General features: G+C 37.8%; 3 protein-coding genes across 11 annotated transcripts in view; 1 reads left to right on the forward strand and 2 right to left on the reverse strand.

Annotated features, from left to right (window-relative positions):
- Positions 1-65,023: 65,023 nt before the first annotated feature.
- Positions 65,024-136,877, forward strand: LOC141558851 (rap1 GTPase-GDP dissociation stimulator 1-like). Its single transcript, XM_074296652.1, has 16 exons — positions 65,024-65,077; positions 65,932-66,021; positions 66,238-66,322; positions 92,985-93,101; positions 108,779-108,901; positions 111,197-111,322; positions 114,633-114,761; positions 117,984-118,109; positions 118,823-118,966; positions 122,001-122,132; positions 123,512-123,646; positions 129,528-129,653; positions 130,639-130,778; positions 134,449-134,575; positions 135,417-135,545; positions 136,654-136,877. Exons 3-16 carry the CDS (start codon positions 66,319-66,321, stop codon positions 136,803-136,805), a joined length of 1,710 nt encoding a protein of 569 aa, XP_074152753.1. The 5' UTR covers positions 65,024-65,077; positions 65,932-66,021; positions 66,238-66,318; the 3' UTR covers positions 136,806-136,877.
- A 5,068-nt stretch (positions 136,878-141,945) lies between these two features.
- On the reverse strand, positions 141,946-234,313 carry TSPAN14 (tetraspanin 14). Of its 3 annotated transcripts, none has more exons than XM_074296656.1 (10): positions 234,147-234,313; positions 196,896-196,969; positions 178,816-178,912; positions 158,780-158,830; positions 155,425-155,571; positions 152,783-152,953; positions 150,930-151,055; positions 148,991-149,035; positions 146,493-146,612; positions 141,946-144,391 (listed from the first exon to the last, which is right to left on the reverse strand). In XM_074296656.1, the coding sequence occupies exons 3-10, from the start codon at positions 178,894-178,896 to the stop codon at positions 144,320-144,322; spliced, it is 813 nt and encodes a 270-aa protein (XP_074152757.1). In that variant the 5' UTR covers positions 178,897-178,912; positions 196,896-196,969; positions 234,147-234,313; the 3' UTR covers positions 141,946-144,319. The 3 variants fall into 3 exon arrangements, with proteins under 3 accessions (XP_074152757.1, XP_074152756.1, XP_074152755.1); XM_074296655.1 differs by lacking the exon at positions 234,147-234,313 and adding an exon at positions 232,991-233,380; XM_074296654.1 differs by lacking the exons at positions 196,896-196,969; positions 234,147-234,313 and adding an exon at positions 232,991-233,222.
- A 30,651-nt stretch (positions 234,314-264,964) lies between these two features.
- The window catches only part of PRXL2A (peroxiredoxin like 2A), a 49,210-nt gene continuing 25,816 nt past the window's right edge, over positions 264,965-288,358 (reverse strand). For 6 of the 7 annotated variants that reach the window (XM_074296663.1, XM_074296661.1, XM_074296659.1 and 3 more), the window contains 5 exons: positions 284,672-284,848; positions 284,380-284,474; positions 276,697-276,837; positions 275,023-275,187; positions 264,965-266,577 (listed from right to left, as the gene is read on the reverse strand). In XM_074296663.1, the coding sequence (XP_074152764.1) occupies positions 266,464-266,577; positions 275,023-275,187; positions 276,697-276,837; positions 284,380-284,474; positions 284,672-284,846 (690 nt within the window). In that variant the 5' untranslated portion in view covers positions 284,847-284,848 and the 3' untranslated portion in view covers positions 264,965-266,463. Of the gene's footprint in view, positions 266,578-275,022; positions 275,188-276,696; positions 276,838-284,379; positions 284,475-284,671; positions 284,885-288,358 lie in introns of all 7 variants that reach the window. The other variant, XM_074296662.1, reaches the window with a different exon arrangement.

Below are 288,358 nucleotides of genomic sequence, written 5' to 3' on the forward strand. Positions count from 1 at the left end.
ACTACACATTAATATAATATATAATAGAATAGTTAACATTAAGAGAAATGACAAAAACTTTTGCTTTTAAAAATTAGAAAGTCATAGGCACAGATAAAATCCATAATTACTGGTTCAGAAACTCCACATTAATTAACAGTAAATCTTCCTTTCAGACACAAGCCTAAATGATCTTTTTTTATTAAAAAAATAAATAAATAAATAACAAATCTTCTACCAAAAGATGATAATTCTTGTGAATTCTTTCAAGTATAGGTAAATTACATGCTCATTCATTCTATAAAAATCACTGCAGCTTTATAATTTAAAAACAACCTATAAACATTTAAAAGGAAACTTACTCCTGAATAGCAAAAAAGGAGGTTCCGAGGGATGGCAGTGATCCAAAGAACAACTTAGTATCAATTCAATAATTATTGAATAAGCCACTCAAAAGTGCAGTATATATGTGTGTGTATAGATATACATATATATATATGAATATGTATATATGTATGTATATATATACATACATATATACTTATACTTCATTGATTCTTATATAGGGTTGTTTAGTTCTACAATCATAGCTTATATTTATATATTCTATAAATATATGAAATAGACCCAAGTATAGAGAGTTTGATGTTTATGTGGAAAATTATTCTCAGTTTGAAAGATATCACCAATACACCACCACCTAGTTTTTACTCACATAAAAATATGGTACCTTCAAGAAAGATGGTTTAAGCCTTTTATGATTTTGCTGGCTTTGAACTCACTGACAACTTTCCTAAGTAGTAAAGAGTTTGGCTTTCAAGTTAAAGAGGAAGTCATAACATACTATCTTAATCATGATGCATTTGGATGACATTAAGTTATTTGGCTCAACTCAACCCACAACAAAACAAACCAAAACCAAAAAACAAAAACAAAAACAAAACCCACCTCATTAACTACATCCTCTATCTCATGGAATCTTTCTCCAATGATAATAAAAGTAACTTGGACTTGACAAATATACAATTCTTAACATACACCAAAGAAAGATGGGCACTGAAGCTTTCATGTTTGAAAGTCAAATAGAATCAATTGATAAAAATGATATTTTAAAATACCTAGTTCTCCTCCAAGCAAGACACCAAGCATAAAGCAATTAAGGAGAAAACAATGTTATTATGTATTGAGACTTACTGATATCCTAAAATAAACACCTGTGTAACACCATTCTTAACATAAACATTCTGAGCTATTAAATGGACCACAACAGATTTGGAAAAGAAATAATCAAAACCTATATAATACTAACAAAATATACAATCTATCCTCCCAAGTAAATTATACAATGATAAATATTTTCTTGTCAAAAAGAGAGGAAAACAAGAGGAATGCTAATTAATAGATGGTATGACAAATGGTCAAAAACTGACAGAAACACTTTTAGAAAAAAATAGATTTCACTTTACTGAGCAACAGTAATGGCTGATAATAGGTACCTTGGATTTATCTCATGTAACGAAAAGACATTTGTTTTTGTATGGGACCTATAAAAAGGTTAAGATCCAAAAATGGAATCAAAAGGCTTTATATTGGCAACCTCCATTATATTGACCAATAATATGCTAAATAAATGGCAGAGTCCAACAGATTTGCTCATAAAAGCAATAGTTTGTGATGGTTATTCATGGCCAGTTGATTGCTATGACAAATTACAAGTTGTTTCATAGTATCAGGGATCTGGAACTGAAAGGGACCTCAGGAACCACCTTGTTTGACTCCATTTTATAGAAGAACAAACTGAGGCAGAGGGAAATAGAGTGACTTGCCTAAAGTGACAAAAGTAGTATTGGCATATTGGTATCAGAGATGAAATTTAAACCATCTGACTCTAGGGTCAGTACTCTTTCAAAGATTATCCAAGAATATTATCTTTTAAAAGAAAAGAAAAGAAATAAAAAACTTGAGGCTGCAATATGAATTAAGGTCTTCTTCAAGGCCGGCTTTCTATCCACTATTCCACAATACTTCCCTCTTCCAAATAATAATTCTTACATGTGAATACCTAAATATATCTTTTCTTAACTGTAGCTTGTTTGGGGGCAGGGATGAAAGAGGAAAAAAAGAACCAAATAAATAAGTTGTGCAGCAGAGAAACAAAGAACAACTTCCAAGGAAGTAAAGAAAAATGGATATTCATGAATATAATTTCTTCTATTAATAAATACACTTTCTTGATATGGCAATTTGTTATATGTTTTGAATCCTCATTGATACTCTGCTGGACACATGACAATGTTCTCTTTTGTTTGACTTATTTTTGTTTTGTATTTCTTTTTTGTTTATCTTTTTTTCTTATTGTTTTTTCAAATATTTTTTTAAAAATCAAATAACAATAATTCTAATAATAATAGCCACCAATGATAAAAACCCTGTAGGGTTTATAAGCACCGATTATGTCTTTTAAGTGGTACCCAGCTCTTCTGACTGATTACCCATAATTCTCTACTACATCTCTCCTACAAGAGGAAGAAGAAAAATCACCATAATTCATCTTTGGACACAATCTTAGAAAAACAGGGTGACTAGCCCAGTGTTTTTCCATAGTGTTCTACCCAATCTCCTTCCTCTTAGCTCCCACACATAATAATTGTCTATTGACTTACGGAGGGTCAAGAAAATTAAACTCTCACTCCCCTACCCAATCATCTTTCCCCCCATATTTGGCTCTCAATCAGTCCTCAGCAAAAGCTCTGGCTTCCAAACAGGTCAGTGGCAGCCAGCCTGGAATAGAATCATGTAAACAAAGCTCTTTGTAGTGGAAAGAGTTCTGTATCTCAGTACTTTCTACTTATACAGCCCAGGGCAAGTCATATAATTTCCTCAAAACTCAGTTGTCTGAAGTTTCTTTCTACAACTTCTCTTCCATAACCTGTGACTTTAACCCTCTCTAAAACCAGTTTTCTTATTTAATCCTGACTCCAAGATAAAAGCCAAACAGAAGATTTACTATTTGGAGTAGAAGTACTAAAGAGCCCCAGGAATTTGTTGAGTTGGGAAATGACATAGTCAGACTTGCACTTTAGGAAGATCCATTTGATGGTTGAGAGGAAGATGGACTAGAATAAGGAAAGACTGGATTCACGGAGCCCAGTTGGAAGGCAATTGCATTAGTTCAGATATAAGGTAATGAGGTCCTCTTATAAACTACATCATGTAGATCAGGAAAAGGAGCTGTTAAACTTTGGCATCACCCTCATTAATCAAGCTGGTATAATCTAAATAATTCCAGACCACAATCATTTTACAAACATGTTACAAATTCACTCCAACCAACCCTATAGGAGTGTAGCCAATCACTCAACAATTTTTAGTAATAAAATCCCAAAACAATTCTCTTGCTTTCTAACAGAGGTGTAGGAAGGGAATAGCAGTACTGCTCAGGATGCAAGATTCTCTATACTTGTCTTAATTCAATTGAATTCAGACATTACCTCCTCCTTAAGCTATTCCTTCTATTCTTTGCTGATTCCAAAGTGTTCAACTCAACTCTAATGCATTAATTTCTTCTTATTGTCAAATCAACAAGCATTTTTTAAGTGCCTATGTGCCAGGAATTGGGGCTACAAAGAAATGCAAAAAGACAGTCCCTGTTCTCAAGGAGCTTATTGTCTAGAGGATGAGAAAACATAAAACCTATGTACGAACAAGAAATATAGGAGATAAATTGGAGATAGTAACATAGGGAAGACACTAGCATTAAAAATCAAGAATAATTTTTCATAGACATAGAATTGTGGCCAGGACTTGAAGGAATCCAGGAGAAAGATGAGAGAGAGAGAGAGTTTCAGGTGTAAAAGACAGTGCAAATACCTGCAGTCAGAAAATAGTGTCTTGTTTGAGGAACAGCAAAGACACTAGTGAGCCTGGACCTATGTAGAGCAACATGGTGGGAAGAGAAAAGATTTAAGAAGACTGGAAAGCTAGGAAGTGGCCAAGTTATTTAAAGCTTTAAAAGTCAAACAGGAGTTTATTTGTTATTATATGATAAACATATAATAAATAATTTTATTACATATCATTATAGGGTGCCACAGGAGTTTATTGAATAAGGAGATGACATTTTAGGAATATCTATTTGATAGTTGCAAAGAGAACGCACTGGAGTGGGAGAAGGGATCAAGATAACTATCAGCAAAGGTAATTGCATTAGTTCAGAATATTATCAGGTAATGAGGACTCCCTTATAGACCAAGATTCTTATATAGATTTATTTATATTGACTCTCTTCTTTGCCTTAGGTTGTTTCCTTTGCCCGAAATGCATGTGTTCCCTTCTCACCTTTGCCTCTTGGAACATCAGGATTCCTTCAAAGCTGAGGTCAAATCAATTGCTACATAAGACTTTTCCTGATGACCCTATCACCACTATCCACCCAGCTGCTAGTGCCATACTCATTTCTTCTACTAAAATCATCTTGAGTTTGTTTCATACATATTTTGTGTTTACTAATATGTTATTGGTTCTGATATTATGCTCCTTGAGGATATGAACACTTTCCTTTTTGTCTTTACATCCTTAGCATTTAGATGAGTGACTAGCACAGTGCTAAATAAAAACTGGTTGGTTAATTGATCAAATCTCCCTTTAGAGTCCAAATCTGATTGATTAGGACATAGCTCCTATTCATAAAGTTGTTCCTACAGAATTCACTGCTTCTTATAATACAATATATATGTATATGCATAATTATATGTGTGTAATATTATATATGTGTGTATAATTATATATATTACATATAATATATATGTGTACATGTTTATAAATATGTGTTTGTATAATACATGTATAATGTTATACATGTAAAATAACATATAAAATATATCATGTTTTTTAAAGAACCAGTTAACATAATTAGGCAGAGCATTACTATACAGGCTAACTTTTCACGGATATGAACAATTTCTCACCTGTACAATTATAATAGCCATCTAACTGATCTCTTTGCCTGCATTCTCTTCTCCCCCAGAATTTCTTCCATACCCTACTATCAAAGTAATATTCTTAATGCATAGCTCTAATATTATTCCCCTGCTCAAAACCGTTCACAAGTTCCCCATTACCTAACAAAGTGCAAACTTGCTAGCTCAGAATTCAAAACCCTTCACAATCTAATTGCAAGTGCCCTTCCAAATTTTGTTTCACATTCCACCCATTTTCATGTCAGACTAATTGATCAGTGAGTCAATGATCATTTGCTTAGGGAACTGTTTTTTCCCAGTTTTATTACTGGAAAGCAACTATCCAATTGTTGAGTGATTGGCTACAATGGTATAGAAGAATTTGGTTGAAGTAAATAACATTTTTGTAAAATGATGGTGATCTTGGATTATTTAGGATATGGCCACCAGTTTGATTGGTGGGACTGGGGGCCAGAGTCTAACAGAAACCTTTCCTTATGTATACCATGCACTGTGCTAAGCACTGAGAATACAGAGAAAGGCAAAAAGATGAGTTCTGCTCATAATCTAACTGGAGCAACAACTTGAAAATAACTGTGTATGGGATAAATTGGAGATAATAGAGAGAAAGAACCAGCATTAGTAGGGATCAGGTAAGGGGACTTTAGCTAAAATGTGAGGAGATTCAGTGAAGTCAGGAGGCAGAAATAAAAGCAAGAATTTTCCAAACATGGACAAAAGACAATGAACATGTAAGAAGTCAAGATTTGGAGCGTCTAATTCAATGAGCAGCAGGAAGGACAGTATCATTAGCTTACAGAATACATGATAGAAAGTACATGGTATAAGAAGATTGGGCAAGTGGAAGGGGATGGGTTATGATGGATTTTGAGTGTCAGAGAATTTTCTAAATAATTCTGAAGATGATAAAGAGTCACTGAACTTTACATTTGTCCTTTCTACCATTTTCCTCCCATTCCTTCTGTGCTTCTGATCACATCATCCTCTCAGCCAAGAATGTTCTCTAAGCTCTTTTCTTCTGCCCATTGAAATCCTATCTTTCTTTCAAGGTCCTCTGAGGCACTCCCTCCTTCTATGAAAACTCTGATCTCCCTCATCAGAAATTCTCTCTCCCTCGTCTCATCTCTTACAGCCCTTAATCTGTACTTCTTCAAAGCCCTGATCAGTTCTTAATCTGTACTACCCTTCTTTGAATACAAACTTATCTCTATAATCAATTTGTAACTTCGTGTCTTCAAGGAAAAAGATCATATACCTTGTTTAGGCTCAACACCACCTTGCTTAATAATTGCTGACTGAATTTAATTCAACTGTCAAGTGTTTATTGATCTTGGGAGCACAATAAGGGAATGGACCATCTCTTTTTTATAGTCTAAACTTCATGACATCCTTGTGAAGGAGGCTGTCTTGGTGTCCCATTTTACAAATGAGGCAATCAAGCCTGTGAGAATACTTTGTCCAAGGTCACATAGCTCTGAAGAGGCAATAATTCAAACCCACATTTTGAACCTCCAGCTCCAGATTCTAAATCCATAGTTCTGGCTACTATTCCATGTGCCTCTTATTAAGCCATCAAAGAAATGTAAGATGAATGCAATATTGTATTAAGTAGTCAGATCCCAGACTGCTGTGATACAATTGAACTCAAAACCATTCATGTGGGAGTTTTCTTCATGCTGTCCCTGTCTCATCCCTTTCCTAAATGCAATTCAGGCATTATGCAGATAAGAAAAATGAGTTGTTCAGTTGTTTCAGTCATACCCCATTGGGGGTTTTCTTAGCAAAGACACTGGAATGATTTGGCATTTTCTTCTCCGGCTTATTTTACTGATAAGGAAATTGAGGCAAACAGGATTAAGTGACTTGCCCAGTGTCACACAGCTATTAAGTATCTGCTATTAGATCTGCACTCAGGGCTTCCTGACTCCAGGCTCAGTACTTTATCCACTGCTCATAAAGGAAAATGTGGCTCAAGATCATTTTCCTAGTTAGTCACAAAGTCATAACTAATTTGCATAAGGGCTTCTACCTTCCACAAGACCATCTTGTCCTTTATAAGCAAGAGTTAAAATTCTAAAGAGTTAAAAATTCTTATTCACAGATATAAGTGTTAAGAAAGAAGGAAGGGGATACCAGAGGTTCCATTTGAGGAATGGTGAATTGTCTACCAGGAACAGAAAGAGGTGAGTTTTTTAAAGGAAGAAATACAGAATTAACAGTAAGAATACAGTACAGACTGGAAACAAGTGGGTTCAATTAAGTGACCAACCCCAGAGAAAGGAATTCTCATTTACTCCCACAGCCTCTTTCTCATATGACTAAGTTCTCCAGCTCTGGACAAGATCACAACCAATCCTCAAACCTTGAAACTCTATTTCACCTTCAGTCTTTATCTGTTAAATAAGGTGAATGAACTGGAGGACCTCTAAGGTCCAATATAGATCTAAATTTTGGGAACTGATTCAATTCACTCTCGGGAACTGCAAGTTTTCCTAAATGACTTCACCCAGAACAAGGGTCACAGCCTCTGTCACTCTGAGGCAATAGATAGAATACTCAGAAAGCTTCTGTACTAAGTATAGGACCATCTTAGACTCTCAATACAAAACTATCAGTTAGACAAAGGTTTAGGAAGAATAGGAGTTCAAAACAGAGGTGGTAATTTGTTTCTCAGCTTATAAAGCAAAACCCAGGAGATATGATGTCCCAGACATAACAATGTACTCCAAAGGGAGGAACTTTTTAAGAATTCCAGCAGCTCTCTCTAGTAAATACTACATAGAGATAGCACAGGAAGAAGGGAAGTGTATAGGAGTTGGAGTAAGAAGAACTGGATTCAAATCCAGTTTCTTCCACTTACTTCCTGTGAGACTTTTAGGACATGTCATTTGACCCTGCGTGGCCAAAATTTCCTGAGCAATGACTTTCAAAGCCTTTTCTGTGATCCTAGAAGCCCTCTGTTCTCTTTACCACCCATTTCCTTAGTTTTCCTCCTCTGTCAAGGAGACCAGTTACCTCGCCTGAAATTCCGCATCACACCCCCCTCGGCTTCCTCCCTGGCCGCCCTCGCCTCCCTCTCGTGCCAGCGACGCAGCTGCTCCTCCCTCATCTTGTAGAAAAGGATGTGTTTCTGCTCATCATTCAACTCTGCCAGGAGCTCCGGGTCAATGTACATTTCCCTCAGGATCTGCTGCAGCATGGTGTCCACTGGGTAAAGTGGACCAGGTTCCAGTCCAGGCCAATCAAACCCTAGGACCAGAGGACACTCAGATCAGCCTCCAAGAGCCCTGTCCTCCACTTGTTTCTCAGTGTCCTCTAGACTTCCATGATTCTCCTTTAAGAGACATCTTCCCTTTTTTTAGCCTTCACAGAGCCGTTCCACTCATTTTGTCAGATATCCGATAGAAGAGAGCAAGAGAGATGAAAGAGAAGGGGCTGCTCTGGCTGAGGAGGTTGCTTCATACCACTAAATCAGCCCCCATGCTTTTCACCCGCTGTTCCTCCATGACCCATCAGAAAGGCCCCTGGAAGGATGGGGGAAGCAGCTGGACCCTCGCTCAGCTTCTGCAGGGCTCCAGCCCCAGGCTGGGAGCCTAGAGGAGCAGCCAGCAGTGTCAAGTGATCTACTAACTGAAAGTAACAACGACACCAGCAATATCTATGTCACTCCACCTGCCTCTGGGAATTGATCTCTCTTCTGCAGATAAGAGAGTAGACAGGTTTGCCTGCTATTTCCTAAGCTACAGGGCCAGTTTTCAGAGGAAGCCTGTGGAACGGAGGCCCAGGGAAGGTGGAGCCCACTCCTGTCTTCTCCATCACTGCTCATATTTCCTCAGGGGCACTCAATGATGGAGCTGACAATTTGATAGTAGAAGATGTTGTGAGATTTTTAATTCTAGCTTTTAAAATAACATTGAATTAATATTAGCTAGACAAGAGTCAGCTCTCAAAAGCTCATGTAAACTGTCTGTCAGCCTTATTACTGTTAATTCAATTTCCACCTCTGACTCAAGAAAGGTATGAGATTTCTGCTTAAGTAAATGGTGAATTCCTGCTATTTAATGGAAATTCCCTGATATCAATGAAACAATATTTCTGATTGGGGGAGAGGGAAGATAGTTAGATCAAATAAAGTACCAAAAAATGTAAAAGCTACAAAATAAATATACTGACAATCTGTTTAAAATTCTCATGGCAGTGTAGGAAGGAGGAAAGACAGAAATTGAGTCCCTGCTTTAGGTATACCAGAGCTACCGCCCATCTGACAAGATGACCTGTTTGTTTGTAGCTGGACAAATGTTCTAGTGGGATGTCAGTATATAAATTCTTAAAACTGGTGAAGATCCCATTGATATGGGAACACTGATTCCCAAAGGTCTTTTCAACTCTGTTGGCAAATAAGCATTTATAAAGCAATTTCTATGTGCTAGACATTATCCTAAAAGACATTAAAAAAAAAAACTACCTGCCCTCACAAAGTTTACATTCTAATGGAGGAGTCAACATCAAAATAATTATATATACATATATATATCAACAAGATATATACAGAGTAGGCAAAAAGCAGTCTGAGAGAGGAAGGAACCAGCAGCTGAGAGGACTGAAAACAAATCCTTGCAGAAGGTGTTGTCCAGTTATTTTTTTTAAGTCATGTATAATTCTGAAATGCCATTTAGGGTTTTCTTGTTATAGATACTGGGAATCCTTCTCCAGTTCATTTTACAGATGAGGAAACTGAGGCAAATAGGGTAAAAATTACTTACACAGAGTCATACAGCTAGTGTCTGAAGCTAGGTTTGAATTCAGGAAGATGAGTCCTGACTTCAGTCAGGTTCAGCCCTCTGTGTACTATGATACCACTTTGTTTTCCAGAAAGTATACATTGAGCTGAATATTAAAGAAAGCCAGGGAAAGAGAGAGGAGAGTTAAGTGCAAAGAATAATAATAGTATTCCAAACATAGGGGACAGCTAGTAAAAAATAATCTTGTTGGGAGATGGGGTATCCTATTTGAGAAGAATAGTATAGCTGGATAGAACATTAAGAAGGAGTCAAGTGTAAGAAGACTAGAAAGACAGAAAGAGCTGCTTTTTGAAGAGCTTTAAGCATCAAATAAAGAAGTCTATATTTGGTCCTGAAAATAAAAGGGAGCTCCTAAAGTTTGCCAAACCAGAGGGATTCTATAATCCAATTGATACTTTAGAAAAAAATCACTTTCAACAACTGAATGGAGGATTGATTTTAAATTTGGAGGAGATGTGATCCAGGAAGATCAATTGGAAGGCTATTAAAATATCCTGTGATGAGGGTCTGAAGAGGAAAGAAAAATATACAAGAGATAATGCAAGATGAAGGCAGAAACTGCAATATTTGCCAATATATAGGATAGGGTGAATGTGAGGATTGTGGTCCTCAGTGACTAGGAGGATGAAGATATACTCCACAAAAAAAAGGAAAAGAAAAAGGTTTAGAGAAACTCACTGGATATAATTAGTTCTGTTTTGGACATGTTGAGTTTATGGTATCTACTGGACAGTAGCCCTAGGGGCCAGCTAGTGGTATAGATATAATGGTATAGAGCATTGGGCCTTAGGTCAGAAAGATCAGAGTTCTAATCTGATTTCTGACACTTACTAGTTTTGTAACCCTGGGCCAGTCACTTAGCCTCTACCTGCATAAAAATGGAGAAGGGAATGACAAACCACACAGTATCTTTGTCAGGAAAACCCTATGGAGAATATTAAAAATGCTAAGAGACGTGACACTGGAAGATGAACTTCTAAGATTGGAAGAGACCAATGTGCTATGGTTCACAGGATCACAAAGAGTGACTGAACAACAACAGGACATCCAGAAGACACCTAGAAATGTGTGATTAGCTCAGAAAAGAGACTAGAGTTTCTTATAAAGATATGGGAATTATCTAAAGAGAGATGATAACTATATCCATGGGAGCTGATAAAATTACCAAAGGAGACAGTATAAAGTAAAGGGAATAAGCCTTAATGGGCATGCATGGTTATGATGAAGAACCAATAAAGGAAAATGAGAAAGAATGGTCAAGAGGAGAATCAGGAGAAAATAGTGTTATAAAAATAGAGAGGAGAGAATATCCAGGAGAAGTGGGTGATTGACATTTCAGATGCTATACAGAAGTCAACAAGGCTAGCTAGTAGTTTGAGCTCCTCCTACTCAAAGCTTATCCTAATTACCCAACCCCTGTCCCATTGCTTTGTTCTAGCTCAAATTATTTTGAGACTCCAATTGTAATAGAATTTAAACTCTTTGAAGAAAGAAAGCTTTGTTTATGTTTTTGTGTTCTCAATATATGGCATATACTAGACACAGAAGGAAGGAAGGAAGGAAGGAAGGAAGGAAGGAAGGAAGGAAGGAAGGAAGGAAGGAAGGAAGGAAGGAAGGAAGGAAGGAAGGAAGGTCCAAAAGAACCAATATATAGGGAAGCCTTAACAGCTGACTACTTTCTTCTACCTATTGGACTCTGAATTTTACTTCCTAGCTACCATGTTGACTTTCCTCTCAAATTAGAGGTTCGTAGATCTATATACCTTAGAGGCCATCTAATTCAACCTTATAATGTACATGAGGAAAGTGAGACCCAGAGAAACAAAATAACTTTTTTTTCAATATTACACAGGTTATAATTAGCAGATAAAATTAAAATTTGAATCCAGATCATCTTGCCCAAAATACGACATTCTTTTTACTGCATGACTTAAGTCTTAATCTTTCACAGCTACAGATATGTTACTTTGGCTCAACTCAACATCAAAATCCATGAAGCCTCTGATACTAAAAGTCTCTTTCTCTACTTCCCTCCTCAATACTAAGAAAGAAATCTAACCACTGCTCTACTCAATCCATCAAATACCTCTAAAGTGTTTATTAGGTTGCTGGGTGGTCATGCTAAAATGTCAAGAATACAAGAACATAAATACAGCCTTTAAAGCAGTTACATTCTATTTAGTGGAACGAATGTGTACATGGACAACTATAATACAAGGCAATTTAAGGAAGAAAAGACCACAATAATTTGAAGCAAAAGAAAAAAAAACTTCATAAGCAGATTGTCATGGTACCTGAGCTGAACCTTCAAGGAAAATAAGGATTCTGAAACATCAGCAGTCCAAGCAGTAGAAAAGCTTGGAATATAAAACCTAAAGGTCAGAACAGTGAATAATATAGTTTTCTAGGAATATAGGGTGTATAAAGAGGAGAAATATAAAATAAGACCAGAAAGGTAGTTGGAAACTTGATTATAGAAGGCCTTCATAATAGCTCCCATTTATAAAGCACTTTCAGGTTTGCAAAGTGCTTCAGATAAACTATCTTATTTGATCCTCACTACAATCCTGTGAAGTGGGTGCTGTTATTTTCATCAGTGCAAAACTTATAAATTTGTGTTTTATTCTAGAGGCAACCAGGAGTTGCTGAAGATTTCTTTAACAAGAGAGTACTGTGTTAGATTTCCTTATTTTTGCTTATATATTTTGGCTGATGTAGAAGATGATTTAGAGAATAAGGAAAGCCTTAAGTGAAAATGTTGCCTAAGTGATCAGAAAGGGGATGTTATGGAGAGGCACTCAGTAAGACATAGCAGTAGAATGAATATGAACTATTAAAAGAAATCTTGGTTTGGGTTTCACCCTCTTCAGTAAGGCAAACTCAGAAAATAAGACAAAAAGAGATTATTAGCACACCAAGGCAGCTTGTGGTTGGGTACAGCTGGCTTCCGGTCAAACTGCAAGCTGCTTTTTATAGAAAGAAGTAAACAAAGGGCAAAAATAGTTCTATTGCCATCCATAATTATAAAGAGAAGGGAATAGGACTACTTCAGTTCCTCCCTAAGTATTTTGATTGGTTCATGCACTTATGAGGCCATGGGGTTAGTGAACTCGGGCACCACCATCTACAATGGCTAATTGTGTACATACTCAAAGTTTTAAACTAGGTTTTTAAATGGAGTCACTCTGACTGCTCAAATAGCTGACTTTGCAAAAAGCAAAAGGGGAAGGGGAAGGTAAAAGTCAATAATGACATCAGTATTTTAAGCTTAGATGTCTGAAAGAATGGTGGCTGTTGTTCAATCATTTCTGATTCTTTTTGACCTCTCAGGGGTTTTCTTGGCAAAGATATTACAGTAGTTTGTCAATTTTTTTTTCTCCAGCTCATTTGACAGATGAGGAAACTAAGATAAACAGAATTGAGTGACATGCCAGAGTCACACAGCCAGTAAATATTTGAAGCCAGATTTGAATTCAGACTCTATCCGTGCCCAGTATTTGGCACTACCAAGCTGTAAAGGAATGATGGTACTCTCAACAAACACAAAGAGATTTGGAGGAGGGAAGATAAATTCAATTTCAAGCATAAAAAAATTGGAAGCCAAGAGGACTTCTAGGTGGAGAAGTACCAGGGCTACGTGTCCAGATTTAGAAATCATTTGTCCAAAGATAATATTTGAATCATAAGAATGGATGAAATCAGAAAGGGGGGAAAGAGTTTAGGAGAGCCTTCCTCAGCTGACTGCTGTAGTTATCTACTCAGCTAAGGGAGATTGCTGCCCTCTGCTGACTCAAGTGGTGTAGTTCTATAATAAATTCATCTGAGTGAATCTTGAGTCAAATCAATTCAATTCTACAAATATTAAACATCTCTTATGTGAAAAGCATCTAAAATATTGCCACTTTGGTATTAAAACTAAAAGGAGATGTTGTAAATAGGACTAACCAGTAATAAAGAAGGTAATCCTCAATTCAACTCACCTCAACATTTATTAATCACTATTGTGAAACAAAATATTGTGCTGGCCACTAGAAGAAATCCAAAGTTTAGACACTAGGTACCTAATCCCTCAGACTTGCAACTTGGGAGTTTTCCTGGATTCCTCATTATCACTTATCCACATATTGAATCTCCTAATAAAACCTTTTAATTTCATTTTTGCAGCATTTCCCCAATAAGCCCCCTTCTTTCCTTTGACATTGTCACCAGGACCTTATGACTTCATGCCTTGACCATTGTAAAGAAGCTTACCGGTAGATCTGACTTTTTCCAACTCTCTCCCTACTCTGATCTGTTCTCCCTCCTACTATTAAAGTGATTTTCTTAAAATGCAAGTCTGTCATATCACCTCCTTACTTAATAAACTCCACTGACTTCCTATTGCCTCCAATAAGAAATACTATATATTCTATTTGACATTCAAAGCCTTTCATTTAACTAGCTCCTTTCTACCTTTCCCATCTTCATACACCTTGTTCCCCAGCACATATTTCTTGATCAAATACAACTGGCCTCCTAAATGTCCTATGAACACTCTTCATTTCTCTACTCCAGGCATTTTCCCTGGCTATCCCCCATGCCTCAAATGCTCTCTGTACTCCACTCTAACTTCTGAACTCCTCAGTTCTAGTGCTTTCCCTCTCTTAATTATTTCCCATTTATTTTGTATGCAACTTGCTTTGTATATATCTGTTTGTATGTTGTCTCCCCTGTTAGACTGTAAGCTCTTTGAAGGCAAGAACTGTATTTTGCCATTTTTATATGTCCAATGTACAGTGTCTAACAATTAGTAGGCACACAATAAAAGTTTGTTGACTTGAATTGAAATAAGATAGTCCACATAGAACTTAACAGTTAGGAGTATCATGCAAACACACACACACACACACACACACACACACACACACACACACACAAACTATTGTAACTGCTGTTTTAAAAGTGTCACCTATAAATACCATAATTACTGTCACTGTAGCTTTAAAAGCTAAGTTGAATTTTTAATTTTTGTCAGGTAGGGTTGGCAATTTTTGAAAAATTGAGAATTGAGCCCTAATGAACACAGTTTGAGAAGAAAAGTAGAAAAAACAGAAAAATATAGAATAAGGAAAATTTTCTTTCTTGGGAGAAATATACAAGCTATTGTTTTTTGAAAAAACATGATAAAGAGAATTTTGTGAATGAATCTCGAGGGATGCTGTTAAATGTAGATAGAAAGGACAGAATTTTTTTTTCCTAATGAAACTATTTTAACCTTTTCCTTGCTAAGAGCATAAAGCAAATTCTTGATGACAGACTGTTGGTATGTTGAGTGAACTGATTAGTGGAGTTTTGTTTCCAGAAATAAAGAGGGGTAATCTATAATAATTCTAGCTGTGATCTTTCTAACAAATAAAATATTATGGTTACTTATATTGTTGTTATTGTTTATTCTGTTGTTAATAAATTGCATACCCAATAAATTGAGTACTGAATTAATTCTAGGAACTTAGGGGGTTTGATATAAAGATATGAAAAACTGCTTATTAGAAAAAATTTCTAGGATTTGTTAAAATAATTTATAATTATATATTATAAATATATATATAATTATAATATAATAATATGTAATTATTATATTATAATAAATTATAATTATTATATAATATATAATTATAATATAATTAGGATGTTTCAGTACTATTGACATTATGGTGTGGGCCTCTGAGCAGAGCAATTGAAGAGAAAAGATTATATTTTCATCAATTAATGAGGAAATATCTATATATACCCCTAGATTACTCTAAAACTCCAGATAATAAGAATGAGTCAAAAAGCAGACTCAGGGGTGATCAGTATTTCAACAAAGTAAGAGAGGATAAGAAGTGGTTTTTAAAAATAGGAAATGTCAAGCTTAAAGACATAGAGGTAACAAAGCATGCAGTATGTTGAAGGGACAAACAGTTAAGTTGGCTCAAACATAAAGAATATAGGGAAGAGTTTTAGAGATAAAAGTTGGAAAGGTATCATAATACCAGATTGTAGAAGGTCTTAAATGTCAGGCAGTATCTTGGAATCAACTGCATAAAGACGTTCTGGGGAAGGAATAAGATTGCCAAGGGAGAAAATAGAGAAAAAAAGAAGACTTTTGAGAGCAAATAACACAACTGAAGATGTCAGAAAGAAGATTAAGCAGAGAAGTGTTATGGGGATAGACAAAGAATCACAAGAATGTCTTATGTTAACAGCCAAGGAAGGAGAAAGCATCCAAAAAGAGGTGGTCACTGGGATTAAATGCTTCTCAAGGAAGATAAGAATAGACAAAGAGACCACTGGACAGAGTGGTTCAAAAGTTGATATTAACCTTGGAAGGAATAGTTTCCATAGAAGAGTAAGTACAGAAACTAGGTAAGTAGTCGAGGAGCAAATAAATGGTGAAGAAGTAGGAGAATAAAGTATGGAGACAAATTTTGAAACAAATTTGGCTTTGTAGAGAGGGTTTCTGGAAAGATGGTGGAATAGTTCAGAAAATTCCAAGCTCTCCAAATTTATCACAAACAAGACAAACAGAGTGGTAAAAACAAACAAAACTTGGGGCACAACAGTGATCCTGCTGGGACAATCTGAGAAGATTCTGAAAAAAGGTACCAGAATGGAGTTTTGGCCACTGTAAAATGTAGACACCTGCAGGCTAGTTCCACTCAAACAGCAAATGGCTAGCTGGGTTAGGAAGGAGGCTTAGCTTAGGTTACATGAATTTTCTCCTCCTGGACAATGAGAGAAGTCAGGCATGTGAATTGGGAAAGACTGAGAAAACCTCTGCGGATAAGAGTCATCAGGGCCAGTTGGCCTGGGCAAAAAGGAACCAGTGAGGCAATTCATAGAAGAAATTTTAAAAGATTAAACAAGAGAGATTAAGGAAAAACTATAAATATATAAGAACAATCCAAGAAAAACAAGATTATGAAAAGAAAAGCAACCTATCTGAAAAGAAGATCCAGAATCTTAAGGAAGAAAATGGCTCCTTGAAAACTAGAATTGGGCAAGGGGAATCTGGCAAAGTTATAAAAGATGAAGAAATAATAAAACAAAACAAAGTATGAAAAAAATAGAAGAGGACATGAGACATTCCTTAAGAAAAACAATTGATTGGAGAAAAGATCAAAAAGAGAAAATATAAAAATAATTAGATTATCTGAAAGCTACTATAAAAAAAGAATCTTGATACAATAATAAAATAAATCATTTTTAATTGTCCTAAAATATTAGAACAAGGGACGAAAGTAGAAATAGAAAAAAATCCACCAATTACCACTTGAAGGAGATCCTACTAGGAAAAACTATAGGAACATCATAGTCAAATTCCAAAATCTCTAAGTCAAGGAGAAAATATTATGAGCAACAAGGAAAAAAAAACAATTTGAATATTATAGAGCCACAATGAGAATCACACAAGTCCTAGAAATAACTACATTAAAAGATTACAGATCTTAGAACACTATATATCAAAGAGCAAAAGAACCAAGTTTGTAGCTGAAAAAAAAATTCATACAGAGCAAAGTTAAACATAATCCTATAAGGGATCGGGGGTAGGATATTCAATGAATTTCCAGACCTGAACTTAATAGAAAATTTGACATATAAGATCCAAGAAATGTCAGGTAAACATCAAAGACTAATTTCAAGGGACTCAATAAAGGACAAACTGTTTATTTTATATGTGGAAATGTAAACCGTATGTCTTAAGATTGCCATTAGTAATTGGGTAGTTTGAAAGAAAAATTAGGGTAGAGCTGAGTATGATGTGATTCTAAAAAGCAAAGCCATGTAGGAGAAGGTAAAAAGAGTAATTATGTTATACAAATTAGATGCAAAAGAAAGAACTTACGCAGAGGAATCAGATGGGGGAGGACAGCTGTAAATTCTGGAATCCTACTCTTATTGAGAATGGATTAAAGAAGGAAAAATACACACATGTGTGTATGTATGTGTATATATGTATATATAAACATATATATGTATAAAAGTCTTCTAAATTTATAAAGAAATAAGAGGGAGAAGGAATAGGATAAGGGGGATATAGAAAGATATATAGACTAATGGAAATGAAATAAAATATGTAGATTAATGGGAATGGAATAAAAAAAGGATGAAAATAGTGGATGGAGAGAATAAAGGAAGGATCCCAGAAAGGGAGTGGGGTAGGTTAAGTAATAGCAAGGCAAAGTGGTGAATAGAAGTAAAGCAGAGGAATCAGCAGGGATAGGAAATAACAGAAACAGACAAACATAATAATGATGGTCAGAAATAGAATTTATGAGAAAAAGAGCAAGGGTAGTAATCATTGATCTTAGACAAAGTTACAGCTAAAATAGATTTAATCAAAAGAGAAAAATAAGGAAACTATACTGTATGTCAGCCATATTAATCAATATTGTTTTAGACTATTTAAAATAACTAGACAGCATAAGATTGGAATATTGCTGTGTGTAGGAAATGATGAGTTGGTGGATTTAGAAAAATATAGAAAGACTTGGACTAATGAAGAATGATGTTATCTCCCTTCAGAGAAACAGAGAACAAACAAGCATAGTAATGGCTTTATATAGATATATATGAATGTATATGTGTATAATTATAGATGGTTATATATATATGTGTGTGTGGCTATGTGCATATGCATATGTGTACATATATGTATCCATAATTAATTTTAATCTTTTTGGAGGAGGTGAGGAAAGGAAGGGTGAAAAAGAATAAAGTAAAAAGTACACAGCAGAGAACAAAAGAAAATCTACAAGGAAGCAAAGATGGACAAATCTGAACACAATGTGTAGTATTTATTTTATAGGCTTCCTTGAAATGGAAAGATACTGTTTCATATTTTGAATCCTCTCATGTTCTGCTATGCACATGGCAAGGTTTCTTTTTCTTTTTCTATTTTTGTATTTAAGTTTTAAAATAAATGTATTTTTTAAAATAACAGTTTGGCAGTGAAAAGGAGAAGAAAGGCAGATGTTAAAACTGCATTGCATCAAGGGAAGATGTTTTTCAGATTAGATAGAATGGAAAATATTTGTAGACAGATGGAAAGGAATCAGTAAAGAACAAAAAGTGGTCAATCAGGGGAATAAATTAGGTACATAGCATATGAGAAAGCCTTCTTCAAGGCAGGACCTCTGAGTATGATAGTTCCAAAAAAGGGAAAAAATTGCCATTAATGGAAATAAAAGCTAGACCCAGTTTGTCTTGTCCATCTGCTAAAGACAATCTCTTCTGTTATCCCTTAATTTTAATTGGTGAGAAACAGAGACAGGGAGATAACAGAGAGAAATAATGTAGTGAGAAAGTAAGAGATATTTCTCTATATTCTTTGAACCTATCTCTAGATTGCATATATACATATATTAAGACAAAATGAATACTGGAAATCCAAAAATAGATTCCATCTTATATTCTCCTTGTGAAGCAAGAGACTGGAATCTAATTCTTTGACCATATTTGGCACTATACTCAAAAGACTATCAAACTGTGCATACCCTTTGATACAGCAGTGTCTCTCCTGATTCTTGACCCAAAAAGGTCATTAAAAAAGGGGAAATGACCCACATGTGCAAAAATGTTTGTGGCAGCCCTTTTTGTAATGAGAAACTAATTGAATGTCCGTCATTAGGGGAATCAGTTAACTGAATCAGTTATGGTATATGAATGCTACAGAATATTATTGTTTTCTTAAGAAATGATCAGCAGGACGATCTCAAAAGGGCCTGGGGAGACTTACATGACCAATGTGAAGTGAAGTGAGTAGAACCAAGAAAACATTGTACACAGAAACAAGAAGATTATATGATGATCAACCCTAATGGACATGGCTCTTTTCAACAATGAGGTGTTTCAGTCAATTCCGCAGACTTGTGATAGAGCCAACTGCATCCAGAAATAAGACTGTGGGGACTGAATATGGATCACTTCACCTTTTTTGGTGGTTGTTTGCTTGCTTTTTTCTTTCTCATTTTTTTTTCTTTTTGATCTGATCTTTCTTGTGCAGCATGATAAATGTGGAAATATATTTAGAAGAATTGCATATGTTTAACCTACATTGGATTATTTGCTGTCTAGGAGAAGAGGGAGGAAGGGAAGGAGAAAAATTTGGAACACAAGGTTTTGCAAGGGTGAATGTTGAAAACTATCTTTACATGTTTTGAAAACAAAAAGCTCTTATTAAAACAAAGATAATACCTTTCCTGACTGAATAAGGCAGGCTGAACAAGGTGATCTCAAAAGTCCCTTTCAGATCTATTATCTATAAGCATATGATAAATGTCAGGAGCTAACCAGAGTCTTTAGTCTACTTTTGGAGGACAGCTGTGAGAAGGGACAAATGAAGCAGCCAAATCCTCAGGTAAATTATAGATCAGAGCTATAAAGTGTGGGCTGTCAGACAAGCTGAAATGAAGAACCAAATTTCAAATAAACTATTCTCTGGACAATAGGATTCGAAAGGGATATGGGGAGGGGAAAGTTACTGATGGTAGGCTCCCTGCTCAGGCTGTCAGAGGAGAAGCAGAAAAGATACAGAAAATTCCCAGGACAGATGGCACTGGGAGAGCAGAACCTGCAAGAAATTGTTGCTAGTCACAGACACGGAAGAAAAGAAGTGGAGAAATACACATGTAATCAATCCATGAGCTGGGGAATTTCTGCCTTCTGCAGCTTTGCCCAGCTGGATCATACATGAGGATGTAGCTCCATCTTAGGGCAGGAAAAAATTCTGCTCCCAGCACAAATCAGACTATTCGGAGGGCACCCAAGTAAAAGAAACACCCCTTTTTCTGAAGCTTGATTTCCTGTGATTTCCATTGAGTTGGAGCAACCTTTCTGGTTCTGGTGCACAAAAAAAGAAATGGGTCTGGAATGGGGGCAGTTTAAAGGGATGTAACTCCTTCCATGTTGCCACAGCCCAGGAGTGAGCTCCTGAGCAGCTGACAGTCACACAGGAAGACTGAGCAAGATTTTGGATTCTTCACGGACTTCATTATTCCGTAGGCAATTGTATTTATTAATCACACGCCACAGGCAAGGCATTCTGTTAGGCACTATGGAAGACCTCAGTCTCAGAGAATGGCATGACCTAATTGGGAAGGACATTTAGCTTACTGGCCCAGCTAAAGGCTATATTTTCTTTTTTTAAAAAATCCATATTTTAAAAATCCCAAATACAAGTCAGTTTTTATTTCATTTTTTTTTGTTTATTTGTTTATTTTACCAATTGACTTCTTTAGATATGTTATTTTTGTCTTTTTATATTTTAGGGAGAATGATCTATATCTGGACCAATAAGATACATGAAAAGATAAATGGAAATGCAATGCAGAATGTGATATATAAGAAATTATTAGGATCATGTATTTAGAACTAAGAGGACCAGTAGAAGCCCCCTAGTACTATCCCCTCATTCAAAAGATGAGATAATTGAGTCCCAAAGAGGCACAGTGACAGGATCCTAGATTTAGAACTTAAAAGACAATAAAAAGCTTCCTATCAATCCAACTCTTATTTTACAGATAAGGAAACTGGGGCCCAGAGATATTACGTGATGGGGTCATAAAGTCATAAGATTTGGAATTGAAATAAATTTCAGAGGCCATTTAATCTTATCTCCTCATTTTCCAGAAAAGGAAACTGGAGCCCAGAAGATTAAATAATGTACCCAAGGTTATATAGGACCGATCAAAAAATAAAATTAAATTGGAGTAGCTTTCTTCAATTTTTGAGTGACTTTTCTCACAACTAACAATAAGAGAGAGAGGCAATATATTATTGCCCATATTTTACTCAAGAAAGGATTTGTAATTTTCCCAGGAAGAGTTCCTCCCAATGTAAGCACTGCCTTCCTCAACACAAATTGCAACCTGTTTATGGTCTAAACAAGTGAAATCTTAAAAAGTGAGCTGAATCACTTGATGTGTCTTGCCTTGAGGACTAAAGGAAGCAAACAAGAGAGGAAATAAACATTAAGCACTAATATTTAAAAGTAACTATTTAATGTCAGAGATAGGATTTGAATCCAGTGCTTCTTAATGTCAAGACTAGATCTCTATCTGCTATGTTGCTTTACTAATTATTTTCATTTGCCATTGCGACAAATTTGAGATTCAGAGAAGAATCATTTATTCTTTCAACATACATTAAGTGGCTGCTGTATACCAGGCATGGTGTGTATGGTGAGCCTAAAATACACAACTATCAAAAAATAGAATATAAGATGTTGCCAAAAACATATGTGATTGGTCTTGTGGTGAAAGTGTGGGATACCACATGAACAGCTCATGTCATTTGCCATGAGAAAAGAGAAGTCTCCCCTACCCAACACAGAGTGGAACCTTTGTTGTAAACTTAGAAGAGAACATAGGTCAGGGTCACATAAGGAGGGTAGGCCTGGATGAGTTGCCATCAGCATCTTTAGAAGGAATATCCCTGCTGGATGAGTCACAAATCCAACTCAATGTTTTGAACATGTGCCAGGTGTGGAACATTGCCCTAGGTTAGCTGTCAGATCTTGAGCAACTGATTTATCCATGGTTATAGAGCTATTAAAATGCCAGCAACTGGCTTTGAATCCAGGGCCATCTCTGGGGATTCTGACCTTACAACCAGGAATTTTTACCAATATAGGCCATAAGGTCATGTGGAAAGGAAACTGTTCTAAGTTGAGATACTCAAGAAAGGCTTCTCAAAGGAAGTGTGGCTTAAGCTGGGCTTTCAAGGATGATACTTAAGGTATAACAAAGAAGAAAGAACATACAGCTAAGAAAGGACTTACTAGCTGAATAACTCTGGGCAAGACACTTAATTCTATTACCTCAGTTTCTTCATCTATAAAAAATGAACTGAAGAAGAAAATGGCAAATCACTCTAGTATCTTTGCCAAGAAAAGCCAAAATGGGATCACGGCGTCAAATATGACTGAAATGACTGAACAATAACAATAGCATATGAAAAAATATTCCAAATCGCATATAAGAAATTTTATCTCCCAGTTATCAGATTGGTGACACTGAATTACATATGTGCAAGGTTTATATGGTATGTAAAATACATGTGTATAAGTATATGTATATGTATATAAAATTACACATGCATTATATTAATAAAATAATGGTTCTCCCAATTATAGTGAAGACTTTTCACTGGGTTGAAGAGATAACAACTTTTTTTTCATAAAAATAAAACATTTTAATTTCTAATATAGTTAATATTGAAATATAAACAAAAACTCTTGGGGGATCCTCAATAATTTTTAAGAGAGTAAAGGGCTCATAAGAACTGCTATAATAAATTCACAGAGTCATATACAATATTCTCCTGGTCTCTTTTGTACATGTTTGTGATTGTTATTGATTTTCTAGTTCATAATAATTTTTTATAGCGAGGGGGCTGGATTATATGACCTCTATGAGGCTCTAAGTTTATGACCCCAGGCAACCTCTCAATTTAATGGAATTGTGGAATAGAAGAGACCTTAGATCCTGTCCAACCCATTGTTTTTATAGGTGAGGAAAATGTGGTTCAGTGAGAAGTAAGTTGTCTAAGGCCACAGAGGTAGTGAGTACCAGCCCCAGATCTCTCGGTTTTGTTGTTTTCTAACTCCAGGTCCAGGGCTTTTTCACTGTCCCACAATGCCCCTTCCCCCAAAAAATTCAAATGACACTCCAATTTAATGATATGTTAGTTTTCCAAAGGAACAATTGTTTTCTCTTAACTTTCCAATTAAACTAGTCCTTATAGGGAGGAGAGAGTATTAGTTGAAACAAATGGTCTTCACTTAAATCAGACAGAGTAGCATGAAATTCTATTTGCCAACTGTTTCCCTCTTGAAAAACAAAGGACCCTAGTAATACAGCTATCTGAAGTAAAAAAAAAAAAAAAAAAATGTTTATTCATCCACAAACACTTATTAAGTATCAACTAAGTACCAGTACCAGGGCTATGTGCTGGGGAATATATGTGCAAAAGTGATATAATCTCTATTCTCAAAGAGCCGAATTCCTGCTAAGGCCATAGGACATGTTATCAAAGAAGTAATTCTCTGGCCGTACTCAAAGGATCATGAGTGGATCCCACAGTGCCAAGAGAGACTTGGAAGCAACTAACCTGTTGCACTAGTCTCACAAATCCTACCCCTGACCTTTCTGGGTGGGACTTGAGACAGGACTAAAAGGAAATATAGTAATATATTTAAATAAATAGTAAGTAAAAGGGAGAGGAGAATAATTGAAAGATTCAGGAAAGGACTTTTGAGATGGATTTTGAAGGGAGAGTAGACTTTCAAAAATTATGATACCATCCCATCAGGATAACTTCCAGAAGCCCGTTGTACCATTAACTTCTGAGGGCATTCAGGGCCTGCAAAAGTCAAGACTTTGCTTCTTCTTTCCAGGGAAATACAGAGGAATCTTCCTGAAGTCTTTTGGAGTTCATTAGTATGAACATATAAAGGAGGAGGAAGACTAGCCCAGGAGTGTGTACAGGCTACAAGAAAGGAGGTCCCGTATCCCCTATCTGTCTTCTACTAAGAAAGCAATCACCTTAAAAATCCCCTAAATCCTGAGCTGCAGAGTCAGGGAGGCTCGAAAGCCAAATCAAGAAAGACATTGGGATTGGAGAAGGGAAACAGGAAAGCCCCTGCATACATATATTGTGGGATGGAAGGGGAAGGGACTGGGTGATGGAGAGAGGGGATAGAAGCTAAATATTAGGACATTACCAGAAGATCCCACTTCTACAATTCTTCCGGTATCTTCTGAAAGCCCCTTCTCCAGCTTCTCACCCCAGAGTGCTCACTTCTCTTGTCTCTTACTCTTTTCTCCAACCACAATCCTAATAGAGCTTTTATTCCCGCCCTAACTTGTCAGAAAAACTATACCAGGAACATTTTGTTCATTGTGAAACCCTAAACATGTCACTTAAACTTGTCCAGCCTCAGTTTCCTCAACTTTAAAATGGAGATAATAGTGTCAATCATTTCTCTCCTCAGATCATCATGCAGAGCAAATGAGATCATATATTCAAAGTAATTTACAAACTTTAAAATGCTAGATAAACTTTAGTTATTAATATTATAGGGGCCAAGCTGATCCTTGAAGAAGAGATCTGACAATGTAACATCTCTACAAATGTGAGGTACATATAAATGATATACATGTGTTATGAACTTGGTTTATGTGTGGGTTAGTTTTATGGAACTGCTTCCCCACTCCCCACTGTTTTCTTTTTTTATTGTTTTTTATGATAGAGCTCTGAGTGGAGGAAGGGGAACAATATTTGGGGAAATGAAAGTGATATAAAATTATCCATTTTATTACTATTATTTAAAGAGTACCAGATGTGCATACCTAGCTGTGTATGCTACATAACCTCTCTGTGCCCTTTCCTGATCTATAAAGTGAAAATTATAATCCTTACTTTGATTCCCTCACAGGACTGTAAGAAGGACAAAATAAGCAATGTTTGTATGTTCATGAACCTACCTGAAAGAAAATCAAACATTATTTGCAAAATATTACATATAAAATGAAATGCTCCCTGCAAGGAGACACCTAAGGCTTAAATCCATGGCCTGAATGAGTGATAATCTTCACTATCCCCCCCTACCTCTCACTTCACCTTGTAGTACAATGTTTCATACAGAAGATGTATGATAACAATATTAGCTCATTACTCACTGTATTCTGTGAAAAAAATTAGAGGCCCTAATGTGAATATTATTAATGTAGAGTTGCGGGTAAGTGACTTGGGTCTGGGTCTCTATACAAGGTTTTTGAGAGGTTGTTTTGCCATGGTCTTCCTCTCAGCCCCCAAGGTGGCTCAGCTAAATAAAACCCAAGAACTTTTTTCCCACACATCATTCTTTGCCATGGATTCTATCAGTTCCTCTTTTGAACTTCAGCAAGACAAAACCAACTGGTATTTTTTTTTCTTTACCCTCTTCTGTGTTTCTCCTGACACAATTGACCCTTCAGAAGCACTGCAGGTATCAGATGCCCAGAGACACAAGGGAGATTCCTGTGGCAGAAAAAGGTATCTTTTTTCCAGTATCCTTTGACCACAATAGTACAAACAAAAGCAACATTGAAAGACTACAGAACTATGTTCAATGAAATGACCTCTACCTCTCATGCCTTCAGAGAGGAATTAAGGAAGCAGGTCTCTCACCTCTCTGCCACAAAACAATGGAGGAGCAGTACAGGAGACTTCTATGGATGGGAGACTGAGACATGACTGCTGTGTGATTTTGTTGTGCTTGACTATATTTATTTGTTATGATAGGGCATTGGCCTGGAAGGCAAAAAAAGGAGGAGAACTCATGAGTAATGCTAAAAAAATGAAAAAAAAGTTAAAAAAAAGAATAGCAATAAAACATGTAAAAACGATAGTTTTTGCCACCCAAGGATCTTAATCAAACAACTCAAAATCTTCAATGCCTCTTTATTGCTACTAGAATAAAAATGATTTTTTTTTGCAATAAATCAACTGAGATTTAAAATACAAAGAAAGAAGATAGGAAGGGAGGGAGGGAGGAAGAGAGGGAGGAAGGAAAAGAAAGCAAAAAAGGAAGGAAGGAAGGAAGGAAGGAAGGAAGGAAGGAAGGAAGGAAGGAAGGAAGGAAGGAAGGAAGGAAGGAAGGAAGGAAGGAAGGAAGGAAGGAAGGAAGGAAGGAAGGAAGGAAGGAAGGAAGGAGAAACAGAAAGACATTTGTAAGTATGTAAGGAAACAATACTCAACCCAAATAAATACAAAATGAGCGCTAAAAATACAAAATAATTGAAAGGGGAAAAGAGGGAAGGAAGAGGGGAAGAGAGGAGATAAAGAAAGAAGAGGGGGAGATGGGATGGAGAGAAGGAAGGAAAGGAAAAGCGAAGGAGAAAGAGACCAAAGTAGAAAGTATGCTATGAAGCAGCTTACCTCAAAGTCCCTAGATGCTATGAATCTTAGGAGGTAGAGGTAAGGAAGGAGTATGTACCAGGCATGAGGGTTAAACTATACAAAGACCCAGAAGAGGAATATATAAGTTGTGTACAGGGAACAGTGAGTAGAACAGTTTGATTGAAACATAAGAGTATTTGAAGTAGAACAATTTTCAAGAAAATTGGAAAGATTGATAAGAATGAGATTTTAGGAGGTTTCAAATTTCAAGCTAAGAAGCTAGTTTCTTATAACAGCAATAGGAAGGCACTAAAGATTTTTGAGAAGAGAGGGACACAATCAAATGTATCTTTTAGCAACACCAATTTGGCAGTTATGTGGAAGAATGACTGGAAAGAGAGAGACACAGAAAGCTTAGAAACCAATTAGGAGCCTCTAGCAGTCAGCCAGGTGAGAGGTAAGACAGAGGCTGCATGAGTGACACAAAGGGCATGGATGCAAAGAATACTGTGGAAGGAGAGAAAATAACATTTGAGGACTGCTTAGCTATGGAGAGTGAGGGAGAAGCAGAAGTCCATGATGACTCAGGCTGAGAACATGGTGATTTAGAAGAGTGAGGGTGCTCTCAGTAGAAATAAAGAAGTTGGGAGGAGGATTTGTGGAAAGAAAATGATAAAACTGTTTGGTCAGACAATGAAGCATCACCATCTGCAAACACTGCCCTTCTAGCAGCTGCAAGTTCCAGTACAACCATCCGGAATGATTTCACATCCATTACTCCAACAAATTTCTCCAATAAATGCTTTATTTAGCATTTTTCCAACAAATTAATGTGACCTACCCCTGAATAAAGGAGAACTAGCAACACCAAATCTAGAAAAACATCCTGATAATTAGAGCTATTCAAAAGTAAACTGGGCTGCCTCAGGAGGTTCCCCCTCACTAGAAGACCTGACAGGGATATTGAAGAGGGGATTTTTTATTCAGATTCAGGTTGAAAAGTTTCCAAGGTACTTTCCAACTTTGAGGAGATGTGACTCAGTGGTTAACATATTCAGTCACTCTCTGGAGAGGCACTTTTTAAATTTTATTTTATTTTAAATTTAATTTTAAAGAAAATAGTGTAAGCCCAAAAGTGGGCAATTTGTCTGACTATAAGCAGTGGCCTCAAATCAAGAGAGAAGAAAATTTAACTTGAGAGGAGAATAAGCTGTGTAAAGGGAGGAGGTTGGGTGGAAATGAGGAGTGACTTTTTGGTCAGCTTCCTTGGCTTCAAGGGGTCATAAGGCCTAAACTTTAAGAGTGGAAATACTGGCAAAAGAATGTGGACATCAATTCCCAAAGGACCAAGGAGTGGCCTTTTGGACTCAAAGAACCAGATGCTGGTTCTGAACCCCAGCCCTGGGTTTAGTCTGGCCTAAATTCTGGTATAACACACTGATATAATAACACAAAGATATAAGTTGCTAATGCAGGAGATGTTTTTAGAAAGTGAGGAAAAATATACTTCTGTGTCTGACTGCATATTCTTTACTGTGAGTTTTTGTTTTTTTTAGTTTCTCATCTCAAATACAATTTCCAGTTCAATGCTAATCCATCCTCCTTAATTCTTTAATTCCTTCACTCATGCAAATATCAATTTACCAGCATACACACACACACACACACACACACACACACACACACACTGAAATGACTACTACTCCTTAGTTTATAGATTCATAGAATGTTAAAACTAGATAGTATCTTAGAGATCATCTAGAACAATTCTTTCATTTTTTTGGATGAGGAAAATCAGGATGAGGATAAGGAAAAAGAATTTAAGTATATTCTTTTCTGAGTCACTTCTAACAATCCATCCCCAATCAAGAAGCATATATTAGACAATTACAATTATGTGACAGGCACTGAACGAGGCCCTGGGAATATAAATGCAATCAATAAAACAATCCCTACTCGAAAGAAGCTTATATTCAAAGAGGTCTCAGTTTTTCCCCTGAAACTGGAAAAAAAATGGAAATACTTTTACTAAATTATCAGAAGAGTCATATAACCAGCAAGTCATTCTTTTTTCAGTTTAAGGTTATTTTCACAGTGGGTCAATAGACTACATTTATAATCCCCCTTTTGGTGACAGCCTTTCACATATTTGGAGACAGCTTAAACATCCTCCCTGATTCTTCCTTTTTCTAGACTAAAAGACCTTCTAAATGAAATATGTCTTGCTTATCCCTTCCCTCACTGGATCACCAGCTCCCTCACCCCATCTACTGTACTATATATACTGTACTAATATAAGACATCTTATATCCATTTTTTCCAATCTCAAAGCCATCCTTTAAACAGCTACCATATGGATATTCCTAAAGCACTTGTCTGACTCTACTTTTCACACAGCTCTCACCTGTGTCTCCAAGAAGCTAGGCATGTGCAGTGTTCAGACCCCAGTAAAACTGTTTCCACAAAAGGGATAAAACAGGCTGAAGAGACCTCAAACCTGTAGAAGAATCAGGGGGATGTCTACCCAAGCAAGCTACTTTTCCTAGCAGAATGGGCAGATGAGAACAATTTGTTCAAACAGTCATGAAGAAAGTTGAAGCAGACATTGTAGAGCTCTAAGTTCTTGGTCAGATATCCAACAAGCTAAGGCATTCAGGTTATTTACTGCATCCCAGATTGTCCCCAGTCATCCTGAGTTTTATCTTGCCATTCACTGGCTTTCAGTGGTTCTATAAGAGAAAATGAGCTTGACAACTTTGTGCACTCTGCTTCACTTAAATCTAATTTATTTTCAAGTCAAGACATCACACTATGATGTCATTAGTTCTCTTCAAAAATAACATCACCCAAAAAGTTGTATGTCTTTCTTTGTCTACATAAATGCTATTTTCCATGTGAAGAATGTAACCTCTTTGAGGGCAGGGATTGTTGAATTTTTGTCTTCTCATCCTTGCGACTCAACACAGTGCCCAGAATATAGAAAATGCTTTTTTAAATGGTTGTTTAACTAAACTGAATTGAACCAAATTGAATATAGGTAGTAATTTCAGAGGGTGACCAGTCTCTCTATTTACCTACAAAATGACAAACAAATAAATATCAAAAAAATGCTTCTCAGATTGGGTAAGACGATAGGAAAAGATAATGACAGATGTTGAAGGGGATAGGGGAAAACTGGGACACTGATATATTGTTGTAAAATTGTGAATGGATCCAAACATTCTGGAGAGCAATTTGGAACTATACTGAAAAGGTTATCAAATTGTGCTTACATGATCCAGCAGTGTCACTACTGGGTCTGTATCCCAAAGAGGTCTTAAAGGAGGGAAAGGGACTCACATGTGCAAAAATGTTTGTGGCAGCCCTTTTTGTAATGACAAGAAACTGGAAACTGAGTGGATATACATTAGCTGGAGAATGGCTGAATAAATTATGGTATATGAATGTTACGGGATATTATTATTTTATAAGAAACAATCAGCAGGATAATTTCAGAGAAGCCAGGAGAGACTTACATGAACTTATGCTGAGTGAAATGAACAGAACCAGAGGATCGTTGTACACAATAATATCAAGATCATACAATGATCAATTCTGATTGATGTAGCTCTTCTCAACAATGAGATAATTCAGGTCAATTCCAAAGATCTTGTGATAAAGAGAGCCATCTATACCCAGAGATAGGATAGTGGGGACTGAGTGTGGATCACAACATAGCACTTTCACTTCTTTTGTTGTTTGATTTTCTTTCTCATTTTTTTTTCCTTTTTAATCTGATACTTCTTGTGCCAGCGAGATAATTGTATAAATGAATATGCCTACATTGGATTTACATATATTTTTACTATGTTAAAAAATATTGGATTACTTGCCATCTCAACTAGGGGAGAGGATGAGGAGAAGAGGGAGAGAAACTGGAACACAAGGTTTTGCAAAGGTCAATGATGAAAAATTATCCTTGCAAATGTTTTGAAAATAAAAAGCTTCAGTTAAAAAAAAAGCATTTGTTGAGATTTTTCTTCTCTACACAGAAAACAAAATAAGATCATCATGTTCTTAAAGTTTAGATCATCATACAATCAGAGTACCTACTCCTTGGTTTTCTTTAGAATCTTTGATCTATGGGGAAATGACCCTTGCATTAAAAAAGCCCCTTTGACACTTCTTCCCAAATGGAAATAATGAGCTCCAGGTTAATGGGACACCATTAGGGACCATGGGGCCAAGATTAGAAAGAAAAGGATTTGCAAACTCCCTTGACTGGACAGCTACAATGCTGAAGTAGGGGAAAATCAGCCTGCCTTCAGCAAGTACCAGCAAAGTCTCACTGTCAAAAAAAAAAAAAAAAAAAAAAAAGTCAATCTGATTGGCTCCCATTTGGAAATATCTCTGAGCAAAGTCCAGAAATTAGCATTCCTCCTAACCCCCTTTCCATCTCTTATTTAAGAGCTGTACATTGACAGTGGTAAGACTGTATTCTATAGCTTCACTTAGTTCCTATTTCACAAATATTAACAATTCACACAACTGAATAAGCCACAAATATTTTTAAAGCAGAGAAAATAAAAACTTGTGTATAACTTTCCACCTCAGCATTCAGCTTCCTGGATTTGCTTGTGTGTTTACAGATTAATTTTTCTCTTCCTCTGAAAATGGACACCTCTGAGCAACACAGCAACTTCCAAAAACAAAATATCAGCTCTTTTATTCTCCTTTTTCTTGCTTTTCTAATGGGATTTCTATTCTGAGTCTCCAAGAATAGCACTACCTTTTTGCTTCTAGTCATCTAAACATTTCCTCCTAAAATGACTCCATATTCATCTTTGTCTTTGAGGCAGCTCTCTTGAGTCCAAGAAGTGAATCCTCTTTCCTCTGAGGACAGAGTTCTGCCACACAAGTAGCCTAGGACGATGAAGGCCACAAAAGTGAAACTGAGAAATGCTGGTAATAATATCAAGTGGATAGATCCATGGAGGAGGTTCTGAAATAAATCATGGATGCTTCCAGGTTTGCAGAATCCTATTTTTACAATAAGTTGGAGGCACACACACATATAATCCCTATTTTTACAGATGAGGAAACTCGGGCTTTAAAGGGTTAACTGCTTGACTCAGGGTCCCATAGCTAGTAAGCGTATGAGACAGGATTCAAACTTAGGTTAAACAATTGGGTCCTTTGATTGTACCTCCTGTGCACTGCACATCATGTTTCCCCTCTGAAACCAAGAAGGGAGAGACACAGAGACAGAGACAAAGAGAGCTGGAACCTGGATTCTATTGATTTTTCTTCAAACCTCACACTGAATCACTATTGAAACACCAGTTCAACAATGAAAATGTCAGCAAATTCATATCTTGCCAAGACTGAAAATGTTCTGACTCAATCTCTAGTGCAATCCTGGATCAAGTCTGCATTTCCACTTCAAACCTCTGGGGATATCCCTCCAGACTTAGACACAGCTCAGGCGTGAACAATCAAGTCAGTCTAGCTCTCCTGTTCCATCTGCTGGGCAGCAGGAAAACTGGCTCTCCAAAAGGTAAGCCAGTCACTGAATCTCTTGCAGGTTTGTATCCCTGATGTAAATCTGTGTCTCCAGGTACATGGCAGTACAGGCATTTGTTCTTCCCTCTCAATCTTTGGCTCCAAACCGAATTCTTACAACAATGGCAGAGATCTCTCAAAAAATACCACTCATTCAAAACTTTCACAGATTACAAAGATCCAAAGTTGTCAAATTGTTCTTTTCTCCAGAAGGGCAATCAGAGCAATACTTAGGCCATGCTGGCATCCATTAGCAACCGGCATGTACAGCAGATCTAGGGAATATAAAACCAGAAAGCAAAGGAAGTATTTAAATATAAAAAAACAAAAAGCATGTGGGGTGGTCTGTGAAAATTTAAAAAACTATTAAGCATTTGCTATATGTAAGACTCTGTGCTAAACACTAGAGAGAGAAAAACAAAAACAAAAACAAAATCCCTACCTTCAAAAAAAAAAATCTATATTTTACTAGAAGAAGAAGTATGTTTGACAGCAAACAGAAATGCACATACATAATTTGAGAAGGGAGTAAGTAATTACAACTAAGAGATCCAGAAATAGTTTTCTCCAGGAAGGCCCACAACCAGAACTTTAAAGGAAGCTAAGGATTCTAAGAAACTGAAGTGTAGAATAAATGCAAAGGCAAAGAGTTTGGAAATGGAGAGATAGTTATGAATGAGAGTAATATGCAATAAAACTGTAAAGTCAGGATGATCCCTAATTAAACAATTTGCCTTTTATCCTAGAGGCAATATGAAGCTACTGAAAGTTCTTAATTTGGGGAGTAACATTATTATACTTGGGCTATAGGAAGATTATTTTCAGAGCTATATAGTTAGAGAAGAAACTGGCTATGAAAAGTCCAATAAAAGACTGTTACATGCTTAAATCAGATGAATAAGTCATGAGTGATGTCCAGTGGGATTCTCAACACATACTGAGTCCAGAAGTGACTGGCCATTGCATATAAGAGGATGTGACTCCGGTTAGTTCAAAAACCATCCTGGTAGGACAATCTTTAATACCTGATCTTAAAATATACTGGTCCTGAAAAGCTGTCCCTAAATGGAAGATTTAGATCTTGAATGTCCTTATGCAAAAGAGAAGTAGGTTAGTTGGATTAAGAGGATTTACCATTCAAGGAGAATAACCTTTAAGCATTTGTATAACATTGGGAAAGTTTCTGTGTTTCTCACTGCTCTAATTTGTAAAATCACATAGTTTTGCTTATTAGGAGCATTGTGGTTAGTAGTGAAAACACAGGACTTGGCATCAGGAAAAATTGGGTTCAAATCCTATCTCAGATGCTACCTCTGTGACTTTTGACAAATCATTTATATTTTCTGAGCCTCAGTTTCCTCAGATGTCAAAAACAGATGATATCACCTATCTCTCAGGATTTTTGAATGCATCAAATGATAAGGGAAAAATTTTAGAAACCTTTCTTAAAAGTTAGACATAAGTGAGCTGTTATTATTAATCACAAAACAGTATGTTAGATGCAACAAAGAGATCATTGAAACATAATGCCTGCCTTCCCAAAGCTTACAATCTAGCAGTAGAAATATGACACATAACACAAAAATTCTAAGGCCAGCAGTGTCAAACTCAAATGGAAATGTTTCCATATGATCCATATTAATTTAGAAAAGTACAAGTTAAAATTATCTATGTTGTATTACATTTTTGTTCAATTTCTTAAAATTCTCCAATTACATTTTAATCTTATTTGGATCTCAAATATTATGCCTTAGATTATATAATACCTATAGATTAGATGATCTTTCAAGTTCTTTCCAACAATAATATTCTGTCATTTGAGTGACACATCTAAGGTAATACAATTAGCTGAGTTTGTCTTTCAAAATTTCTTATTAATCCTATTAGAATCACTTTTTTCCCACCTGAGTCCCTACCCCCATCACCAAGATACCTATTCTAGGTCCCCTCCTTAGTTTGCTATCTATTCGAGATCCTAACTGATACATAAGGTCTAAAGTAGGTGTCTTCCCCCCCCCCCTCTGCTATCTCCCTTCCCCACCACTTCTGCAATTCAGTGACACAGGCCTCATTGCTTTTCTTTGAACAAAACACTTTATCTCTAGATTTCAGGCATTTTCCCTGACTGTATCACCTCCAATTCCTGGCTCCACTAGCTTCCTGGCTAAAATATCACCTTCAGCAAGAAGCTTTTCCTAACCCCCCTACTAATTATCTCCAATTTATTCTATCCACAATTTGTTTACACATGGTTATTTGCAAGTTGGACTATGAGCTCCTTAAGAGAAGAACTTTATTGTTCCTCTATATCTGCTGTGCTTAATGAATTATACCTGACACATAAATAGATGCTTTATATATTTATTTTATTATTGTTGGGGGGGTTTTGTTGTTGTTGTTTTTTACTGAAGCAATTGGGGTTAAGTGACTTGCCCAGGGTCACACAGCTAGGAAGTGTTAAGTGTCTGAGACCAAATTTGAACTCAGGTCCTCCTGACTTCAGGGCTGGTGCTCTATCCACTGCGCCCCCTAGCTGCCCTTTCTTTATGTATTTATTAAACAACTGACTTTGATAACTTAAGACCTGACTCGATACTTAAACTGGAACTGGAAAATTACAAAATCTAAAGTTTTGGAGAAACCTTGTAAGTCATGGAGTGTAAGCAATGCATTGAAAGGCAATATAGAACTACAGTGGAGAGAATCTGCAAGATCTGAGTTACTATTTCACTTCTAATATCACTAGTTATGTGACTAAGGCAAATACTCTTAACTTTTCTGAACCTCATCTGTAAAATACAGGTAGTGATACTTACCCAGTGCCAACTTCACATGGCTAATGTGAAAAACTTATGAAATAATGTGGGCAAAGCATTTTGTAAGCCTTAAAGTGCTTTATAAATACCAGCTTTTGTTAATTCCTCCTAAAGCAAAGGGGACACTTAAATACAGAAAAAAGTTCCAAGACTCAAATAATTAACTACTACAAAGAAAGGACAATAGAACAAATATTTTAAGACAGAAAGTGCCTCTTATTTTCTCAGAAAGCCAACTCTAAGCCTCATTGATGTGGATCATAAAAAGGTATGAATGCTTCTCAGCCCTCCTCTCCTCCTTTTGATTTAGTAGTAAGACTAATAACAAAAAACAGACTGCTTTATAGAATCCCAGATTAGAAAAAAACCCCATGAGGTCATGTACTCTGGCCTCCCTTATTTCATAGCTAAGGAAACTGCTATGCAGACTTGATTTGTTCAAGGTCACATGTGAAGTAAATGATGGAGACAGGATTAATTTTTTCTACCTGAACAATCATCATCCAAACATTAAACATAATAATATAATAATATGTCAAATTGTCTCAGTACTGTTTCTTCCTGATGAGAAGATAATATTTAGAAATCAGATTCAAAGATTAAAAACAGGAAAATAAATTATACAGTAATGAAAACATTGTAAAAGCAAGTGACTTTGAAAGATTTAAGAACTCTGATCAATGTAATGACCAACCATGAATACAGAGCACAGAAGTTACAGCAAGCTATCCACCTCTTGACCAAGATAAATTCAGGGTACAGAATGAAAAATGGATTTTTTTTTAACATGGCCAAAGTAGAAATTAGTTTTGCTTGCCTGAACGTATTTGTTACAAAAGTTTTTTTTTTTTGTTGTTGTTGTTTTTTTTTTAATGTGAGTTCAGGGAAGGAAGAAAAGAGATTTTTGTTGATTGAAAAAAAATTTAAACAACTCAAACTTAGGTAAAACTTTAAAGTTTACAAATTGCTTTGTTCAAAATAATATTGTGAAGGTAGAGATATAGAGTATGAGTATTCTTATCATCAATAAAAGAAAGCAAGTACAGTTTTCTCCTGCTGTTTAAATTCACAGCCCAGACATTTAATCCTCTCTCCCAGAGGACTGAAGCAGTCCTCCCAATCCTCTCAGTCTTAGGCCATATCCTTTGTTTTCTTTTGAAGGGCTTTACAAGTCACGTGCCTTGCACACTGCAAAACATGTTGACAGAGGCAATGGTGCAAAACTCTCCCCATTCTCTCTGGGCAAACAACTGCCTCTCCAGTGAATTCCAGAGCTGATCTCCTTCTGAAAAGCAGACAATTCCATTTTAGGTTTTTGTTTTGTTTTTTTTTTCTCCTGAGATAAATTTTGAATTAATTAATTATCACTTCACTAACAATCAGACCTTAATTACAGAAAAGAAATTCATGCTCCCTCTATCTGTCATCTCTGTATTTAGTTAAGACTTGTTTGAACAACTTGTCTAGAGATAGTAACTTCTTTGCCATCAGGAGAGAGGTCAGAATCATAGAATCTCAAAGTAAGAAAGGAGAGCAAAGGCCCTCTGGTATTATAGAAATCCCTTCTTTAAAATACTGGCAAGTGATCATCCAACCTCTGTGGGAGATTAGCTTAGTTAGAATTTGTTTGTTTAAATAATATTATGTATACATCAATAATGAGGACTGGACCAGAGCCATTTTAGACAGAAACAAGGGGAAAGAGGAGAGGAGAAAACAAGAGAAGAGAAAGGAAAGGGGAAGGAAAAGGAGAAAAGAAAAGGGAAGAAGAAAGGGGGGAGGGGAAAGGAAAACTGTCTATGTTATAGAATCTTATGGGTTTTGGTATTGTCCTATATTCTTGAAGAGGTCCAAAATGACGTCACTGTTAGAGTCAAGTTAGTGCATCCCACTATGATTAATCAAATCAATATGAATTCAGAATGTTCTGCCATAAATCAGACACAAAAAAAATCCCTATGAACATTTGGGATCTCTTCTCTAACTTTGCACATTTCACGTTTCCTCTGATCTAATTCAATTCTGCTTTGCTCATAGAAAGCAGCACTTTCTCAATTGAGAGCACACCATGCTGAGTGGTCCTGTGTCAGTGTCTCCCATGTCATACAATCAATTCTAAAGTTCTTAAGAGAAATCTTGAGGATGTCTTTGTATAGCTTTTTCTGACCACTTTGTGAGCACTTTCCCTGTGTGAGTTCTCCATAAAATAATCTTTTTGGCAAACGTACATTTGGCTTTTGAACAATGTGGCCAGCTCAACAGTGCTGTGTTGTGAGAATCTTATAGTGAAGAGGGGAAAGGCAGGTTATACATAAGCAGAGAAAAATATACTTAACACACATGAAGGGAAGGGAAGCTGGGTATCTGAGATTAGAGTTCTTGGTTAGTTACCTGCTTCATAAAGGTTTCCAGCAGGTATTTTTTAAATGCTGTGGAATATATCCAGCTCACATCCACTGAGAACTCGCTATCTGTTGTGGCAATTCATTCTGCTTTTGGTAGGAATGTTCCAAATGGTAGGAAGTTTGCCTTGGATCAATCTGTAGTGGGGAGCATATGGATTAAACATATTATTTCCTTGGGAGATAAATTATTATTTCTCTCTTAAATTTAATAACTAAAGATTGTTATCAGGGCCTAATTAATATTAGGGCCAAGGGTTTTCCCTTTTCTACTTCCTTATTCAGAAATCAGCCTCTGTAACTTACTCAGATTTGTTAAAAAGATAAAATTGATGAATTCTACTCCATGGTGTTATACATAGACAAGTCTGGGGAAATGTAGATTTTCCCTTCTGTCAGACCTGTGATATGGAGATAGATAATTCTCTTTGACCAAAACTGAGTGATCAAAGTCACATACCCCAGACCTTCATTAGAACAGGTCCATTTCTCATTATACTATTCATTTTCTCATTAGTTGCTAACCAATCAGAGTTGATTTCTACCATCAGGAATATCTATTTATCCAAGAACCTATAGGTGTTGGATGAGTTCTATGAAGGATCTCTACTCTAAGAGAGATGGCCAAATGACTATCCTTTTATTAATAATATGCTAGTATTATTAATTAATAAACTGATTAATTACCCAGAAACTATGTCTCTCAAACAATTTAAACATCATACAAGAAATTAGAATTGTTTAATAAACACTGTAAGTAGCAAGAGAGAATGTGGCTTCTTCCTTGGAAGCCTTTAAAAATAGGTAAAATCTTATCTCTCCAGAGTATTTTATTTAATTGTCTTACTAGAAAAGGAATTGGATAAAACAATCTCTTTCATCCCCTTTCAGCCCAAAAGATTCTACAATTTTCTCATTAGGTTGAAAGAAGGTATCACAAGATCTTTTTGAACAAGGAACTTTCACTCATTTATCTGAATAACTTTTAGAGTCAGACTTAAGTTGGCACAAATGGGAAATCAAAAGAAAAAGGAATGTGATCAAATGGAAAGAGCACTGGATTATATTACAGGGCTTTTGTTCAAATTCTGATTTGATTTCTTATTAGACAAGTCCTCTAAACTTGCTAGTTCTTATCTGTAAAATAAAAGGACTAGATGGCCTCTAAATGTAAAACTATGACCTTATAATTGTCTTTGCTCCTACAGTTTAATACTATTATAGCCACCTTTCTCTGTAAATTTCCTTTGAAAATCCACACTGTAATTTATTTTCTATTAATAATTGTAATTCAATTTATATGAAAACAACAATATTTCATATTTGCATAGTACTTTGAGGTTGACGAAGTGCTTTCCTCACAATTCCAGGTAAATATATAGAATATTATTATCCCCATTTTCATAAGAAAACTGAGTCATTGTGAAATCCAAATGACTTGTTCATGTTTACACATCTAGAGTCAAGTCTTCTGAAGATCTATATTTCATGTTTCTATATTTCTATATTTCATCAGGAAGGACTGTTTGGTCCCAAACCCTTTTTTAACTAGTCCATTTTCTTCAGGAATCTAGTCCTTACCCATTTCCAGAATGGTGTATACGCCCCCTTCCTCCTCGAATCTATGACAAAGTCTGCTACCTCCCACATTAACAGCTGCTGTTTGTCAAGTTGGGGTGGAGTGAAATTGGGGGTAGAGTGAGATTGAGGGTTGGACAAGAAGAAAAATGGAAGGTATGGAAGGCAAATATGGCTAAAGTGCTTCTTAGAATGTCAAAGAGGTCATTTTCATCAACAAGATGAATAAAGCATAGTGCTGAAGACTATTGAACTAAGGACCTCTTCTTTTTGAAAATATTCTGAAGATCCTGCTGTTGGCTTGGCCTTCCCACTCAAGAGTTTTTAACTAAAGCCTTTCATACTCATTGTTTGCTGTGAAACAATGTGAAATTATGAACTATTTACCAGTCTGAGGATGAAAGCTCCCTCTGCTTTTTAAGGCTATTTCTTGGTTACCAGCCATTTCTGACTACTGGTTCCAGGGTACAAAGAAATTTTTGCCCTCATATTACTGGTCACATTTGTGGACTCTTACCATCTTCAACACAATTCAGTTGAAGAGCCTTGGAATTGGAGGCAAAGGACTTGAGTTTGTTTCCTGGTTCTGTCCCTTATCAGTAGCTGTGCACCCTATACAAATCACTTGATCTCTTCAGACCATAGTTCCTTCATTTGTAAAATGAAGAATTTGTACTGGTCTTTCTCTGACATCCCTTTCAGTTCCAGATCCAGAATCCCAAGAAAAGTATCTGGATATCCCCACAGACAAACACTTCACCCAATCCCACCCACAGAGAAACTGGGCAATGAAGTAAGAAAGACCTTTGTTGAACAGTTAATCAGTTGCTCACAGAACATTGAATTTCTTGTTGCCATTTTTCTGGGAAGACTGTAATAAATCCCCCCTGACACCCCAGAGAACAGAATAGTGATACATACATTAAGCAAATTGGAATCTTCTTCCACTTCACCTGATAGAGATGGATGGCAAACAATTGGATCTGTTCCTTCTCTCTTAAACCTTTCCCTAAAGCCATAATCTTGTTAATTGTAAAAAAGTCAGATCTATCTTATTTCCAATAGAATGTGTGCAGCTCAACACAAGCATTTAAACAAATCAAGTAAGTCTCTGAAGGCTGACTCCCATATTAACTCAAAGACTATAGAAGAAGCCCTGCAGGAGAGCAGTATGAGAAATAGGAAAGGCTGCTCCCCCAAGAGCTTTCTACTACATAATTAATGGCTGAGTTACGTGATGTAGGTAAGGTGTGTCAAACTTAAGGTCTAAATTTCCTGAGTGTGCCCTTATTAAAATATAATTGAGAAATGTTTAAAAATATAACATAATGTTAATTTGTGGTTTTCTAAATCAATGTGTGGTCCCAAGGATTCTTTTCTGTTTGGATCTTATATCACAGGTGTAGGTGATCGTCTGCAAGGTGAGGCAGAGGGGAAAGACCATATCCCTATCTCCCCTATCCAAAATTTGTCTCCGGATGATATAATGGCTTGATAGAGGCTTAAGAGCCAGGAGACCTGGTTTCTATACCTCCTGAGATACTTACTAGCTGATTAAATCTAGACAAGTCACTTAACCTCTTTAAGCCTCAGTTTCTTATCTGAAAATAAGGCATGGACTAGACAATTTCTAAGGTCCCGTCTAGCTCTAAATCTATTGTTCTATGACATTATACTATTGGGCTTTAATATTCAACCCTGTTGGAATACACATTTTTGTGAATAAGTTTATCATTAATGTTGACAGGAAAAAAATGTGAGTAGTTTTTTATAGAAAGAAAAAGAGGAAAAGATCTTGAGGATACTTGCATTGAGATTTCAACAAAAAGAAAATAGGGACAGTGAGGATGCTAAAAATTCCCACCTAACTCAAAATGTTACTGAGAGTCATCACTATATTAAAGGAAGAAAAAGGAAAGCTCTTTCTTTCTAGAGAAATTCAGGGTATTTTCTTTCTAAGCAGGAATTTCTGTTTATTCCAAAAGGTGCCTATTATTTTGACTAGGGATCGAAAAGGGCACAGTCATACAATCTGTCCTCTCTGTCTCCAGACTTAAATGACTAAACCATTCTAAAAACTATCTGCTTTTCTCTAATATACTTCCAAAAGCCAAACCAAGTCAACAAGTATTGATTAAGCTTCTACTGCAGAGATTTCATAGGCTCATAATTAGATCAACCCCATCTCCCATTTTATAGATGAGGAAACTTAGAAACTTAAGAACTCAGAGGTAATATGCATCATAGCCAGTATTTTAATTCAGCGTCTCTGTTCTACAAACCCACTACCCTTTCCTCCATGCCAGTGGTTCTAAAATGATTTTTTCTCAGTACCCTTTTATTCTCTAAAATGTTACTAAGAAACTGCCCACCCCATCCCACACACAAACACATACTTGTATCAAAGAGCTTTTGTTTATATTGGTTATATTTATTGATATTTAATCATAAATATTAGGTATAAAGATAACTTTCTAAATATTAAAACATTTTAGTGTCATTATGAAAATAGTATTAACCTCACAGGTTTTGAAAGAGTTTTGGACCCTCAGGAGCTCCTTAATTTCTGTTCCATACCAGAGAATCTGTTCTTTTTTGAAGGTCTTTTCTAAGTATTGTGTCCCATAGAGCTGATTGGGAGCATATTCTACCCTCTATTTCCCTCCTATACCTAGTGCTATTTTCCTTAGAGAGTTAATCAGTTGTCACTCATTATAATCTTTCCATATTTGTAGTGCGTTTAGGTATTTTGGATTCTTGCTGCTCTGTATGTCTTTCAGAGCTTTATTCATCTTCTCTGGAACCTTCTCATTGGGCAACCCTCAGTCTCAGTCCAAACCTTTTTTTGGTCATTATTTGGGCCCTGATTGGCTCATTAAATATAAATGACAATTATTTCTGTTTGGCCAGAAACTCTAAGTGTCTTCCTCTCCCATATTGATTTTCTTTTCTCTTTTGTTTCATTTTGTTTTTTACTTGGTAAAAGAAGCCATTCTGTAACTCATTTATTACCCAGCCTTAATCATTGAGGGGATACCTGTTAATGACCTTAGTTTAAAAAGGCCAAAGTGTCCCATTTCACCCAGGACCATCTCCAGGCATCCAAATCAATGTTTTACCACTGGATCCAATGGCTCTAGAAGAGAAAGTGAGGCTGGTGACTTTGCACAGCCCTCTCTTACTTAGAGCTAATTCACTCATATACCATGACATCACCTCCCTAATATCTTAGTCTTCTTTGAGAACAAAGGACAAATAATAGCCCTTCTCATAAGATAAGGATCATTTCACTCACTCCCTGGCTCCCAAACATTGAGGAGGCTTGATGATTTGGAGTTCTCTAAGGAAATTGAATGATCTAAATTATTACTATTATTATTGTTATTATTAGTATTATTCTCTGAGGGAGAATTTAAAGACAAGAAAATGAGAATATTATCCTACTAGATGGGTATGAATGGGGCTTTTATGCAGACAATGTGTCTGGCTGTGTCAAGAAGAATAGTGAAGTATTCCCAGTATGTTATTTACTTGCAAAGCCATTTAAGATTTATAGAATTACACTAGACTTTAAATTCCAATAATCTGAGATGTAGTATAGTGACAAATTTCCTAGTGACATATGTTTTGGAAAATTAAAAAAAGAAAGGAACCCATAGATAAAATACAAACTTTTTTCAGAATTCTCAGCGGTTGATTCTCAGGGTGGGAGTGAGGAAGAGGGTTGTTTTTTGTTTTGTTTTGAAAAATCTTTTGCCATCATGCCTGGACCAAGGCTTGTACAAAGTTTGCTTGATTTTCAAGTGTACTTCCACTAGAGGTGCTATTTATCTAACCATGGGTGCAGATGCCCTCAGACAGTGACAAGTGTGAAACTAATTCATTCATTTCCTTTTGAAGACCACTGGCTAATTGTAGCTAGTCTCCTCAAGGAAGCAGCTGTCTACTCCAAGACTCTCCAGAACTCTTCAAGGCTCCACTCAGTCAACCAGAAATGTCAGTAAGATAGAAACATAGTCCTTTTACCAGCTGTAATACTTATGAGAGAAAAAAAAACAGCATGCGATATACTCAATTTGGTGTGAAATAACGTTATCTCATTGATGTGTGAGCCTAGAAACATATGCTACATTGTCAGTGCAGGGAAGCAAGCCCCAGAGATGGATGATAGATAATAACTAGCAATTATAATGTAGCACCTTCCTCCCCAAGGAATCCCTGGGAGAGATTTGCAAACAGCTCGTTCTCCTTGGCCCTGAATCCAAAAACAGACCTTCCGGTAGCATTGAAGATACACGGCAATGTTGCTTAGAGGCACCTGGACCTTCGCCAACAGGAAAATCTGGCATTGTTCTTAAACTGTGGTTTGAGAACCCATATGGGGTTTCTAAAGTGAATGTGGAGGCTACTAAATTATGATTTATTATCAGTAAATGTTTGATTTGTATACCTGCTTTGTAAATCTATATACCCTCGGTCACATAAAAATTCCTCAGGTGAAAAGGGGTCACAAGTGGAAAAAGTTTAAGAAGACCTGCAGTCTGTGTTAAAAAGAATAAGTTTTTAACACTCTAGACTGTGTAAAGGGACTTATTCAAAAGAGAAAATAGGGTCAGCACAAATTCAAATCCATCTCTAATTTTTCTATTTTCTCTATCTAGTAGAATCATAGTCAAAATCATGGTCAAACTTCTACCAAAAGCATATATCCAGTCTAGAATGTGGCCTGAAAATGGACATCTAGCCTCTGTTTAAAACCCCCCAAGAACGAGAAAAAAAAATAGATATCACATTGGATAGAACTTTGGGACCTAAAAAAATAAATAAATAAATAAAAAATAAAAAATAAAAAAAGAACTTTGGGACTTATAAACATGAGTTCAAATCCTAAATCAAACTAACTTCTTTCAGTCTCAGCTTTCATCAGCCAAATGATAATGATAATACATACTTTATATCTACATTACTGTATCAAATGAAATAACATTTGTAAATCATCTTTCAAACCCTAGACTGCTATAGAAAAGCTATTATAAGGAACTAACCATCCCTCAGAGATTACTTTTCACTTACACTGCATATATATTATATATACACTTTTTGGACTATGTTTTTGCTTTTCTTTTTTCTTACCAGCATTTAACACCATACCTGGCATATAATAAGTGCTTAATGGATCTATCTTGACCAGCTAACTGAATGAATGAATGACTAGCTCTTGAGGCTATTCCATTAACTGATAAATCTAAGTTATGGGAGTTCTTCTTTAAATTGAACCAAAATTCAATTCCCCGTAACTCTCTCCCATTGATCCTCCTTCTGCCCTCTGGGCAGTCTAACCTGATCTGTCTCTGTGTGTGCATATATGTGCTTGTGTGTATACATATATATATATATATGTGTGTGTGTGTGTGTGTGTGTGCATGTATGATATGTGTGTGCATGTACATATGTATATGTATGTGTCTATAAATACACACACTTCCTTTTCTCTAAACTAAAAAGTCCTAAATCTCTTTGTCAATCTTTGTATAATATCTTCCAAGTCTCTTCACTGTCTGCTTGCCCACCTCAAAATGCACTTTAATTTAATCTGTTTGGATTAACAAAAGTCTACTTTATTTCTCTCCCATCTCCCATTGGAAAAAGGAAGAAAGAACAAAACCCCTGCAATTCATATAATCATAAAGCAATGACCCTTCAAAAATATGTCTCCCAGGAATGGGTTAACATAACTTATTCAAAACCAGCTGTGCTATACTGTGCAATGATCAACTATGACAGACTTAACTCTTCTCAGGATAGCAATGATCCAAGACAATCCCAATGGACTCATGATGAAAAATGCTTGATCACATCCAGAGAAAGAACTGTAGAGTCTGAATGAAGATCGAAGCATACTCTTTTCTAATTTTTTTTTGGGGGGGAGCTAGAAGAGGTCATTTTTTTTCTCATATTTTTTTCCTTTTGCTCTGAGTCTTCTTTCACAACATGACTAATGTGGAAATGTTTAAAGTGATTGTACATGTATAACTATTTCAGATGTCTTACTATCTTGGGGAAAAAGAAAAATTTGGAACTCAAAAATCTCACAAAGATGAATGTTAGAAACTATCTTTATATGTAATTGAGGGGGGGGGAAATAAAATACTATTAGATGAAAAAATTTTACAAAAAAATCTGTCATCTGAACATGGCCAACTCTAACAGGATTATTACCCTTCTGCTACCCTTTTTTTTAATGAAGACCAATATCATAGTAGCTTTTTTCTTTTTGCATTGACATTTCATACTACTGACTCATATTGATTTTATATTCAAAAATCCCCAGGTGCTTTTTGTTTTGTTTTGTTTTCACATGGAATGCTTTCTAGCCCATCATCAATAATGAGATATGGTATCCAGAATGAGGATCCTCATTTTGGCATGCCTCCAACAGCACATGTCTGAACACACTAAAAATGATCAGTGGATCTGAATTGATTGATTAGTAAAATAGATTGTTACATTTTTTTCAGCATTGTATAATATTCAAATAATTTCTATATACCTTATTTCACTTGAACCTCACAGCAAATCAGTAGCAGAAGCTCTGAACCTGGGATCCATAAAAAATATTTTGGTAACTCATTTTAATATAATTAATTTCCTTTGCAATCATATATATTTTATTTTATGTACTTAAAAATAATATTCTGAAAAGTGGCCCATAAGCTTCACCAAACTGTTAAAGGGGCCATGATAACAACAACAAAAAAAAATGGAACCCGTGGTACAAAGTTTCATTGTCCCCATTACAGAGATAATACACACACACATACTCAGACAAAAGCAGGACCAATGGGTGAAAGTTACAAGGAATTGAATTTTGGTTCAATTTAAGGAAGAACTCCTATGACTTGGATTTATCCATTACAGGAAAGGATTGCTTCAAGAGCCAGTTATTCATTTATTTAGTTAGTTGGTCAAGATAGCTCCATTAAGCATTTATTATATGCCAGGTACTGAAGGTCAAAGAGGTTCAAATATATCTCCCCTACACTGTAACCTCATTGAACACAAGGGTGATTTTGTCCTTGTCTTTCTACTCCCAAAAGCTACCTCTATGTCTGGCATATAGAAGACACTTGGTGAATGGAATCGTTCAATTGCTAGTGCCACAAATAAGAATGGATGGTTAACAATGGAGCATAGATGAAACAATTCTAATTTTGTTTCTGGGTTTTCTATGCCAAGGAGAATGATCTTTGGCCTAAAAAGAATAGACATTTGATTAACAAGCAGTTGATATCCTAGGTAATCTGAGAGAAAGTAAGATAGCTTTGAGTTGCCTTGGTGAGTAGAGACCACAAGATCTAAGTGAATTGCATTCTATACTATTGAAAGAACTGAAAAATGAATCCTGGGCCAATGAAGTTTGAAAGAAGCTAGAGAATTGTAAAGGTGATGAAGATTAGAGAAATGCAGATCTTGCCCTGATTTTCAGAGTAGGAAGGTCCAAAATATAGACCAGTAAACCTGACCTCAATTTCAGGCAAAACTCTGCAATGTATTATTACAAGTGAAAAATCTAGAAAAGGTATACGTTCTACCAAACTATTTTATTTTTTATGATGTTCCTATCTAATTACATGAGAAAAATGTTGTAGATGTATTTTAACCTAGATTTTTATGAAATATTTGTCAGTCTCTCATGCTAGGAAGTTGTGTGTTAATTAGAAAATAATGCAATGAATTACCTTAGAAATTAGTTAGTCTGATGTCAACCTGGAACCCCGAAGAAAGTCTGCAATGAAAAAAAACCTGTGCTATTTAACTTCTCTACTGGGCATAAATGATAGTCTTATTCAATGTATAAATGACATAGAGTAGGTACAGAGAGAATTGACATGCTGAATGATAGTCACAATTCAAAAAGATCATGATAGACTAATGCAGAGATTGGTGAACTCTGTTCCCTGAGCCAAATCTGGCTGATTGCCTGTTTTTTGACATTCCAGGATCTAAGAATTTTTTTTTTCATTTTAAAATATGATTGACCTAAACCACTGGGCTGAATCTAATAAGATGAAATTCAATTGAGAATTGAAGCTTTGCATTTGTGTTCAAAAATCTGCCTCATAAGTATATGATAGAGTTTGTACAGTTTGAGAGCAGTTTGAAATGTAATCAACAATGTGATGCTTCAGGCAAGCAACTCAATGCAATTTTAGGATGCCTTAAGGAAACAATAATGTCTGAGTCTAAGGAAATGATAATGTTTTTCCTTAGTAAGACCACATCTGAAGCAACTAGGTGGCATAGTGAATAGAATTCAAGACTTGAAATCAGGAAGAACTGAGTTCAAATCTCAACACTTATTAGTTATGTGATACTGGAGAAGACATAAGACATTCAGTTTTCTCATCTGTAAAATTAAGATGATAATAGGATTGTTGTGAGGGTCACTGAGACAATATATATAAATTGTTTTGTGACTCTTAAAGTGATGTATAAATGCTAAATATAAAGTATGGTTAAGAGGCAAATTTAGGTAGAATATTAGTAAGCTGGAGAATATCCAAAGGAATCAATTACAATGAGAAGCTTTAAGTTCATAGCATATTAAATTGGTTGAGGGATCTAGAAGTACTTAAGTGAGAAAAGAAAATACTTAGGAGTAATTTTGTAGTTGTCTTTAAGTATTTAATTTCAATCCAATTTAAAAACATTATTAAATAACTACTAAATACAAGCAGGTGCAGGAGATGCAAAGACATTTGAAAGGTTGTGACATGATTGAAAACACAGACTTGTTCTGCTTAGTCCCAAAGGGCAGAGCAAGAGGAGAGGGGTAGATATAAACAAGAAAACTTAAGCTTAAGGAGAGGAAGATTTTCCTAGCAATTAGAGCTATCCAAAAGTGAAACAGGCTGCCTGGGGAAGGAAAAGATGCTCCTTGAAGACCCACCTGACCGCCTAAGGGATACAATGGCAAAAGGAATTTTTTTTCAAGTATGCATCGAAACTCTTAACTGCTGGAATTCCTTCCCTCTCTGAGATTCTATTATTTTCATTTGAGTAAAATAAAGTAAGAGAAAAACAAGCCCCTTCCCATCCAACCACATACATAGCTCAAGCAGATAAATGGCAATTTGCCTATGTTCCCTCTATTTAGAAAGGACATCTCCCAAGATAGTAGTTGCACTGGTAGTTTTGACATGAGATCTGATCTTATATATGCCTAGATTCCTCAGTTAGCTTTGCTTATATGTCAGTAAAATCCTGAACCATAAAATTGATCACAGCCATCTTATAAGGCAATGGCCAATAGATAGGTCACCCCAAATAAAAAACAACATTAAAAAGGTACTTTGTAATCTTAATATTCTGTGAAGAGAGACAATTTCAAAACTCCAAGTTTTGTAACACTAATATAACCTCAATCATCTGTTTTCTATTCATCTGTAATCATTATCATGAAACCTAAACTTTGGGGTTAATTTTTGCAGCTATAAAGCAAAAAAAAAAAATGTGAGCAGTATATTTTGAGTGACTTTCAATATTTTATAAATGAAATAAACACCTACTCAGATTTTATCACAAAGTCAATTTCTCTTGTTTGTATTTATATTCATATTTTTAGTTTCCATGCTATGATAACTCTCATATCTACATTTTCCAAGAGATGATGTTCCAAATGACACATTACAATTATTTCTAAGTCTGATTCTTTCAGACACATAAGCAAAACCTGTGTTTTTCTTCAGCAGAGGAACATTGAAAATCTCCTAGATTTAGTATAGCCCAAGGTTACTCTCAGGATTCATATGTCACATTCAAAATGAGAAGCTATCCTGGCCTCCAAGTCCAATTTGAAGGAGAATTTCTAACTCTAATATTTATACTAAAATGCCTCTATACAGAACTTTATGTCACTTCCAACTGTAACAATGCCTAATTTTCATATGTTTCATTGTCCAATATTCAAGAGACTTACATTGTTCAACATTCAAGGGACTTACATTAATTCCAAATAGCCTCAGAAAATAATATTTCAATAAACTCTTGATTCAAAGTGATCATGACATGACAGCATCTTATCCAGATCCAATACAAATCTATACACAAAACACACCCTTCTTTTGGCTTTTCATTTGGTATCCAAGCACCTGGCAAAGTATTTTGTATGAAGTAGGTGCTAAATAAATAAATAACTGTTTTGAATTGAATGTAGCTGGAAGCAAAAGTTCATAAGGATTTTTTAATAAAATGTCTAAAAAGAGATTACTTTTTATCTTTAATGGAGCTAATGCCATGAACACAACATAAAACAGTGATTTTGATAACAATTTTGTGTTCAAAGTATTCCAGTAATCCAGAACAAGCATATATCCTAAGAATCATGTATCTTTTTCCTAGCTTCATAATTTATTTACACTTTGGCCTACTTATCTATAAACAATGGGGTTATAAATTTAGCTGGTCATTTTTATCCTTTAAAAAGTGCAGTACTTCTGAGAAAATGTTTGAAGCATTTAGAGATTCTTTTGGAAAGCATAAGAAAATAAAGCATTATAAGTTTACATATATATACACACATATATTATTTACATGAGAGACACATAAGCTAGAAATGGTTCTGCCAAATAAAGACAACCCTGATTAGGGTTTCCATTAAACCAATGCATTTTATTTTGTGTGAATGTGTGTCACACATACACACACACATGCACACACACACACACACACATATATGTGTGTGTGTGCATATATATAGTATATATATATATATATATATATATATATATATATATATATATACACACTCACATATATACATATTCATCCTTCTGTTGTATAGAATGTAAGCTCCTTGAGGTTGGCAAATATTTTTCAATTTGTCTGTGTATTTCTAGAGTTTAACACAGTGCTTCCTAATTTGGGTTGTTCTGCATCCGTAAAGAGGACTCTGAGGCCTAAATATGGATCACAATACAGTATTTTCACTTTTTTGTTGTTTTTGCTGGGGGGGGGGGTTTCTTTATCATTTTCCCCTTTTGATCTGATTTTTCTTGCACAGCATGATAAATGTGAAAATATGTTTAGAAGAATTGCACATATTTAACCTAAACTTTATTTTGCTGTCTAGGAGAAGAGAGAGGAGACAAGGGAGAGAGAAAAATTTGAAACACAAGAATGTGAATGTTGAAAGCTATCTTTTCATGTATTTGAAAATAAAAACCTATTATTTAAAATAAGAAAGAAATTTTTCCTAGCTTTGACAAACAACCAGGGGCCAAAGTCCCTGAGGAGCAAAAGCTGGCTAGGGGTCCCAACCTGGTAGCACCAGTGCTACAAAACTCCGAAGACTAGTGCCAGGATAGACAACTCTGTAGCACCAGTGCTGTAAAGTTTCAAACTATAAAGAACAGGGAGAGCAGACTAGGAAACCAGTAAATCACATTATGCAAGAATTAGCATTGGGGTAGAGGCTATACAGCATTCCACCAAGCATAAGGGCAAGAGCTCAGTCTGGACCAGTTGTAATCATTCAACAATCACTTAGGACCAAAAACTAGCCTAGGGAACCATGAATCAGAGGCTGATACACTTTCAAATCTAGCCCCACAAAATAGCCACAATCAGAGAGGGGCTAATCACAAAAAGAATGATAGGGAAAATAAGGAGGGAAAAAACCCAAAGATTTCAGGAAGAAAATTCAAAGACTTTTAACATAAATATAAAAATCAAAAGGGAATACAATAACAATAGAAGGAAACAGAACCTCCCTATCCAATAAATTATTTTAGTCATCTATAAATAAATACTACAGAAAAAAGGGAAATGACATAATAATGATACAGAAAACTCTCTGGAATTTAAGTAGAATGGGGAATGACAACACACTATGCCTGAGTAATTCAAAAGAGAAATAAAAATATTTAGAGAATTATTTATAGTTGGCACAGGAAAAATAATGGGTATAATAAAAAATGATATCTACGCTGGGTAAGCCTCATAAAAGACACAAAAGGGAGAAGAATAGACTGGGATACAAATGTACAGAGTGGAGAACAACTTAGAAGAAGAAAAGCAAAATACAATAACATTAAAGGAAAATATGTTTACTATATAAACAAAATATTACTGATCTCAAAGATAAAATGTATAAAAACAACCTAAAGATTATAGGTCTTTCAGAAGAGCGTGACAAAACAAAAACAAAAATTGTTATTGTTATCTTTTGTCCTTCATATTCAAAGAGGACCAAAATGACATCACAATGTCAGGGGCAATATACAATGTGTCTGACTAGTTGATCAGACCAATACAAGTTCAGAAGATTCTACCACAGGTTGGGGGGTGGGGGGAGAGGAAGGAAGGAGAGAAGGACAAAAAAGAGGCTGAAACTTCAAAACACATAATTCAATTAAGAAACAAGTTCTGCAAGTAATCAGTAGAAATGCCTTCAAATACAAAGAAAAGGATATTCAGATATTATAAGATTATGTTTTCACTGGAAAACATAGAAGGTTATGGAATAATGTGTTCTAAAGGGCAATAGAGCTCAGGGTACAACCCAGGATGCCTACTACGAAAAATCTGAACTTAACTATTCATGAAAAAAAAAAGTGGCTATTTATACTAAATAAAAGTTTGATTTTTTTTCCCCTGAGGCAATTGGAGTTAAGTAACTTGCCCAGGGTCACACAGTTAGGAAATATTAAGTGTAGAAGATCAAATTTGAACTCAGATCCTCCAGCTTGAAACGTTTCTAGAAAAAAAAAAAAACAGAATTTAAGAGATTATTTGCTTCTCAAACACCCCCAAAACACAGAATTGCAGGAGGAATGAATAAATATAACAGGCAGCTACAACAACAGTAACAGAGAAATGATAGAGAGACAAGAGATTTCTTTTTCAATGTACACAAAGAAATAAGCATGAAGGTAGAAATCTGGTTGAAGAAAAATGAAGAGCTAAATTGATGGCATTTTGGACAGAACCCGGAGATACCTTTTCTATAGCTGAATCAATTTTGTGGGTATGTATGGAACTATATTATAAAATAAGCAACTGTATGAAAAGAGAAACAAGAGCAAGGAGATAGAAGGGTGTGGTGCATCAGGATAGAATCAAAGCAATGAGGGAAATGTTGACCTTTGTGGCTTCAGAAACAGAAGAGCTGGGTGAGGAGAATGGAGAAAGTTTGAAGGAAGAGTATATGAAGGACTTTCTTTGGTTATAGCAAGGTGTTCCATTGAGGAATGCACCTGTTGGTAAAGAGAGCTAGTTTAGGGAGGAGATGAGGATCTTACATTGTGGGAAACCTGGGGGATTTGGTGCTTGAAAAATCTATATTGGAATGGGGAGTAGTTGAACTCCTAGAGGCAACTGGTACCTGGGGTGGAGCTGGGAGAGTGGAAGAAAGAGATATTAAATATGGAGAAGAAAAAAGTAATCAGGAAAGAGTATAGATCAGTGATGGGCTGCATAATCAGGATGCGATGGAGAAGGGGCCCTACCAAGGAGAAGTCCTCTCTAATACTTATAATAGTTGACATTGTTCTGGCAATGAGGCATAATGGAAAAAGGGAATCCATGGGACAAGGGACAAAATACTCATAGAAGAGAAAGCCTAGAATAGATACTTTGGAAACTTTAATTGAATGTTGAATACAGAGATTAAGAATTAAGAGTCATGGATCAAAGAATGGTTTAGAGCAGAGGTGGAGAACTTTTTTCTGCCAAGGGCCATTATATTTATACCATCATTTGCAAGCCATACAAAAATGTTTAATTGGTGAATCTAGTATGTATAGTACCGTGTTTCCCCGATAATAAGACCTATCCTGAAAATAAGACACCCACATACTCTTTAATATTCCGCTAAAATAAGCCCTCCCCCGAAAATAAGCCCTATCGAACTTACTATGAAAACGGTCATCATGGTGATCCCCTGCTCTATATGCTGCGTAGCGGTACCTTCAGTAAGCAGCGCCGCCCTCCCCTCCCGGGTGAAACACACGTCGCGCTCCGAGCTGCATCCAATCAGAGCTGCAGCAGTGAGCGCGTCATCCTCTTCTTCCCTGGTGATTTGCTTGCTGGCGCTACTGAGAGCAGCGCCGCGGAGTAGAGCTGAGACAGGACCATCTAAAAACTCGGTAAGTTCAGTAAGCGATGGAGAATAAAATAAGCACTCAGGGGGCATGATGGAGGCTAAAAGGGGCATGATGGAGGCTAAAATGGGCATGATGGAGGATAAAAGGGGCATGATGGAGGCTAAAATGGGCATGATGGAGGATAAAAGGGGCATGATGGAGGATAAAATAAGCCCTCCCCTGAAAATAAGCCCTCTGGTGTTTTTTAGTCCCAAAAAAATAATAAGACAGTGTCTTATTATCGAGGAAACACGGTAGATAGTGCAACAGCCCTGAAGTCAGGAGAATCTGAGTTCAAATCTGGCCTTAGACACTTAAAACTTCCTAGCTATTGAGCCAGGACCTGAGTGACCTGAGCAAGTCACTTAACCCCCAACTGCCTCAGCAAAAAAACAAAAATTAATTTATAGAGCTCAAGCAGTGAGAGAGTATTGTACCTAACTTTCAGTTCACCATCACCTGAAATTGCCTTAGCAACTGATTTCACTGGTCTTAGATAACCAGAAGGTGAGATATTCCTTACCCTTGGTTTAGAGTAAACAGAAAGAAAAAATGGATCATGAAGAAAGTGAAAGAAATCCTTTTTGGAAAGGAATACAAAAAGAAATGTATAGAAGATGGAAGCCAGAACAGGTAAAGGACATGAAATGATCTTATAGGAATCATAAAAAATGAGCTAAAGCTAGTCAGAAAAGCTAAAGTCAGTGGAAAGGGATTGCTGTTTTGGCTTTGTTTTCAGCTATATTCAGGGGGAAAAAAGGAGGGACAAAGAAATGATAGGACCTTTTTGTGAGGTTGATGGGATGATGATACTTGACAGGAGAAAAAAAAAGCTGAGCTGATTAATTTTTGTTGTATTTCTGCTTCATCTAAAAAGAAATTGGAAATGGCCAAACAAAAGTGATTAAGAAGAAATTAATATCCAAAATAAATAAGCTGTAGTAAGAGAGCAGACCTGAAGAATTCAGGTTACATAGCCCAGAAGAACTACATTCTTAGATACTGAAAGAAATGACAACTGTGATTTCTAAACCAGTCAGTGAGATGTGAAAGATCATGGAAAACTGGAAAGGTACCAAAAGACTGGGGGAAAAAAATGAATGCCAATACTGATTTCCAAAAAATAAAATAGAAAAATCTACATATTATAGGTCAATGAGCATTGAGCATTGCAGAGAAAATTTTAGAAGGGCTATCAAAGAGATAATTTTCAAATCAACAAACTCTAGAAAGGGGCATGAGGATTACAAAGAACAAGTATGGCTTTATCAAGAGCAGGTCATAGTGGACTGACCTCACTTCTCTTTTTGACAAAACAACTATGGTAATAGGCAAGGGTAATGCTGTGGATATAGTTTCTGTTGACTTTAGTAAGGGTTGATAAAGTATTTTATACTTTGTTCTCATGGAGAAGACTGCATATGGATTAGGCAATAATACAGTCAGACAGATTTTGAATTGTTTGGATGGTGAGACTCAAAGAGTAGTAGTTGTTAATGGCTTAATATCAACCTGGCATTTTTCTCCCCAATGGAGAAACCTCAAAATCTGTAGGTGGCCCTATAATATTTCATATTTAATCATTGATTTGGTTACATCAAATCTGCAGATGACACCTAGCTGTGAGGGATGGCTAATAGAATGGAGAACAGACAGGATCCAAAATGCTTCTAAGCACTGGAGCACTGGGCTGAGTCTTATAAAATGAAATGTAGTAGGGATAAATGTCTCCAAATTGGACACAAAAATTCGGCCTCATGAATATAAGACGGGGAGGAGCAGATAGACCACAATTGTTCAAAAAAAGACCTAAGCATTTGAATAGACTGTTCATTTGATATGAGACTATGGGGTGATATGGCAGGTAAAAAGAAAAATCTTCCTAACAATTGGAATCATCTAAAAATGAAATCAGCTTTTTTGAGGAGGTAAATTCCCCTACCTTAAAGGTCTTCAAGCAGAGGATGTAAGGATGTACTATCCTTTCTCTAATATACTAGAGTAAAAATCCCATATGGGTTGAGTCAGATGGCCACCAAAGCCTCTTTCAATTCTAAAATTCTGTAATTCTGTGATTCTTATTTGACCTCCACAAAAACTCTTTGAGGTAAGTACTACAAGTAAGGATGATTCTCATTTTACAAATAAGGAAACAAAAGGCTCAGAGAAATTAAGTGATATCTGTCCATTGCCACACAGTCAATATCAGAAGCAGATTTGTAATCAAATTTTTCTGATCCAAAATTTTGCATTCTGTTCATTACACCAAATGGCAGTGATTCATTTTACAATTATTTATATAAAATTTTTGAAGTCCATGATTTTTTTTTCTCCTAAAAACTTAAATTGGTCACATCTAAAATGCAACTTAATAATACCAAACTACTCTTTTCCTGGTAATATCAAATCTAACAGAGAGGGATAAATAAAATCCCAATTTTAGTGCTCTAGTATATTTCTTTTCTCATCTGAACCAGGATTCCAACAGTTATAAAAATTAAACTTGAAAATAACTAGAAATCCCCCATACTTCCTTAAGAAGATTTATCTCTTTTACAGGTTTCCAGGAAGTCATAAGACAAATTTCTTTGGACATGTTCATTGAAGCAACAGTGGATAGGGAAATGAACTTGAAATCAAGAAGACTTGAATCTTCTCTCTTATTTTTATTCATTAGATTGGCTAATATGAAAAAAAGGAAAATGATGAATGTTGAAGCTGATGTAGGAAAACTGAAACATTAATGCATTGTTGGTGGAGTTGTGAAATGATTCAACTATTTTGAAGAGCAATTTGGAACTGTACCCAAAGGACATTGTGCATACTCAATAATCCATCAATAATCCTACTAGGTCTACATCCCAAAGAAAAAAAAAATTAATGGGAGAGAAAGAACTTACTTGTACAAAAATGTTTATAGCAGCTCTTTTTATGGTGGCTAAGAATTGGAAATTGAGGAAATGACCATAAATTGGGGAATGGCCAGATAGTTGTACCATATGATTGTAATGGAATATTACTGTGCTATAAGAAATAACAAGCAAGATGATTTAAGAAAAATACTGCGAAGACTTATATGAGTTGATACCAAATGAAGTGAGCAGAATCAGGAAAACATTGTATACAATAGCAGTAATATTGTACAATGAAAAACTGAATGACAGCTATTCTCTGAAATACAATGATCCAAGACAATTGCAAAGGACTCATGATGAAAAATACTAATTGCCTCCAGGGAAAAAAACTGTTGTCATCTGAATATAGACCAAAGCATACTATTTTTCACTTTATTTTTTGTTTGAATTTTCTTGCAAAAATGATTAATATGGAAATGTTTTACATGATTACACATGTATTACCTATATCAGATTGCTTACTATCTGGGGGACAGAGGAGGGAGGGATGGAATTTGGAACTCAAAAAAAAATTTTTTTAATGCTAAAAATTTGTTTTTATATATAATTTGGGGGTAAATAAAATAATATAAAAAATTTTAAATATGACCTGAATTTACATACACTTATTAAGCTGCACGAATCTGGGCCAGTCACATAACTGCAGCTAGTATTAGTTTCTGTTTATAAAAGAGATATGAAATAACGACCTCAAAGAATTGTTGTGAAGATCAAAAGAGATAACGTAATATAAATTTCTTTTCAAAAGCACTAAATAAATGTTGGCTAATTATTTAATTTCACTTTTCTGTGATAATATTAAAAAGCTTAAGTATTTCAACAACTGCTTTTAGATATAAGGTCTTCCGCCTATTTTTGCTGATGGAAAGGCCTTTCTTTTTCAATATGTTTTATGTTTTCTCCTTTCTCACCTCTGAATTCTGCATTCTAGATGAGTTCTTTTTGAATTCTTGAAGCTTCTTCTTAATTTGCTCTTCCTCTTGTAATGAAGGCATCTTCATCAGAAAAGCATATGATTCCACACTCCTGGTGGCCCTGATCTCTTTATTTTCCAATCCCAACAAGATCTCAAAGCTTTCTTACCACTTGTGTTACCAGCGTGGCTATCTGAGTTATTGTTCCTGATCCCTATCCATTCTTCTTTCTGGAGCCTCATAATTAGCATTAGAACAAAGACCTTTCTTTATTCCTCCTTTACACAGGGACCCCCTAGTTATTCTGCCTAGTGTTGGAGTTTTAGAACATTGGGTTTGCTCAATTAATTGCACTGCCACAAAATGGACTGTTGCCTTTATGCCAGGTAATTCTTTTGCTATCCTCATGGTAGATCAATCAATCAGCAAGCATGTATTAAGGAGTATTCTGTGGCAGCTACTATGCTAGGTACTAGGCATATTTTTTGTAGTTCAGTTGTTTCAGTCATTTGCATTCTCATTTGGGGTTTTCTTGGCAAAGATACTAGAGTGGTTTACCATTTCCTTCTCCAACTTTTTTTCACTGGTGAAGAAATTGAGGCAAACAATTGAGACTTGCCCAGGGTCACATGACTTTTAAGTGTCTGAGGCCACATTTGAACTCAAGAATACAAATCTTTCTGACTCCAGGCCCAGCACTCTACCCACTGCCACCTAACTGCCTTACTAGAGATATAAGAACAAATATAAAGTGTCCCTGTCCTCAAGAAATGAACAACCTATTCAAAGAAACAGCATTTATAAATACATACAAAGAGTAAATATCAGTATGTACCTTTGTATTTATTTTGTATACTGTGACTCTTCTCTGAGGGCCCAGCACTTCCTTTGGTCTGCATGTGTCTTGTAACTCAGATTGCCTCTTTTTCAAGTCAGCACATTACTCTCTGTATTGATTTTGTAGCTCATTTTCTTTCTATTCCACTCCTGGTAATTCTTTAACTCTATATTTTTCTGCCTCTAAATCACATTTCATAATTTCTTACTATGTTGCAAGGTCTTGCCTCTGCATCTGCAATTGGGTAACCTCAACAATTTTTACTGTAAATTCTGTTCATTTATTTTTCCAGCATTTCTGCTTTGCTTGCTAGCTAGTGAGTCCCTCCTAGCATGGGGCTAAAAATCCCCTTCCTATTAAGACATAATACCCATAAAAACCAAGTTGCACATGCTTCTTTTTTTTTTATAAGTTCTTTGCAAATTTTTTTTCTTATTCATTACACTATAGACTCTCAGAGTCAGGAGTCTCCAGGCTCAAATTCCACATCAAACACTTCCTTAGCTTTGGGACATTGGACAATCCATTTAATGTCTCAGATCATCAATTTCCTCATCTGCCAAATGAAGTTAAGTTTTACTACCTTCCTCATAAAATCTGTTTCTACAAATCAATCAATCAATACACATTTATTAGGAGAAGCCCTATGTTTTCCATACTGATTATAGTTACCAAACAGCTGAGAATTCAGACAAAAGTGAAAATTTCTACCTTTAAGGAATTTGAATTCTAAAAAAAAAGTTTTCACCTTCTGGAAAGCATAAGACAAATACAAGTTATTATTACTGTAATTTAATTATTAAATCCACAAATGCAAAACTTCAGACTTTCAAGCAAAGTTTCACTTCTTACTTTTTTTTTGGTTTAGACTCCTTTTAGCATGGTGAACTTTGGAGGAAATATGAACTAGATTCATACAATGTTATCTGCTTTGTTAAAGGGAATTCCCAAATTAATTGAATTGCTACAAATCTGTTTGATAATTGAATATTTGAGGATAAAGATATTTCCAAAATAAATACAAGGTAATTTAGGGAAGAAGACACTAGAAGCTGGGAGTTCAGGAAAATCATCAAGTAAAGAATGATGCTTGTGTTGAAATTTAAAGGAAACAAGGTATTTTGCCAAAGCAGAGTGTTTTCAAGCTTGAGGGACAGTCAGTACAAAGCAACAGAGTTAGGAAATGGAATGTCAGGCTAGAGAACATTAAGAAATACAAAATGGAGAATTTTGATTATATTAAAATTAAAAGTTTTTGCACAAAGTCAAAACAGCCAGAATGAAAAGGGAATCAGAAAGCTGGGAAGGAACATGTCACAGTCTGATAAAAGCCTCATTTCAAAAATTCATAGAGAACTGACTCAAATTTTTTAAAAATATGAGTCATTCCCCAATTGACAAATAGGCAAAAGATATGAACAATTTTCAGATGAAGAAATTAAAGCCATCTGTAGTCATATGAAAAAATGCTCTTAATCACTATTGATTAGAGAAATTCAAATTAAGACATCATATTGGCCAAGATGACAGGAAAAGATAATGATAAATTGATAAATTTTAGAGAGAATGTGGGAAAACTGGAACACTAATTCATATTGGTGGAGTTGTGAAATGATCTAACCATTCTGGAAAACAATTCGCACAATTGTTTTCCAAAACAACTATGCACAAAGAGCTATAAAACTGTGCATACCTTTTGATCCAGCAATCTTATTACAGGGTCTATATAACAAAGATATCATTAAAGAGGGGAAGGACCCATATTGCAAAAATGTAACAGCCTTTTTTTGTAGTAGCAAGAATATGAAAATTGAATGGATCCCATCAGTTGAGGAATGGCTGAATAATTTATGGCATATGAAGGTAATAGAATATTATTGTTCTAATAGGAGGATTTCAGAAAAGCCTGGAAAGACTTACATGAACTGATCCTGGGCAAAGCGAGCAGACCAAGAAAACATTGTTCATAGTAACAACAAGATTATGTGATGATCAATTGTGATAGTCTTGGCTCTTCTTAACAATATGGTGATTAAAAGACAATTCCAATAGATTTGGAATGGAAAATGCAATCACATCCAGAAAGAGGACTATGAAGAGTGAAGGTGGATCAAAGCATAGTATTTTCATCTTTTTGTTTGTGTGTTTGTTTTCTGTCTCGTTTTTTTTGTCTTATTTTTCTGTACAACATGACAAGTATAGAATATATATACTAAAAAAGATTGCATATATGTAACCTATATCATCTTGCTCACTGTTTTGGGGAAGGGAGAGGTAAGAGAGGGAGGGAGAAAAATGTAGAACAGAAAGTTTTACAAAAATGTATGTTGAAACTATCTTTACATATATTTGAAAAAATAAAATACTATTGAAACAAAAGGAAATGAAGTGTCACATGAGGAAAAGCAAGAAAGTCATTTTAGATAAATTACAGAGCACAAGAAGAATAATATAAAAAATGCATAGAAAGCCAGATTGGCACTAGAACTTCAAATCTATTATTCTTCCCACTGTGCTACAATGCATCAGAGAATGTGTTTCAACCTTAATTCTTCCATTTGCTATCTGTGTGACTTTGGCAAATCGTTCATTTTTCAAAACCTCAATTTCTTCCTCTGTTAAATGAGGGGATTAGACCATATTTTAAATTATGTCTCTCATCAAGTTTAAATTAAACTTCTTCCTACCCCACTTCATGCCTTCCATCTTTCTACTCCCACCTTATTTTATCTTGATCCTTTTCAAGGTGATATTGCTAAGATTTTCCGTATTCTAAACTGTTTTTTCCATTGGCTATTATCTCTCTTCTTTAGGCAAGGGGAATAAATAGTTTCTATACTTATTTTTTACCTTGATCTGCCAGCTGATTTATATGAGTTAAATGTTTTTAAAGAAGTGGTTATATTCTTTGTCATTTTCTATTCTTCCATCTGTTCCCCAAATTTCAGTGTCAATAGTTTATTTAAATAGGTCAGACTGGAATTATTTTAATTGTCTACCTTATCTTTTTGTCATTTCAAACTTTTTCTTCTAATTTGGAATTAATGTTTATTTTTGCCAAAATAAATTCGGTAAAATATGATTGTACACAATAGGAAATCACCTAAGCAAAGTCATTCCAAAATCATTTAAGGATGAACTGGGAAAAGGACAATATGAAAAGATAAAAGCAAAAACATCTGTGAAGGTGTTTTTCTCCTCATTAAAAAAAAAAGATTTTAACATCAAGGACAGTAGGGCCACATCTAGACTTTTAATATCATAGTTCTAGATGGGATATATAAGCAAAGATAAATGTAAAATATATATATATATATATATATATATGTACATATGTATATATGTATATATATATTTTTTATTTTAGCAAAACATATATATTTCTGTTTTAGCAACAATTAGCACTTTTAAAAATCAAGATATAATACTGAAAACAATGTTATCTTGTTGTTTTGTGTATTATGATCCTATCTTCCTATAGATTTATCTTTTTAAAAAAAAATTTAAACCTTTTTATTTTCAAAACATATGCAGGGATAAATTTTCAACATTAACCCTTACAAAACCTTATGTTCCAATTTTCTCCCCTTCTTCCCATCCCCTCCCCTAAGTGGTAAGTAATTCAATATATGTGAAACATGGTAAAAATATATGTTAAATCTAATATATGCATACATATTTATTTATATAATTATCTTGCTGCACAAGAAAAATCAGATCAAAAGGAAAAAAATGAAAAAGAAAATAAAATACAAACAAACAACAAAAAAAAAGAGTGAAAATGCTATGTTGTGAACCACAGTCCTCTCTCTGGGTGTAGATGGCTCTCTTTATCACAAGATCATTAGAACTGACCTGAATCATCTCATTGTTGAAGAGTCACATTCAGTAGAATTTATCACCATATAATTTTGTTGTTGCCCTGTACAATGATCTCCTAGTTCTGCTCATTTCACTTCATATCAGTTTGTGCAAGTCTCTCCAGGTCTGTTTGAAATCATCTTGCTGGTCATTTCTTATAGAACAATAGTATTCCATAACATTCATATACCGTAACTTATTCAGCCATTCTCCATTGAGGGGCATCCACTCAGTTCCAGTTTCTTACCACCACAAAAAGGGCTGCCACAAACATTTTTACACATGTGGGAACCTTTCCCTCCTTTAAGATCTCTTTGAAGCCTAGCAGAAATACTGCTGGATCAAAGAGTGCACATTTTGATAGTCTTTTGAGCATAGTTCCAAATTGCTTTTCAGGATGGTTGACTTAGTTCACAACTTCACCAGTAATCCAGTACTTCACCAGTATCCCAGTGTTCTCATATTCTCTCCAACATTCATTACTATCTTTTCCTGTGATCTTTGCCAGGTGTGTTGTGGTACCTCAGAGGTGTCTTAATTTGCATTTCTCTTATCAGTAAAAATTTAAAGCACCTTTTTACAGGACTACAAATAGTTTCAATTTCTTTATCTGAAAATTGTCTATTCATATCCTTTGACCATTTTAGCTATCGATTTCTTTTTTTTAATTTTTTTATTAATTGTATAATTATAACATTTTTGACAGTACATATGCATAGGTAATTTTTTACAACATTATCCCTTGTACTCCCTTCTGTTCTGAATTTCCCCCTCCTCCCCTCCACCCCCTCCCCTAGATGGCAGGCATTCCCATACATATTAAATATGTTATAGTATATCCTAGGTACAATATATATGTGCAGAACTGAATTTTGTTGTTGTTGTTGCAAAGGAAGAATTAGATACTGAAGGTAAAAATAATCTGGGAAGAAAAACAGAAAATGCATACACTTTACACTTATTTCCCAGTGTTCCTTCTCTGGGTATAGCTGATTCTGTCCATCATTGATCAATTGGAATTGGATTATATCTTCTCTATGTTGAAGATATCCACTTCCATCAGAATACCTCCTCATATAGTATCGTTGTTGAAGTGTATAATGATCTCCTGGTTCTGCTCATTTCACTCACTCAGCATCAGTTGATGTAAGTCTCTCCAAGCTCTCTGTATTCATGCTGTTGGTCATTTCTTACAGAACAATAATATTCCATAACATTCATATACCATAATTTACCCAACCATTCTCCAATTGATGGGCCTCCATTCATTTTCCAGTTTCTAGCCACTATAAAAAGGGCTGCCAAAAACATTTTGGCACATACAAGTCCCTTTTCCTTTTTTAGTATTTCCTTGGATATAAGCCCAGTATTAGCACTGCTGGATCAAAGGGGTATGCACATTCTGATAAATTTTTGGGCATAATTCCAGATTGCTCTCCAGAGTGGTTGTATTCTTTCACAACTCCACCAACAATTCATCAGTGTCCCAGTTTTCCCACATCCCCTCCAACATTCATCATTATTTGTTCCTGTCATCTTAACCAATCTGGCAGGTGTGTAGTGGTATCTCAGAGTTGTCTTAATTTGCATTTCTCTGATTAATAGTGATTTGGAACACTCTTTCATATGAGTGGAAATAATTTCAATTTCATCATCTGAAAATTGTCTGTTCGTATCCTTTGACCATTTATCAATTGGAGAATGGCTTGATTTCTTATAAATTAGAGTCAATTCTCTGTATATTTTGGAGATGAGGCCTTTATCAGAACCTTTAACTGTAAAAATGTTTTCCCAATTTGTTACTTCCCTTCTAATCCTGTTTGCATTAGTTTTGTTTGTACAAAAGCTTTTTAATTTGATGTAATCAAAAATTTTTGGTCACAAATGCCTTCCTCCTCCACAAATCTGAGAGGTAAACTATCCTCTGTTCCTCTAATTTATTTATGATCTCATTCTTTATGCTTAAATCATGGACCCATTTTGATCTTATCTTAGTATGTGGTGTTAAGTGTGGGTCTGCTATAGATTTCTAAGAGAAGAATTTTAATTTTTTTTTAATCTAGCATGAAATGTCACCATACTCCCCCAAACTAGAATAAGATGCAGTAAAATGGGGCAATTGATGAACTTGTTGAATTGGACCAGGAGGCAAGAAGGGACTAAAAATGAGATCACAAATTGTGAAGCTGAAACAGAGAGATATCTAATGAGATACGTGGCACCTCGTTGCTGTCCCCCTGGTATGCTGGAATAGGGCTTTGGAAACTTAGGCAATTATTAGCTTGGGTGGCAGTTCAACTGTATCATTTTAATAGTGGGATTGGAGATCAAAGCATGGCAAAGTTCCAGATCCTGAGGAGTACCACTCTCAAGACTCTAGAGCCAACATTCTGTGTTCCTGTTTGCTTATGCATTTGACAACCTGGGAATCATGGCAGTTTCTATGACATTTTGTAAACTAATCTTGAATTAAAGATGTATAAACTCATTTTCAGAGAGAAAGATAAAGCTATGAAAAACAAACAAAAAATACTGAACTTCCAAGTTTACTCTCAACTCTAGTCTGAATAAGAGGTGGACCAGAGCCTAGAAACAATCTCTGTCTTTGGGAATTGGATGGAATAAGTAGTGTATCTTCTATGCAGTAACATGTCTACTTTTGACATTCAATTCCTTATTAAAATATTACTCTGGCTTTAGGGCATTTAATTGGCATCTCTGAAGAGAAGAGTGGAATGGGTAAATGAGAGGAGAAGAAACATTTATTAAGTACCTAAAACATAATACCAATCATTGTGCTAAGCGTATTTTAAATATTACCTCAAATGGTATTGCCTCACAGGGAAAGTAGGTGCTATTATCATCTTCATCTTATAGTTGTAGAAATTGAAGTTAAGTGACTTGCCCAAGATGACACAGCTAGTTAAGTGTCTGAGGCCAGATTTTAACATGGATTTCCTCAACTTCAGGCTTTTAGCTCTAACTCCTACACCATCCAATGGCTTGTGGCAGGAGGAAGGGTTTATAATTTAACTAGTGTTCATGTGAATGAATGCCTCTGTTCCTATGTGAGAGCCCAAGTTGACTTAATAACAATCAGGCAAAGCCAGTAAGTAGGTGACAACCACAATCTTGAAGATCTTGACAGAGGATCTTAGTTGTTTCATAAATATCCCCAAAGTGCATAGAAGAATATGACCTCTTTGAGAGGAAGGACTGTTTCACTTTTGTCTTTCTATCTCCAGCCCCTAGCACAGCTCCTAGATAAATGTTTGTTGAATGGGCACATCGTCACAATCATCATCCTCATCATAATAGCTTACATATATCTAGCCCTTTACAGCTGCTAAGCCCTTTTACATTTATTATCAAATATGACCCTTACAGCAACACCTTAATGTAGGTAGGTCAAGCAAGTATTATTACTATTACTGTTACTATTATTATCAATATCATTGTTACCATTGCTATTTTGATTATCTCCATTTTATAGATGGAGAAACTAAAACACAAAGAAATGAAATTAATTGCCCAGAGTCCAACAGCTAATTTAATCAGAGTCAAGGCTAGTTTTTTAGTTCTTCTAACCCAGGGCTCTTTCTACTTCTTATCTCTGTTTAGTTACTGAAATTAAATAAATATCCTTTGAGTGATAAATTGATTTGGCAGGTGCTTAGGGAGAGAGATTTTCTTCCTTGCCAAATCTTGAGCATTCTCACAAATCCCTTGGGGTTTGGAGAGGGAAGCCTGTCTAATCAGGTTCACTTCGTGATGATGGTCCGGCTAAAGCCATAACCAAGTGACCAAGCTCAGCCTCTCTTAGCAGAATCATCAGCTACACTGCAAGTAGCATCCTAATTTGAAAACTGGAAGAAATCTCAGAGGCCAGTGAGTCTGTACAGCCCCCTCAATTTCTAGACAAGAAAACTGAGGCAGAGAGTTTAAAGGAAATCATCCAAGGAATCACCGATATCATCTGACAAGAAAGAACCTCACACTTGGCCCAGCAGGGGCCTCATATGCAGGGAATTTTCTGAATCTCTGAATCCCTGACTCCTGAAAAAAAAAATCTGAAATGTCAGCATCGGTTTCAACAATGCTGCTGTATACTCTTCACAAGCCTAGCAAAAGGCTGAGACGCCCATGCAAAGCAAAAGCTGACCTGAATAGCTAAATGTGTACATATCTTTCACAGTGTCTTGCCTCGATGGAGAATAGTTGTAAACCTGATGGATGTTATGTTCAAATTCGTTTCAGATTCTCTTCTGGCCCAAGGAGAAAATGGTGTTTCCATTTCTGCCAATGACATCTGAACAGGAAGAATATAAGCCGCAATAGAAGGATTAAGTAATTAGAAGGGATTGAATTAGTTCAGAGATCAGGGTCACTAAGAGAAAGACTGAGAGAGGAAAAAAAGAGGGAGAGAGAGGAGGAGGGAGAGAGGAAGAAAGAAAGGGTGGGGGTGGGGGGCCAGAGAGGGGAGAGGAGATAGAGAAGGGAGTTAGAGGGAGCTGGGAGCTGCCTGGCTTTAGCAAGCTATAAAAATATTCTCCTTCTTCGCAGCTTGGTAGCTCCAGGGGACGGAACCTCACGTTTAGAGCTCGGCTACTCTGTGCTATCTCATTTTTTAGATCATCAGCTGCGATGGGTGAGTAAACCTCCTCCTAAAAATAGGAAGATGTCTAGCTATTAAATGTATATGTCGGCATCCTGTACCTTCCTTCCCAGGACAAAGCTCCAGGATGAGGGGGCTGGGGGTTGGGAACAGGGTTCAAGGTGGGGGCTGTTTCCATTGGGTGCATGCCTTTGGATAGTGTCAATCAATTATAACTGATTGTAGCTTCCCTGTACGTGATACTGGAGTTCTCGGTAAGAATGCTCGGCTTCTTGCAAGCAGCCAGCCAGTCAGTCAGCCTGGCAGATTCAGACTGGAAAGAATATCCAAAAGTTGGTGAATATAAGGCAGAGAAAGGGATGTCTATGGCTCCTCCTAATACCTCCCTCCCTCAGAAAGAAAATAAAATTCCACACCAATGCTGAGCCTTTCTCACATGATGTTTTGCACATCCTAAAAAATAAATGGCCCAACAACCTTGTGGTAGGCAGAATTAACCTTCACCGACTCTCAGTATCACACTGTACATAAAGCAAAAGATGGCTTGGGGTCACCAATTGCACACACCCAGTCTCTTGGCATGTGAACAAGCTGACCTTGGTCAGAGCTTGGGAAAGCTTGCTGGGTAGGGAGAGCAAGGTGATGAGAATGTCTTTTAACATAAAGCTTCTGGGAGATGGAAATACCATAGCTAAAGGTAAGGGTGGTTGGACAATAATATTTCTGCTTCCCTTCCTCCTCCCTCCCTCAGCGCTCTCTAGCTGTGTTGATCTGTTCACTTGCTGTCAGAAGTGAGCAGTGTTCCCATTTCATCCTGAATGACAAACTTCTTTCAGCCTCTGTGCACTCTAGAGGACAGAGGAAGAGGAGGGAATGCATTGTGCTACGTATAAAGTTAGATAAGACCCTACCCATGCCCTCTTGGAGCTTACAGTCTGGTAGGAGAAGGTATAAACATGGATAAGTATATTCAACTCATGAGATTACAAAACAGATATATGAGAGAGAGAGAGAGAGAGAGAGAGAGAGAGAGAGAGAGAGAGAGAGAGGAGAGAGAGAGGGGGGGGGAGAGAGAGAGAGGGGGGGGGAGAGAGAGAGAGAGAGAGAGAGAGAGAGAGAGAGAGAGAGAGAGAGAGAGAGAGAGAGAGAGAGAGAGAGGGAGGGAGGGAGGGAGGAAGAGAGAGAGAGAGAGAGAGAGAGAGAGAGAGAGAGAGAGAGAGAGAGAGAGAGAGAACCAAGAGCTATGTGAGTAAGGTGCAAGTCCAGATGTGAGCTGGGGAAGGGGAAGGTTATGAAGAAGAAAACAGGGTTCATGAAGGAAATGGTATTGATGTAGTTCTTCTTTACCTGGTTATAAAGAATTTCTTTTTATTCACCTGCTTCTAAAATTACACAGCAATGGCGAAATAAAAAATTAAAAAGTCATTGTCCAGTATAATTAGACAATGACAGAAGTCTTTAAAGGATGGGTAGAAATTAAACAAGCAAAAAAGAAAAAAAAATGAATAGGCAAGAGGGGAAGGAAGGGAGTATACGTTAGGCATAGAGGAACAGCTTGAGCAAAAGTATAGAGATGGTAAAGTAGCAACATGTCTAGAGGTCAAAAAGTCTTCTAGGTAGGATAGAGTAAAGTGTGTGAGACTTTATTAGGCAACAGGAAATAAAGTTTTAAGCAAAAGAGTATTTTGAATAGAGCTATATATAAGGAAGTTTATCCTGATGGCAGGATGAAAAATTGATTGGAAGTGGGGTAAATGGAGGCAGGAAGGTTTTTAAGAGACTACTTCAATATATTGGAGGTTTATGATAGTAATTTATATTACTAGGGTAATGGCAATGAGCATAGAAAAATTAATGGATGTGAGATGTTGGGAAGGACTAGAAAATTTGATAACTGATTAAATATAATTACAATATTTGCCAACATTTATATAGCACTGGGGTAGTTAGGTGGTGGGTTGGATTAGAGTATCAGCCCTGAAGTCAGGAAGACCAGAGTTCAAATCTGACTCAGACACTTAACACTTCCTAGCTGTGTGACCCTGGGCAAGTCACTTAACCCCAATTGCCTCAGCAAAAAAAAAAAAAAAAAAATATATATATATATATATATATATATATATATATATATATCACTTTAAGGTTTGCAAAGCACTTTCCGTATGTTATTCTATTTGGTCCTCCCAACAATTCAATTACTATGAATTTATTTTATATATTGAAAAAAATGTAGGCCTGAGAGGTTGAGTTTACTTGATAATGTCACACTATTCAGACTTGGGTCTTCATGGCTCAGCCCAGCATTTTCATCCATTGTGTCATGTAGCCCTCCTAGCAAATGAAATGTGATATATGAATAGTGAGGAAGAGGGTAGAGTCAGAAATCTTGTCAACGTCCTAAACAGGAAAGAATGTATGCATGACAGTGTCACTCACAGGACTAATTAAGTCAGAAGGAGGCATGGATTTATGAGGAAAGACTCTGGATCAGGAATCTGGGTTTCAAGCCTGTAATTGTCAGCTTATGTGAGTCACTACCAAGAGTCTCTTGAGCAATGATAGGAACATATTCCCATAAATTCAGAGGCAGAAGCACAGAATTTTTAGTCCTTTTGTGGTGGTGGTCTTTATGAATCCTTTTTTTATTGGATCTGATTCTTTTCTTGAGAAACTGGAATAGTTTGCCATTTTTCTTTAGTTCGTTTTACAATGAGGAACTGAGGCAAATTGGGTTTTAAGTATTTTGTCCAGAATCACACAGAGAGTAAATAACTGAGGCCATCTTTAAACTCATGAAAATGAGTTCCAAGCCCAGTGTTTCTATCCACTGTACCACCTAGTTCTTATTCTGTGGTTAACTTACTGTGTGACAATGGATAACATTTATTCCCCTTGGTTCCTGTATGTTTATACAATGGGAATGTTGGATGTAATTTTCTTTTATATACTCTCCAGGCTATAATATTCTCTTTCTCATGGCTCTCTAGTTCTGATAGTCTATATTCTACATTCTATAGAGCTTTGATATTCTGACATGTCTAGGGATTGTTGCCAGAAACATCCCTTGTAAACCTGATGTGTTATATAAATGTAAACTCTTATTATCATTATTAGTTCATAATAATAGAGAGGCAGTGTGGATTAGGTGACACAGAGCCAACTTGGAGTTAGGAAAGATAGGTTCCGGTTCCTGTCACTGGCACATACTCTCTGAGTGATCATGGGAAGCCATTTAACATCCCAATCTCCCAAGCCACTATAAAAAACTGTAAATCACAGTAAATATACATTCAATAGAAGAAGTTTGTACACTGCATTCACACTGATGAAATCACAGTTCCAAACCCTGAACCTACCCCTTCCCACCAAATAGTAGTAGTGGTAGCTAGAATAATCATAGTAATTGTAGTAGCTGTAATAGCAATAGTAGTTGTAGTAGTAGCAATAATAGTAATAATATTTTTTGTGTACTAGGGGCATTCCTCCTTTTAATACTTTAGCCTTTAATTTCTTTGGGAGGAGGAATTAGTGTTTGTGTTTATCCTGGCACATGTCAAGTGCTTAGTAAATGTCTGTTGACTTGATGTTTTATTTTTTTATGTTCTAAATTTCTTCCCAGTTGTAACAGTCTCTTCTAGTTGGGAGAATAATGACATATGATCATGGACAAGTCACTTAAACACCATCAGCCTCAGCTTCTCTATCTCATTTTTCTCCCTTTCTCTCTGCTCCTTCTTTTGCTCCTGGAGATTTTAAATTCCCTGGAATAGAGGTAGGGAATCTCCTGATTTCTGGTTCTCCTGGCTCCTGTAAGGCAATTTCCCTGTTTAATAACATATGAAGCTTCATTACCCTAGGGAAATCTGAAATTTCCCAAATCTGTGCTGGGATTCTTTTCATGAATTTATAGGAGAAAGATAAAAAAAGACATTAGAAGAAAAAAAGGCATCAGAAAAACCTTAGTGATTGTCAACAAAGCTTACTGCTATTCAGCTCAAGTGGGAAATCTAGACTCTAGTATTATAGTTTCATAGTAGGGAAAATCAGAATCCCCATGCTACAGAATCTAACACACTATTTCTTCCTTTCTCCAATTGTCTCTCCTTAAAATCCAACATTACTTGTAGCCACAGTTCAAAGAGCATTCCGTTCCAGAGGGCTTTTCCTTTAATCCCTTGACTTTCTGAGCAAAGGGAAAAGGTGCTACTCAATTGATTCCTCTGTGTGGCAGTGACTTCTCTTCAGCATACTGGGACCCAGGCCACTTATAGCAATGGACTTTAGTTCAGAAGCATCGTTATAGTATGTTGAGTGTATCCTGGGATTTCCCAGCACTTGTTGTGGATGAGGGATGAGGAAGAGACAGGACTACCTTTCACAAGCCTCTAGAATAAAGTGTGTGTCATCAAAGCAATCCTACCAGCTTGACAGCTTTTTATAGAGGCATTTGGGAAGTTTCCAACCCAGGAATTTTCTAAAAGAACTCTTTATCTTCTGTGTTTGAAGTTGGAAAGATTAAAAGGATGAAGCTCAGAGTGGGGTAGTAGAAGGAGATTTGATATCAAAGAACAGGGGCTCCAATTCTAGAGTTGGCATTTAATACCTGTGTGACCTTATGGAAATTGATTTATCTCTGTGTTTCTGTTTTCTTTCTAAAAAAACAAGGGGATTAGCCTCATAAAATCACCCCCAATTCTAAATGTGTGTATGATGCTCTTGGCTATTATGTTAAATTAGTCCTAGGGCTTTCTGGATAAGTATGAGAGGTGAACTGAGGCAACCAGAGCCTCCTTATAGTAATTACAACAACAAGGTGTAAGGTATCTTAGCATAGTGGAAAGAGTATGGGAACTAGAGATAGGAGACCTGGATTTGAATTGTGCCTTAGATATTTACTAGTTATAGGATGCTGAATAAATCACTACTCAGGGTCTCAGTTTCCTCATCTGTAAAATGAGAAACATAGTTCTTAAATATCTTACTTCAAAGACTTGTTAGAAGGACAGTACCTTTCAAACCTTAAACCATTATATAAATGAGATTTACTATAAAATGGGATTTAGTGAAAGGTAAAAAGCAATGGACTGGAGACCTGGCTTCTAGTCCTAGTGCACCATTAATGTACTAGATGACCTCAAGCAAATCACTCACCTGCTAGATTTGAAGCTAGACAGGAGTTTTTCTTTTTTTTTTTTCTTTTGCTTGAGACAATTGGGGTTAAGTGACTTGCCCAGGGTCACACAGCTAGGAAGCAATAAGTATCTGAGGTCAGATTTGAACTGAGGTCCTCTGACTTCAGGGCTGGTGCTCAATCTACTGCACCACCCAGCTGATCCTGGACAGACCTTTTTCAGCTGTAGAAGTTCAAGAAGATTTATTTTATTTTATTCTTCTGGGCTCTTCTTACCACTGAAGAAGTAATAATAATGTCTCTGAATTTCTCAGCCATTCAGCAGAGGGCAGTGGATAAATATTAAGTTGTTAGAGAGCTGGGTAGTCAATTTCTGACTGCTATGATCTTTTTTTTGTCGTTGAATCATTCCAAAACTGATCATGTGGATTAAGCCAAGGGAAGGCTGAAGAAATAAGGAGAAAACTGAAATCTGCAGAGCATAAGCAGATAATGACTGAAATTAATTTACTCTCATACTAAGAGAACCAGGACCAAAAAACACATTTCTTTTTGCTGTTTTCTCCATGCAGAGTCAAACTAATGGATCAATAGCTATTTACTAAACATCTAGGCTGTGCTAAGCAATGTGAAGGGATGGGAAGAATACAAAGAAATTTAAGACTAGTAGTCTTGACCTTAGGAAGCTGAGATAGGAGAGAGAAAAAAAGAGAGAGAGAGAGAGAGAGAGAGAGAGAGAGAGAGAGAGAGAGAGAGAGAGAGAGAGAGAGAGAGAGAGAGAGAGAGAGAGAGAGATAGGAGGTGAGACAATTAACATAAATCAGGGATAGACTCATCATTATATGTCTGAAGTTGTGGTATATTTTTAATGTATCAATTTATTATTCTGTATCTTATTATCTTTTTCTTGCTAAGAGGGGAAAGAAAGTGAGTAATGATAGCCAGGAATATGAGTAGAAGACTAATATCTGTCAATAGTAAGGAAACTTCTTATTGAATAAAAATAACTTGAACTTATAAAAGAATGAATCAATTAGGCACAAGGTGCTCATGTGGGGTAAATCCTAAACCAGAAGTTAATCTGAAATCAGAATAATTTAATTGTGAAATTAGAATCTAGGGATGCAGGGAAAGAAACACGCAAACTTCCAACAACAAAAGGAATCTACTGGTTGTAAAATAAGTCAGAGAAAATTTAAGTACATTAAGGAAGACTTAACAACATCGAAATCCATCAGACTAAGAAGAAATATATTAAATATACTTCTACTATTTCTAGATTCATATTCTTTTTTTCTCTTGTAAACATATATCTTTCCTTAACCTGAAGATGGTTGTGGAGTGGGGGGATGAGCCATTTAGTCATTTTGGTAAGGGCAAAACAATGGGGGGGGCAGATCATTAAGTCCAGAAAAACTCTAAACATAATACAGATCCAAGCAGGCTCAGAGATCTAGGAGGTCCAGGGGAATCTGTGCCTTGAGTTGGGGTTTAATGAAGAACAATGCCTTGGAACCAAAGCTAGGATCTTCTGTACCTGATCCAAAAAAAAGTCTATGCCCCCCAAAGTGATGCCATCAGCAAAGCCTAATATTTTAGCTAAATCCTTTGCAACAAGTTGTATAAACAATAAAGAAACTAATTTAATTCATTTTCAAAATTTTGTTGAAGTATAAGGCAGACCAGGCAATGAGGAGATGAAACAGGAACTATATAAAATAGTTACTGCCCTTGAGGGGTTAATGGTTTAATAACAGAGACTACATTGATTTAAGAAAAATTTGATAGAAGATAGGAGAAATAATCACTATAGAGTACTAAAGGAAGACTTCCTAGAGGAGGCATTCAATAAATATCTATAAATTGATTAGCTGTATTCTTTAATTTAGTGATCTCTAAAATGGAGATAATAAAATTACCCCAAAAGAGATTGATTTGATCACAAGGGGATGTGAGAGAAAATGGGCTAAATTTCATTTAGATCTCCCCATAGTCAATCACAAACTGATCTGTAGAACAACTACAACCAACCCCAACCCATTCTTCCATTCTTCCTCCTCCCACTGCTTTTCTTCCCAACATCAGCTCTAGTTTGTGGGTCCCCTACACAGACCCAAATAATCAATTGTGTAGGTAAAATTCTTTGCTTCTCTTCACACTCAGCCTCCTTAATCATCCCCAGCTCCTCTGATTATTTCATACCTACTACTGGTGTTTCAGAAAGCAAAGACTCTATTCTTTGGGACACTTGGGAAAAAATTCATAGATTTTTCTTTTTTTGATAGAAAAGATTAAGTAATCAAGAAGAGAGATGGGTGTGCTTCAATTCTATCATCTTTCTCTTCAAAATCCATCCCTCTTTTGAATTTTCCTATTTCCATTAAAGGTACCACCATCCTTCCTGTCTCCCAGACTCTCAGTCTACCCATTATCCTTGCCTCCTCACTCAAGTGAAAATGATCTATTCAGAGTTACCAACTTTTTCTTACTTAAAAAAACTGATGACCTTTTCTCAGTCCTCATCCTTATAATCCTATCTGTGCATTTGATACCACTGATGACCCTTGCTTCCTGCATGTTTACTTTCTCCTCTCTAGGATTTCTTGGTGTTGCTCTCTTTTCATTATTTTACTACCCATTTAACCTTCTCATCTCCTTTGCTACATTATCATCCAATCCATTGTCTAATTGTGGGTATTCCTCAAGGCCCTCCATCCAAGGCTTTATTCTCTCTCTGTGTACTCTCTCACTTGATTTCATCCACTCCCAGAGGCTCCATTATCATCTCTATGCAGATGACTCACAAATCTCTATATCTAGTCCTAATCTTCCTTCTGAATTGTGGGCCCACATCTCCAATAGCCTATTAAAGTTTTTGAGCTTCAAGATCCCTTAGGTATCTTAAACTCAACACATCCTTAACAGAACCAATTATCTTTCCTCCCAAACCAGTCCTCTTCCAAATTTATTTCTTTTAAAGGCACAACCATCTTCCCAGCCACCCAGGTTTTCACCTTTGATGTTATTTTATTGACTCCTTATTTTCCTTTACCACCCTACAGTGGCTAAATTTTGCCATTTCTACCTCCACAATATCTCTCACATATCTTACCTTCTCTCGACTCACATACTCACCATCCCAGTTCAAATCCTCATCACCTCTCATCTAGGTTATTACAAATCCTGCCTCTTCTGCCTTCAATCCATCTTCTACAAAGCTACCAAAGTGATTTTCCTAAGACTCAAATCTGATCATCCCACTTGCCTCCTCAGTAAATTCAATGGTCTGCTATTGACTCTATAAACAAATATTATTCAATCTTAATCTCTTTTTAAAAATATTTAGCTCTTTATACAAGTTAGAAAATATATAAATATTAGAATATAATATTCCTCATATATTGGGAGTATTTTATGAAAAGTTTCATTTGCTTTGTTTTTTTTTTTTACTGATAGTTGTAAAAAAAATTTTTTTAACTTTGAAATCACTGACCTGAGTTAATCAACCATCCAGTAAAAAAAAAGTTTAGGCACAAAACTTGCTAATAAATTTGATCATTAAAAAAACTAATTGTTTAACTACCTAGGCAAGTCATTAATGATCAAAACACTTTGGACATGTGTGTTCATAGGTAGATGGCCATTATTTTTTTATTTCTATCCTTTTGAAAGGTTGGATTCAATTAATATCTATAATGAATTTGTACTTTCCCTTAAAATTTTTACTATCAAAGAGTCTTTACTTCTTAACACCTATAAATAATAAAAACTGATTCTTGTATCTCCTCTTTCTACCCTCCTCTACTCATTTGGGAGAGCCCTGCTTCTCTCCCTTGAGCTGCTGAAAGATTGTTTTCTCTGAGTCAATGAATAGTAGAGGGGCTAGAAATAGAAAATGTAGTATTTGAGTAGTCCATAGTCTGCTTCAGGCTAACTAACACTGCGTTAGATGGCTTCTAAGGTTTCTTTAGAAATCCACAGTTTGAGGTTTGATCCATAATAAGCAAATCACTTTTATTCAATATAGCACATACTAAGCAGTAGTGAAATACAGAAATGAGAATTTAGTTATTTATACCATTCAAGCTTAGAAACCCACACTTGAGTCTCAAAGTTCCAGGCCAATCAACACCAGTCTGCCACGAAGTGTTTAGTCCCATAATTGCCTCTGTTCACCACTTTGCTTTGTTTGTAGAGACATGGTCACTGTGGCCGAATCCTACTTTGTAGATGTCTCTGTACACAAAAAAAATTAAGACAACTAAAAGAGTTCAAAGGTCTTTTTTCTTGGCCATGAAAAAAATGGAATAAGTTAAGGGAGGCTTTACTGTCACCTGTCAACATGTAGGTGTAATAGGATGCTATACTTAGGACAGGATTCAACTTCTGCCTCTCATACTTATTAGACCATATGCAAGTCAATGGACCTTCCCAAAATCCACACAATTCCCTAAGACTTATCTGCTAAACCTTATATAGGTTCCATTTTTGTGGTAAAAGGAATTGAAACCTAACAAATTATATCAAAATATTATTATTGTTATTACTCATTATTATTAGAGGGGATGTTTCATTAAAATGTTGACATGATTTTTGTGTGCCTTGCCTTATGAACTCACAGAATCTTAGAGCTAGAAGGAACATTTGAATAAAGATGCCATTTTACAAATGAGAAAACCAAGACCCACAGAGATATAGAATTGACTTTCTCAGCTTATACAGCAAGTCAGTGGTCAATGTAAGACATAGCAGCCAGGCCAGTGATCCTACAACAGCAGAAGCAGCATTTTGCTTCCTCTGAGTTCTCATTGCTCTCACCAAATTAATCAGTCAAGTGAATCACATTTGGTTAGCTCATAAGCAAAAGAGTAAAATAAATAAATGCATTTGCCTCCTTATAATTGCTTTCCATTATGCTTGGCTATCCCCTCTGGACTGCCATAAACAATTCTTTTCCTTCACTAGTGTATACAAATGCTCATAGATTGTCATCAAGTCCCTCTTAGTCATAATTTGGAAAATCTCTGTCTAGTTAATTCCTTTTATCTTTTCTCCTCCTCAATCCCTCCAGCTCTTAATCATTTTTGTTGCTCTTCTCTGAATCCTTTCTAATTTTCTTATAGTGCTTTAATGCAACTTTTATATAGTAAATAAACACTTTAAAGACTGCTGATTACTTAGTAAATTTGTTCATCAAATATTATTACTTTAGCAGATTTGAGCTAGAAGGAAAGGGGAAAACAGTAGGGAAAAGAATAGTCCCCAATCAAAATAGAGTGCTCAGATAGTGAGCTGGCTGCCACAATTGAAGTCAGTTTAGTACTTTAAAGGTTAGCTGATAGATAGAATAGTAACTAAATGCCCTGAAATGTGAAATATAAATGTAAATAACTAGAAGTCAGTGTGTGTATGTGTGTTTGTGTGTGTTTGTGTGTGTATTCATGTGATGCCTAAATAGCCACCTCCAACTCAGATCCTAATGGAAAGAACAATTAATAAAGTTATGTAATAGGTTATGCTTTTTTTAGCCTTCCATTCTAAGAGCTACCTGAAGGCAGGTACTATTTTATTCTTATATGGATTGGCATATTGCAAGAATTCCTAATGAATTGCTAATTCAATTAATTCTGTCTTTTGATTAGGATGATTTAAGTAAAAAATATTATTGGAACTTAAGCAAAATTAGAGCTCTATGAATATGCAAACACTTTTTCATGTGCTAATGGACATATTCAATAAAAAAGACAGCCTGTGAACAATTAATCTTCAGAACAGAAAGGTGAAGAAAAGGGTAATTCGTGAATTTTCTTCACTAGGGATAGATATGGAGTTGTCTTTAACCATAATAAATACACATTCATTCCACAAATTTTGGTGAAGATCAGAGAAGTGTGATTCATTCATGAATAAACATTCTATCAGTTATGCCCATGGGAGGAAAAATTGCAAGAAGTTCAACAAGAAAAAAAAAAAAAAAAGCTAAATGTTTCCTTTCAGATTTAATCTGGAAGATCAAACTCTGTCTTTATCAGGAGTGCTGCCCAGGTCTTTATCAGGAGTGCTCAAGATTTCATTTGGACTGCCCAAGCTACACAATTTATATTTGTTCCATTTCACATAATACAGCACTCTTCCCTTAACAAGCATAAGACAAAATTTGCAAAGAATTAAGCTGACAAAAACTATTGGGGAGGTTTTTTAAAGCATTTTCAAAGCAACAGAGCTTTGTTCCTCTTCCAATTCCCCTTCTTTCTTTCTCCTTTCATTCCCCACCATCAGCATTTTCAAAGTATATCAATAGATAAGAAAATATCATATTTGTTCATTCATAGATAAAATTAATAGTGTGCACTTTCATCCAAATAACATAGATTTTTAAAAAATAATAATTTCCATCTATATCTTAGTGCCTTGTTGAAGCAGCTTTAGAATAACATGAACTGAAGTTTCTTCAGGACAGAATCAAGGAGCGAAGCATTAATACTAATGCTAAATCATGTGCATAAATGGCTATGTGTGTCTTAAAATATCACCTTAATAAACTTTGTGATGCTCAGAGACATTTCTGAATTCCTTCACTTCAGCACTTGTTTCATCTCGCATCCTTTATGCTATTCTTTTTTTTTTAATGCCACTTCTGCCCTTATTAACCTTTATTCCATCTGAATGACTGATAGTATTGCCCTCCCAACCTCAACCCCTTTCAGAGGTACTTGCTTACTAACCCTAATTAAACTCAAATTGGCAGAATTTCATTAGCAAAAAAATCTGTCAGAAAGTGACCTCCAGTAATGAATAATACCACTAAGCTCTAAAGAAGCTACCCTGAAGAAAGAACTTCTCTTAGAGGGAAAAAGGGGGGGAAAATGGCTTTCTCCTCCCCAGAGGAAACCTCTAAGTCCTTTTCTAGCTGTATAAAGGGAGCAGTTGCTTCAAACTTTCAGCTTCCTCCTCTCTTGAGCCTTAAGTTATTATGTTGAATTTTTACTAGTAATGGTGTTTGGGGAAGGGGACAGGGAATTATAATTCAGAAAGAAATATCTGTTCTAATTTACAGTAAATATCACTAGAGACCATAATGTTCACCTCCAACGTGTTAACATTTGTGAACTGTGACCCTGTTAGTCCAGAACTCCAGGAACCTTTGGTGCCTTGGCTGGAGAAGTTGCCTGGCTCTGAGTCAGAAACATACAGATAGAGCTGGAAGGACCTCAGAAACCATTTTGTCTGACACCTCCCCACTATTTTCCCATTATAAACAGGAATTCAACTGAATTCAATAGGAATTCAATTGAAGCATAATTATTATAGAATGTTTTACCAATTCTGTGATCTCTCATCAATGTAGATAACTTCCTCTAGAAGTAGGAAATGGTGACCCTTATCCATGCCTTTTTCCCTAAGAAGTCCACCTAACATCTAAGGGATTTTTCCTGTCTTTTGACTTCCCAAGAAATACAAGCACAAATGCAGGGACTTCTGCCTCCCCAGGAATTTTTCTGAGTTAGGAATCCAGATTTTTTTCAGAGGGAGCTAAGAAGTAACTTCTGGTTCCAAATCTTCCTCTTCCCCTTCCCCCAGCTGCCTTTAGAAATATATGGTTTGATATTATGTAAGAAAATTAGTATAATAAAGGTCAGATGATTTACCATTTGTAAGTAGCATTAAATATGTGTCAGATTAACTTTATTGTAATTATGGTTGGTAAAGATTAACTTACTAAATTAACCTTATAACGGATGATAACAAGGACGTAGGAAGGCTAACATTTTTCAGTATATCAACTGAAAAATAACTCATTTCTATTTTATAACTAATCAACTAAAATTTTCATCCTTTGTGACTAAGCAATATGTCAGAAATGATACCAACTGACATTTACATAACAGTGTAAGCTTTGCAAAGTTCTTGACATTTTTTATCTCATTTTATTTTCACAACAACTCTATGAGACTAAGTACTATTATTATTTTCATTTTACAAATGAGGAAACTGAGGCTGAGAAAGATTTAGGAAGTTGCTTACAATCACAGAGTTGGTCTAAGGTAAGGTAGTGTCTAAGGTAGGATTGAAAGTTATGTCCTCCTGACTCTATGACCAGCATTCTGCCAATTCTGGGGAAAGAATATCCAGAAGTTTTAAATACATGAGTCAAGGCTCTACTCTGAACAAAAACATAATTTTTATGTAAGTTCTAAATGTTCTTTGATTAAGAGATACTGAAAAGAAGTTATAGAAAAATTTTATCAACTCCATGATCTCGATGTGGATACACACTCCAACAATGCAGATAGCAGCCCATCCATGCCTTCTCAATGTGCACCTTTTTCATCCAGGTCTTTTTCCCTAGGAGGTCCAATTAACCTGCTAGGGACCTTTCTCTGTTTCTTTTGACTTTCAGACTAGTATAATCACAGGACATGGATTGTCTATGCATTATCCCTTGTCTTCACTGCCTACTAGACCATCTCCTTTTCCAATCATATACCTCTGGAATGATTTCTTTTATGTCACCTCTTCTATACAAATCAGTGACAATGTTCTTTATCCTACCTGCCCATAGTAGCATCTCTGCACTGCCCTTTGGGTCATCTGAAATTTTGATTCTTCATAAATCATGCTTTTCCATGATTCTCAATCATACAGCCTCATCAAGCAAAGGTGCTAAGAATCATGGACTATGTGAATAAAGAGATTATACTAACTTTTCATACTCTAGAAGTATAATTTGCCAAGATAATAATTTCAACTCCATGTATGAAAAAAATAGCTATAGCTATCACTCACATACTACTTTAAGGTTCAAAAAGCACTTTACAAATATCATCTCGTTTGATTATTACAACTACCCTGAAAGGTAGATGATATTTCCATTTTACAGAAGAGGAAACTGAAGCAGAATTTGAATTCATCTTCCTGATTCTATCCACAGCATCACTCATCTGCCCAACGATTAAAGTCATCTTTCTAAATCTGTCAGAAATGGTCACTTCTCTTATAGTTGGAGATCTTCAGATTAACATTATTCAATCCAAGTATGTTACACACACACACACACACACACACACACACACACACACACATTCCCTTTTCTATTGCAAATAACTTATTTGGTAAAAGAGAGAGTTGTTTTATCTTTATTCAATATCTTCTAATTCTTCTTCTTCTCTAGTTAATATTAATTTTTATCTTTGCTTTAATAAGTTTGTGGTCTAACTATAAACATAAATGATTTGAGAAGTGACATGTATCAGTAACCAATAATTTCCTTTATGTTAAAATATAGTCAGTCTCATTTCTGTGATGTCTTTGGGTGCTCAAATTACCCATTGCTACCCAACTGTTTTCTTGAAGAAAATGTTCATGATATATGGGAATACATGAGGATTCTGTATTACCTACAAGCCTTTAGGTTCTTCCATTTCTTGATCCTGAGCCACAATTTCCATTGTATTTTCACTAACCTTCTATAGGCTCCTCTGTGTTCTGAAGGCACTGCATATTAAAGTAGACATGATTTGATTTGGAGACTTCACATGTAAACTTTACCTAGATGTTCATTCTCTAAAAACATGTGGAAACAAGCTGCTGCTGTTTTTCTGATGGTCCTTTTGTTTAAACTCATCATGAACTTTCAAGACAAGCCAACCAACTGTCCTATGAAATGATGCTTCTTTTTGCTTTCAGACATTTGGACATGCAATAAAACCAAGGTCTATCCACCTAGGGACCACTCTCCCATTTAGCTACAACTTTCTTCTGGTTTCATTTTTAGCAAGAATGAGATGATTCAGTTCCTCTAACACCAAGTCTCCTCTGTTATTTGAACAAGGATCTCACATGTATTTACCAACAGTTAAGTTCATATTTGAGAGACAGCATAGGATAGTAAATAGGTATTCTCAGCAACATGAAGAATTGGATTCAGTCCTACTTTTATCACATAATCACTGTGTACTCTCTGGGTATTCCAAGGCAACTCTAAGGCAATAAGATTCAAAGTAAAGCAGAATAAGCAGAGGAAGATCATGTTAATGAAAATCTGGTCCAAATTGTTTCTTAGCATCTTTTCCCCACCTTTCTTTCACTACTCTGTCACCATCACTGTAGGGATATAAGAACAGAATCCTGTACGGAACTATCGATATGTGCTTTCTCTCTTATTAAGAAAGTAGGATCATGGATATCAGTGCCCTTTTTTGTCTGTGTGTGAATATCTATGTATGTGTCTGTGTCTGTGTGAATGTATATTAATACCTGGCAATGAGTAAATAGTCCAGTCAAAAAACATTCAGTGCTTACTATGAACCAGCCACTGTGTTAAGTGTAGGGAATACAAAGAAGGGTAAAGACAAACAAATAAATCTGCTCTCAAATGCTTGCTGCTAACTTAATTAAATGCAATATTGTATTTTACTTTCTCTTCAGCGTTGTTAAATCTGAAGTCTTCTGGATGTTTCATCAAAGCTCAGTTTCTATATATCTTTTTTTAATCAAATTATCCTTTTTAAAAATAGAATTAAATCTAATTAAGAACCAGCTCTTCTAAATCTAAATTGATTAATGAATTTCCCTGAAATCTCATCAATCTCTTTATCAACGGATCTTGGGACTGCAGATTTAAAGCAAGTAGGGACCAGAAAGTAATCTGAAATAAAATGCAAATGCCTCAGAAATAAGAAACTATTATTCACATAGAAGAGCCCCTAGGTGTAGGAGGTGGCCATAGGGAGAAAGAGTACCTACTATTTGGGTAAAGGTTAAAACGGAAGGTAAACTAGAAAGTCACTGAAGTGTGGGATCAATGAAATGAGAATAATCACTATGAAGGGAAAGAGTCCAAAAAGGTTCAGTTAAGACAAACTTCCTGACTTTAGGATTTCTGCGGGCTGCCCCTGCCCAAGTAGAGAAGGCTTCAAACATTGAAGAAATAGGCACTTCATGGCAAAAATGATTTGTCATAAGACTACAACTGAAGAAATTTTAGGCCCAGGCTCTTTTTTTTCTTCCTATTCTCCTCGTGGGTTTCTGCTTCCTCTCTGGTAAAATGGGAGTGAAGAGGCTTATTTCTTTCACTGAGTTTTGTTCACTACTCAACTTAATTCAATATAAGCAGCAAACATACTCACTGCCCTTTGCAAACTCCAGTCTTCTGAGTCCCCTTGTCATTGCTGCAAGAGCTATCATCATCAAAGCCCCAGCTTTGAAAGCAAAGTCTCTAAACCAGCACCTGGATGTTCCGGAATTTGCATGTGTTCCAAATTCCTTTTTTAGTCTGTCTCACTTCCCATTCTAAAGTTAGCCCTGCAGCCTACAGCATGTGGTGTCTGTGATCAGACATCTGTAAGGCCATTTATCCCAGTGCCCAGGCTCATGGTGAATTGGAATAACCTGAGATAACAGCATTAAGGCATCTACATCCTCACACAGCAGCTCTGCTGGATCAAGGTTTGTCCCAAGCCTTTTCTAGCTAGACAGAATGTCCTGTACACAATTTCCAAAGAGCCAATGCCAGGCCTAGTGACAACCAACAGATGGTATAGGCATTCAGCACTCCCTTTGAAGGGAGCCTCAGGCCACTAACAGGCTCAGAAAGGATATGGGCAGGCAAAGGACAAAGGCAGAGGGCCAAACCCACTCATTTCTTGCAGCTCCAACATTTAAGGAAAGCTGCCTCCAGGGTCTCCAGGGTCAATATCTAGGGTAATAAATAGGATAGTGTAGATAAATAACCATCACTAAGTCACAAGACAGCAAACCAAGCAGCAAGGTAGGCTTTCACTGTCAAAAACCTGAAACAAAAAGGGGAGAACAAGACTACTATCTAGGTATATCTCATCATAAAACTGGCAATGATATATTTCAACTGACTTAATCAACAGATCTAGAAAAAGGCCCCTCTGGCTTCTCATAAATCAGGGGATGTGGGGGTTTGTCATTCCTATCATCCATGGTTTCCCTCTCACCCACTATCACAAAAGCTCCTCTGAAGTCCACCCAAATTGAATGGAAAATCTGGGATTACGACCTATTTCAAACCCTATCTGCACCAAAGAATATTTATAACAGCCTAGCATAAAGAGTGGAAGAAAATACTTTATAGATGCAAGCTTGAGACCAGCATCACAATAGATCATTCACACTCCCACTTTAAATCTAAATCCTAACTACTAATATCACTGAATTCATAGACTCACAGAATATTAGAAGAATGTGGGAAATTTATCAGAAAGCAACTTCCTGCCCATCTTTCCCTTCTTACAGATAAGAAAACAGAAGCTCAGGGATGGCAATCAACTTGGCCAAAATCACACAGCTAGTTAGAGGTAAAGTTTGAGACTCAAACCCAAGTTGGATTTTGTTTTTATTGTTTTTTTTTCATTATATCACTTCCTAAAAGTTATATTATGGCACAAGTATGACATGAGTTTTAGCTTCAGTTTGTATGGAATTTTCACTGGCAATTACATATACACTTCTGAATCTGAATTACATGTACATTCTCCTACAGTGTGTCAGGATTCTTCATAGCAAAGACAAGGAATAATATTGTTCCTAAAGTAAAAACCACTTGGATTCACTGCCCTTCAAATATAGTAGAAATAGTATTGGATTAGGAGTTAGAAGACCTGGGTCCTAATCCCAATTCTACCACTATGTTGCCTCTACTCCATTAGACCTCTGTTTCCTCATCTGTAAAATAAAGGTCTTGGATAATTTTTCAAGTCTCTTGCATGAATTCTATTCATAGGATAATAAGTACCATGTAATGTTTACTGTGAGAGCAGATTGATCTGTTGGCTCACAGGGCACAAAGGATTGCATAGAAATAGCACCTTCTTCATTGATACAAAAAACAAGGCAAGGGGAGAATTATAAGGAGAATACTCCCTGGACTCATTATCACTTTCCTCCTGCCTGTGATCTCATTTTAAAAAAAGCCACGTGTCATCAAAACAAAAAGAGAGCAGGTCAGCTCTAAAGCTAAGCACTTCCCAATGTTTTCCCCCATCAGACTTCAAATGACAAAAATGCTTTTCTGGACATTTTCAATGTGACTTTTCTACTTGCAGTCTACTTTCAGTCTCCTATATAAAGGCTGGACTGGAGCTGACCTTACTAACAAGTAGAAGAAGCATTTTAGAATTCATGATTAGAATGGTCTATGACCAAAAGATATTTCCCTTGTCAATACCTAAATTCCATGATTTGTGGGCTTCCCTTTGGTTTAAGCAATGTACACTCAATGTTCCTCTTTTAAAATACAAATATCTGTAGGAAGGGAGAATGTTGCTACCACCTTGGTATGAAAAACTTATTAACCCCATTTTTTGTGACTGGGTTTCAGGAGAGAAAGCAACAGGAAAATTCAATGGTATCTAAAGGGCATGGAGAAAAGAGCAGAGAAAATTTTTACCTCAAAAATGGGCCCCAATCCAAACCTTGACTAAACCCAGCAAGATGGAAATGAGGCTTTAATAATAAAATAATAATTAACTTCCCTTGATAAAATAATGAAAACAATATTTATAAAAGTGTTTAAAGCATTTTAATATCTTGTAAGACATTTTACACATATTATCCAATTATATATGTTAGCTGATTAAGTTCACTATGATTCCCATTTTACAGATGAGCAAACTGATGTTCATAGAGGTTAAGTGATTTGCCCAGATTTACATAGCTAATAAGTTTCTGAGACAGGATACAAACTGTGTTTTAGACTCCAAATCTAGTAGTATAATCCCTACCTTGCTCTATCTTCCTGAACGATTAAATACATTATCTCATTTGGGATTTACAACAAACCAATCAAGCAAACAGGACAGATATTATTGCACTCCTTTTACAAAGGAGAAAACCAGAGCTCAGTCAAGTTAAATGACTGGTCCAGCTTCACAAAATAAAGCTGTGGCAAAAAGCAATCTAAAACCTGGATCTTCAGATTATCGGTGCCATGCCCTTCCTATTACATCAGACATTCTAATGATTCTTGCCTGGCTTTTATTCCCTTCCATTCCTATTGGGTCTCTTTGCTGGATACCACCAATATACATGGTTTGGTTATGGAGGGGGTGAGGGAATAAGCAACCAACTTAGCTTTAATATTGCAAAAGTTGAATTCCCTTGACACTGAACCTCATGCTATCTGGTGCTCTCCAAGGTACTGTGCCATGTTCCCAACTGTATTCCTATCTCTACTAAGATTCCATTGTTTTCATCTAGGAGTCATTTGGTTATTCTTTCCCTCACAGCACTGCAAGATTTTCCCCACTGCAGAAGTTGTTCTTGGGATCTAATTGTCACCAAGTCTATCCCTATCTTCTGATCTCATTCCAGAAAAGTCAGAATCTTAACAGCCACATACAGTGAATCACCACTAACTAATGTTGAGGGAAAAAGTGGGGGAAAATATGAGAAAAGCATTTATTAAGCATCTACTATGGGCTAAGAACTGTTTTAAGCATTTTGTAAATATTACCACATTTAATCTTCACAATATATAATAAAAGAAATGCGGGAATCATATATTTGTATGTGTATTTTATATGTATTATAAGTGGCAACATAGACATATTGAAAAAGACATAAGAACTTTAAAAAGAGGAAACTAGGAGCCTACCTAAATATATCTCATCACATGACTACCATAGAAATATTTCAAGTCATTTAAACAGCAAGTCTGTTTCTTCATCTGTAAAATGGTATAATAATAATGTGTATGTAGTGTGTCCTACTATTTGAAAAAATAGGTAAAATCACCTCCCGTATTCACTTGCAGTTTATTTTGGAGTAAAGATCTTCATCTTTCTGGAACTCAGGTTCTTTTTATTATAAAATGAGTAGGCTATGCTAGATAATCTCCAGAATGAAATTATCTAGTGATGACAATTGTATATTCAAACTGTCACTTTGGGCAAGTCATTTCTTCAACTGTAAAATGGATATAATTATATCAGCACAATAGTTATCCCTGCCTCATCATAACTTTCCCCATTTAATTTCCATATATCAAGGGTCAACATAAGAAATTAAATAAGAATTTTGAAAGAGTTTTATGGAAGCTGCAGATGATACACAAAGGCCAGCAGATGACACAGAAAAAAGTTTAGAAACTCAGAAATTCACACTCACCCATATACATATACATACATATATGTATGTATGTGTATATATGTATATATATACAATTGTGTAATAACAATGCAAATTTTACAATAAAATACTGTAAACACTCCATAGAAAAAAAAGAAAAAAATTACTTCTTCTCTGGTATGAAGGAAATACAAAAAAAAATTACAAATTGAGGGAGTGCTATACTCCTATCCCCTTTGATGTGGAAGGGATAACCATATATCTCACAGGAGTGTTCTGAAGATCAAATGAAATAATGTGAGTTATTATAATTACAAGATCTTTGGCTTGATACAGATTACAACCTAATTGAAAACACAGAAAAAGAAAAGCAGTAATACTAAGCAACATATGCTAAGTGTTCAATGAATGTGATAGTATAATGTCTGGACTAGCTCTCCAGAGGGCCTCAGGATCAGTCAGAGTCCTTGGTCTTTAGGAGGAAAAGTGAAGGAAGCAGGCAAGCTGCCACATGGTTCAATATAGATAGATCCTGGACTATGAAGTCTGGAGCCTGAAGTCTTCTCTCCTCAGCTGTACTGTGGCTGAGAGACTCTGATCTCTTTCCCTCAGCCCTCCAATCCTTGCCTACTATTACCTCACCACCACACATTCAGCAAGCGCCAATCTTGAGGAGAGCTATCACATTACCAGAAGTATATCCTTATAGAACCATTATCTCACATTCAGTAGGTAATTAGCCTTAAGTGCTCTGCTGTCTTAGATTCAAGTACACCTTTTCAGAATAGATGAATATACAAATAGTTATAGTGAAAAAACCACACTCAAGTCCATCTAAACCAAATGAGATAGTGGCCTTGTTACTGCCTTAAAGGACTTTCTGGTTAATAATATGACCTATCATGACTGGGTATGAGCAATGTCACTTCCAGCTTTTTCTTCTTCTCCTTGGACTTTTCATTAGAAAGTTTCACTCATTCAGAATACTTGATTTCCTATAACTAATTAAGAAACTGTATTCCAACCAGAATAAAGAAAACAGGTTTCTCTCTGAAAGTTAAGCTATAAGCATCTTGATTACAATGACTGTTTCATTTTTTTATTTGTATCTTTAGCACCTAGGATAGCGCCCGCTGCATAGTGGATTAATTAATAATTAGTATATAAATCGAGTAACTGCTTGTTGAAAGATGGATTGATGTTCCCTTAATTCCTATGCCCTTTTATCTGAAATTTCCCCATAAGAAACCCTTATCTTCTTAAAAGATCCTCTGCTATCCACTACTGGGTTAAAGCCATCAGTGAATATCCTACCTTCCCAGTTGCAAAGTTTCATTTAGCCATAGTCAGGTAGTTCTGAGCTCCCCTTGGAGTGCTAGAGTGATTTCAGAAAAAGAGAATGCTTCCAGTTGACATGGTAGGATGAAACCTTCAAGGAATAAGTGGAACTTCATTGTTGACAAGAATAGGTGGTAGAATTTCTAAAGACAGGCATTGCAGGCAGAGAATAACATGCATGAAAGGATAAAGGCAAGAATACTCATGGTATGTACAGGTTAGAGCAGGTATTACCACCTGAATATGTAGATAATATGTGCAGAGAAGAAGTTAGACATGAAGCTGGAAAAGTTGAGTGTTGCTAATTGTGAAGAACTTTGAATATCAAAGTAGAAGTTTAGACCAATTCTATGAGTAATGTATTATTAGGAGTTAGCAAAGGATATAATGAAATTGTGAGTCGGGGACATTATTAGTATATAGTCATATGCCTGATTATAACTGAGTATTGTTTCCTTGGAGTTTCTACACTAGTTCCAGACTCTGACATCAGTAATAAGGAGCATCTTTTTCTTTCTAGGATGAATTTCCAAGAGGCCAGATGAAACTGACACTGTCAAAGTTTTAAAAAGTTTAAATCAAAAGAGAGAGATATTACATGCATATTATATTAATATTGTTTAGATGTATTTTATATGCATATGTATATATGCATGTTTTGCACATGTGTACATAGGAAAATATAACATGTGTGAGTGCATGTGTATGTATGGATGTGTATGGATGGGGGTGTGTGGATGTGAATGTGGATGTGTATATAAATATATATAAATATATCCGTGCTTAATTGCTGCCTTTGAGGTAGAAATGGCAAGAAGGAAAGGGGGAAAAAGAATAAAATAAAAGTGTGCTTCAGAGAACAACAAAAAAAAAAAACAAGGAAGCAAAAAGATGGACAGTTCTGCATACACCTATTATTATATGTAATTTCTTTAGATGGAAATTTAATGTTATATATTTAGAAGTCTCTTCTGCTATGCACATAGCATTGTTTTTCCCCTTTTTTCCTTTTTCTATTTTTTTTCTATTTTGTATTTAAGATTTAAATAAACAAATACATTAGAAATAAAGAAAATAAATTGACCCTGGAGCTAAATGACCTTCATCTCATGAAAATATATGAGTACTTGGGCTGAGAAATATATGGGTCTTGTCAGTCTTGTGCAATGTGATCATTTGTGTTATGAAGAGCCAAAAGACATACAAATTCTCTCTTCTACCAAACTGCTCTATGTATCCTGAAATTTCCATCATTCTAATCATAGAATCAATGACTGAGAGTTTGTGACTGACTGTGAGAGTTGAGAAGTCAACCCCCCAGCTGCAGCCTGAATCCCCTCCATAACAAACAATCCTGACAAATGGTCATCTGCCCTGCAGTCAAAGATCTCTAATTTTGAGAAATTCATTAGCTCCTGGGGCAATCCATTTCAACTGTAGACTAGATTACTTGCTAGAAAGCCATTTCTAAGCTACAATCTACCCATTTGTAACTCCCACTTAATATTTTCAGTTCTGTCCTTTACAGCTAACCACTCTTTGATGGTAACAGCTCTCCCTTCAAATATTTGAAGACAATGATCAACTCTCCCCAAAAGTCTCTTCTCCTAGATGGTTAAATTGATAAAGGATATTATTGGAAGTGAAGAGTATCCCCCATAGCCTTCACATTCCTACAAGCTTTTACTCTTTGGAGTTAACTTATGGTCCGAAGTTAACTTTAACCACATTCTGCTCAGGCAATCAGGAACTTTCTCAAATGTCAAGGAAAACCCTATATTCACCTTCAGTGGAAATGGAAAGAATGAAAAAAGAGAACAAGATCATAGGAGATACAAGTCAGAATGGATCCTTCATTTTACTTATGAGGAAACTCATAGAAGGTCATGTAGACCAAAAAGAACACATATAGATTCATACTCCAGTGCTCTGGTCTGAACACATGGTCTAAAGTTTTAATCAACACAAGTATCAAAGAGAAAGGGGTAGTGATCACCATCTCTCCTATCCCCTTAGGACTAAGAAGGCCCACATCAGGAGCTCATTCTTTATACGTGTTGGTACCATGGCCAAAAGCTCCTCTTCTGATCTCATTCCATTGGCTGGCAAGTAGGAGACTTAGTAAAAGTAGGAAAAGCTCAATGCATCTGCTTTTCCTTGAAGCACTTTTCCTATTGACAGTGGACTCAGAATATCAAATTATCATATAATGATCATCAGTACTTACAAAGATTTTAATGCTTCATAGTTCATTTTCCTCTATTCACTCTTAAATCACCTGTCATGTAAATATGAATTCACCCAATTTTAATAGACTTCAAAGTCTAGCTGATCTCCCCCTCTCCACGAAGGCCTTATTACCTTTCCCTACTCTCAGTGCTCTCCCCTGACCATCTAGAATCCTCACCTCTAATTGGGCACTTAACACATATTGCCTTGAGTTGCTAATTATCTTTTGAGATGTGCATGACTTTCCCCCCCAAGTGAGACAAGGACAAATCATATTTCTGTAAGGCTTTACAGGTTACAAAGCATTAAAAAGAAAGGAACTCAGCAAACTCTAGAATTATATTGAACAAGGCCTAATGTTGCCATTTTGCAAATAAAGAAAGACTAAGTTCAAAGAGATTGCCCACATGCCCCTAGTTACACACAGCTAGAGTACTAGAGCCCAGATTTGAACCCTGGTCTCCAAATTCCAGCTTCATCCTTTGTTGCAGGATACTGTATTTCCTAAAGATGAGAATCACACATTATATGAAAAATCATCCCCAGGGTACAGCAAATTTGGGCCCCATACTATTTAAGGAGAATCACCTTTACAGTAATGACTAAAAAGGCATCCCCAGTGAGGTGTCTGACTGCTGGTGCTAAGACAAGAAATTTAAATATATATATATATATATATATATACATTTATACATATATGTGTGTGTGTGTGTGAGTGAGAGAGAGAGAGAGAGAGAGAGAGAGAGAGAGAGAGAGAGAGAGAGAGAGAGAGAGAGATCAACCTGAGCTTCTCACCATCATGAAGGCACATCAGAGAAAGATTTGCTAGTTCCTAGGTTCCTGCTCCACCCTAAACAGATTTCCTAATTTTTTCTACATTCTTTTCCATGTCAGTTTGCTCTCAAATTTCATTTCAATCTAATTTCATGTGGATGTAAATGATAGATGGGGTGATGATGGACAATATTTTTTTTTTTTTGACAGACCATTTTCCCTAAAGCCCAGTGTTCTCCAATGAATGTGCTTCCCTGGACTCTCAGGGTCTCCCACAATGCCTTGAACATTCATGCTTATTAGATGATTGATTTTAGACAAGGACTCAGGTTCCACGTCCAAAAAGCAAAGCCTTAACTAAGGAAAGTTGAAAAGGTGGACAGAAAGAATAGAAAATGGTCTGACATTTTGAATTAGAGTCAGATTCAAGGTAGGGGTTTCTTTTCTCGTCCCCTCCTCCAGTGGCATTTGCAGTCTAGGCCCCAGGCCATCTCCTCCTGGGGAAAACAAGCACTTCCCTCCCCCTGCTCAGGGAGTGTGAGTTGTAATTTGATAATGGGCCGGACTCTCACCATATGGAGTCTTTTCAAGGACTAGAAGCGTCATTATGCATATGGTATAATTCTGCTGATCAGCCCCTGGAGAAATCCCCCACATCTGGATGGTTAATTACCATTGTCCTGGTCCTCTGCCTGACCAGCCTGATGCCGGCTCCATGCTCTACATACAGAACCAGCTCATCCAAGTGAAGCCTCTGTTTTGTCCCCTTCTCACTTTCAAACCTTAGAAACTTAATTTAAAATCTCCTAATGCAGTTACAATCTGATGAGATACAAGAGTAAAGTGATTTTCTAGGTCATAATGAATTGAGCTCATTAAGGATATCGGGACTAGAATGGAACACTGTCTCACTGACCCCTGACTGACCTGTTCTCAGGGGCTTTTTAACTGCAGATGCTCACCCCTCCTCTTGCTTCTCCCACCTCCAGTGCTTTTTACAGGCTGTCATAGCTAGGAGGCACTTTATAGATCATTTCGTGTGACCCTTTCATTTAAAAGATGAGGAAGCACAGACCTATGGAGGGGCTATAATTGTCCAAGGTCACATAGCCAGTTAACAGCACTAAACCTTGATTCCTTAGATGTATTCTACTTTGATATCCTGTTGTTCTGAGTGGCTTAGAGTTTTTTGTACTGTATCTCAGCAGGGAGTGTAATATTGAAGATTGTTGTCAGTCAGTCATTTTTTGTCATTTCTGACTCTTCACAACCTCATCTGGGATTTTCTTGGCAAAGATGTTGGAACAGTTTGAACGGTTTGCCTTTTTCTTCTCCAACTCATTTTATAAATGAGGAAACTGAGGCAGACAGAGTTAAGTGACTTGTCCCCAGGATCACACAGCTAGTCCATGTCTAATGTCAGATTTGAACTCAGCCCTTCCTAAGTCTAGGACCAGCATTCCATTACACCACTCAGCTGCCCTCGGTATGAAGGACTTCAGTTCAAATCCTATTTTTTTCTAGTTAGTAACTATGTGACTTTGGGGAAACAGCCTCAAATACTCTGGCTCTTCAAACTCTCTAAATCAAATTCTCTGCTGTTTCTTCTTCTGTAAAATGAAAGAGATTGGTTTAGATCTTAAGTCCTTTCTTATGTCTAAATACTGTAAATCTAAATGAGGAAGATCTAATTTTACAAATATACAGAGTAGGCAGTCACTTACACAGTAACATTTAAAGAGGTCCAGGACTACATCCATGACCTATATTTGCTCATATTGATTACACAGTGCCAGCAATTTTGCTCTTCACTGCTATATATATATATATATATATATATATATATATATATCTTTCCTCTCTTTAGGTTCTATTTAATATTGTAAAATACTAATATTGATCTAACTCACACTATAGTGTGATTGACTCATGAGGTTCAGGAAGCCTAAGAACAGTGGAGAAACCTGAAGAAAGAATTAAAGGGAAATGGGAGAAAGGGAAAAAAATATGGGAAGGTGGATAAATGCTGCTAATTTGACAATTATGTCATGATCTGGCCCAAGTGAAAAGTTCAGGAGAGACCTCCTTAGGAACTTTTGAACTGACTTTTTCTTATTTTTGAACCAGATTCCCTTAGCCAACATCTGGAAGGTCTCAAACTCTTTGGAAACAAAGATCAAGTTGAAGATGAAGAGGAAATCCTGACGAGCCTAAACATGGTGCTGCAAGCTGTGACTGGAGACCGTTAAGTATAATTCACATATGACAGAACGTGGGAATATTAGAGCCAGAAGGGACTTCCTTGTTTTACCAAATACTTTTTGTTGTTCAGTTATGTCATACTTTTTGTGACTCCACATAGGGTTTTTTTTTGGCAAAGATAGTAGAATAGTTTGCCATTTCCTCCTGGAGGAAATTTTACATTTTACAGATGAGGAAACTGAAGCAAACAGGGTGAAGTGACCTGTCCAGGTTCACACAGCAAGTGAGTGTCTGGGGCCATATTCAATCTCAGGAAGATGAATCTCCCAGAGCTCTAGCCATTATACCATTTAGCTGCCTCACAAGTAATCTTGGAGTTTCTCTAATCTTGTCTAAACTGTGCCTGAGTAGAAATGACCTCTTTAAGGGTTATCCAACCTCTCCTGTATGATATCTGATCATGAAAAGCTATCTCCCAAGGCAGCCCATCCTCCTTTTGGAAAATAAGTATTAGAAAGATATTTCTTTACATGGTTCCTATATCTGCCTAATTTCCACCCATTACTATAAGCAGTGCTAAACTGTCCTTATTCTAACACTGCATCTTTTCATGAAACCTAAAACTATTTTAATTTTACTTATGTTTTGTCTCACTACTTATTGATGCAGACCTTGCAATCAACTAAAAACCCCAGATCATTTTCATGCAGACTCAAATCTAGTCATATATCTCCAATGCTATATGTATGCAATTATTTTTTTTTCCTCAATCCAACTGTAGAGCTTTTCATTTATCTGCTGGGAGCATCATAGTCTTTCCAGTCCTCCGTGTCCACCACCAGAATGATTCTGGGTTTTTTCCTTTCCCTCAGATCCAATCAGTTACTGGGTCTTATTGCTTCTAACTTCACAATATCTCACATTGACACCCTGTTCTCCACTCATGAGATCAACATGCTATTCGTTCAAGACCTTATAATTTCTCACATTTCCTGTTGGAGACCCCATTCTCTCTTCTCTCTAGTCTATTCTATATATAATTGTTTGCATGATAGGGAGGGAAGGAAAGAAGGAAGGAAGGAAAGAAGGAAGAAAGGAAGGAAGGAAGGAGGGAAAGAAGGAAGGAAGGGGGAGGGGAAGGAAGGAAGGAAGGAAAGAAGAAAGGAAAAAGAAGAGAAGCAGGAGAATAAGGAAGGAAGGAATAGAAGGAAAGGAAGAGAAGAAGTGAGGCATTTAGTACAGCACATAATACATCTTAGTTACTATACAAATGCTTATTTTCTTCTTCATCTTTTTTCCTTAGGATCTGAAAACCAAAATTGTCTGTTTGGCTTTTAAGGCCTTTCTTAGCCTTACTAGCCTTCCTCCCTCGTATCACATCACTCAACCTCATGCAGGTTAAACTGCTTTGCTTTCTATTGGCCATGCACAACATGCATTCTCTCTTTTCCATGCCTCTGCATAGGCTCTTTCTCATGCCTGGAACACCTGCTTCACCTCTTCTTGTAGAATCTTTTCCTTCCTTCCAAACTCACTAAAGTGTCCTTTTCTATTATCCACCTCTCCACCTCTCCAACTGCTCTCCCCCCAAATGAAATCCTGTCAATGCCATGACTTTTTCTTTGTATTTTCCGCACTCACACACAAGTACATATTTCCCATGTGACTGGTCATATTGCCTCTCTGGGCTTTTCTTTCCTCATGTATAAAATAATAGGATTAAATTAAATGAACTCTAAAGTCCCTTCCCCACTCTGAATTTCCATGATTCTTGGTTCTAGATTTATGTTCTTTGTATATGATGCCCAAGGTTTTCAGAAACACATTTAGAAAAATTCCTGCTGGATCTGACACAGACATGCTACCTGGCTTATTTTAATCCAGGGAGTTGGGGCCATTGTTGATAAATGCCTGGCCCATTATCTCAGAAAGCCTTTTTCCTTTTGTGAAGAGTAAGATGTAAGCTCCATTTATCCCTATTCCACTTTTGTACAGTTTACTTCAAGTGCTTTGGGGAGAAGTTCTTTCTTTTACTCTCATTCTTAGTTGTTAAAGAGCAGAATTCAAAATTCATTCAATCACTATTTCTCAGGCTATGTCATATAGGAAGAGGATTGACTGTCTGGCCCATTTGTATTCAACATTTTCATCTCGAAACACAGGAAAGAAGTGTCTAGTAGTAAAGGAAATTGATAAGCTTGTTCTTTAATTTCATTCTGGCTCGAGGGTTGAGTTACAAGGTTTGTGTGCATGTGTGTATAAGTGAGTGTGTGTATGTGCTTTTTGTTATCTTTAATTTTTAGTTAAAAGGAGCAATAATCATCAGGGACAAAAGATCAGTAACCATGCATAGAAGCTACCTCAACTAGGGAAAGATGAATAAAGAAATAATTTCCATAAAATTTTCTGTCTTCTGATTACCCAAAGGCAAAAGTGGAGTTTTCTCAAAAATTATTTCATATTTCCAGAATCTGAAAATTAACTTATTTTTTAAAATCCATCTTATAGGTAGAAGGAGAAAGGTAGCACAGTCAATCAAGTAAAATCTAGATTTAGAGTCAAGGAGACCTGAGTTCAAATTCAGCCTTCTATAATTGCTAATTATTTGGTCCTAAAAAAGGCATCACCTCTTTAAGCTCCATATTCCTCATGTATACAATGGAAAAATACTAGGACCTACCTTGTAGTGGTGTTGTGAGGATCAAGTGTATCTAAACTGTTTTTCGATCTTAAAGTGCTGTATGAGAATGAATTATTAAGACAAAGAAAGGTAACCCTCAAAGATATAGAATAATACAAGCTCTAAGGCTTGAGAGATTCAAGATTCCTTTTTTTTTTTTTTTTTTTTTTTTTTTTTAAAGACTAGCTCTCCTGCTTTCATGGAGGCTGGAAGTAAAGGGACTGATCTGATCCCACTCTAATCAGCAAGGAAATTTTAGCCACCTTACTCCCTTCTTACTAATTTCATATTGTATCATTTCCTCTGTCCCCATCCCTGCCTTGTGGACACCCAATTGGAAGAAAAGAAATAGGTATTTATTAAGCACCTACTATGTGTAGCTTCTCTGCTAAGTACTTTATAACAGAGCTTCTTAAATTTTTGCCACTCACACCTGCATTCACCTGAGAAATTTTTACGTAATGCTTGATATATAGATATATAAAATAGTTATACAAACCACTTCCTAAGGACACACATAAGTTCTCAGTTATATTACCTTATTGATCCTCACAACAATCCTAAAAGGTAAGTATTGTTATTGTCCCTGTAAAATAGAGATATTTTACAATGGAGGAAACTGAGGCAGACAGAAGCTAAGTGACTTAAGCAGGATCAGACACTAATAAGTGACAGGGGCCACATTTTGAACTCAAGTCTTCCTGACTCTAAGACCAGCATTCTATGTACTGTGTCACCTGACTTAGCCCTACTGCAGTTCAGAACTCCAGGGCCTAAGTTATCCATTCAACTCAGCCACTCAGTAACTGGGATTACAAAATGTAGGACCTCACATGCTATAGTCTGTATTTCACATTATTTATTAAGCACTTTTTATGTGCCAAGTACTGTGGACACAGAATTTTTCCACTGAGGCCAGTTTAGCTGTGTATGGGGAAAGAGAATCATATAAACAGTTGACCATGAAACAACCTTGGCGAAGGCTATAGGGTCTTATTTTTTTTTTTTTAAACAAGAAGGGGGAATGTGTCTCTCTGTACTCTTCCGTCAGACTTTTCCCCTTCACCTTACTAGATTATTCTCTCTGTTTCTCCTCCTTATCTTTCCACCACGCTGAAGGATCCCACTTATAGGAAAACATTTCCATTCTTTGCTTCCCTTTCTTTTGTACAATCTATTCCCCTACCACCTCCAGGTCAGGTTGGTATTCCTTAACAAGTTGGCAAGAAAATACTGCAGATATTTGACCCCAGCAATACAAACTATTTTCCTAGCTAAGGGCATAAGTTCCTGGAGAGAAAGCACCCAGAGAATACTGGAAGCCAGTGAAAGTGAAATCTTTGAGGTTGTTTTCCAAAGTAGACAAAAACCTCGGTTTTAATGTGTTTGTTGTATACAGCACTTTATAATTTTTCAAAGTGTAATTATATACATTGAGAGGCAATCTACACTAATGTTAAGTTTGGATTTAAAAGATCTGAGTTCAAACTCCCATCTTTAACATTTAACTACGTGACCCTGGAAAAGTCATTTATTCTCTGAGTACCTCAGGTAACTAATTCCCTCAGTCTTATCTATAAAGCAGTAGAGTTGCAATCAATGCTGACCAAAGGAATTTCCACCCCAGAAATCTTTCACCACCTCCTTTTCATATACATTAAAGGCATGTAGAGTTCTTTTATCCCATAATCCAAGGAAATATTTTGTCTCTGACCCACAGGAACCCATTTATTAAATTCACTCTGTTGCTTTTTTTATAGTTGATTAGCATTTGTGAGCTACCTCATCCAAAAGGAGGTTCAGAGCTAGGTAGAATTAAAAGAGTAAAATATTCTTTGTTTTAAGTCCTCTGAGTAACAATTCTTATGATTTTCCTATAAGTCTTCTCTAATGAATACCATGGTAGTCATTTAATCATTATTTATTATTTAATCATTATTAATAATTAATAATCATTGCTCTATTACATGACACAACCCAAAACCCAGAGAATTAACCAATGTATTAACAGTCATAGGATTTTTGAGCTAGAATAGTACTTGGAGGTCAGCTAGTATTACTGCTTCCATATTATAAATGAGGAAACAGAGGCTTAGAAGGTATGATTGATTTTTCCAAGGTCATTCATGCAGGAAACAACAGAGATGGGATTTAAATATATTTTTTGTACTCCAAATTCATTGATTGTTCTTTCCACTATATGAATCTGATAATTTTGTGTTGGTAATACAGATCAATCAAATCTGTACATTATGAACATATTCTACCAAAATAAAGTTGAATTTAGACATTCCTATCTAGTATCCTCGGGGATTTAGTTTTTCCTAGCAGGAGAATCTCAGAGGTATCTAGATGTGGAAAATGGAAAACAGTATCCCTGGAGGTAAGGAGAGTGGGTTTGAAGGGAGAACCTATTTGCTGGATTTCACTTGGGCATCTCTAGGAAGCTGACTTCCTAATGGGAACTAGTCAAATTAATGCAGCCTGAAAATTGTTAGGGCTCAGCATCAGAGAATGTCAGAGCTGGAAGGGGTCTTATTGGCATGTAGCCCAACTCTTCATTTCATAAATGAGGAAATGGAGGCTTAGAGAAGGTTAAGTGGTCTGTCAAAGGTCACAATTCTTCTGAAAAGTAATGCTGAAAAGGAGTCCTTCCAGCTCCAAATGAGGTACTCAAAATGAAGTACCAAGCTGGGCTTGTTTGCTACAGGATAAGGTCACAATACTTGAAGAAACACATTGGACTAAAAAAAAAAAAAAAACTCTAGTATAGAAAAGACCAAGCTGATAATTTGTAGCAGGAGAGAACTAATCCCAAGTGTCTTGAGTTGTGAAGGAAAGAATTCTCTTTTCCACTCTGAAAAAGAAAATATAAATGTCTATTATCCTGACAAGTACTTTCCAATGAGGCTTTCAGAGATTCTTCCTCTCAAGAATGATCCATAAAGGGCTACTGTCCAAGATACAGATTCACTTAAATGATAATTAAGTTATTGGGATAAAGTTAAGAATTTTCCATCAAAAATCAGAATAAATCTTAGCAATGAACTTCAGTGGAGTAGAAGTGCTAAAAAACTACTTGAGATAACTGTGATAAATATTCCCTCCTTCCAAATATGTATAATTCTCAAAAGGAATACTTGGAGTCCTCTCTAAAAGTGTATTTTAAATTTGTGCTTATACTACCTTCATTGTCCTTTAAAGACAAAATTGCAGCAGTGATTTTAATGTACTGATTTAGTATGAATTTTGTCTCTTTGGGGGTCTATAGTTACATATTATTTAGATTTGATGAAACTCAGGTTTGAGAGGATCCAATTTCTGACTTAATGTGGCTCTAATAGTTTGGACTTCTCTGTGGATTTATGGAAAACACAATTGCTGAACAAACAAAGCCCTGAAGTCTTTAAAACAAATTAATTCTGGTAGCCACTGAATAGAGCCACTAGTAATGGTATACTTGAAAACTCTTGTCAATAAGAAAGAAAACTTTTTAAAGGATTATTAGAAAAATCCTTGAGTTATTGAAAAGGAAATGTAGAATGTAAAAGCACATAGAAACATAATTTTGAGAGTATGATGGGTTGTAGTAAAGAGACTATTATAAAGAGATAATAGAAGAGACCACTATAAAAAGATAATAGCTTTGGCTCTGGTGCTCAATTAATTCTGAAATGGGAGCTCTTGAGCTACATTATTTACTGATATTCATGGCATTGAAGATATCTTTTAGAAGTAAACCATTTTCTTAAATTTTGAGAAAGAGATGTGATATTAATAGATATTGTCTAAGAAAAAAAGGCAAGGGCCACTGAATCACTTACTATACTGAAAAAAGTAAAAGGAACTTGAAAGGGACATAGACAAGAAGTATATTAGAGTTACTATGTTAAATGGGATATATTCTCTATGTTCATAGAGTAATTAAAGAATAAAAATAATATAGGCAATGCTTGTAAGATATCGAAGCAGTAATAATGTCCCCTTCCTCACAACCCATCAATTGGGATAGTATGTAATATGGCCCCAAGAAAGTAGCCCACCTCCAAAAAAATACTGGCACCAATAAGAGCACCTACTTCTCTCGGGGTGATGGTGAGGATAAAATGAGATAATATTTGTAAAGTGCTTTTCAAACCCTAAAGTTCCATATAAATGCCACCATTATATTATATTATATCATATAAAATGATATAAATAATAAATATTTATTTTTCATCATTGCATACAAAGGTAATCAGCAAAGATTCCATTTCCAAAGATTGAACAGATCTGTCCATATTATTCTTCTGATGTTCTGTCCCTGAAACTTCTCCCTAATGTGGAAAGAGAATCATAAATCCACAGAATGTCAGAATTGGAAGGACCTTAGAGAGCTTAGAATTTTCATTTTACACATGAAAAAACTGAGACCCTGAGAAGCTACGTGTCTTGCCTAGAGTTACCCCGTGAGTCAGTAGGAGATCCTAGACTAGAATTCCTGGTTCCAATTAGAGAAAACATAGATACCCAGATGTCTTTGAAGAGCGTGTAGAAAAAGGTCTTGTCTGAGGACTAATTATTTGGTGCTAATTGCAACTCTGCCAGTGTTTTATCAGTGGAAACAGTGGGCTATTTTACCTGTCAGTTCTGTGAGGTGATAGTTGCATCTTCTTCTCTTTCAAAACAAGGGGCAGGAACCGGTTGCCATAGAAATCGCCCTCTACTTGAAGGTTGTACCAGAATTTCTTTGTGAAACCCTGAAGTGTCTGACAGGCCCTTTAAATAAAACCACTAATCATATTTTCCAAACTTTCTCTCCCTGCCACATTTCATTTATACTTCTCAATGTGGACATGCAGGCTAATAGCTTTTGAGGCATTTTCAAAATTCCTTTTCATGTGTCTCTACAAGCAGTACTTCTCAAATCCCTGGTTCATTGGAGACAGTCTTAGAAAGTGTTCCTCATTCCTCCTTTCTCTGTGTTTGGTCTTGCACAGTTTTGGTCTAGCACAGTTTCACAATCATAAGCTACTTAGGGAGGTCACGAAACTCCCTGCTCTACCTAGATTTTTACTTAGTCATTCCATATGTGGAAAGTATAGCAAATGAATCTTTCATAGCAGGCAGCATAATGTGGCAGAAAATAATTATACAAATAAGAAGGTTATGCAATTATATAATACTGTGAGGTTTACAAAGGGCTCATTTTTGTAATTCATTTTATGCTTTAAATAGCCCCAGGGAAATGGGTGCTATTATTATCCCCATTTTATAGTTGAGGCTCTTAAAACTTGAGGAAACATAGCTGGTATGTATCTGAGGCTGCATTTGAACTCAGCTTTTCCTGAGTTCCTATTGGCTACACCACTGACCAAAGGAAAAGCCCTGGATGGGGTATTGGGACCTCTGTTACAGAACTAGGTCTTCTATCACCTAGCTGCAAGATCTTGGACAGATCATTTATGTCCTGGTTGTTATTCAATTCCTTGATTTTTGTCTGACTCTTCATGATTCCAACTGGGGCTTTCTTGGCATTCTACTAGGGTGGTTTGTCATTTCCTTCTCCAGCTCATTTTACAGATGAGGAAACTGAGGCAAGCAGAGTCAAGTAACTTGCTCAGGTTGCCACACAGCTAATAAATGTCTGAGGTCATATTTGAATTCAGGTCTTCCTCATTCCAGGCTCTATCCATTCCACCACCTAGCTGTCCCATATGCCTTGGACCTCAGTTGGATTCTAGTGGGTTGGATTCAATGATTTTTAAGGTTTATTCAAGCTCTAGTTCATATAAATGGTCAGAGAGCATATTTTTAAGATCATATAAGATAGCTAATAAAAGACTAGGAAGTCTGAATATTTGAATATGCCTCAAAAATTATATATATATATATATGGTCAAGAAAACTCAAAGATTAGAAGTCAGAAAACCCAAGCTGATCTTAAGTGTTTAGTTTCTTCAATTGCAAAATGGTAGAAAAACTGCTATGAAATAAATTATCTCAGCTTTCTGCCAGCATTAAATATCAATGATGCTCAAAATGCAATATTAACTCTAAGGTCAGGAAAGAGCAGTATATTAAAGAAAATTCAACGAGCTCATCACACAGCAGAGAAGGGATGGCTGTTGCATTTTTCTTTAGAGAGAAGCCTGACATGCCTAAAGCTAGATTCTAAGGCCTGGTCAAATTTGTTCCACCTCATCGGTCCAAGGACGGTGCTGCTTTATTTTCACAAGGAATACTGCTCCCATTAAATCCTTTGATAAATATCTTTTGTTTTAATATTGAATATCAAAATTTAAATTCAAAAATGAAATATTGAAATTCTTTGATTTTCAAGATACTGAGCTAAATACAGAAGGATAAAAAGAGGTATAAAACACTTCTTCCTCTGGGAGCTTACAATGGAAATAAGGAGAATATAACATTTACATGATAAAAGGTTTAATGCAAGACAAAAATCTAAGGGAAGTAGCAAGGTACACTATATGACAAGGGCCAAATGATTATTATAGGCAACGAAGTACAGCAGACGTTTAAAGGAAAGAAATATAATGAGAGGTTGAAGTATCTTAAATGACAGAACCATATAGTAGATTTAAACCAGAAGAATATGTTCTAAATTCATTTCAGGGATTAGGAAACTGAGACCCATTGAGGCTATATTTGAATTGCAGTCTTCTACTCCAAAACAGACATTCAATGGTGAAGGAAGGTTTCACAGAGAAAATATTAGTAATATTTATTATTGTTGTTATTATTTGGTTATTAATAACTGATCCATGCCTCTACTTCTTCCTCACCATAATTCACTTCAATAGTCTTCAATCTGGCTTCCAAACACATCTTAATTGTGCAAGCTAAAGTTTTTCTCAGTTTTCTTCTATTTTAACACTTTTGTTGGTCACTTATTTTCTACTCCCATATACTGTCTTCTCTCTAGGTCTTCATAACACTGCTCTCTCTAGGTTCTTCTACTTGTCTGATTACTACTTCTGTTTCCTTTGTGGCTGCTTCATCCCACTAACTGTAAGTGGCCCCAAGCTTCTCTCCTAAGCCCTCTTCTCTTTTATTTCTGTACTATCCCACTTAAAAGTCTCATCAGCTCCCATGAGTTCAACAATAATCTCTATACAGATGATTCCCAGACATCAATACTCAACCCATCTCTTTCCTGAATTAGTCACAAGTCATCAACTGCCTCAAGTATGTGAAGCTCAACATGTCTATAACAGAACTCATTATCTTTCCTTCAAAATACTCTCTTCCTCACAGTTTTTCTTATACTATGGAGGATATTACCATTCTTCCAGTCACCCATGCCTACAATCTTAAAGTCATTTTTGAATTCTTTACATTCATTTCAAATATCCAATATACTGCCAAATATTGTGATTTCTATCTTCGTAATATCTCTTATATACATCTCCTTCCTGCCATAAACACACATTGTAAGGGATTCAAGTCGTCATCACCTCTTCTCTTGTGTAGACTGTTACAGTCATCTTCTATAGATCTCTTAGTCTTCCTTTAACCTGTCTCTGTCCACTCCAATTCATCTTCTACTAACTGTCATGCTAATTTTTCTTAAGTATAGGCGGGACTATGTTACTGTCCATTTAACTCAATAATCACAGGACATCTTTATTATCTTCAGTATCAGATCTAAACTGCTCTGTTCAGCATTTAAAGCTCTTCCTGCCTCAGTCCATTCCTATTTACTTCATGTACTCAGCTATCCAACTACAATGGCCTAGTCTCTGTTCTTTGAACATGACATTCCATTACCCAATACCATATCCTTGCTATAGATGTCCCACTCTTTGTCCAGAATATATTCTCTTTTCCTTCCACCTCTTAGTTTCCCCATCTTCCTTAAAAATATGGATTAAATCTCACCTTTTGCAGGTCTTTCCCAGCCCCCCTAACTGGTAGTTCCTTCCCCCTCTCAGATTATTCTCTGTGTGCTTTGTATAAATCTTGTCTGCATCTCATTATTTAGATATTAGCTCCTCATTAAGATGCTTGAGGTCTAGGACTATTCTTTTTTTAACTCTCTTTATATTCCCAGGTTGAGCACAGTGTCTGGCACACAGAAAGGCTTAATAAATTTTTGTTGACTAACTGATGGCTTCAAAGTACTTTACATGTATTTGTACCTCAGAGCAGTCCCTATAAATTAAGTACTATTGTGTGCCTTACTTTATTGTTGTTATTCATTCATTTTAGTCACATCTAACTCTTCCTCTTGGGGTTTTTTGGCAGAGATATTGGAGTAGTTTTCCATTTCCATTTCGGGCTCATTTTACAGATAAGGAAACTGAGGCAAACAAGATTCATTGAGTAATATAATTGGCCCTATGATTTATTTTTCAAATAAACAGATACTAAAAGGGTATGTGGCCATAGGGTTGAGACTGACCCTACGTCATTCTGATTTCAAATACAACACTCTATCCGTCACACAAGATGGACCTTGCAGGAGGGTCATAGTCAACTAGTTTACTTTTTCTATTTTCAGTTTTTCTTCCTTTCTTTCCTCCTTCCTTTCTTTCCTTCTTCCTTTCTTTCTTCCTTCCTTTCCTTCCTTTCTTTTTTGAGCAGGTGGAAACTCTTTCTACCAATTCTGACTGGAAACCATTCCACTGCTATAGTGTCTTTGAGAATTGCTAGGGAGGAATGAGAGGGAGAAAACAAGCATTTATTAAGTGCCTACTAGACACTGCTAGACACTGTGCTTAATTAAGCATTTTGAGCACTAAGAAGTTAAGTGATTTGCCTCTGGTCAGTTGGTATCAAAGGAAAGTAGAGGTCAAGACACTCAAAATCAGCTCTTGTTTGCACTCTGCTGCTTCTGCTCCTACCTATACTCAAGTAAAAGCAAAATGTCTGATTGGTTTTCGGACAAGATTTTAAATCCTCCTCACAGATCACTAAACAGCTGATTGCTTGACTAACACAAGAGCACCCCTCTTTTCCCTAACAATCCACATAGACTAGGTCACAAACAATTTAGTCCTGAACTAAAAGCCAAGGGCAATCCCAGTAGGGTACATAAAAAACAGTCAGACAAGAAGAGAGAGATTCCCCCATTGAATGAAGCAAAGCAAGTAATCTATGAATCTTGCATATATGCTAGGCATTCTCATTAGAAAACTACAGCTTACAAGGCAGTTAGGTGGTGTAGTGGATAGAGCACCAGCCCTAAAGTCAGGAGGACCTGAGTTCAAATCTAGTCTCAGTCACTTAACACTTCCTGGCTGTGTGACTGTGGACAAGTCACTTAACACCAATTGCCTCAGCGAAAAAAGAAAAAAAAAAAAAAAAAGAAAAGAAAAGAAAATTGCAGTTTACTATAAAATCTCGAAGAACTGAGATGCCCTAATACCTGAAAATGGACATGGATAACTAGTGACACCATTTTCCTGAATTTTATCATCCCTTCTCTGAAGCGCCTAGCTGAGAGTTCTCCTGAAAGTTCAGCTGAAAAGCTTTCCAAGTCATCCTGAAATCAGGTCCAACCCTGAAGGCGTAAGGCCTTATGGGCTACAGCTGTGAAGGTAGTTACACAGCCAAAGGGAGCCAGGTGATTGATTAGCCAAGCTCTAAGAGTGCACATGAATCCTCCAAGCTTCCAATTCTGCGTCAGGAGTAGAAGTGTTGACAAGGCAATATTTAGATCAGTAGAGGGAAAAGACTGTTCCAAGCATGAGTAATGGAAGAAATTTCATCTGTATTCCTATTGAATTACAAAAGAACTGAAGGCTTGTATGTCAATCTTCTATCCAATACTACTATTACTGCTATAAAAGGCATTTCAGGCAACTCCCCCTTGACCCTATTTCATCCTTGTGTCTTTCCAAAACAATGTGCTTTCCTGATCCCCATTCCCCTTCTGAATGGTCTCCCCTTTTTTAGAATGTACACTCCTTAAGGTTAGGAACTACCTTTACTATTTGTACTTCATTTAACAATGTGCTTGGCACATGGGCAGCACTTAATAAATATTTCAATCATTTAACTCAACACAGATTTACAAGTACCTATCCACTGTTTGTCTAGCCCTTTTCAAATGTCATTGGGATACAAAGGAAATTTAAGGTGCTGTTTCAAGAAGTTTTTAATTCACTGAGACAGTTTTAGTCTAGACTAAAGAAGACTTTTAGACTAAGAAGACCCAGGTTCAAGTTTTAGCTTTGCCAGACCACAAGCTATTTGCTCTTGGGCAAGATATATAACTATTCTGAGTCTCAGTTTCCCCATATGATACCTGCAATGGCTACTTCACAAAATTGCTGTCAGAATGAGATGATATACATAAAACATTTGTAATCATAATGTGAGACGTGACATTGATGTGCATTTTTTTTTTGGCTGAGGCAATCGGAGTTAAGTGACTTGTCCAGGTCACACAGCTAGGAAATATTAAGTGTCTGAGGTCAAATTTGAACTCAGGTCCACCTGACTGCTCATCTATTGCACCACTTAGCTGCCCCGTGAATCCCTTCTACGTAATTAATTAATACCATCATACAAATGTAAGATTATGTGTTTGGAGCAATATCCTCCTATTCAAGCTTTTCACTGAAAAATTCTGTAACATTTCCTCCAGACTCTGTTGGCTCAGGAGACTAAAGACTCAAAATTGTTGATATCACTTTTTCTTTACTTGAATATGAAGCAGTCACTAAGGGGGCTACAAAGGTGCTTTGATGTTTGGCTGATGGATCAAGATGTGTAACTGGGCAAGGAAGCCTCATTCAACTGAATCACCTCAAGGTGTCCTAAATGCTCATCTTTGTAAAATATCCCATTATAGAAGGGGCAAAGTCAAGAAGTCAGATGTATTTCTCTCTTTTGCATAGTGTTTGTCTCAGCTTTGGTTCCTGCTGCTACAGTCTCCCAGTTAAGACCATAATCAGGACAAAAAAATGGAACTTTGTCCCGGGATGCTGTCATTAGAGGGTGTCAAATTACCAACAGGGATGCCACTTGTAATCCTTCAGCAACAAAGACACAAAAGAACTTGCCACTAGTTAGCAAGAATGCCAATTAATTAAAATAGAAAGTAAAAAAATCAGTGAAAACCCTCTCTTCCCTTCCATAAGGAAGTTTTCTCTTCAGTGGTACATAGTATCCCAGAGTCTCTGCTTCCTTTCTCCAAAGGACATCCATTATCTTGTCAATTACCACCTCATTTGAGGTTCTATCACTTACCTGGGCTATGCTGTGCGGTCCTTGTCTATGACACAGAAATCCCTAGTTTAATCCAAGTATTTATCTAAATGCTAGGTGGCCCAGTGGATGGAGCCCTGGGCTTGGAATCAAAACAACTCATCTTCTTGAGTTCAAATCCAGCCTCAGATATGTAACTAGTTATGTGACTCTGGGAAATTCACTTAACCCTGTTTGCCTCATTTTCTCATCTGTAAAATGAGCTGGAGAAAGAACTGATGGACCATTCCTGTAGCATTACCAAGAAAACCCAAATGGGTCACCAAAAATGGGACACAACTGAAACAACTCAACAGCAACGTGGTCTTCCTATGAAATACAGCCTGCTGTTAGTATAGCTAGTAAGGCAGTCTCTGTGTCAGAAGTCCCACCTCTAATTCATACTATTGCTGGCCAAGTCACTTCTTCGTATCCCTTGATCTCTCTAAGACCATAAATTGCCAAGCAGTTATCAGTCTATATTTAGTCCTCACTAAAAAGAATCACAGGTTCAATGCAAAAAAAAAAAAAAAAGCCATGTAATAGAGTTCCAAAGTGGGAAAAAGAAACAATGTTTGCCTTCAAAGAGCTTACATTCCACTGTTCCTATACTTTCCCCCAACTCCACATGGGAAGGACACTTTTACCTTCAGGAAGAAGCAGAAAAAGATTGCATCCCAAGATTTCCAATGTTGATTATTCTTTTTGAAACAGTGTTTGCCATTATCAACCCGACCTCCACTAATAGGGTCTACCATTCTTTATCTGACCTTTGCACAACACACTAGGGAAGCTGAAAAGTCAAGATAACATATTCTAATTATGGGGATGTCATGAAACTGAACAGGAAAATCACTCTATATTTTGTACCAACAAAGCAAATCTGTTGATACCAGCAGAGGTGAATCCTATAATCATCTCCGCTAGCTGATTGCTGCACTATTACATGTCTACCAATGCAAAACTAATTATGGCTGTTGCTTTGTTGTCACAATTAACAAAGCAAAGGATAAAAAAGTCTTTGTCTATTTTTAGGTTACAAATGTAACTCCCATTAAACTGACCTGTGGATGCCTTATTCTGACACCTGGTTTTTAAGTAACAGCTCCCCAGGGAGGCAGTCTTCAAAGTCAATGAGAGATTTCTTTTATTATTTGTTTTGTTTTGATTTTTTTTTTCTGATTTGAAAGTTATTCCCAATATATTCAGCAGCAAAACCTTGACTCAGGCCACCTGAAGGAAAATCTAAGAGACACTTCTAGGAGGGGAAGTTTAAGTTTATGTAAAGTCTTCCCACTCAAAACCTCCTTGGACAAGGTGCTAGAACTGGAGTCAGAAAGACCAGCTCAAATCCACTCTTGGGCAACTTCCTAGGTGTGAAACCCTGAGCAAAGGTTTCCTCAACTGTAAAATGTGGATATAATAACAGCACCTTCTTCACAAAATTACTGTGAAGATCAAGTAAGATGATATTTGTTAAGTGTTTAGCACAGTGCCTGACACATAATAGGAACTGGATAAATGTTTCCGTTCTCTTCCCAACCTTATTCCAATAGTTGTCAGAAACCTGAGTGATGATGGACCAAAACAACAAGGTTGTATTGTACACTGGAGTGATGATGGACCAAAACAACAAGGTTGTATTGTACACTGGAAAGAACACTGTGCTATAAGTCCAAATATCGAGGTTCTGTTTTCAATTCTGCTATCTAGTAATATTATCTTGGGTAAGACATAAACTTTGGGATTCAGTTTCTTCATCTGTAAAAAGGAAGGTAAATGGCTTCTGAGGTCTCTTACACCTGGAAAGTCAGTAATCATTAACCATCTTTGCTTCTTGCAGAACAACTCTCAGGGAACCTTCTCCAAGCTAGTGGGATTTTCACGACATTGGGTCAGATTCTGACAAGTCATCCACGATGCGCAGTGCCTGCTGCACAAGTCCTGGCAGAACTGGCTAAGAATGGTAAGTGCCCCCATAGGATGAGAAGGGCCTGAGCCCATCTCACAATGTCACAAGATCTTCCTTCTTGTGAACCCAATTAATGAGACAATGGAGTCTAGTTTTCTGAGTGGAGAAAGACTACCTACCAGAGTGACTGTGAACAGATCAAAAGCAGGGGTTCCCTTACTAGAAACATAGAACTAAGTGGCTAATGGAAATATTAATTTAGGATGGCTAAAAATGGCTTAAAAAATCCTTTCAGTATCAGAAGAATATAAAGGCAAGGTCACATTCTCTTTTTTATTTGTACTCCGAACTGTCTATAGTACTTAATAAATGCTTATTGACCGAATCTAAGTCATTAAATATAACAAACAGCCTAGCAGGGAAGATAAAATCAGTAAAGGAATAATTAGAACACAAGGTAGAATGTAGTGAAGCTCCTAGGTAGGGGGATAGATGGAGCACAGGGCTTAGTGTTAGAAAGATCTTTCTTTGAATCCTGCCTCAGACACTTAACTTTGGGTACCACTTAACTTATCTTAACCTCAATTTCCTGATCTTTAAAATGAGGATAATAACAATAATAGTATCTACTTCACATGTTTGCTGTGAGAATGAAATGAAATAACATGTAAAATATTTTATAATTAAAGTATATAAAAATGCTGTTATTATCTAGAGAGCCATTAGAGAAATTTGAGCAAACTACCACAGGAATTCAGAGGAAAAAGGGATCACTTCTAGAATAGGGAAGAGGCAGGGGAAAGGACCAAATCCAGAAACACTTCACAGAGGCTAACGTTTGAGATGGACTGAGAATTAGCTATGCTTTTCCAAGGCAGTGATAGAACTCAGGAATTCTGGGCAGAGGGAGAAAGACATAAAAATGACATGAAAGTCGCAAAAATCTGAGAAATGTTCAGGAAAAGACAAAAGAATAGAGTATGAATAGAGAAGGAATTGAAAGATGTGGCTGAACTAGTGAGTAGGAGAATAGCTCAAAGGAGGGTTTCTGATATTCAGCCTTTCAGGACTCCATAAGGCCTGGCTCAGCTGGCTCAGTAATGGGTTCTGCCATTAGCAGAAAAAAGGGGGGGTGGCAAAATGTATAACCAAGGACCATCTCATGACAGATAATGGTCAGTGAAGGAAGAAGTAAAATCATGAGCAAAGAGAAGTTTTCTTATCTATCACCATTTTCTAGATTCTCCCCAAAGTTTCTAGCTGCTTTCCTTACCCTGTATGAGGTTTCCCTCTAAGAACTGCCAGATAAGTATTACCAGGCGCTCCAGATATCCCGTCCTCTTCATCATTTCCCAGGAATAGAACCCAGCCTGTGGCCACCAGGATACCATTCGATACCACTTCATAGCTTAGCCTCCTAGAAACATTGCCAGTGTTCTCAATGGGAGTCATCTATCTTTCAATATATATTCAAGCCATTTATTTTTCATGGAATCATAGAAATTCCCTTTTTCCTCTTTCTATGGGCACCTCCTCATTCTCCTCCCCAACTCAAATCAAATGACCTCATCAAATTTTCTGTCCCCTGTCCAATACTTCCTAGCAACTAACACCTGCTCACCAGAATAGATATTTGGGGTATCAGGAGATTCTGGACAGAATGGTTCCTCAGGGTGTACAACAAACCAAAGTGATTGATCATCTTTACCCACACTTTGTGGGAAGGGGAATGGCTGCTGGGAGATTTGGAGCTATTTGTGACATTGGGCAGTCCGTCAAGATAATTAATAGTGACATAATGAAAAATAACCAGAACCAGTATGCAGACCTACAATACACACACCACTATTGAAAGCAACTCCATTCCCTTTTGAATAGTCAAAGGTATAATTTCTCCACATATTTTCCTTTATCACACAGTCCAAATCCCAGCTCTAGGCTTCCTTCATCTCTCTTTCTCTCTCTCCCTCCCTCTCTCTCTCTCCCTCCCTCCCTCCCTCCCTCCCTCTCTCTCTCTCTTCCTCTCTCCCTCCCTCCCTCCCCCCCCCCCTCTCTCTCTCTCATCTGTGTGTGTCTTCTTCCTCTGTCTCTCTGTCTCTCTCTCTTCTTTTTTCTCTTCCACCCTTCTCATAGCATGCATTTTTAACAAGATTTCATGTTTAAATATTACTTAGGTTCCCCTTACTCAGTGTTTTTTTTTTTATCCTGAGTTCCTGAGCTCTACCTTCCCTTCTTCACAGTCCATAAAACTACCAAGTTTATAAGGCCCGCTCTAGTCAATCCCTTTTATAAGCAGCTCCTTTATTTCCCATGCATTATCCTTAATGCAGTTTTTTCTTGTGTCTGCAGAGGAGTTAAAGCAGCCCTGCATTGATGCTGGCCTGGTGTCTGCTCTGCTGCCTCATCTGGAAAGCTCTGACCAAGATCTGCTGCTCCACTCTGGGAGGGCCATTGGGCGCATCTGCTATGGAAACAGTAAGTACAAACCTTGGCAAGGGAAACCTCCTTTCCTTTAAGCTGCTGCTGGGCCTCAGTCTCCAGTGCCACAGAGAGCTGTCTGCCACTTGGGAGTGAGCTCAGCCCCTGACAGGTGGCATTTGACAGCAGCCAGACGGATGTCAGACTGGAAGGAGAACAATAGCCTCAGGTCACTTGGGGAATGTGGTCTCTTGCATCCAAATCACTGACCTAACTTTGCTTTCTCAAACCTGGCCTACCTTCTAGCAGCTGGTCCTTTGGAAGGAAGAGCTATTTGTGAGCATTTCTTCATATTTATACAGTGTTTGATATTTACAAAGAGCTTTTTCTCATTGGCAACAGAAGGGTGGCTGGCAGTAAGAAACTGCCCTCTGACTTCGGATAAAAATAGAACTATTGAGCAAAATGGGCTGCATTTGTGCATCAGATGATAAATGCAGAGTAGCTGTCCTTGAGGACCAGATCCCCGTGCACTTGCAGGAAATTCAGAATATGGGAGTTCCATATCCCAGAAAAACAGCTAAGGAGCTTTTTGTTCTTGAATAACATTGGTATCAAAATAAGAGTGGGCTCAAGGTTACGGGCAAAAGATTCTAGCCAAATGAAGTTGGTTATAAAAGAGACTATCTGTATACCTGTTTATGTCTCTTAAATTAAACATACTGGCTCATTGACCCACTATGGGTAGAGCTCTGAACCAGTTCTGGAAAGTATAGATCTAGATATCAAAAGTTACTCTAGGGGCAGCTAGGTGGAGGAGTGGATAGATCTGAATTCAGGAGGACCTGAGTTCAAATTTGGTCTCAGATACTTTAAGATTTCTTAGCTGTGTAACCCTGGATTAGTTACTTAACACCAATTGCCTCAGGAGAAAAAAAATTTACTTTATATGCATATTCTATGACCCAGCAATACCAAGACTAGACCTGAAACACCAGATACCCCCTTATCAAAGAAACAAGAAAAAGATCCATATGTACAAAAATATACCAGTTCTTATATTAGTAAAGAACTACATGCCAAATGGGGGAGGAGGGAAGGTGCCTGTCAAATGAAGGGTCTTAAACAAGTTATGGTACATGAATATGATGGAATACTTTTACATGGTAAGAAGTTATGAGAGAAGCAGTTTCAAAGAAACCTGGAAAGCATTGTATGAACTAATTGCAAAGTGAAGTGAGCAGAAGCAGAAGAGAATTTTTATAACATTATTAAAAATGAACAATTTTTTAAGTCTTAAGAACTCTGAACTATGCAGTGATCCACCATGATTTCAGAGGACTAACAATGAAGAATGTTACCTGTCTCAGACAGACATTATGCAAAATATGCAGAAAGAGAAACACATTATTGAATGTATATGGCCAATATGGAAATATGTTCTCCTTGACTATGCATATTTGTTACAAAGATCTTGTTTGCTATTTTTCTTTTTAAAAAAAAAATGGAGGAGACTATATAAAGGGGAAAACATTCAAAAATTGAAAAAAAAAATCAAAACACAAAAATAAACTTGGCATACTGATATTGTCAAGTAACCTCAAACAGGGAAACCACAAAATACTTTAGAGTTTGAGGACAGAGCTTCATAGGCAAAGGAGTTTTTGTTTTACCACAATGTTTAAGCTATTACATTATCACAGAATTTCACAATTAGAAGGGATCTCAGTGATTATCTAATTGTATACTTTCCTGAACAAGAACTCTCTCTAATATCCCTGACAAATGGGCATCCAGCCTCTATTTGAAGAGCTCCCAAGACAGATCATTCTATTTTGGGCTCATTCTCATTCTTTTGGGCATTTTCCCCCTTGTAATTGAGCCTAAAATTTTCCTCTGGCCCCTAGTTCTTCTCTGGAGCCAATCAGAACAAATCCAATTTTTCTTCAATTTTGAATTGGCCTCTCAAAGACTTGATTAGATCCATCATGCTATATTCCAAACCCACTACAACTCCCCACACCAAGTCTTCCCTTTCTCAGGCCAAAAAATATGGCTCTGATACTCTCAGATCAACAAATTTTTAAGATCCCTCTGGCCTCTAAGATTCTATCACTCTTAAGCAGCTAGAATTTCTCCACTGTGAACATCTCTGGTAGGATCAATTCAGAAAAGACAACCATTCAGGCTAGGGATGAATTCATTAAATCAATACACAATCAGCAGACTTACTTCTGCCTGTGGCAATTGATCCACAGATCAGAGTCTAACTTGAAATTCTTGTCTAGCTAATATTCAACAGGATGTCTTTTTTTTAAAATAAGAGACACATGCCTTCCAGGAAAAAGTGTTATACTGAGTCCTTAAAATATGTTAAGTAAGGATATTGCTGTTTCATTCTGGGTTTTCCTTAATACTACTTATTTGAACACTACGTCTTTTTCTCCTTAAAGACTGACCCTCCATGATGCCATTTTACAGACATTAGAATCAGCTCAAGGACCACATTTTACATGGTCCATCTTCCCACCCCCCACTACCAATTTTGAGTAACTTCAGCCCAAGGTTATTTTATATTTGATTTGTGTATGGTTTATGTATAACTGATAAGATATGCTCTCTTCCCCATTAGAATATAAGCTCAGTGAAAACAGGGACTGTTTTGCTTTAGGTTTTACATCCCCAGTGCTGGCACATAGTCACTGATGCTTATTGATTAATTAGCATTATGATGTGCTATGTGGTCTACCCGATGTACAAAAACCATCACCTTTTATGTTATGAAGATGATTCCTGAAGAAATCAAACAAGTAATATACAGGTTGTCTTTATTATCTTTGCCCATCCCTATCCTATTATTTTCCTTTCCCTTTCCTGGAAAAGTATCAAAGGTATTCAGGAACAGAGATGTTGGTTTTAAGGAACAGGGAAAAATTTTTCCCATTTAATAAAAAAACAGGAAAAAAGAATTATTATGGATAGATTGTTGGAGAGAGAGAGAGAGAGAGAGAGAGAGAGAGAGAGAGAGAGAGAGAGAGAGAGAGAGAGAGAGAGAGGGAGGGAGGGAGAGAGAGAGTCAATCTATTTTGACTATAGGCTCACTATGGATTTCATAGATAACATTCATAAGTGCTCCTTGGGACTAGGGACTGTTTAACTTTTTCTAATTCTAACTCCTTTTTCCTCTAAAAATTAGCACCTAGAATACTGCTTTGAACATAGCAAATGCTTAATAAATATATGATGAGCAATTGTCATCAGAATCTTGGGGAAGGAAGAAGGAAAGTTTTAGCAGAATATGGATTTCTGATCCAAATATGAATAACTTTTTTTTTACAAATCTTTATTTTATAATTGTGTCTTCCAGAGGAACTTCAGGAGGAATTAGTCAAGGCTGGAGTGATCTCCTTGCTGGTCAAGATCCTATGTGACTTTCCAGAAAGTGAACCACTTGTGAGGGTGGATCTGTTGGCCCTGTGTAATTTGGCAGAGTTGGGTAAGGTGTGGGGCTCTTCCCACTCAATGGTTAGAACCAGCCTCTATCCCTCTTTTTTCCCCCATAGGATTTTATATTTGACCCTGAGGGCAATAAGGAAGCACTGAGATTTATTGAATAGAAAGAAAATACTATCAAACCTGTGCTTTAGAAAGATTAATTTGACAAATGAGTGGAAGATGAATGGGAATGGGACGAGACCAATGAGATTATTGTAATAGTCCAAATATGAAGTGATAGGGTCTATAACATGGTGAGGGCAGTATCAGAGGAAAGAAGGGGGCATATTGGATGGATATTAGAAAGGTAGAAATGCAAAGACTTGGCAAATGATTGAATGTGGGGATTGAAAGTAAGGAGTCAAAGATGACAACTAAATTTTAAACCTGAGTAACTGGGAAGATCATGGTACCCTCGACAGTAATAAAGATAGGAAGACATAAAGGATTGAGGGAGAAAGATAATGAGTTCAATTTTGGACAAGGGGTTTAAGATTCTAAAGGAATTCAGTTGAAGATGTATAATAAGCAGTTGTAAATGGTTCAGGAGAGAGATTAGGGCTAGACAAATAGATTTCAGAATTATATACACAAAGATATAATTGAATTCATGGGAATTGATGAGATCATTATGCAAAATAGTATAGAGGAAGAAAAAAGGAGGACCCAGGACAGAGTTTTAAAGCACAATCTGAATGAGAATTTAGCAAAGGAAACTAAAAAGGGACAGTCAGGAAGGAGAACCAAGAGAGAATAACATCACCAAAACCTAGAGTGAAGTTATCAAGAAGAGGGTGATTGACAATTGTCCAAGGCTGCAAAGAGGTCAAGAAGAATAATGATTAAGAAAAGTCCCTTATATTTGGCAGTTAAGAGATCAGTGGTAACTGGAAAGAGGGGTTTTCAGCTGAATAATGAGTTTAGAAACCAGACTCCAGACTTAAGAAAACAGTGAAAAGAAAGAAAGTGGACACATCAATTTTAGATGGTCTTTCCAAGGTGATTAGCCATGGAAAGGTGAAAGGATATAAAATAGCTACCTTTTATGGATGAATCAGTTTTTTGAGGATAGAAGAAACGTGAATATGTTTGTAGAGAAGTAGTCAGTAGAAAGAGAGAAACAATATTAATGAATTAAGGGGGGCATAACAGAGAGTGCAATCTGCTGGAGTGAATGGGATGGAATGTCATCATTTATGTATATAGAAGAGTTTGCCTCTTCTGGTGCAAGATAGTTGCAGAAAGCATCTGAGTGGTGCCAAGTGAGGAGGGAAAAGGGAAAGTTCTCATTTTTTTCAGTAAAAAATGAGCAAAATTCTGAGCTGACAAGATAGGGAGGAAGAGGAACCATGGGGGACTTGAAGAGGATTGGAAAGGTTTGGGGGAAAAATGTTGTGGTAACTAGGTTCTGAATTGATTAGGATTGCCTTGCCACAGTAAGGACCCATTTGAGATTGTGTAACATAAATTTGTAATGCTTCCACTCATCTCAGTTTCGTGATTTTTCAGCTTTATTTAGCGGCATAAGTAGGAGCAAAGGTAGTAGAAGTAATTCAAGGTCTGAGGCTTGGCAGGACAAAATCAGAAATAGGAAAAAAAAAGGGGCTTCGAAGTTCTTGAGAGAAGACAGTGAAGAGATGAATTGGCTCACCAAGGAATCAAGATGGGGAAAGGAAGAGAATATAGTTATTGTAGGAGGATAATGGCCTGGGAGAGATCAGAGAGATTGAGGATGGCCAAAGTCATAAAGACAACAAAGAACAGGGTCAGGAAATGCAAGACAAAGAGACGGTGCAATGATTATGATTAAACAAAGGAATATCAGAGTTTAAACATGGAAGTATCTGAATTGCAATGGAATGGCCACAAGCTCCCTTCCTTTTTGGGCAAGTAAGATAAAGCAACAAAGAGATATAAGAATTCTTCACATTCCATGATCATGGCTATTGGTAGAAACTAACTTCTTTTATAATACATGCTAGTTAATTTATCACAAAACAAACATTTGTAATATGTGGGGTTTTCTGGCATTAAAATGTTGTGCATTGTAAGAAATGAAGAATGTACCTGTGATTTCATGATATAGGGAACTTCCAAGTGGAAAAAAAAAGCTCACTTTATCAGTAGAGGTTTATACCTTCTCTGCAACTTATATTCTTAAAAATTATACTTTGAAGCCATACTCTCTAATTTTAGAAGTAAAGCCATGGAGAACATTGGATATGGAGTCAGGAAGACAAGTTTCAGTTCCAGAAACTTGCTAGCTGTGTGATGTCAGACAAGTCATTTATAATTATCCCTTCCATATCATGACTTTCCACATCACGGTTTCAAAATATGGAAGGCTGGCAAAAGAAATGGGAATTTGGGAGAGTTTTGCAGAAGCTGCAGATAAAACGCAAAGGCCAGCAGATGACACAAAAGAAGCTTAGAAACTAAAAAATGCCTAAAATATATGTATAGTATTATATCTCAACATATTTTATCTTTTAATAGTAACATAATATTTCAGAGTTCTTCTCTGGTATGAAGCACAGCTGAAAAAAATTTATATCACTTTTGCAGATACTCCACAATATAGAATGAATAACTCTAATATCTGTCTGCCTCTGTTTCCTCATCTGTAAAATGAGGAGGATAATAATAGAACAAGTTGTAAGAGTAAAGCGCTTTATAAAACACTTTGCAAACTTTAAAGTACTATTTCTTGTTGTAGCTATAGATATTCCCTGAACACTGAGGCTAAGTGACTTTTCTATAGTTACACAACCAGCATGTGTCAGAGGCAGGACTAGAACCAAATATTCCTAGTTTCAAGGCCACTTCTCTATTATTATGCCTATTGCCTCTTGTGAATTTATAAAACATAATTTTAATGGATCTTTTGTTAGTCTGACTCTGGGTGGAAAAGGGGAGAGATGTATCTGGTAAGAAATGTACTCAAAAACAAAAGACATAAACAAAAAATAAGATAAATTCTGTGTGTCACTTTTAGACAGCCTTGCATTATGCTCTAGGCAGCTCCCCATGTTACCTAACTCTAGTTAACCCTCTGGAAGATATCAGAAGGTCTTCGTCAGTAATAGATTTTAGGGCTAGAAGAATCCTGGAATCGACTCAGGAGACCAGATTCTGATCTTGTAATGTAGTATTATTGGGATGTGTTTCATATCCGTGGCTCATGAAATGGGCTCACTAGTCACTCTCCATTTTCTCTTCATAGACACAGCTAAAGAAGCCCTCAGCAAGACCAATGTGGCAGAGGCGCTGGTAAGGCAATTAAGGAGGGCTGAGAATCAGGAGAGATTGGAGATAGTCACTGAGATCCTACAGTTATTGGCAGAGAATGGTAAGACCCAGAATATCAATGTATGGCTATGACTATCCGGAGAAGAGCTATGAGGTCCAGGATGTAAATCCAAATTCCATGGGGAATAACCATGATAGAGGAATACTGATGAGAGATTAAAATACTACTATATATATGACACCATCCTCCCCCCCCCAAAAAAAATTTCAGTTCTACCAATTATCTATATATGTTCCTATTTTTTTCATGTTGAACTTTGTAGTGTATTATAAGAGGGTTTTTAAATCTGTCTTGAGTCATGGACCTAACTTACCTCTCTAAGGAAACCTACAGAACCCTTCCCAGAATAATGTTTTTCAATGAATAAAATAAAATATGTAGGATTTAAAAGATAACCAAATATACTGAAATATGTTATTAAAATATTTTTAAGTTTATGATAGCAGGATGCAAATCATAGGATCTAGAGTATCAAGTTATACTAAGTATAGTAGATTTTAAGGCAGTACTTTTATGAGGAAAGAAAGAAGTGAAACTGAACTTTGAAGTTCCTAAGAAAGGAAGTCCTCAGATACGCCACTTGCTTTGTTCCTAATTATCCCCATTACCCTGCCAGCCAGCCAAGAAGTCCTCTGGATGTCTGAATCCTCCCAATTGTATCTCTTTCCTCTCCCCCTTCCTCTCTCCCCTTCTTCCCCTCTCTTCCCCCCACTCCTGACATTCCCAAATAAAACCTTGTATGACCTCTACAGATTCCCTGAAAATGCAGCTGGTAGATGCAGATGTTCAAAGTGCCCTCGTGGAGATCCTGCAGAGGGTCCAGGACAGCCCAGAGGGTGAGGCTGCAGGCATCATAAAGAGCATCTCAGACCTTGTCATCTCTCTACTCCTGGGAGGTAAGGGATGCAGCCAGATGCAGGCTTGTGGAACAGGAGCCCAGGCTTCCACACCACACCCTCCCCACCTGAAGCCGGAGTTGGAAGAAACCATCTGCTCATGGCACACATGTCACCTTGTAAACTCTGCTCTGTTTCTGGATCAGATTCCACTCCGGAGGACTGCAGATTATTCCTCTCCCAATACATATTCAAACACAACAGAATTCATAAAGCTCCCACTGCTAGGCTCTTCTCAAGTTTGATTGCAAGCTAGCTGCTTTAGGCAGGGGCAACCTTGAAAAGAATTCCCCCTTTCCCCTTCTATAGTCTTCCTACTCAGGGTGGAGCATGAAACCTGAATTTCTACAATTAGAAATTTATTCCTTTGGGTTCAATATTACTCTATCTAGTCTATGACCTTTTCCAGGCTCCTTCCCTTAACAAAAACAATACACATTTTAAATCCTTATATCTCAATGTGAACAAACTTATCAGATCCCTGACTTTCTTAGTAGGAAAGATTGGGGTCTGAGAAAATTCCAAGTTGGAAGGGGAAGAGCTTAACAAAAACTTTCATGATTTCATAGTTTTATCAAAAAAAAAATATATATATATATATATTGGATAGCTCCAATACCTCCTCTAGCTCTGATTTTCCCCCAACCTGAAGAAAATGATGAGTCTGACTAATATTGTTCTAGGGATATTTCAGGATTCACTGTACTTAAACCCAGTGCCACAGAGCAGAAAAATCTCTTATTATCCTTGGATCCACATGTCTTTTGCTTTCCACTAAGATGAGAGTCTCCTCAGCTGGATGAGGTCTGGATAAGATTACTAATGGAAATGGAACAGAGCATCACCAACAGCAAGGAATAAACCACTTATGGGCTTATCTCTACAGACTCATGGCAAAAACCTTCCCCATTTACCTTGCTAAACGATTTAGTTATTGTCTGTCTACTAAAGCAAATAATCTGACTTCCATTGAAAGCGAACAAAAAGTTGTGTGATATCATATGATTAATACGGAAATAGGTTTTACATGATTGCACTTATATAACCTATATCAAATTACTTGCCATTTTAGGGAAGGATGAGTGTAGGGAGAGGGAAAAAATTGGAAGTCAAAATTTTATTTAAAACTGAATGTTGGGAGCTAGCGGCACAGTGGATAGAGCACCAGCTCTGAAGTCAGGAGGATTGAGTTCAAATCTGGTCTTAGATACTTAACACTTCCTGGCTGTGTGACCCTGGGCAAGTCACTTAACCCCAATTGACTCAGGAAAAAAAAAAAAGAATATTAAAATTGTCTTTACATGTAATTGGAAAAAACGATTATTTGTTTGTTTGTTTGTTTTTAATGTACTATGATGGAAGGAACCATGGGGGTTAAGAGATCTAGGTTCCAGTCCTGACTTTATCCATTGATTTACTAAATGACCCCTAAGAACTCCTTCAACTCTGACATTCTATGACTCTGTAATATCCCTTGCCCATGGGCCCCAGCGTTCTAAACCTATGCCTTCATTCGGCTGTTCATTCCAATTCTCTTTGTCCTGGGAGGGAGAATGCTGCTATCTTGGCTACATTAAGATTGTCTCCCATCACTCAACACAATGTGTCTTCTACTTTTGCTCTTTCTTTATAACCTTTGAGAGAAATTAGTATTTCTTTCATCTATTAATAGCCAATTATTGAATTAGGACTGAAAGGTTTTCTTCTTCCATATCCAGATATCAACCTTTGTTGATTGGACAAGACTTACCCAGCCAGGAAGGCTATAGATATTGATAAAGCTCTCCAACAAAGACTTGAGTGCTCAGTGCCATGTACCTCAAGACCTTCAGTGGAATAAAGCACTCTCTTGTTAGAATATAAATTTATTCATTTCTTGTTAATTGATTTCCAACCTCAGACATACCCTCTTTACAAAAGACTATAAATATTGAAGATTCACAGGTTCAGTCTTTGTTCATCGAGGGGAACAATAGCCTGTTTTGATGACTGCTTTCTAGATGTAGTTAATAAAATTGTTAAATTACCCAGAAATTTTCTCAGAAATTTTCAAACACCTTCCAGAGTCTTAGTCATTTTAATAACAGTAATAAATTCATCTTGTGTTTGTATGGTACTTTCAACTCTTGAAAGCATCCATGATCTCTCTGGTCATCACAAAATATCTGAGAGGGAAGGAGAACAGATAGCATGCCCCTTTGTCAGATGCAGACAGGGAGACCTAAGAAATAAATATAATTTGCCGAGGCATTGGGTAGGTTTGTGGCAGAACTAGAATTAAGTATCCTATATCTTCTAGCTCTCTGGTCAGAATACTTCCATCAGATTAGTGTTTCCTAAATATATAGACCTCTAGTAGTATCAACACATTTTTTGCTTTGTCTTAGGCAATCAATCCTTGATAGAGAATTAAGATACTTTATTGGATCCATAAGGTAGTATTGATAACCCTCCTCTGGCTTGGTAAATGAGAGAAAGCAATGGGAATTTGTACACATATTATAATAAGTTTTGTTCTGCTTTCCTTCTTGATGGGTTGAGAGAAAAAGATAAGGAAGAAAATATGGATCTGAAAATTGATTTTTTTTTTTAAAAAGGAAAAAGTGAATGAGAATCAGTCACCAAACTAAGAGTCCTGTTGAAGACTTAGAGACAGCATTTGGATAACTGTTGTGATATTTTATTCACTGAAATTATCATCAGTTTACATAGAAATAGTTTTTTAAGCAGTTGTTTTAATTTTCAATAGTAAGTTTACAAAACAACATTTACATAAATATAATTGTTAAAGTAAGCAGATAGGAAGTGGAGATACTGATAGGCAATTTCTGGGAACAGTGATGGTCAAGGGAGAAAAGGCCTATCCCTTGATAGAAACCCTTGTGCCTCCTCCCCTTGCTACACCCCCTCAATCTGAAAATGTATACCATGAGACCAGGCCCTTCCCCATCCCTGGGACCTTCTGGCCTGTGAGTAGTCAGTGCTGGCTGCAGCTCCTACATCTCCTTCTCTCTGTTACCTCTTTCCTTTGTAGATGAGTCTATGCAGAAACTGTTTGCTAATGGAACCGGCCTCATCTACCAGAGGATCAGCAGCTGGCTTTTGTCCTCCAATATCCAGCTGCAGCTGACTGGCGCCCTGGCAGTCGCCAACTTTGCCAGAAATGGTAAGTCTGCCCCAAAACTCCCTGACCTATAGGCTCCAAGGAAAAGGGCTTATAAGTTCATAAACATTTATTGAGGGCCTACTAAGTGTCTGGAATTGCACCAGTTACTAGGAATACAAATAAAAAAGTGAGAACACCCCCTTCTCTCAAGGAGCATTTATTCTGTTCAAAGGATAAATGTTCACAGGTTAGTATACATAAGGTATATTTTTTAAAAGTAAAGAATGATTAGGATAGAATACCAGTGATCTCTTGAAGGAGATGGTCCTTGAGTTGTCTTGAAGTAAACTGGGGTTTTTAAGAGGAAGAGGTAAGAAGGGAGGGGTGCCCAGGGTCACACAGCTAATAAACTTCTGGGACCCTGAGCTATACACTGCACCAATGCCAAACAGAGGAGCTCATTTTTGATCCCAGGGGCAATAGTTAGCCAATGATATTTCTTGGGCAGAAAAGTAGTAGGGTAGAGCTACACTTGAGGATTATTTGGTACTTGTGACAGAGTAAAAAGTAAAAGACAACAGAGCTGGGAAAGACTTAGAAGTCTGACTTATTTTCCCCATGATACAGATGAAGGAACTGAAGGCTAAGATAAGTAAGGGATGGGGGAGAAGGGGAGCTGAGGATATAGTGATAGCATAGTTATCAAGGTAAGAAAATAGCCATTAAGTGACTAGAGAATCATGCTCCCTGAAGCATCCCTAAGAGAAGGTAGAATGTCTAAAGTAAAAGGATGATGGTTCCTTGTCATGAAATCCCTTACTAAAGTATAAACTTCATAAGGGTGGGGATATCTTACCCAATTTTTCTCTCTCTCTCAACACTTAGCACTGTGTGCTGTGTCTAAGAAAAGGGAGAAGTTAATAAATATTTGTTAAATTTGACTATTGTGTCTAATAGGAAAAAAGAAAAGGATATAAGGAGATAATTCATCATCTTCTATAAGGAAACCTTTCCTTAACTCTCTTAGTTCTAGTGCTTCCCTTCTTATTTCCTATTTGTCTTATAGATAGCTTGTTTGTACATATTTGTTTGATTATTGTCTCCCTCATTAGATTGTGAAGTCCTTGAGGACCCAGGGCACTGTCTTTTGCCTCTTTTTGTATCCCTTCAACCAACACTTAATATATGCCTCATGTATTAAGGGGCACTGGGATAGCCAATGGGAGAGGCACAATTTTTAGGGAAGACACTGTCCGTGCTCTCACAGAGTTTACAAAAAGGGGTACATGACATACCAGTGTAGCTATAATTTGCAAGGTGTCTACATAATAATGCTATGCAAATTCTGAAGCAGGAATGGTATAGTGCCTGGTACTTGATAGAACTTTAATAAATGTTAATTGATTGACTGAGTCGTATTATCTCCTCCCCTCTTGCAGACAGCAACTGTGTGAAGATGGTACAACTGGGTGTTGTACATCAGCTCCTCGATGTCCTGGAAAGACACGTGGACAATGGTGATGTGACGGTACAGCATGCAGCCCTGAGTGCCCTTCGTAACCTCGCCATCCCTGGTAAGGACCCTTTCCTTGCCCCTCAGTGGTTTCTGACATTCGAACCAGTAGAGATGAAACTCGTAGACATACACCTACACCACATGGAATAATCAAAGACAAATAGACTGGGATTCACGGTTGCAAATCAGAATAAAATTACCATATAACATCTCCTTCCTAGGAGTGTTATGAGAATCAAATGCTTTAATAGTAACTAGAATTTATATAAGGCTCTAAGATTTGCAAATCACTTCACAAATGTGGAGATGCTATGATTACCTCCCCTCTCCATTTTACAGATGAGGAAAATAAGGCTAGGAGAGGTGAATTATCCGAGATCACACAACTATTTAGTGTCTGAGGCAGGACTTCAATGTAAGTCTTTCAATCTCTTGTGTATTCACATGAAAGTATTATATCATGGTGATGATAATATAACATCAGCAGCAGCATCAGAGTTTATTTCAGACGAGATAAAAATTGATAAAAGTGTATACTATATTACCCCCAGGAATGTTTATATATAGCCCAAAGGAATGAATCTCTAATGGAAGAATTTTATGACCTCACTTGTTTTCCCTTCTTTGTCTCTCTTACTCTCTCTGTCCCTCCTTTCTTCCCAAGAATGTATTTCGTAATCCACTTATTAAGTGTTTTGGCAAAAAGGGGGAAATACTGGTAAAGTAATAACAATTAAATCTTTTTTTCTGGCTTCAAAGAGATAATGGCAAGGAAGCCATGGAAAAACAAGCACCTCATCTAAAGTTATAGATCCAGACACTCTGCAGGCACCTTGGGGGGGCTATGTACCCTCATTTCACAGATAAGGACACTCAGGGAAATCAAATTCCTACCCTAAGTTCTGGTAATGTCAGAGAAAGGATTTAAACTCAAGTCCTGTAACTATTTCTCCTTCACCCAAAATAAGAGAAATTAGATCTTTTTACTTTCAAAGGGAATGGTGAGAGTGAGGAACACCTGCCTCTGGGCCAACCTTCTGGTTATAACGGCAGAGAAGCTAGCAATCCCCAATTCCCCATGAGCATGATATAACAGCTAAGAAATCTCATGTAATCTCCAGCTGTCTGAGGAGAAGTGCAATCTCCAGGAACCAGCAGGTGGTCTTACTGGAGTCTTCCTTGTTCAGACCACATCTAAAGAATGGTATTCCAAACCCCCTATTTTAGCAAGGACAAGCCGGAGGAAATCCAAATTCTGGCCAGCTTCTAGGCCCTTTAGACCCAAACCTCCCTCCCTTAGAGCTTCCTTGACCCTCTTCCTCCAATTTCCCCATCAAATGAAGGGTTTAGATTCTAAAGACTCTTTCCTTTCTTTGAATGGGTCTGTGATTAAACATTTACATTCATGGGGATTAGAGGCATAATATCCCCTGATCTGGAAAATCCATGTAAAAAAATTTGACCCTTCCTTCAAACCAGAAAAATCTGTATTTTTCTTTTATAGAATGTTGACAGTGCCTTATTGTGAAATTTGGGTTAAGTATTTAGTCTTAGACTCTGTGACTGCTACTAGCCTTCTCATGTCATCTGAGGCTTCCACAAAATGCCAAAAATGTCCATTTAATTTCTTATAACCACCAATGCTATATTGAAATCAAATGGGAAAAGTCATGAAGTGAAGGGACAATTATAGTTATAAACCTCAAATGCCTCAGTTACACACACACACACACACACACACACACACACACACACACATATATACCCTACAGCTATACTGTTAATATAGTCACTTAAGATTTACATCACACTTCCCCTTAATATTTCCGTGAGATAGGTAAGGGAAGCATCCTCATTTTAGAGCATGAGAAACTAGATAAGGAGTGTTGAGTGACTTGCCGAGCATCCCAAAGCACCTAAGTATCTAAGGCAGGATTAGAATTGAGTTCCTCTCAAATCCCATGTCCAGGGCTCTACTCTATAAGCCAAGCCGCCCCTCCCCAGGTGATGGAGGGAGGGAGGAAAAGAAAGCATTAATTAAAGGCCCACTATGTACCAGCCATCATGCTGAGTACTTTATAAAAATCATTCTATTTGATGAGTCCTGGAACTATCCTTCCACATTAATAGGCTACACAGAAACAGTCCCCATCTCATTTATGCATATAGTTCTTCAGATGTTTCCAAAGCGATTTCCCCACCCACCGTCTCTTGAGGTCCTCGCTGCAGGCCTGTGGGCTGGTTTGGACAGCTTTGATTGTCTGTGTTAAGAGATGAGAAAGAAACAGCTGCTTCCAAAGAGATTTAAGTGACGTCCCCAATACACAGCAGAGCCAGCACTAGAACCCAGGCTTCCTGGCTCCCAGGGGTCCGCAGCTGCCTGCCTCTGTTGGGAAGGAGTGGAGGCAGTCCCTTGCTTTAAATGACAGAACAAAGGTCCTGACACTCTTACACACCTCTCCCACAGGAAAGCACTCCAGTTTCAACAATTTTCACTTCAATCAATACTTGATATGTACCCCATGTATTAAGGGGCGCTGGGGTAGCCAATGGGGGAGACTTAAGTTTTGGGGAAGAACACTGTTCTTGCTCTCAGAGCTTACAAAAAGGGGTCCATGGCATACTGTGTAGCTATAATTTGAAAGGAGTCTGCATAGTAACGCTATGCAAATTCTGAAGCAGGAATGGATAGATCAGGGAAGATTTCCCAAAGTATCAACTGGGCTGGGCCTTCGATAAAAGTTAGGATTCAAGAGGCTGATATGAATAGGAGCACAGCAAACAGTATGAGCAAAGGTAAGGAGGCAAAGAAATGTCAGGGGTGTGCCCAGGGAAGTAAGTACTCAAGCATGGAGTGTATGAGAGGTACTAGTTGGCAGAGGGCACCGAATATCCTGAATGTCAAGAGTTTGAACTTTGTTCAATAGGCAGTAGGAAGCCAACAAGCGTGAGTGTAAGAGGGGAAGTGGGGAGAATGACTGGCAATAATATTAGGCAGATGCTCTGAAGGAGCATTTGGCAAATAGCCATACTCGGTCCTCTAGAGGACCATGGGTAGGTGAGAGGCTCCAGGGTTCAGAGAACGGCTGGGACACTCTGGAAGGAGAGAAAGATTTTTGTGTTCCACTTACACATCCCTCCCACCCCCTCACCCCACCCCCAGGCAGGACACAGAAAGACAGCCAGCAGAGGGACAGAGGGAAAGGAAGGGAGGGAACAGAAATCTCTCCATTTCCAAAGGAAGCCTGGGAAAAAATAATTACAGGACCTGGAAATTTCAAAAAAGAAACAGACCAACACAACCGCTGTGAGTCACTTAGAAGAGTAGGAAGGGAGGGAGGGAAGGAGGAAAGGAAGGCTATTTCACCATCCCCAACCCCAGAAGCCTGGGCTACCTTCCTGGGCTTCACCTCAACAGCAAACATCAAAACCAGGGAAAGTGTCAGTAGGAGAGCCCCTGCTGGGCCCTGGCTTCAGCCTTAGGCTTTGAATCTGCACTGCCTCCCCCATACCCCAACCCTGCTTTGAAAGGGAAAGAGATAAAAGCTGAACACTGAAAGAGACTTGAGCTGAGAATAAAATTAAATCAATTAAATACATTTGGAGATTGACAGAAGCCCACAAAAAGTGCTTTTAATTGATCAATGCCAGTGAGCAGTCCAGGGCAGCCACCTAGAGACTCTGGGCTGCAACAGAGGGAACTCAGTTCCAGCTGTGGTCCCCAAGGACCGAAGATCATTAGTGATTGGCCTGGGCTCCTCCATCAGCCATGGGATCTGAGAATTCCCAGGAGAGAAACTCCCCAGGAAAAGGACATGGGGCGTCCAGGAAGGAAACACCTGGGCTCAGGACAATAGGGACTCTAAGAATGGGGCCAGAAAGAGCTCTCAGAGGCAGGCAGCCAGATTCACTGTGCTAGTTGTCCTTTGTTCTCAAGGAGCACCACAACCTCAGAGAGGTGACGCCATGGCAGGCAAGTGAGCTGGAGTTAAGGGAGGGAGGGCTGGGCAGGGTCACCTGCCACACTCTCCCCCCCCCCCAGGAGCCATTAGGGTCCAGTGGCCAGATAGAGATCAGGACTGGAGACAGCCCTGGGGTGGGTAAGGGAGAGCTGGAAAGTAGGCCCTTTGCTCAGAGAACTCACAATATTGATGGGGCACAGAGGAACGGAGATATCCCATCCCTGCCACTCCTTTCTGTATGGCTGTGGCCTACACCAGATACATCTCTGACGTCCCAATCCTTATCTGTAAGATGTTTGCTTTCTTTCCATCTCAACATTCTGAATGTCTAGACAGCTAGGTGACACAATAGAATGATGTATTTGGAGTCAGGAAGACCTGAGTTCAAATACTACTTCAAAGTGGCAAGACAATTAACCACTGTGTGCCTTAGTTTCCTCACCTGTAAAATGTGGCTGATGATAGCATCCACTTCAAAGGGTTGTTATGAAGATCAAATGATAACATATGGAAAGGATTTTGCAAGCTGTTCCTCAGTCCCAGGATGCTTTTCTTCCTCCCTATGGCTTCTTGGAAACCTTGTTCCTTTGAAGGCTTGAGTACACCCTCCCTTGTACATAAGACCTTTCTGATCCCTCTAGCTTTTGGTGCTCTCCCAATCCCAAAGTGTGTGTGTGTGTGTGTGTGTGTGTGTGTGTGTGTGTGTAGCCTTCATAAAACGCGTAATTGAAGCATTCCATTAAAAGAACAAGTCTGTAAGAGAGAGACAGAGAGAGGGAGGGGGGGAGGGAAAGAGGAAATGAGAGAGAGGGGAAAAAAGAAAGAGGGAGAGAGAGAGAGAGACAAAGAAGACAAAGAGAGAAGGGGAAAGGAAGGGAAGGAGGGAAGGAGACAGAGACAGAATATTCTCCATTGTGTGTGTATGTACATGAGAGAGAGGGAGAGAGAGGGGGAGGGAGGGAGGGAAGGAGAGAGAGAGAGAGAGAGAGAGAGAGAGAGAGAGAGAGAGAGAGAGAGAGAGAGAGAGAGAGAGAGAGAGAGGAGAGAGAGAGAGAGAGATTGGAAAGATAGGCAAACACAGAGGCAGAATGAGACACAGAGATGGTGCAGTGGATAGCGTACCAGCCCTGGAAGAAAGAAAACCTGAGTTTGAATCCAGACTCAGACACTTGGCAGCTGTGTAACCCTGGACAAGTAACTTAACTCTACCTAAGTTTCTTCTGTAAATTGAGCTAGAAGACAAAATGGCTCCTGCATCTTTGCCAAGAAAATCCCAAATGACGTCACAAAGAGCCAGACATGACTGAACACAACAAAAGAGGAATATGTATGTATTTGAGCCTACTTGGTTTGCTTCCTATAGAATATAAGCTCCGTAAGGGCAGAGGCTTTCAGGCCAGTGTCTAGTCTAATCCCCTTTTTAAACTTGTAATTCTATCAATGCAGAGAGCCTCCTTATAATCAGAGTTGCCTGGACCTTGACAAGCTGTCCAGAATCACAGTCAGTACAGGTCTTATTTCAAGCCTTTGTCTTGAACCCAGCTGTATCTCTATGCCGAGGGGACTGGCACACTGTTGTTGCTTAATCATTTTAGTCACATCTGACTCTTCGTGACTATCTGGAGTTTTCATGGCACGAACACTAGAAAAGTTGGCCATTTCCTCTCCAGAAGATGAAGGCAAACAAGTTAAGTGACTGGTACAGGGTCACACAGCTAATGTTTGTGGCTGGATTTGAACTCAGTTCCTTTCCACTGTGTTTTCCCAATGAACCACCTAGCTGGCTTGGCCCATAGCAGAAGCTTAATCAGGGTTTTTTAATTTAAACACTATTCTTACCCCTTATCACTGTGCTTCAAGCCCTGCAGGCCAACAGCAGCTTCCATGGATAACTACAGGACCCAGAAGGTCCTGTTTAAAGAGTCTCAAGCAGTAAGGGAGGATGTTGCAATCTCTCCCTTCCATTCTCTTTTCCAGTGATCAACAAAGTGCAGATGCTGGAAGAAGGTGTGGCCAAACGTATCCAGATGCTGCTGAGGTCCGAGATGCCTCCAGTGCAGTTTAAACTCCTAGGAACACTCCGAATGTTGATGGATGGCCAAGGTAGAGAGCAACTGAGCTCCACTGGCTCCTGACCTGATACCAGGAGGGAAGGAGAGTGCAATCTCAGCTCCCCTCCATTCCAAAGGGATCAAAAGGGATAACAAAACTAAGGGGTCAGGGATGCAAGCCTGAGCTGATTATTCTTGCTGGGAATTTTCTACATCACAAGGTCACCAAGTGACCTCTTTTGTTAAGGTTTATGGGGCTATGAAAGCATTAATGAAACATAGATCTCCAAGTGCCTTAAAACTGTCTCTCAGTCTAAGAAGCCTGTGTCATTAATATGGCCACAGGGAGAGATGTTAGACCTTCTTCAGTATTTAAGGCCAGCCAACCCCTTAGGGAAATTGTAAACTGAAGGTATAATACTCTATCTCAAGATCACCCAAAAATAGCCCATGGAAATGTTCCCAAACTTTATCAAAACCAACTATGTCTTAGTGGAGACTCTCAGGGGCCACCAAGATCTATCTCAAAGTTGGACTTCTCCAACCCCAGCAAGAAACAAATAGTCTTCCCACCTTTAATTGCCTCATGTTTTACTTACTCAGAGCAGCCATTGACCTTAATTAGCTTGGCAGGGGAACATTAACATTTTCCCCGTACATGTGTCTCTTAACAAGTTCCTGTTAAATTAGTTAATTGTATTATCTAGTGTAAATTCATTAGTCTGGCAGATGAGCACTGGGGTTGATTGAGGGGGAATGAGAGGAAAGGAAGGGAGGAAAATGGGCAAAAAGAGGAAAAGGCAAGTTTTTTGGCCTCTATTTAATAACAGGAACACAAATGGGAAGCTCTGGCTGCAACTCCTGGCTCTGTCTTTTGGGCCCATGAGGAGGAACTGCCTGCCAAGCTTGAGGACACCCGTAGCCTGGGACGCGAAAACACCTGGGGTACATCCCCAAGGGTGGCTTTGGGCAAGTTCATCCTTGGCCTGTCCCTGGTGCTCTGAGTCACCTACAACTTGTAGTCTTTGCTTTGCCAGTGAAAGCCGCAGAAAGTCTTGGGCAGGACCCAGCTCTATTGAACCGGCTAGTGCAGTGGTGTGAAGCCAAGGAAAATGCAGGTGTCCAGGGAGAAGCCAACCGCCTACTAGCTTCACTGCTGAGACACAGCAAGTCCCAGGTGAGAGGTAGCCAGAAAAAATGGCAAAATGGGGGAGGGGGGGTGAGAGGGGGACCAATCAAAAACTATTTTTCTATTGACGAGTTATCAAGACTTTCTGCTCTAGTTGGATGCTGGATCCTTCACTTCCCTGAGGACATATAATATAGCAATACACAGAATTTCAAATTTGGAAAGGATCTCAGAAATGTCCCCCTGTGCATCAAGCTTAGATTTCCTTTTTTTAACTCTTGGACCAAACAAAGCAAATCTAATCTAGAATGGTACCAAGGAAAGAACATTGGCTTTGTAATCCTGTAGAACCTGACTCCAAAGCCCACCTCTGAAGCTCAGTATCTATGTGACTCTGGGCAATCACTTTATCTCACTGGCCTGTTTCCTCATCTGTAAAGTGAGGATGTTGCACTGGATAGCCTTCTAACTCCAAAGTCCCTTCCAAGCATAGAGTACAATTCTATTATCCCTGTTTCCGATGACAGCCCTCCAATAAATGAAAACAAATTTATATTCCTACTGAATCTTCTCATTTTGATTTTCTCACCCATTTTTTCAACTTATCTTCCAAGCTTCTTTATATGCAAAATGAAGGGATTAAACTAGATTTCTAGAAACCCTTCAGGTTCCAAGCCTATAATCCTAGCTATAATTAACATGGGGCTAAGAAGGCTTCACTTCAAGCCCACTAACTTGGGATGTTGAGTTCACCTTTCCTCCAAACAGCTCCTTTGCCTTCTCCCTTAGTAACCATCATTCCCCAACCTCAGTGAGCAAATATGATGCAGCTGCTGGACAGCTCCTCTTCCACACTCCTTTTCTTTCCCAGCCCTTGAATGGATATGGGCTACACTGATCTTCTGAGTGCTGCTTCCCCCCAAAAAAGTATGTTTTAGGTGAAAAAAAATTCTAGTTTTAGATTTATTCAAATATAACTTTCCTCTTCCATCCTTACCCAGCTCATCTCTTAGAGGTCTAAGACCCTTGTTTACGGATAAGGAAACTAAGAACCAGGGAGCCTAAGGTCTTGCCTGGAGTCAGCTAGTATCAGTCAGGATTCAAATCCAGATCTTTCTATCTTTCAATGCAACATACAATCCTTTCATTCTACAAGTTACCACCCTCCTTACTGTAGAAAGTTATATGTCCCTTTTGTGCCTCAGGTTTCCCCACCTACAAATAGTGGCAAAGATTCCACGCCAACCTTTTCTCTTGGGGACATTTCTGAGGATTGATGACACAACTTGGAAGAAAGTTAAGCACTAATCATTGTTCTACAGGCTGGGTCTGCTCAAGTCAATAGTTAATTAATTATTGCAAAGCATCCTGGAAATACTTGGGGATAGGGAAATGTTTAATTAAAGCATGCTATCGGCAGGAAGCCACAACTGTCTTTCATTGCAGAGTGCGCTGACTCCTGGGTATATAAATCATTCTGCTTTTGAAACACTTGAGCTCAGAAGTTGGTTTTAGTTTTATTTATTTTTTACTATGGACCCTATGTAGCCCCTCTATTTCAAGAGAGCAGGGACTAAAGATGGGACTTAATTAGGAGAATCTCTGGTACCATATTTCCTTGACATAGTGTAGTAAATCAAGTTCTAGCTTTGGAGACAGAGACCGGGCTTCAAATTTCATATCTAACAATTACTGTGTGATCATGGGCAAGTCACATACTCTCCTTAAATCCAATTTTTCTCTTCTGTCAAAGAAGAACAGTCATATTTGCTGTAACTGCTTCACAAAGTTATTATGAGAAGCAAATAATAGCATGCTGGTAGTAGAACCTTTTACAAACCATAAAGAGCTCTCTGATCATCATCTAATCCAGGGTTTTTTAACCATCTTTGTAACATGGATCTCTAGTGAAGCCTAAGGAATAACTGTCATTGAGTCCACATACATTTATTTATGAAATGCACCAAACAGCTGGGATACAAAAAAGAGGTAAAAGACAATTCCTTCCCTTAAAGAGATCACCTTACAGGGGAATGATAATTTTTTTTTTTTTTTTTTTTTTTGCTGAGGCAATTGGGGTTAAGTGACTTGCTTAGGGTCACCCAGCTAGGAAGTGTTAAGTGGTTGAAACTACATTTGAACTCAGGTCCTCCTGACTTCAGGGCTGATGCTCTATCCACTACATCAACTAGCTGCCCAATAACAATATTCTTAAGTGAATAAAATAAAATATATAAGATTCCAAATGATACAAGTTTTATTGAATTCGACTATCCAAATATTTAAAGAACAAGTTTATGGAGCCCCTGCTTTATATGCACAGATTTTGTAGACCTTGGGGTAAGAAGCCCTAATCCAGTGGTCCTCAAATTTTTTAAATAGGGGGCCAGTTCACTGTCCCTCAGACTGTTAGAGGGCCGGACTATAGTAAAACCAAAAGCTCACACTCTGTTTCCGCCCCTCAGCCCATTTGCCATAACCGGTGGGCCACATAAACGTCCTCCGTGGGCCACATCTGGCCCGAGGGCCGTAGTTTGAGAACACTTGCCTAATCTAACTGAACATCCTGAGTCATGCTAATGGAAGTGTATACACTTCTCATACCACATCAGGAGTACTGGGTCCAGTTCTGGGTATCACATTTTATGTGGACAATCTAGAACATGTCCACTGGAGAATGATAAGCTTAAGCCATCTTCTCCAATGGCATGTCTGTTCCAGAAAATGAATACTAGGTTAGACAGATGGGCTATGGAGATGTCTCCAGACCCTGAAGAATGGTGGTCAGGTGGAAGTATTAGTTTTATTAGATCCACCACCAGGTGTTCTGGCACCTCCACTCACACTCACAGTTAATGCCCCAGGCCACTGGACAAGCTCTATCTGCCATCCTGACCAGGTCAGTGACAGCCATACCATTTAACAGCAGCCATGCCAGGGAATATTTTTTAAATTACATGAATATTTTAGCATTCAGGCAAAATGAACAGGAGAATTGGAATCAGAATCCTGTGTCTGATGCTTTCTGTGTGACTTTGGACATGTCATTTAAACTCTGCCTTTTTCTCACCTACAAAATGGAGGCATTTAGACCAGATGCTTTCTGAGATGCTTCCCAGCTCTAAATCCATAACCTAAACTGAAGTTTGAAGTCTCCTTCTGGGATGAAATGGATGGGAAGGAAGAATACTTGATTTCAAGTCAGAAATCTATGTTCAGTCCTGGATCTGCCATTTATTCCCAACGTCTTTGACTCTTGAGTACATCACTTCACCTCCCTGAATAGAGTTCCACTTCCTCATCTATTAAAAAAAAGTGAGGAACCGTCCTAGCTAGTTGCTAAGATTCTTTCTAATTCTACTTCTATGTCTTTTGTGATCCTATGAACTGAGACTGGTGGGCAGATGGGAGGCAGCTTTGGGATCAGTATAGGAGAGCCTTTTAAACCACTACAGCTATCCCAACAATAGAATGAAATGATCCCCACACTCCCCCCCAGGTTACACGGCCACTGTCAGAGATGTTAGAGAAGAAAGCTGAACCAGATGCTCTAAGGACCCTTTCCAACTCTGAGGTTCCACATGGTCCAGATCACATACAATAGCTATTATTATCAGGTCTTCTCTCTGTGTCATTTGCCTCCAACTCCCCTTCCTCCAAGAAGCTTGTGGTTGCAGCACATTCTGAGGCAAACATTTTTCTGTCCTTTTTCCAACAGGAAGTGGTTAGAGCCATTCAGGAAGCCCAGGGAATGAAGCACCTCGTTTCCATGACAACCAGTGAGCACGCCATCATGCAGAATGAAGCTCTGATAGCACTGGCCATTGCTTCAGCAATTAATTTAGGTAGTTCATCAATGTGCATGTGGGTTAAGAGCTCCCAGCTGTGGCCTGTCAATCACTGGGGGGGGGGGGGAGGAAGGTAACTAAAAAAGCAGGAAAGGATGAGAAATTAACTCAACTGCCCATGTAACAACAGCAGAAAGTCCATAAACCTCTAAAAATTTTGATTTTTGAATTTTTCCTGGTAAACTAGAAAATACTCTAGGTCTGGATTCACAGAAATTATTCCTTAGGCAAATTTGCAAGTCATTTCTCCAGGTTTCAGCTTGTGATCTGTAAAATGAAGGGGATTAGGTTGAGATAAACTCATAAATGTCTAGATTTAGAACTGGAAGGGGTCCCTGAGGTCAGTAAGTCTAACACCATCTCCCCTTTCACAGAAAGAGGGTAACTGAGACAGAAAGAATTCACCTAACTTGCACAAAATCAGAGAGAGAATAAATAGCAAAGCCAAGATTTGAATCTAAATCATCAGATTCCAAATCACATGTAATTCTGGTATGCCATCCTGGCCCCTCAATCCTTGATCTGTAATCCCAGTTTTTAAAATGAAAGTCTCTGACATCCAATTCTCTTGGCCTCTTGTTTTCTGCTGGGGCTTCCATTAATTTCTATTCTGGAAGCTTTTCCTTGAAATGGCTTTCTATTACTTACAAAAGAACCCCTTTATAAGGCTAGAGAGAGAGGGATAATGGAAGAAAGTTTTCTATGGATCCCAGGCTTTCCTATAACATCTCTAGAAGTGGGTTGGGTTAAGTCCCAAGGATCCAGGACAGTTCAGCCAGTCACAGTAAAGAGAAGTATTTTACAAAAAACTTTTAGCATGTCACCTCTTTTTCTGCAGAAATCATCAAAGATGCATTTAAAGAGTCCAAATTGATTCCAAATTTACAGAAGCTTCTTGAAGATGATATGACAAGCCCAGAGGTGAAGTACAAGTCCCTGGGCCTCTTATGCAGCCTCCTGAGTTCAGGTAAATAGCTCATCCCCAGGTCCTTCCCATGACTAGACAAGGGAAAAGCAGGTTTCTAGACTCCAGCTGTGTGGCAGCCCTTGTAAGAGTGCTCTACTTGATCTTGTGAAATGAGTGTACGACAAACATCCCTGAAAGACAGTGCTGTTCTGACTCCAAGTCATTCCTCTGCCCAATTTTCTCATTAGTGCTTTGCCTTCAGAATGGAACCCAAAAATCCTGTCCCATTTTCCCTTTCTATTCTCTTCTATTTTCCCTCCTCACTTCTTTGTAATTGTTCACTCTTTAGACCATAAGACTTTTCACTAGAAATTGACCCACACTTCCATTAGACCTATATGCGCTCCCTTTTCTAATTCTGAAAATACCAAACCTCTAGCCTGAGATTCTAGGTTTTCTCATCTATCTCCCTTTCTGCTTTTTGTCTACAGCCCAACTAAACTAAAATGTTCTCCAAGCCTCTTTAAGTCATTTGGAAAAACTAAGGAACCCCACACTTGAAAAATTCTGCTTGAAGATCAAAATTATTCCACACCATTCTTTCTAGCATCCAACTTTGCTACTAAGAGCAATCACCTGAAGGGCTGAGAGAGAAAGAGAGGTCTTGGAGTGTTGAGATCCAGCTTTTACCTAAAAGGCTAAGGCAAGGAAGAGAAGTCCACAATGAACTATTCCAGAGAGGGAACAAAAGGGTTAAAAATTCAGGATGGACTAGACCATGGAAGTGCAGTATGAATAGTGAGGAGAAAAGGCCCAGAACCAGGTGTTTGGAGAGAAAAACACTACCTAGGAAGACTTTGGTAGCCCCAATTTACAAGTGATCCAAATATTCTCTTGAGATCACCCTATTCAGAACACTAGACTAGACATGGAGGAGCAAAACCTCAGGGGAAAAAAGTATTCTTCATATCTTGGAGTTTTGATAAGTATTTGTTAGTCTGATAAAAGCCACATTTCTCTAGCTAATGAGAATGACTGATTAACTCTTGTAGGAAAGGTAAAACTGACCAACATTTACTATCAGAAAGGAGTGCTTAGTTCCTAGGCACCACCCAAAGGGATACCAGGAATCCACTTTATTGATATTTTATTTTTTTAATATCTCTAGGTGATTTGAGAAAGCAAATGGAGGAAGCCAAAGTCCAAGACACATTGGAGAGCCTCTGCAACCACAGTAACGCCAACGTGGTCAAACAGGCCGTCACCGCAATCCAGATCCTAAAAAGAAACACCCAGGACTCAGGTCTCTTTTTCCCCTAGGTGCTGGTGTTCCTGCTTCACCAAGACCAGCCTTCCTTGGGAGGTTGCTGTTTGCAATATATATTACACCTATTCTTCTTGCCATCTCTTCCCCACACTTGAGGGGGGAACCCAGAGTAACCCCATCCCTGGATGCCAAGCACAGCATACTCACATTCTAAGTGTAGTAATACCCAGCAACATTGTGGTCTTCCTGCCAACTCTGGGGATTTTTAGTCACCTACCTGTGCAACCTCTACGTTCACCTTTGATCCAGGTGGTCCCTCTAGCTGGTACCTTAGAGGAATTCTTCATTCAGTGTGAACCACGGTCCCTTTCATGTCCCTCACCAATCAGGGACCATTCACCAGCCCTTTCCTTCTTCTCTAAAACAGGCCTAGAAATTCCAGGGAGCACGTTATAAAGAAGGATCGGTTTAGGAAGTGGTCATTGAAGTGGAGCTGAAAGAATAGCTAGGGAAGAACTCCTCACCTTAGATAGTTAATCATGCAGTGAATATTGACTGCCTACTACACAAAGCACTGTTAAGCACAGCAATGGCAATGTGACATTGTTAGGACTCTTCTAGAGTTAATTTTGCAAACTGCACCAAAGCCTACATTGGCAACCCAAGTTATAGAATCCCACCAGACCAATATTTCCCAGCTCCCAGTCTTCTACTTTTACAAGTAGGCAAGATCTTTTTAGCCAAATCGTAGGGAAAACCCCAAATGACTGATTGATCCCTGGTGTACCTCTTTGTTACTTAGACTTGTGGCCATCCCAACAACTATCCCTCACCTTAAGACCTGTTGAACCACAACCCTGCTACATCCCACCTCAACCCTCCAAAGAACTTTTTTTAAAATCACTCCTCAGGATTGTTGACTGGTCTTCCAAAGCAGAATCTTACCTGAAAATCTATGGCCCAATCAATAATTTCATGAACTGCCAGCTTCTACTGGATTTAAGTAATCTTATAAGTAACAGGTCTTCCCTACCCTCACAATGCAGTGGAAAGAATGTTAGATTTGTCATCAGAGAGCCTGGATTCAAATCCCAGCTCTGCCCTTATTACCTGTTCAGAAAGTCACTTAAAGGAAGAAAGGTTTGATCAGATGGTTCTTGAATTTTCTTCCAGTTCTAAGCTCCCAGCAGCAGAAACAACTGACATGTCTTGGTAGCAATAATCTCATTTACCATAGAAAGAGAAAAACTGGATTCACAGGGAAAGACTGAGGACTGACAAGGTCCCTGACGGGGAGGACTCATGAAACAGGTTCACACTGTGGGGAAGATGACACTTACCTCTCAGATGCAATCATTTCTGTCCATCCACTGGCCCACAATGGGAACCTCACCTTTCTAGAAAACAGATCTGTCTTCTGTAGGCTCTGAGAACAGTATCTGCTATTCACAGGCCAAGGGCAGGCAGCGAGAACTGGGAGTCACTAAGGAAGATGGGAGGGGGTCCAGACACATCTCATTGATATTCTGTCCCAATCACTGTCATCAAGTGGAAATGACAAAAGAATTCTCTGCATCTCAACTCCGTAATTTGTTCAATGAATAAACTTCAATTCCATAACAAGTGAGTGACTCTCCATTCCTTGGGTCTGTATAGTATTATGCTTTTGTATACTGCTTTAAAAAATAAAAGCCTTTGCAAAGCTAATTTTACATTTAATTTTGTTCTCAAGTACCCACTGTGAAGTAGATAATGGCAAACATAATCCCCATCTCAGAGATGGAATAAGTGAGACTCAGAGAGATTAAACAACTTGTGACCGAGACAAGGATGTACTGTCTCCTAACTTGTTGTTTAGTTACTTTCAGTTGGGTTCGAAGCTTTGTGACCCCATTTGGACTTTTCTTGGCAAAAATACTGGAGTGATTTGTTATTTCTAGGATCACAGAATACCTGAGGCCAGATATGAGCACAGATGACACTTGCTGAATCCTGAAGTACTTTATCCATTGCATCACCTAACTGCGCCTATCCTATTAGACCATCTAAAGACATGAATTATTATCCTATATACCTTCTCCTTCTGTTACTTCACTATGTGTACAGGTGAACAGCCATGGACAGAGACAAAGTATGATGCTGGGTCTTAATAATCTTGGTGCTCAGTATTCATTGCTCAAGTGGTAACGCTAATAGTTCTTGGATCATTTATTCTACTATTTCTATTTGGAAATAAACATGTGGGTAAAATTCTCTCTATTTCATTTATATGGAAATAGCCTGATTTTTCTTTTGTTTTTTTCTTAACATTAAAAGAAATGATCACAGCTCTTTATGTAAAAAGAAAAAAAAAAAATTCACTTGAAATCCTTCAAAAAAGTCAGTATCAACCACCAATGTGACATGCAAAAATGCTTAGTGCAGTGCCTGGAACACAGTAGGTCCTTAAAAATGCTTGTTCCTTTTCCTCTAGTGGAAGACAATTATGACATGACTCCTTCTCTCAAGAAGCTTACATTCTAGAAGGGGAAAACAATCAGGAAGAAGTAATTTGAAAGCTGTGGGGATGAAGTAGATGGATACATTTCTTCCAGGAACAATGATAGAGTTCATTTGATCACGAGTTCCAGAACCTGGGTAAAGAGGGCAGGGAAGGAGGTTGAGGAGGGAAGAAGAAAGAGGTGGGGAGATAGAGTATCTATGAGAGCAGCAAGTCCATTGTTGAGACTGACTACAAGATGGCTTGGGAGTAGGCACTGGAATAAAGCATGACTGTAGTTAACCTATAAGTAACCAGTGGAAATCAACTAATCAAGATGGTTTTTGTTCTCTATGGTGAAAGACTACAATCTTTCAACAGGAAGATAGGGATAATAATATCCTATTTTTTGGTTGTTCAAAACTATGTATATGCATGTATATATACACACATATATGTGTATGTGTGTGTGTCTATTTGTATTTTGTCTCAGGGATGAGATATAAAAACATAATATTCTCTGATATATATAATAACATACATATAATCTATAATAATATAATAATCCCCGATAAGGCAAAGTCCTCCCCTTGATCCTATTTCCTCTGGTCACCATTTAGGTTTTCATCTGCCATTTGAACTAGCTAGTAGAGTGCTGCAGAGCAGACCTAATCAGAGAAAGAACTGCTGTCTGTTAATGGAGCGATGATCAAAGTAATGGCAAGAACACTGGTCTTAGGAGTCGGCGGACCTCAGTTTCAGTCCCAGCTCCAACACTATGTGACTTCAGAGTGGTCACATCTTGGTTTCTTAAATCAACAAACTAGAAACTCCTTGAAAGTAGAGGTCACAGTTTTTGTACCTTTGTGTCCCGTGCACATAGATGATACAATTAATGTTGAAACCATAAAATATGATTACTGCTTACCCAATTTACCCCTGGGAGCTCTTTAAGAGAAGTGCTTGGTAAGACTACATTGCAGTAAGAATCCAGGGCAAACCCGTTATCAGGTAGCATCAGAGGAACTTAGTGGAGCCATATAGTTCACCTATATATACAAACACACTGGAACATATATGTGCAAATGAGTCATTTACGTGGTAGGACACATCTACTCCAATGATAACATTCTACAGCTTAAGTCACCCATATTACTAACTCATCTTGGCTAACAAGTGACTAGTCTTTTTTTTTTTTTTTTTAAAGCCCACCCAACCCTCAAAAGATGGCTTGTCTATCACTATACAGAATAACAAAATGTGACATAATGTTTGGGGGCAACTAAGTATCATTATATTATATGTTATGGTCTCCAAAGGGGATTACTTTGAAGGACACAACACTCATTAGAATACAAGTTTTATTACTTTTCTCACATCTGGAGGGGAGAATTCCATGTAGAGAATTCCCAGTGTGTAAAACTCTCTCCAACAATGAGGATGGACATTTTAACTTATAATCCTGAGACGATGTTTCTGGGAAAACTGTGTTGGGATTTGCACATAGTCAATAGTGTTGGAGACAATACTTGAATCCAGGTCTTTATCTTCCACCTCTGTATATACCATATGTACACATACATTATGTATAATATACATGTGTACACATACGCATAAGCTGTAGAGCATGTGTGCATATACATATATGCATCAATAATATGCATATATGTATTATATGTGTGATTACACCACCAATATTACATTCTTATAAGTGAAAATCACTGTTCCCTTACTATATATGAGTAGCATCATAATCAATTTTTGGCCAAAAAAACATGACCAGGCAGTATTTTAGAAGTGGTCATGAAGTCAGGGAATCAGGACAAAGATTAATCACCTCTGGAAAATTTGGCGCAGTGTTTTTTGTTTTTGTGTTTTTCATTTTCTACATAAGTTTAGCTTCTCAAATTCTTGGCCAACAGGAAATAGGATACCCTATTACACTTCAAATCCAGAGGAGAAAAGTTCAAATAGTGTTGGGTGTTTTTTTTTTTTCTAAACTTGACCACAGAACACAAAATGGATTGGGTATGAATGCCCCTGAGATTCCAGTGACAATCTGTTTGTAAAACTAGGTCCCCTGTTGGGTGGTTCTTTAAATCTCACTTCAGAGTCTTGTAACATCAGGATAATTGCACCTACAGCATTCAAAGTCACTTTTGAAACATATTGTGAGACCCAGGCAAATGCTTAAGGCTTTGTGCTGAAAAACAAGTAGCAACTCTCATTGGTGGAGATAATTTTCCTCATTTAGAATTCTTTATGCTGTAAGATAAAATGGATCCAAAAGGGGGGAGGGATGTGTAGGGATGTGTGTGTGTGTGTGTGTGTGTGTGTGTGTGTGTGTTTATGTGTGTGTACACACACACACATACATATATAGTACCTACATCACAGGATTGTTGTGAGATTTAAGTCAGTTAAGATCTAAAGTACTTTGTAAAGACCCAATCATAATCAAAAGCAAGTTATTATTTCTTTCAGACATTCATTTAATTGTCCCAGAAACCCTGATGTAGCTCATCATGAGGTCAACTGCGGGAAAGATTGTGGCCCAGACATATGGCCGTACTGGTGACCTCTTTGAAAATAACCTTGAAAATAACCAAAATATTAGTCTAAAAATTATGCCTTTATCCTGAACAAACAGTATCAGAGGATCAAGGCCTCCCTTGCGGATGCAGAAATCGCTGCCACAAACTAGTCTAGAGTAGGTTGATACATGAACAATTTTACTTTAGTTTTGGTCTTCACATAAAAGAGAAGTTGAAAATTGTGTTCAGAATCGGGGGAGGGAACCTTGCCCATGAAATATATCCCAAATTGAGCCACAGGCCATTTGCCTTGGCCATCAATCATTGCTGTCAGGTTCGAATAGCCCCTGATTCCCATGGTAGCCATGTTTATTTACTACTGTGATACTTAACATCACTAGGGAAATAAGAAAAAAAAAAAAAAAAAAAAAAATCAACATTTATATAAAGATATAATTCAAAAACAACAACAAAAAACAAGTTTGGCAGTCAAAGAAAGGCATCACACTTCCAAAATCACAGGAATCATTCTTTCCCTAGTCTACAAACATACAAAACTTAAAAAAAAAATAAAAATAAAAATAAAAAAATACAGCCTACACCATTCTAAAACTTACATCATATTAGGCATGAACATTAAACATAGCAATCCCTGAACAACAAATAGGGCACCATTAAAAGTAGGAATGACTGTTAGTAAATGGCCCTACACAAAACTGACTATGCCCCAATTATAGAGGCCAAGGAAGGGGAGTATTAATTAGTAGAGGAACAGATTTCATGTAATAAAGACACGTCTCAATAAACAAAAATAAGCAATGTGAAAGGAGCAAGATGGAGCTTAGGTAAGATGAAGCAATAAAGCTAGACAATATAAGCACTGAAGAGAACCTGCCTGATTGGGAACCAAAAAAGAAAAAAATGGAATTGGGGGATAGAGGGGTTGGGAGAGGATGAGAAAATAAACATTCTCAACTAGGTAGAGTTTTCCAACAAAAATGAGAATACTGACTATCTTCTCGAACCGCTAATGAATTTTTCAGTCAATTATCATCCTTAACACTACCTGGTTTTTGAAGACAGCTTCCCCATATCTTTTTTCTGCAGCAATGAAAAATCAGGGGCTGAAGCATCAGTTGATAGAGGCTGGGGGATAAGGAGAAAACTAAGGGGAACGTTCTCAAGACAAATTATACAGTATCATCAGGGATATTAGTTGAAAAAAATCCCAGATTAATTTTTTTTAAAAAATGATTCCAGCTCAAGTCAAATTAATAAGTGATCGGGCTATCGAGTGAACTTGTGATTTCACTGGCATAGGAAACTCCCAGGTGAGGAAATTCCTTCCACCAATGCAAGGCAGCACTTTCTCTCCAATTTATGGTTTTAAGAGAGTTACTAGGATCACTTTAGTTAAGGGTGATACAAAGCCACACAGTCAATGTATAAAGTCTGACCTTGATACAAGGCTTTTTTGGGGGCTGGGAAGGAGAAGCTCTAAGAAAACAATAAAAAGTACTTCTGAGAAAATGTGTTTACCCAGATAAATAAAACTATTTACAAATTTTGAGAAAATGATGAGACATATTAGAGTAAAACCCAAACCACAGACCTCCCCCCCACCAAAATGCCTTTGGAAACTAATGCTATTGGAACAAAAGCAGATGGCTTCTGCCCTCAGAAAAAGCCTTCGGAAAGGACATTCATAGAGGCTCTGCCTTTTAGAAGCTTTTCTCAGGGAGGCAGGAAAAGAAGATTCTTTTTAACTAAAGTATCTACATTGGCTCAGGGTCACTATGCCTTCTGCACAGTTGAAGTTCCACGCTCTCTTTGATTCAGATTATCTTGGCACCCAGTTAAATTCATCTGTGTAAACACACACACACACACACACACACACACACAAAATCTCTCTCATTCCCTGGACTTTCCCTTTAGAAAGACAAGCTACCCAAGAAGCAATTCAACTTCAACTTCTTTGCGATGGGTGTCACCGACAGAATAGAGACTTCTCTATGTATTTTTGTCTTCCCAGTACTGGGTTTTCTCTATCCAACAAGGTAAGCACCAGTGAAGCAAAGGAGGAATTCAGATTACAATAACTGGGAGCCAAGAAGGCCAGGCTCTAAGACAGTGATATCCTGCACACATCGACGCTGAGATGACTCTTAGAGGTGCCCTAAGACTTGGGCTTATCAGTCTCTTAGGTGTTCCCCTTCATGTTTCACACCCCTCTTGGTCCTTACAGGTCAAGTCTCAGCTGCTAGGCCACAATCCCCACCACCCTCCCCTGGTCCCAATTCCCCCTGTATGGAAGCTCTGGTGGTCATCAGGTCTTCTGAGCTTTGTTTAGTGTCCCCTCTTCCTTCTGCACCAGCACAAAGCAGAAACAGAATTACTACTGATGGCTGAAGGAAGACTTGATTTGGAGGGAGATGGTAGTAGAAAGGCAGCCAAGAGCTCTCAGACTAGCTTGTCGACTTCTTTCCATCTTGATGAAAAGTTAATGACAGTGAAATGAATTCACTTTCACAGCTGGGTCAGGCTTTGATCTTCAGAAGTGATGGCCGGCCTTCACAGCCTCAATGTCCGAAATCAGGGTCCGGGCCAGGAAGATGCCAAATATCTGAAATCAGATTGAAAGGACTCATGTTTGGTTTGGGGAAAAGGGAAGAAGACAGCAGGTAGGAGAGGGAGGCAGAGCAGGAGTGAAGTAGTAGAGAACTCACTCAAGACCGACTCTTGCCTCCAGGGCCCATGCAAAGAACAGCCAGCAGACAGATGGTGAAAATAAATAAATCACATCAACATTCTTGGCTACCCCCAAAGCATAAACTATATACTATCCAGAGAAAGACTAAAGAAAAGATCAAGAAACCTACACATCAATCTTTTTCAAGCTTTTCAAGCTAAAAAATTATGGATATCCAAAGTCCCATAGCAGATCCAGCCATTTCAATTAGGTCTGAGGGACCTAAGTCCCTCCTAATTTTTAAAAAAATTTTAAATGTTACTATTTTTAAATTTTATTTCAAATTTAATAACCACCAATAAAAATAAGCTTACAGAAAAAAGGGCAAGCCATACACAAAAGTCCTGGCCTTTAACAACCAGAACCAAATGAATTAATAAGCAAAGAAAATGTTTTTATCCTGTGTACCCTCCCGTTTCCCTCAAGTTCTTCCATCTCTTACTTCAATGTCCTTCCTCTCTCTGTTTCTTTTTAAAGAGTTATAAGTATCCACACATTTTTGCTTCTATCTGTCTCAATTCAAAAAGGTCCTTCCATATTTCTTGTATGTATGTTTAATACTTATCATTTTTTTTATGGCATAATATTCTATTGCATTAATGCAATGTAATTTATTCAGCTACTCTCCAACCACTGAAGATTCAAACTATATCCAAATTTTAACTTGTATAAATTAAACATATACCCAGCTTCTTTTTTCATCATTATGACTTTGGGGGAAAAATAAGAGGCCCAACAATGGAACTGCCTGATCAGCTGTGTAACCCTAATTACACAGTGATTTCCTAATCTAATTTCCACTAATCTGTAGTTCCACCAAGCCTATAGTATAGTACAGTGACTATTTTCCCACAGCCCGATATTTTAGTATATCAAAGGATAGTAGTGCCTTGGAGCAAATGTGACCCACTTACTCCTACCAATATTTTTATATAGATAGAATCAATCATTACCTTGAAGAATTTAACAGAATTGTACTATATTGGTCTATATTTCCTTTAAATTGAAAAGTTGAGGTTTTGGTACATGAAAACTGTAAGAGATGTAGTCTTTTTTTGACAGTAGCTGTCAGGGCCAACTCCCTTTTCTCTTGAAACTGCCTTTCTCAGTTAACCACCAATTGTCCCACTAGGTATGACTACATTTTGGCCTGGACCCATGGGTTCAAAAGAGTCCAAAAGTTTAGATCCTGAAGCAGCCAGTAGGAAAAAAGGATAGAGTTCCAGGGCTGTAGTTAAGAAAATCTGGGCTGAAATATGTGCTCAAGACACCTCTTATTGGTGTGACCTTAGACAAGCCACTTAGTTTCTGTCTATCTCCTTTGTAAAGTAGAGACAATAATAGCATCTACTTCCCAGTGTTCTTGCAAGAATAAAGTAATATCTGTAAAGCACTTAACAGTGTCGGGCATATAATAGGCACTATAAAATTGCTAACTATCATCACCATCATCATCATATTATTATCATCATCATCATTACTATTACTACTACCATTACCACCACCACCACCACCACCACCACCACTACTACTACTACTACTACTACTACTATTACTGCTACTGTTTTTATTATACTGTCATTTTCTTTGCTACCTAGTCCTACCCCCAAGTGCAAAGAGATGCTTAATAAAGGAATGAGAATGAGGTGAACATTATGAATAGAGAAACTAGTTTATAATCAAATTGATACTGTAGCAGCAATTAAATCCACCACAACACCAACCAAGTAAACCTTGAAAAGATTATCCCCAACAATCTTTTTTCACTTTTTTAATTCTCAATTTCCAACTTTAAAATTGTGGAATCATTAGTTGTTGACATAAGCTTTTTAATTCAGAGGTCAAAAATTCTTCAGAAGGATTTTTACAAGAGGATAGCTCAAAATAAGACAAGCAGCTTCAAAAGAATCAATGACCCCTCCCCCAGGTCTTTATCTCCTGCTTTGTGGAGGGTCCAATGATACCTTGTACTGACCTGTAGTAAGGAGACAGCGATGAAAATGCCTGCCACTATGTAAATGTTCCGAGGCAGCCAGGCTTCCAAAGCAGGGATACAGCCTTTGGTAAAGATGGACTCGTCCCATTTATTCTTTGTCTGCATTGGAAACACATAGAAAATAGCCTCACTCTTGAGCCATCACATGTGCATTACTATTAGGTCTCCTATGGGCTGAAGAAAGGGGAGTGGTAGATAAGGACAAGAGTCTGGCAATCAGCATCCATGGGGGGGGGGGGGGGGGGGGGGGGGGGAGGTTGAGTCACATAGCCCTAGACCTCTGCATGACATCCAGAGGTCATCTATCCTAATTATGTTCACAATCAACTCCAGGAGTTCCCAATTGTTTTTAAGAAAAAAAATATAAATTCCTCTGTTGAATTTTCAGAGCCCTTAAAGCTGACCCCAATTTCAATCTGGTCTCACTGAATAATCTCCACATTTTATAAGCCAGGCAAATGGGCTTTCTTACACACAAATCACTCCATCTCTCTTTCTCTATACTTTTACTGTGTCTATCCTTCACCTTGGGAATGTTTCACCACAACTCTACTTCACAGAATCCCTCTCTTCCTTTAATCACAACCTTTTAAAGGAAACATTTCCTGATTTTTCCCCAATGTTACTTGTTACTTTTTTTTTTTTTAATTCTCTCTACATACTGATGTGTTTGTTGTCTTCTCCATAAGAAGATAAAGTCCTGTTGAGAAGGAATTGTTTGGCTCATTTTATTTGCACTCCTACCACTTAGCATGGTACCTGACAAATAGTAGATCCTAAATAAATGCTTGTGGATTGATCTCATTATTCTGAGAGATCCATTAGTAGACAACTGACAACCTACCTTTCAAGTGATCCCCAAAATCTCATTCTGAAAAAGGGGATTCCTAGAAGTACAATGATGGCTAGTGGGTGTCTGATCTCTAAATGCAGTGATGTTGACAATGATGGTGTCTCCGAAAGTCTTTAGAATATGATAATGAAAAATATGGGGAAAGTGAACTAAGGGACATATTTAAAGACTATCAAATAACTACACATATATATAAGTATATGTAAATGTATATATCCACATATGTATGTTTGTTTAGTTTTTCAGTTGTATCTGACTCTTCATGACTCTATTAGGAGTTTTCTTGGCAAAGATATTGGAGTGGTTTGCCATTTCTTTGAGGGAACAGGCAAAGACCTGCCCAGGATCACACAGCTAAACGTATCTGAGGCCAAATTTGAATTCAAGAAGATGAGGCTTCCTGATTCCAGGTTCAGCACTCTGTCTATCCACTGTGGCAAAGAGGTTTAACCAAAGTTTCCACCCATTTTAAAAGCAGGACCCTATAACTAAACTTTTTATTTCAAAAGCAAATGTGTTTGTATATCTTTGGCCATAATGTGTCACTTTAATAAAATTCCTTCCATTATCTCCACATGATTTACAACTGAGATCTTCAGCAGAGCTGACCCACTAAGTTTCATCATGAGAAGTCTACTTTCCAACATTAGCTGCTAAATTCATAGAATATAAGATGGAACTAAATCAATTAATCAACATAAGTACCTACTCCACCATGTAAAGTACTGCTAGGCACTAGAAATACAAACACCAAATGGAATAAATAATCCTTGCCCTTCAGGAAATTGCATTGTCTCAGACTAACAATTGCCTCTTGGGGAGTTACACTGACTGTAACATACACTACAATGTCCCAAAGCATATGTAATAACATTTGAATTGTCTGCATTACTACTCTTTTCAGTTAACCATGAACCTGAGACACACTCCCAAGATGGTATGGGATCATATTCGCTTTAGCTAAGCCTATGATTCCACACTGTTTATTTCCACACAGTTAATCATAAGAACACCATATTAACAGTCACCAGATATTGCCCGCAAGAAGCAAGATAAATATCTTTCCTAAGTGTTTTCCCTTCATGACATACTAAGTGATGAAACTAGTCTAACACTTTCCCCTCTTGAGCCTGAATACCTGAGATAAATGAACCCTAAATTAGGTAATTTGGGGAGCATTTGACATGAAGGGGAATTTACTGACTCCAACTGCATGTTAACAAGAGCAACCAAACAAAATTATTTTCAGCAAGTCTGACAGTTTTTTGAACTATGAATACATTAAATGAATCGTTTAAAAAAAAAAAAGTGAAAATAAAGAGTTTCTGCAGCTCCTAAACTCTCCTCCTCCCTTCTTTCCCACTAACTTGGCAATAGCTAGTTTGGGGACCTCTGGTTAATGAAGCTTGAAATTAACATGGAACACCATTTCCTTCCTCCTTTACCCCAGCCCAGGGGATGGCTTCTGTTAGGTTGCTTACTTCTTCTCACTGGGCTCACCCCTACTGGGTTTGGAATCTCACCTCTGCACTTAGCTCCTAGCGTTCCCAATCTAATTTACACGTGTGTGCTAAATTGGGAAGTTGAGCCAAAGGGGATAACCATAAGCATTAGGGGTTCTCACCATAGTCCTGACATCATATCCACACTGTGTATTCACAACTTTTTGCTGCAAGAGAAATTAGAAAAGATTAGTACCATAGAAGGCCAGCAGGAAGGGGGAAGGGGTGGAGGGAGAAAGAGAAAACGGCCTTCTGGGAAAAATCACGAAAGATTTCGGTGGCAACAGCCCATATTAGTCCAGTCAATTTAGTTGTGCTATAGATACTGAAAGGCAGAAGCTACATTTAGGAAATGTAATGATTTTGGGAGGGATTTCTAACCCTAGGATTGAGAAAAATATCTTGTACCTATCTCTGCCCCTTACTAGCCATAGGACAGTGGGAGAGTCACTGAACTTGAAAGCTTCTTCCTCCTAACCTGCAAAAGGGAGTAGAGACATACCTACACTCCTTTAAGCTGCCAAGGGTGTTCTAAGCAAAGGGTTTTGGAATATAATAATAAAGACCATTAGTTAGAGAGAACTTGAAAGGATGGCAAAGTACTTTACATAAGATGCTCACAACAACCCTGTGAAATAGGGGATGTTATGATCTCTATTTTATAGATAATTAACCTATTTTTAATTTACTTTATAGATGAAGGAATTGGAAGGCCCAGAGAAGTAAGCTTATTCACACAGTGAATCCAAGCTGAGTCACCTTTATAAAAGCATATATGGATGAGTCAATATTGCAATTATTATTATACTGTTCCAACAATTCAGGAACAAACTATAAACTGAGAAAATAAGATTTAAGACACTATTCTTATTACCTAAAGAAATCACCTAATTTCTCTGTAGCTTGTTTAATTTACATGCAAAATAAGGTAATCATGTATTGTTGATTAAAAGGCAGGGAGACTTTATTCTGCCACAAATCTCTGGAATCCTAACAAACCTGAACTCACTCAAAGTCTTAATGTGAATATGCAATCAAAGAAAACTAGAGAGAACAAAACAGATGTTTTACCTTCTGAATTAGGCCCTGAATTTGATTCATTCATATATGTGTGTGTGTATGCATAATCCACACGAACCCAATATATATACATGGGTGTGTATGCAAGCACATATTGATTTGTCACATGCATGCTTACTATAAATGTATATGTACATTTTATTACCAAATCGGACTTTTTTCTTCCCTCTTTAACTTTCCTTTTTTCTAGATGAACCCAAAATTAAGTACCTCAGACAGAAATATCCTCAATCATTCCTACAGGTAATAGCATGTAATTGATGGAAGAATCTGCTTTGTTCTTATTCTTTCCTGCTTCTTTGACTCATAATCAAGTCAAACCTTTGGATGAGAACAGGCCTGTTAGGATTCAAGAAACTTGTGGCTGACTTCAATAACCACCTGCTTTCAAATCAATAATATATGGCCACTTTTTGTTGACATCTGGATGAATCTAAGGTACAAGAAGTTATGTGAGTTCTTTAAGTAACTCAGCACAGTTAATTCTTACATTGGGAATTATGCTTTACTGTTTCGGGGGCCTTAATAGAGTCAATAGTCACTTATCTCATGACTTGCCAAGAGGCCATTTTCCCTTTTTCTAAGAAGGCACCTGTCCAAGCTAATCACTTTAGATAGCACCAGAGTTTGAGCACAGAAACTAGTCACAGTTAAAAGAACCTAGTATGTTTGCACGGAGAGAAATGGGACCTGTAATGATCCCAACTTTGCAAAAGATGATAGAAAAATGGAATACAACTAAGGTAGAATGTTAGGTACAATGTCTGATGCAATCGTTATATAATTTCCGCACTTAACTCCTTTGCTTTTTGGTTTGTTTTTTCAATTGTGTACAAAGTACAATAAAAGAATTGAACCACAAGGTTCAATTCTTAGACTGGATTTTCCAGAAATAACAATGACATTAAAATCAAAACAAAACAAAAAAACACAGGCAACAATTTTTTTTTTTTTTTAAACCCTAAAGAAAGCACAACTTACTGCAGGATCTGGTACACAGCAAGAAAATGGGACACCGCATTTCTCTCGGCTGTAGCTTTCTCCACTGCAATTAAAGTAAACATTGAGGTCCCAGTCTTCAGGGCCATAAGCTCCACAGCATTGGTTCTACAGAACAAACAAACAGAAATCTTCATCACCATAGCCATAGCACTGTCATTTGGTGACCAACATGCCATAATGGACCCAAAACATATATTTCATCTCTAATTTAGTGCTGTCTCAGCTTTCAAGTTCAGGAGCCATTTCTAGAACTACATCAATTCAGTATCTCCACAGCACATGGGCAGTAAGCACTCATTTGGCTTTTGTAACTTATTACTTTTTATAGTAACTTTTTTCATACATGTAAATGTGCATCCATGTATGTGATCTCCCAAGTGGACTGAGAACTTCATGAAGAGGGGAACTGTATCTTGTTGGGTTTTTTATCCCTCTTAAGTATTTGGTATATATCTGGAATGGATAACTATTGAATGAATGAAACTATATTATGCATAAACAGACCAGACACTATGATAACTAGAATGTGTTTAACAATGTACCCTGATGTTTCTCTCCCTTTCAAAAAAATAGAGAGAGAAAAAGAGAGAGACCAACCAATGGGAAAGAGGGGATGCAGAATTCATCTTTTAAGGAAAATGAGAAGAATGGATAATGCCAAAATTTTTTGTTTGTTGTTATTTTAACACTAGCATACAAAAGAAACATCAAAATATATTGTCAGCTGGAAAATGAAGGAGACAGAGACAAAGAAATAATCATAGAGACCTAGACATGGATGAAAACAGAAAAGATGACATCTCAGTTTCCAAACTGGGACAACTGGTTCTCTTTGAGAGTTTCTCCAACTTTAAGGCATCACAATCATACAATCCCAAGGCAGAGGCAAGCAAAACTGGGGGGGGTTATATCTGAGTTTTACTGGCTCAAATAATACTTAAAACTAAGTCTAATCTTGCTCAGTTTAAGATTTCCTTTGTGTGCTTTCTGATTTGTGGATCTCTTTTCCATTTCCTTTTGCATAACACAAAACAGTTTTTGTCTTTTTTCAGGATAAAAACAAACCAAAAAAGCAAAATGCCTAAAGAAGCTGGGATTCTGAAGAGAAAGAGCAGAGCATTCACAAGGCCATGAGCTGGGTCCCCACTTTCACCCCCAATGAGGATAAGATGCAACACCATTTTTTCAGCTCCTCAGGCTCACAATCTAGTTACATTCTCAATTCCCAACTATCTCTCACTGCCCACCTTATGCCCCCATATCCAATCTGCTACTAAAGCCATTTGATTTCACTTTTGCAGCCCCTTTCACAGATGCCCCTTTCTGTACTCTGACATTGTCACCACTCTGGTTCATCCCCTTCATCCCTAAACCCTTCCCATTGACTGAATGATTCAGTCTTTTGCCTCTTTTTTCTATCCCCATGCTTAGCACAGCAGTGTCAGGCACATAGTAGGTGCTTAATAAACATTACTGTTGATTCAGTCTTTTGTTTTTTTGTATCCCCAATGTTTAACCCAATGCTTGGAACATAGTAAGTGCTTAATAAATGTTTACTGATTAAGTGACTGAGTCAAACGACTGAAAACCAATCTTCTAATAAGTAGTCCTTCCAAACTTAAGCTGGTCCTTGAATGCCAGGCTTTCGGTGTGCTATGAGATCACCCTTTTGAGTCCTTCGAGCCTTGTTAACACCTGCTAGAATACCAGCACTCTTTAGGAAAAGCTTCAAGAACCCATGCTCCTCCCTCCACACCAAAATGAAGCATCAGCATAAGATTCCAGAGTAGGAAAAAGACAGAGATAAAACAACAAAGGACAAAGTGACTTACAGCTTTCTGCAGGGAGTCAATAAGGTTCTGCAGATCGATGTCATCTCGGTAAGACTTGATATTGATCTCAAAAAACTCCTTGAACCTGTCCCTCACCCAGTCCTGGAACAGGAAGGCCAACACAGCAACCGCCAGCTCCAGGAAAAATATCAGTACAATAGCCCCACAGAACTAAAAGGAAACAGAAAAAGAGGAGGGAATAACAGGAAATAACTGTTACTCAATTCTTCCAGTCTTGAGACCCTCTGCGAAAACTTTTCCACTCTTCTTAGTTATAAGTGGTTTATTTTCCCCAAACTCCTTAGCTCTTATTATTGGCACAAGGATAAGGACTGTACCTGTGATGTTTGCCTGCAATTATGTAGGAAGCTAAATGAGGAATATCATTCCCTAACGCAGATTGGCATCTTCTCTGTAGCTTAAGGTTCTTAGAGAGCTGCCTGAAGCAGTGGTGTCCAATTTAAACAAACGGGAAAAACTCACAAAGAATCTCTATAGGCTGCACATTGACTTAGAAAACCACATACTAACATTATCTACTTTCTACCATATTTTAATTTATTGGTCAAATATTTCCCAATTACCTTATTTTAATTTATTTGGTCAAATATTTATCAATTACCCTATTTTAATTTATTTGGTCAAATATTTCCCAATCACCCTATTTTAATTTATTTGGTCAAATATTTCCCAATTGCCACATTTTAATTTATTTTGTCAGATATTTCCCAATTACATTTTAATCTGATTGAGACACAGTTACTGCCAAATTAGGCCTCAGTGATTTGACACTTCTGGCCTAGAGCACTGAGAGGTTTCTTAGTTTACCTGGGATCACACAGACTTGAACCTCAGACTCTCTAGCTATGAGGCTGGCTCTGTGGTCCCTCTCTCTCTCTCAGGGCCTCATGAAACACTCAAAAATTAAAACCTGAGAATCCATATTTAATCTCCATTAGGGCAAAATCTCTATAGGGCAAAATCTCTAGGAGGACAAGGCCCATTTTATTAGTAACAGATTTATTTGTATGTTTATTATTATATATTAATAGGTAGTTACTTGGCACAGTAGATAGTCAGGCCTTAAGTCAGGAAGCCTCATCTGAGTTCAAATCTGATCTCAGACACTGACTGGCTGCTTGACTCTGGGGAAGTCACTTAAATGGTTTACCTCAGTTCCTCATCTATAAAATGAACTAAATAAGGAAATGGCAAACCATCCCAGTATCTCTGCCAAGAAAAACTGGATAAGATTGGAACAACACCAAAAAAGTATTAATGACATGTCCACATATTCATGTTATATAATATACAATGACAAGCATGGTTTCATATATACCATTGATATAATATGTTGCCATGTTAATAATATACAGATAATAATATCCATTAATTGAGAGAGAATTCCAACTCATTTATTTTATGTCCTCTTGATCCCAAACCCAGCACACTTTTTTCATGCTGAATTTGCAGTTCTTAGGACTTCTAGGACTGTACCTTTAGGAAATGTTCCCATGCTTACTAATTGACTTGCTAAGGCTCTACCCACCACAAGAGTCACAGGGAAATTGCAGATTTGCACAGAATTAGAAAATGTAAGAGCTGGTAGACCTTTAGAGACCAGCTTCAGTGGAGAGGGCAAGAAGTACATAAAACATTCAATGTATGCTATCTAAATTCAGAATAGGGAATACAGAATGATTTGATAAATATAAAAAATAATACATTGCAAAGCAATGTAACAGGTGTTTTCCCACCAGATCCTCCTGAATTGTAACTGAAAGCATCTCAAAATGAGTTTATCTAAATGTAATCCTATTTTCTTGAAACTCCATAAATATTTATTTAATTCTATTTAAAAGTGACTGGGTTTTTTGCATTACATATCTAACGGGATGAAAAGAGAAGTGAAAAAAGGAAAAATGGCACATGAAAATATATAATAGGAGGAAATCACTGCATATTGATTTAAATTTGGGGGAATAAGGAGACAGGTGTTGCTCTCCACTGGACAGCCTCCATGAAACCTAGAAGTGTGGGAGTGCTGTGACCTTGGGGAGAAACAGTAAATAGATCTACTAATTAACTAAGTTAAAGTTTTCAAAAGCACTATCAATTGGTAGACTGTGCCTTGACTAATGCGGACAACTATAAGTACCTCGTTCCTAGCTTCTCAGTGTGGGGATTAAGATTATATCACACTTATAATACAAGTCACTGGGGCAGAGGCCTGAGCTAATGATCCTTTACTAAAGAGGCAACGTTCCCTTCTAATGAAGTAGACTTCAGATTTTCCTGGAGACCTGAAATGCCTCCTCTTCCCAGGGCCCTATAGTAGATGCCCAGTCATTCAAGAACAGCTATACCAAACACAGAATAATTCTACTGACTGACATATGACACATCAACTAAAATAAACAAAATAATATAACAAAAGAGTCACTTGTGTAAGGACTACCCCCACACAAGACGGACAGGCTTCTCCTTAGATTAGGCAGGAGGAAATGGAAGAAGCCATCACAGTCAGTGACTTAAATGGTCATAAGATGGTCATCTGCTCCCATGGACAAGGGATAGAGCAGAACTATCCCCCATCCCTCTGTTCCCACAGTCCCACAACACCTGGACCCAAGGTTACTTACAAACTGCAGGAGGCAGATGTTTTCCCTCAGGGCCCCCACACAGCCAGCGAAGCCCAGTGTGAACATCACCACGCCTACCATCAGGACCAGGACCACAGGATCCACACCATGGAGACGAGTCACTTTGGTCAAGTCTGAGAGTACACCCTGTAGAGAGCCAAGGTGACATCAACCGCAGCAAAAAGGCAGATGGTTATTAAAAAAAAAAAAAAAAAAAAAAAAAAAAAAGATCTACTTGCAAGTTGTACAAATTAAGCTAAATGCACATGTTCCCTGCCTTCGGGGAGCTTATAACCTTTCAAAGGAAATGTCACTGTCATACTGGGTTAACCAGAAAGAAAATCATCACCTTAGGGTACGCCCTTCCTTTTTTATGAAGCCGTCTTATTACTCCAATTCACAGAGTAATTATCTTCTAACCCTAACCCACCATCCTTTGAATTCAACAATCTAATGAATATTTAATAAATACTCATGTGCAAGTCTACATGCTAGGGGCTAGGAATAATAAGATAAAAAAAGAGAGAGAGAGATGGGACCTCCAGAGAGGACATGCACACAAATAATAGGATACAAAGGGTAAGGGGACAGTACACAAAGAAGAAATCTAGACAAAGTAATAGAGAAAAATCTGAGGAAGGAAAAATAGACACTTTCCATAAGAAGAGACATATAAATTGGTCCTTGAAAGAAGGCAGGGATTCTTAATGAGTTAGGATGTAGAATGAGTCCTTCTTTTCTAGAGATGGGGACCAGTGTCCTCAAATACAGAGGCAGGTGAATATGAGATGAGATATCAGAATAACTAGCTATCCTGTGGCTGGAGAAGAGACTGAGAAGTAGAGATATTACAAAATAAATCTGATAATATTGGTTGGAAAAGAGATGAGGGAAACTGATGGACTTGGAGCATTTGGGATATTTACTTGGAAATTATGAGAAACATGGAATGAAGGGAAGAAGGTATAGAGGCTGAGATGGGGAAGAGAACGATGCCAAAAAGAATGTGCACAACATGTTTTGTATCAGCCCTCACTGAACTATAAGCAAAGGATACAGGGCCTGCATCTTCCCCTTCTCTCAGGCCACCCCCCAAAGAGTGAGATAGTCTGAGTATTCAGTGATGGCGAAATGTGCATTTCTATGCCATCTCATGACTAAAGAGTACTATTAATAGGACTGTAGATTTTAAATGGTATTGTCATCTCCAACATTATTATCGTTTATAGAACCACAGTTTGAAGCTAGAGGAGGCTTCTTTGAGGTCATTAAGTTCAAAATCCTCATTTTACAGACGAGGACAAGGATGACCAGAATGGATAAGGGATTTGTTCAGGGTCACACAATTATTATATTACTGCTGAAAAAGGATTCAAGCCTGGGTTCAAGTCCAAGCCCCAAACTCAAACTGTTACACCTTACTGCCTCCCAATGACAAACACTCAGCCCAAGTTATGAATCAAAAAAAAGCTCCATGTTGCTTTGGATGAAAGAAATAGAAGTACTTAAAGGGGGAGGAGAGGAAAAGCCATGGGCTTACTATAGGCTTCCTGACTGGTACTTAGCCAGTTCAGCTTAATTCATGTGAGAAAGTGAGATCTGATCTCGACTCTTCTTAATAAAGAACAAAATGAGAAAAAGGAGAATGAATATTAATTATTAACACCAGGCAAGGTTCCCGCCTCTTGGCAAATAACATGAATGTTTCCTGAAAATTCAAAAAACACAACCAAATTCTCATCGCCCAGTTTGCGCATAGCCTGAAGCTACCACAAGGTGGAGCTACAAGCTCATGGTTGGCACAAGTTTCAAATCCACCACTTCCAGTGTAAGAATTTAACCCTGGATGCTGGGTACCTGCTACCCAGAGGAAAATCTCTCTGACAATCCCCCTATTTTTGTTCACCTGCATTTTTTATTTCCTTCACAGGCTCATTGTACACTATTTCAAAATCTGATTCTTTTTGTACAGCAAAATAACTGTTTGGACATGTGGGGGTGGGGGGGAGGAGGGGAAAAATTGAAACAAAAGGCTTGGCAATTGTCAATGCTGTAAAATTACCCATGCATGTATCTGGTAAATAAAAAGCTGTAATTAAAAAAAAAAAAAAAAAAAAAAAAGGCAGGTCTGAGGTAACCCATGGGCATCCTTACACTTCTGGAAAGTATTTCTTCCAAGTTCTCAACCAATCACTCTACAGATCAGACTTCTTAACACTGCATGATCCCTGCCTAAAGCGTACTTGTACAAGGATTATGTAATAATGTTAAAGCTAGAATAAATTTTAAAGATCATGTATCTGTTCAGTTTAATTTCAATTTAAAATTGGGAAACTAAGGTTCAGAAGGACAGATATCATGGAAATGACAAAGCGGAGTCAGAGCTCAGATTTCTGATTCCATCACATCCCAAATGGCTGGGCTTTCGGTACCTAGCTCTTAAAAAAGCAATTTTAATAAAACCATCATGCTACTTTAAATACTGAACCCCAAGAAGGATATTATTAATTATTCTCCTTCTGTCTCCGGTACCTGATCATGCGCTATCCTGACACTCAGTGTTGCACATTAACACATAACTTTCCCTAGATTTTTCAGAACAAAGAGATCTGCATGCTGAAGCCTTAATCCTATGGAGATAGCTGATGTCCACTTTCATTATCAAAGTCTCACTTTAGTGATGAACAGTATGATCTAGAAGCTTCCCCAGGGAGGGATGTGAAAAATCAGGAACCAAAAACTTAGGAAAGTAGCATGCCAGAAAAGTAAATACCTGAAAGAAGACAGGTTTAAGTTACACTTGGGTGCAGGGAGGCAAATTTGGGTACAACATGAAAAAGAATTTTCTTACATGTGGAATCATCCCAAAATAGATTGGATTGCTTTAGGGACTCAGTGAGCTCCCTTCATCCCTGGGAAAGCTTAAGGAAACAGCTGGATGGTAATCTACCAGCAATTCTGTGAAGGATATCCCTGCATTCAAAAGGAGGTTGGACAATACAAACACTACTGGCCCTTCCAACTCTAAGATCCCATGATTCAAAGGCCAAAAAATTTATTTCAAAGTACAGGCTTTGTGTGGGTTTTAATCAATTCAAATTTTTCAACACCAGCACAAATAATGCATGAGGCTATGTTTAAAAAAAAATTTAAAGAGGAAAAGTCAAGTCTGAACTAGCATTTGTTATAGTCAATAGCAGCCCTGGCAGCCTGCCAAAAATCTGAGACAAAGGCTTCCTTGCTTCATGGCTTGAGGGGTGTAGAGTTTTGGGGAAGGGGGAGTCTCTGGGGGCTGGGAATGACATGTTTGCTATCTTCAAATATTTAAAGAGCTACAGTTCAAGAGTGCTCTTACCTTCTCGCTCCATGCCCAGAGTCCAACAGCAAGAAAAACAACTCCAGCTAACTGGAAGGAAGAAAGAGAGGAGAAAAAAATGCATCAGAGGCCACAGGCAACGGAAGTTCATCTTAGCAGCATTTCTAGTGTGATAGACAGTCAGACAGACCACAGCCATAGTCAGTTTGGTCAACATAACATGCACAACCAGACCAAGGGCAGGCAGGCATGGGGGCCACCGATACACTACAGTTCGTTAGTAAACTAGGATTAGTAAAAGAGAGCTGTCAAACTACTAGAGGAACTGAGCTACTTTTCAGCCCCAGAACAAAGAAACTGTTGTCCTATTGACTGATTTTCGGAGGGAATGGGACCATTTTAGGATAAACTTGGAACACTCTCCCAAGCCCTCTGAGATACTCTGGTCCAGATGAAACAGAAAAAAAAAAAAAGAAAAAAGAAAAAAAAAGAACCTTTTGGAAACAGAATTTACTAAGACTACAACTCTAATTCTGTGATTAACCTGATGCAGAAGCAGTCTAACAAGTTACATCTCTCTATCAGATCAAGCAGAATCTAAGAGTCTCCTCAAAGTCTGACACTTTTCTTCGAGATTTGTACTTAACTCCCTAGAAAACAGTCAAGGCCTCCCTCTGATGGGTAACTGGCTCTGTGTAATAATGGACAAGTGAACTGACCCCATCGGACAAATAACTCTTTAAGGCTATGTTACCAAAGAAGTGCTAATCTGCATGTGAATTCATGGAATCACAGATCACTCTCACCAAAAAAAACTGTGCCAGCCATTAGAGATACAAAGACAAAAAAAAAAAAAAAAAAAAATCCCAGCCTTCAGGGAGCTTCTACTCTATTAAAGGGGTACAAGTATGAAGAGTCATCCTTAATACTTGCCTCTCCCTCACTACCACCTCCATATCCAAGTCATGCCCATTCCATCTTTCCATCACCTTTTGACTTTTATTCTATACCCTAATTCAAGCCCTCATCACTTCTCACCTTAGACTAGTAAAATAACTGGTCTTCTCATTTCCATTTTCTTCTCTCCAATCTATTCATTCTCTACACAGCTGCTATATCGATACCCCTAATTCACAGATCTGACTACATAAATCTCACCCACAAAAATCTCCCATGCTTTCCTACTGTTTCTAAGGGGAAAAATATACAAACTCCACACTCTACCATTTAAGGCCTTCTACAATCTGTCTCCCACTTACTCATGATTATTTCATAGTATTCTCCACATTCTAGACATAATTATGTACCCAGCTTTTGTATCCATCATTCCATCTGTCACCTCCATAACAACCTCCTTTCTACATACAGCCTTCATTCTCTCACCTCTACTTCAAAATGCCCAGGTTCCGTCAGAGCTGAAAAAGTATTCCTGAATGAGGAGAGAAATTAAACTAACTTCTTTTCTAACCCTTCTATTTCATATCCTACTTATGTGTTTTTTCCCTTTAATATGCATCTACATCATGTGCATTAGCTCACTACTTTTTGATAGTAGTTATGCAATTTCCAAAGCTTTGGGTTTTTGTTTTGTTTTTCACAAACACCTATGAATGATTGAGAGAACATTATCTCATTTTATAGGTGAGGAAACAAAAATCTAGAGGTTCCCTCTGTGGGTTCCACTCCTGACTCTGGATTTCTCTGCCATGTTCCTGCAGCCTCCAGATACTCCAAATTCACTCTGCTGCTCCTGACCTTCTTATTACACTGAAAGTACCCCCTTCCTGTAATTGGTTGGCTCCAGCCAGAAACTCCATGGTAAGCAAATCACCCAGGAAAGTCGCATCTTCATTCCTCTTTAGGCTTCAACCAAATCATTCCCCAACAAACTTCCCATTCTCCATCATAGTAAATGTTGTTTCCTCCTCCTCCATTAGAATGTAAGCTCCTTAAGGGCCATCTTTCCTCCTAGGTATTTCCAAAGATCAGCATTGAGTTTAGCTAATACTAAAGACTTAATAATTCTTTTAATTGCTTGACTTAGTTCAAGCACATAGTCCAAAGTGAAGTTATTATCCACTATCAATAGGTTATACACTTTGATGCATTTTTCTTACAATGACATTGGATGTATATTGTAATTCTGTAATGCCGGAGAAACTGAGGCAAGATAGAGATTAGAGAGTATTTAATAATTTATTTAAATGGAGAGATCTGGGATCAAATGGAACCACAGTTTGGTCCCAGGGCTGAATGAATGAGACTATCGTTTCCAAGAATCCAGCAAACAATGTGAGTTCTCAGTGGCCTATATACACATGGCTCCGACTCAGGGGGTAGACTGAGGCAGGAGTGGAGTCAGGGTACTGAGAGCAGGAACGGGGACTCTGACAGGGTGGGGTGAGCCTCTGGAGATGAGATGACATCATAGGGGGAGGCACCCCAGAGATGGGGAGAGGCATCTTGATTAAGATAGTATCTGACATTCCTGTAGCTTGGGATAGGGCGATAGGGAGAGGCATTTTGATATTCTAAAAACATAAGATCTTTTATCTTTATCAAATCTAATAAAGAAGGAGGGGAGGTTTGAAGGACTGAGCTTTGAGAAGCAGAGAAACTAAGTCAGGACTGGGTCAGATTAATTATGGAAACTGAGAACTGTGACATAACAATTCACCCATTCTCCTCCTTCCAATCCATGGAAAAAGCCAGCCTAGACCAATAAAACAATCTACATCCAAGTTTGAAGAAAATCACAAAAGTAACTTGACCTGTCTGAGTTAGAACCAGTCATCAAGTAAGCTGGAACAACATCAAATACTCATCTGGCTTCTTATTGAAAAGCCAGATATGGAAAACTCATCAATAGTCATATAACACTAAGAGATTAAACCCTCAAATGCTAAACAATGACATTAAACTAGAAAGCCATCTCCCCTTCAGAAATCCTTTCCATCTTATTTTTATATTAGCCCTTAAACAAAGTCAAGTCCACACAAATTCCTAACAGCTAGCATTCCCCAAACAGGGATCAGGGTTTTTGTTTAGAAAACAAAGCATAGGAGTGATCTCAGCATTATGTTAATGGCCACCTTCTAAATTTCAGAAACAGAGCTGACAGAGAACTTTCTTTTGTTTGTGGTACTCAGTACCTCCACTAATATCTAGTAATAATGCCATACACCTTTTCAAGTACTTTTTTTTTTTTCTTGAATGTCCTATTCTTTATTCCTTACAACTTTTTACCACTATGAGACCTGGGTATTAATGCTATCATACTAGTGCCCTTTCTTCTCCCTTTCCCCCCATTATCTTCAATGTACCCCATCTCTACCACCCATGTGGCTCCCCATTAGACAGAGAACAGGGATTGTCTTTTGTCATTCTTTTTATACCTGAAATACACCCTTTCTGTGATTGATTTGGTCCAGTTCTTCCTAGAGTGCCTTCAAGCTTAAGAGCTGACTCCATTTGTTTCACCATTCGTAAAATGAAGGTGATCTAAGGTCTCTGTCTAACTCTAAGTCCTTATAATCCAGGACCAGAGCTGCAAAGAAGCCTAAAGATCATCTGCATCACAAAATATTTGAGCTGAAGAGGTCGATCCTTGCACTGTACAGAAGAGATAATCTGTGCAAGATCCTATATTTTCACCTGGTCTAACCTACCTTAATTCTTTCTACTAAATTAGTGAATGGAGGATGGGGGGGAGGAAAGGATAATTTCTCCTTTTCCACCTCCCTAGTATTTCCATGGCTTTCCTCATTCTCAAGGGATGTAAAGAAAGTCAAACAGTTCCTGTCCTCAGGTAGCCCACAGTCTAATGGAGAAAACAAATGCACAAACAAGATAGATACAGAATAAATAAAATAAATAATCAATGGAGGAAAAGAACTAGCATTAAGGAAAACCAGGGAAGGCTTCCTGCAGACCTTAGGATTTCAGGTTAGACTAGAAGGAAGGCAGGAGGTAGTGATAAGGAGGGAGAGGGGAGGATTCTGGGAAGATGGCAGAGTAGGTTGATAACCTTCAAGCTCTTCGATTTCCCCCACAAATAGAACAAATTTGCACCTCAGGGAGAACAGACTAGTGAAAAATCGAGCAGTCTTGGGGCAGAATGGGTCTTCCAGATACAACCTAAGAAGATCTGAAAGAAGACCCCGGGCCCGAGATTGACCTGTCTGAAGAGATAAAGAGAGTATCCGAGACAGAAAGACGCCAGGGATCCAATGGAGTGTCTGACATACAGAACAGCAAAGAGGCTGGTATTAATGGATTGAAGAAAAAACAAAGAGGGAATATCTAACATGAAAGTTTTTCCAGAAGTTCAAAATAAAATAATGACAATCATCAATAAGCATTTATAAAGACTGGTAGGAGTCAGGCACTTAAAAGAAGAAAATAATCCCTGGACTTCAAGGAGTTTACAATCTAAATGGGGAGGGAGAGAGAAGGGAGACCATACATAAAAGGAAGCTGGAAGGAAGATGGGAGACAAAAATTGTAAAATGCTTATTAGCATAGTGTTACCCACTATGGTATTTGCTGTATAAATCTTAATTATTACTTTCACCATCATCATTATTATTATAACAAGAGGATTTCAAATGAGGGGGATAGAAAAAACTAAAGGTAATATCTGGAAATTACGAACATAAAAACAAAAGGCACTGAAACACTTTATTTTTCAAAATTAACTATATTGTGAAAGAGGCACTTCATTTTGCTTTAATTAAAATTTTCATTTGTTCCTTTCTTCTGGCTCCTCTAAATGAAAGCTCAAATGGAATGAAGGGTACTTGCCTTGCTCCATAAAGCATATTTTACATCCTTTACAAACATATACCCTTTCCTTTTTTTAGTTTTAATCTCTGTTGACAACTTTCTGAAACCATCAAAGATTTAGGCCAAATACAAAAATATTTTTTGCTACCTGCATGGTCCACCTCCTTCCAAGTTTCCCTTTGGATGATCACACTCTAAGAATTAATAGAGATTTTCCTATTTGGGGATGGGGGTTGATGGTAGATAGAGTACTGAGTCCTTAGAGTCAAGAAGACATTTTCCTGAACTCAAATCTGGCCATCTCCAAACTTAGTAAAGGCATTTAATGAGGTTTAAGCCCTCAGAGGATTAGGCTCCCTAGGAGGTAGCAGCCCAGCAGAGTAAGATGAGGGTTTATATGAAAAGAGAAGAGTAAGAAAGAACAAAAGAATTGGGCAAAGAAGGGAAACTGAGCAAACTCAGATCTGATAGGACGACCTCAGATAAAACGGGCATAGGAAAAATCCCTGTGATTAGGTATAACTCAGATATACATGGAAAAGTTCCTTTTGTCCTAAAGAAGCTCAAGAGAAAGAGACAGGATGTAGCACCTAAACATGCATGGAAAAGGTAAAAGGTCCTTTTATTCTAGAGAATGTGTGTTTGTGTGAACACTTGGATGGGGCAGCAGTTAAGATTCCATCAAAAATAAATAAATAAGAACTTCCAGCATAATAAATCCTCACATTTGCTATGTTCCCAAACTCTATTTTATTCTTAGAGCAGAACCAAACTGACAACAGGATGAGGGTTTATGGGACTGGTCAGGGACTGGACTCTAACACCACGCATTTCCCTGTCAACTTTGCCAAGGATACTTCATGGCAAATGTCTCCTGGGAAAATACTAGTGACTAGGAGTAAACAAAATGAGAAACTGCTTAGAACATAACAGCCTGCCCAGAACAAGGACCAGTTTAGATTGTTTTTTAATAACAAAATTCTTGTTAAGCACAAGTGAGCATAACACAGTAGGAAGTGTCCTGGGTTTTTGGTTTGGATTCAAATTCCACTTATTTCACTGTGTGATATTGAGGCTATTCATTAATCACTGCTTTCCTTTCCCCTTCTACAAAAAATGAAGATTAGACTCAGTGGTCTCTCAGATCTCTTTGTTGAAGCATCTTTTTTTAAAACAACCTTATTTGTAAAACTGAAAATATTATAAAACAACATTTTATCTTGCCTAATAAAGTATTTCTTTCCTAACTTTCCAGTTTGAAAGTCAGAGTAAATGAGGACAAAAAAAAAAAAAAAAAAAAAAAGAACCTTTTATTAGACAAATGGATGAATACCTCTAACCTGGACAACTGCAAGCTGCCCAACTCTCCAGCTGGAACGAACAATATGTTGGTTGACCCATCTAAAGGCAATCTCTTCCCAGTAACCCCAAAAGAGGTCAGAGTCTACCAGAAAACTTCTCACTCAATAAGAGGTACTTCTATTCAATTTAGCATCCCCAAATAGGGACCCCATTAATTACTTTAAAGGTAGTGATCAGGTTGCTCTGCATACATGCTCCAAATATGGATTCCTCTAAACCAGGTACAGTGGATAAAATTCTGGGCTTGGAATCAAAAAGACCTGAATTCAAATAGGACCCCAGACATTAGCTATGTTACCTTAGTCATCTGCTTCAGTCTCCTCCATTGTAAAATGAGAATAATAATAGCACCAACCTCAAAGGTTATTGTGAGGAACAAGTGAGATAGTATTTGTAAAGCACTAAGTCCAGTGCTTGAAATATAACAAGCAGATGGTTGTTTATTATTATTATATAAAGCACACCTAAATTTGGATGGAAGCAGAGCTGTGTCAAGAAGATCTAAGAAAATTGTCATTTTTGGAAATCTCTAAGTCAGAAATGACTTGAAATTAGATAACTCAAATTAAATCATCAATTGTTCAAAGAACATTTTATTAAGTACCAACTATATATCAGGCACTATGCAAAGTGCTTAGGGATACAAAAAGAGGCAAAAGACAGTTCCTGCCCTCAAGAAATTTACAATCCAATGAGGGAGACCACAAGCAAACAAATATCTACAAAGGATAAAAGAGAGATAACTAAGTATCTAACAAGGAATAAGGTATAAAATTAGCTAGTTTCTGTCAAAGGGTGTCTAAATGCAGAATACAATAGTAATAGTTTTTCTTCAACAGCTTCTTGTTCTAAATCAAGGACCCTTTGTATTTTATGACAGATCAAATGGTGAATGTAATAGTGAAAGTACAAAGCCTCTCATGAAGACACAATTGATCCAATTTACAAACTTTATTTAACTGGATCTGAATTCGGACTCTTTGTTAGTTCCCGAAGCAAGAAACATTTCTCTGTCCCATCCTGCCCTACCCTCAACACATGAAATACGTTTACTACAGCGCTAAAAAATAGTTTAATCTACAGTTAGACTTTTTCAAATTGCATTAAACTGTAATTATATAGTCCCAAATAAGAAACTCGAGAAGGAACTTTTTGTTCAGGCGGAGGGATTAGGGGCATTAAATACTAATATCCATTTTCAATATATTGGTTTGTTTTGTTAACTTCCCCTTTTTTATTATAGAAGACTACGTCAGAGGGGATGGGAAGAGAGAATATAAGTGATAGAAAAACAAAAATACCAGTGATAGCATTAAAAGCAAGACATAAGTATTTTTAAAAGAAATATATTTAGCAGTAGCAGCAGCCATTTATTACAAGAATCCTATAAAGTAGGCATTCTTACTATTATAGACTATCATTATTACTACTTCTACTTCATAGAGGAAGAAAATAGGCTCATAAAGTTGGTGATTTGCCCAAACACTGAAGGGCACACCCTGAACTCACACTCAAGTCTCTACGATGTGGGTTGTACTCCCTTTAAGAAACTAATCCTTTCAGAGTATGATATGGGTTGTAGTTATCTCTGCCAGTTCTCCCTCTAAGAAACTAATCCTTTCAGATGGATTTATTCCTTTCTGATTCCCAGCCCCTCCTAGTGGATACATTATCAATTCAAGAAGCTAGGACCTTTAATTCACAAATCCTGTCAAAAGCACCCTTTGAATTCCAATAGGAGATCCCGGCTCTCACAACCCCCAGCTAGATCTGAGCCAACTTGGGACACCACCCACGGGCCCCTTTGGCTAAATCTCTCATAATGAAAGAGCCAAGCTGGAGCTCTCTCTTTGCAGAGCTTCCTAACATGGCAGCCTTACGCCTGGCATGCCAAGGATCTCTGCCCACCGGAATCTCTGCCTTCACCTTTTACAAACTAGACTTTAACTTTACTTCAAAACCCCAAAATAAACTTTTTTTTTTTTTTATCAATCTAGGTCTTCAGGCCTGTAAATTCCTTTACAGGAGACTGCGCCGTCACAAGACCGAATTTAATTATGTATCCTTGCACCGAACCAAAAGGGGTTACCCCTTACCTAACTCTCATCATCTAGACTGCAAGAAAAGTATTCTCCCCATTACATTAGGTGCTACTGCCATGCAAAAAAGGGATTAGGGCTTTCTGGGAAATAGGATGTCCTTAGAGTGCTCTAAAATTCCAAATATCACCTTTGGGGTCAATGCCCCCCAATATCAGCATTGTTGTGATTTAGTCTTGTTTGACACTAGGCAAAAATCCTGAAGTGGTTTGCTTATTTCCTTCTTCAGCTCATTTTACAGATAAGAAAATTGAGGCAAACAAGATTAAGTGAGTTGCCTGCTAGTAAAAGTCTGAGGCCAGATTTGAACCTCTGAAGATGAATCTTCCTGAGTCCATCTCTGCCTCCATTCCCTATAGCTGCATGGTAGATGTCAAGGTTCTTCCATTTAAATGTCATCTCCTAGAAGCCAGGGCCCATTTCATTTTTTGTATATGGATCTCTATCAACTAGCACAAAATCATCATTTAAATCCCTTTCATTTGTCTATAAAATCATTCCCAATTTTGGCATGACATCTCCCTATCTGGCTCTAAAAAAGGGAAGAACTTCAGATCTAGCCTTTCCCCCAAGGCAATCTAAGCTATTCCTCCCAGAGCTCTCACAATAACCAGGAAATATTCCAAAGGAAACAGGAGGCACGCCAGACTAGGATGCCAGATAAGGGCTTCAGCACTATGCTGAGCAAGTCACAATCTCCCAGGGCCTCAATTTCCTATAAAATCAACAGACAGGATTAGATGGTTCTAAGGTCCCTTACCAGTACAAGATCCATGATTCTACAGAGCTAACTAACCTCTTAGAGTAGGTGACTAGAAGCTGTAAAAACTTTAAAGAGAGTTCAAATCCGGCCTCTGACACTTAATACTTACTTTGCAACCCTTAGCAAGTCACTTAGCCCCAACTGCCTCACACACATAAAAAAAGAGCTTTACAAAAGAGGAAACTGAGGAAATTTACTCAAAGGCACTAAGCAACTAGCCCTTCATCACACAAGTAACAGAAGAACAGGGCAGTGAATTCAGGTCCTCTGGCTTCTCCAATTCCAGCTTCCCTCTCTCCTTCCTCTCACCAAGTCCTTTTACTTTTGCTATCCAGGTTCTGAGGTACATTCTTGCTAACTCAGATGACTTTGCTGTCCAACTTCAGGATCACCATCTGGCTTTTGGATGTGTACATGTTTAGGTGGGGATAATAATTAAGCTACTGATCTCAAAGAGAATGTCTCACTTTGATTTGGCAGACCTTAATTGAGTAACAATCAAATTAATCATCTATAAAAATAAATCAATAAAACACATCCAGGAATTTCTTTAAAAATCCTAAGGGGCATTTCCTTACTTGTAAGGTTCAAAGTAAAATGTTTTTCTGCCTCTCCTAACCTCAAAGTAACTGAAACTGGGCCCAGCAAGATAAGCCAAGAAAATCCCCTAAGCTACACCAGATAGTGATAATGGGCCAGCCCTGCTCAGGAATCTTGCTTTCTAAAGGCTTTCTAAAGGAATGAAAGTGACAAGGGCTATCAATGGGCAGGGCCAGTCACTGTTCAAGGACCAACACCATTCCAGTTCCCTTCAATTTATTCTGGCCTCTAGAGAGGTGGGGGGAGAGGGAGAGAAGGGAAGAAAGATAGACCCCCTAATTTCACCAACAATGAGAATTCAAGTTTATCTCTCTGTCCATAGATACAGACTCAGCAGCATAGAGTGTGGCTCCCTTGATAATGCAACCATAAACTACATTAAAAGAAAGAAAAAAGGATACACTCCACATATAATGGACCATACTGGCCAATCCAAAAATATGTGGATATTAATACCATGCCCTATTTGGTTTTGGATGCTACAAATTAAGTAAGATGACATTGACAAGGTGAAAAATGGGAGCCAGAATGACGATGAAATTTGAAACCTTATGGAAGAGATGTGGTTGGAAGACCATGGGCTACAGACATAGGAACTCCTAAGACAACTCCTTGAAAAAGCTGGGGTCCTTGGGTGTGAAGTACTGTATTTAATGATATTTTTTTAATGTATTGTTGGGATTTGCTGGGGGGGTTTGTCTTATTTTTCTTTAATTATCAATCGATAAACACTTATTAAATACCTACTTGATATCAGGCACTGTGCTAAGCACTGGGGGTACAAAAAGGGATAAAAACCTGACCTTAATGGGCTAACAATCTAGTAAAAATGTCTTTATTGAGATGGCTCCTTGGGAGAGTTAAGGAAGGAAAAAGGATGTTGGGAGAAATTTAGATGATATTAAAAAAATAACAAAATATTTTAATTTAATACCATGGATATTTGTTTAATATAGAGCAAGGAGACTGGGGGGTGGGGAGGTGAGAGGATGAAAGAGAAGGAAGAGCAGAGAAAAAACATAGAAATGAGAGCTGATTTCAAATACCTGAAGGGTAGTATGTGAAAGAGGGATTAGGTTTGTTATTTCTTAGCCCCAAAGGACAGAGCCAGGATTAATGGGTGAAGTTACAGAGGCAGATATAAGCTCAACGATAAGGAAGAATTTCTGAAAAATTAGATATCCAAAGTGGAATAGTCTGCCTTGGGAAAGAATGACTTTCCCATCTCTGAAGGTCAGTCATGAAGTAAAGATTAGACATCCAATTATCTAGCATGTGGTGAGGTGCTCTGCACAGAGAAATACTTAATAAATGATTACTGAATTGACTCTTGGCCAGGGAAAGACTGATAACAAACAGTGCCTTCCCTCTTCTGAGAGGGTACATGTCTATGACTGTCAGCTACGTGGGGGAATGCTATACCTAATAACACTGGACTTAAGTAAGAGTCAGGAAGAGCCAAGTTCAAATTTGACCTAAGTCACTCAGCTATGTGCTATTGGTCAAGTCACTAAACTTTCATCAATATCTGTAACAGTGATTAATAATAGCTCTACCTCCCAGGATAAATACATAAATGCTAACCAACTATTCAGAATTCACAGTAATCATTAAATGGACTCTCCACCAGGTTCTGTCCAGGCTAAAAATACAAAGTTCATGATTCTTGTTCTCAAAAGGCACTCAGATATTTGCATAAAGAATAACTTGATGCACTACTTGAGGGTCCCAATATATAAAAATACATACAAGTGAAAGGTGGTCTTTACAAAGTCAAGAGTACTTGAAAGCCCTTAATGTGAGAGAGAAAAATAATTCCTTCTTTAGAATTATATCCTGATATTGTGAAACCTCATTAATTCAGAGCCCCATTAATGGAAATAAGAATTCCCTGAAGTTTATCTTTGTACTCTCTATGAAAAAAGGGTTTTTAAGGAAAATTAAAAGTGCAAATAAAACGAGTGAGTTATGTGTAACCTATAAAGGTTTTTTGTTTGTTGTTGTTGTTGCCTTTTTATATTAGGACATACTAATTACTCATATATAAATGGTTGCCAATCACATATTTACTTATGAAAGCTACCTCAATAGGACCTTTACTCAGAATACTTAACCAGTGGACGATTAGTCACTATCTGTCCCCAAAAGTAATAATTGTGGCTCTTTTGAAAAATATTGCCTATGGATGAATGCACTGCATCAGTGAAGGTTTACACTCAAGTGGCTGAGGTGACAGCCCTCAGAAACAGATAGAAAAGGCTACCTCTCCAAGTTTTAATGGATTCTCCAATTAAGAATTTGGAGCATCTGCCTCTGAGTCTGCTTGGATGTGGAAACACTAGGATGTGGGACAAAAAATACTGCATCTTTTTTTTTTTTTTAACTGGTCAGTGGCTGATGGAAAATGTGAAGCATTTTAATTTCCCCTCATTTCATATTTAGTTCCAACAGATGGAAGCAGCGCCACTATTCCATACAGATCTGTAAGCCAGGATGCACAAAGTACCCAAGCCCAGAAAGTGTATAATGTAGCCTTCTCCCAGAGTACTCAGTACTGACATCTCCAACAGTCCAAGTCCCACAATCCTAGGCAAATGTCAACAGGGAGCTGAGCTCTGCATCATATGGCCTGATCACTCTCCTCTCTGCTCTGCATCACAAGGCCACAAAATGGGATTAGAGAAATAGAATCAGAGAACAGTACAGCTGGAAAGGACCCTTAAGGATCATTTAGGCCAAAATTTCATTTCACAGATGAGAAAAAGGAGGCTCAAGGGAAATCAAGTATCTTGTTTGGGGTCACACAGCTGTTAATGACAGGGAAAAAAACAGAACCCATGTACACCAAAACCTGAAATTAATCCAAAGTTTGAACTCAGTGTAATGTTTGGATTGTCTGCTTCAAAGACTACAAGGCGGTATGGAATAACGGAAAGCAAAGTGCGCCTGAGACTTACAATGGATTTGATCTTGAAAGAATCCTATTTCTCTGGACCTCCCATTAGAATGAGAAGGTTAAACAAGATGGCGTCCAAGGTTCTCCTAGCTCTAAATACTAAGAGTAAGTGTGTCTTCCCAGATCTAAATCTCACCAGTTACAGCTATAAGCTCCGGTCAAAGAAGGATCACTTCATTCTTTGTATATCTATCCCTAATGCCTAACACATATTGGGTACTTAATACTTGCTGACAGTATCTGGAGCATTATATAAATGCTTACTCCTTTCCAGATTGGAAATGGACCAAGTCACAGCATCACCAGGGATGCACTGATGTATCCATCTCCCCACATGCCGTTCAATAATTATCACTGGAATTTTTCTAAGCCTAATGCATGTGAGGTGAGAAATTTCAGTTGGTTTAATTTGCATTTCTCTTGCTAATGGTGCTTTGGACCATTCTTTTATATGACTGTTAGTATTATTTCTCCTTTTGAAAACTGGTTTTTATACCTTTTATCCACTTAATTATAGGGAAATAGCTCTTGGTCTTATATGTTTATTTAAATTTTCTGTAACTTGGATATGAGATTACAGGATCTGAATTATGAATAAATTTCATCTATTTGTGATCTTTTAGAAACAAAAATACTTGCTAAGAAAAGCCTGGAAAGACTTATATGAACTGATGCTGAATGAAGAGAACAGAACCACAAGAAAATTGTACATAGTAACAATGTGTGATGATCAACTATAATAGTTAGCTCTTCTCAGCAACATAGTGATCCATAAGATATTCTAAAACACTCTCGAAGGAAAATGCTGTCCACATTCAAAGAAAGAACTATGGAATCTGAATGCAGATCGAAGCATACTATTTTCAGTGGGTTTTTTAAATTTTCCTTCTTGTGTTTTTTCTCTTTTGTTTTGATTCTTCTTTTACAACATGACTAATGTGAACATATGTTTAATATGATTGCACATATATAATCTATATCAGCTTGCTTGCTCATGGGGAGGGATAGAGAAGAGGGATAGGGAGAAAAATGTGGAATTCAAAATCTTACAAAAATGAATTTTGAAAATTGTCTTTGCACATAACTGAAAAAAAAAATAATATACTACTAAGAACAAAAATATAAAATAAAAAAAATTAACACCTACTGACATACAGGTCTAAATAAGATTCAGTATAGCAAAAAAAAAAAAAAAAGGAAAAAAAACTGACTGAAGCAGGAGACTGAAGTTTAAAACTTGGCTTTGATACTTAGCTGTGTATGACCCCCAAATGAGGCTCTCTGGGCTGTTTTCTCATGTGTAAATAAAGGAATTGTATTCAAAGGTTTCTAAGATGCCTTTCAGCTTTACATCAATGATTTAATTATATGCTTGTCTCATGCACTGGACTTGACCAAAAGTTAATAGGCAGAAAAACAAAAACTCAATTGGCTTTACCAACTTATTTTATATGAAGATGTGGACTTTCTCTGTGCCAAGGCAAAGTCTTCTATATTCTGTCCCATCCTATAATTTCCCTCTATTGTTCGCTCTACCATCTTCACTCTCTTAGTAATTTTCAATCTCTCCTTGTACACTGGGTGCTTCCCTAAAAACATTACCAAGTTTCCCTTATCCTCAAAAATCCCTCACTTGTTGAGTCTCTCTCTTTCTTTTTGTAGCTAAATACCTCTAAGAAGGCCACCTACAATAGGAACCTCCATTTCCTTTCCTCTAACTCTCAACTCAGCAGTCCAGTTTCCAACTTAATTCCTCAAGTAAAACAGCTCTCTACAAAGTTACCAGTAATTTTTTAACTGCCAGATGTAACAGCTTTTTCTCAGTCATCCTCCTCTTGGACTTTTTGATTTTTAACACTAGTAATCAACCCCCTTCATCTTGATATCCTCTTCTCTCAAGGGTATAATAACACTGGTTTCCTTTTGGTTCTTCTACCTGTCTGACTTCTACTTTCAATCTCCTTTACTGGATCTTCAATATTCACTAAAAGTAGATGTCCCCCAAGATCCTGTCCTGGATCCTTTTCTTTTCTCCATTTATACTATTTATTTAATGAATGCATCAGCTCCCTTGGATTCAATTATCATCTCTATTCGAATGATTCTTAGTTCTATTTGTACAAATCTAACCTCTCCCTGATCCCATATCTCCAACTCTCCAGGACATATCTTTAAATAGATGTCCCATAGACATCTTAAACTCAATACATACAAAAACGAATTCACCTTTCTTCCCAAACCTTGCCCTGCTCCTTGCACTCTCATTACTATTAAGGATATCACCATTCTCCCAGTCGTCTGAATTTAAAAATGATCTTTAATTGCTAATTTTCTCTTCCAGTCCTCATCTCCAATCAGTTATCAAATTCTGTCATTTCTACCTTCTTAATATCTCTCAGATATTCCCCTTTCTGTTCTCTCATCACCACTCTGAAGCAAGCCCTTCTCACCTCATGTCTGAATTATTACAAATGTCTGCTAGCTGGTCTTTGAGTTTCTCCATATTTTCCCAATTCAGTTCATCCTCCTCCCTGCTGCCAAAATGCTCTTCCTAAATAACAGATCTGACTGTGTCCCCTCTCTACTTGATAAACCCCAATAGGCCTTTATTATGTCCAGGATGTTTTGTTGTTTTTTTTTTTTTTTAATCTGGCAGCAAAGCCCTTCGTAAGCTGGAATTCTCCCCATTTTCCAATCTTCTGACCTACTCTAGAATAGAGTGACAGCAGCTTCCTTGATATTCTTTACACTACTTCCCACCACTGAGCATTTTTACTGGCTGTCCCCCATGCCTAGAATTCTCTTCCTCTTCATCTGCCTCCTGACTTCCCTGGATTCCTTTGGGTACCAATTAAAATTTAACCTTTCTCGATCTTCCTTAATGCTAGTGCTTTTCCTCATTATTATGAGGCAATTAGGTGACCCAATGAGTAAGAACACAAAAAGACCAAGTTCAAATCCAGCTTCAGATATTTATTTGTTTCTATATAATTGCACAATGCCTACCTCATTAACCCTTCAAGAACCAGGGACTATTCTTTGTAACCCTAGTCCTTAGCACAATGCCTAGCATACAGTAATACATTAATAAATACTTTACTGGAAATAAATATTTTGCCATCTCCCTGTGCTAATAATAAGAAGCACTACTCAGAGAAACAAGCTGATACATATTCTTACTCTGGCATGTTTATGGCAACACAAGTTATAAACCCTGAATACTAACACTGAAAATCATATCATGATAACAAATTTAATTATTTACTAGTTCTCATCTAGTGCACTTGAAGAAAGGCCTTCTCCTTTTATCAACTATTTCAATCTCTGAAACACATCCAAGAAAGGGTTCAGTCTGATTATTGTTTAATTTAGCTAATCTCTGGTGAAGAAAGTAGCAATACAGTCAGACATCAGCTCAACTGAAGGACAGAAGAGTCAGTTCACTGAATAGAATCAGGAAAGTTAAAAGGATGCCTTAATCTTTCAATCAGCTTCTCTTTCGTCCCAATACATTTCCCTAGTAATTCCCTACTTAAAAGTGAAATTTAAAATGCTGGCTAAATAAAACTCGGTGTATAAATAAATAAACATATATATATATATATATCTCAATGGGGCGATTTTTTTTAAATGGACAAAGAAGTAAAAAATATAAATGATAAGTTTCAGAGATAGAAAAGATAGCAGAAATCAGCCTAGTACAAGAAATTCAAATCTAGAAAGAACATTAGCAACATTAACACAAGATCACACAGCTAGTTCAATGCTCAAGTTGAAGACTTGAAGACTTGAATTCTGGAGCCTTTTCCAGAAGAATGCCAGGCTGACTCGACATACCTCTGAGACATGTAGCCTCAAAGTAACAGAGCCAGACATCAAACCCACTCCTTGAAATTCCCAGACCAGAGTTCTTTTCACAACACCAGAGAGCAACTGTCTAATAGCTCTAGGACACAGTAAGCTGCCCCAAGGAATTATTTCACCTTTAAAAAAAAAATCCATCTGGTTAAAAATGAACCACCCATCTGGTTAAGACTAAACCCTCAGTGCCAATGATCTACAATTACACCAAAAAATGATCTCTCCTAATAACATATAATCAAGTCTTCATTTGATGTCTCATCAAAACAGAGAGCCAGTCCTGGCCTCACAGAAGAACACAAGCTCTAGTACAACCCAGACATCAAGTAAGAGATAGTCAACATCTGTCTGTCTGTCTTAGTCTGAAGGGCAACTCAATTCAGAGAGGTTTCTCAGTAAGTTGGCCACATGAGGGTATTTTCCAGTCACTATTTTCTTCCAAAGTCATCTAACCAAGCAGAAGAGAGGTTATGATTAGCTAATTATTGGAGGAAGGAGCCATCCTGGAGATCATATCCCCTCATTGAAATGAGACAGGACTGAGATGGCAGGACTCAAGTAAGAGATAATAGAAATTGAGGCAAATAAAGTAGAATGGAAAAAAAGTACTGGATTTGGGATCAGAACTCCAGATTCAAATCTCTGCCCTGCCATTTATTATTGGTTTGATCTTGGAAAAGTCATCTAATTTCCCCAAGTCTTAGTTTCTTCCTCAGTAAAATGAACAGGTTAGAATAAAAACCGTCTAAGGTCCCTTCCAGATCTGAATCTATGATCCTACCTATCTACTGAAGGAAAAAATTTGCAATCTCTAGGTTACTTTAAAACCTTGTTCCAACGCAGATTATTCAGTGGGAGGCTTTACAACCACCTCTGGGAAGGGTGCAAGGGGACATGTTCATGGCGCACAGAATATTTTCTCCATCCTTTTCTTCAGTTAGGCAATCACTAAAACAGTAAATGAAGCCAGAATATTTGTAGCACTTCGCTGCTTTCCATAGTATAATTAAATGACGAAAATTTAACAATGAACTCTCTAGTTAGAGCTAGCTCCAACAGTTCCCTGGAATTGCCCAATAACAAAATACAGTGAATATTATCCCCATTTTGCAGGTAAGGAAACTGAACCCTAAGTAAGCCAAGTTTACAAAGCTGGTTTAGTACCCAAGTTCCAAGACTTGAATTCAATAGTTCAAATCTGTGGCTCTTTCTACCCTAATTCTACTTCACTTTCTAAGGATGATCACAGATTCATAGATTTAAGGTTGGAACTGTAGGAACTTGGAGGACATTCTAGGACTATTAATTAAAATATCTCAGTCTACTATATAGATGAGAAACCTAAGGCTTAGTTTAAATAAGCTAGAATTTGAACACACGGAATCTCACTCCAAATCCAATGTAGTTTCCCCAGCTCCTGCAAGGCCAATCTTGCTCCTTTTCAACACTACTCCATGCCTCCCACCCTCCCCAAAACAGGACATCCAATTAGCCCCCTGCTCTGTATTCCCACAGATTAAAACAACAGACTATTATGAGCCTAACAGGGCTACTGCCATTAATGCCTCTGGAAAAGGCCAAATCTCTCAGGACTGTCATTTCCTTATTGCTAGCTTATTCCTTAACTTCTGGCTCCTAACATTGCATGCTAACTTGAAAAATGATTAACTCTCAGTCAAATACATTTCCAATTCTGCAGAACACTGATAACATTGCAGCCACCTTCAATCACCAACTAGACCTGCTATAATTTCAGAGTAATGAATTTGAGCTATCTAAATTTGATGCTTCCAATGTGTTACTTGGTAAACCTAGTACAAGGCTCAAGGAGCCAAGAAATTGCATAAAAGGAAAAGGAAGAAAAATAGCTTCAAAGTCTTAGAAAACAGATGACCAGGATTCTGCAGGGGGATAGAAAATATGTATGCAGCCAGAGTTGAACAAGATGGAAAAAAATGTTTTAACTGCAGCAGACAGCATGAATATTATGAAGTAATATGCTGCTGTATGTATATAAGAAAGATCAGAAGGCCAAGGCTGATCTAAGTGTCAACCACCCATAGAAATCACACTAAAACATGGTGGTGGGTGGTGTGGTTTCTTTAATTACCACTGAGATGTCAAAGCACTGTAATTTTGAGATTATAGTCCCACCATCTCAGAAGGCACTGCTGGGAAAACATTTTTCTTTAAAGGCTACACCAATCAACAGTGGACTAGTCATGTTCTCAAGTTAGAAATTATTTCCTGCTCCCAGAAGAGTAATCCATGTTTAAGAGTCAAAAATACCATGTCAGGAGGGAGAATGAGACTGGTGGTTGAAGAAATTTATAGGATTATAGATTTAGATTTGGAAGAGACCCCAGAATTGACCAGCCCAATTAAAGATGAGGACACCAGATCTTAGGTGATTTTTCTAGGATCATGTAAGGAAGTTAAGACACAGAGATATGATGTGAACCCAGCTCCAAAAGGGCTTTCTCACTAAACCATCCCATAATTCTATGGCACCAAAATCTATATATGGAGGTATTGTAACAGAGATAAGGTCTAACTCTGGGACCAAAAACTAACATGAAGGAAAGTAGAACTCTTTGTCCAAATTCAGTCCTATAAAATGCTCAGATTCCTTCTGAACCCATTACATTTTCACTATCTGAGCTTCCTAACCACTTTTTATTAAAAGCACTGAAATAGGGACAGCTAAGTGGTGCAGTGGATAAAGCACCAGCCCTGAAGTTAGGAGGACCTGAGTTCAAATCTGACCCAGACACTTAACACTTCCTAGTTATGTTCCCTGGCAAGTTACTTAATCCCAAGTGCCTCAGCCCCAAAAAAAAACAAAAACAAAAAAACACTGAAATAACAACAGATAATCAAGAGTCATTTGTAGAAAAATTTTAGATAAAGAAAAATGAAGTAATTCTTTAATGAATTTCCTTCTTCTTTCATCAACTTTCCAGTTCAGATGGAAAGCATGAACATTGAGAAAAGAAGGTGATAGGTGACCTTTTAAGACATTTCCTGAACCTTTAAAAGAGCTACTTTCACTTACATTAACTGATGCTAAGTGGAGTGAAAAGAACCAAGAGAACATTGCACACAGTAACAAAATGATGTGACGATCAACTGTGATGGACTTGGCTCTTTTCAATAATTTGGTGATCCAAGGCAATTCCAATAAATTTGGGATGGAAAATGCCATCTGCTTCCAGAGAGAGAACTGTGGAGACTGAACATGGATCGAAGCATACTCTTCTCACCTTTTTTTTGTTGTTTGTTTACTTGTTTTTTTTTTCCTTTCTCATGGTTTATTCTCTTTTAATCTGATTTTTCTTACACAACATGCCAAGTATGGAAATATATTTAGAAGAACTGCACATATATTTAACCTATATCATGTTGCTTTGCAGTCTTGGGAAGGGAGGTGTAAGGAAGGGAAGGAGAAAAATTTGGAACACAGAGTTTTATAAAAATAAATGTTGAAAACCATCTTTACTATTTATTCTATAAATACTATCTAAAAAGTAGAATTACTTTCAACATTCCCTCCCAATCAGAATGAAATCAACTATGCATTCTCTACATTCTTAGCCAAACTCTGAGAGTCTACTAGGAGAGGAAGCCCCATCAGATTCTTAACACTCACCCAGAAGACAATGTTGTAGCTGAATAGAAGATACTTGTACCAACAGCTGACTTCAGCATTAGAATATCTGTAATAGTGCATCTTTTGGAGAACAGGCCTATATAGAAAGAAAGAAGCAAAGAGTCAACAAACAAAAATTAAAAGCATATAACACTCAAACTTCCATCCTCCCAGTCTATTCCCGGAACTCTGAGGAGGTCAAAAGTGAGCCCAAAATAGGAAAAAGAATCTTATAACCAGCTAGTCAGTGAGTCACTTCATGAAATTTAAATGAAAGAAATGGTTCAATTGTGTGAATTTACTGGAATTGGTAACAGATTGGGAAAGGGGGGAGGCATGCCATTCTGAGCACTGGGCTCCCTACCAATGCCAGACATAAGTAAGGGGGAAACAGATTCCAAGATGGCTTTCCAAAAGGAACAAAGATTAAGAAATAATTAACTGTCTTCATTAACTAGAGCAGAACAGTTGTTGCTGTTGCTCAGTCTTTTAGTCTTGTCCGATTCTGTGTTCCCGTTTGGAGTTTTCTGGGCAAAGATACTGGAGCAGTTTGCCATTTCCTTCTCCAGCTCATTTTAAAGATGAGGAAATTAAGGCAAATAGGACATTGCCCAGGGTCATATATAGTTGGAGTTGGACCAGAATCCAGATCTCCAGATTCACAGTTAACATTTATGGAATTCCTGAATAATGCCTCCTCCTCAAGTCTTCTTGAGTCAAGTGCCTTATCTATTTCTTTTATAAGCCCACCAAGGACACTAAATACAAATCCAACAATGAGATCTTAGTGTTTTTCACTATGATGGGAAGACTTGATGGCTACTTATACAGTACAGATACTCTTCTTCTTTTTTTAATATGCACAATATTTATTTGCCTTCTACTAAAATCAATTTCTTTAAATTTTTTTTAGAAATTTGCTAGGAATTGGAGCCAAGATGATGGAGGTAAAGGCAGAAACTCACCCAACCTCTCCCCCCAGTTCCAAATTCCTTTAAATAAAGACTAATAATTTTTTTAGAGCATCAGAACACCCCAAAAGACAGAGTAGAACATTTTCCAAGGGAAAGCAACTTAGAAGGTCAGCAAGCAAGGTCTGTGCCGGGATGGGAATCCAGCATGCAGTTCTGGTGCAGGCCTGACCCCAGTCCTGGCCCCAGCCCAACCTCTGAATCAAGGGCAATACGGATGGCCCCAGCTCTGGCCCTAACTCAGCCCAGACTACAATTCAACAAGATGGGACCAATAAATCAGCAACAGTGCTGGAGCTTCCAGACCTTTAGGCCCAGGACACCAGGGAGGACTTGGAAGGTCAATGGAGAGGATCTATGGCAACGGGGTGGGAGTCCCCATGCAGTCCCAAAGGATCAGCAAAGCAGGACACTGTGGCTTCGCACAGAGTTAGGACACTCCTAACAACTCAAGGGCAGAAAAAAGTATTTGTGGTCAGGTCTCTTGAAGGATCTCTGAAAACAGCTGCACAAAATCTCTGAAGCTTGACAACATATACCTCCATCCTGAAAACAGAGCCCTACTTTAACAGAGTTAAAAGCTGAGTAACATGCTAAGAAAATGAGCAGCCAATAGAAAAAATTTCTCATCAAAACATACACTCAAAAGATGATAACAAAGTCAAAGTTCCTACATTCAAAGCCACCAAGAAAAATAAGAATTGGGCTCAGGCCATGGAAGAGCTCAAAAGGGACTTTGAAAATCAAAATAGAGAGAGAGGAAAAAATTAGGGAAAGAATTGAGAGTGGTACAAATGGAAATATAAACAGCTAATAAGGAGAATGTCTTTAAAAAGCAAAAATGGCCAATTGGGAAAAGAGATATAAAAGCTCACTGAGGAAAATAATTCATTAAAAAAAAAAAAAAAAAAAAAAAGTAGAATTGAACAAAAGGAAGCTAGTAACTTTATGAGGAATCAAGATACAATAAAGCAAAACCAAAAAAAAAAAAAAAAATTAAAATAGGAAAAAAATGCCAACCATTCCATTGGAAAAACTAATCTAGAAAATAGATCCAGGAGAAATAATTTAAAAATTATTAGTCTACCTGAAAGTGATGATCAAAAAAGGAGTGTGGACACGGAATTATCAAGGAAAACTGTCCTGATATTCAAGAACCAGAAGATATAATAGAATTTAAAGAATACACCAATCATGTACTAAAAAGTTCTCAAAATAAAAACTCCCAGGAATATTATAGCCAAATTCCAGAACTCCCAAATCAAAGAAAAAAGATTACAAGCATCCAGAAAGAAATAATTCAAGTATAGTGGAGCTACAGTCAGGATAACACAAGATTTAGCAGCATCTAAATTAAAAGACCAAAAAGCTTGGAATATGATATTCCAGAGAACAATGGAACAAGGATTACAATCAAGAATTACCTACCCAGCAAAACTGAGTATAATCTTTGGAGGAAAAAGTCATTATTCAATGAAACAGGATTTTCAAGGATTCATGATGAAAAGACGAGAGATGAATGGAAAACCTGAATTTTAAATGTAGGACTCTGGACAAATATAAGGAGGTAATCAGAAAAGTGATATCAAAAGGGTCTTAATAAGGTTTATCTGTTTACATTCCTATATGGGAGGACTATACTTGTAATTAATTAGAACATTTTCATTATTATGGCAGTTACAAAGAGTATATATAGACAGAAAGCATAAGTGTGAGTTGAATATGGAGGGAATAATATCTTTTTTTAATGATGAAATTACAGGGTGAAAGAGGAATGTATTAGGAGAAAAGGAAAGGGAGAAGTGGAATGGTGCAAATTATATGCCATAAAAAAGAGGCAATAAAAAGCTTTTACAGTGGGGGAAGGGAAGGGGGAGTGAGTGAACCTTACTCTCAGAATTGGCTCAAAGAGGAAATAACATACATACTCAATAGGGATAAAGAAATCTATCTTACTCTGCAGGAAAACAGGAAGGAAATGAGATATTGGAAGAGGGAGAGGGGGAAGAGACAATAAAAGTAAAAGCATATTGGGGGAGGGAGTGGTCAGTAGCAAAACATTTTTGAGGAAAGGCAGGGTGAGAAGAGAGAGAATAAAGTTAGCAACTGTAAATGTAAAAAGAATTTCGAAGCAAGTTTCTCTGACAAGGCCTCATTCTCATAGAGGGAATTGAGTCAAATTTATAAAAAATAAGAACCATGCCCCAATTGACAAATGATCAAAAGATGTAATCTATAAATTCATTTATATATTTTGACCTAAAAATACCACTACTAATCATGAATACCAAAAGAAAGGAAGAAAGAAAGAAAGGAAGGAAGGAAGGAAGGAAGGAAGGAAGGAAGGAAGGAAGGAAGGAAGGAAGGAAGGAAGGAAGGAAGGAAGGAAGGAAGGAAGGAAGAAGGAAGGAAGGAAGGAAGGAAGGAAGGAAGGAAGGAAGGAAGGAAGGAAGGAAGGAAGGAAGGAAGGAAGGAAGGAAGGAAGGAAGGAAATGACTTACATATACAAAAAAATATTCAAAGCAACTCTTCTCAGGGCAAAAAAAAAAAACTGGAAATTGAGGGATGCTCATCAAGTAGGGAGTGGCTCAAACTGTGGTATGGGTTTGTGATAGAATATTATTGTTCTCTTGGAAATGATGAGCAGGATGCTCTCAGAAAAAGTTCTCCATGAATTCAAGTAAAGTAAAATTATACTATATACAAAGTAATAGCAATGTTCCAAGATGACCAGCCGTGAATGATTTTGTTATTCTTAGTAGTACAATCATCCACAACTACTCTGAAGGACTTAGGATGAAAAATCGTATCCATACCCAGAGAACTAATTGTGTCTGAATACAGATTGAAGAATTCTCTTTCTCCTTTTTTTTAAGCTGAATTTTCTTGAGGGTTTTTATTTTTATTAGAACGGGAAATCAAGTTTTTCTTTCACAACTTGGCTTTTATGGAAATGTTTTGTATAACTTCACATGTGGTTTCTTAATGGTGGTGGGTAAGGATAAGGAAGAGAATTTAGAACTCAAAAATTTTAAAAACAAATTTTAAAAAATTATTTTGAATGTAATTGGGAAATTTTTTAAATGATTAAAAAGAAAGAAACTTATTAGATACCCAGCCCTCAAATTTCATGAGGATAGGACGAACTTCCTTACTCAGCAACGGGTGGCCAGAGCAGAAACTTGGGATACATTTTTGAAGGAATAACTTTGTGTCCAGAGAAAGAACTGATAAATATAAGATTGATTTTACATGTGTGTATGTGTGTGAATAGATGCATATATGTATTTATATGTATATAAATGTGTACACACTTACACACAAACACAGATATTCTTCTACATCACTTTCAGAAACATCGCATGAGGTGTATGTACCTCTTTCTTTACAGAATTCTTGAAGGTTACCTCAAAGCCAATGAGTAATGCTTCCCCTAACCATGATAATTCTGGAACATAGCACTGTCTCTCACAAACAGAGTAGGTGTTTAACAAATGTGTCTTGGATTAAATTTGAGGAAAACAATGGTGGTTTAAGTTGACAGTGAGCCAAGTTCTACTTAGGAACTATAAAAGAGCTTCATGAGCTTTAAAGGGCAGATAACCAAATAAATAAATAATCCTACTCACTCATTTCCCGCCTACCACCTAAGCAAGCGAGATCAAGTTAGGAAAGTTCAAAAGGACACCTCAGTTAAACATTTACAGTACTGGGGAGAAGAATGGAACCTAAGTAGAGCAGGAAAGAGCCACCAGAAAACAAATTAAGAAATCTGGGCCTTCGGCCTCAAGAAATTTCTTGGGATAACAACAGAAAAATTTCTCTTGAATTCCATGGCAGATCAGGATATTTGTAATGCATCAGAAAACTGGACACATCCTTATATTCTCTTTCATAGATGGACATTTTAGGTATCCTTATGCCAATAACAATCAATTCTTCATCCAACAGTGTAGAATGATGAAAATGAACTGAGAAAAACTATTTCAATGCTTCAAAGACCTGAAATTTTATTGGCCTAAATGGGTGTTCTTTCTATAGATAAATACTGCAGGCAACCCATAACTCTTCCCAAACTTAGGGAGATCAACAGTCCCTTACCAGGCTCTTTTATTTTTTTTCTCCCAACCCAGGATTACTTCTAACTCAAGATGACTCAATTGCAAGTATTACTTCAGTGGATGTGGCCTACAATATAGGGGAGTTCATTTTAGGAATAAACACCAGAGCAGGTCACAACACACCTACACCTATGATCTAATACAGAAATCCTGTACTGAGAGGCCTGCTTGTCCAGGTCTCACCAATAAAAAGTGTCAAAAGCAAGATCTGAAACTAGTTTTTCCTACATCCAAAACCAGCCTTCTCTCCACTATGACACATTACCTCTTGCTAAAAGTTAATAAGAAAACAATCCTTCCAAGAAAATAATTTGCTCACTCTTTTTTGTGGTAACAAAGAATGAAAAACAAAATAGATGACCATGAACTGGGTGAAGAATGATTAAAATGATGGTACATGAATGTAAGGAACTATTACAATCCCATATGATAAAGGATATTAACCACTTAAAGATATAGAGGAAGCTTTATATAAAATAATGCAAAAAATAAAAAATCCAAGAAAGTAAAACTTAAAGTGTTGTTGTTCAGTTATGTCTGACTCTTTGTGACCTCATTTGCCAAAAATATTGGAGTGTTTGGCCATTTCCTTCTCCAACTCATTTTACAGCTGAGTAGACTGTGGCAAAGGTTAAGTTAACTTGTTCAGAGTAACATGGTTAATGAATGTCTGAGGCTAGATTTGAACTCATGAAGAGGAGTCTTTCTGGTTCTCCTTTTCCAGTAATCTATTCACTATTCCACCTAGCTGCCCCAAACACAAGTCACAACAATATAAACTGAAAGAACAACAATAATAAAAACTGAATCCTGTGTAATGTTAATGAACAAGTAATTGGCCCAGGAGAAAAGGTGAGAAAATGCACCTCCCTCCCTTCTTTTCAGAGGTTGGGGTCTAGGAGAGTTAATCCATGTGTCATAGGTTTTGCTGACCTACTTTCCCCCTTTTTTCTTTACATTTAATTGTCAAGCCTCATTTGCTGGATAACACAGAATATATAAATATATATTCATATTTATATATACACACACAAACACACATATGTATGGGTATACATGTACATGTATATATACATACTACATGCATACATACATAATATAATGGGATATGTTGACATATTCAGAAATGAAGATATAAAAACAAGTAACATCAACTAAAATATATTAAGGTAAAAATAAGCTTCTCAGTGTTTTCTGGATTGGGTAAAATATTCAAAGCCAAGTTAGGTTATTTGGTAGAGTGGAAGAGAAAATAGAGATCTTGGCATCTAGGAGACTTGAATTCAAAGCTTGGCTCTGACAGAGAAGTCTTTTGATCTCTCTTAAGTCTCAATTCCCTTCATTTGTAAAATGTTAAGCAATATAGTATACTAGACTAGGGGAGTCAAATTCAATTAGTAATAGATCCCAGAGGGTGGCATACTGACTTAGAAAACCACAAATCACAAAGTGAATGACCATGAACTGGATGGAGAATGACTAAAATGATGGTACATGATGTAAGAAAGTATTATGACATGATGGGGCAGCTAGGTGGCGCAGTGGATAGAGCAACAGCCTTGAATTCAGGGGGACTGGAGTTCAAATCTGGTCTCAGACACTTAACACTTCCTGCTGTGGGACCAAGTCGCTTAATCCCAGCATCAGAAAAAAAAAAAAAAAAAAAAAAAAGATATAGAAGAAGTTTTATATAAAATAATGCAAAAAATAAAAGAATCCAGGAAAATAAAAGTTAAGTTGTTGTTCAGCTGTGTCCGATTCTCTGTGACTTCATTTGGGGTTTTATTGGCAAAAATATTGGAGTGTTTTGCCATTTAAAAAAGGGATATAAGCCATTGGTAGTACCTGATCTTTGCTTACTTTGCCTGGGGATAAAGGAGAGACATCAATTGATAGAATTATTTTTGTGTTTTAAGATCAAATCAATCATCCCTCTCCTCTAATATCAGAAATATGGCAAATATCATATGAGTATAAAAAAAGGAAAGCAGGTAATAATTCAGAAAAGCAACCTGAATGTCAATAGTTTCAAGTGCGACGGTAACTTAGGGAATAGGAACCACACCTGAATCTGTGCAAGCACTTCACCAAAAAGCTGGTTCTATTTTCTGGTCCTATACCAGATGGAGTCTCCCTACCCACCCCTAGAGGACTGTTGTGAATGACCATCAAAGAAGTCATCGGCAGACTAAAGAGCTGCTCATCCCCATAAAGCACTATATATAACACAAGCTATTATTATATAAAATAATAAAGATAGCGCCACTTCCACAAAGTCCTATTTTGATGCCTCATCTCAGCAAGGAGGTGACCCTGAGCTCTCAAAAAGGCAAGCTCTGACAAGCACTAACAATCTGACTCTAGGCCCATTTAAAGACACCATGTTTTCAATCTTCGGGCTAAAAATGCAATACAATAGAAAGGATGGCCCTGGATCAGAACTGAATCTGAATCCTAGCTCTGATGTCATGGGCAAGCAATTTTCACCTCTCTAGAGTTCTTCATCAACAGAATAAGAGGCTTGAACTATATAGGCCCTCAGAGATCCCTTCCAACACTAAAGCTATGAGCCTAAGGTCTGAGAAGCTCATCTTCAGGCTGGCTAATGAATGTTTCAGCCACAGAAACTTTCAATGACTGTTTCTTAAGTCAGAAGGAAGCCACAATCGGGATCAGCAGGAGAGAGATCTATGTAGCATCCTCAAGGTCCAGAAATAGCAGCAGGAAGGGGAAGAAGGGTCGGCAAACTTCCTTCCATTCTCAGAATAAAATTATACCAAAATAGCCTCAAAGCAAAAAGAGTGAACCTTTAATGAAACCACAGAGCCCCTAAAAACCAACAACAAAAAATATACAAACAAACAAAAACTGGGTATTTTGTTATATTCTGTAACAAAGGAGTCTTGTGGCCAAAGATGTGGTCAATTACAAGCAAAAGGTAACATCTGTCAGTATAATGATCAACCAAATATAGAGTAACACAGATCCCCAAATGAGCCCAGAAGGGCTACTTTTCTGGCCTATTTATTTAGTACCAGTCCCTCCAATTAAAATTCAAGGACATATCCCAAGAGGGACTAGTCAGCTCTATGGAAAATGCCCTTTATGAGAGAAAGTGGTGGGGGGGGAAGTGCTCTGGGAGATTGGAAGCTTATTTTTACTTGCCTGCCCTGCCCTGCACTCAACTGTCCCTCATCTTGTAAAATAGTTTATATCTGTGGTGAAGAGAAGAGAAGGAAGGTCACCTTTCAGTCAGCAATGTTTTATATGGGTACTGATCTAGCCCTGAAAACTAATCATTCCGTAGCCTGCACATTTCTGAGAAAGGCAAGCCAGAAAATGCATGAAGGTTAATGAATTTAAGTGGTTGCTACTGTGACATCAATTTAATACAAATCACAATAAAAGTACTCTTTCAAAAGTCCTTTTGCAGACAGTTAAGTAAAAATATGTTCCCAGCATCCCTTTCATCTCAAGTCCACAATGGAACAACCTCAAAAGACAGCCTTCTAATATTATCTCACTGTTGCAGATGATTGCACTAGGGCAATCAGGCTGTAGGATTTTTTTTTAATTTTAAAAAAATCAACCTGGAATTTTTACAAAGTTCAGAGAATTTAAAACCTAACCACTCCCTAACTCCTTCTAACTTAGTCCCCAGGGTCAGTTAAGTGTAGGGAAAATGTAACAAAATCCATAAGAGATTTTCAAATCTCCTACAGAGCAATCAGGATACAACTGAAAGAGAGTGAACACACTAAACTTAGTCACAGGATCTGAATTGAAATTCTCACTCAAAGCTTGCTCCTGGTATGATTTTAGGCAAGTCCCATTCCACTCCTTTTGTTTCCTCAAAATATGGATATTGGACCAGATGGGCTTAGAGGGTCCTAGCAATCACAGATCTGTGCATAATCCTGTGGTGCTAGGCAATAAATTGTTGCCTACAAACTTGGCTAGAATTGTTGAATAAATGGGCTGTTCCTTTAAAAAAAAAAAAAAAAAAAAAAAAAAATTGGTCTTACAGAGCTGATTGACCAGAGCATTGAGGAGTTTGCAACCCATGGACATAAAGACAAGATATGTCAGCAACAGATCTCCCTGACTCCAAACTGGCCTTCTATCTACTACCACTTCTTTGTTCTTTCCAGTCTGGATTCCACACATTTCTCTGCTTTTGGAGGTTACGATTCTATCTAGTTCCTCAGGTAATATAAAATCAAAACCAATGGTGTCAAAGGTCTGGCTATTTTACAGACAGTGAGCTTGGCCAGAAACCTACACTCAAAGCAGAAAAGGAGAAATGAAACCTGGAGGGAACCCTTAAAAACTTATTTATCATTAGTCAAATATATCACCAGGATCTCAAATGTCATCCTGCTTAAAAACCAAATCTACAATTTAGTATGTATTCATTCTTTGCTAATAATTGCAAGTCCTCTAATACTTTAATAAAGCTTTCTGAAGATAACCACTTGCTGTTCAATTATTTTACAGTGACATCCTGCTCTCCATGACCTCATTTGGGGTTTTCTTGGCTAAGATACTGAAGTGATTTGCCATTTCCTTCTCCAGCTCATTTTACAGGATTAAGTGACTAGTCCAAGGTCACACAGCTAAGCATCTGAGACCAGGGCTGAACTCAGAAGATGAGTCTTCCTAACTCTAGATTCTGCACCTACCTGCCCAATATTGACCATACCAAGTAAGAATGGTAGCTAACACTTATATGGCAAGCTTTTATATCCTATACATTATCTTATTATTCTCATTTTACAGATTTGGTGATTTGCCCATTACTGGTCAGTCAGCTAGTCAGGGCTGATGGCAACATTCAAACCCAGAACTCTCTGAATTTCAAATGCAATATCTTACACTGTGCTACTGCCCACCCTAACACCAAAGTATGGTCACTGAGCCACTTACCATAGACCTACTATTTGAAATGCCTTGCTAAGTAGTTGAGGTGCACCCACTACTGATGACCTATATGTTTATCACCTTTAGTAGATATGGAAATTCTTAGAGCTTCAGAACTAGAAGGGTCCATGATCATCTACCCTAGCCTTCTACCCAATACAGAGATTTCGTCATCTAAGCAGCTGCCTTTAGCAACTCTAGTATGAAATAGTTCACTATCTTACAAAGTGCTATGCCCCAAAATGGAATAGGGTACAAATTGGTACTAACAATAGCAAGCTACATTGACAAAGTATTTAAGGTTTCCAAAGCACTTTTCTTATTTTATTATCTCATGGATATGACCAAGAATTGTGCACTGCTTTTCCCTTTGGCTATGAGTCAACCAGTGGTGCCAGACATGAATATCGATGCCGTCAAACACCCAAAGGCTCACTAAGGTCCCCTGTTCTCTTCCTATTTTACCCAACAGGTTTAACTGGTTTCTGTTTGGTGGAGGATGATTTATCATTCTCTCGATCACCTTAGCCAGGAACTCTTTGAATCATCTTTGACTACTCTCTTCCCCTTAACCATTATATCACCAAGTTACTAAGTCAAATAAGTTCTTTCTTCAGAGAAAGAATCCTTTTCCACTCCACTGATAGCACAATAATCTGGGCCACAACCAATTTGCACCTAAATTATTTCAATAGTGACTCTAGGCTTCCCTTTTTCCAATCTAGTCTGGAAAACGCTGCCAGATCATTACTTTAAGGTGGCATAGTGAACAGTCTAGGATTTGGAGTCAAATATTGTCTGAGAAAATTAGTAGCTGTGTGACATTAAGCAACTCCCTTATACTCTATCAGCCTCAGTTTTTTTCTCTGCTATTAAAGAAGGATCATAAATAGCCCCTATGGTACAGGGTGGTTGTGAGGATCATTAAGATGATATACGTGAAGGGCTTTGTAAACTGTAAGTTGATACATAAATGTCAGCTCTTATTATTTGTTTCTATGACTCCTCTGAAACCCTCAATGATTCCCTACTTTCTATTCTCTCTCATTTTGGAGACAGGCCCCTAACTCAATCTGGCCTCATTCTCCCCTGGACTTCACCTCCATGCACTCAAGTACCTTCTCTTCCCCTTCAGTCCTGGATTTTCATTTCCATCTTGTGTGCCGACTTAGAATGCAAACTTCATGAAAGCCAGGACTTTCTTTTGCTTGACTTTGTATCCCCAGAGCTTATTAGCAAGAATACCTGATACATAATAAGGGCTTAATAAATGCTTCTTGCTTGCCATTCCTTCCATAGTCAATGGCTCCTCAGTAGTAAGATACCACCAGCATTCCTATAGTGCTTCTGAGTTGGGAGACAGAGAATGCAGGCAGACCCCCCACCCCCGCCCTTCTCAGTTCTGTCCTCCCATAGACTCATTTTCTACCAGAAGTCTGAGTCACAGATGCCATCTCACTCCCTTCCATTTGCCCATCTGCTAAGAAGAGAGATGCACTCTCTTTTCCTGCTTTGTTTGAATGTGAGGAATACAGGAGATATATTCAGATTATTTTTAAGTGTAAGAAATTCAATCAAAATAAAGGCTGAAATGACTCCCAACCTTTTCTGCCTGCTTAATGCCAACTCAGTCCTTCTAGGCAGAGCTCTATGAGTATCAAGGAGGTGTGTCCACTTGAGGGGAAGTGCCGGTTGCTGCTGCCAACAAATGAAGTAGCTGCACACAATGCAAGCATGCCCCTGCCCCTTAGATTCTAGGAGGCAATTCCAAAAATGGGAAGGGTTCAGTCAAAATACATTCTTGCAAATAAAACCTGGTAAGAATCCATAAGAAGAGCTTTATCATCTCACTTCCAGTTTCTTCCCTTCAAGAACAATTTGAATTTCTTTGGCATCTAAAGTCTCATAAGTCAATAAAGCTTCAGCTAGATTCTTGTGTTCTTTTGCATGTGTCTTCAGAATGTTTTTTGCTTGTTCACATGAGTCCCTCAGAAGTATTCTTATTTCTTGTTCAATAAGCAGATTGAGTTTCTGGACTCAATTTCCCTGTATCAGAATATGTCATGACTCCAAGCTCTTCACTCATTCCAAATCGAGTAACCATTCACTTTGCTATTTTAGTAGCATTATCAAAGTCACTAGAAGTACCTGTTGTAATATGGTCAGTTCCAAATATAAGTTCCTCTGCAACTCTTCCTCCCATACTAACATCCATTTGTGCAAGAAGCTGGGACCTAGTTTCATTACATCTATCATTCTCAGGTAGAAGTATAGCTATCTCGCTATTGCCAAATCAAGAGCATCCTGGATCACTAACTCTTTGAAATACTGTCTCCACAGATGTGCAAAATGTCACTTGTTCAGATACTGAAAGCCAGTTTGAAGGGAAGAAGGGAGGGAGGGAAGGAGGGAGGGAGGGAGGGAGGGAGGGAGGGAGGGAGGGAGGGAGGGAAGGAAGGAAGGAAGGAAGGAAGGAAGGAAGGAAGGAAGGAAGGAAGGAAGGAAGGAAGGAAGGAAGGAAGGAAGGAAGGAAGGAAGGAAGGAAGGAAGGAAGAGAGGGAGGGAGGGAGGGAGGGAGGGAGGGAGGAAGGAAGGAAGGGAGGGAAGGAGGGAGGAAGGAAGGGAAGGAAGGAAGGGAAGGAAGGAGGTGAAGGAGGGAGGGAAGAAGGGAAGGAGGGAAGGAAGGAAGGAAGGGAGGGAGGGAGGGAAGGATGGAGGGAAGAAGGGAAGGAAGGAAGGGAAGGAAGGAGGTGAAGGAGGGAGGGAAGAAGGGAAGGAGGGAGGGAAGGAAGGAAGGAAGGGAGGGAGGGAAGGAGAGAGGGAAGGAGGGAAGAAGGGAGGGAAGGAAGGAAGGAAGGGAGGGAAGGAAGGAAGGGAGGGAAGGAGGGAGGGAAGGAAGGAAGGAAGGAAGAAAAAGGAAGGAAGGAAGGAAGGAAGGAAGGAAGGAAGGAAGGAAGGAAGGAAGGAAGGAAGGAAGGAAGGAAGGAAGGAAGGAAGGAAGGAAGGAAGGAAGGAAGGAAGGAAGGAAAGAAGGAAGGAAGGAAGAAAAAGGAAGGAAGGAAGGAAGGAAGGAAGGAAGGAAGGAAGGAAGGAAGGAAGGAAGGAAGGAAGGAAGGAAGGAAGGAAGAAAAAGGAAGGAAGGAAGGAAGGAAGGAAGGAAGGAAGGAAGGAAGGAAGGAAGGAAGGAAGGAAGGAAGGAAGAAAAAGGAAGGAAGGAAGGAAGGAAGGAAGGAAGGAAGGAAGGAAGGAAGGAAGGAAGGAAGGAAGGAAGGAAGGAAGAAAGGAAGGAAGGAAGGAAGGAAGGAAGGAAGGAAGGAAGGAAGGAAGGAAGGAAGGAAGGAAGGAAAAGGAAGGAAGGAAGGAAGGAAGGAAGGAAAGAAGGAAGGAAGGAAGGAAGGAAGGAAGGAAGGAAGGAAGGAAGGAAGGAAGGAAGGAAGGAAGGAAGGAAGGAAGGAAGGAAGGAAGGAAGGAAGGAAGGAAGGAAGGAAGGAAGGAAGGAAGGAAGGAAGGAAGGAAGGAAGGAAGGAAGGAAGGAAGAAAAAGGAAGGAAGGAAGGAAGGAAGGAAGGAAGGAAGGAAGGAAGGAAGGAAGGAAGGAAGGAAGGAAGGAAGGAAGGAAGGAAGGAAGGAAGGAAGGAAGGTTGAAGGAAGGAAGGAAGGATGTTGTTTTGTTGTTGTTGTTGTTTTTGGAAGGAAGGAAGGAAGGAAGGAAGGAAAGGAAGGAAGGAAGGAAGGAAGGAAGGAAGGAAGGAAGGAAGGAAGGAAGGAAGGAAGGAAGGAAGGAAGGAAGGAGGGAGGGAAGGAGGGAGGGAGGAAGAAGGGAAGAAGGGAGGGAGGCAGAAGACAAATTACAATTCTCATCTAGTTTCCAATCTAGATGTAGTAATGGGGTGGGAGGAGAGACAAATAGGGAATTAGGGGGAAAAGAAAGATCTATACAGGGGAACTATAAGAAAAGGAACTATTACTATAGTTTATCATTTTTCTATAGCAGTTTCAGAGAATCTCTTCCATTTGCCTCTAAACAGGGGTAAGAACACAGAGAAAGAATGGATCAGAGAAAATCATAGCCCCCTTTGCCCTGACCTATTACCTTCCCTCTTGTATCCCTCCTTAGGCTCTCACCTAGAAAAATGGGTTATATGTTTATCCAGGTTTTAATCAGGTTACATGGGCCCTTGAAAGAGAAAAATAATCATACAAAAAAGGAAACTTACTGCACAAAGAGTAGGCTGGGAGGGAGGCAAGAGTAGGAATATTACAAGTTGGAATGTATGTTTTGGAATCTCGGGTCTTTCCCAGATTAGCTGGTCCAGCCACCTCATCCTCCTCCACTTGTTGCCTCACGGAGTCAGCCCCACCCTTCCCCATCCCTTTTTGAATAAAACTAAAAATTAAGGAGTGGTCGGTCTTTCTGATTTTATCATGGAGGCTTTTAAGGAGGGGAAATGGGAGGAGGAGAGGAAATGGGAGGAGGAGACTGAAGGATCTTTGGATGAACATGATTCCAGACAGAATTTTTTTTTGCCTGATCCAAGGAAAAAAGAATAACAGGATAATAAGCAACCTGGCATCAAGATCTCCCAAAGTAAAATACTGTCTTTCTTTCCCCTTTTTTGAAATTAGCTGCCTGGATGAAGTTCACAAAGTTTGTTAGCTATTAAAGAACAGACAAGCTGTTTCTTTAAAACACAGATACACTTTAAAATCTTCAGGAGTAGATGAGAACATATACTTCTCGAGGGTGAGAACTATTTAAGCCTTGTCTTTCTATCCCCTATCTACTGGCATGCAGTCAGTACTTAATAAATGTTTATTGAATTGATTTATAAAAAAAAAAAAAAAAAGCTCCTCATCCTATAGCTTTCAAGCTGAGTAGTCCTCAGAATTAAGAAACTATCTGCTTGGGGCAGCTAGGTGGCGCAGTGGATAGAGAACCAGCCTTGAATTCAGGAGGACCCGAGTTCAAATCTGGTCTCAGACACTTAACACTTCCTAGCAGTGTGACCCTGGGCAAGTCACTTAACCCCAGCCTCAGGGAAAAAAAAAAAGAAACTATCTGCTTTTAAAACTATAGCATCTTACCTGGAAGACTCTCTTTTCCAATCTATGGCACTTGTCCTCTCAACTAATGCCAAGGTTTCTGAGTCCTGAAATTCTTCAATTCTATACAATTCCATGCCCAAGCTTCCCCCCCTTACCCATCTCCACTCCTCCCCCCCCACACACACACACATATACACATATACACTTGGCCTCCAATCACTGTGGATGATTCACCAGGAAATCTCTTCCAATTCAGGAGTAGGGCAATTCCAAGGCAGTCCCAGTGAGTCATGGCCCAGTAAAATTATCAACTGCTTCTGGGTTCTTGTTTTATTAATAATCCCTGGCGAGTTGGAATTAGGATGGGCAGGGCAGCCCACTACAGGCTTCATTCAATTCCAGACAAACTTTCCAAAAGTCAAATGAATCAATGACCTCTCTTCTACCATAATGGAGTAGTTTCCAAGGCCAAGTCAGAACACAGATAGGCATCCCTTCAGGAGTAAAGAGAGAACTGGATCTGGAGTCAGAAGTGGGATGCAGGAGTCACCTAGCCATTGATTAAAACCTATGGTCATTTCAGTTAATTTCCTTAGATTGAAGGGTCGCACCAAGGGGTCTCTAAGATCCCTCCTACCAGATTTAAATTTTTATGAATTTGTTTGACAAATATGATGCTTCTGACAAAAATGTACTTTTATAAACAGAATCATTCTGAATGTTAAACCTAATTTTTATATGCCCAATTTTGTCACAGTGGGGCATACAAGATATCCCATAAATCTTAGTACAGTTTTAAGCCATCAAAGTTTAAAAGTGCTATTTTTAAAAATTAACTTTTTATAAGTTTTTTGAATTGAAAACTACACTAAGACTTTTGGGACACCCTGTATATAAAAGAGAAAAGCCAGACAATATGATTGGAAAATTTAGGACCTTAAAGAGACTAAAAGAGACTTTGTAAACCATTTAACTTCAACTTCCTATCCCAAGTTGGAAGACGTTCTAGATTATATTTGATAAATGGCCACCTAAACTTCTTGAATACTTCTATTATGGTGAATTAGCTACCCACTCCCTTAATGAAGCATCTAAATTATTTTTTGTATTGAGTCACCAAGCGGATTCAGGATAGTTTTATATAATTATACATATAGGTCTAGGAAAAGGACTTTAAGGAGATCAAAAGCCAATTCTCATTTTATAGTTAAGGCACTGAGACACAAAGCAGTCACATTTCTTACCTAGAGTCACAAGGGAAAAACAGGATTTGAATTCAGGTTTTCTTAACTCCAAATCCAAAGCACTTTTTACTATATTACTCTGCCTCAAATCTCCCTCCCAACATTTTTACCTATATTTTGGTACTGAATTAAACAAATCCCTGTCACACGAGGGCTCTGCAGGGATTTGAAGACAATTTTAGTACTGTTTTTTAGAACCAAACATTTATACCAAGATATGGTCAAAATGGATATATGATTTAGACATAAAGGGAGATATCTTAAGCAAATTAGGGGAGCATGGAATGGTTTACCTGTTAGATCTATGGATAAGGGAAGAGTTTATGGATAAGAGTTCATGATCAAGTGAGAGAGAGTGAGCAGTACAGGATGGCAAATGGCTAATTCTGATTACATTAAATTTAAAAGGATTTTTCACAAACAAAACCAATGTAGCCAAGACTGAAAGGAAAGTCAAAATGCAGAGGAAGAGCGGAGAAGGGGGAAATCTTAACATTAAATTTCTCTAAGGCCTTGTTTCTCAAATTTATGATGCATTGCCCAATTGAGATTGTGGATATGAAGAGTTTTGTTTTTGTTTTTTTTTAAATAATGTAAGTCCCTGTTGTTTAGAGAAATGCAAATTAAAACAACTTCGATATAGCCCCTCACATTTGATTGGCTAATATGACAGAAAAAAAGATGACAAATGATGGAGGGGATGTGGGAAAATAGGAACACTGATAGTGGAGTTGTGAACTTATGAAGAGAACAGAATCAGGAGAACATTATACAACCAATACCATACAATGGATCAACTATGAATGCTTTACCTATTTTCTGCATCTAAGACAATTCTGAAGGACTTATGATGAAAAATCCTATCTATCTACAGAGAAATAACTGATGGCATCTGAATGTGAATCAAGGCACACTTTAAAAAAAAATATTTTACTTCATTTTCCTTGGTGTTTTCTTTCTCAATAATATTAATATAAAAATATTCTAAATAGAAATTTAATAAATAAATATTAAATTGGTTGCCTCCTCAAAGAGGGGGGGGAGTATTTAGAATTCAACATTAAAAAAAAAAAGAATGTTAACTATTAATTATACATAATTGGAAAAAGATTTTTTTAAATTTCCATTCAATCATCTCCAATCATCAAACAAAAACTTATAAGGCCCCTATTGGGTGAGCACTGAGCTAGATTGTGGGGAAAATACAAAGTTTAAATAAAATAGGGTCCATCCTGGTATTCAGGGAGATTATGGAATTATAATTCAATTAAAGACACCAACAGAGGTAACTAATTACACACATACAAATAACCCTTCTCCTATAATTTGGCAATATTCCTTAGCAAGACATCATCTATGAACTGGGCAGTAACATCATTCCATTAGAAGGGAAGTTGTTCCCTGTCATTAAGTCAATCAATATAAACATTTATTAAGCACCTGTGCTTAATTCATGTGCTGGGTACCATGCAAAGTACTGGGGATTATCAAAAAAGGTAGAAGGCAGTCCTTGTTCTCAAGACTATCTAATGGGAGAGGGACTACATGCAAACAATTACTTATAAACAATATATACATAGATGTATTAAAAGGGATTAGGAAAAACTTCCACTAGAAGGTAGGATATTTAACTGGATATTGAAGGAAGCCAAGGAAATCAAGAGGAAGAGATAAGGAAGGAGAAAATTCCAAGCATGGGAAATGCCTGGGGCCAGAATCCCTGCAGCAAGTTATAAGAAGACCCTACCTAGCTCTTGATTTCAAATATCTAAGATTTACCTCTTTTAGCTTTGTAGGACCTGGCAGTCTATTCACAACTTCACACTTCTGTAGTCCCTTGGAAGTCAAAGATCCTAGAAAGACAAATTGAGTAATCCAATCATACATATTGGTTGGGATTTTTAAGGTAGATCCTTTCATTAGCACTCAAGTTTTTCTCAATTTCTGCCCCACCTATCAGTCACATGGAGGAATGGTATTTTCCCAGAGATAATATGCACTAGGAAGAATCATTTAACATGTCTGGCCTACTTTTCTCCTCTCAAAAAAAAATCTGGCCTTCTTAATCAAAGATATCAACATCTAAAAATGACCTAAGACCACATACTCAGTGTGAACTCACCTGTCTTCAAGTCCAGGAAGTGCCCTATTCTCTATGCCTTGACTTAATTAAGCTAGAAGCAGGTACAACCAAATCCCAGAAAACCTGAGACCAAACATAATACTTCCTCAAAATATATCACTTCCTTGTTTACTCTTCAAAGGTAAAAATAAAAACTTTGAATGAGAAAGTCAGAGGAAATGGATTCTAATCCACTCCATTCAACCAGTATTTAGTATATACCGACAGGTTCAAAGATCTATACCTAAGAACTGAATATGCAAAAACAAAATAAACAAAAAAAAGCAACAACAACCAATCTTGGTCCTCACACACTTTACAATCTATACTATATAATCTAGCTATAACTTACAAATCACTTACTTTTTGAGACCCTTAATTTTCTCATCTGAAAAGTGAGGCAAATGAACTACTTGGTCCTTTAAGGCAGTCCTACCAGCTAAAAAATTCTTGGAATACAATTATAAATTGGAGTATCCCTAAATAATAAAGGACTCAGTAACACTCAATTCTCAGCAATCCATCCAAATAAGCAAAGATAAAAACTTAATTCATAAGAATAATGAGAAAATATGCCCTTATATCATGATGAGGAATGACTAGAACTCAGGAGAAAGTTTAGGACTAGACATACAGATATCACAGTAATCAGAGTAGAGATTAAAGTTAAAAATCATATGCCAAATGAAGAATTTGGAAGAGTTGTCTTTAGAGGAAGGTCTCTTCCAGTTCTAAATCTGTTATTCAGAGATCCAACAGGCTAAGTCATCTAACTCCAGTGCATCTCCTAAGACTTCTCCAGATCTCCCATATTCAAATCACTTCTTCTAGGATTCAACCAAAAAAAAAAAAAAAAAAAAAAATTCAAATCCAACTAATTAACTTATCTTGGCAATATCTCCACCAATTCAATGGGCAAGTAATTTGCATCTTGCCTCTCAGCAAACAGAGCATGAAGTGAGTTAGGGGGGAGGAAAGGCTCAAGAAAGAAGTAGTTGAAGTATTTCACTAGTATAAGAAGTCACAGAGTTAGTAGTTAAATTATTTCACTAGTATAAGAAATTACATAAATAGATTTTTTAAATATTAAAAAATTTAATCTAATATCATCACTTTTCAGATGAGGTAATTGTGGCCCAGAGAACTAAAGCAACGTATCTAATATCTAATATCACACTACTAAATAGCAGAAGAACCAAGACATTTCTTGATGTCCAGTACAGGCTTCTTACTATCATGTACATTAAGGCTAATAGAAGATTGGGATTTTTTTTAATACTTATTTTCTTTGGACAGAAATATAACTGAAACTAAGAAAAAGCTGCCAAAAAGAGCCCTCAGAAACCTGTTTGACCAGAACCCAATCTATCACAGAACTGTTCAGAATGCCCTAGTTTCTAATGACATGCTGATTTTTAGTTTAATAAGAACACTAATGTAGGAAGGAAGGTATAAGGGTGACTAGTGTACACTGGATACCTATCCCAATTACAACAGATGGTACTCCAACAGAAATAGCCACCATGAATTATATCTTATCTTAAAGCATATCTTATCTGGCTAAATTCCAAGAAATTCAAATGACATAAAACCTAGGTAAGGCTATTCATCAGATGCATGATTATATGGTCCCATGGGGCATTTCAAGACCTGGTCTCCACAGGTATCATCCCCAAAGACTAACAAATGCCCATGAGAAAACAGACTTGTTATTCTCCAAATATAGACAAGTCACTGTGAGAAGCTATTTTGCCTGACTATGCATATTTACATACAAAGATTTTGTTTTCAAATTGTGGGTGTGTAGGAAAGAAGGACTCGAATAGAGAAAGAAAAATGGGAGAAGGAAGGAGAAAAAATAAAACGGAGCAGAGAGACACAAGATGAAAGAGGGGAGAAGAGGGTCAGGAAAGGGAAGGTGACAAAGAATCACAAACAAGTTACATGTTGAATTTATATTTTTATATTTATAGAGATTTATTATACATATCGAAATTTACAATTTCACATATGTATCAATCTTTTTTTAATTCTACTATGTTATATGGAAATGCCCATTTTATGCGATGCTTTTATGTTCAGAATATTAAAAATTGACTTAAGGTTTCCAGTGATATGACAGTCTCTGCTGTCTAAGAACATTAAAGAGAGTGGGGAAAAAACAACAAACTGGTTTATACTATACAGTTGAAAGGGAAAAAAAATTCTATGAACAGATTTTAAAAGTTTTTGCCTAATTAAGACAGTGGCCCACAGATTGTCAAAAGAACATAATGTAATTTTCACAGCATGTTTTTTAAACAGGCCAGATTCCTTTATATCCTACTTAAGAATCTGCCAGAATCAATCTGCAGTGTGTAATGATTAAATGCGTATTATGCAAGTAGCCTAGTTCAGCTGAATGTTTATTTCTGGGGATAATAGTTTAAGTTGCTGTCCTTGCTCTCAAGGAGCTTTCTTTCTAGCTAGGAAGACACTCAAGAAAATTTTACTAATATACATGACTTTTAGGAACAAGGAACAATTCCTGAACAACCCAGATGGCATGCCAGGATCCACAGAATGCCATAAAAGGAAAGAAGAAAGAAAGGGAGGGAGGGAAGGAGGAAGGAAGGAAGGAAGGAAGGAAGGAAGGAAGGAAGGAAGGAAGGAAGGAAGGAAGGAAGGAAGGAAGGAAGGAAGGAAGGAAGGAAGGAAGGAAGGAAGGAAGGAAGGAAGGAAGGAAGGAAGGAAGGAAGGAAGGGAGGGAGGGAGGGAGGGAGGGAGGGAGGGAGGGAGGGAGGGAGGGAGGGAGGGAGGGAGGGAGGGAGGGAGGGAGGGAGGGAGGGAGGGAGGGAGGGAGGGAGGAAGGAAGGAAGGGGAAGGAAGAGGAAGAAAAGGAAGGAAGGAAGGAAGGAAGGGAAGGAAGGAAGGAAGGAAGGAAGGAAGGAAGGAAGGAAGGAAGGAAGGAAGGAAGGAAGGAAGGAAGGAAGGAAGGAAGGGAGGGAGGGAGGGAGGGAGGGAGGGAGGAAGGGAGGAAGGGAGGAAGGGAGGAAGGAAGGGAGGGAAGAAACAAAAAGAAAAAGAAAGGAAAGCCAGAGGTGGCAAATTGATAGCAAAATGTTCGGAAAGAAGAAGCACAGAAGAGCATGACATTCTTGTTCTAAGAAGTGGTGGCAAATAAAAGCAGAAAGAAAATCCCTGCAGGTACTACACTGACTTAGAAAATCACAAATCAACATTATCTATACAAATGTATTTTTATTCATTTTGTTAAACATGTCCCAAATATATTATATATATATATATTATATAAATAAACATGTCCCAATTATAATCTGGTTCCAGTCCACTACCAGCCATCTGACAAACTGTTCTGGAGATAATTAAGTGCTCCAAAGAATTAAAATTCATTCCTGCCTAGTGAAGCTAGATAGGGAAGAGGATGGAGTGGTGAGTTCAAATCCAGTTTCACAAATTGTGAGACCCTGGAGAATTCAATCTCCTCAATTTAAAATGCATATAATAACAGCACCCATCTCCTAGGGATGTTATCAAGAGGAAATGAGATCCTAAGTGCTTACTGCAGTGCCTGACACATAGTAGGCATTTAATTTAATATATGCTTGTTTCCTTCCTGCCTACTCCAGTTCTTTAACAGTTTTTGTGTCTTTGTGTCATGGGCCACTTCGACAATAGAGTAAAGCCTATGAACATGGGGTCATTTTTTTTTTTAAGTTTCAACTTTCTTAGAGGAAGCTCAAGCTCAGCAATGAAACAAATCCTTGTCTGATAAGTCGTTCCTTCCCGTCTCTGAACAAGGACCTCTATGAACACACACTCTTGAAAAGAATTATCTAACGTAACAAGTGCTGTACTTTGGTCTATTTCTAAGGGATACACAAAAAGGACTGTAACAAATGCCTCTAAGAGTTAGGGTTCCTTTAAGAAGTAGCAGCTATCTAAAGCTTAAGTTGTCAAAAAAGGAAAAAAAAAAAAAAAAAAAGTAAAGAAAAATCAAACACATTTAGCATGTCAGGGGACAAAGGGGGAAAAAAAAATGTCAAGACCTAGGGGAAAATCAAAGCCAGTTGACAAAAACTCTAAACTGTTAAACACTCCAGATTCTAAAAGTAGGTCAAAAGGCTAAAAAGGACCTATCCTTGACATAAGGAGATGTCCCAGAAATGAACAATAAGGCAAGAAATGAGAAAATCAAATTAATCCTTTTTTTCCTACTGCAAAAATACATATAAATTATAATTTTAAGAGGCATAGCATGGTGATGAGAGCTGCTCTTGGAGGTTACAGGATGTGGATTCAAGGTCTGCTTCTCAAATATAGCAGCTTTGTAACCTCATTTCTCACTTAATGCCCGAGACAGCTTCAGATCCACCTAGGAAGGAAAAAGGGCAACTTTCCTCACCTACAAATTTCTACCAATGAAATCACAGGTCCAGTTTGAATTTCTAATGCCCAGTAACTTGATTTGCAAGAACAACTGCTTAAGCAGCACCAAATGAATAATTTCAAATGAAGCACATAAATTAGAAGGCTATATGCTTTTTGTCTTTCTCTTTCCAGCATTTATTCCCATTACCTCCTTCTGAAAATCATCAGGGAAGAGCCTGATTAATATTAAGGCAGATCAACTCAGCAATTCCTGTCATGAAAAAATGGGACACAGTGGGTGAGTGCTAAGTCTCCTGCACAGTATAACCCACAGGTTAGTTCAACAGGGAATAAAATTATAAGAACTTTGGTAGAAAAAAAAAAGGGGGGGGGGGAGAAGAAAGGGGAAGAACAGTAAATTTGAAGCAAGATTTGAGTTCCAGGGAAAAGATTTGTTTTGTCCTATTAATCAACATGTAATCAAATCAACTCAATTCAATTCTAGGTCTCCTAGAAAGAGGACAAAAGCAAAATGATTGCCAATACTTAAATATGTCTCTAATTTTCTTAAGTTTACAAATGAGAAATACAACCTCTAGTTTAGCACTGGGAAAAATAAAAAATTCATGTTTTTTCCCTTCCCCTCCTTCCCACCCTAATCCCCCCTCCCCCCAATACACACACACAAACACACACACACCAATTTTAATTTAACAAAGTGTCAAAGTCAAAGGCTTTAGTAAAACAATGAAGAGAAAGGCACAGGTAAGGATATAAGGAAGACATGAGTTCAAAACTGTCTTAATTAGTAACTTTGTAACCCTGACAAATCACTTAACATACACTCAGCTTCAATTTTCTCATCTGTAAGAGGATAGCAATAGCACCTACTTAAAAGTTGTAAGAATAAAATTATATAACTTCTTTGCAAAACTTAAATCACTATATTATTTCAGAAAATGAAATAAAATAAAGCAAGATTCAAACAAATAAATCCATCTGGCCTGTCCAAAAAGCATCATGATCTCCAATTCTTAACACTTTCAAATTAATTCTTGTCTTGGAAGACTTAAGAACTGTGTGTCATCACCAGAAATAAATGTGGATTATCCAGAAGGTGAGTGGCCAATTGGGCTTAACTATTAATAATAGTTGCAAAAAGGAGGCTCTGAAAAAATAAAAATATTCAAGTGAATCTAAAATCCTATCCATTGGGAAATTCCATCCAATGACACTTAACAATCATTTATCCATTCACCTGAAATGCTATATAGAAATATATACTGTAATAATATTGCAGCCCAAACAGATTCAGCTATGATGGGTCTTACATTGGCTGCTCAACTAATAAAAGACTTCCAGCAAGACTAATAATCTTAGGTTATCTCATTTCTTTTTTCCTCAGAAAGCCTGAAAAGAGTCTAGTGAATTGCTAAGACTTTTTGTTGATTCTATGCTGTGAAGTCGACTTCTTACCATAATTTTGGTGTGGGAGTCTGCCACCTAAAAAAGTGAAGTATAGAACTTTTTAAAGTGCATTCAAATGAACTCTGCCTTGGGATACTTAAGAATTTTCTAATTTCCCCAGAGAGAAGTACAGATTATCCCAAAGACAAAATGATTGGCCAACTGGGAACCGCTAGATAACTGTAACAAAGGAGACTCTGAAAAGGATAATACAAATATTCAAGTGGATCTGAAATCCTATCCGTTTGGAAATTCCCTCCACCGATGCAGAATGTTACCTATCTACACTAAACCCATCCGTTAAACTTTTTGTCTAAGTCCTTCCTTCCTTTAGTTCCCCCCAAGATGTCCAGTCAATAGGCTTCTGGCCTTCCTCCCATTCTCACACCAAGGCAGTACAGCAGGACACTCTAAGCTAAACACCTCTCTTCCCTCCCTCTCACCATGTGACCAGGCTATTTTTTCTTTCCATCATACATGCTTCTCTGAAGCCCTTTCTTTAAAATTCCTCATTGGTTCTATGGCACAGACTGTCCAGAAACTCTCACCATCTGCAACTCTTGCACTTTTTAAAGCAAATTCAAATTAACTCTTTCTTGGGATACTTTAAGAATTGTATGACATCACCAGAGGTAAATTTGGATAATTCCAAAAGTGAATGGCCAACTAGGCCCAACTATTAATAATAGCTGCAAAGGGGACCCTGAAAAATACAGTGCAAATATTCAAGTGGATCTAAAATCCTGTTCATTTGGAAATGCCATTCAATGATACTGAACGTCATCCATTCATTTGCAGCCACCATGAACCACTGCCCTCTTGGTGATAACAATTTGGTCTCAATGCCACACAATAACACCATAGGAATGTAAGTCTGAACCTATGAAAATAAAAAGTAAAACCAGATCACAGCCATGGTAGTAAATGTCACCATACAGCAACTCCAAGCAAGGGCTTTGGACATGGGTAGCTGCAAATTCTAGTGTTTATTAGAACAAAGGAGATGGCTTCATTGAAGTGGAAGGAGGATAAGATTCATCCCTGCCAGCCATGCAAAAAGGAAGAAAATTAGGGTTTCAATGAAGATTAGTTGAAACTCATCTCATTTCTAGGTGATGTGACATTTGAACAATAACCAAACTTCCATAGAACAACTTTATTCTGCTTATCCAGACAAAAGGGACGAAAGAAGGCAGAAACCATGGAGAATGGACACTACAGACTGTGAGAACCAAATCCACAGAAGGACAAAACAGATTAAACACTCAATTTCTGTGTAACAACTCCCACTCTCCAATCCCATGCAATGAAATAGGCCAAAACAAAAAGGAATGTCACTGACTACTACGGTTGAGTGCAAACAAGCAGGAATACTGATGGAACTTGAAGCAGGAAAACCTACTTCAGACACTTGGAAACTGTGTAGTTTGGGGCAAATTATTTACTTCCCTGTGCCTCAATTTCCTCATCTACAAAATGGGAATAACAATAGCATATATATATATATCACAGGCTTCTTGTGACCAAAGATGCTAATTAATTTTCTTTGCAAACTTTATACCATATAAATCCTAGCCAATATTTCTGATTTTGTCTCTAAATCCCTGGGTTCCCACCATAGAACCTTGCACATAATAGGTATTTTAAAAATGCTTGCTGAATTGGATTAGGTAATGTTATTATTTAAACCTAAAAAAGATAGAAGTATTTTTATTTTTTCAGTCGTGCCCAACTCTTCGTGACCCCATTTGGGCAAAGATAGTGGTTTACCATTTCCTCCTCCAGGTCATTTTACAGATGAAAAAACTAAGTAAACTGTTGAGAACCATGTCCAAGTGTGAAGAGGCCTGTAAGTTCTCCAAAAGCCCTCAAGCTGTGAACCATAACATTCAAAGGAATAACAAATCTCAGATGTTGCTTGTGAATTGGGAATGAAATAAATTGGAGGCAAGATGGAAGAGGAGAAAGGTCAGAGAATGCAACTGCCTCTCAGTCTCCTTGTATGGTTATCATCCTCTCACATGAAGGAATCTGTTCTACTGGTCAGAATTAGATCCCCAGCACTCACTAGTAGGTGGCTCCCATAACAGTAAACACAAGTTAAGTGGCTTGCCCAGAATCACACAGCTAATAAAGAAACTGAGGCAAGCACAAGTTAAGTGACTTGCCTAGGATCACACAGCTAGTAAATCTGAGACCAGATCTGAACTAAGAGGAAAGCAATTTTTTTTAAAGGAAAAAAAAACAAACAAACAAAAAAAAAGAAACATCTTCTGCAACTCCAAGCAAATTTTTCATCTTAATCCTCTAGCAGAACACCTTAACAGGATTCAAATTTCCTGCTGCCTAGACAGAACCCCAAGAGTCATCATTATAAAAATGGGAGGGGAAAAAATGAGATTAAAAAGTAAAATTCCCCAGTAGAAGGAACTTTCAGACAAAGAGAGAACTCAGTTCCCCTAGCAATCAGAAGCTCAAGCCTGGAGGGGGTAAAGGGAGGGGGAAGAGGGAGAGGGAGGAGGGCTGGAGGAGGAGGTTTTGTTGAGATCCTAGCACATTCAGGACTGGCATTCCTTTGCAATCAGCCAGAAGATTTATGTCACAAGAGCTTCATTCAAGCTACGCCCCAGAGAAGGCCTTTATTGTGTTGGGGCGCAAGAACACAAGAGATCTGGTAACAAAGAGAAATAAATGGCTCTCTCCTCATGCCACAGGCCTGGCCAGCCCGGCCTGAACAACTGCTGGCGTGGTTCTGCCTGCCAGCCGAGCCCTTTCTGGTAGAGAGGGGGACTTGAGTGGCTTTTAAATGGGGGACACAGCCCGCTGGGCGCCCAGGCACAAAGCAAGGATGGATGGCTAGAGAAAGAGAGCCACCGAGGGCACGCTTTTGGCCCCAGGCCAGGGGCTGCAGCTGAGCCCTGCAGCCGTGGCTGGGCACTCCATTGCCAAGATGCCAGCTGCTGTGTGCCAGCCCATTCAAAAGACAAGCCTCAGTCCCAAAGGGAAGCAGAAGATGGGGGCAGAAGGGGGAAGATCTAGCAGGCTGATTTCCTTGAGGGGATGAGGTGGGGAGGGTGTTCACACTGGGGAAAGGGGCCCAACAAAAAGCAAGCTGAAGAAGGCAGATGGCAGGCAGGTGGTGGTGATTTCTCGCCTCCCCTCCTCCCCCTGCCCAGCTGGTAAACAGGGTCATGAGAAACTTTTGTCATCTGTCTCCACAGAGGTATTTGGTTCCCTGGTGGGAAGATGGGGGAGGAGAGGGGGTAGCACAAGGGAGGGATGTTGAACCAAGCCTGGCACCCTTGGGGGAAGGAGCCCCCCAACGCAAGTAGTGCAACGAATAGAAAAAGCAATCCGACAACATCCAGATTTCATTGACTGAGGCTTCTTTGGCTGCTGGGCCTAAGGAACACAAAGGCATCTAGTTTAAGAATCATTTTAATTCCATTTGGTGGGAAAATAAAATACAGTGAATGAATTTTTAATATTAGCTTTGTTTTCTTCTGTTCTAAATTAATTTTAAATGTCCAAAACAAAAAGAGAGAAAACAAAAGAATTAAGACAAGGACAAAAAAGGGACCATTTTGGTTTTGATTAAATTTAAGATGCTTTAAAAAAAAAAAAAAAAAAAAGAACACTGTACCTAGCAAATTCAGTTTCACATGCAATCCACTTGTACTTTGTATACTGAAATGTCTCTTTTTGATGAAGGTGCTGGGGATAATTTTTTTTAAGAAAAAAGAAAAGTCACTTTAAAAGTTTATGATAAAAGGATTAATTAGCTGAACTAAGAAGGTAAAAGGAGGCCTAAGGAAAATCCCACAGTTTTTACAACCAGACTTAATTTTTTTAAATGGCCACAAAGGCCTAAGAGTACTACAGCTCTCAAAAGCCCCAATCCACAAGAATAACTCCCACCAAGGCCCTCCTCCATCCACTCAGGCAGGCAATCTCAGGTCAAATCCCTATGGTAAGCATAACAATAAAAAAATCTCTGCATAACAAAAATTCCCAAATCCCTGCCCCAGATTCCTCAGAGGACTTAACATACAGTAAAATTCCAGGACAACCAGAGACTCTAGAAATGCAGGCCTCAACAGGTGGTTCTTGGGAAAGCAGGCTGGTTCTTAAGTGACCTGGTAAGCTAATGCAGGGGGGGCAAGGGTGGTAAACAAAGGGAATCTAATCTGCAGTTTTCAAGTCTATATCGGCAGGGAACAAGTTAAATAGGTTAATAAGTACTTCCTGAATCAAACAAGTGCAATCCTATTTTCTCTGACCAATGAGATTCAGAAGAATAATAGATTACCTATCCACACAAGAAGAGCAAAATACCATAAAAGCTTGAAGGCCTGCTTTGCAGCTAGTTAAATTCCAAACTCATAATAGCCTTTCTAAGTAAAGGGGTTTTGGGGGGAGACTTGTGGTTTCTTACATATGGGGAACCCCCCACCCCCATCCCTAGTGTGATAAGATTCCTCCACAGATAGACAGATATATCAGCAGCTGCATGTAACTGATAGTCTTACTGATGATTTGTCTGGGGCAAGGGAGCTTAAGTAAGCCCTATCCACAATCCCCCATGTTATTTGTATCCCAGTCAGCAATGTGACCCCAGGGCCTTCCAGATTCTTAAAGTAGTCCTTAATCCAGAAATCAAAAATAAAGATTCAGGAGAAGATATTTTGACTTATTTTACAGATGATTTAACTGAGACTCAGAACAAGTCCAAACTGATGGAGCTGGTGATATAATATTTTGTGGTCCCCTAATTTTAGGGGGAGAGGGGTTCTGTTCCACCAATAAGTCAGTGATTCTAGATCTTCTGGCTTTGGAGTCTGCCTCGAAAAATTCCCACACCCAATATGTCTAATTTTGACCATTCCTCAGTCAGAAAGCTTCTGGCCGCAGCACAGTCCCACAGATCAAACTCCTGAGACAATTGTGAATAAAACCACTCAATTCATTGCAGACTTGTGATTTAGTCAGTAATAATCTGGTCAAGGAGAACCAAATTCCCAAAACTACTCCTTCCTACCTAAGAGCCATAGAATTAACATATCTATGATAAAAAGCTGGATAAAAGTGCCCCCTTGCTTCTGTTTCTCTACTTATTTCTTTTTAGAAATTCCACCTTGCTCTGTAATAGCCTTACAATAAACTTTGCCCCTAAATTAGGAAATAGGTTCAAGCCTGCAAATTCTTTGAGATACCTTGCGACACCGGTCTGTCCCTGGTCTGAAACCCAAACTTTGGAGTCCCCTTTCCCAACCTCAACACTAGGTCTGAAATCAAAGGTGATAGACTTCACAGCCCCTGCCCTTTGTCCCCTCCTACCATTCTAATGCCAGGATACATCTCATACAAATGCTTCACATCATGCATCATCTCATGTTATCCTCAAAACCACCCCATTAAGTATGCAACTCAAACATTACCATCCCCAGTTTGTCCAGATAAGACCATTAGGCACGGGATTACTTGACTTTCTCAAAGTAATACTAGTGCCTGAGGAAGCCCAAGATCCAAAAAACCCTGCAAAGAAAGCGGCGGCGATCTTTCCCTGAACTTCACTTAGAAAATCCATCTGGTCCAACTGCCTCCATTTTATATATAGCTAGACAGTCAGGAAGTGCAGACTAGAATCAGTCCATAGTCCTTTTCTTTCAAGTAAATCTGCCTTTTGAAATCCTGATGTAGAAGAATAACACAACCTATGGATCAATCAGATCAATAAGCACATATTAGGTACCTATGATATTCTGGAGGAAGGGGGGTAAGAAGAGGTGAAATCAAGACCCTTCCTTCAAATGTTATGCCACAGTTCTCAGTTTCCATAATTATCCTGACCCAGTCCCTGTTTCTCAAAGCTCAGCAAAACCTCCCCTCCCTCTTTATCAGAATATGTAATAAGGATAAAAGATCTTATGTTTTAGAATATCAGAATGCCTCTCCCCATCCCAAGCTACCGGAATGTCAGATACCATCTTATCAAGATGCCTCTCCCCATCTCCCAGGTGCCTCCCCTCACCCTGTCAGAACCAGATTCTCAGAGTCCTGTTCCTGCTCTCAGCACCCTGACTCCGCCCACTTCTCAGTCTACCCTCTGAGTCTGAGCCATGTGTATATAGGTCACACTGAGAACTCTCCTTGTTTGCTGGATCCTTGGAGAGGATAGTCTCATTCAGTCCTCAGACCAAATCATGGATCCATTTGGTCCCAGTAAATCTCTCCCATTTAATAAATCATTAAATACTCTCTAATCTCTATCCTGCCTCAGTTTCTCCGGCATTACACAAAGAGCTGCAATTTCCTTATACATTTGCAACTCCCTTCCTAAGGATGAAACACCCCCCACTTTACCCTACCCCGCTTACCTCCAAACCCCAGATTATAGGTTTAACTCAAACTAACTCACTCTAAGAGTTGGAATTTGGAAATTAAACTCTACCACATACATACTGATCACTAATCCTGAAGAATATCAAACTGGCCAACTGCATCTGAATGGTGAATGGAGACATTTCACGTTCTGGGATGCACCTGATTTGCCATCCTCGCCATTATCCAAGGGCCACAGGCTTCAGGTACGGGAAGACAGTTTCAGTTCCATCAAGCATACAGTTATTTCTTCCACAAAGGTCACTGTCTGCGCCTTGACGTGTTGTAAGGATCTCAAGGCTGTCTGTTACTCACATGGCTACCCCGATTTCTTCCCACCAAAAAGAAGGATTCAATAAATGTTTACTGCCCATTTATGGGCCAAACTCTTATTTGACTCATCACAGCATGGAAATAAGCCTGGGTTCTCAAAGACTAATAATATAGCAGCTATAATAATAGCTAGCATTTATATAGCATTTTAAGGTTTGCAAAACACTTTACATGGGGGCATCTCATTTGATCCTCACAACACTGTGAGAGAAGTTCTGTCTTCATCCTCATGTTACAAATAACAAACTGATTCTGAAAGATTAAGTATTTTTCCCAGGGTCACATAGTTTTAACTCATTAAGTCTAAGAGTCTATTGACTACACTTAGTAATGGAAAGGGGAAAAAATTAACACATTCTCATGGGATTAAGACTCAAAAGTGCCTGACTTCTTGGATCCTAAGTTTTCTTCTCTAAAAAAACTAGCACTACTCACTTAGGGAACTGTGGTGAGAAAAGTACTTTACAAACCTAAATCCTCTATAAACTTGGAAAGGCTTCAAGGGGTAGTCCAGAAACCAACTTCTCCTCTCTTGTCTAAGGACTGTGTGTATGTGGGAATGGATGCTAGACCCCCTTCCCCAAATTAACTAATCAGAGACATCTTCAGGTACAAAGAGAAAGCATTATTTATTCCCTGCAGGAAGAGGCCCAGACACCCAGGAGACATCTCAGCTCCCAACATGTGCTTGATCTTACAAGTCTGAACCAGTAAAGCTGATTAATGAGCAAAAGACCCAAGCCTTTTCATTGGATGGACTCAAAAAGGAAGTAATCTTTACTGACCAATGGTCACCAATGTTATCTGCTTCCTGTGGGACAGGTCACTTCCTGAAGCTAACCTAGGGTCTGACCTTTTAGAGACCCCTAGGCTTTGAGATCATGTGACTTCCTTTAACCTGCGGACCTCTGTGACTTAGCACTAAGGTCTGATCTACTCCATCTCATAGACTTTTTGAGAAAACTTCACCCATTCTCACTCAGAACCAACATAATTAAATGCAGAGAGAACTTTAAAAGCATAAGGCTGCTCCATAAGGTGATGAATTTTTAAATAACTGATGAAATGAGAAAGGGTCAATTTGCCCACAAAATGTGAACTATGTATGCATGACACCCATGTTGACAGTAGGAGACCCAAGTGAGAGTAAAATAAACCAAGGTTTCATCCTCATGGAGCTTACTCTCTTGCCATATGGCCTCTCAAACATGGAGGAGGCTACAGTGAGCAGAACAAACACATAAGCATTCTGCTCATCACTGAAGAGGGGAACAATCAATTCCCATTTCTAGCCATAAATCCCCCAAATCCCCAGCCCAAACTCCCGGTCATCCCCTTCCGGACTTCACAGCCCCAAGCAGGAAGCAGCATATTTCCACCTATATGGGATGTTCAGAGGAAAGGGGCAGGCCCACCCATTTCATCCTTTCTACAGCCAGGCCCTGCTAGGAGAGGCAGAGCCAAATGGCCTTCATTTTGTTTCCTGCTTCTGCTCTGAAAGGAAGCTGCTTATTTAGAACAAGAAATCCCATCTATTATTTAGTCACTGCCTTTCAAACTGGCTTTTTAAATCATGAACAAATAATCAAGCATTCATACCTAAGAAAAAGAACTTAGCCTTCTAAAGGGGTCGGAAATGGAGGGCGTGAACTGTCAGAGGAAACCGAGGGGGTTAGCAATGGTGGTGGGTATGGAGTAAGGCTCTGCAGAGCAAGGATTTGGGACTCAGGAAGACAAGGATTCAAATCCTGTCACTCTTATTCTCTAGCTCTTTTTTTTCCCCTGAGGCAATTGGGGTTAAGTGACTAGCCCCCGGTTAAGGAGATAAAGCCAGCACATGTTAAATGTCTGAGGTCACATTTGAACTCAGGTCCTCCTGACTGAGGGCTGGTGCTCTATCCACTGCGCCAACTGCTGCCCCCCCAATTCTCCATCATAAGGTTTGCAAAATACTTTCTATTTGGTCTCAATTTCCCTATCTGTAAAATAAATAAGGATAATTTAATTCAACAAACATTTATTTTAGGCACAAGGGAAAAAATAAAATGGGTCAAGGGTAAAACAATAATGTGCAAACAGGTAAGATAAGTGTATACTTATAGGAAATAACATCTGCCTCAGGGGTTTATTATGATCTTCAAACGAAGACATACTGAAAGACATGACAGACATATTACACACATATATAACCACACACACAATTCTAAAAACCTTGAAACTTCATTATGAAAGCAAGTGATGATGATGATGATGATGATGGGGGAGACTGTTTTTCAGGTATAGAATGGACAGAATCTCATAACTGAGATTCTGTGCACAGTCCCTTCTGAATGAATTTATACAGGTTTAGGAAAGTCGTCAGTCAAACAAGCATTTGTTAGGCACCTCCTATGTATCCAGCACTGTGTTAAGTGAGGAGGATACCAAGAAAGGCAAAAGATAGATAATCTCTACTCTCAGGGAGCTCTAATAGAAGAGTCAACATGAAAGCAACCATGTATAACAAAATGGACACAGAATAAATAGTAGATAATGTCAGACAGAAAGCACTAAAATTAAGGAGGACCAGAAAGGTTTCTCGAAGAGACTTTACCTGAAACATAATGGGAGCCAAAGAAGTCAGGAGATGGACATCCTAGCATGGGAGACAGCCAGTAAAAATGCAAACATGCTAACCTATATGGGATGCTTGCTGTCTAGGGAAAGAGGAAAGGAAAAGGGAAGGGAGAAAAATTTGGAGTACAAGTTTTGACAAAGGTAAATGTTAAAAACTATCTTTGCATGTATTTGGGAAAATAAAAAGCTATTATTAAAAAATGCAAGTATGTTTTTTATCTCCTTAAGTCAATGAGCAAAAATATATTAAGCGACTACTATGTACCAAACAAACCTGCCCTACAAGAAAACTTATAAGAACATATAAATAAATAAATAAAAATATATTTATATATAAAAAAGCTAATTGTCCTACACCTGAAATGGAACATGTTATTTGAGGTCCTGACATTGGAAGAATGTTCCATTCCAACCCTTTATTTTTACAGAAGGAAACTGAGGCCTACAGAAGTTAAGAGGCTTGAAATAACACAGATAGGAAGAAGAGCCTGGATATGAACTCAACTTCTCTAACGTTAAATGTATGAGCTCTTTCCACTAGCATATGCCTTCTTAAGCCTTTGACTCAAACATCTGCCAGACTGGCTTAATCCCACTTCAATGGCTTTGCTAGGAAAAAATGGTCAAAAACAGGAGACCTGTTCCTTTTGTGAACTCCAAGAGCTGATCTGAACATTCATCTGGCCCTCATCACACATCCTCCACCCAGTGACCCCAACCCCTATCATGGATGCCTGCTCCCTTCCTCAAACCCAAACTGCACTCATCCTTCAAGGTTCCAACTCAAATCCTACTTTCTTCCCTACATCACTAATCATTCCCATCACTCACTAATATCCTCTCCCCTCTTAGATTAGGGCCTGGCCGGTCTTTTGCTCCTTTTTCTATCCCCAGCACTTAGCACAGTGCCCAACACATAGTAAGTGTTTGATAAATACTTATTGGTTAAATGTCTACATAAATCACTTGAGGACTTTATGCTGCTTAGCTTTATTTCCTCACTTCCTGGTCAAAGTTCTATGTGATTTTATACATGCATATCCTGTGATTGAAGAGATTGACTCTGTAGGTAAAAAAAGGAGAAGATATGCACCTTTAGATTTGAATAAAATTAAGGATTTGAAAAAAGGTTGTACCCTTTATGGGGCTACATCAGCTTATGTCAAAATGTTACTAGATGGTTTGTCTTATGAAGTCCTAACCCCGAATGATTGGAAATCCATAGCAAGGACATGTCTGGAACCTGGAGAAAATTTATTATGGCTTGCGGAATTTCATGAATTATGTAAAATTCAAGTCAGATGCAATTCAGAGTCTTTCTTCTTGAATCCTGGCTCTGAATCTCCTCCAGCTCTTATCCTTCTCCAGGCCGATCTGCTCTCTGCGCCCAGTGCTGTCTCTTTTATCCTCCCAGAGAATGGGCGTGGGATAATGCAAGGGCTTCTGGGAAGAACCACCCCAGCCAATGAGCTTGCCCCCTCTATCAAGTCAACCTGAGTTCTCACCTTGTAATTGTCCAGAAAACCTGAATTCTCACCTTGTCACTATCCAGACAACCTCAGTTCTCACTTAGTAATCCTAACACCCAACTACAAAATGCTTTCAGGTTGAGGAATTATATTTTATATCCTCCATGCTGTTCGGCATATCACTTAAGTATGATTAGGTTCAACAAAAATTTGGGGGGCTAAAGTGCATTGAAACTAGGCTTTGGATGCGGAAAAATATCAACAAAAAGAAGCTCATATATCCAAGGCTTGCTGCTTCAGTCCTAAGAGACAGGAGCCACTCCATGGAAAGGGCAACCTCAAGACACCTTCATTGTTCCCCCTCCTTTAATGAAATTGCCCTGTTTCTTTTCTAGTGAATGCCTAGATCCATCAACAAATGACCTGCCATCTTGAATTCTGAAACAGGTCGGGAGAAAATGACTTTCCTTTCAGGCTGTCATTCACTTAAAAGATGAAAGATGAAAGATGAAAAAATCCATAATTAGAGCAATTGTCCTGGTTTTCCTAGGCAAATGACTAGACAAGTGAGCAAAAGGAACTAAGGGCAGACTGCTGAGCTTGAAGTCAAAAAAATTCAATTTCCTAAGTTCAAATCTGGCTTTAGAGACACTAATTATATGACCCTGGAAAAGAAAATGGAAAACTAACCCTAAATGGGGGTCACAAAGAGTTGATCACAACTAAAACAATTAAACAATCCTGGTTTTTCTAAGCAAAGACTAGTGAGCAAAGGAGAATAAGGGCAGAATCCTGGGCTTGGTATCTAGAAAATTCAACTGCCTAAGTTCAATTTTGTTTTTGTTTTGTTTTTAATTTATTTACTTTATTAAAGCTTTTTTATTTACAAAACATATGCATGGATAGTTTTTCAACAATGACTCTTGCAAAATTTTCTGTTCCAAAATTTCCCCTCCTTCCTTCCACCTCCTCCCCTATATGGCAAGTAGCCCAATAAATTTTAAATATGTTAAAATATGTTAAGGTGGTGCAGTGGATAGAACACTAGCCCTGAAGTCAGGAGGACCTGAGTACAAACTTGACCTCAGACACTTAACACTTCCTGGCTGTGTGACCCTAGGAAAGTCACTTAGCTCCAGTTGCCTCAGCAAAAACAAAAACAAAAAAGTTCTCAACGTGAAAGCATTTTGTAGTTGGGGACATAGAACTTTGACTAGGAAGTAAGGAAATAAGGCAAAGCAGCATACATATATATATATTTATATATATATTTATATTTATTTATTTATGTTAAATCCAATATATGTATACAGTTATACAGTTAACTTGTTGCACAAAAAAAATCAGATCAAGGAGGAAGAAAAACCTAAGAAAAAAACAAAATATAAGCAAACAACAAAAAAAGTGAAAATGCTATGTTCTGATCTACACTCAGTTCCCACAGTCCTCTCTCTAGGTGTAGATGGATCTTATCATCACAAGATCATTGGAACTGGTTTGAATTATCTGACAGTTGAAAAGAGCCACATCCATCAGCCTACATTCAAATTTGGCCTCAGGCACTAATTATATGACCCTGGAGGAGAAAAGGAAAAACTAACCCTAAATGGGGTTACACAGAATTGATCACAACTGAACAATAATACAAAAACAAAAGGAGAATAATTCAATACAATTACATAGAGTACCTAGATTTTAGGCACCATCTTCAAACCCATTTCAAGTTAACAGAAGTTTTGCAAATAAAACAGAAAGTTAAATTTTTAACTCTCAAGAATGTTGTTCCAAGGTAAGAATCATTCAGTCCACTTAATTTATGATTTCAAGAGTTGATGGAAATATACCACAGTGAAAAAGCTTAAGAGAGTTGCAGATTTCCAGCATTGATCATATAAAGCTCTGTTTATATATAACCCTTCCTAGCTATCAATTAAGGCTTAAAGTTACAGTACTCTTACCCACCCACCCCCCATTAGGAGATAAGGGAATCTATTACATCACCCACTTGGCCTGGCCCACCTCCAGGTACAAGCTGATGACTGCTCCTACAAAATTCCAACTCCCAGCTCTCCTGTGGCCAGCCACCACCAGCCCACATATCATATCTTTCAAGAAATGTGTTAGCCACAAAATGCAATTATTAAGTGTGATTATATATTTATTTCTTGAGAAAGTGAATCATATATTTCTAAGTGTATCTTCTAACTAGCATGCCTTTTTTATTTAACAGGGAGCACCAAGAAGCTGGAGTTGCTTTCAAAAAAAAAAAAATTATTTTTTTTTTGGGGGGGGAAGAAGGTACAATACAAAATCCAACAATATTTTATTTCCTTTTGTCTCTGAAAAGAAATGACATTCATGGTGCAATACAGTATGGAGTTCCAAATGAAACTGTTTCAGGTTATCTGTTGTTATTTCCTTTTTGTAAGTGAAGATGACATAGCTGGCTGGTTTACTTCCTGAGCTAGACTACCCTTAATTAGCAGAGTTTCTCCCTGCCCCAACCCCACCCCCACTCCCCATATCCTCCCTGAAGCACCTCCACTGGGCACAATTTATGGGTTATCACCTGGAAGATTTCAAGGAAAAAACCAGGGATTGAATACTACCATATAGTACTTGTGTGACTATACACTTCTGAGCCTCAGTTCCCTCACCTGTAAAATGGGGCTAATAATAGCCTACAAAATCTACTTTCAGAGTTAATGTACACTAAGTGCTTTGCTAACTTTGAAGGAATGTATAAATGCCAGTTATTAAGGATTAAAAGAACTCTAAGTGGCTGAAGGTATTCGATAATGGAATTTCCTGAAGGCAATACATATCCACAAGGAACTGGTCAATAGTTGTTGGAACCTGGGGATATCAATATCATTTGGAAGAAATATAGCTTAGTTTCCCTCTACAAGAACCATTATGAGAATCAATGATGAGGCTCAATACCATGATAGTTACAAAAACATCCTTGATTTCATCAATCTCTCCAGAAGGGAACAACACAACCCTCAAATAGCCTAGGCTAAAGCTGAAAAAAAAATCCATCACCTCGTGGGCAACCTTTTGATGTTGTCTCTAAAACTGTGTGTAGGGAAAACTGAAATTTTTAACCAGATAAATCACAAAAGGAAGAATTTATTTACCTTTCTAAGGTTTACAAAGTACTTTAAATATATATATATAATCTCATTTGATAGTTACAGCAATTCTGTGGAAGATGCTATTATTATCCCCATTATAGACATGAAGAAACTAAGGCAGAAGAGATGATCTGTCCAGTCACAAAGCAAGGTTAAATTTGAACCAGCATCCAAGGCCTTTCAAGCTTGATGAGATCTGCCTAGGGCTAGTCTTCAAGCAACATAGCCTTCCTAGCCAAAGGTTGAATTCAGAGTACACTAGCAAGATAACAAAGAAGAAAGTGCCAGAACTTGGGATTTGGAATGAAAATCCTGACTATGTGTCTTGGGGCAAATTCCCCAAAATAGCTTTCTATTGACAATGGTATGTATGGTTAATTTTTCAACACTGACCTTTGCAAAAAATTCTGTTCCAACTTTTCCCCTCCTTCCCTCCACCCCCCCAGATGAAAAGTAGTCCCATACATGTTAAAAATGTTAAAGAATATGTTAAATACAATATATGTATACATATTTATACAGTTACCTTGCTATACAAGAAAAATTAGATTTAGAAAGAAGGTAAAAATAGCCCAGGGAAGAAAAACAAAAATGCAAGCGACAATAACAGAAGAAATGCCATGCTGTGGTCCACACTCATTTCTCAGTGTTCTTTCTCTGGGTGTAGCTGGTTCTGTTCATTACTGATCAATTAGAATTGAATTGGATCCTCTCATTGCCTAAGAGAGCCCCGTCCATCAGAAATGATCCTATACAGTATTGTTGTTGAAGTGTATAATGATCTCCTGGTCCTGCTCGTTTCACTTAGCATCAGTTGATGTAAGTTTCTCCAAACCTTTCTGTATTCATCCTGCTGGTCATTTCTTATAGAACAATAATATTCCATAGCATTCATAATATCACAATTTACTCAGCCATTCTCCAATTGATGGGCATCCATTCAATTTCCAGTTTCTGGCCACTACAAAGAGGGCTGCCACAAACATTTTGGCACATACTGGTCCCTTTCCCTTCTTTAAGGCCCCTTTGGGATATAAACCCAGTAGTAACACTGCTGGGTCAAAAGTTAACAGTTTGTTAACTTTTTAAGTATAGTTCCAAATTGCTCTCCGGAATGGTTGGATCCATTCACAACTCCACCAACAATGCATCAGTGTCCCAGTTTTTCCACATCCCCTCCAACATTCATCATTATCTTTTCCTGTCATCTTAGCCAATCTGACAGGTGTGTAGTGGTATCTCAGAATTGTCTTAATTTGCATTTCTCTAATCAATAATGATTTGGAGCATCTTTTCATATGTGTAGAAATAGTTTTAATTTCATCATCTGAAAATTGTTTGTTCATATCCTTTGACTATTTATCAATTGGAGAATGGCTTGATTTCTTATAAATTAGTCAATTCTCTCTATATTTTAGAAATGAAACCTTTATCAGAACTTTTAACTGTAAAGATGGTTTCCTAGTTTATTGCTTCCCTTTTAATCTTATCTGCATTAGTTTTGTTTGTACAAAAGCTTTTTAACTTGATATAATCAAAATTTTCTATTTTGTGACCAATAATGATTTCTAGCTCTTCTTTGGTCACAAATTCCTTCCTCTTCCACAGGTCTGAGAAGTAAACTATCCTCTGTTCCTCTAATTTATTTATAATCTCATTCTTTATGCCTAAATCGTGAACCCATTTTGATCTTATCTTGGTATTCAGTGTTAAGTGTGGGTCAATGCTTAGTTTCTGGCAAATTCCTTCTTATGAAAGGCCTCCAATATCCTCAGTGAAATCAAAGTGTTAGGCTGCTAATGTTCCTTTTCGGCTTTAAAGCTAAGCACAAAGTCATCAAAAGGGAAACCATGAGATGACACATTTTTTTGGCACAGCCTAAGGTCTGGGGGATATTGGGAAGCAAGGGGAGGAAGAGATGTCTTATTTATCTTATTTTATCAGATACATAAATCTGTATCTGATAAAATCCAAGGATACTTTGAGTTTTAAAGCAGCATGTACTGAGCTCATCATTGATTGATAGAATGGTTCTTATAAAGGGAAAACCAAATATAAAAACAATTACAAAGCAATCTATAAAGATACAGGATTTCAAAATCGTATCCAATCAAGTGTTAAATTATACAGGACAAATCATACGGAATATTAGCCCTCTCCTGCTAACAATAAAGAGCAATATCTCTATGGCCTCGTTTTTACAGATGAGGAAATTTAATTTCAATTTTAGGGAGCTGAAGGGACTATAGAAGTCACAAACTAATCAGTGGCAGAGTTTGTACTTAGAACTTCTACTTCCAAACCCAAGCTGTGGTCCATTGTACCGTACTTATTATCTTAGAAGAATGCTAAAATGAGAAATGTCAATACAGACTAGAATTGTCAGGGAAGGTTCCATGAAAGACCTGAAAACCTTGAGCTCGGTCTGGAATGATGCTTATGGAAAAATCGAGCAAGCAAGGGTACCACTAGTCTAGCAGTATCAGACCAGGGACTGCCTGGATCCAAGAGGCTATTGTCATAAAAACACAGGTAGACAAGAATGGAATCAGCAGATAGGAGCAAAAAGAATAATAACTTCCTTTAAAAACTTGCTTAACTTGGTAAATGGACGATTTAAGGGATAAAATCAAGTAAAAGATCAAAGAAAACTTGGATGACAGAGAATACTGGTGCCTATGTCAGGTAATAGCAAAGAGGGAGAAGATAAGTTTAAGCTTCTGACACACAACTTGTGACAATAGGCTACTATTAGATTATAAGCTTCTTGAGGGCAAGGACTGCTTTTTGTCTTGCAGACACTTAATAAATGTTTTGATTGGCAAATGTTTACTGAATGACTGATCTTTTACCAACAAGGAAGAGTTTAAAAGGCATTTGGGCAAACTTGAACTCCATTAAGAAGATGGAATTAATAATGATTAATATTGAGATATTATTTTGAGAACATTGAAAAATAAAGTGAGGAATAGAAAATTAACAAAAGATCTTTGAGAGATGAGAAGAATTTATGAATGAAACAGGGAACAACCACTTAAGGAAGAGGAATAGTATGGTTTCCTAGAGACAAAGTTGCCCATTATCCACCTGTCCTATAACCTGCAATCCATCCATCTATCCATGCTATTCCCCAGACCTAGCACTTTGTCACCTTTCTATAACTCAGCATTTACTGGACAAATATCCCTTCTTCCCTTGAGAACTCAAATGTCATATTCTACTTGAAGCCTTTCCCTCCCTATAACTCCTCTCCCCCCCAAATCACTTTCTATTTATTTTACATATATTCATCCATATATATGTTGTTCCCCCAATAGAACCCAAGTTCATTCGGGTTAGTGAATGTCTCCTATTTTGTCCACGCAATCTCAGAGACTGGCACGTCTGACGTGACTCCGGTGGTGAAGGTAGATTTAAACAAGGGCTCTTCTTGAAGACTAAGTGCATAGCAAGGAAACAGAGGCAGTAAGTCTGACTTGATGGGGGAGGAAGGGGAGAGGAAGGTCTTTAGCTTTGTCAATTAAGGAAGTCTCATTCATCACTTAGGCTAAGCTCCCAGATCTCTCACCATCCACCATCCAATCTTATCCAATCTTCACTTCATTGTAAATTGCTCCAGATGACACAATATTCCCTTCTCAGATGCTCCAAAAGATTTCTTTTCCCTTTGGTTCGAGGGGAAGGAGATTTATAAAGAGTGCAAAGTTTGGATTCAGTGCATATACATTAAAAAGTCCATCTCTTCTTCTTGCAACTATACTTCATTATCATACAGTCATTCTGGGTCTCAGTTACCTTATCTGAAATCAGAAATTTAGAATTGATGACCTCTAAGGTCTTTTCCAGTTCAAACTAGTCTTCTCCAACTTTCTAGATCCAAATCAGTCTTCTCCAACTGCCTCAAGTACAATCTCTAACTTGAAGTTTTTCCAAATGGCTCCAACCACACACTTCTCTTCTCATATTCTTATAACACCTATAATAAAATCTTAGCAAAAGATGAATGCCAGTGCTTTCTAATTTGTTTCACCTAATTCCAGATGGGACTAGGCACTCCTCATGGGCTGTACTTTCTTTATAGTCTCCAAAATTCCCACTACCCATCTCCTGACAATAAAGAGTGCAAATTAAGACATATAAGGATTACTGGATAAGACCAATGCATGAATTTGTTTATATACGAGTATATGGTATAAGGATTTTGTTATATTTAATGGGTGGGAGGGAAAGAGAGTAAGGTAGATTTTCATCAATTAAAAAAAAAAAAAAAAAAAAAAGACCATCAAATAAATAATTCTGTTTCAAAGTACCTAAGCATCAGAACAAAAAATACAGACTGAATTGCATACTTATAAAATTCAAAGCAGTTTCAGAATGATTATTAGAAAAAAGTATGCATCATTCAAATTCTGGCAACAAAGGGCAGCCACAAAACCAAAACTGCACTGTCCCACTCATATAACTCACCCTACAGTCATCAAGCTGGCCAGACAATTTCTAAAGCTCCCAATATATTCATTTCTGAATCATGATTGCATTGTGTCAAGATCTACAGAGGCTAATTTCATACAAAACTGGATGGAGAGCCTCTTTGGGGGTCACATAGCTGCCCAGTACCAATGCCTTTTGGGGAGAGGAGGGAGGATCAAGGCTATCCTCCAACATCTCTCCCCAGTTCAATAGATTTCAAGATAGAAAGGAATTTCTCTGGCTCAGTCCTTACTTACTGGAGTGCTACCCTCATTTGTGTTACTAGATAAGAAGCCACAATGGCACCACCCCACATCCTACCCCACCCAGAAATGAGAAATAGAAACTTCGGGGCCCAAGAGGCCCTAGAGCAAGCTCTGTGCAGAGTCTTGCAAAAATGGTTATCAGTAACAATAATACAAGAATGGGCAGGCAGAGGCTAACAGCCTCAGCTAGCCAAGAATCTTAATCACAACCACTTATTCTCTACATAAATACAAGAGGGCCAAGGATAGTAGATTAAAAACCTGGGCCTATTTCCACCACTGATAGCTGTATGAACTTGGGCAAACCCACATAAAGCCATAGATCAACCATATAAAACTCATTTTCCTTCTCTGAAATATCACCTTCTATCCTTATTTATATTTTGCTGTGAGGGTCACTTGAGATTAATGTGCAGTAGAGTAGTTTGAAAACACCAGATCCTGGTACAAATGTAAAATGGCAATATTAATTATTAGCCAGACTCCACAGGATGGATTCTTCCGTGTGAAAGGACTTCAAAAATCAAAAGGAACAAGCAAGCCCAACCCTTCTTTATGCTTAGTGAGGTAAGTAACTAGACTAAAGTCACACAGTTAGCTGGTAACAGAACAAGTAACTATGCACTTAGACAAAGCCAGGCATTGTACTAAGCACTTGGGATACAAGGGAGACTCAGTCCCAGCCTTAGAGAAGTGGGGAAGACAACACAAAAAACGGAAGCTGAAGGGGTGAAGAGATATACCCAGTAAGGGGTACGGCGGCAGGGAGCAACTTCCTTAAAATGGAGCTTACAGGAGTTAACAGCCAATTCAATCAAGAGGAAGGGGCTCCTGAGGTGGAGGAATTTTGCAGCTAAAGAAGGACCCAGAGTCCTTTCATTTCAAATCCAAGGCAAATCTTTATGGAACTGGCAGAACTAGGCCAAAAAACCCTGGTCACCTGAAATCTAGTTCTTTGTTCTTTTCACTGTCTCTGGCTAGCTCCCCTTATCAAAGCCACCTGCCTGAGAGCATTGTGGGGCTCTCCGCGATGAATTGGAGAGATCAGACATAAGAATCAAGGCTTACTGTACATCTGGCCTGGAATCAGGAATCAGGACATCGCCACCAGAGCGAGGCTGCTTTCCAGGGGAAAATCATTTTACCAGGTCATTGTGCTACTTGAATAACTAAGGCACATGGGAGGGAGGCCAAAAAAAAACAGCCTTAAGAAGAATATTGCTCTTTGCTTCCAGGCTAATTCCAACTGACCTCATTTTTCTGGAAGCCTAAACTACTCCACCCCTTCAGTTATCTTACTGCTTCCTTCTTAACAAGGAAAGGGAAAAGCTGTACATAAGTACACAGCCCAGGCTGGGGAGTCACTGTAATGGGCACTGGAGAAGTCACAAACTTAGAGAAACTTCAGTCTCTGATCTCAAAGAACTCGGGGAGGGACAATGCTACCGTGAGGTCAGAAAGATGGAAGAAGAGGATTCATGAAGCAAGTGTTTGGATTTTAAGGATCTACAAGGAATTGCCTTGATTAGGGAGAAGGGTCACCACTGGTATTGGGATTAGTGTGAACAGAGGCACAGAAGAAGGAAGGTATGGAAGAGGAGATAGTATTTATTCAGTGCTGAAAAGTTTCCAAGGTCTTTTACATCTATCTTCTTTGATACTTACAACACGAGACATTATTTTTTATCATAGCCATTTTCTAGATAAGAAAACTGAGTTAGAGAAAGGCTAACTGGCTTGCCCAATGTCACAACAAACTAATAAATACATGTCTGAGGCAGGAATCAAGTGTAGGTTTTCCAGAATGGAAGACAAGGCTCTATCTATTAGTCCACTTAGCTGGAATAATCCCAGTTTGATGTGGAGGAACAGAAAAGTGGAATACAGCTTAAAATAAGGTACAAAAGGCACAGTGGCTTCAGACTGTCAAGGATCCTTAAATACCAAGCAAAGACATCTGATCTGGAAAGGAAAACTGCAGAACATTATTGAGCAAAAGAACTCTCTATCTGAGTAAAATTATGGTCATAACCATTAAAGATAGCCTAAAGTGGAGAGAAAAACCTGTTAGGAAGGTGGGAGGTTCACAAGTATTACACATTGCACATGTTTTAGGACTTTCTAAATGTATTCTCATCAGTTTACTGACTTTCTTTTTCCTCAGCAATGACTAGATTTCACAGGATTTGGAACTGAAAGGGGCCAATTAGTGTGGTATGATAGGAAAGAATTGTGGTCTTTGGAACTAGAGGCCCTAAGTTCAAAGCCTTGCTTCTGCCACTCATTACCTCTGTAATTTTAAAGTAAGTTACTACCCTCTGGGTTTCCTTTTCTGAACTGAAATAGGAGAGAGAGGATCCAGACTAGATGGCCTCTAAACAGATTGTTACTGGTTTTAAATGTATGATCCCACACTGTAGTCCAATACCCTTTTGAGGGCCAAAGGTAGCAAGGAGGGAACTGTTCTTGTGAAATTGATTCTTCAAGGCTAAGACTTGACCATTGTTCCTATTAAGTTTTATCTTACTCAATTCAGCCCAACATTCCATCTTGTCCTGAGGAGACAGAATCAACAGCATTTTACATTAGGCTCAAATAAAGATAGGATGGACCATATTATGACCCAGTATTGGAGCAATGGGGTAAATGCCCTCACCACTGACAGAAAGTGAAGCAGCAAGATGAACTCAGTCCTTCTCAACTTGTGTAGGACAGCCAAATACAAATACTACATAGGCTCTGGAAGGTCAGATTATCTCATCTCTCAGATGGGGAATCAGAGGTCATTCAGGCCTTAACAGGAAGCCTCCTCCACAGCAGCCCAATAAGTGGCCACATATCTTTTATCTAAAAACCTCTAATAAATAAGGAACTTGGGGGCAGCTAGGTGGCGCAGTGGATAGAGCACCAGCCCTGAATTCAGGAGTATCCCAGTTCAAATCTGGTCTCAGACACTTAACACTTCCTAGCTGTGTGACCCTGGGCAAGTCACTTAACCCCAGCCTCAGGAAAAAAAAGAAAAAAAATAATAAATACATATATAAATAAATAAACAAATAAATGAATGAATAAATAAATAAATAGATAGATAGATGGATTGATAGATAAATAGATAAATAAATAAATAAATAAATGAATAAGTAAGTAAGTATGGAACTCACCTCCTCCCCAAGCCATCCACTCCACTTTTGGATGATTCCATTCTTAATGACTTTCATATATTGAACCTAAATCTTCAACTTCTATTCATTACCTTCTGGGAACAAGCAAAATAAATCTAACCTCTCAATATTTGATAACAGCTATGATGTCTGTTCCCTCTACCTTCCAAGTCTCCTCGAATCCCAGACAGACTAATAATAATAATAATTAAAAGAAAAATATCTAGCATTTATGTGCCTTCTGTATAGCAGGTCCTGTGCTATACTTTACAAGTATTTTCACATTTGATTCTCACAACAGACCTGAGAGGTAGATACTATTATTATCTCCATTTTACAATTGATGATGTGGAGGCAAACAGAACATAAGTGACTTGCCTGGCCAGCAGTTAACAAGTATCTTAAGTCATATTTGAACTCAGATCTTCCTGAGTTCAGGCTCAATGTTCTAAGAACATCCTGACTAATCCAAGTTCCTTCTCTTAACATGTAATAGTTATTGTGTGTGCCTGAACAAGCCATTTAACTTCTCTGTGTCTCAGTTACTTTATCTAGAAAATGGGAGTAATAACAGCATCTATTTGACAAGACTTTTTTTGGGGGGGGAAGGGAATCAAAGGAGATTATTTTTTATATCAATCCTCCTATGACATGAGAACAAGGCCCATAACCATCCAGATGTCCCCTAGCTTAGCAATGTTCTTTCTAAAATTTGATATCAAAAACTAAACACATTTTCAAACTCAGCATGACCAGGACAAATTGCAAGACTACAATCCCTACCTAATTTAGGTAATTACTACCTAAAGCCATATGATGCCTGCTTTAATATAGCTCCAGCCTGAATTATCCTTTTTGGCTCTGATGTCCCATTACTGACTTTTTTTTTTTTTTTTAATATTGTTAACTCTCAATAAGCTTACAATCCATTAAAATGCCCTATCTTTTAAAAATGAGTTTTTCATAACTCCCCATTTGTTCTTGTGAAACTGGTTCCTCAAGGATAAGACTTGACCATTGTTCTTATTAAATTTTATCTTATTCAATTCAGCCCAACATTCCATCTTGTCCTGAGACAGCTGAATCCTTCTCAACCCATTTCCTTATGGGAAAAAATGGGATATTAATAGTATTTACACTCACAGTTATAAATCCGGAGACTGAATCCAGTCTCAATCCAGCCTTAGCTGTGTAATACGGGGCAAAAGTCACTTACCATCTCTTAGCTTAAGATTCCCCATCTGCAAAATGGAGATAAAACAGTACCTATACCACAATGTAGTCAGGAGGATCAAATGAAGTATAAAATATATAAGTATATATAATGTATATAAAATTTATAAAATATGAAATATAAAAGTGCTTTGCAGATTCTTAAAGCAACTATATTAAATATTAGCTATCATTATTATTATCATCAAGATCTTTTTTTTTTTTTTTTAATCAAGACCACAAAACATTTTTTTAAGAGCTTGCTATGTGCCAAGGAGTGTGTTAAGTGCTGAGGGATTCCAAGAAAGGCAAAAATGAAAAAAAAAAAAAAAATACTCATTAAGGAGCTCACATGCTAATAAAGAAAAAATATAAAAAAGCCTTATAGATCCCCCCTCTGCCACCAATGTTAATGAGTCTTCCTAATCTTATGTCATTCAAAATATGGAAACCAAATTATTTCATAGCTTCATCCAAGATACTGGTTAAAAATATTAAACAGCACAGAGCAGACACCAAATTCCTGGAGCCTACTCCCTAGAGATCCCATTCTAAATTGACATAAAACATTGATGATTACTCTTTGGATACAGTCACTAAGTAATAAATCCACTTGATGCTTATTTGGGGGGGGCTTAAAAAAGAAATCCCAGCTGAAGAAAGAGACTTGGGGATAGATATCCGCAAGAGTTAAAACTGAGTTAGTAAATGAGATTTCCCAAGGCAGAAAACACTGACAAAGGAGAGTCAAAAACATCACACTGTGAAATACCCACTTTATTGGGTATTTGGAAAAGGAGAAGGATTGAGTTTTTGGCTATAAAAAAGAAGCAAAGAGAGAAATGTATCTTTGGAAGATATCCAGAAAAAGGAAGTAAATAGAATATAGTATCACACTATCACTCCTCTCCTTCAGAATGTAAACTCTGGGAGGGCAGGGAGTCTTGGGGTCCTTTGAGTAACCAGAGGGCAGCCACTGCCCAACAGGTAACAGAAATGTCCATTGAACTGAATGGACAATGAAACTAACAAAAAGAAAACAGCACTGGGTTATTAGCTAGGGGAATGTGTCCCTACCTTTCAAGCTACTTAACCCTCACTGCTAAACTTCTCAGGAAATTAGTCAACACCTGCTGTCTCCACTTCCCCCAACAGCTACTCTGGGACCTTTCCAGCACTGAGCTATCCCACCACTCCAGCTCTCAGCAAGATCCCCAATGACGTCTTCACTTCCCAATGGCTTTTCACAAGCCTCTAATCAAGATCTTCTCCAGTATCCATTGCATAGCAAAGAGACAACTTCCTGCCTCCCCAGAATTTATGCTACCTCAGGAGCTTCTCTAAGCAGTCAGACCAGTCCTTTTACAGGTTACTCAACCTTTACTTTCCCCTCATCCACCAAGTGAATTTGTACCCAAATGAATCCATCAATGCCTCGAGGCTCCTTTCCTCTTTTTTCTAAATCAATGCTTCAAGGATAGCCTCCTCTAATCCCAAATAGATAAATGGACTAAATCCAGTATCTTCCCCAGATGCCCAACATCCAAGACTACACATGAAAATACCTGCTTCCCCCAAATTTCTTATTGATGAAACAATCATCCCCTCAATCATTCAGGCTCAAAAACTTAGAGTCATCTTTTACTCCTCCTCAATCACTTTCTCCAACTCCATACACAATGAGCCCTGTGATCCTAATAATTCTACCTTCAAAGTATCTGAAGCAAGGATTCTAATCTGGGGGTCCATGAAGAGATTTCACTGGAAATTTAAAGAGGCAAAAAACACATGACATTTCTGGGTCCAAGATATTAAAAAAATAAAATAAAATAAATAAATAAATGAGCCTCAATCTAAAAGCTCTCTTAATCATCTACTCTGCCAAACTAGTCTTCCCATTAAGAGAAGGTTGACCTGTCACATACATCCCCACCCACTCAAAAACCTGTTTTTTCCATTCTTAGCTTCCAGTTTTCCATTGCTTTTGAACAAAACTGAACTCCAACCTTGGCATTTAAAAACTTTCTATAATTTAGATATTTATCATAGTGTACAAGAGGAAACCTATTAGCTCTGAGTTCAAATCATACTTCCCAGGCCTACCACCAGGGTGTTTTAGGTAAGTCACCTATAACTTTACTACAACTCAAGTTTCCTCATTTATAAAATGAGAGGAGTTGGACTAATCTGGAGATCATGAGCTTGTTGGTTTGGTTTGTTTAATATTTTTATAACTACATTTCATTAGAAAGGCTTCCTTTGGTAGTTCCAATAGACTTGTGATGGAAAGAGCCATCTGTATCCTGAGAGTGAACTATGAAAAATGAATGTGGATCAAAGCATAATATTTTCACCTTTTTTTTTTAATGTTATTTGCTTGTATTATTTTTTTCCTCTGTGGTTTTTGTTTCCTTTTGATCTGATTTTTCTTGCACAGCATGATGAATATGGAAATATGTTTAGAAGGAGCATACTTAATCTATATCAGTTTGCTTGCTGTCTAAGGGAGGGGGTAAGAGGTGAAAGACAAAAAAATTTGGAACACAAGGTTTACAAAGATGAATATGTTTGAAAAAATAAAACACTTTTTAATAAGATTTATTTTGTAATTCTCTATATTTTATTTTATGCATTAAATACATTATTCTAGAAGGAGTTCATCATGGCATTTAAAAGGTAAAAAAAACCTTTGAATCTCCAAGGTCCCTAGGAGCCCTGAATCTAGAGATGATCCTAGTTTTTCCCATTCAGGCCCTCAATGTTTTAACCAACTGTACCTCCCTCTTCCCCCCAACAGTCCATAATCTCATCCTGCTCTTTCCTTCCTGTAAAACATTCCCTCCCCCTCAGGAAGTCCTTTCCTTATCCCTCTCTCTCCCAACCCCCAACTAAAAGTCACTACTTCCTAAAATGTTGCTTAAAAGACATGCAACATCATAGAAAACATAGTTTTAGACTGCTAAGGTAAATTATAAGTCATCATTCAATTCTTCTATTTTACAGATAAAGAAAATGAGGTTCCGAAAAAGCTGATTGACTAATGGAAGGTCTCATGGGTACTGGTATTCTGGCTCTAAATCCTGTACTCTTTATTCCGCTGTAAAACATCAACTTTTTAATCAAACTTATTTGTCTTATCTCCCTCCCCTCTCCCAACCAACTGCAGATTTCTTAAGGATATGAACTCTGCCCTTTTTCATTTTTCTATCATCAGCCTAGCACACTGACTTTCACAAAACAATGTCTAATTAGGATGTCTCTGGTGAACTTTGAGAGAATGGTGTCAGCAGGAGATAGAGGTGGCCCACAAACTGCTAAGAGGTAAGGAAATAGTGGGTGGTGAGGAAACAGAAATTACAGACAAAAGAAGGCGCCTTCAAGTAGTTTAATAGGAGGAAGAAGTGAACAAGAAAACCAAGGTCCCTCTATTAGGATAATGAAAACCCAAGCAAAAAAAAAAAAAAAGGGGGGGGCGGGGAATCAAAGTCCTCTTACCAAGAAGGAGATCATGAGGATCCCTTTGGATACAGCTTTTCTTAGAAAACCACATAGTTAATAAAAAATTTAAAAATATATATATATATAATAAAAAATTTAAAAAAAAAAAGAAAAGAAAAAAGAAAACCACATAGTAACATCATCCGTATTATATTTTCAGTTATTTTGTAAAATATTTTCCAATTACATTTTAATCTGGTTCCAGCACAGTTTTGAAGCTGGTTTGCCTCATCTGGCCCTGAGTACATAAAGGTCCGGGATCCAATACCAGTATGTCAGAAGCAGGATTTGAGCACTGGTCATATTAGCAGCAAAGGGCATCTCTATCTATTACTGTACTGCATCTGCTTCAATAACCTGAACACATCTCGTAATACTTTATGGAAAGAATCCTGCAAGTAACAGTGTTATTATAATCCAACTGGAAATGAGCCTGGATAATACTGAGGGGAGAACAACAGGAAAAAGATCTTCTCAACACCCTATCCCACCTCATCCCGAGGATTCAGATTCCCCATTCTGGACTGTCACAAGAAGTAGAAGCAAAAGAAAACATCTTAATGGATTTCTCTTGCTCCTCTGACTTAATCTGTATAGCATTTTTTTTTTTAAATGCTGTCATATCCATTTAAATCAATGTCCCAGTAGCAAATTCAATTCTGCATCTCTCTGAAAACCCAGATGCTCAGGATCACAGAATCCCCAAATTTCACAACTCAGAAGTTGGTCATTTCCTCCATTTACAGTACCCTATAGTGGTAAGATCTTTTAGGATGTTTCTGAGAAATCCTGTTGAATCTAACTTACGAAAGCTTATCTCATATGACCCACTCAACCTCTAAAGAGAATGTCTCAAAGAGGCCCAGCCCTGATGTCAGAAACTTCTTGAAATTAAACTCAGAATCTTTAGTTTTAGATTCTTCTACAGAAAGGGGAACTTAGGATCTCCAATGTATTATTGCTATGATGGAAGTCTGGGAATGTAACTGAAAACTCTGTCTCTAACATATTCCAGTATGAAATCTTAAAAAAAAACTATGCCCTTTTCTGCACTCAAACATCAAGAAAAAAAAAAAACCTTATAAAATATACAGACACATCTGCATCTCCTTTTCCTCTAGCTAAATTGCTGGGTTTGCATTCCCTGTAATATAAAAAGGGTGGGGGGGTTGGGAAATAGGAAAGTACAGTGATTACTCTTACTTCCTCTTCTGTAGAGGTTGGGGGGATTGCTTTTTAGGATTTCACAAGTTCTTCTGGTGCCTATGCAGCAAACAAGATATGGTGGGGGCAGAAGGGAGGGAAGTATTCAGTTACAGAATACACTGAAAGTACAATTTGGTGCCCCAAACATAGCCCAGATGGCTTAACATTCAATTATCTTCACACACACCAGTTTTTCCATTGCCAAAATCAAATGCTATAAATACACATACAAATGGCTCTCTCCAAAAACAAGGAAACAGTAATACATGTATCTGTTTTAGAGGTTTTTGTAAATGCTCTTAGTCAAGATTGCTACTCTCCTTGTAAAAACAAACTTGGGTTTTCATAAGCAATAGGTCCCAATTGTGTCCAATGCCCAGTTCACTCTAAACACACTCCATTTCTTTCCAAACACTTCTCTACTTCTCCAAGTGGAAAAGCAGCCATAAGGAGTCCCAAAGATGACACAATGTATAAACTGGCTTTATACAAGCTCCACAACTGTCCTAGAAAAATGCAATCAAGATGTAAAGTAAAAAAATCTAAACTAGGAAGGTAAACAATGTGTCATCACACACCATTCATAAAAGAAAGTCCAAAACCTCAAAAGTACAACCAGAGTAACAGTAGAGGCAATATGGACAATAAAGGAGCCTGAGCTCCCACACTTACTAGCTCTGTGACCATAAGCAAGTCAACTTTTCTGATCCTCAGTTTCTTCATCTGTAAAGTGGAGATAATCATGCATCTACCTCACAGTTATTGTGAATATCAAAAAATAATGAATATATTTGCCAAAGAAATGACAACTAATATAATTATTACAACTTTTTTGTCACTGAAGACTTACAATTTTAAACAAGACCTCCACCTCCACCCAATGCCCAGTGCAGAAAGTTACAAAGGCTATTTGGTTATGATGTTAGTGTCTCCTTCAAACATGGCTGCTCACAGAGATTTTCCTTGATTCCCATGGATTCAACGACCCTGGTTACATTCAGAGTGCACCTTCACCTGTTTGAAAAAAATGCCAAGCCAAGGGATCGCCCTTAGAGAGGTGCAAGGTCCCAAGATCTCACTGAAGAAGCTGTCAGAAATGGAAGAAAGGAAAGGGAAAAAACCAAGCAGTCCTGCAATCACTGGCAGCAGCCATCGGTCAAATATTAACCTACCCAAACCACTAACCCTCTCCTCGAGGCGTTTTCTCTACTTTAAGCGGTGGGATCACAGAGAACCAGAGAACCAATCTCACAGGACTGCGAAATGAGGATCCACTCGGCCATTGTCGGAGCTCACCCAGGCCATGTGCAAAGAAAAAAAAGGGCACTGAAGTGGGATGTGGATTTCAGATTCAAAGTTCCAAAGGTCCAGGAGTCTACCCCAACGTGATCCATTTCTCAGTCTCACTCAATGTACTCTTTAAAAAATAAAAGATCTTGTTTCTTTCAACTACATTGCATCAGTGGCAGGACTTAAGTAAGAAACTTTTACCTACTCCACTGTTTATTCACTCTATATTTTTTCCGATCAATCCAAGCTGTTCATCGATCCCTCCCATATGGGAGGCTTCTTACACGACCCCCCAGCGCTGCACCTCAGGACGGCAGCCAGAATCGGGCACACAGTAAAGGCTGACTGAGCAGGGGGCAAGTGGCAGGGGGAGTGAGGGGCTTCAAACTTGTTTAAATGAATTTTTAAAACCTCAAACTTTAAAAAGCGCCGTCCTTCTCTCCCCACCCCGGGGTCATTCCCCATTACTCAGGTCACTAGAGAGAATGAAGTCCTCCTCATCCACCACTTCCCGACCCCAGGGTGACATCCTGCAAACTGGACCCATCGAGTGGGGCACGAAGGGGGAAGCGGCCGGGGGCGGGAGGCGGGGTCCGGGGCGCCATCCCCGAGAGGAGCCCCGCGCACAAGGAGGCTGCCCGTCGGTGTACCGCCGGGTGGCCGCCCGCCCGCCCCGCTCCGGAGCGTGAGAACAAGTTAGAGGCCCAGGACTAAATCGAAAGAGGAGGCGGCGGTTCCGGCGGTCGAGAGGAGCTGGGGTGGCCGGAGACAATGGGGGGAGGAGAGCTCAGCCCGGAGGGGAGCTGGGCAGAGGGCGCCCCGGGCCCCTGGGCCGGCGATCTGGGGGAGGCTCGGGCGGGGCTCCCACTACTCACCCGCGGGGGCGGCGGCGCTCTGGCCCCGGCCGAGGAAGTTTGAGCAAGTTAAGCCGGGAGGAGGAGGTGGCGAAGGCTGGGCTCACTCAATCCATCCGGGTGTCCCGAGCATCCGAAAAAGGGGCGGGAGAAAGGCGGAGACTCTGAAGCGGAGCCCGAGCCCCCGGAGCCAGCCAAGGAACCAGAGGGAGCCGGCCTGGCCGCCGGGGGCGATGGGCGTCCTGCTGCGGGCACCGCGGGGGGGGAGGGCAGGAAGGCGGGGCGTACTTCAGGGCCCACGGACGCTCCCCCCTCGTCGGATGCTCAGACTGACGGACTGACGGGTGGTTAGCTCGCAAGCCCAGATGCTGCCAGCGCCAAGCCTGGCCCCCTTGTTGTTATCTGAGAAGAGCGGAACTTCCTTGCACTGCCGCTTAGCCCGCCCCCGGGCCCGCCGCCCCGCCCCGCGCCCCGCCCATCCCCAGCCCAGCCCAGCTCGCCGGCGAGAGGACCCGCGCCCACCCCGGAGCCCCGAGACCTCGCCTCCGCCCCGCCTCCGCCCCGCCGCGCGCCCCACCCTCCTCCGGGGACGTCTCCCTGGCTCCTCCACGCGCGCCTCGTGGCCCCCTCCTCCGTCACTTCTGGAGCGCTCACGACCGCTCCCTGGCCGCCTCTCCTGGCGCTGGGACAGCGCCTGCTCCCATTGTGTGCCACGCGTGTTCCCGAAGCGCCGCCGGCCCGGGGAACCGGCTCTCCGACGGCCTGCACTGAGTGTGGGAACGGCGGGGAGAGCTGTGCCCCCCTCTGCCCTCTGTCATTCCCCTGTCCGCACCTCGCTTGTCCGCGCCGGCTGCCTCCTTAGCCTGGGAGCCCTTGGACTGCAGGGACGGAGGGGTTTTCTCCCTCTCTTTGTATCCCCTGCGCTTAGCGCTATCTCACACGCACTAGGTGATTAATAAATGCTTGCTGAGTGTATGATTAGGGGGCAGGGGGGGCACGAGAGAGGATGAGTGTGTGTGCTGGGGAGGGGGACCATGATCCCCGGGACCCGCCCTGCTCCGTGGCTCCGCCTAAGTCTGTTCCACAGTGAGCCTGGGGCTTTCTGAACCCCTAACCCCTCGGCTCAGCATCCTGAGAAGACCTTGGGGGCGGGGAGGGGGGGGCAACGGAGACTAACCTCTAGGGGCAGGGTCGAAAGGGTCGCCTGGGCAATGTTGCCAGTTAGTGGGACTGGGCTGCTTGGTCCTGAGCGCGAGGTGGGCGGGAGGTCTCTGTTCCTCGAGGTCTGTAATTATTTTGGGGGGAGACTGAAGCTTCCTTACAAACCAAGAGCTCCATGTGTATGCAAACCACACGGAACTACGTCCAACACTTACCCCCTCTTGCGGCGACTTCTACCCCGTGCTAAAAATAACTATTTTATTTATTTATTTTTTGGCTAGCACTCTGGCTAACCAAGATTTGGGTCGGATCTCTCCAGGCAAATCTAAAGGGGAAGAACTTAGGTTCTTGGTAACTGGTCTGAAGCACTGGGGTTTTGAGACCTGACTTAATTTGCATAAAAAGACTTACATAATTGTTCAAAGTTGATCCAAGAAGCTGTGGATTCCAGACTTAGTCCAAAAAAAAAAAAAAAAAAAAACCAAAAAAAAAAAAACCTCTCTTTCTTTTCTTTTATGTTAGATTTCCAATTCAATTCCACAAGCAACTGTTAAGCTCCTACGAACCTCAAGAAAAGCCTTGTGGCATTCAAACAGAAAACTCCCTTTCCCCAGACTGCGCTACACTAGAGGGATGTAACATACACGCAAGTCTATTACAAAGTAATTTCAAGTGGGTTAGGGTGTTAATTCAGGGAATCAGGAAGGGACCCCTGGGAGCCTGTGACAACCTCAGACTGCATTGAAGAGAGCTAGGAATTCTACAGAGCAGGGATGGATTGCCTCCTAGGGGGAAGCTAGCAGGCCAATTTGACTGGAATAAAAAGGGAAATGAATTAAGAGGGGAAAGGTATGTGGGAGTCAGATTGTGGGATCTTTCACTTAATGCCAGCTGGAGTTTATCCCTAGAGGCAGCTGGGAACCATTGAAGATTTTTGACTAAGGGGATTACATGAAGAAAAATGACTTACCTAAGCAGAGTCACACAGATATTAAGTGTCAGAAGTGAGATTTGATACCAGGCTTCTCCTTATTTCAAATCCAGGGCTTTTTCCAACTCCAACCAAAGTATTAACAAATCCAACTATGTTCTTTTCTCACCCTACTTTGGGACCTGAGTTAAGCCTTATAAAAGCCAAGGTGGATTCTTTGCTGTCACTCATATCACAGGATGACAAATTTAGAACTGAAATGAATAATAAGAGATCCTCTGGCCCAAAGGTTCTTAACCTGGGAACTAGGAATTTGATTTAAATACATACACATAAATTATTTCAGTCTAATTGTTTTGTTTTGTTTTGTTTTTTAATAGTTTTTATTTACCAGATATATGCATGGGTAGTTTTACCTCATTGACAATTGCCAAACCTTTTGTTCTAATTTTTCCCCTCTCCCCCCCCCCCCCATGGCAGGTTGACCAATACATGTTCAATCAGCCTAATTGTTTTTAATTATAATCCCAAGTAATTTATTTTTTGTCTTTAAAAACATTATCCTGAGCAGAGATCCTTAGACTTCACCAGACTGAGAAAGAAGTCCATGACACAAAAGAAACTAAAAACCCCAATATATTCCAGCATCTTCATTGTGCCAGTGAAGAAACTGAAGTCCAAAAAAGCATCTTGACTAATGTCAAAAGGTAAAATGACAGAATTTCCTGAAAATTTTTAAAATTAAAAGTCTTTCTGAAGTATCACACTATGTCTTTCTAATAAATTGTACTTCCAATTCACTGATGACCAGCTTTGGCTTTACTAGAGCCTATTTACAATGTTTTTGAGGAGGAAATTTTGGGGAAAGAAATCACACTGCCTTCCTATGTCTTTCTAATAAATTGTACTTCTAATTCACTGATGACCAACTCTGGCTTTACTAGAGCCTATTTACAGTGCTTTTGGGGGAGGATTAGCATCTCTGTCCTTAATGAGTCCTGTGGTTCCAAAAAACTGTAGCATGCATCTTTGCTATATGGACTAGACAGACCTCAGATCGAGTTAGGGGGATGTCTACATGCTTGAGCATGTGAATACTTTCCAGTGCTGAATGAACAATTTGTTTTAATGCCACATGGGCAAGCTGAAGAAGTCAATGTAGTAGTCAGACATTTTATCCCATCCACTTGACTTGACTTTGTCTTGCCACTAGACTTTGAAGACTCAGGAAGAGAATAAAACAGTGACTTGCTAAAACTGCCTCACTTAGATCTAATTCACAAGAAAGTCTAGACATGATATCATTGACTCTTCAAAAAATGAAAAATAAGCAACAACAGTGCCTTTAATTACTTGAAAGGGAAAAGAGAAAGGATAAGGAATATTTTTATTTTATTTCACTTTTCTCTAAATAAATTAGTACAAAATTAGTCCCCTATTCAATGAAAGGATATGTGTTCCAGTTTATAAATTGGTAGTAATTGATTATTAGTTAACAAGGCCAATCCATAAACTGACATTTGTAGCTATTTTCTAGTTTTGATGGTACTAAAAAGTATGAGTTCTAGGGCTTGTGGGAGAAGAGGAAGGAGAAAGCTTCCTTCTCTTATTTCCTGGCTCAGGTTGGCCCAAGGCAGTTCCAAATAGAACACTCTAGTGTTTGACATGTTCCCAAAGAAGGAGCATTGTGGTACAGTGGAGAACAAGCTAAATTTGGGGTGGTGGGGAAGAAGAACATGGGGGGAAGGTAGATTAGAGACAGGACAGGTGAAGAATTACCCTGATACCTGGGTGCAAAAACTTGTACTTAGCACTTGTATACTTCTGGAGAAGTCATTTAACCTCCTTTGATTATAGTTTCCTTCTCTATAAAATGAAGGGTCAGACTATAAAGTCCCTTTTAATTTAAAATCTATGATCTGATGATCCTTCCTTCAAATCAAAACTCATTTCCTTGAGGTATATGACCTAAGAGGTAAAGAAGAGAATAATGTTATTGTTTAGTGGTAATAGTCATGTCTGATTCTTCACTACCCTCTTTGGAGTTTTCTTGACAAAGATATTAGAGTAATTTGCCATTTCCCTTCTCCAGAATTTTACAGATGAGAAAACTGAGGCAAGGAGGGTTAAATGACTTGCCCAGGGACATATAGCTAGTGTCATAAAGTCAGATTAGCCCTCTATTCACCTAAGCAATCTACCAGCCCCTAGAAAACAATAAGATTAAACTAACTCGTGATAATACTTAATGATTAAAATTCCTTTCCCTTTACTGAATATTTTAGGTTGTTTTTTTTTTTTTTGGGGGGGGGGGTTATTTTGTTTTGTTTTTTAAAGGTGATTTGTTAGCCTAAATGAATGGATATAATTATAAACTGCCTAACAAAGGAAAAAGAAATCCACACAAAAATAAGTTCAAAGTCTTTGCTTGAGAAACTGCTTTCAGCATCAATTCCCCTAATTGAACAACTGCCTTTTCCTACAATCTTCTCTTCCTCATCTTCCAAGCCCGTATTCATTCTCTAAATGTTCCAAGTGCTTCACAAGAACTGTGATCACAGAGGCTGTGAGATGGCCATTTGTAAATAGATCTCTTAGTAAATTGGGTGCTTACAAGTTAAGGGTTTCCTAAACAACATTTGGTAAGATGGACCGGAGGTGTTGCCAGGGGCTCAACAACAAAAGGATATTTTTGTTGCTTTGGAGTTACAATTCCAAACATAGCTTGTCTAAATGACCATGCAGGATTATCTTGGAACTAGTTGTCCACAGCTTCTAGTTGGAGATTTTTAAACTCAAGATAACAGCTTTTGTCATTCATTGTTTATATCTCAGTAGAACTACCAAAAGAACTTGCTTCAGAATCTAAAGACCTAGATTTATTTGCATTCCATAAGTGATTGAATCAGTCATTATAAAAAATTAACATTTTCATTTCCTAGTTGTTCTATTAAATGAGGTTCATTTGTGTGGCCTTAAGTAGGTCACATCAACTCTCTGGCCTAGGTTTTCTCATCTGTAAAAAGAGGAGATTAGACTCTCTTTCAGTTGTGAATCTATGAACTTGTGATCCCATTATAATGTGCCAGCTGACTTTCACTTATCTTGTAGGTATATTATACTCAGTCCTGTAAATATATCTTTACCTTCTATAATATGATTTTTACATTTTTTTCTTAATTTTTATTATTTGGGATTCAGGATCATTCCTTCTGCAACTTTGGTTGACTGAAAAACCTGTTCTTTATTTATTTTCTTTATTAACTTTACCTGACCAAAACCTGTCTCATGAGATGTAAGCTTTAAACATTCTTGAAATAAGAAGTCAGAGGAAGAATATCAACTGTCCCTGACTTCTTAGAGACATGTAAATCTTTCCCTTCAATCAGCCCATTTGTGAACATTCTGAAATGCGATTTAATCCATAATTTGAATTAGTTTACTTAGAGTGTCTGTTTAAACTAAGTTTATATCCATAGGGGAAATATGAGATTATGACTTTGCTTAACCAACTTTAACTTTTATAATATCAAAGGCAAAATAGGATTATGAATCTGTCTTTTCTTTAGCTTTTATTGTCTAAGAGAAATATACAAGATGACAATATTTTTAAAAAATTTTCTGTCAACTTGACATAATTTTAATCTATTAAAGACCTTGTTATGAATCCTAATTGGGGTTCAGATTTATTATTTCTCTCAGAGATCTGTATCTATTCCTCAACACAATAATAAGACCTAGGTTTTACTTGCCTCTGTAATTTCTATGTTGTGGTAGATTTATTTCAATATCAGTTACCTACCAAGTGAACTCAAAGAGAGATATTTATTTCTTTTATAGCCTCCCCTTTACCTTTCCAAAATCTATTCATTCTTGAAGGCCCAACTTAACTCCCACCCCCTCTAGGAAGTCTTCCCTAAACATATACTATTCAATCCCTCTCAAATTTCACCTGATAGTAACTAGTAAAACTCAAATCCTTTAACTGTAAATCTGGCACAGTTTTTATAGATCTGAATTGAAAAGAACAAAGAAGAAATCAAGAATCTGCTTCTGAAATAAGAAAGTCAAACCAGGCACTGTGAATTCTGCAGAGTTCATTAGACAGAGTTCCAATGGTCATACAATGACATAGAAACTATGTGATAGTTGTGTATTAGAAGTAGTCTCTATATATATATATTTTTAATTGCATGAAAAAAACTCACTTCTTACCTATCACGTACCAAGCACTGTGCTTTTTACATCTTATCTCTTTTGACATACATGATCACAACTTTCTAGTAATTTTTTCTTTGGAGAACTTTAAAATGAAAAGTACCTATTTCCATAAAGATTATTCTAAAGCACTGAGAGATTATTATTATTCCAAGTATGACAATGGAGAAAATCATGCATAAATTCCTACACCAAAGTCTTTAGTGATCTCTTCCTAGTCAAGTCTCATAGCTCATTGAACTTACTACATTTTGCCAGGTTCTACAGTTATTTGTAGGCATATTTATAGGCATATCCAATATCCAATTTATTGCAATTTTTTAGTTCATTTTGGTAGCTTTACTGAGCAGCATGAGTTGTTGAACTCAATAGGTTCTTGATAAATTTTTGTTAAATTGAATTCGTCTAGGTTGGAGTCCTAGATCTTTCCAAAGCCCGATTAGTGCTTTGGACCACTGAAGGCTTTCCATATCTTTGTAAAAGGAGATAAATGACATAAGTCAACGTAATAACTAGTATATTTCTGCTTGTTCTTGCCTCCTGGCTGGTATCCCTAACTTCATTCTTTCTTTCCCCCCATCTGTCCCATGTAGAACAGCCATGGTCATATTCTTTGTCTTTCATCTTATCATCATTTTAACTCTGCTTCAAAAATGGACTTCTATTGTCAATGACATCAACTCTACATTCCTTACTTAGGTTTCATAAATCCCTATAACCAACATAGATACAGCATTTAATTAAACATTAATACTATCTGTGCTAAGCACTGGAAATATAAATACAAGAAGTGAGATTGTCCTTGCCCTCAAGGAACTTAAGTACAGTGTTAACTCTAGTTCAACCTCTGAAAGCCTCCTATCTTTCAAGTGTCTTTTGGGCATGTTGTGTTTTACTGTTTTCCAAGTAATTCTCCATTTTCTATCAGCGGCATTGCTTGGTTTCCACTGAAAAAGCCAGGTATCCTATTGACACCCCTTTTCAGTGTATTGGTGTGTCTGTATGTGTCTGTGTGCATTATCTTCCCCCATTAGACTGCAAGCTCCTTGTGGGCAGGAGTTGTCTTTTTCTTATTTGTATTCCCAAAGCACAGTATCTGGCACCTAGTAGGTATTTTAAATTAAACTGAACTGAACTGTTTTCCCTAATGTTCTCGCTGTCAAGAATGCCTTCTCTTCTCTCCTTCAGCTATTCAAAGCCTTCCTTCTTCAGAGCCTAGATCAAGCCCCAACTCTTCCAGGAAGTCATCTCTGAGCATACACTGTTCCATCCTTTCTCAAAATTCTAACAGTTCTTAGAGTTTGTGATACTACATATTAAAAAGTGTTAAGATTGGAATCTGGAAAATCTGAGTTCAAAATGTGGCTTTGATACTAGTTTTATGACAAAAGTTAAACTGAACTCAATTTCCTATCATTCTACTTAACAATTGTAACTTTGGTATTTATTTCACAAGATTTTGGGGACTCCAATGAGATAGTGAATATATAATATTTTTCAAACCTTAGGGTACTAAATAAGTGTCAATTATTTTTGTTCCTGAATTAGCTAAAGCTTAGTACTAATTTATATACAGTCTTGTGCCGTTTTCTGATGATTTCATACATGTAATTTTTGCCTCTTCTATGAGACTATAAGATCCATGAGGACCAGGTTTACCTCATACGAGCATGTATCAATAAATCTTTGTTGATCAATTGATCATGATACCAACTGATTAAAATATTATCAATCTTTTTGATTTACTCATATCTTTCCTTTTCTCCTTACAAACTCTCCAGATGCAGTTTCATTTAACATTTTTATACTGCCCATGCTTAATAGCAGTGATTTTCAAAAAGGAAAAAAAAAATCCACATTCATTAGGATTGTCATCATCCTTTCTTCAAGTAAGGGAAATTAAATCTATGAAGTCCTGGGGACTTATTCTGGGTCAAATGGTACATAATGGTAAAAGAAAAGTCAGATGTGAAATATATCCTTTGAAATCAAGATGGACAGGAAACCTTAGGAATCCAATGATGTTAGGTCTTCCTCTTGTCTAGATTCTCATCTTCTTGAACTAAATCACTTCAGTTTTGGAATCATTTTTGAAGAAGGTACTCTTTTCTGCAGAAAAGTTGAATTTGATTTGAGATTTGTGAGTCATACTAGTGTGACTGACTAATGATGGGTAGGAAAGTAGCAGAAATCAAGAATGCCTCCTGGGGGGAAGGGGAAAATGGGGGGAAGGGAAGAGGAAGAGAAAAGGATTTCTTGGCTACATTCATAGTAGCAGAGTTCCTTAGGAAAATCAAGATTTAAAAAGAACTTTCAACTCCTCAACAGATTGGCTCTCAGAGGCCAACCTTGGCACATAGTATTTTCTGTAGATTCTTCCACAAAGCTTCAGTCTACCACAAAATGAAACATGAAACCCTAGAAAGTTAAAACTTGGGACTTTCAAATATGGGTTGGAATAGATGGCTTTGCAGGTTGTTGAGAAAGTAGATGGAGGACATTTACAGCTTTCATCAGTATGTCCATATAGACTAAATCCTGGTTATGTGCCTCTCCTGGACAGGGGTGCCTAGTGAACATATTTTGCCTGCACAACTAGTCCCACCTCCCAAGATATGTGCACTTTGTGAGAATTTCAGCCCATAGTAAGTGATTAAGTGACCATTCAAAATTGGACCTTCAGGACGATTTAGTAGAACTCCATATTTACATAATAATAATAATAACAACTAGCAATTATGAAGCACTTTAATGTTTACTAGGTGCTTTACAAATGTAATTCCATTTTATGTTCCTAATAACTCTGAAACTGGTGCTATATTGCCCATTTTCCGAAACAAACAAAAGCAGACTGAAGTTAAAGGGACAGAAAGCTAGGTGTAAGTATCTAAAGCTGGTTCTAACTCAAGTCTTTCTGATTGCAAGTCCAAAATGGATCATTCATCTATCCAAAATCAAATAGTGAGGTAGTGGTCAATTTGAGGCTAGAATGCCTGTCTTTCTCATTCCCATGCTATCTAGATGTAGAACTGTAGTTGAAAGCCAGATATAAAAGTCCTATGCAGTGGAGCACTCCATCTTTTGAGAATAGAAACACCCATTGTAATAAAGTGGATATGTTGCTGGTAGGTTGATTTTTGTATGGATTGAGTTGAATTTTTGAGTTCAGTATTAATGCATGGTGACAAGGGGTCACTCCACTTCCCTGACTTCATTTTATTCAAATCTAAAATGAGGGCATTTGGCTAAAGGATTGCTAAGATCCCTTCTATTTCCTAGAATTTGATGGGTTTGCAATACTATATTCACTTCTTTTTTAATAAATTGATTCAATTTGACATAAGAAATGGACAGAATTTATGGAATCCAAATCAACCAGCAGAGGTCTCTGCTAGGTACCATACTGGATTTCTCAGCTCCATGGCCTCATAAACATGTGCATGTTTTTTCCATCCTTAAAACTTTACTGAAACAAACAACAACAACAATATATATATGCATATATATGCATGTATACATATATGAATATATACATTTATAATTATAAGTATAAATTATATATGTGTATGTAATATATATCACAGATATTGAATTTTTGTTTTAAAAAATTTCTCCTGCACCTCCCAACTCCATCCCCCCCCAAAAAAAATTTTTTTTTTCTTTTAGGATTTAAATTGGAATCACTAAAAGGAATCAATCAGTTAGTCTAATCCTTTCATCAAAGAAATGGGGTTCACCAAACATTTATTAGATGGCACTGGATCAACAAAAGAACTCTCTCTGAATATCCATTTCAAACCTTGAGACAACAAGACAGAGAAAGAGAAAAGGAGAGACAGACTTAGAGATGGAAACAGAGATAAGGGTGCTGGGTTACCTAGAGAATGGCATACACAGCAATATGGAAGCAGGGAAGGGCAGACTGAGTTTGAGGGAAAAGGGAGAGGCCTGGTTAAATTGGAGCATTTATGATGCAATGAAGAAGCCTCAAGGAGCACTAGAGACCTGGATTCAAATTTTGGCTCTGGTTTTTTGTAACTGTATGATTTGGGGAGCATCAATCTAACTTTGTGGGGCTCAATTTTGCCATTAGTAAAATAAGATGATTGAACCAGATGACTTCTAGCTCAATGCAATAAGACTGCATGGGGATATGGGAACTAGAAAGCTGAGGGCTTTTTAAACAACAGGCTAAGTCAGCAGGCTATGGTGAGCCAGTGGGGGGTTTTGAGATGGTTAGTAATGCAATCATGATCATAAATTAGGAAGCTTACTTTGGCCGGGATGTAAGCACCCCACAAGTATCAACTCATGAAGTCACAGTTTTCAATAGATCCCAGGGGACAACTGACCTTCCCAGTACCTGGAATCTTAGTAGCAGCCTAAACAATGTCCCCTTTATGCTAATATTCCCACCTTGATGTTGAACAGTCCCAACTATTTCGAGAGACATTGTCTGCCATGCTGTACATCCCTTACAGTGAGTTAAACTGAAGTGGGGGGGGTAAGAACCCCTCATCATTACTTTCTGGATACAGCTGGTGTTGATTTCAAGCCTCTTTTATATCTCTCCAATAATTATTGTTCATTTACTTGTCTTCAAGACTCTAATTTCATTCTGCCTTCCCAGAATTCCTGCCTTCTTAACTGGTTTTATGGATTATACTTTGTATGTGCAGAATCTGGATCTAGTTGATGCCCTATTTCTGAGATTTGGATGGGAGCCTCTGCTATTCAGGAACAAATTGCAAATAAAACCCCTGGAGCTCAAAAGCTCTGCTTCCCTTCCTCTCCTCCATCCTAACAGAGCCTGTCATAGTTTTGCTCCCCTTTCCCTCTCCTTCCAGTGCTGTGCTTCCTTGTTGTTTGGGTGTTCTCTGCATCCTAGTAAGGGAGAATCCAGAGTAAGCCATTTGGAGAATCTGGATCAATTAAACAATTCTTGAATTAAGCATTTCTGAAGAGTCTACTATGTGCCAGGAACTGCTGGGTAGATACTGGGATACAAAGATAAATGTAAGCATCTTCCTCCAAGGAGTTAACATTCACATAATATACAAAAGAAAGACACTGATTTGAGGAAGGGGAAAGGGAAGGAGACACGTCACTGTCCTTCCCTTGTATGCCAAAAGGGCATCAATCTGATAACCTCTTGAAGTGCAAAATGGAGGATGTTCAACAATTATTTTATTAAGGGCCAGGCCCTGGAGATTCAAGTTTTAAAATGAAACACTCCCTAATACCATACTAGAACACAGCTTCTCAAACTTTTTCCACTCTCAACACCTTTTTGACCCCAGATACATAAATATATGGAAATAGGTGTACAAATAAAATATTTACTGATAATAAATCATAATTTCATGACCATTCAATTACCAGACCTCTTAGGGGATTGAGACCCAGAGTTTAAGAAGCTTTGTTCTAGAGATAGGAGGATGAATGTTAATTAAAATGAAAACTATGTGCAAATTAAACATAAAATAGTTAGGATGTGTATAGCACACCAGGGTTTGGGGGGAGATGTCTGGGATCAGAAAGAGCTTTATCTAACTGGAAAGTCATAACTCGAAAATTATCATCAGCTAGATAGTTCATCAGATAGAGTGCTGCATTTAAATCTCATCTTCATGAGGGTAAGTCCAACCTCACACACTTACTAGCTGTGATCCTCAACTAGTAATTTCACCTTGTTTGCCTCAGTTTCTTCATCTATAAAAATGAACCAGAGGAGATGGCAAACCACTCCAGTATCTTTGCCAAGAAAACCCCAAATGGTGTCATGAAGAATTGGAAATGATTGAAATGACTGAACAACAAGACTGAATGGATATGTCACTATACTCCCTCTGTCTCCCAAGGAGCTTTTCATTTTAAACTTTATCTCCCATTGTGGCTTCAATCTGGTTAAAAGAATCCCAGATATTAAGAAGCAGTTGGTAAACTCTGGGCTTTAACCCTAATTGACCCACTACTGTGCCTCCAGCCTCAGGGAGAAGTGAGTTCTAGAAGAGCAATCTCATTCTCTCTCCCAAATGCTTAGCACTCTTCCAGTTCATTCAAATCACTGCATTCTGGCAAAATGGTGTCATTAGCATCATTCTCCCTTCCTAGGCTAAGAGATTAGACCCAAAGCAGTTAAGCAGTTTGCCCAGGGGTCATAATGAGTAAGAGACTAGAAACAGAAATGGCATTATCTTGGTAGGATCTCTCTGGCAAGTTATTCAAGGACTATAATTTCCCAGCTTCAAAGGACTAGGGCTGGGTAGGTGCTAATACACCTCCCACCTTCTGGGATTGGGCTGTGCTTCTTTTCCCCTTGGGGACTGTGAATAAAACATCTGTTGGAAGAGGCTAACCAGCTTCCTCTAGGTTAAAGTTAGCATCAAAGGAATCTGGTTGAACCAAGGAGCGTTGGCAGCTGAACAATGGGAAGAACTGGGGTCAAGAAACATACTCCTCCCATCTCTACATGACTCCATAGAAATCAAACCTTAAAACAGAAGAATTTTATTGCTCTCTTGTTTTATTTATGTTTCAGGCTACCCTCTGAGGACCTGAAATTTTCTCCAATTAAGATGACCCTTTAGAGGTGAACTGAAGAATATTTAAGGCAAGTTGGTCCCCATTTTTATATTTTTGTTCTTGTTCAGCTGTGTCTGATTCTTCCTGATTTTATTTAGGATTTTCTTGGCAAAGATTCTGAAGTAATTTCCTTCTTCAGTTAGGTCATTTTACAGATGATACAAAGAGGGATAAATAACTTGCTCAGAATCATGCTTCAGATGAGTTTTCCTGACTTCAGGACCAGCATTCTATCCACTGTGCCATCTAGCTGCCCTCATTAAGTTATCACATACTAACTAGAACCATTCATTTAACAAAGAAGAAATCATCTAAGTAAGAAGTAATAAATTTATTACCTTTTCTCTACTTGGAATGTGTGTTAGAAATCTATTCTTAGGATTCTTAAGGAGAGTTCCTGTTCCCAATGAACATTAAATTATTCTTTTGAGATTTTTTTAGTTGTATTTTTCCAATTACATGTAAAGAAAACTTTTCAATGTTCATTTTTTTCAAAGTTTTTAGTTCCAAATTTCTCTCTCTCCCTTTCTTTCCCTTTCCTCAAGCTGTCAAGCAATCTGATGTAAGTTCTACATGTGCAATAATGTAAAATATATTTTCATATTAGTCATATCATGAAAGAAGAAACAGAACAAAAGGAAAAAGAAACATGAAAAAAAAAAAAACCACAAATGAAAATATTTTGCTTCATTCTGTAATCAGACACCATCATTTCTTTCTCTATATATTGATAGCATTTTCCATTATGAGTCTTTTGGAATTGTCTTGGATTATTGAATTGCTGAGAAGAGCTAAGTCAATCATGGTTGATTATTGCACAATATTACTGTTACTATGTGCAATGGTTCTGCTCACTTTACTTAACATCTGTTTATATAAGTCTTTCCAGGTTTTTCTGAAATCTGCATGCCTATCTTTTCTTAAGCACAAAAGTAAGAGTAGTAAATTCTCGATGCTATTGATAATCCTTAGGAATGACTTAGCACAAACCTTTTACCCCTCTGATGAATAAACATCCTTCCTTCTAGTGAAGACCCTGCTCTGTCCCATGGGAAATTCTGTTCTTTATTTTATGCTGCTTTCTTACATGTAGAGAATAATATAAAACCATAGGGGAATAAAGATGTCCCTGGCTAGTAACTTGAGAAAGAAGATTTCCCTTCATTAACAAAACACTTTCAGAATGCCTGCTATATACAGGACACTGAATCATGAAAAGTGGAACAATACAAAGATGAACCAATAAAGTCTCTTCTCTAAAAAGAAATGGTCAAATAAGTATAATTTTGACTTCAGAAAACTAAAAATGAATCCTGATTCTTGGAAGAATGGTGGTACACCTCAGTGGAAAAGGAAAAAAAAAAAGAACAGGCATTTATTAAATGCTTACTACATGCTAGGCACTGTGGTAAGCACTTTATAATTATTATTTCATTTGAATTATCAGTAGGGAATGACCACCATTTTGATATGTTTTGTATAATCATTTTTTTTTCCAATAAAGGAGAGTTCTCTTGGAGGCAAGAGAATGAGGAGACTATGATTAGAAACTGACAGCTATTTTTTCTTTTCTTGCCTTTTTTTTTTTTTTTTTGACAGCTGTTTTCAGAAAGAACATTAACTAAACTTTTCTTTCCCCAAAAGAAAAGGGGAAAGAAACTTTAAAGTATTGTAATGGAGTAAATAGGATAAGAGGTTTGCAATCTGGAAGACTTTGTATAGTCTTGGACTAAGGTATGGTCAAGTCCCTTAACTTTTTTGACCTCTGTGAGTATTCCATTATAAAATGAAGATATTTGTAGTCATAGTATTCAGAGTGTTGTTGTATGGCTCCAGTGAGATTATGTGTGTACAATGTTTTACAAACTTTCATAGGATCACAGAATTTGAAACTTGGAAGGAACTTTAGTGGTTATCTTATCTACCCATACAGGAAAGGAATTTTACCATGATATGTCTTATAAGTTGACATCTACTTTGTGCTTGAAGAAGGGGGAATCTACTACCTCTCCATTTTGAAATTTTTCTGGACATCAAGCCTAAATGGTCACTTTGAAATTCTCACCTATTCCTTCCTTTCTTCTGGAGTCAAACAGAATAAGCTGGGTACTACCTCCATATGATAAAACTTGGAAATAATTGGAGACAGCTACCATTCATTTCTCTCCCATCCCCAAACTTCTCTTCTCCAAATTAATCATGTCCTATTCCTTTAACTGGTCCTCATGTGATGTTGACTCAAAATCCCTTGTTTTCCTCTGCTGGGCACTCTCCAGCTTCTCCACATACTTCTTAAAGTATGCTACTCAGAATTCTCACAGTATCCTAGATCCCAACTTCCTAAATTGTGGGTGTAGAGTTCATTTAGGGTCACATAACTGAATGCAGGGGGTGTAAAATTAAAATCATTTATCACTAAATGTTTGATTGATATACTTACTTTACTTATATGTCCAAAGTCATATAAAAATTTCTCTGGTGAAAAGGGGTAGAGAGTGGAAAAAGTTTAAGATTCTAGATAAGGCCTGAAGAGAGGTGTACAGTGGGACTAACACTTCTTTATTTCTTGAAGTGATTCCTCCTTTAATATAATCCACAATTTCATTGGATTTTCTGACTGCCGCTGATTTATGTCAAGCTTGCTGTTCACTATAACCCCCACTTCTTTTCACGAAAGCTTCTCTCTCCTCATGTACTTTGGAAGTTGATTTTTGGTACCAAAATCTCAGGTTTTCTATTTGTCTTTCTTCAATTTCCATTTATTTAATTTAGCTCAGTGTTACCTCTTGACCATGTCTTTTGGTTCCTGATGTTGCCATCTAGGATCTTCCTTTCTTAGCCTTCTGTCATCTGCAAATTTGATGAGTATATATATATATATATATATCACTTATCCCTTTATTAACATCATTGATAAAAATGTTAACCAGCACAAATCCAAACACAGATCCCTGGGAGCACTTACTTGCCTTGTTGCTATTGAACTGTTAACTACTTTATGATCTTGAGCAAGTCATTTAACTTCCTTATATCTCAGTTTTCTCATGTATAAAATGAGAGGCTGTACTAGATTGACTCCAAGGTTTTTTCCAGCTCAAAATTGAGATTCTCCAATCAGTATGATATTGTTCTTGTCGTTGTTTCTGATTCCTTTTGACCCCATTTAGAATTTTCTTGTCAGAGATGCTGAATTGGTTTACCATTCCCTTCTCTAGCTCATTTTACAGATGAGGAAATTTAGACAAACAGGGTTAAGTGACTTGCATAGGCTCTTAGAGCTAGTGTCTGAGGCCAGATTTGAACTCATAAAAACTCATAAAAAAATCTATCAACTGAGCTATCTAGCCATAACAGCATGATATTACACAAACATAATTTGTAAACACATCGGATCCATATGCTCAAAATGTTTTATTTATATATGTACAATATTAAAAACGTTTGGAGATTATTGGTCTAGTCCACTTCTCTCCATCTTCTCCACCACAACAGCCTGAGATATTCTATTAAAAGCCTTGCTAAAATCTAGATGAGCTATAGCCCCAGAATTCTCTTCATCTTCAAGTGTAATAACACTGTCAAAGGAAGAAAATGAGCTTTGTCTAGGACTGCATGATTTCTCCTATTCTCCATACAAGTTGAGATTTTCAACCTTGTTATTTTTTTTTAACTACTTGTGTGTTATTTCTCTTTTGGCATTTTCATGGCACCTGTCAATGCAGAGCTTGGGCACTCCCTTTAGCAAGTTAAAAAGACATCTGCTTTATGCAGTGTTTGATTATGCATGAGCTTAAAACTGAGACAGTTCTGTAGCAGCTGGCAGCTAAGAAGACTTATGAGCTCATCCACAAACAGCTTTTTGTCAGGCAAATCAATCAATCAGAATGTATTTATTAAGTAGAGGCACACCCTTCCTAAACTTGCTAAAGGTTTTCAAAATAAAAACAACATCATATGAGTTGAAACAATGTCTTGGAGGCTTTGAGCTCCCCAAGAATCTTGCTGATATGTATGTAGATGATTTTTAGAGGATTTAGACAATTGTTAAGAATGAGATATATGAGCAATCTCAAATCATTATCAATCAGTCCATCAATAAATATTATTAAGTGCCTACTATGTACCAGGATCATACTGAGAATCATCTGTGAAGCATTTTGGGGACTCATAAAAGAAGCAAATTGGGTTTCAGGATATTATAACTGAGAAACAGTTATTGAAATTATGTTAGGCCAAATTTATATCGAGAAACTCCTTCCCACAATTCTAAGCACTGTAAGATCAAGACATATATACATGAGCCAGTCCTTGTAGCTAATGAGCTCACAGTCACATTAGGAGAGCCAACTTATAGGCACATGAAACAACTAAAGAACAACAAAAGGCTATTTGTGATTAAGGACTAAATTGTGTGGTTTTTCAATGAATCATCCATTTGTGTTGAGGAGAAGCTTTCTCAGAAGCCTCTTCCCTGTTTCTTTCCAGTAATTCTTACAATTTTTTTAAAAAGTCTGAATTCTGTATGCAAGATGTGCTGGTCTGACTTGCATCTCTCTCCATGTTGATTGTATTTGCAATATTCTTTCCTATCATTTCTCATGTCGCTATCTCTCCTAACTGAAAATTCACAATCAAGAATTGTTTCTAAACAATCTGGTTTTTAGAGCTAAACTCTCTCGCTTTGGCTGAATTCAGAAAGGCATTTGGTGTTCTCTTTCCATTTACTAGGATTGTATTCACTAATTCCAGAGAACTGAGGCGTCAAAGTCAGTGTTCTATGGATATATAAGTCAATCAAAGGAAAATTCTAATTAGAGCTCACTGTACTAGAAAACATTTCTTTGACTTCAAATATAGAAAATTAATTTAAAAGAAGGGGAGAAAGGGGAGTGTAAAGGGCTGAAACTCTTGAGTTAATGCACTGAGGTCAGACAACTGAGCACTTAAAGGCTAATTACAATTGGACAATACTCTATAATAATATGCTTGGGAAATGGCCACTGTCCTGTGCTGGCCCAATTGTTTGGTGTATACAGAGAATTGTGGAAGGGATTAGGGCATGGAGTAAGACTAGCCAGAGTCACTTCTGGGGGAGAGAGGAGGAGATGAGGTTCTGCATCCATCCCCTTAACTTCTACTGCTAAAGACCAAGAATAAAGACTTTTGTTTATCCTGACTCCAGCTGAGTCTAAGGTATCCAGGATGCTAACTGGGTCATCACAGGGGAGATTACTCCCTCTCCCTTCCTTTTTGAACCATCTAAGAAAGATGTTGATTATTAATTTTGTAAAGTACTTTGCAGATTGTAAAGCATTATATACATGCTAGCTCTGATTATTGGCCATTATTTTGTGTGGGTAATCAAAGACCCCTTTGGCTATTCTGTGAAGTTCCTCAGACTAGTGTTTTCAAATGCATAAAATAAAATACCTAGGATATAATAGTATTGAAATCCAGTTACCAAAATACATTTAAAAAACGAAGTTATAGATTAAAAATGACTGTTTTTGTCTACTCCATATAGCCCCATTTTTTCTTGGTTTCTTTGCCACCAACCGGGTTCTTTCCACTCCAGTCCATTCTTCACTCAGCTGTCAAAATTATCTTCCTAAATTAGCAAAGGTCTGACCATGTCACTGCCTTACTCAATAAACTCCAGTGGCTCCCTATCCCCTCCAAGATGAAACATAAAAGCTTCTGGATAGCATTCAAAATTCTTCATCATTTGGCCACATCCACCATTCCAGGTTTCTTTCACCTTCACCCTCCCAATATACTTTTTGAATCCTTGCACTTCCTTTCAAGTTTCCATGTTTTTCCTCAAATAATAACACATTCCATCTCCCCTTTTCCCCAAGCCTGAAATATTCTCCCTCTTCATCTCTACCTCTTGATTTCCTTCAAGCTTCAGTTAAAATCCTTAAAATAAGAGAATTGAGGCTCTGAGAAGGAGGGATGACTCACCCCAAATTACAATGTGGTTCCTGGAAGAACCAGAACTAGACTTCTGGGCTACTGAATTCTAAGGCCACTTTTCTTTATATTTTATCCTCCATGGCCTCTTAGTGTAATACATATTTCCCTCTATTTCCTACTTTATGAGGTCTGCCTTCATGATGACAAATTAAATTTTCTTGGATCAAGGGAAACATCAGCCAACATACCATTAAACCTGAATATAGATTGCCCTTCTAGCAATGCTCTTTTTCTATTTGTGAGATTAATAGTTTCTATTCTCCCATTCAGTCCCAAGCTGGGACTAGAAATGCTAAGACCTCCAACCTCTTCTGGGTTTGAGAAATTCACTCTTTCTCTACTTTGTTCTCCTTTCTCATATACATAGACCACAACCATCTCCAACCCCCAACCTGAGCCCCCCAGCCTTCCTTCTCTGTCACCATCTCCTTCTATTAATTAAGCTGACTGAGAGCAATACATCAGAAGTCCCTGAAAGTCTCTTCCTTCCTGAACAGACTTGTGGGGCCATAGAATGTTAGAACAGGAAGGGGTCTCATAGATAATCAACCTTGAGTTTACAACTAGGCAAATGGAAACTTACAGTTGGAAAACAATTACCCCAGGGTCAAAAGTTAGTTTAGGAGAATTAGGGTTAAACTATGGTTGGTATACTGGATAGGATGTTGGATTTAATGTCAGCAAAGCTAAATTGGAATCCTGTCTCTCACACTCACTAGCTGGGTGACTATAGGCAAGTCACTTAACTTTTCCCAACTGTAAGGGGTTGCCTTGAATACTTCTAAGATCCATTTCAGCTCAAAATCTATTATCCTATGATTCAGGGCTCTAGGGTCCTAGTTTAGGGCTCTCTCCCTGTTTTAGGAAAAGTTAAATGGGAGGGATTTAGAGAAAACTTCTTTGTCCTTGGCTCTCCATACTTTTGACCTCATCCTTCAACCAAATCTAAAGTTAATTATTACCTCTCAAATGCCAAATATAAAAAGCCTTTTCTTTTCTCTGCTGCCTTTGACACTGTCATCACCTTCTCCTCCATATTTTATACTGTCTAGGTTTGGGGGACACTATTATCTCCAGGTCTCTTCCTATCTCTCTGACCATCCATTCATTCTCCTGCTTTGCTGGATCTTCATTCAGCTCACATCTGCTAACCATTTGCGTCCCATAGGCCCTTCTTCTCTTCTATTATATTATTTCACTTAGTGAACTCCCATGGATTCAATTATCATCCCATTATGCTGATGATACTCAAATCCACTTATCCAACCCTAACTTCTCTTCTCATCTCCACTCTCCCATCTCTAATTGCCTCTTGAACATTTCAAATTGGATGTCTTTATAGATATCTTAAAATCAACATGTCCAAAACTGAACTCTTTATCTTTCCCTCCTAACCTCCTCTTACAAGTTTCCCATTACTAGCCCAATTGCCACCATCTTTCCAGTCACCAAACTTGCAAACTAAGTAACATTCTCAACTACTTACTTTTTCTCAGTTCCAAGTACAATCTGCACTTACTAAGGCCTGTTAATTCTAGCTTAATAACAGATCCATCCTGTTTTTGTTTTGTTTTGTTTTGTTTTGTTTTGTTTTGTTTGTTCCATTAGATCATACAGGTAGAAATGGTTAAGTATCTGAGGTTGCTTTGAACTCAGGTCCTCCTGACTTTAGAGCTTGTGTTCCATCCCCTGAACCATCTAGTTCATCCATACCATCTCTTGTGTATACTTCCTAATCTCCTCTGACAGGCCATCATTTTAGTACTGACCCTCATCACTATTGCAATTGCCCTCTCCTTGGTCTCTTTGCCACCAACCAGGCTCTCTCCACTCCAGTCCATCCTTCACTCAGCTGTCAAAATTACTTCCTAAATTAGCACAGGTCTGACCATGTCACTGCCTTACTCAATAAACTCCAGTGGCTCCCTATCCCCTCCAAGATGAAACATAAACTCTTCTGGATAGCATTCAAAATTCTTCATCATTTGGCCACATCCACTGTTCCAGGTTTCTTTCATCTTCACCCATACTTTTTGATTCCTTGTACTTCCTTGCAAGCTTCCATGTTTTTCCTCAAATAATAACACATTCCATTTCCCTTTTTCTCCAGGCTGAAATGTTCTCCCTCTTCATCCCTACCTCTTGACTTCCTTGGCTTCCTTCAAGCCTCAGTTAAAATCCTACCTTCTATAGAAAATTTTCCCTATGGCCATTTTTTTTGAAGGGGATTCAGTGGGAGGCAATTGGGGTTAGATGATTTCCCCAGGATCAGGTAGCTAATAAGTGTCCAGGGCAATATTGGAACTCAGGTTCTTCTGACCCCAAAGTCCACAGTGCTCTATCCACTGTGCTACCTATCTGCATTCCTGTATTACATCTCTTCATTCTAATGACTTTCCTCTGTGATTATTTCCAATGTATTCCTTATATATTTTGTTTGTATAGAGTTGTCTACATGTTGTCTCCCCTATTAAACTATGACTTCCTTGACTACAGGACTGTCTTTTTCCTTTCTTTTTATTTGTAGCACTTAGCACAGTACGTGGCACAAGGTAATTATTTAATAAATGTTTATTGACTGACACTCTGGGGCTCTGTGAATGAATAAATATTGTCACTAAGAAAATTGTTTTAACTCAGCTTAATTTAATTAAACACTTTCAGTTAATTCATTTTCTTTGCCTCTCAATTCTCCTATCACTGAATAAAGAAAAAAATGAAACCTTTGTAACAAATATGCACAGTAAAATAAAACAAATTTTTTGCATACACAAACACACATCATTCTGCACCTAAATCCATCCCCTTTGAGTTGGGAGGGACAGACAACGTGATATGTTTCTGTTCACCAAACTTTGCATTAGTTCATATAAATCTTCCCAGATTTATCTTGAAACTATTTCATCTTTTTTTTTTTTTTTTTTTTTTTTTTTTTGCTGGACACCTGCTAAGTATTAGGACCCTGCTGTGAGAGATACTGAAATATAAGACATAGTCTTAAAAATGTGAATTTACAGTCAGTCTGACGTCTGACTTGTTAGCAATATGACCACAAAATTGACTATGTGCCATATGTGGCAACTTCCTGTTTAGTCAAATGAGCTTTAAACCACTAGCAAATGATTCCTTCAGTTGTTTTCAATCATACCTGAGTCTTTGTGACCCTTTTATTGGTAAAGAGACTAACTGGTTTGTCATTTCCTTTCTGGTCATTTAACTGATAAAAAAACTAAAAGAAATTGTGTTAAGTGACTTGTCCAGATTTGAATTCTGTCTTCCAGATTTTAGGCCTGGTGCTTTATCCACTATGCAATCCAGCTGCCCCCTTGGTAGTTCATAACTATATTTAAAGCCAGATCAGACTGTCCTACAGCAGGGCTGAGTCTGAATCCCCAGTTCCCCTAGCAAATGAATAGTTCTTATCTTTCCTATGAAGGCCCCAAATAGTCACCTTCCCATAATCTGAAGAAAAATGGGAAACATTCAGAAACTTTTGATCATTTTAGAAAACACCAATCAGACAGTTCAGGGTATTATATATAGTAGCCTATAGTAGCCTCACTCTCATCTCAGTAGACTGGGAGTCAAGAAGATGTAAATTGAAGTCTTGTTTCTGATACAGTAACTGTAAGTATGGGGAAGCTACCTTTGAGCCTTGCTTTGTTCACTTATAGCACGAGGAGAATAATTTCTATTAAAAAATGTTTATAAAGTGCTATTAAAATCTATATTTTAATATTTTATTCATGTAAATTACTAAGTGAACTCTAGTTTCAGGGAACCCTTCTGACACTAATACTCTTTAATTTCCAGTCACTTAAAATGAAATTCTTTAGTTGACCAACTAGTTTATTTAGGATCTGACTTGGCTTAAGTACCTTCAGGCCAGTACTTTACCTCATTGCTGTGCCTCTATTTCTAGTCTGTAAAATGAGAAGATAACATATAATTTCTCTCTTTCTCTGTCTATTTATATACACATGTATATGTATATCTATCTGTCTAATCTCATTTGATCCTAACAACAGCCCTGGGAGGTAGGTAGAGTAGAGATTAATTTTTTCCATTGCGTATAAGAAAACAGAGAACTCAGAGAATTTTCAGTGCTTTGCCTGAGGTCACAAAGCTGGGACTTGACCCTGTGTGCTTTTTATTTACACCCCACTCTTTCCCTGTACAACTAAGATCAGTAGTATCCTGGTATGTGGGGTGGTGTTTATTTTTCAAATATTTTTAGAAGGGGCCTGAAAATGAATCATAGGTCTTGAAAACAATTTACTGATGCAATTTTTAAGGCCTGAGATTGCTCTGACATTTCTAAATTTCAAAAATCACTTTTATCACCTCTCCCCTCTGGGTAGGGGGCCACTCAGTTCAATTTGAATACCCACCAATCTTTGTTAAAAGCAAAGAAAGAAATCAAGGACTTACAGATCAAAAAAAAAAAAAATGATGGAATTAGTAAAGTTCAGTAAAAGAAGATTTGGGTATAGAAGAGATAACTTTTTAGGCTCTGTTTCTGGTTAGTTGTTGTTTCTTTCTCCCTCAGAAGTAGCAGAATGGTTCACTGGAAAGAATCTAGTGCTGGGAGGGAAGTGACCCAGGTGCTAGTCTTAGGTTTGCCATTATGATCTTAAATGAGTTCTTTTCTATCTCTAGGATTCTACTTCATCTGCAAAAGGAGTTGCATCAAATAAATTATGAGGTTCTTTCTAGTTCTCACATTTGAATTCTTTACTTTTATTCCCTGCTATTATTTATGCATCAGAGCTCTTTGTGTTTATAATTACTCTGTCTACATATTAGGTTTTCTAACTACCCATAAGAGTTCAGATCTTGGACATTTATAACCTTGACTTTCTTAGGTTTGGTTTGTCATCCAGATACAATCCAATCTCTGATCAAATTAGATGTGATTACCTCTCAGCCCTGAGAAATCATGGGTGATGGAAGGGGCAGCTGATTAGCTGCTTTTGTCATTTGATGGCTAGTCTTCATCCTAACATTTAATGCAGACTCCGGTAGATTATCAGATTTTAGAACTGGAAAGAATTTTAGAGCTTATTTTAACTCAGGAAAATGAGTCTTTCTAACAAGAGGTCCAGCACTTTGTCCACAGCACCACCTAGCTGCCATATACACATATACATGTCATATATTTGTACACATACATATATATGTGTGTATTCACACATACATAATGCCTCTCCCTTCTAGCTTGGTCACTAAGCCCAAGGTAGGATGCCAACCATAGTCTTTCAAAAACAAAGGAAAAAACCTAAGGACCTAGAGACCAACAAAATGATGGAGTTGGCAGGGCTTAGTGAAAGAGGTCTGAGTTGTAGAAGAAAGAGCCTGGGTTTCTAGACACTGATTTCTTTTCTCCTCAGGAGAGCCAGAATATGTGGAAGGGACTCACATATACCATAATAAAACAAAGACACAGAATTTTGAGAATTAGAAGGAATCTTAAAGGTTTTAGTCACAGTATCACAGATAAAAAGAATAGTAAGAAACCTTAGATGTTATCTTGTTTCATCTCCTCATTTGACAGCTGAGGCAACTGAGACCCAGAGACGTCCATAACTTGCCCAAGATCCCACCAGTACTTAGAGGCACAGCAGTGACTAGAATGCAGGTCACTTTGCTCCCAGACCATAGTTCTTTTCATTAAATGACATTGTCTTTTTTGGGTGGACAGGAGTTAAAGGGCAAGTCAATCTGGCTTAGGCAACTCCAGAAGCCTGCTGAGCGGTAATCTTCCTTTTTCTTTGTTAGTTTGGAGCCCGTAGGTTCCAGGAAAGCTTTAAGCCAGAATAAGAAACTTAAGATTTTCAGCTATCATAATTCCTGGTTGAGGAAATTCTGCTCAATCATATCTCAAACACTTAGACCAGGATAACTCTGATAACAATTTCCCAAACATCTAGATAGTTCCTTTCCCCTTTTATGTGTCAGATCCCAAGTCATTGCCAGTTTTCTGGGAGCCTTTCTCATTTTCTCCTTTATGAAACCAAAAAGCCAGATAGATAGAAAGATAGATAGATAGATGGATGGATGGATGGATGAATGGATGGATGGATGGATGGATAGGTAGATAGATAGATAGATAGATAGAAAGATAGATAGATAGATGGATGGATGGATGGATGAATGGATGGATGGATGGATGGATGGATAGGTAGATAGATAGATAGATAGATAGATGGATGGATGGATGGATGGATGGATGGATAAATAGATAGGTAGATAGATGGATGGATGGATGGATGGATGGATGGATGGATGGATAGATAGATAGATAGATAGATAGATAGATAGATAGATAGATAGATGGACTACATTAGCTTGTTAGAACCTTGCAAAAGTCCTAAGTAAGTATCATCTGAATCATGTAATGGAAACCCAGCAGCAAAAACTGAGGCAACCAAGAACAGTTATTCTAGTTTTGGCTTTGCAATGACCAGCTAAATGATGTGACCAAAAGTACTTCCCCCTCTTGTCCTATCCCTGCTTTGGTTGTATCAACTGAAAAATGAAGTAATTATGCTATATGGCCTCAGGGGGCAGCTAGGTGGCGCAGTGGATCTAGTGCCAGCCTTGAATTTAGGACAACCCGAGTTCAAATCTGGCTCAGACACTTAATACTTCCTAGCTGTGTGATCCTGGGCAAGTCACTTAATCCCAGCCTCAGGGGAAAAAAAAAAAAAGTATATATGGCCTCTAAGGCCCTTCTTCATTTACCAAGCCTCTTAGCCAAAGCCTAGTATTGTTGGTGACTTTGGGAAGCTCTCTACCAATAACCTGATTGAGTCATATATAAATATGAATATATAAATAGAAAGTAGGACAGAAGGGTTCCTTAAGAAGTCTATGATTTTATTCCCTGCTACCATTTCTAACTCTAGAATAATAATCCTTTGAAATAAGCAAGGAAGGGAAAGAATATAATAGGGAAAGGGAGACACTGAGAAAGAGTATTCTTCTTTTGATTATCAGTCTATGGCAATGGTTTTTGGATCCTTGTTAGAAGTAAGAAAATTTCTTTATTCCTTATTTTTACTGGCAGCTTGGTACAGGAGATAGAGCATAGGACCTGGAATCAGGAAGACCTGAGTTCAAATGCAGCCTCAGACATGTATTAACTCTGTGACCCTGGGCAAGTCACTTAATCCTGTTTGTTTCAGTTTTTTTATATGTAAGAGGGGATAATAATGGCACCTATCCCCTAGCTTGTTGTGAAGATATAGTGAGATAATAATTTCAAATCACTTAGCACAGTTCATGGTGTATTGTTTTGGGAGCCACCTGTTAGTGGCTGCTGGGGATCTAATTCTGACCAGCAGAATAGGTCCCTTCATGTAAGAGGTTGATAACGATAACAAGGAGACTGAGAGGCAGGTATGTTCTCTGACCTCCCTCCTCTTCCCTCTTGCCTCCCGTTTATTTCATTCCCAATTTACAAGCAACATCTGTGCCAGTAAAAGCAGAATTGCAATTCCTTCAAATGTGTTATAATTCACAGTTGTTGGGCTTTTGGAGAACTGACCTGCTCCTCAATGGTGCAGTCCCCTTTAACTCTTTACAGGCTTTCTGGATTCCACACTTAAGCATGCTCCTTAACAGCATGTAGTAAGCACTATATAAATATAGTAAGCAATATATACGTATATAAATGTAGGATCAAAATACCTGAATATAATCAATATCTTCAATTATCCAAAACACTATCATATGGAACAAGAGTTAAATTTGTTCTGCATAGTCCTACAGGGGACATCTATCAATCTTACCAAAAGAAAACAGGAAATTCAAGTGACAGGAAAAGAGGAGAAGGAAAAAATAATGGAAAAAGCTTATGTGTAAACTCTGAAGTGAGATAATGGCTGGTGGTCATGGAAAACAGATAAATTGTTAAAGTTACTGGGAAGGCTGCCTCTACACTGGGGGAAAAAAATGCATGTGACAGGACAGGGACTGGACCTATGACTACATTGACATAAGAAATTCCCAGAAGAGAGAATTTTCTCCATCAACACAGTTGACAGTTTTAGAGAGTTGGAAGAGCTACAAGGCAAGATTTACTGTTTATACTGACACATTGCTTTTCTCCAAGGCATTCACAATAGCAATAACACCTAAATTTTCTATAGCACTTTTAGTTTATGAAATATTTCTACTTTTAATAGTTCATTTTGTTTTTAAAGGAAATATTTTTCATTTTTATTGATGTCTTTTGCTTTTATATTACCCTTATTTCCAAGTATATTCCTTTCAATTAGAGACACTCTGCAGAAATTAGAGTGAGAGGCATGGATGAGAGTTTTAAAGTAAGGAGGAGACTTGAGTAATTTCTCCGACTCCATGTAAGGGGTTATGTAGACCTAAGGATTGCCTCGACAAATAAGGAGGGGGAAAGCTACACATGAGATTTTTGTATCCAAAAGAAATGTATTAAATATTTGTAGCTGTCTGGAGCTAGGAGTGGGGTGCGAGAGGCCTCTAAATCTGCATTCACAGTAAAGAGATGTCATTAGAGTTATTCAGTTTGGAGTGGTGTATCAGCTCCTCCCAAGATGGCTTCCCAGCTTCAGCTTTCCCTTTTTGTATAAGAAGAGTCCCCATCTCTGATGTGAGAAATGTTCCCTCTTTTCTGTGGGTTCCAGGATTGTAATTGATGAGGAACAAGATATTATTGAGTATCTCTTCTTCCTGATCTACAATTTGGGATCTTTGAATGGAATAATTGAGGGGAATGAGAGTATGAGATTTGAACATTCCTTAAATTTACTTAAGGTTAGCTAAGAGAAGGGACACAGTGCCATGAGGCCATCTGAGCCCAGAAAGAATCTATAATTTGATTATTGGGAAAAGAAAGGAAACCACTTCTTGGTTTTAGGGGTGAAAGCAAAATTCAAGGGACAAGTAACATTTATAGAATAAAGATGAATCTTTCTAGGGACTTTAGAAAGAATACTGGAAGAATGGCCTTGCATTATTCTCACAAGTGATTATGGAATAAAACCTTACAGTGATGCTGAGTTTCCTTCTTCCCTTCTCTTTTGAATACTTAATGTGAAATACTAACTCAGATCCCATAGAAAAGAAGGCAATAATCATCACCCTACAACAAATTATTCTAACAAGACTTTACTTATAGCACTATATACATGCATATACACGTATATATTCTTTAGGAAGCAATATGAATTCATTCTTATTTCTCTAGAGTGAGAAACAGTATTTATAGTTACAGATTTCTAAGGAGCAAAACCACATTCTTATGCATAGAAACTGGAGCCCAGACGTTATGGGAAGCATCACAGCAATTAAAAGTTCTACCATATCTTTTACTCCTAACCTCTATCATGCTATTCCATAAAACAGAAAAGAAAGGGGGCAGCCAGGTGGCGCAGGGGATAGAGCACCAGCCCTGAAGTCAGGAGGACCCAAGATCAAATCTGGTCTCAGACACTTAACACTTCCTAGCTGTGTGTCCCTGGGCAAGTCACTTAACCCCAATTGCCTAAAAAAAAAAGAAAAGAAAAGAAAAAAGAAAAGAAAAAAAAAAAAGAAAAGAAAGGAAGGGGGTAGTAATGATGAAAAGAAATTTAGTGAAAGTCATCAAATCATGTACCAAGTCTGATAATGTATACAATGCTCTACACCCATAATTTCCTATCACTATATAGAAGGGAGTTAGTATATTTCCCCAATTCTTCTCTGAATTAATTTGATTCTTACAGCTGCTACTCATCTTCTGTCTATCACTCCAAAGAGCTTCTTTAGCCTTTCTCATTTCCTTTAATGTTCTCTTTGTTTGGGCTGGAAAGCTTAGCCATGGAATCATGAGATTTAGAGCTATTGAAGGAAATTTATAGATTATCTGGTTTAGTCCCCTCCTTTGAGATGAAGAAATAAAAGCCTGGGGAGTATGAATGAATCACCCAGGGTCACCCAAGTAGTGAGGGACTGAGCTGGCATTTGAAAAAAAGTGCAAATTCAATGTGCCTCAAGGAGAAGAGTATGATGCAGAAGTGTTTGACTTAAGTTTGATCTGGGTTTTAAATCCTCTTTATATACTTAAAATAGCTATGTGGTCATAGCCAAACAATTTATTTGAGCCTTAGTTTCTCATCTTTTTTTTTTTTTTTTTGTCCCCATTTGCCTAACTTTGTATTACATTTTTTAATACCTCAATAGAAGATAAACTCACTAAGAACAGCAACTGTCATGCCTTGCACATAATAGGTACATAATGTTTATTGAATTATTGAAATGAATTGCTGTTGGTTATACATATAATAAATGGCTGCATATTTGAACCTTGGTCTTCTAATTCCAAGGCTAGCCCTCTCTCTTCTATGCCACGATCTATAATTTCTCTCTTTTGCCCTCTATATTTTGAGCATATTGTAAAATTTATAATCTAGTTTGGAAGTCCCCTCTTTTCTATTCCTTCTGTTACTGCTGAAATTCAAGCAGAGAGAGATAGAGACAGAGAAAGAGAAAAAGACAGACACACACAGAAAAACTCATTTATTAAAAACTTTCTCTTTGCAAGCAATCATGCTTGCTATGGATTATAATATAATCCTATTACATACATATATGTTATATATAAATAATATAATATAAATGCTGAAGATATAATTAAAAGGAAGCAAAAGATTTGAGGTTAGACCTACACTATTTCAGTAATCTAACTGGTCTTTCCCACTGCTAATCTTCTTTTTCATACCATTTCCACCTGAATTATTCTGCTTGTGCCAATGCATTTCCTCCTGCTCAAACCTAGTACAAAATTCCTCAACTTACCATTCAAGGCTCTCTATGATGTGACCCCCCAACTAATTTTTCTGTAAATGCCTTGTCCTTTTGATTGTTATCATGATTGTTGAAATATTATCCATCTTTTGTTCTTCAATCTTTTTTTTTTTTTTTTTTTTTCCTGAAGCAATTGGGGTTAGGTGACTTGCTCAGGGTCACACAACTAAGAAGTGTTAAGTGTCTGAGGCCAGATTTCAACTCAGGTCCTCCTGACTTTAAGACTGGTACTCTATTCACTGTTCGACCTAGATGCTACTATTGCCCATCTTTTAATGAATATTATGACTGAAAAGACTTAAAAGGTTTCAGTTCATTTATTAGTTCAATGAATCATCTTTTTTATTTGAAAATAGTGGCTAAAAATGAGAAAATGTATTCACTTTCTTTTGCATTACTAACTGCATTCAGTCTTTCATACTTTATTTTAGTTGGGCAGCTGGGCAGCACAGTGAATAAAATACTACATTTGGAGTCAGGAAAACTTAAATTTTCTCTAAGATATTTACAGGCTGCATGATACTGGACAAGTCATTCAATCTTGTTTACCTCAGTTTCCTCAAATGTAAAATGAGTTGGAGGAGGAAATGGCAAACCATTCCAGCATCCCTACTAAGAAAACCCCAAATGGGATCACAAAAAGTAACCACATTTTAGATGGGGAACTGTCAAACTGGATAATGGCTTAAAGCAGGGTAGTCAGAATGGAGAAGGGACTTAACAATCATGCCATATGAGGAACTGAGATGAGTGTCTTGGGGAAGAAAAAAACGAGTGAAGCTATTTTCACTATCTTCAAACAGATCATACTTAGGAAGAGGGTCTAGCTTTGTTTTAAGAATTTCCAGAATGAAAAACTAGACTTAATAGGTGGAAATTATAGGGAGAGAGTTTTTAGTTTTGGGTAGGTCTTTCTAATGATTAGAATGGTCCAAAAATGGAATGGGATGCCTTAGGAAGTAAGGAATTCCCTGTCATTAGAAATCTTGAAGTAAAAGCTGGACAATGACTTGTTGAGGAAGGTATAGAAATGATCCATGCATTAGGCATTGATTAGGTCACACAAAGTCCCTTCCCATTTTGAGGCTTCTTAATTCTAGACATGCCTTCTCCTCCATTAAGCCTTTTCAGAGCCCAGCAACCTGGGACAGTAGAAAGAGAATTGCTCTTAAGAGGACCTACATTATATCTTGTCTTTTTCACTAATTACCTGTGGTCCTCTGACTCTCAATTTCTTTATCAAATGACAGGGATGTACTTGATTGCCTCTGAAGTCCCTTGCAGCTCTCAATCTATAATCCTAAAATTTCTTTCCTCTTAACCACTGGGAGATTTTGTAATTCTTATCACACAACCTTATTTCATAGTTAGCTGAATACTTCTCTTAATCTCTGTCCAAATGATAACCACCTTGAGGATAAAGGCTGTTTTAATCACCTTGACACAAACTTAGCTGGTGCTTAAGTATTTGTTCAGTTATATGGAATTGAGAATAAAGGGAAGGTCAAATCAAGAAGCATTTATTAAATGCCACTTATACAAGGCATTGTGTCAAGCAGTGCTCTTATTCACCATTCTATTTGACAGATAAGGCATAAGCGCAAGAAGTTTAACAAATTATCACACACAGGATGACCCAAGTGAAGACTTCCAATTTCTCCAGTGGAGTACTGGAGAATCTAACCAACATAGTATTTTTATTTTTAATCTTTTTGATAGTTACTTCTTAGAGAGATAACACATTATTTTTTCCTATTTTAATATTTTATGAGAAAGTTTCTTACTTTTCCAATTTTATACACAAGAATCTACTGTTTTCCTAACCATGATTTTATTACAGCCAGATGATAAAACAATTTCCAGTAGGACAAGCTTCTAATGACATATTAAAAATCAATGAGGTTGGAAAATTTAGTTGGAAAATACAGCTTTGCTGGTACACATCTGTTCCATAAAACAAGGGCTATCTATTTGAATAGTCATAACAACACTCTCATAGAAAGATTCATTATTTCATCAGTGCAACTGCATCTTCTCTACAACTTCTCTACAACTCAGCAGGCCGTTTCATAAGCTGCTTTAGCGAGGAAATAAAGTGGCCGAAGCTCAGGTGGTAAGCCCCTCCAAACCTGGTTAGGCTGGTCCTTGTATGGATAAGTGATACATAATCCATCCCTGGGAAGCCCATAATACTCCACACACAAGTAAAAACCCAGGCTTTCCAGCCTTATGGTGAAATGCACCCCGCTCTCAGCTCATAGGAAACAGTAAAAACAAAAACAACAAACCAGAAAAAGTCTTCTATGTGAATTATATTAAAGAATATCATTCCAAAACTTATATATGTCACAGAGGCAACATGGCATAGTAGAAAGAGCCCTGGATTTGGTATCAAAGGCCCTGGGTTCAAGCCCCAGTTCCAATGAATAGTAATTCACATTTATATAGAGCTTGAAGGTTTACAAGGCAACAAACCTGTGGAATAAATAATGAGAACAGCTGATATTCATACAGTGCTTTATAGTTTCCAGAGCATCTCATGTGTATTTTTTCCTTTGAAGCTGGTATTAGAGGGTTTGTTTTTTTTTTTAAGTCCGATTCCTGATTTTATCAGAATATGGGGCTCCAGATGAGGAGCCATTTCCCCAAATGAACATTTACCCATTCTCAACAATATAAGGTGTTAAACAGTTGCTTTAGGGCATCAAAAAGTTGTGACTTGCTTAGGATCCTGTAGCATACAAGGAACCCAGCTCTTCCTGATGCTACTCTCCACAGATCCCCAAAACAGTCATCCGACCTATTGTCGTAACCAGGGAACTCCCCAATCTTGCCATCCAACCCTCAGCTTCAATTTTAGACCCTCTAGTCACACTTTTTTAGGTGTGTTTATCTCCTGGAGAGCAAGGACTGTCTCACTTTTGCTCTTTGTATTTCCCCTCCTTAGAATAGGGCTACATAGTAAGCTCTAAATAAATTCATTTATTCAACTATCCATTCATCCATTCCTGACATTGGGGTCATCTCTTTATCCATGATGTCATGCTGCCTATCAGTAGCAGTGTTATTACCTCCTCTTAATAGATGTAGAAACTGAGACGAAGAGGGGTTGTAACCTACATGTTGTCACACAGTCAAGTCACACAGACAAGATTTGAACACTGCTCTTTGTTAACAATACTTTACTCTCTATTATGCCATATAGATTATTATGCTCATTAAACATCAAACAAATGAGGAAACTAAGTTTCATAGAAATTAAGAAACTTGCCAAGGACTCCTGAGGCTGAATTCAGGGCTCTTTTAATTCTATCCTGATTTTTGGGGGGCTATTGGGTCAGGGAAAATCATTTAATCTCCACATCTGTCTCCTCCTATGACAAATCCTTATATTGTTTGCTTCATAGGGACACTGAAAAGGAAGCACTTTGCAAATCTCCAAGGTGAGTGAGGTGAGCTGTGAGGGACAGAACACTTTTCTCTCTCTAGTGAAAAAGCACTGAATAACCTGCTGGGGGTGGGGAGAAAGAAAGAAAGGAAGGAAGGAAAGAAGGAAGAAGGAAAGAAAGAGAAAAAAAACAAAAAAAGAAAAAAAATTATCTTGTTTTGAATTCTAATTGTTTAGCTATAAGAAAAATCCCAAAATCCAAAAAATGAGACCAGATGGGGTTTAACTTCTAGGAGAAATATGTAATGTGTGTATAGATAGGGAAGTCGTTGGTGGGACTTGTAAAGCCAATGTCAATCACAGTCTCATCTTCCTAGTTTTTCCCCCGAGGTCAGTTGTTAAATTTGATCATTTTCCCTCTGAGGTTGAAGCATGTGGCTTTATCTTTTTGGCAGCTTCCAGAACAGAGGCAGGGTTGACTTTATCTCCAAACTCTTTCTCTCGGTGCTCTAGGAGGATGCCCTGAAAGAAAAACAGAAGAGTATGAATTCATCCTTCTTATAACTGAGAAAAGGGAAGTGGAAGAGCAGAGGCAAGAAGGGGCTAGACTCTTTGACCCAGAGATGGCACTACTAAGCATATACCCTGAAAGAGGTCAAAGGCAGAAAGGCCTCAGACACAACAAAAATATTTATAGCAGCACTTTTCATGGTAGTAAAAACTGATAAAGTGTGAGTCTATTGAACAAATTTTGAAATATGAATGGAATGGGGAGGAAAAAAACCCAAAACTTTATTTTGTTTTGAGTTCTATCTGTTAAATCAAAATAAAAATCCAGAATTCAAGAAAGAGGCCAGAAGGGATTTAATCCCTAGGAGAATTATGTAATACAGACACATGAAAGGAAGTTCTAAATGAATTTCTGTTCTAAGAAATGATGGCTATGGGTCATTCAGAGAAATATGGGAGACCTTGTATGATCAGATTTAAAGTCAAACAGAACAAATATAATATATACAATCACTACAACAGAGGAAAGCAATCCTTAAATGAAACCAAACTAATTATAATGCCAAATCTTAATCTCAGGTACTATGCAAAGTGTTGAAGATGTGATTACAACAAACAAAAAAGAAAAGAAAAAATCCCTTTTTTATTTTTAAAAATTCAATTTAATTTTAATTTCCATTCCAATTTTTTTCCCCTTCCTTTTTCTACCCATCAAAAAGGGAAAAAAAAACTTAACTACAAATAAATATTGAGAAGCAAAGCAAATTTTCACTCAGGCTATGTTCTAAGTGGAAAAAAAGGCAGGAAATAGGAGAAAATATGCTTCAATTTGTACTGAGTCCATCAGCTTTCTTTGTAGGAGTGGAAAGCATATTTTATCATGAGTCCTTTGGAATTGTGGAACTCTAAAGGAGTTTATAGTCTATAAGGGGAGCTACATATATACATATATGTGTATATATATGTGCATATATATATGTATATATATATTCACATAGAACAAATGCACAATAGATATAAGGCAGTTAAAGATAGGGAGACACCAGCGATTAAGGGCATCATGAAGACCTTTATGAAGAAGGTAGTACTTGAATTTTATCTAAAAGGAAGAGAGGAGATGGAGCTGAAAAGAAAGTGTGCATTTAGTATGAGGAAAGACCAATGCAAGGGCATGAAGTCAGGAAGTCTATTTCTTTGAATGTAACTGGGGAAAAATAAATATTTACCATGAAGGAAAGAAAAAAGGAGGAAGAAAAGAAAGAGAAAGAAACAGAAGGAAGGAAAAAAAAGAGAAAGAGAAAGAGAAGAAAGGAAGGAAGAAGGGAGAGAGGAAGGAGAAAAAAAAAAAAAAACAGTTCCTCTGGACTGTAGAATATGGGGACCAGACTAACATGTAATAATGCTGAAGACACAGATTAAGGCCAATTGTGAAAGGCTATAAAAGTCAAACAGAAGAGTTTATAGTTGATCCTAGAAATGAAAGAGAGTTTATTGAGTAAAGGAGTATATACAAGGTCAGATCTGCCTTTTAAAAAAGTCACTCAAGCAACCTCAGGGGGTAGATGGATTGGAATGGAAGAGATTTGAAGCAGGAAGACTAAGTATTATATATTTTAATGGTCTAGATGAAAGGTGATGAAAGGCTAGGAGTAATATGAGTGGAGAGATGGGGTCAGACATAAGCATTGATAGGGCTTTAGAAACATCAAAATTGGCAACTATCCAAATATATGGAATGAAGGAGAATGAAGGATTGAGGTTACAACCCTAAGAAATTGTAAGAAAGTACTACTTTTGACAAAAATAGGGACCTTTAAAAGAGAGGGGACTTTGGGGGGAAGTCAATGAATTCTATTTTAGACAGGCTAAGTTTCAGGTGTTTTGGACTATCCAGCTGAAATGTCCAACAGAAGTAGATGATACAGAACTGGAAAATCAGGAAAGAAACTGGGGCTGGATACATAGGAATCATCTTCACAGAGCTGATGATTAAACTTAAAGCGGTTCATAAGTTGACTGATAGAATACACACACACACACATATTATATATATATATATATATATATATATATATATATATATATATATATATATATATATATATATATATACATACACACACATACACACACACACACACACACACACAGACAGAGAATTTTGGGGAATATCAATGTTTACGAGTCATGATAAGGATGATACAACAAAAGAAAAAGAGGGGGAAAATAGGCAGGGGGTAGGGAGGAGCACTGAGGATGAGGGTGTCCTAAAAATCCAGAGAAAAGAGTTTCTAGAAGACCATGATCAACTATCAAAAGCTGCAGATGGGTTAAGCAGGAGGAAGACTGAGAAAAAGCCACCAAATTTGGTTGCTGGACAATGACACATTTTTCCCTTCTTTGTAGCACTGACCATCTAGTAGGCAAATAATACATTCTTATTGAATGACTATCTAAACAACAATAAAACTTAATATCAAAATTAATCACAATTGTTGTCCATATTGATTTTGTTAATTTTTCTTCATTACAGTGGAGGATATCAGAAAATTACTTTAATGTAAAACCCCAAAGTGTCACTAAAACTTTAAAAAAAAAAAAGAAAGGGGCAACTAAGTAGCTGAATGTGGATAGAGGATCAGTCCTGAAATCAGGAAGACCTGAGTTCAGATCTGTCTCAGACACTTAACACTTCCTAGCTGTGTGACCCTGGGCAAGTTACGTAACCCCACTTGCTTCAGGAAAAAAAAAAAAAAAAAAGAGGGAAGTAGGGGAAAGAATATAGACTTTGGGTCTGTTAGGCCCCAAGGCAAAAGGATTTTTTAAAATTAAAAAACTCCTTTTATTTATTAAAAGGCATTTGATGAAAAGATGTTATTAAGTTGTCCAGGGTACCGAAAGAAAGGAAAATTAATAAGCAAATAAGACAAGAAAAGCAGGCAATAAAAAAACATGAAATGTTTGCTGTATAAGAAGACTGAGGAGATATATTTAAATTCTAAAATCATCCTAGAAACTGAATTTTGAAAATTTTTTTACCTTGGCAGAAACTGAAAAACTTTCCATTTTCTAAATTAAAATACTTTAAAGGAAGAGATACAAAAACAAAATGGGACTACCTTTGCCTTAATTTTCTTAAGAGACAACTGCCTGTCTGATCATGACTTTGATGATTAAGAAACAAACTTTCTCAATGAAAGCCACCTCCTCTCTTGAGAGGACCTCTTGAAAAAGAGAACAAAAGCCAGAGCAAAAAGCACACTCAGTTTCTTTATCCTTCAAGAAAGAAGTGAGTTGCCCAAAGGACATTAGAAAGGAGTGGTGAAATACATTCATATATCAAAGTCAAGAAAGGAAAGGAGAGAAACTGCATTGTCAATAAACACTTGTTGAATGGCTGTAAGATTCTCTAAATACCATTAACAGAAAAACTGAAACTATTAGGTGTTTCATAGTGTATGGAGTGTTGGATTTAGAGTAAGGAAGACCTGAGTTCAAATCCAGTTTCAGATATTTACTTAGCTTGCCTCAGTTTCCCTATCTGTAAAAATGATTAAAAAAAAAAAAAAAGTAAAAAAATTACTTCCAAGGATATCATAAGGACAAAATGAAATTTTTGTCGAGTACATTGTAAACCTTAAATTCTATATAAATGCTTGAATTTGCAGTAGTGATAATGTCATCAGTAAAAGTAATAGTAATAATAATAGGTGGTAGTGGTAGAAATAGTGATAGTGATGATGGAAAAAAATAGTAGTGATAGGAATTACTATTTGTGTGATGATGGAAGTTTTATCATTTTCCCAAGCCTGTTTCTTTATCTTCAGGATGGGGACAATGACGACAATATCATGGTTATTGGAAAGAAAGTACTTTGTAAATTTAAAAGAGCTTTAAAAAGACCATAATTATTGCTAAGGAATTTGAAGGCAGCTTTTGGTTTTCTGCCAGCAGAGCCACTCCACATCAAATCTCCATCTCTAAGGATACAGGGCGGGGATCTCTATAACTACAGAATCAAACAAATTCTTAGCAATATGACTTGTGGGAGAGGGAGAGAAAACAGCAGCTTCTGCTGTGAATAACACATCCTCCAGGGATGAAGGCGGGTGTGCCAGCCAGGCTTTTCGGGAGCCAAAGCTTCTGTAGAGGAATGAGTATCCAGGGAGTCATCAGGAGACAAAATCTAGCATGTTGGCCAAACCTTGGCCCAAGGGGCTGCCACTAAGGGCAGCAAGAAAATTGCATCTTAGAATGTTTGAACAGTAAGGAACTTTAGGAATCTCCTTAGGCCATCATTCAAAGGTAGAGTTAATTAAGAGAGCAACTAGTAAACAGAATTAGTACACAGATCAGCCTCCTTGCTAGATTTTGAAGCAGGTAGAGGGTACAATGGAAAGTATTAGACCTGTAGTGGGGAAATCTTTGATATCTAGACAAGTGTCTGAACTTCTCCCAGTCTCAGTTTCCTCATCTGTAAAAGGGGAATAATAGTTCCCTCCTCCCATACTTGTTCTGAATATAAAATGAGATAATAGATTAAATGCTATATAAATCTTGGCTATTTATTATTATCAATAACTCTTTTTAAGAGGGATGCCTCATTTATTTTTTATTATCAATGAAAAAAATTAGCAAGTGATTTTCTCTTCATTCTCATCTATTTAAAACATTGGAGAGAACAATTAAAAGTAAGAATGTGTACAGGATGTTGTTTTTAGAGCAATTATTTCAGATTATTTTCATAACAACCAAGTAAAGTAATGAAGATAGTATTATCCCACTAGACAAATTAGAGAAATTACCTATACAGAGGCTCCGTGATTTGTCCAAAAGTTTATAATTAATTAGTTGGGAAGACTAGGATATCAAAGTCTCCAATGCTCTAACAGGCTATATGGCCAAAGGCTTACTAGTGCTCAGAGAGATCAATTAACTGGAGAATGAAGCTGCCAAATTGATATTTCTAGAATATAGACATGGTCGGCACTCCCATTCAGAAGTTTCCAATAGTTCCCTATTGCCTCCAGGATGATGCATTAGGAAAAACAAGTTAGCAGCTTGGCTTTCAAATGTCCCTACTCTTAATCCCCCACTCACCTTTCTAGTCTTATTTCCTCTTCATACACTCGTCATTCCAGACAAATAGGACTGTTTCCTCTCAGAGCTTTTGAACAGGTGGTTCTCCTGTGTTTGGAATGGCCTCCCTCTTTACCTGTGCCTTAGAGAATCTCTAGCTTCCTTTAAAACCATGTTCAAGTACTATGGCCTACACAAAGCCTTTCCTGTTCCCCTGTGATTAGTGCTCTCTCCTTAAGATCACTTTGTCTAAATTTTCTATTGACTTGTCAGAGTACACTTTATGTCCCCTGGTGGAATTAAGTCCCTTCAAAGGTAGGGATAATTTCATTCTGGCCCTTTGCATTTCCATCTCCTAGCAAAGCACCTTCCACATAATAAGTGTTTAATGAAGCTTTGCCATGCTGGATTGAAGAATAAGGAGGTTTTGAGGGAGTCAAGTAAGAAAAACAACAGTAAAGGTTAAAATTAAGTTAGCACTTCAGCGGGAAGGCTTTAGGATCCTATTTAATTATCGATACTGGAATTTCTAATTGAAAGTGATACTAATTTAGAGGAAGGATAGCTACTCCTTGAACAAAACTGCACTAGCTATGGAAATAAAAGTCAAAACTGACTCTGAAAGATCTGAGAAAAGCAAGATAGCCAGGAAGAGACTACTCTGAAGGTTTAATTCATGGTATTTTAAGTCCTGATTTTGACAGGGACTTTAGGGAAAGATAATGCCAGAGATTGGAGTGTGGAGGGACTGAATATAAACACTAGAAGGTCTATCAAGTGTAGACTTTGGGCTCTTAGATGTTTAACATAGCTTTAAAATAAGTCACACGATAATTGATGAGCAGTATAGTGTAATGCTAATAAATTTATAAATGATTTATCATTCATTCAATTTGCTACTATTGTGACTGGTCTACAGGCTTTTCTTCTAAAAAATAAGGGAGGGGGAAGAGAAACCAGGTTTGCATGCCCATGATCTCTGCTCCTAGGGAGGCAGATGCTGGGAGAATCACTTGAGTTTGGTGGTTCTGAATTGCAATAGGGTTAAAGCCAATGGGATGTCTGAGCCCCCAGGAATGGGGAGCCACAGGAGGATGGGAAATGCCGAGCTGTCTAAGGAGAGGTAAATTAGCACAGATTGGAAATGAAGTTCAAAGCTTTCCTACCAGTCTATTGGTACTTTCAGCTTAGGTGAGATAGGGAAACAGCTTACAAACAACCAACCAAATAAACAGGTTGGATTAGACTGTTTTCTCAGCCTGTAAAATCCAAACATTTCCTGTTTGTAAAATGGAGATGATATTCTTAATACCTATCAGAAAAGACAATTGTGAGAAAATCACTGTAAATTTTAAAACATGTACATCATTGCTGCTAGTGCTTCTTCTCCTTCTACTACTACTTACATCTACTACTACTGTTGCAGCTACTACTACTACTACCACCACCACCACTACTATTTTTGCTCTTGTTTTTCAGTTTTGTTCTTCTCTCTGTAAACCCATATGGGTTTTTTTTTGGCAAAGACACTGCAGTGGTTTGGAATCAGCTCATTTGACAGAGAAAACTGGGACAAACCGGGTAAAATGACTTGCACAGGGTCACACAACTAGTAAGCATCTGAAGTTCAGGAAGATGAGCCTTCCTTCCTCCAGGCCCAGTACTCCCACCACTAAGCTGCTCAGCTGTCTTGAAAACATGTACATTCAAGTAATTGCTGCTGCTGCTACAACTACTAACTACTGCCACTGCTGCTATTAACTATTGCTGCAACTACTAATACTACTGTTGCTATTACTACTGTAATCTTTGCTGCTTCTGTCCTCTGTGAACATATTAGTTACATTTCCTCACTGTAAGGGGGGACAGCTAGGTGGCCCAGTGAATGGAGCACTAAACTTGAAATCAAGAAGATTCTTTTCCTGAATTTAAATTCAACCTTCAGTCTAGTCATGTGACCCAAGGCAAGTTACTTTGCCTCTGTTTCCTTGTCTGTAAAATGAGCTGGAGAAGTAAAAACAAACCACTCCAGTATCTTGGACAAGAAAATCTCAAATGGAGTCACAAAGAATTGGACACAACTGAAATGAGTGAACATGTATGGGAGAAATAACCACATGTTAATATTTATCCTACCCATCTCTCAGCATTGTTGGGAAGCTCCAAAAAAGGATGCATTTAGAACAAGTGCCCCTGTGGGGTCTTCCTCTCTCCCCACAACATAAGCAGTTGCCATTCGGGTTAGGGGACCAACTCATCCATATATCATTTACTGCTGGGCTGAGTCCCTTGATTGACTATTGAGTTAGAACTATATGATTACACTAAATGAGTCTCTAACCTCTCACTTTCTCTCTTCTTTCTGCCTTCAGAACATAATATCTAGGCTGTCTGCAGAATCCTTTCTTCCACCTCCCAAACTAGACACAAGCCATGAGTAAGCTGGTGCCTCAAATGGAGAATATTCCCCTTTTTGTGTCTTCTTAAATTTGGTTTAGAAGCCAAAAAAGGCTTGCGATGGTGGGGAAAGTACTTCCTCCCAACAGGGTGACAGCACTGCAGACTGACCACTGCTAGGAATGACAGAAGTAGGCAGGTGCCAGGAGAAGAGCTGGCATTCAAGAGAAGCCAACAGAAAGATCAAGGCTGGCTATCTGAGTGGACAATGCCCAGGGCAGAAATGAAATGTGAAATGTCAAATGAGCAGAACTGCCAATTGAGCCTTATTGAGACTTATTATCAGCCTCCAACCTGGCTGTAAGTTGAACTTGAAAATCCTATATTATTGCTGAGTTGATATATTCATGCTGTGATCCTCTTAAGCTTAGAATTCATTACTCTGTGGAGGAAGGCGCTAACCTGTCCTATACTTGATTCATATTTATTCAACGCATACCTCTTAAAATGATTCATCTTTTGAAGAAAATCCTAGATTAGATTAGAACCCAAAATAGAATTGCTCCTGCAGTAACTGGGGAGGGGATGATGAGCTAATTAATGTGAAATTGTGGAGCCCACTCTCTTTCAGAGAAGTCTGGCTCCCCATTAGAACCTAATCTAGATAAACAAAGATGGAAGGTGAAGGACAGGGTCTCTATCCTGTGGCCTCTATCCTAATATACCTTTATTCCCTAAGCTAGATATGTCAAGTCCTTTGTGAACCTTTGAGTGTTTTGTGAATAATAGGGGGTATGAGGAGGCTGGATAGCTGGGGAGTATTCCTGGCTTGTTTTTCCCAAATAATAGGATGACATGTGACTTCTAAACTCAGGGAAAATGGGAAATAGGACAAAAGGGAGCAGTCAGGGGAGTTCTCAAGGAAAATGAACACAACAAGTAAACACATATATACAAATACACAAACACATAATATTCCACCTGCTTTCCTGGCCCAATCACATAAACACCTCCGAGGATGAATCCTTCTCCTTCCAGGTTACCAGAGAAGCCCTTATTTCTGGCCCGAAAAAAGTTTTGCCAAACACCCAGACGAATGAATCCCATAAACATCATCTTCCGCTTCTGGGGACCATAAAATTTTTTCTGCAGAAAAGAGACAGATGCCAAATTATTGATGTTTGTATCTTTGTTCCTTTCACTCTCTCCCCAGTCTGCCCTCACCTCCTTAGAGGATGAAAGCTGAAGTGTTTAGTTCCTACAGGGGAAAACATCATATTTATTTGCTGGCACACGGGAAAGTTCTGTGTGTAATAACACCCCAAACTAATACAAAATTCCGAGAATTAAGCCGAGTTCTCTCATTAAAATAATAGGGTCTATAAATAAAGGCCTAATGAGAATGTACACATATCTCCAAGCCCACATTCTAGCTAAATATTTATACTTGGACCTTTTAAATTTGTGTGATATTGTGTATGTATGGGGGAAGAGTTGGGATACCTCCATGGACTGGACTCACAACCTCTCTACGACTTAATAAACTATTTTTGAGAGATTCTGTGGTTGAAAAATTAATCTCCCAAGTGATACAATAAAAAGATCACTGGCTTGCAGGGTGAGCACCTAAGTTTAAAACTACCACTTATACTTACTACCTGTGTGGCTCAGGAAAAATCCTCTCCGTATGCCTTAGTTTCCTCAAAATGGGGTTTTCCTCAAGAGTTACTATGCTGATCAAATAGGATAATAATTATAATGCATTTAGCACAGTGCCTGGCATCTGGTAACTACTATATAAATGTTAATTTTTATGATTATGAATATTATTATATCTATATAATGAATAACTACAGGAATTTAGTGAAGGGAAAAACATCAATAGCCTAAAATATTCTTGCTCCTAGCTAGGTAGTAGAAACTTTCTAGTTTTTGCTGTAATCAATTGAGTATAATAAGAGGTGGGAAAAATTGCTTCATCTGTAAATTGGGGGTAACAGCAGCACCTTCGTCCCAGGGCTGTTGGAAGAATCAAATGAGATAATATTTATAAAGCACTGAGCACAATGTCTGGTTCCTAGTAAATGCTATATGAAATGTTAGGTACCATCATCATTGTCCTTATCATTTCTCATTAATGTAGCCATGAGCAGGTCATCACAGGTGGTAAAAAAAAATAAGAATGGGCCACTTCCACATTATCCCTAAGTCTACTTCCTTGTGAACATTTGTTGAATTCCACCATAGAATGAATTAGCCCTATTTGGCTTTAGCAATACATCAGACTCACAGAACTCCACTTCAGGAAGCATTTAAACAATAAGCAAAAAGAAAGTTCCTCTAATCCCTTAATTATGTTATCCAAGGTGCATGAAAAAGATAATTGTGTGAGAATAAGGCAAGCAGGAAGGCCAATGGGCTTTCAAAGGAACTCAATACAAAATAGAGAGAAATCCAAGGCTGACTTTAACTAACTGAAATATACTGTTGTTCCAGTAATTTATTTCCAGAAGGCCGACTTCAGGCCAAGTCCATCAGACCTTGGCAGTTCAGTGTTCAAATTACCCCCAGAAATTCAACCAAGCAAAAAGCCAACTCTAATTTGGCACCGTGAAAAAACACACAGCATTGAAATAAGTTTTGCAACAGATGTACCCTTTCATCCAGAAAGATCTTTCCTTTGAAATATGGCTGGAAATCTTCCACTTCTGACCCGATCTTTTCTTTCACCACAGCATAGAGTGGGACGCCCAACTGGTCTAGCTGTGGTTTGAGAGCAGAGAGCTCGGCTGCCTCCTAAAAGAAAGAGACAGATTAGTAGTCACACATGCACACACACAATCTTCATCCTCATGGAGAAAAAGGTTCGCTATATCATCTTAATTTTTCAAAGAAAGCATAAAAAGCACCCTGCTCCATCCCAACATCTATGTCATCTCCTGAGGGAGACCAGGGTGGAAGTGCCAATTGTCACTGGGACTGAGAGAAGGACAAAAACACTTTGTCTTTTTTTTTTTTAATTGCCAAACAATAGCTCATTTATATTTTATAACATTATTCAGTTAACAATGACCAACAAACAAAACACTTGCTTTTGCCCGGTGACCCTGTCTGATTTAGATGCTTCGAGACAGCACATAGAATATTTTGTTACACTAACAGGCAAAGGCCTTTGTGGTACAAAGGGGAAAGGGATACTTACAGTACTACAGGAGACTTCACCATTGACAAAGGTATTTCATCATAAACATATACCAAAGGCCTTCCCTAATAATTGGGCTCCAATTATGTCTTCACCTAACTGGGAAGGCAACGTGGTGTTTTGGATAGAGTCTTGGAGAAAGGAAAACCTAAGTTTGAATCCAATCCAGAATGCTTATTAACTGTATGTTCTTGGATAAGTCACCTTTGAGAAAATGATTCACTCATTCATCAGGCATCAAGCACTCAGGAAGTACTGGGTACTATGCTAAGCTCTTGGGAAACAAACACAAAAATGAAAGATGGTCTATTAAGAGAAGCTTCAGTTATCTTGTCTGAAAAATATTCTCTGATGAGAATTATGAAGTTCAAATAAAATAAAACACACTTTAAAGTTCCATATAAAAGTGAGTTGCTGTAATTCTTCTCATTCCCATGTTATATTCAATGAAATTCCAATAGAGGCAGTCCTGGGGCAGGTCTACATCCTACTGCCATTCTTTTGTCTTTTAAAATTCAGTAGACTATTGGACAGATGGAAGTAATAATTGCTTTTTATAACTTTCATATTATTTTATACAGAGCCAATGTCTTTCACTCTAAAGGCAATTCTATCACCACCAGGTAACACTACCTTTGATACATACTGGCTGTGAGGTCCTGACCAAGTCACTTAACTCTTCGGTATCCTAGCCAACTCTAGATTTTAAGTTCTAGTACAGTTCCCGAGTTGCATTGGTAGAAGGGGCCTTCTCATCTTGTAAGTTTCCCAAATCATTGAAATGACACATCCATACTTCCATTGTCATTATCATCCTCATCCTTTTTTCATCTTCCTCATCATCTCCAGTAAGAGCACACTCCAGCCAGATCAGTCCCTAATTATCCTTTAAATGTCCCTTGCAAAAAGTCCCACTACCTTGCTTCTTCCCTTCACATGGAATGCCTTTCCCCTCTTCCTTTCTTCTCAACCTCAACCTGGCTATTTTTCAGCACTCAACAAAAATTCCCACTTCTACACTCAGTCTTCTCTGATAATTCTGTCCACAGGGGTTGAATTCAATACAACAAACATTTACCATGTCCAGATCTCTCTGATCTTCAAGTCATTGTACAAAACACTCATTTGACAATTTATGCCTTGTAATAATCTCCAATTGTATAATGTTATTTATTATTATGCTATTTTAAAACTTTAAACAAGTATATGGCTTATCTTCTTACTAGCTTTTGACCAATGTAGGAGCAGTTAGGGCTCATTTTCCTGAATTCAAATCTAACCTCAGACACTAGTTGTGTGACCTTAGGCAAGCTAGATCACTTTGCTTGCCTCGGTCTCCTTACCTGTAAAAGGAGCTGGAGAAGGAAATAAATAGCAAACCATTCTAGTATCATTGCAGAGAAAACTTAAGACCATGAAGAGTTGGATACAACTGAAAAAACTGAAAAAGGGCAGGGACCTGTGTCTGCTGCTTATCAGTCTACACAAAGGTAAGAGGGGATAGTAAATATACTAGATAATAGTCAGGATACAAAAACATCTAGATAGTCTAGAACTCTGGAATGAGTCAAATAGATGGACTGCCTTTATAGGTAATGAGCTCCCCATCATTGGAAGTCTTCAAGAAAAGGCTGGATGATCACTTAATAGAGGGAATTCTTGAGGAACTAATCAATGAAGGAAGATTAGAATACCTCTACAATCCTTTCTAATTCAGGCTTGGTGAATCTCTAGATATCTTTTTTTACAGCTTTCCAGTATATTGCAGCCTATGTACACAGCAAGAATTCAGTAATTATTTGCTGAATGAATGAATTTCTATTAAAATAGGAGAGAAGTTTCAGACTTGGAAAGATGGGACTCATCTATTATAAATCATGATATGCAAATACAAGTTATGTAAATGCAAATCTGTTAGGCTATGCTAAAGCTTCTCCTCTAGAAAGAAAAATTGCCAAGTATTGGTCCACAAGCCAGTTCATGATCAGGACTCATGCCACAAAGCTTGGATAGCTCAGCAGGAAAATATATTCTGTAAGATCCTTTTCTCTTTACAGAGAAGCAAGGAATGAGGTGTGAAATGAGGCATATGCTATCAATATGTCCATTTGTTGTGCTTAACTGTATTTCCTTGTTTACAGGGAGAATTCTGTTGCTGTGGGGGCAGGATTGGGGAAATGATAACAATATGGATAAAGTTACTGTAATGAAGACAGAGTGAGTTTGACAGGAAGGTTTGAAATGTATCAACTCTACTTCAGTAGGAGTTATGTTTGTTCATTTATTAGTGACTTTCCAAGTCAAATACAAAAAGAAAACTTAAATGGGAATAGCATTTCCTTGAACACATTTATCAATAACTTGATTAAACACCAGATAAAAAGGACACACACATACCCACAAAGGTCTCATGGTGCTTGGCACATAATGGACTTTATCAATTCATTATTTCCTCCCTTCCTCTTTTTCTTATTGAAGTCTTGCCTAGTAAGCTGAAAGATTTCTCTCATTTAAAGAAATCTCTCTTACTATATACTACATGAATTAATATTACATAAATTTTTTCTATGATTTCAAAGTGAAGAGCTCCCCCAAAATCTCCATTTATGGAAGGTTCCCTGGGCAGCCATCTCCTCATTTTTCACAGAATTCTATCATGTCCTCCTTTTTTTTTTTCCAACTTACTTTTATATAGTCTTCCCTATTAGACTGTAAGCACCTCAAGGGCAGGAACTACTTTTCTTTTTGAGTACATTTATAGTTATCCTTTTCACAAGTGGGATAGGAAGAGATCAGGGTTGCTATTCCCCCTCCCTTCTCATAATCTTGAAAATCCACATACAATTTTTTGGCCATCCCTTCAAACCAGAGAAGTCTGAATTTTTTTTTTTTCTTTTATAGGGTGCTTACAGCATCTTATTGCAAAATCTGGGTTAAGTGTTGGAGTGTTGGTCATAGGCTCTGTGTTGTTTTCTGCCCTTTGCAGGACATCTGTGGCTCCCCCCAAATTTCCATTTAATTTTTTCTGCTGACCCATAATACATCAAAACTATAATGAAGAAAGTTGTGATGTGGAAGGGATAATTATATATTCCTACTGCTTAGCGGCATTACTGACACATAGTAAATGCTTAACAAATGCTTGTTGACTTATTATTCTGGGTTCCTTTATTAATTTAACTAAATAAAGCTTTTATATATACAAACATATATCCTCTTCACTCATCCTTCTGGAAAACAAAAGTTTCCATATCACCATTTAATTAATGTTGGATGCTCTTTTCCTATTTTTTAGGTCACTGTACTTCAACAGTGGAAGAAATTAAATCAGCAAAAGCTTCTAAAATGCCATTGCTATTAAGAGGCAACACCCAACAAATGTAAATGAAAGTTCCTCCCCTGGTATAATCAGAGGTTCCCTGTGTCTTGCCAAGAGAGCCCAGCCCAGTCTACCTAGGATGGGTAGGGAGGGGACCCAAGCAAGACCAAAAAAGCCATGAAGATTTGCAATCCCTTTAGGTTAGGGAGTGGGCAAACAAAAATATGAATGTCTTTTTCACTATTACTAATTAGGACACAAAATGTGCCAAACTGGAAATGACTCAAGGTTGCTAATAATTAGAGCTACCCAAAAGGGTATGGGCTGCCTTGTATGATAGTGAGTTCCCAATCACTAGATATTCAAATAAAGACTTGTTTTAGTATGCTTTAAAGGAAATGTTTGGAGTATATGGCCTTTGAGCTCCTTTCCAACTCTTATAACTAATCAATAAGCATATACATACATACACACACACACACACACATATATATATTTATATATCTTTACTATATGTCAGGCTCTTAAGAGCTATGGATCCAAATACAATAAGTGAAACAATCCTTGCTCATAAGGAATATGAGATCTAATAGGAAAATGTTAAAACCATATAATGTAGAGAATAAATACAAAGTAGTTAAATATAAGATAGTTTTAGAGGAAGAATATTAGCAGCTGAGGGGATGAGAAAAAGAAGTCATGTGTAATGTGAATTGAACTTAGTCCTAAAGGAACAAAAGGATTCTGTAAGGTAGAGAAGAGGAGAAAAAAATGCATTTCAGGGTCAAGAGCAGCCAGTATAAAGCACAAAGACCAACGACAGTGTGTGAGGGAAAAGAAAGAAGACTAGTTTGACTAGATCACAAAGTGCTGGACAGGCAATGATAACACATTGATGCTAGACAAATAGGTGGGAAGAAGAGGGTAGAATCAAGATGGCAGAATAAGAAGAACTATTTTTGCTTACCTCCAAAGTTATCTAGAATTCTGATAGACCAAATTTTAAGGAAGGCAAGAAATCACAATGAATCATTTTTTCAATCTGAGACAGCTCAGGAAGACAGACCTAGAAAGGTTTATAAAGGAGCAAGGACTGACCAGGGATGGGTACAATGCCAGAGAAGGGAACATTTTACTATCCAAGGATGGACAGAAGGTTGAAACTCTGCAAGGGCAGCACTTCTCCTCTCCTATCCCCTCCCCAAATCAGTCTCCACTTCACAGGTCACAGATTTAAGGACCCAAGAGGCCATCAAGCCCCACCCTCTCATTTTAGAGTTGAGGAAAGTCTCAGAGAGTCTCAGTGATTTATTTGCAGCTAATACATCTCCAAGGAGGTCCTGCTCTTCCCTTAACGAATGGGTGCTCATTTCAGACAGCACCTTGTACCTCACGGATATTTAGCCAGTGTCTGCTAAATCTGGCCAGGCTTGCAGTGTTAGGAGCTTGGACCTGTGAGAACCCTGGAGAAGACGGGTATCTTTTTGCATGGGAAGATTTCCCTCATAGTTCAAACCAGAGAGATGCCTGGAGGGGGAGGAGATGACACCAGCACAGTAAGAAATGCTCACATATGCAGCAAGGTATAGTGGCTGTGCAGCAGGCCTAGTCCAGAAATCAGCTGAGTAGAAGAATCAGTGGTTGGGGCAAATTGTGCACATCAGTGAAAGTATGTATTTTACATTTATTTAAAGGCATACAGGTTGATTCTGTTAGGTAGATGGCACAGTGCATTCAAAGTCAGCCCTGGAGTCAGAAAGACTGATCTTTCTGGGTTCAAGTCCAGCCTCAGACACTTCCTATCTATGTGACTGGGCAAGTCACTTAATCCTATATGACTCAGTTTCCTCATCTGTAAAATGAACTGTAACATCTGTCATAAAAACCCCAAATGGGGTCACAGAAAGTCAGACATAACTAAAATGACATAACAAATTGTCTACTCTGTAGCAGCAGCAAAGGGATGGTTTTCACTTTTTGATCTTTGTACTTTTAACATAGTCTATCCATTCAATAGTTTAGAAGCTCACAAGATCATAAATTTAGATCTGGAAGGGAATTTAGAGACCACTGAGTCTAACCCCTTTCATACAGATAAGGAAATTAAGTCACATAAAATTTAAATGACTTGCCCAAGGTCACAAAGCTAGTAAATTTCTGAGAGAATCTGAATATAGGTCTTTGAGAATCCATATTCTCTATCCTTATTCACTATATTGAACTTTTCTTATAAAGGTTAGAGTTGAATTGATTACTGGAATGGCAATTAAAGAGGGAATTGTGATTAGTTTTCTTTTTTTTTTTGGAAAATAGTATTTTTTTTTTTTACAATTATTTCTAGTTTTCAACATTCACTTTTTATAAAATTCAAAGTTCCATAATTTTCTTCCTCTTCCCTCCCCAAGATGGCAAAAAATCCGATATAGATTATACGTGTCCTGTCTCCATATCCTGCCAGCCACAGCCCTGTTAAGTCAGGGAACTCCAATGGGCTGTTCCTTTCATGTCCCTTACAAAGCACTGCAGAAATAGATTCCTATTTGCAAAAATATAATGAACAGCCATCTATTGACCCTGACTAGCTTGTTCAGGATTACGCTCTTCTATGACATGGAGTTCTGAACACCAGCTCTTCCTTCTTCCTAAGAAACTGCATTGATCACTTACTCAATTCCAGTTCTCAACAAAGGTGGGGAAAATACTATAGGAACATCATTGATGATGATACCGTGAGGGAAGAACTCAGAGTCACCACACTCATATAAACCAATCAACAAGTATTGATCATTGCTCATCACTGCACTGCTAGTTAATCTGTAGAAAAGAAAAATAAAGCAGACTAACTGTCCCTGAGAAGATTATGAGAATACCGAGGGACATGACCATACTTAACCCCGTGTAACTCTGGGCAAATCACTTAATCCCTGTCTGCCTCAGTTTTCTCATTAATAAGACATAATAGCATGTCTACATCACAGGGTTATAGTGAAGATCAAATGTTTTAAGGTATACAAAGTGTTTTACAAATCATGTAGTATTCTATACCACTGATTATTATCATAGGTACTCATATATATGAGTCTAGTTTGGAAAGATCAGACATTTGCTCTGAATAACCAGTGATATGAAAATATGAAAAAGTTGGATAAAATGTAAAAATCCAATGCTACAATGTTATAGCTAAGTGTCTCAGGGCATAGAGAGCCAGGTCTGGAGCCATGAAGACCTGAATTCAAATCTGAATTCAGACATCTATTAGCTGTGTGATCTTGGGCTAGCCAATTACCCCTGTTTGTCTCAGTTTCCTCTCCTATACCTTTGCCCCCCCCCCCAAAAAAAAAAGCAATTGAAGCCATGAAGAGTCAGACATGACTGAAATGAAATGACTGAAATACAATACTGTAATGATGATCAAGTGAAAGAGTTGGCTATTCTAATCAATACAATAATCTAAGGCAATTCCAAAGAACTAGTGATGAAAAAATGCTATCCACTTCCAGACAGAACTGATGAACTTTCAGTGCAAGCTGAGTATAATTTTCTATTGCTTTAACTTTTTTCTTTTTAAATATGGTAACAGGAAAATATGTTTGCATAATTTCATATGTATAATTGATAACATATTGCTCACTGGGTGGAGTAAGGGTGAGAGAGGAGAAAAAATCTGGAACTCAAAATATAAAAGAATGTCAAAAATAAATAAACAAATAGGGGGAAAAAATAAAACAAAACAAACCACAACAGTTGAGGTGCAAAGGTCTCTCACAAATCATGGCTTTTCCCCCTAAATAAAAGCCCCAAATGCAAAACTCCATACCTCTCGACACAAAAAACAGCCTGGCCTTCGTACTGCCATAATCACAGCCCCACTGTCTGCCCATAGTTCTCGGGCTTTGAAAGTCTTTGGAGATTCTGGAAGGGAAAGAAAGGTTTTCAGTGTTTTTCAACTGATATTTCACCCCTTAGTTTTGAGGCTTCAAAAGATACCCCCCCCCCAAAAAAGGCCCTAAAGCCATCAGAGAAGCTCACAAAACCAAGAACAGTAGTTTCGTGGCTAGAATGTTATGAATTATCAGGAATAAGGCTGAGTTCCCAAGCTTAGTACTCACCATTATCCAGAGTTTTCAGCTCTATCTCTTCCAGAAATTCTAGGGTAGCTGCTATTGATTTGGTGAGAAACAGGTCAGTGTTGGCCAGGATCAAGCTTAAAGCAGCTGCGCCCAGGGCTCCAGCTCCGAGAGACCACATCCCCAAGGAGAAGAAATTCAGGTCCAAGAAAGACATTTCTGAAAATCAAAAGCAACAGTTTGTTATCTCCCACTCTAACTGGAGCCAGAGGCTCTGGCAAATATCCATAAAGAAGCTAATGTCCCGCATCCTCAGGTGTTTACTAAATGCTTATCTTGGGAAGAACTTGGAGGGAACATCGGTCATAAAAGCCAATCCAAGGCAGCTCAGCAGATCCTGGGTCTCAGGCCAGCTCACAAAATAGGCCTGAATCACCAAGGAAGCCTATTTCAGTATTTGGGGTTAGTTTTGCAGCTCTCTCTCTCTCTTTTTAATTAAAAATTTTTATTTTCAAAATATATACATGAAAAAAAAAGAAAAAACAAAAAAAATACATTAATATCAGCATTCACCCTTAAAAAACTTTGTTTTAGGTTTTTTTTTTCTTCCTTTCCCCCCACCCCCTCCTTAGATGGCAAGTGATCCAATATATGTTAAACATATGCAATTCTTCTATTCATATGCCTACAAAATCATCTTGCTGCACAAGAAAAATCAGATCAAAAAGGAAAAAAATGAGAAAGAAAACAAAATACAACAGCTTTCTTTTTAAATAATAGCAATCTTTGTTTATAGAGCACTTTCAAGTCTGCAGAAGACTGTTCCTAAAATAATCCTTTGGGCAGCTAGGTGGCGCAGTGGATAGTGAACCAGCCTTGAAGTCAGGAGGACCTAAGTTCAAATCTGACCCCAGACACAATACTTCCTAGCTGTGTGACCCTGGGCAAGTCACTTAACCCCAATTGCCTCAGCAAAAAAAAAAAAAAAAAAAAAAAAAAAAAAAATAATAATAATAATGATCCTTTGAGATAGGCAGGGTAAATGATCTATATCTCCATTAAATGGTGGAGTCTCACAACAACTTAGAAGGGTGAATTTCAGACTTGGCACATAGTAGGTGCTCAATAAATTTTTATTGACTTGTGATATCATTGGTATGGAAAACTCTGTTTCACCCTCTCTCCAAATCCAGCACTCTTCCCTTCCTTTTTAAGGCATCTAAGTGGGCCTGGAGTCAGGAAGGCCTGATTTCAATTCTGTCCTTGAATACTTAATAGTTGTTCAACCAGGGACAGGTCATTTAACTTCTGTCTGCCTCAGTTTTTTAAACTGTAAATAAGTTTTAAAAATACCACCCAGGTTTGCTATGAGGATGAAATGAGAAAATAAATGTAAAATGGTTAGCATAGTGCTCTGCAAATCGTTAGAGCTTAATATATGTTTATTTCCTATTTTCCTTCCCTCCAGGTTCACACAGCTAATAAATATCCCACGTAGGACTCAGGCCCATGTTTCTTCAAGTGTAGCACTCTTTTTTTATATACACATTGATCCAGGGTGGCGAAAGGGGGAAAAACTCAAGAGTTACTTAGAGGGCAGAACCAAAAGCATTTAATGATTGGCTGGATGTGATGTTGTGAAGGAGCTGAAGATTGCCAAACTATAGTTTCTGAGTCAATACTGGATAATATTCAACTGAGGCTGTTCCAGTCAGCAAACACAACAACAATGGTCCAAGGGCTTGAACTACTTCCTTAAAAAATCAAACTCCAGCCAAAATCATAAGGGTAGTTCTGGCTAAATTGGCCATGCCATCCTTGATTGCCCGTACCACAAGACCCGTAGTCTTCTTCCTCACCCTGAGACAATTCCTCTAATTTCCTGGTATGGATGTATGGCTCACATGAAAATACTGTTTAATTGTTGGGTCAAATTCCAACCTTAATGTTTTCCTCAAATCCTCCCCAGAGAGATTTGAGGCATGATAGTTTCCAAGTCTGTCTGCAAAGGTCAGTTTAGTCTGACCCTGCAAGAGATTCTTACAAAAATAATAGAAAAATTAACCTCTCTAGTAGCCCTTAGTTTCCTCATTGATAGAAGAACATAGAGATTAGACTAGCTAAGTGGCATCCAGCTTAATCAGAAACAGAGGCCATTAAAATGCACATAAGAGTCCCAGTGGGCTGCCTGCTGACAATTTTAAAATATATTATTTATGTTTTATTGTATGTTTATTTATTTGGTCAAATGTCTTTCAATTACATTTTAATCTGGTTTGGGGCACACTTGGGGTGTTGTAGGCCACAAGTGGCTCATGACACTTTATGTTGCCTTGGAGAAGGTGTCTCACTTAGTGTTCCCATGATTCTTTTTTGATTCACCTTTCACCTCTCACTTATTCCTTTCCAGTCTAGTCTTCCTTTATGATCTTATGGCTATTAACTATGGAAGGTCCCTAGAGCTTTTTTCTTTTTCTTTTTTAACTCAGAGAACTCAACTGAAAAAGTTAAATTATCATCTCTATGATATGATCCTCAGTTATATCTATCTATATACATATTCACAGAGAGAGGAGAGGGGGAGGGAAAGGGGGAGGGAGAGAGAGTCATCCCTCATTCTTCTACTAGTCCCACATTACTGCCTATTGGACATTCTGCACTGCATGTTTTGTAGGCATTTCAAACTCAGTATATCCCAAGTGACACTCATTATTTCCCCTCACTCTCAGCCCACCCCTACTCTTTAAAAAGTCCTCTACTTTACCATCTTGCTGTCAAGGGCACAATCAATTACTCAGTTTATCAAGCTCAGTGTCATCCACCACTCCTCACTATCACTGACAGCACAGATCCAATCAGTTGCCAAATTTCTTAATTTCTTTGTCTTCAAAAGTTTCTCAAATATGTCTCTTCTCCATTCAAACAGCCATGCTTTCCTTCAGGTCTTGATTACTTCTCATCTGAATTATTGCAATGGCCTTCTAATTGGTTTCCCTGCTTCAACTTGTTCCTCACTCCAATCTTTCTTCCAAAAAACTGTCAAAGGTAATTTCCTAAAACATGGGTCTGTCCATACCACTCCCCTACTTAATAAGCCACATAAACTTCTTTTCTTGGCATTTAAAGCTCATCACAATCTGATCCTGGCTTATCTTTCTGCCCATTTAACATAGATTTGAATCCATGTGGTCTAGAGTTCAGTCATACTGGCCTATTTGTCAGCCTCCCACACAGCCCTTCATCTCCACTGAACTGGCTAGCTCCCACATTCCCTCCTCATCTCTACTTTTAGATCTGTGGCTTCCTTCAAAATTCAGCTCAAGACATTTTCTACAGACAAGTTTCAATGGTTCTACCTGCTGCTAGTCTTTCACCCTCAAGTCAGCTTCTACTTAATTTTTATGTAACCCATACATACCTATTTGTGTTATTATTTCTCCAATTAGAATGTTGGAGAATGGCTGCATAATGCAGTGGTCCTCAAACTTTTAAAATAGGGGGCCAGTTCACTGTCCCTCAGACTGTTGGAGGCCTGGACTATAGTAAAAAACAAAAGCTTTCACTCTGTCTCCGCCCCTCAGCCCATTTGCCATAACCTGAGGGGCCACATAAATGTCCTCAGCAGCTACATCTGGCCCATGGGCCATAGTTTGAGAACCCCTGAAGTATGGTATATGAAGGTAATGAAGTAGTATTGTTCTATAAGCAATGATAAGCAGGCTGATTTCA

Source organism: Sminthopsis crassicaudata, chromosome 2 (genome assembly GCF_048593235.1).
Source record: "Sminthopsis crassicaudata isolate SCR6 chromosome 2, ASM4859323v1, whole genome shotgun sequence".
NCBI classification, from domain to species: Eukaryota; Metazoa; Chordata; class Mammalia; order Dasyuromorphia; family Dasyuridae; genus Sminthopsis; species Sminthopsis crassicaudata.

What these genes read in the sequence shown, in the direction of transcription:
- LOC141558851 (XM_074296652.1), top strand. An exon ending in ACAGTTATTGGCAGAGAATG is followed by an intron (nt 118,110 to 118,822) that starts GTAAGACCCAGA and finishes TGACCTCTACAG; the next exon opens with ATTCCCTGAAAATGCAGCTG. An exon ending in CATCTCTCTACTCCTGGGAG is followed by an intron (nt 118,967 to 122,000) that starts GTAAGGGATGCA and finishes TTTCCTTTGTAG; the next exon opens with ATGAGTCTATGCAGAAACTG.
- TSPAN14 (XM_074296656.1), bottom strand. Translation starts at nt 178,896, where the DNA reads ATGCACTATTACAGATATTCTAATGCTGAAGTCAGCTGTTGGTACAAG. An exon ending in TCTGGGCATGGAGCGAGAAG is followed by an intron (nt 155,572 to 158,779) that starts GTAAGAGCACTC and finishes GGCTCTCTACAG; the next exon opens with GGTGTACTCTCAGACTTGAC. An exon ending in TCGCTGTCTCCTTACTACAG is followed by an intron (nt 144,392 to 146,492) that starts GTCAGTACAAGG and finishes ATCTGATTTCAG; the next exon opens with ATATTTGGCATCTTCCTGGC.